Raw genomic sequence first — 233,973 nt, forward strand, 5'->3', positions numbered from 1 at the left:
CTATCATCTCAGAGCATCTGTCAGCCCCTGCATACTCGATCATCTTCTCAGAGCATCTGTCAGCCCCTGCATACTCGATCATCTTCTCAGAGCATCTGTCAGCCCCTGCACACTTCATCATCTTCTCAGAGCATCTGTCAGCCCCTGCACACTTCATCATCTTCTCAGAGCATCTGTCAGCCCCTGCACACTTCATCATCTTCTCAGAGCATCTGTCAGCCCCTGCATACTCGATCATCTCAGAGCATCTGTCAGCTCCTGCATACTCTATCATCTCAGAGCATCTGTCAGTCCCCTGCACACTTCATCATCTTCTCAGAGCATCTGTCAGCCCCTGCATAATCTATCATCTATTTTTTGTCTTTGTGTCTTTGCAAAAATAAAAGCTAATGACAGCGCGGACCTGGTTTACGTCATTGCAATACCTTCAGCACCTTGAGCAATGGCTGGATCATATGCCAGGAATCCAAAGAGCACTTGTCAAATAAATGAATCCCACTTTATAAATGAGGAAATAAGATAGTTAGTAATAGAGCCATGACCCCTATGAAAACCTTGTATGAGATTGACTCTTCCTCTCATCTGGGAGGCAGTGTAGGGACTTCAAGACAGGGGCTTTGGAACCAGAAAGGACTTTGCTTAAATCAGTAGTCCCTTGCCAAGTTGGAATCATTGACCCTTTGAGAATCTGCTGAGAGTTCAGGACACTCTTCAAAATGCAGTGGAGAGCAAACCTAATGTGTTAATCTTTAAAGTGCTGAGGACTCCTTGGTGCCTTCACTGGGCTCCTGGATGCTGCCTTTGCTCATCCCTCTGGGCCTCACATCTGCTCTGAAGTAGGGCTGATCAGTTCAGCCAGTGTTGGCTGCAGGGTCCCCCAAGACTAACATGAACCTTCAGTGCTCAAGTATCCTCCAGATCCATCTCCCCTTCCCTGCTTGACCCATGTGGCCATATGGGAAACAGATGCTGGAGACATGGGTCCCAGGCTTGCCCATCCTCACCCCAGCTTGCTGGACTCTCAGACTCTTCCTGTCTGAGTATTAAAGGCTCTGCAAGGAAAATGGGATTACTGCTCATTAGTGGAATAATTAGAGGAATAATTCAATTTCAGAATTTCAGCAAGAAAGAAAGAGAAAGGGAGAAGGAAGGAAGAGAAAGAGAACTGCTCTGCAGATGTAAACCTAAGGAGGTCAAGGATAATGAAGGTCCAATCCCACAACACCCAGGCCTATTACAAAGTCTCCTTCTGTACATACAGCTTCTTCCTTCCTTGTACTGCAGTCCCAGCGAAAGCCAGTTTTGTCTCCTGCCAGCCTTGCCCCAAGGGAGATCTGTCGCCCAGAACACCTTCACCCGCAGTGAAGAACTGCATTGTTAGCCCACGCAGTTTCTGTTTTAATTATATGCCAACATTTAAAAAATGAGAGAATACACAAGGTAAACTGAGGTTTTTAACCTACCTTAGAAAACTCGATCTATACCCAAAGTTCAAGTTCCCGCATCTCGGAAGAGCCAGAATTACACACGAGCCCTGTTCTTATTTCCCTGAGACCTCCAACACCACCGGCAGCTCCCACAATCCCCACAGGTCCTATTCTAACCTGCTCCTCTGCCCACGTGTTCCATGTAGTCTGGAATCAGTAGACCTGGAAGAGAGGCCAAATACTGTTTACATTACCAAATACTGCCTGGAACCCCCTCTGCAAGCACCACAGTCTTCAGCCCAGGAGGGACCTCTGTGATGGAGGTGTTACCATTCCCCCATTATAGTGTGAACAAGTAAGTCCCCAGAAGAATGAAGGTGAAAAGGAGGAGAATTGGGGGGAGACTGGGGAGACAGGTCCCTCATCCAAGACTACAAAGCTAATAAAAGGTGAATTTGAGACTCGGCCCTAAATTCCTGCTAATTAGAGACAAGGTTAAATGTCTAGCAAGTGATTTCCCTTATTTAAAAGTGCCATTCATTATAACTAAGTTCTGCTACAAAGACTGGGTCAGTGGGTCTGTTTTCGAATCTGCACTCTGCTGTGTACTGATAGCCAAACTTTACCTCATCTGATTTTACATCTCTACAATAATGCCGAAAATTCTTTCTTCTCTGGATTATTTCCTAATCCTTTTGTTTAATTATGTAGAAAATGCTACCCTGACCCAGGAATGAAGGCCAGGACATAATGCATTAATCCCAATATTCAAGGAGAAAGACCACTGACCCAAATCATCATGGCCAAATTAATTAAAAAAAAAAACAGTCAATTAATCAAAGCAAGCTTTTTTTTATTTCTGTGCATGGGCTGACTCCCCCTAAAGTGGGGTTGAAGAAGTCAGCATTGCACATGGAGAATATAAGGTTTTTATAGCTCAGGGGAAAGGGTTTTCCAAATGGGGGATTTGGTGGGCAAAATAGGTGGGGTTATAGAAGCAGAACATAGCAAGGTGGTTATAACAAGGTAGCCATAACTACCTTTTGAAGCAACAATAGGGTTTCAAGAGCATCATCTAATCCTTGAGAAACAGGGGTTTAATCATAAACAAGAATGAGCATAGTTTGTTCTTACTATAAGATGGCTTCATTAACCCTTAGAAACAGGAATCAGCAGATCTTTTTGTTTGCTTATCTACTCATTAAAAACACCAAAGAAGCTGTTAAGATGCATGAAACAGCAGTTTCTAAGACACTGACCATCAGGCTACAGAGGGCAGTGGTCTCTGAGAAACGTGACATAAACAAGATGAAATCTGTGGCTACCCCAACAATATTGAGATTCCAGGCCACGGCCCAGAAAGGAGGAACTGAAGCAGATATCAGCAGATACTAGAAGTCAAGGAGCTAGACCCAGACAGTGAGGATCCCCACGTTAGAGAACAGACAACAGAAGGCTTCCCAGCACAGCAAGCAGGCCAGGTGAGCTGGCGCAGACAGGGAAAACACTGGGTCTGTGGAAAGACTCGCCTGAGAAAGCTGAAGGAATTGCTCTCTGACATTTTCACAGGGATAGATACAGGACTTGGTGCCGCCAGTCAGACAGTAGAGGCTAAAACTTCATGGCGCATCAGACGGAGCACCCCGAGGGTCTTTCTTGAGTTATAGGGAATCATTCCCCAGAGACAAAACACTGCCCCCAACAAATCACAGAAGCGGTACTCAACGAGATCAAACTGTTTCCAAATAACTTGACTTCATTCCAGAGCTGGGATTAACAGGAACACAGACATTTCCAACAGTAACAAGATGTGTCCCATCTGCTATCCAACCAAAGACTATCAAGAAATACAAAGAGTAAGAATAAACCACAAGAAGGAGTATAAGCCATGAATTGGAACTGAAAACTGACACAGATGCCAGAATTAGTAAATGAGGGCATTAAAACAGCTAGGATGACTATAATCCATATAGTCAAAAAGTTAGGCGGCTATCTGAGCTAAAAATGAAAAACAGGGAAAAAAGAACTTCTAAAGCTAAAAACTATACGGAGGCTTTTATAAAAAGTAGTGGGTGCCACGTGCACCACAGATTTGTAGACAAGACCCAGGCAGTCTGCTGTGTACACAACCCAAGTCATGAGGCGAAGAGAAGGAGATGAGAGCTAATATTCAAAGAAACAATAAAAAATTTTCTAAAGACGATAAAATGACACACACAGTACAGCCCATTTTATCAAAACTAGCAAATATCTTAAAGGCAGCCAAAGAAAAAGGGCACCTGGCCCAGCGAGCTACAGAGCCAGCAATAGCATAGACATCATGTCAGAAATAACACAGTGGAGATGATGATGGGATGGCCCCGTCAAACAACCGCCAGTGTGGAAATCTTTTACATGGTGAGGATGTTTTTAAAGTCAGAGAGAAGATGTACAAGCGCTGAAGAAAACAGTGATCATCATACCCACAGGGGCCTAGGAAACGTTAGCAGAGGGCTGGAGACCGCTCAGTGGTGAAGAGCACTGGCTGCTCTTATAGAGGGCCTGGGTTCGGTTCCCAGCACCCGCATGGCAGCTTACAATCATCCATAGCTCCAGTCTCAGGAGATCTGGTGCCCTTTCCTGAACTCTGTAGGCACCAGACACTCATGTACACTGACACACTTATAGGCAAAACACCCATACCCATTAAATATATGTGTTATTTGAGACAGGGTTTCTCTGTCCTGGAGCCTGTCCTGGAACCAACTCTTATAGACCAAGTTGGCCTCGAACTCACAGAGATCCACCTGCCTCTGCCTCCCGAGTGCTAGGATTAAAGGTGTGCGCCACCACTGCCTGGCTAATTAATATTTTTAAGTGGTAACAGAAACATGTGGGATAACCTTTTTTTAAAATCATACTGGGTTTTTAAACTGCCTTTTAAAAATTTTTATATAAATCTGTAAGACACTCAAAGGTTACTGTTATGTAATAAGGCTTTTTTTTTTTCAGAGAGTGGGCAGAATCTCTGAAGGGCACAATCTTCCATTCCAAGTAAGTACCAATTGGTCTTCAACTAAGGGAATACCAAAAAGCAAACACTAGAAAGACCCAACGAAGCATGAAACATTTGCACCACTTTTGCCAATTCTTTCACCAAAAGAGCAGTGTTGGGTACGGGGACATGTTGCCAGGCTCCGCTCCGTCTACGCTATAATTTACTGACATTTTCCTTGAGCTGCCTGCCTTCCTCATCCCGCGAGCTGCCCTTGCCACAGGGCTGCCGTGTGCCCCTTTGCTCTAACCGTGTCAGCAGGGCCAGCTTGAACTGTTTGATCTGGCTCAGGCCCAAGGGCTGGCCTGGGCCTTCCACACCTACCGCTGGAGCTGGCTCCTTTGTTCTGGCAGCCTTTCCATCAGCCACACCTGGCTGCCGAAAGGGCCCCAGCCAGGGCGAGCAGTCTCTCTCCGCCCCCATATATTTTACACCACAGTCTCTGGGGGAGATAATTGCCCATCCCTAGGACTGGCTTACTCTTTCCTTATATAAACTGTTGCTCCGGGTTTAAAAGCTTCCTGGAAGTCACTAGCACAGCACTTGGCTTTCTGCTGAATTTCTTCTCGAGATAATCCAGCTCCATTCAGACCTCCCACGTTTGCCTGGGAACACTTGGACGGGCTAGCCTCTCCGCTTCATTTTTCTTGTGGCCCTTCGATTGTCTTTACACTTTATGAACCCTGTTTACATTTAGATCAAAGCCCTTCAGCTCTATCGGAGTTTCTCTGAGCTTGTAAAGACAATAGCATACCACTAGGGTCAGCAAAGTCACCAAAGCCCTAAACCATTCCTGAGGTCCCTGCTGAATTAGGCTCTGTTTCAATTCTCCTGTAAACTGGATATCAAGCACCTCCTCTCTCAGATCCAAGGCTCTCAGTACCAACTGTCCTTCCTTTATTGTCTTCCCGCCCCTGATATTCACAGGGACCTCAGCAGGTGATAACCAAGGATCCCCAATGGCTCTTACGAGTCAATCCATCAAAGATTAATTTTCTTCCTATTGCTTTAGTGCTGTAGTCTTCATCTCAAAGAGGGCTGAGTGGTTATGTTACTGTTTCTGTACTGCCCAGCACTCGGAGTGACCTCATCGGCTCCCATAGCCCACAGCCTTATGAGCCAGGCTGTGACAGTATCTTTCATTATTGCTTAAAGACTTTCTCGCCTTAAGCGATGGTACGACAGAGCACTCCCTGGCTAATGTGATCTCTTGCATCAGGTAATTTTTAGGATCTCCATGTGCGTATTGGATTGTGGATTTTCCTTTTCTCTCTACTAATGGGAAAGTGCTTCCCCTTTTCTGTATCTTCTACAGCTTTTAGCTTGCTTCCTTTTTCCTTGCTGTCCGACTCCTCCCATAGATTCCAGCTTTTAAGATTAATCTGATTTACGTTCTCTTTACCTTTATGGTCCCAAGTCATAAGAGTCAAGCCAACCCTTCTACCTCATCCTCCTTTTTTCTTTCATATCCTTTTCCATCAGAGGCAAGCATTGAGGCTGGTAGCAACTGTGTGTTCTTTCTCCGACTGTGATTTCTCCTCTAAACAACCAGGCTCTCTCTGGGAAGATGGCTGATCCTCAGCTGCATGCCCGCCTGCCCAAAGCAGGGCTTGTACACTTGATACTTCAGCCTGCTTACAGCGTGTCTCCTGTGTGTGTGTTTTGGAGACTTTAACACATTCTTTAATGTGTAGCACATGTTGGCGGGGCCTCCCTGCATTCGAGAGGTAGATGCCACTCATGGAGGTAGCAGCATGCCACCCCATACCAAGTAAAGGAAGATGGGCACCCTGGGATTCTGCCATACCTGTGCCTCGTTCTTGGATGTCTCAGACTTAGTGGCATGTCCTGTCACCCATCCCAAGGATCACATGACTGCCATTGCAAGGAGGTGCTCTCCCCCATACTTCACGGATTTCCCTTGCAGCCTCCCTCACTCAGATTAACTTCGGTTGCAAGTCTCAGACCCTACTGTAGGAGCCACACAACCGCTCCTTCCCAACCCTTTTTTTGTTGTCGCTCTGTCTGCCTCTGTTAGGTGCCATTTATGCTCAGAATGAAGTGAACAAACATCGTCTCATCTCAGAGAGGAAACTAACAACAGACCGGGGTAACACCAGCACTGAAGTCCACCCTGGAAACCAGTGAGTTTACTGAGGTTGCTCACTCAGTAAACATGAACATGGGTACACGAACATGGGTAATTCAAAGGCTGCGGCATCACTGAAAGCCCACCCCAGTGTGGATGATAGTCATTAAAGCTGCACCTCTAGAGCCCTCTGTATGATGTGCAAGAAGCTCAACCGGTCACAGTCTCCTCTCCTCAGACCTGACTGCTAATATAACCTTGGGGAGCAGGGACCTTGTGCATCTGGTAAGTTTCAGAGACTTTTGAATTGTTTACTTTCTAATGACTTTTTCTTTTTAAGAAAAAATTTATATACACAGTGTCCAGCCTCCATGTATGGCTGCAGGCCAGAAGAGGGCACCAGATCTCATTACAGATGGTTGTGAACCACCATGTGGTTGCTGGGACTTGAACTCAGGACCTCTGGAAGAGCAGTCAGTGCTCTTAACCTCTGAGTCATCTCTCCAGCCCTGAATTGTTTACTTTCTGATCTCAACAAGTCTCCCTGAGGGACAATGTTTCAACCTTAGGAAATAGCTACATAACAGGTAGAACAATATTGCTTTAGTTGAAGTGTTTATGGGTTAAGAAAAATACCCAGTAGGTGGTGGTAGCTCATGCCTTTAATCCCAGCCCTTGGGAGGCAGAGACAGGAGGATCCTGGTGAGTTCAAGGCCAGACAGGTCTACAGAGTGAGTTCCAGAAAGCCAAGGCTACACTGAGAAACTTTGTCTCAAAAAAAAAGAAAAAAAAAAAAGAAAAATATCCATCTTTATATATTCATCCCATCAGCTGTGTTCCTTTCAGGAACTCTGAATAATACAAATACTCTTCACCCAGCCCTCTAATGTCAACAACAGACATAACTATGGTACAATCATCAAAGCCCTCACTGTTTTACACCTCCTTCTACTCCTTCCTCTAAACTGATCATGGCTGACCAGGGATCTCTCCAGAGACTCTAGACTCCAGCCTCCAGGCTGGCTACCATTCTGGGTCCCATGATCCTCTCTGCTCCACCTCAGCATCTTCACAGACACCACCCCCATCCTGCAGAAGTTTCGAGTCTTAAAACCAACTGCCTCCTAGTTCCCACCTCATAGCGTCCACAGGTACCTAAAGCCAAGTATGTCCATTGTTCCCAGCCATAAAAACCCTTTCCTCCTGTGGTCTCTAAGCCAAGGGCATTGCCTGTCAGTCGCATTTCAAGGTCTGTTGAGTTTCTCTCCACAGTCTCTAAAACCCCACCTCCAGGCCCCAGATCTACAGCCAAGATGTGGTGGTGTCAATTCTCCCGGGGCTATTAGAGCAGGCTTTAAATACTCCTTCTACTCCCAGGCTCTCTCCCATCCTACCACCGGCAGCAATCCTTCTGAATGCTCACTGACCTATGTCCCAGCCTGCTGAGCCCTGCAGTGGTTCCCAGATATCCACAGGGCAGCATTCTGGCTCCAAGTCTGGGCTCCCAAGTCCTCCTTTGACAATGTTTCTCAACTATTAACCAGATAGGTCATTCCCTGAGTCATCAGACGACATTAAATCCCTCCCCATCCCAGTACACCAGATGTTCTGTCTTTCCCATTGTTCCCTCAACCTAGAAGTTTCTTTCTGGTCAATACCGTTGGGAATTCCCACCCAAGAAGCGACTCTTTTCACCTGGTGGAATAAGCCTTCTCAGGTCCCCTTCTTATATAAAGAGCCCCATATACATCCTTAGATACAGTTTTCTCTGCAAATCCCCCCGTAAAAGGTGAACGCCTAAGAGAAAAGGTTGCTATTTAATGTGCTCGTCTCCCCAGTCCAGGGAGGGCTTGGGGCTGTAGATACAATGATAGCTGGATGATTGGCTAACACAATAAATAAGTGTTAATGGAGAGACAGAAGAAGTAGACAGACGGAAATAGGAGCAGATCGTGCACCATGAGGTCAACAGATGACTGAAAAGACACATGGTGGGGGAATGAATGGGTGGATGGAGAGAAGAAGGAAGGTTTTGAGGGAGAGAGGAAAAGACCCAGAAGGATGGAAGGGAGAGAAAGGGAAGAAGGGAGGGAGGGGAAGGGGAGGGAGAGGGAGTTTCTAAAACTTGAAGAACAGAGATAATCTCTTCAACTGTTTTCATGATGTCCCAAATGAAGCCTGAGCTTGTGTTAGCAGATGGTGGAGTGACTGAATGACGAAAACTCCAGGCGACAGTAAGGGTTTCAGACTAAGAAGACCTGATCTCTGTTCTCAGGTTTCCTGCAAGGCCCTGGCAGTGTAAACAAGCATTTCTAATTTCCTCTGTATAAAATGAACCATCTGAATTACATAATTCTCCCCCAATCACTCTGGTTCACCAGTTTGAAGCTGTCCAATCCTAAGACAACGTGGCGAGAAGAAGGGCCACACTGAGCAATGTATGCGCACTTACAATTTGTCCTAGTACAGAGCTGATCCCAGATCTCTGCCAGCGACAGAGAAGAATTAGCACACTCCAGACGACTGGCTGGCGGGAAGCCTTGTGGTGGCAATAAAAGACAAGCTGATGACAGAGCCCGAGGGTACCGCATACCGCAAGGCCATTCACCCCATGGAAAAGGGAAGGAGCGAAGGATCAAAGCCCCGGAGGCCCATCATTGCTGGGCAAGTCTGTCCTTTATCCACAAAGGCTGGGTTTTGTTCCGTCCTGATATATTGGCACCTGGACTTCTGTTGTGCTCAGGACTAGATACTGCGCTAAAACCCATCCATCACTAGTTACTGTCTGGAGTCCGGATGTGCCCAGCAAGGGCTATGGGGCACACATGCAGGTCCCAGATAGACATCACCTCATCACTTTCTCCTAACAGCACTGTGAGGCAGGAGTGACAATCTTCATTTCAAAGAAGAAAAATGACGGAACTGATAAGGGCAGGCTTAGGTTCTGAACCAAGCACCATTGGCGTCTGCCTATGATGTCTGGCTGCCGTGTCTGTTGGTAGCTGCTGATCATGCAATGATGCAGAGACATTGGGGTTTGTGCCACAACAACTGACAGTGATGCCTCCCAGAGATCAGGCCCCTGCGATGTGTTTTCATGCTGCCTTAAGCTGGCAACGTGAGCAATCATTCTCACTTTGCAACTGGGACACTGAGATTCGGATGGTAGGTGAAAAGTCCCAGATGATAAACAGTAGAACTGAGTCCCAATATGGAGAGCACCACCCACAGTAGGCTGGGTCCTCCCAATTCAATCATTAATCAAGAAAATGCCCCACAGACTTGTCCACAGGTCAGCCTTATGAGGGGATTTCTTCGACTGGCATTCCCTCTGCCAGGTATGTCTAGGCTTGCGTCAAGTTGACAAAACCTAACCACCGACATACACAGGACTTCCATGAACACTGTTTGGCTTCAGCTGTTATGGTTTGGAAATATTCCCATAGGGTCATGTTTTGACAGCTTGGTCCCCAGCTGGTGGTATTGTGGGAGATGGTGGAAAGGTGGAATAGGAGGCAGAGCCTGGTCAGGATTCAGTCACTGGGGCAAGTTTTTGAAGGTTATACTGAGTTGTAGGGCCATTCCTCGTCACCAGGAGGTGGACAACTCAGTCCTCGACCTCCGCCATGTTGTTCTGTGTCACCTCAGGCCCAGAAATAGACTCAGCATGACCATGGACAGAAACCTCTGAAGCCATGAGCCAAAATACTCTTTCCTCCTGCAAACTGCCCTCAAATTTGACACAGATGTGGAATGCCGAACTGAGACAGCACTGAGTCCTGAGGACAGAGTCCGAAGGGAGGTCCCTTGTGTGTCAAGTGCCTGGTTCCTCCCTACAGAGGAGCAAAAGCTCAGAATCAAAGGTCTATCTGTCTGTCCTCAGGCAGACAGCTGGGCAGCCATGATGGCTGGCGTATGAGGCAGCTGGTCACAGTTTAGCCATGGACAAGAAGCAGAGGGGAATGAGTGCTGGTTCTCATCTGGCCTCTTTCTCTTTTCAGTCAGTGTTGTGATCCCAGTCCACAAGACAGCCCCGCCTACATTCAAATTGGGTCTTCTCTGTTAAACCAATTAAAAAAAAAAAAACCTCAGAGAGAAGTGGGGTAGGGGTGTCTCTGGTGGGTGACTCAGGGTTCAAACCCAAGCAATCCAATGCTGGATCCATGCTTTTAAGTGACACCCACCCACACTGTGGGACCCAGAGTTCCCAAGGAGTGGAAGGTGTGTTTGGCCATAGCCCTGGCTTTCTCCTTCCTGTTAGTGTCTATATACTCACTCTGGGAAGAGTCTCAATAGAAGTGAAATGGACGAGTCCCAATCCTTTAAAAACGGAAAAGCTGAAACTTTGGAGTCAGGCACGCTGGTTGGAATACCTGCTTGTACCATCTTTGGGCCCTATGTATCTTACTGTAGCTTCCTATCAGTCTTGACTGTCAACTTGACTTCATTTACAATCATCAAGGAGACGCTCTCTGGGTACCTGTGTGAGGGGTAACTGAGAAGGTACGCTGTACCTTTAAGGAGCTTAGGGCTGACTCAGTGGTTAAGGGCACTGACTGCTCTTTCAGAGAAATCAGGTTCAATTCCCAGCATTCACATGGCGGCTCACAGCTGTCTGTAACTCCAATTCCATGGGCCCTGACACCCTCATGCAGGCAAAACACCAATGCACATAAAATAAAAAATTATATATATATAAAGAAATTCTTGGAAAAAAATTTTAATGTACTTTTAATGTGGGGGCATCATCCTGTGGGCTGGGGGGGGTCATAGCCCGACTAAAGAGGGAAAGGGAGAAGGCCAGATGAACACCGGCACTCAACCCCTCCACTTCTTGTCTGTGAGCGCTGTGACCAGCTGCCGCATTCTCCGACCGCCATCCACACCGGTGCATCCATGGGCTGCACCCACAAGCCATGAGCTAAAGATAAACCCATTAAGAAGTCTCAAAGTTATGCTTCTCTCTCTCTCTCTCTCTCTCTCTCTCTCTCTCTCTCTCTCTCTCTCTTTTTTTTCTGGGCATTTGGTTTCAGCCATGAGAAAATTAACTAGTACAACCTCCCTCAAGCCCCACTTTCTCTGGGGCTGTAAGAGACAATATGTAAAACTCACAGGCCGGGGTTTTCAGGGCACCTTGCAGAGGGGTGCGCATCTCTGTGTGAGGCTGTTTACAGATATGGGGTCTGGAGGTCAACCCCGGTGTGGTTCCTTGGGTTCTATCCACGTTGTTTTTCCAGACAAGTTGCCCCCTCTTAGACAGGGTTTCTCTGTAGCCCTGGAACCTGTGCTCCTTAGACCAGGCTGGCCTGGAACTCACAGAGATCTGCCAAGCTTGCTCCATCATGGCCTGGAGAAAGGGTCCCCTCTTAACAGCCTCAAGTATGCAAATTTGGTTGGCTGGTCAGTGAACCCAGGGGGTCCACCTGTCTCTGCCTCCATGGCACTAAATACAACCACACTGGGGAGTCTTTGTGATTGCATGGCAAGCAATTTACCCACGGAACTATCTGCCCAGGCACTTCTTGTGGATGTTACGGGATAAATCAATATACTGTGCTTGGCATGAGCTGTAGCTCTGAAACCTATGAAGGTACTTCTGTAGTCTTTCTTCCCCTCCTCACACTTCATGACCTTGGAAGGAAAACCATCTCTGAAATGTTCCAGTCAGTGCGTTGAGTGGGCCCCTAGAAACGCTGCTCCAGGGCAGCCTTCAAAATGGATTAAGGATCAGTGGCTCACTTTAATACTCTACACACAAGATCAAAGAGTGCAGGAAAGAGCTGGGAAGCAGGGAGGGTGCAAGATGGAGCAGACCGCAAGTAGCTGGCAGAGCTGCAGGGAGCAGGCCCGCTTTCCAATACAGCCTGTCTTCCAAAATTAAAACGCACACTTCACCTGCTGCTGACCCCTGGCGTAAGGCAAGCGGGAACTCTGAGTGTTTTCCAAAAGCAACAGTACGTGCACAGCGGGAAAAAAGGCTGGGCTGTCCGAGGCAGATGCACAGTCCAGACAAAGCTCCACAACAGGGAATAAAGGCTGAAAGCATAGACAGCCCCACTGCACTCTGGAGCAGTTTTCGCCTTGCCTCTGCTGCCCTCTAGCGGTCACACGGGGACCCAACCAACAGATCTTAGCAGCTCCCCAAAGGAGGATCCCTGAGCTTTGAACCTAAAAACCACCTCCCCTGTTCTCCTCCTTCAGCTAGCCTAGGTCCCTTTCTCCTTGGACTCTGCTACAGCCTCCCCAGGGCTACCAATAAGATAACAAACAGCCTCCTGCTACTGGACGCTTGCCTGTAGGACCTGCTCAGAAGTCACAAGCAACCCAGAATTCTTACAACTTTCTTTGAAACTAGGTAGTATCTTGTTTACAGAGGAGGAACCTAAGGCTCCCAAAGGTTAGGGAGAAGGCCAAGGCTGCATATGTGTGGAAGATCTGCAGCGTAATTTGTCTTCACGCTGGAGCTGTGTCCTTGCACAGCAGCAGCAATGTTTCCTGGACAGGGCTAGGGATTTAAACTTGGAGACTCAGTTACTAGCTGATGGTGAGATTAGACAGTGGTGAAAATTAGGAGGCGGAGCCTAGTCGGAAGAAGTAGTTCACCGGGGCAGGCCCTTAAAGAGGATATTTCCATCTCCACTCCGTTTCCTTCAGTCCCTCCTCCTCCTTCCTCTTCCTCCCTCAGCTGAAGTAAACATTTCCTTTTTAAGTTCCACGGTAAAACTCCGGGGCCAGACCTAACAGCGGGGTCTAAGCCTCTTCAGCAGCTTCTCTGAGCTGCACGCTCTGCAGCAGCCTCCAGCATTTCTTCCTTCTGATCTGCGAGTCTCTGCACTACCCCAGGTGGTCTTTCTAACACAGAACTTCCGACTGCTTAAAGACCAGCAAGGCACTCAAGCTGACCCCTTAGCTCAACCGCTGGCCCCTTCACAGCCAGCCAAAAGTGCTTCTCCGTCACCCCTCCTCCCTTTCTGCCAGAGAGAAGCTGGGCTGGAGCAGAGAGTCTAACAGAGGGGGTGCATTTGGTGCTGTGTGAGAGCCCCAGGGTTGAACACATCGGAGAACATTCACGCCTCACAGGTGGAAAAGCCCCTACTTAGGGATGTTGGAGTTTGCAAAACAAAATCCTGAGGCCATGTGGCGTTGCAGCCCAGGTGCTTTCAAGCCAAACAGGCCAAAATGATTACAACGGATTACAAGTCGAGTCAGGGTTGCATGCCTGAGGATGCCCAGATGCCAATAGGGCTCACAGAGCCCCAATGCACAAATCTCATTCCGGACCTCCCTCGCTGTGAGCCACATAGGGAGCATCCAGAGTCTGCAGATGAACAGGTAATCCAGGAACAGAATGTATTACACAGGGGCTTCTTACTGTTTTGGCCAGAAAAATGTTTTTTTGTTTTGTTTTTTGTTTTGTTTTTTGTTTTTTTTTTTTGGTTATTCGAGACAGGGTTTCTCTGTGGTTTGGAGCCTGTCCTGGAACTAGCTCTGTAAACCAGGCTGGTCTCGAACTCACAGAGATTCACCTGCCTCTGCCTCCCGAGTGCTGGGATTAAAGGCGTGCGCCACCACCGCCCGGCTTGGGCCAGAAAAATGTTATAGGACCATGGGTGTCTTATGGTTTCTATCCCTGTGAAGAGGCACCATGACCACGGCAACTCTTATAAAGCAAACGTTTAATTGGGATGGCTCACAGTTTCAGAGGTTCAGTCCATTATCATCATGATGGGGAGCATGGCAGCATGCAAGCAGGCAACAGGAAGTGGACTGACACACTGAGTGGTATCCTGAGCACAGGAAACCTCAAAGTCCACCTCCACAGTGACACACTTCTTCCAACAAGGCCATACCCACTCCAACAAAGCCACACCTCCTAATAGTGCCACTCCCTATGAGATTATGGGGGCTAATTACATTCAAACTACCACAATGGGCATAACTATATAAAATAGGAATACAAATATAAAACACTAAAAATAAAACAAATTTATTTATTTAGAGATAGGCTTATTATGTAGCTCTGACTGGCCTGCCTCTGCCTCCCAAACACTGGGATTAAAGGTGTGAGTCATGACACGCAGCTAAGAGCGTTTTTTTAATTCTGGGAGGCGTTGTTTGATGTATTCCTGTGCCTGGTGCCTGAGGAGGCCAGAGATGGCATTGAATCCCTGGAACTGTAGGAATAGATGATTGTGAGCCGTTGTGTAGGTGCTGGGATTTGAACCTGGGTCCTCTGGAAGAGCTCAAACCCACTAAACCCAAAAAAATTTATTTTTAAATTTTTTTGGCATACATGTTATCATGTATTAAAAACTAAAGCAAGGCCAGGTGGTGGTGGCGGTGCATACCTTTAATCCTAGTACTTGGAGGCAGAGACAGGTGCATCTCTGTGAGTTCAAGGACAGCCTGTTCTAAAGAGCCAAGTTCTAGGACAGCCAAGGCTAAACAGAGAAACCCTGGAGAGAGAGAGAGAGAGAGAGAGAGAGAGAGAGAGAGAGAGAGAGACTAAAGCGAATTTTCATACCATTGCACTGTTTATTTTGTTTATTTTGTATAAAGAATAAAATATTAGCTGAAATTGTAGACTATTTTCCATTTTTTACAGAGCTGATATTTTCATTTAAAATGGTCAATACTGAGACCATCATTTCACATACTCAGTACAAAATGACCAAAATACATTTAGCCACTCCAGAAATTGTTGTAAACTCTATTCTAATTCAAAGCCAAAATTCATTTATTGATTTTTAATGAAATAAGTGAGAAAGTCAATAGCAATTTTTAAAATCAAATGTTCTAACACATATAATTCAAAGATAGACTAATTTGATGCTTACAGACTGAGAAATATTAGAAAACACTGAAATCTTTGTTCTCCATAATTAAATCATCTCACTTAAGAGCATAAAACTTTGCCTGTACCATAAAAATTCCTGACGGGCAGAAGTCTCAAATCTGAGCTGTGATATGTGAGGACCAATCGTTGGCACTGTGTAGCAAGACAGTACACAACACAAAATGTAGTTGTATGTTTAAAAAAAAAGGAGAAAAAGAAAGAGAGAGAGAGAGAGAGAGAGAGAGAGAGAGAGAAAGAAAGAAAGAAAGAAAGAAAGAAAGAAAGAAAGAAAGAGCTTCCGTCTTCCATATCTTTTTATGTGTGGCTGCAACCAGAACATGTAACCCATACTTAGGGTGGGTCTTGCCAGCTCAAATAAATCCAGTCAAGAAACACCCTCACTGGTGTGCCCAGCTGCTTGGGTTTTAATGGATTCCAGATGTGGTCAGGTTGACAACCAAGATTAGTCATCACAACCATGACCACACTGAACTATAACCATTTCTGTGCCAGCCCAGGAGCTCCTGAGACGGAGACTATTGATCTTCACATCTGAATCCTTAGTGCTCATGTTGGCACCGGATAGGTATCGAGGCCGAATGGACTCTCAGGCCTTCACCTGTCTTTTGTCTCCAGTTCACCAAGTCAGACTTCACTTTCCTCTGGATACACAGTGAGTGCATTGGCACCTTCTCTGCAGAGAACCACATGAATCCCGAAATCGACAGGAAAACCCCTACAGTTCCCGAGCTTTTTTATCTATGCCACTGTTAGGGCTCACTACTTGAAGCTGGATTTGTGGTCCAAGGCAGAGTCATAACACAGCGGGAGGAACATGGGCTTCAAAGCAATGTACTGATCCTGGATCCTGGACACAATCCTAACCTCTTGCCTAATGGATACCACCGGCTGCTTTATCACGCTTTCCCCATATGAGCCCAGCCCAGAGAACTCACTTTCTAGCAGCCCCAACAAAGACAGTGAGAATGTCTAAGATTGAGCAAGCCCTGCAGCTGCCAGGCTGGAGATGACGCCGCCCATCACGGACACTCCAGAAAGAACTGCTCCAGACAGCATCCCAGGCCGTATCACCTGCAACACCTCATTCTAGGAGGAACGCTTTTCAAGTTGGCTCTAATCCCCACTCTGGGTGAGGTGTTCTGACTCTTGCCCCATCCGCCCCACTCCCTGCCCAGTGTCCCTCCAGTGACACTAGCAGCAGAGCAGGAGGATGCCTGTGTTTGCCGCTTGCTCTCGGAGGCAGCATGGCAGCTGCTGATGGCGTGGTGGCCAAGCATACACAGGCGAGTCTGTTACTAGGGCATTGTTATTTGGGTGACTTTTTCACACTCGGTCCTCTTTTCCTACATTACAAGAGCTGAAGATATTAGATGTCTTTAAATCACAACTAGGGTTTGGGAGTGTAGTTCAGCTGCAGAGTGCATCCCTAGTATGTGTGAAGTCCTGGATTGAAGATCCGAGATAGATAGATAGATAGATAGATAGATAGATAGATAGATAGATAGATAGATGATAGATAGATAGATGATAGATAGATAGATAGATAGATAGATAGATAGATAGATAGATAGATAGATAGAGCGAGCACTATGGGTCCAATTGGCAATAATTTCAAACATTAAAAACAAAAAGTAAATCTTAACTACTAACTAAACAGTTTTGAATATATTCTTTTAAAAAGTCTGAGGGAGAGGGAACTGGGATTAGTATGTAAAATGAGAAAAAACTGTTTTAAAAAATAAAAATAAATAAAGTCTATGGTGAATTCAATGACAGTGCCCCCACAGGCGTGGCCCCCAGTTGGTGGTCCTGTTTGGGAGGCTAAGGAACCTTCAGAAGGCTGAAGGAAGGACTGTTAGGAATGGCTTTGAGTCTATAGCCTTGCCCCATATCCAGCCCACTCTCTGCTGTGTTTGACACTGAAAATGGGATGCTCAGCTGCCCGCTCTGGCTGCCTGCTGCCGTCCTTCCCCAGATATTCTGGACTCTCCCTGTGGAACCATAGGCCAAATCTTCTGTAAGTTGGTTACGGCATTTTATCACAGCAATAAAAGTAACTACTGCAGTGTTAAGGCTGTGTGAAGAGATACTGAGAAACATTAAATGTCCATTTACTAATCCCTTCCCACTCCACACCATCCTTATTAAAGCCTACACTAGACTTTGCTTAGGTGATGGGCCCAGGCCATAATGAAAGCTCTTCTTACAGCAGCTAAGTCTACACAGCATGAGCACAGCCTAGCATGTGCTATACTTGCATGGCTATGATGCTATACTTGCATGTGCTAGGATGCTGTACCTGCATGTGCTATACCTGCATTGCTATAATGCTATACCTGCATGTGCTATGATGCTATACCTGTACATGTTATGATGCTTTACCTGCATGTGTTATACCTGCATTGCTATGATGCTATACCTGCATTGCTATAATGCTATATCTGCATTGCTATAATGCTATACCTGCAGGTGCTATGATGCTATACCTGCATGTGCTATGATGCTATACCTGCATTGCTATACCTGCACAACTAAAAGAGCTTTTTAACAAACATCTATAATATGCCAGGCATTTTAATGTCAACATACTCCACCCCAGATACTCTGCTAATATTAACACTTTAAAGGCTCAATGGAAGAGCACAGTCCAGTGTGTGAGAGGCTCTGAATTTGATCTCTAGCACTATAAAAAAAAAAAATTTAAAGGATAGTCTTAGTTAGGCTCCTATCACTGTGATAAAGACTATGACCAAAAGCAACTTGTAGAGGAAAGGGTTGAATTGGCTTACATACCCTGGGTCACAATTCCACTGTCACAGAGACCATGGAGAAAGACTGCTTTCTGGTTTGCTTTGGTGGTTTGTTCAGCCTGATAACACCCAGAACCACCAGCTCAGGGGTAGCACCACTCAGGGAGTTGTGTGTTGCAGAATTGTATTTTAAGAGGTATTACATTCATTTATGCTGTGGAATATTTGTTTACTGATATAAAGATGCATTGCATTTTTTATTTTTTTTATTTTTTGGGTTCTTCAAGACAGGGTTTCTCTATGTAACTTTAGAGCCTGTCCTGAAACTCACTCTGTAGACCAGGCTGGCCTCGAACTCACAGAGATCCACCTGTCTCTGCCTCCGAGTGCTGGGATTAAAGGTGTGCGCCACTACCCAGTGTGTTGCATTCTTTTATGTTGCATTTGTTTAACTGTGAGGCTGTATTACTTTGCCTGTCTAGAACACCTGATTGGTCTAATAAAGATCTCAACAGTCAATAGCTAGGCGGGAGAAAGAATAGGTGGGGCTGGCAGACAGAGAATAAATAAGAGGAGAAATCTGGAAAGAGAAAATCAAGGATTGAGAGAAGAGAGGAGGATATCAGGGGCCAGCCACCTAAATACACTGCAAGCCACGGAGTAAAAAGTAAAGGTATATAGGATAGAGAAAGATAAAGGCCCAGAGGCAACAGGTAGATGGGTTAATTTATGAAAAGCTGGCTAGAAATAAGCTAAGCTAAGGCTGGACATTCATAAGTAGGAATAAGTCTCTGTGTATTTATCTGGGCACCGGATGATGGGCCCCCAAAGAGCACAGTAAAAAGTAACCAACTACAGTTGGGCCCCATCAGTCACCAACCAAGAAAATGCCACGCAGGTTTTCCCACAGGTCAATCATGTAGACATTTGCTCAACAAAGATTACGTCATTCCAAATCACTTATGCCAAGTTGACATAAATATAGACAGCACAAACCGGGTGTTGGAGGCACACACCTTTAATCCCGCACTAGGGAGACAGAGGCTGGCTGATCTCTGAGTTCGAGGTCAGCCTGGTCTACAGATCGAGTTCCAGGACAGCCAAGGATATACAGGGAAACCTTGTCTCAAAAAAATCAAAAATTAATAATAATAATATTAATAGCCATCACAGAGAGCAAAATCATGAAGGTGAATTAGCTTGTCCAGATTCCCCCAGAAAGAGAATTTGAGCCCAGGTCCCCATCTCTTCCTGCTCACCCAGTACCCTACCAACCCAGGACCTGACATTCCCACCTCCCTCCCCATCCAATTCCCTCCCCCACGCCACCTGACCATCTTCTCCACCACAGAACACCTTGCTGTGCTGCCAGCTGCAGCATCCTCCCTCAGGTGGCCTCTGCTGCACATGTGACCCCACTGTACTCAAGACCTCTCCTCCCCCACGTCTACCCCCCTAGATACCCCAGCTACCTGGAACTTTGCCCTCCTCCCCCATAGCACCCACTGGCACACAGCATTGAGTTACACTCTCCTTGCTGTACACACGCAAACCCTTCACAGACCCAAGCAGGCTGAAAGCGAACAGTCCCTCTGCCATGTCAGTGTGCCACCCGCTGGGCCGGGTGTGATGGCTGAGCCTTCTCCATAGCACCCACCCCTGGGCGATTAATGTGGCCCATTCAGCTGTGGGAGGACCAAACAAGCTGAGGGGCAGGAGGGACAAGGTCTCTGTAGCCAGCCCCTGTGCTCACTGGGAGCTGCCCCACCTCGCTCTGGGGAAGAGAGTTATGAAGCATAACTTTCCCTCACTTCCCTGTCCTCTCAGCCCGCGGGAAGGGAACTCATTAGTCCATAGCTTCGTGATCAAAATGGTTCCGCTCCATCACGACTGGCAGGTTCAGGGTAAGAGGTGTCACATGGACCGTGCCAGTGTCAGGGGAAAAGGCAATAGCTCAGGTGCACATAGGTATACTGAGTCTGCAGTGAGCGCCAGTGTGTGGTTTCCCGGATCCCTGATCTTTGAGACGGTGCACCTTTCTACTCTGTGAGGGCTTTTTCCTTCCACAGAGGGTCGACAGTCCGTGGTTTGTTCTTTCCAGGATTAAGTCTCTGGGAATGGACTCTGCCCTTCAGAGAGTTAAGGGACTCAAGGACATACCTAACACTTGTTATATTTATATATTTTTTGTGTGTTTTATCTGCAAGTATATATGTGTGCCACATGTGCAGTATCTGTGGAAGCCAGAGATGTTGTGAGCACCCTGGAACTGGAGTTACAGAGTCGTGAGCTGCCACATGGGTGCTCTGCATGGCATCAAGTGCTCTTAGCTACTGAGCCATCCCTTGTCCTTGCATAGATTAGAGGCAGGACAAAGCCTCCTCACACAGCCACCTCACACGATCTTACCAGGTCCCAACCCCCGCAACATATCCATCATAGCACCAGGGCTGCTACAGAAGTACTGCAGGCCTGGCCGGCCTGAAACTCTGCACAGGCTAGGCTGGCCTCTGCCTCCTACGTGCTAGGATTAAAGGTGGGAGCCACTATGCCCAGATAAAAGTTCCTTCCCTTTGGCTTTTTTTTTCCTCCAGGCCAATACCATGATAGATCAGGGAATAGTAAATCCCAGTTTTAACTTGCCAACTAAAATCCAGTCCTTAGCCGCCCTTCCGCCTCCCACTAGCTCTACACTACAGAATGCACTCAAACCATAGGAAGCATCAGGTCTAGGACACACACAATGTCATTCTTCCAGATACACGGGACACCAAAACTTCCTAGGTTCTAGGAAGTTCAAGCGCTCTGTGCAAAGGCTGCCACTAGGGGGAGCTCTTCTCGAGTGGACTAGTGTAGGTGACAGCTAATCTCTAAGAAATAAGCAGTGTGCACCACACTTTAGACAAACTGAGGGAGGAAAACTCCCACACAGATGAGGGGAGAATCAACTGCACAAACCCTCAACATCCTTTCCCAGTGCGAAGGGAAACAGGTGACAAGAACTAGAAAACAGGAAAAGAGTGCCCACAAGAACACCGGTGACATGAACACCACTGGACTTAAATAAGGGTGGCAAGGAAGGTTAACAGGCTGCTGGGAAGCTGAAGAAACAACACCCAGCCCAAGACCTATAATTCCCAAGACTAGAAAGCCGAAAAGACCCTCCTCAGAAGGCAGTAAGAACTGGTAACAGCCAAAATGCTCATCATCCCAGACACAGGGAAGGCTGTAACTAAAAATGTCTTTAAGAGTTAAGTCAGGCACATATCTGTAACCCCAGCATTCAGGAGACTAAGGCAGGGGGAATGCTTTGAGTTAGAGGCCACCCTGGTGAGTACCAGTTCAGGCAGGGTTACACTGCCCAGCCCTGGCAAGCACTGCTCCTAAGAAGCTGGGCATAATAAAGCAGAATGAGCTAGAAAAGACCAATTATTAAACGTTGATTTGTTGACTTAGTGAGGCGCTCACAGCACGGCTTGTACTGCCTGCTCGCCAAGCGTGACTTCACTTACTCCCCGGAACAGAAGGACCTGGTCAAGGCTGAAACAACGGAGCGTTGCCCCTAACAACCTGCCTGCCAGTACGCTTCTGTAAAATCTCCACTGCTTCTTCACACTGAGAATGCAAACTAGACCCAGGCCTGTGGCTTTCAGAAGCTGGCCTGGCTTCCGTCCACTCTCACTGGTATCAGAAAGATCCCTACAACAGATGTGCTATCTGCCTGTAATAGTAGCACTTGGGAGGTGAGAACTTGTGTCAAAAACAAGGAATAGCACACTGACTTACCTCCATCTCCTGTTTGCCGTGAGGAAGTTCAAAATCATTTAAATTAAGTCATCCATGTAGGTCCTCACTTTTCATATATTTCCTTTTTATGTATGTGCGCTGCTGTTTGCTTGCATGTCTGTCTGTATGAGGGTGTTGGACACCCTGGAGCTGGAAATATAGTTGCAGGAATTGAACCAGGGTCCTTTGGAAGAGCAGTCTCTTAACCTGAGCCATCTCTCCGGTATTTGCATTTTTCTCAATCTGATTTTGTATTTATTTCTGTTTTACAATGTTTCTCTATGTTTGCCCTAATTTGTTATATACAAAATCAGGTAGAAGGAGGTCAGACACACACACACCATGTAATTAAAGTACTACCGCAGCCCAACACTACAGTTCAGAGTTCTTGGTTAGAATGTTACACAGGATTATAAACTCTACCTCTCAGACTTAAAGACAAAACAAAATTTAAAAACTTTAGCAGCTGACTGGAATAAAAATAGTAACATCATAACTTTAGAAGCATTATAATAAAAATCAGTTTTATTAAATGCTCAATTCTTTAAATTATTTTTAAAAATCCCATCCCTGTCCTGCCTTCTCTCGAAATAAGCACTGCCTAAGAGCTGTATTCAGCAAACTCTGCCATCGATCTCAAACCCGGAACAAGGCTCCCACAGAGGACGTGTGCTGGTCACGTGATGGCTAACCTTGGGTATCAGCTCGACTGCACCTGGAAATCACTGAACCCACCCAGCAGGGCACATCTCAGAGATTTCTCTTGATCATTTGAGGTCGGAACACCTACCCTAAATCCAGGCCACACATTCTGGTGGCACCCTAAAAAAGGACATGGAGAAAGGAAGCTTTTGCTTTTTGCCTGCTTGCTCTCACTCTTATTGCCAAGTTCATCTATCCTGTTGCTGAGACATTCCTTTGCTGGTATTAGAACCTACTTCTTCAGGACTCCAGTGTAGGCTGAAGATCAGCTGGACTCTAGCACCAGAATAGACGCCATCCAGCCATTCCGTCTTGGCCTTCCTACCAGGAGACTGCTGTGGGACCACTTGGAAATCAGGCTGTAAGTCACTCCGATAAATCTCTGTCTCTGTCTCTCTCACACACACACACTATCAGTTCTGTTCCCGTAGAGAACCCTAAAATGGATCAGGACCCACACTTGCATAGCCCTCATTAGCTTACTGGCAGTCGGGGAGGGATGGAAACAGCTAACACAAAACACCAAGAACAAAAACCAGGAAAAGGGGCGGGGCACGGTGGGGGATGTAGCTAAGTAGTCAGCACTTGCTTAGCCCTGTAAGGTCAGTTCTAGTCTCAGAACCACAGAGAGGATCATGGATGCAGTCCAACCACAGCGTTGTAATCTACGACAATTCATAAACACTCAGAGTGCCCACAAAGTCCAGAGAACAGCAGACTGCACAAAGGAAGGTCTCCGCCGCTCTCAGGAGTCATTCGGGAGCCCAAACAGCTTCACAGTGCCAGCTTCCCGACTGCTGTCGTATTTGCCATCTTTGTCATCACAGGCAAAGGCCAGCAGAGGCCTCTTGGGATGCCAAGCCACGGTGAAAGTCGGGGACTCACACTGCACCTCCCACAGCTTGTCCCCTACAAAAATCAACATAAAGAATGTTATTTTTTTAATAACTTATTTAATTTTATGTCCATGGGAGTGAGGATGTGAAATTCCCTGGAACTGAGCTACAGTCAGCTGTGAGCGGCCATGTGGTGCTGGGAATGTTTGAAACCAGGTCGTCTGGAAAGGCAGCCAGGGCTCTTAACCCCGGGCCATCTCTCTAGTCCCCACAAGGAATGAGATTAAGCAGCACATTTATTAAGTCCTCACAGAGAATACAAAGCATAGAGTACACAGGTAGGTGGCAGGCTCTATACTCCCCAGAAGAACAATGGACAGCTATCATCGGCACCTTATAGAGACTGACCTTCACCGAATCAAATGACAGCCCAGTAAGACAGCTTTTTAAACTATTTATGACTGAGGGGGAGTGGTGTATTAACAAAGGGACACTAGAGAAACAGCACACACAGCCAATGAGGCTCTTTGTCTCCAAAGACATGGACATCATATACCACAAAGCCTTACGAATAATTTTTCCCAAAAGCTGACTCTTCTAATTTGTTGAAATTATTCATGATTTCTTTCCGCTCTGCTCCAAGTTCCCCCCTAACTTAAGAGTTAAGACTTACACTGTTGGGAGCTGGAGAGTTACTCTCAGCAGCTAAGAGCATTGGCTGTTGTTCTAAAGGAACCAGATTTGATTCCCAGCACCCACAAGGCAGTTCACAGCAATCTGTTTAACTCCAATCTAAAGGAATCCAATACCCAAGAATCCAACCCCTCTCCCTTTCTGGCCAGAGAGCAAAAGGCATACATATGTAGATATATATGCAGGAAAAATACCCATAATGTCAAAAAAGGTTTTTTTTAAACTTTATAAAAGACTTAAGTGTAGTAGACATCTAACAGGTCAACTATATAGCCAACGAATTATATTGTAAACTATAAAGATGGATGCATATACACGCTAATGTGTAAGTACATACTTTTATGTTTATATATATGAAGTATTTCAAGTAATTTTATTCCAGGGCAGCGATCTTTGGCTTGTCTGCATAATTTCTAAGCTATATGGACATACTCAGTGGTCTGAAGGCACTCACTACTACACAGTTCTCTTTTCTTTTTTTTTTTTTTTTTTTTTTTGGTTTTTCGAGACAGGGTTTCTCTGTGGTTTTTGGAGCCTGTCCTGGAACTAGCTCTGTAGACCAGGCTGGTCTCGAACTACCTGCCTCTGCCTCCCGAGTGCTGGGATTAAAGGTGTGCGCCACCACCGCCCGGCCCAGTTCTCTTTTCTTTACCTGCTTAATTCTGTATCATTTGTTATGGGTTTGGTTAAGATAAATACTTCACACAACTCAAGAAAACCAAAGCAATCATGAAAGAGCCTGAAATGTTTCCCAGGTAGCCACGCAGTCTTACAAACTGAGTACTGTGCTTGCTCGTCTATGTCAACTTGACACAAGCCAGAGTCGATGGAGAGGAGGGAGCTCCAACTGAGAAAATGCCCGCTAAGATCTATAGGCAGACAGACAGGGCATTTTCTTAACTAGTGATTGACAGGTAAGGGCCCTGCTCAATTTGGGTGGGGCCATCCATGGGTTGGTAGTCCTGGGTTCTATAAGAAAGTAGGCTGAGAAAGTTACAAAGAACAAGCCAGTAAGCGGCACCCCTCTGTGGTCTCTGCATCAGCTCCTGCCTCCAGGTCCCTGCCCTGTTTGAGCTGCTGTCCTGACTCCCTTTGATGATGAACAGTGATGTGGGAATAAACCCCAAATAGCTTTGGTCATGGTGTTTCATCACAGCAATAGCAACCCTAACTAGTATAAATACCCCGGTAATTTACTGCAGAGCTTAATCACCAGATGACATACAATCCAAGCCACCAGCTCAAACAGACTACTGCAAATTGTGTGGTGTGTCGGAAATAATTCTATTAAAATAAGTTCTATTCTATACATTATCAGGAATAAAATAAAAACTCATTCTTACCTTGTTTCAACCTACCAAAAATAGGAGTTATTTACTCCAATAAAAATACATAGACAACAAAACCACAGAGAAACCCTGTCTCGAAAAACCAAAAAAAAAAAAAAAAATACATAGACAGAAAAAAAAGACTGAAAAGAAATGTACAAAAAATTAGCAATAGTTATCTCTAAATTATGGACCTAAAAATGTGAAACTGGCAAAGTAGCTCATCAGATACCAGCGTTTACTAAACAAACCTGGTGACCTGGGCTCCACCCACTATCACTCACTATCAGTAACTGTTCTACAGACCTATATAACCAAGGTCACATGAAAATTCTCAAGCAACTGTACCTGCCCCCTTTGGGCCAGGGCTGGAGAAAGTTTAAGAAGTCTGCCCTAAAGGCCCTGCATTGCTGAGTGGTTGTCTACGCTCACCCAGGATTAAAAGCCTTTATCTCTTTAACACACAGGCCCACTATCCTCTCAAAGTACTTTACAGTACCACAGATGGTTCAATTAGGACTGTGAGGTCAGTCTGCATTGTCAACAACCTGTGAAGGAGGTCTCCCTGAACTTCAGTCCAGAGGAGGCATGCCTGGGAGGGGCTTTCTTAACTGAGTTCCCTGAGGTGGGAAGACCCCTGGCTAAACGGAAGAAGGGAAGCTGAGCACAGAGGGCTCTCTCTCTGCTCTTGGTCATGATGTAACATGTTCTGTCTGGCTCCCACCATGACGGTCTGTAACTAACTGTGAGCCAGAACATCCTTTCTTTAGGAAGCTGCTTTCATAAGAGCGTTTTATCACAGCTACAGGGAAGAAACCAAGACAGATTATCACAACTTGGTGAGAATCATGCAAAATGCAACTCCATGCTTTCTCGCATTTGGGGATGCTAGATTTTACAAATACATAAAAGCATGTATTTACAAACTACTTCAAAGTAGAAGCAAAACTGGGGAGCACAGAAAACTGACAGGAGAAGCCAGAAAGGGGGAGGGCAGTAGGGCTTGGAAGGAATACGCACAAATGCCCAGCTCTTTGTCTCTTATTTAAAAAGCTTTTTGCCCAAACATGATTGTGTATTACTTTAATGCCAGCACTCAGGAAGCAAAAACAGATGGATCTCTGTAAGTTCAAGGCCAGCCTCATCTATATCAGGAATTTCAGGCCAGTTAGAGCTACAAAGTTAGACCTGTCTCAGAAAAATACACTTTTATAATGAAGAACTAATAAATGCAAAGCCACTTCCCTTCAAACCTGGCACCTCTCCCTGTGCTTTCACCCATCGCTCTGTGAAACTGACAGTCACATCAACAAACTGGTCTCAAGACAAGTCCATGTCGGATAAGCTGGTGAAGTAGCACGGTGCAGAGCTGAGACGTGCCAACAAAGGCCTGAGGCCAGGTATCAGACACGAGGACTCACACACAGTTACCTGTCTCCACTTCAGCTATGTCAATGAAATGGTCCTCAGAGGCCGACGCCAGCATCTTCCCATCGTGGCTAAAACTCAGGGTCCTCACCGGCCAATCCAGCCTATGAGAAAACGAACAGAAACATCAGAATTGTCCCAAGGGAGGCAGGAGCAGTTTACCCGACAGGAAAGACGGCAGAGCTCCTTACCTGGAGAAGCACCGCACGCACACTAACTCATCGACATCCCAGAGGCTGACCAACGCGTCTGCACTTCCTGTGGCGAAGTATTTCCCCATGGGGTCAAACTTGATACAGATGCAGTTAGAAGGATGGGCATTGATGGACTGCACAGGCTTTAGTTCAGGGTAGCTGACAAATAAGACACACAGCCATCAATGTGCAGAAAGGGACCATGGCACTAAAACACCAAAAGAAAAAAAAACTTCCCTAAAAGAAAGATTTGCTCAAGCCACTAAACGAGCACAACACAGGCCTAAGTGAACCTATACCATTTAACACCAAGATAAACTGGTGAGGTCACTGGACTTCCCAGAAAACCACACCACCTCTGGGCTTTCTGAGAGCACTACTTTATAGCAGAAATAAAAAAGCAAGAGTAGCACACCCAAGACACAGAAGAAAAATGAAGCCAGGACTGTTATACCTAGCAAAACTATCTAATACAAGAAATACAAATAAAGCACAGTAAAGTACCTACAGGTTTATGAACATATCACTCCTTCAGTATGATGACTTCTGTTCTGTTTAACTTGGGATGCAGAGCAAACTCCACCCCTCTCCACCACAGCATCTACGCCCCTCTGTCTTGCATGACTCACTAATATAACTGATACAGCCATAGACCCTACGGACCTGAATTTTAGTACCATGTTTTCATTTACTTATAGAACAAATATTTACTGACATCCCACCATTAAGACAGGCATTAGGTTAGGCAACAACAATTCAATGGAAAACAAGACAAGCACAGCCTTTCCACCATGAAAATGCTAATATAATGAGATAGAGATAAATAAAATACACACTATAATATAGAATTAAGAAATGCTTCCTACAGGAAGTTAGAAAGTGCATAAGATACACTAAAACCCTCCTCTTATCTCAGAGAGAAATCAGGATAGAAGGATGGGAGTTTACAAAGCAAGTTTCAGGACAGCCAGAGTTGTTACACAGAGAAACCTGTCTCATAAAATAAGAAAAAAAAGAGGAAAAAAAATGGATAGAAGTGACTTGGCTAGAGGGAAAATAATATTTGAATTGAAATTTTAAGGGAGTCAATTAGCCACAATTCAAGGTACATTAAGTCCCTGGGCCAGCAATCTGATAATTAACTGAATCTTTACAAATTCAGTCCCCTGTCAATCAAATAGGACGATACAATCAATACCAATAAGAACTCAATAAAATCCAGACTATCTGCTTCAAATGTGCCTAAAAGAAACTAGGATTTTTTTTTTCTTTGTTTATTTTTCGAGACAGCAGGCTTTGTCTGTGTAACAGCCCTGGCTGTCCTGGAACTCACACTGTAGACCAAGCTGGCCTCGAACTCACCTGCCTCTGCCTCCCAAGTGCTGGGATTAAAGGCGTGCACTACCACTGCCTGGCTGAAACTAGAATTTTTAAATATTCTTCTTCAGGTCTTTTAAGATAGGCTCACACCTAACTCACCTCTGCACCTGACATAGCACCTGTGCAGAGGTATGACAGTCCCCCTCAGCCAGAACCCCTCACCTGAGAATGTTGATACAGCCATTGCCATTGGTCAGGAAGAACATGTTATTATCGTTATTCCAGGAGATTTCGTTGACCTCAAACTTGAACTGCTCTTCTGCTTTGGAACGGTGCGTCTTGGCATCAATAAAAGTCACAACGTCATCCTTGTTGCCCACAGCAATGGTCTGCCCATCGGGACTCCAGCAGATATTAATGTTCTCCCCTGGGAACCCAGACACAGTCCGTCACCAACATCACCCTTGCCCAGCCTCCTCCAGAAGCTTATTCTGCTATCCTGGAAAGAAGATCAGAGCTATCTTCAGGGCTCACATCAGGTCAATGGAAGGAAGCGCCCACTGGCCAAATGGTAACTGTGAGTCTCGGCATTTGTCTAAAGCACCACACCACGCCACTCCCAAGTACCATTCTTGTCATCAAGAGCCAGGCATTGCCGGGCGGTGGTGGCGCACGCCTTTAATCCCAGCACTTGGGAGGCAGAGGCAGGCGGATCTCTGTGAGTTCGAGGCCAGCCTGGTCTAGTTCCAGGACAGGTTCCAAAACCACAGAGAAACCCTGTCTCGAAAAACAAAAAACAAAAAACAAAAAAAAAGAGCCAGGCGTCGTCCATGCTGAACACATGAAGTTAAAATGTTCAACTTCATTAAATCGAAAATGCCTTTTTTTCACTTTACTATCTATAGTGCATTTTAAAACCTATCAGAATTTGTTGTGGGAGCTGAGTGATGGTGGTGGCACACGCCTCTTAACTCCAGCACTCGGGGGGCAGAGGCAGGCAGATGTCTGAGAGGACAGCCTGGTCTACAGAGTGAGTTCCAGGACAAGCTCAAAAAGCTACAGAGAAACCCTGTCTTGAAAAAGAAACAAAGAGCACCTGTTTTCCAGGAGACCCCAGTTAAATTACCAGCATCCACAGTTCACAACCAACTGTAAGTTCACTTACAGAGGATAAGACGCTTTTCTTCAGGCATCTGTACAAATGTGGCACACATACTTGAAAATGAAAAAATCTAGCCGGGCAGTGGTGGCTCACACTTTTAATCCCAGCACTCTTGGGAGGAAGCAGCAGGCGGATCTCTGTGAGTTCAACGTCAGCCTGGTCTACAAAAGCTAGTTCCAAGACAGGCTCCAAAGCTACAGAGAAACCCTATCTCCAAAAACCAAATAATAATAATAATAATAACAAAAATGCTTCTGAAAAAAATTTTTAAATGACCTCTTGGAGTCAATTATGATAGCTCAAGATTTACAGGATACTATATGACATGAACAAAGTGTTTAAATGTAATGTACAACTTTTCAATCACTTCTTCAAAACCAAGACGATCAGAGTTTTAGCCATTCTAACCTGCCAGAACCTCCCGAATTCTTCATGCCTTCGCACATGCTATCCCTTTTTGTACTGTTTCGATTGCTTGCCCTCTCACTCTGACCAGGAATTTCTACAGATGATCAAAAGTACTCAAATTCTATTCTTCCTTGTCTCCTCCAGGCAGACATATGTATCCATCCTGATAACCCACGATGTAGAGCACTAGCTACAAAGAACACAGTAAATGGTTACTGACAACTACCCTAGCTTTTCCACCTAAAGCTCCTCCTTCCAAGGTTACCTTTGGTGTTCACGGTGGCAATGCATTTTGTAGTCCTCACATCCCAGATGCGAATGGTTTTATCTCCAGACGCCGTGACAAAGAGGTCAGGGTTGCTTGGATGCCAGCAAAGCTGATCCACACTATCTCCATGTCCCCGGTAGTTGTTTTCTTTGACCTGAAAAGAACCCAGATGCCACTTCACACAGATGTACGTGCCTCCACCTGCAACTTAACTTAATCCAGCCCTTTCTGAAACTTCTGCCCCTGTAAACTGCTCTAAGCTTCAACACTCGCCCTTCCTGCCCTCCATCATCATCACAATCCACCTGTCCATTCCCAAAGGCCGTGCTATCATTTTCTTTTTTTTAAAAAAAAAATATTTTTGTCTTATAATGTGCATTGGTGTTTTGCCTGCATATATGTCTGTGTGATGATGCCGGATCCGATGGAACTGGAGTTAAAGACAGTTGTGACCTGCCATGTGAGTGATGGAAACCGAACCCAGGTCTTCTGGAAGAGGCAGCTAGTGCTCTTAACCGCTGAGCCATCTCTCCAACCCCGTGCTATCATGTTCAGATAAAACCTCCTCGACACCCTTAGGACTCTACCACTCCATCAATTCCCAGCCACTCCCCGTCAGGGATTCCTTCCCAGGGCTCTTGGAGACCCTCACCACTCCCAGCCAATTGATTCAACTTCCCTGGCTCGCAATCCCTTCGCCACACCTCTTTATTGCCACTAGGTTCACACTCAGCTCTCCTCCAGGCGGCCTCACCCCACTCGTTCCCCCCAACTCTTCCATCACACTCTTCTTATCACCACCACCGACAGGTCACGCTCCTCTCCATTCCTCTACCCCCTCCTGCATCCTCTTCCCGGCCAGAGCTAAGCCCTACAAGCTCACCAGTCGGTCCTTCTCCAGCAAGAACACGCTGGCAGTCTTGTCGAAGGACCCCGAGGCCAAACGACGTCCGTCGCAGCTCCAGGCCACCGAATGCACCTTGGCACTGTGCGCCGGGAACTCGCGCGTCTTGCTGTGGCCTCGGAACAGTTCCTGCATCCCAAGCACATAGCGAGACGGGCCACTGCTCATAGAGCACCAGGCCACCATCGAACCGGGACCGGTTTGGGGGGGCGGCGGGGGCCCGAGAATCGACGTGGGTACCGCCATGCCGCCCTCAATGCCGCCCTCAGCAAAGACTGTGTACCGGCAGCTAGACAACTGGGCCTGGCGCCGCTGCCGCGCGCATGAGCACGGAAGAGCGCTGCGTCGCTCGGCGCAGGCGCGTCTTACCTGGGGGAGGGCAGGACTACAAATCCCAGCATGCAACGGGCATCCACTTTCCCTTTAGGAATCAATGATTGGTCCCTAAATTTGCTTCGTTTTGGAGAGTTCAACTTTTTTAATGGTCTTCTTACCTGTTTTTCTAGTCTTGCTTATTCGAAGAAGAGAACCAAGATTAAAGCCTCCAGTTTACCTACCAGTAAGATATCTTTTTTCCTTTTTGTTTTTCCAAGACAGGGTTTCTCTCTGTAGCCCTGGCTGTCCTGGAACTCACTCTGAAGTCCAGGCTGGCCTCGAACAGAGATCCACTTGCCTCTTCCTCCCCAGTGCTAGGATTAGAGGTGTGCAACCACTATCACCAGGCTAAAAATATCCTTTTTCTTGTGTTGTTTTTTTTCACTACAAAACCCTCATCCCTCCCCTAAAGCAGGAGGCCATAGCTAGTACTCGCTCCAGGAGAAAGGTTAGCTGTTTGTAAATGTAAGGAATTGATAAGAGGCGTGGGTTTGTTGATTTGGGTTGGGCAAGGTTGCTTGGATGATTTGGGGTTTAGTTTGTTTGGGAGTTTGTTTTGTCTTTTGGTCTTGGTTTTTAGGATATATTGCTCATGCATGATAGTAATTTTTTTTTAAAAAAAAAGGGGTAAAATGACCATTTGTGTATGCTACACGCACATCTCAGATACTTATGTCGCTCATAAAACAAAAAATTTCTCAAAAAAAATCCAGCTGAAAAGAATCAGTAGAGAGCTCCCGGGATGAGAAGAGAAGAGCTGCGAGCTCAGGATAGGGAGGATAGGGGCCATGAGAGGAATATGCTCAACACATGATATATACTTGTGTGAAAACGCCCGTATGTAGCCAACTGTGGTATCGCAGGCTTGTAACCCCAGGACTGGGGAAACAGGGGCAGGCAGAGCCCCAGGACTCACTGGCCAGCTGCTAGCTTCCTTGGCAAACTCCACGTTAGTGAGAAACCCTGTCTCCAAACAAAACTATCAACATCCTGAGGACTGACCTCCATGAACTCCACATACACACAGATGTGCATACACACACCCACTAAGGCACAAACATGTACCCATATGTACATATATATGCAATCTTTTTATTTTTTTTTATTTTTTGGCTTTTTATGACAGGGTTTATCTGTGTGGCTTTGGAGCCTGCCCTGAAAATCACTCTGTAGACCAGGCTGGTCTTGAACTCAGAGATCCACCTGCCTCTTCCAAGTGCTGGGATTAAAGGTGTGCTCCATCACATAAAAGAAAATAAGAAGAAAATGGAGGGGGTGGAGAGACGGTTCTGTGGTTAAGAGCCCTTGCTGTTCTAGCAGAGGATGGCTGTTCTCTCTCCAGCACCCATAAAGTGGCCCACAACTCTTGGTAACTCCCAATTCCAAAAGAGCTCCCTCTCTGGCCTCCACTGGCTCCAGGACCCCATGCAAAAAACACTTATTCAGGCCGGGCGGTGGTGGCGCACGCCTTTAATCCCAGCACTCGGGAGGCAGAGGCAGGTGGATCTCTGTGAGTTCGAGACCAGCCTGGTCTACAAGAGCTAGTTCCAGGACAGGCTCCAAAACCACAGAGAAACCCTGTCTCGAAAATCAAAAAAAAAAAAAAATACACTTATTCACACGGGATTAAATATTATTTTAATAGTGGGGAAAAAAACAAGCGGCCTTGCAAAGGCAAGGCGAGCAGAGCGTCTTAGCAAGGTTTATGGCAGGATGCAGCATTCCTTACATAATTCTCTCTTTCATAAATATATACAGACTTTCAATTGTTTGGGGATTGCTTTTTGTCTTTCTTTTTTTCTTTGAGAAAGGGACTTGCAGTTAGCTCAGGTTAGCTTGAGACTCACTAGACAGCCAGAACTGACCTTGAACTTCTGTTCACCCTCCCTGCCTTTCTCCCCCACTGCTAGGATCCTGAGCATGTATCACCACTCCACGCCAGGAGGGCATTTCCTGTGAGGATATACGGATGTCTCTTCTTCAAGGGTGAGTTTTAAATTATAGAGCTATATAATCCTTTATTCTCTTGTTTCCTTAATCAATTTATTCTCACAGCAGTGTGGCAGTGAATATCTTTATACAAACTTGTGAGTGCCACACTTTATTTGGGCAATTTTGCCAAAACAGTTGATGAGGAGTTTCTAAGAATGTGTCCAGCCATGTGAGGAAATATGGGTCCTGAATAATAAATGAAACCACATGTGCATGCAGCACCTGCTTCCACGTTCTCTTTCCGGTCTCATTGCAATCAGACGTGTTTGGAAACTGCGGAGATTTTATATAATATAAAGTGCCAATGAAGTCACTGAGTCTTTGGGTTGAAAAGTATCTGCTACCTGATTTTTTCCTCTTTACCCTTCTTTTTCAAATATTTTTATGATTACATATTTTTATATTTTTGCATACCTTCTTGTGTTGGAGGCAAAGTGGCCTACTCCAAGTCACAGGACTAACATATGACAAAGCAAAGTATTCTTTTTTTTTTTTTTTTTTTTTTTTGGTTTTTCGAGACAGGGTTTCTCTGTGGTTTTGGAGCCTGTCCTGGAACTAGCTCTTGTAGACCAGGCTGGTCTCGAACTCACAGAGATCCTCCTGCCTCTGCCTCCCGAGTGCTGGGATTAAAGGCGTGTGCCACCACCGCCCGGCACAAAGTATTCTTTTTGTTTGATTGTTTTGTTGTTTAGTTGTTTGGTTGTTTTGTTGGTTAGTTGGTTTTTCAAGAAGGGGTTTCTCTGTGTAGCCCTGGCTGTCCTGGAAGTCACTCTGTGGACCAGCAGGCTGGTCTCCAACTCATAGAGATCTGCCTGTCTCTGCCTCCCAAATGCTGGGATTAAAGGTGTACACTACCACCACCTGCCTGGGTTTTTTCTTCCTAGACTGTTGGGAAAATAATAGACAGAATGCTTAAACAACAGGGGTCAAGAGTGTCTGTTGCCCACTTGAGCTGGCTGTGATGAATCCAGGGAGCAATCCCAGCCACCTTAACAGCTGTGGTTGTGGTGAGGACCACAGGATAGAGTCCACAAGGCACAAGTGTCTTTCGATGCAGCCTCTTAACCCAGATGTTGAAAGCATCATTGGTCTGGTAAGGATGGGGAGTCAGTTCAGTTTCTTGGCTCTCACAGTTTTGGAGACATGCTGAAGAACCAGTTTCAGGGCCTGGAGAAGGGAATGGTTAGGAATTTCAGCTGAGTATACATCTTATAGTCTAGGTAGGAGAGGAGGATGTCAGCCAAAAAGAATTTCAAGTGGAAAAAAAAAAAAACTCTGTAAGAAGTCCCTGGGGCCCATAAGAGGACAAAGGGAAAGGGGCTCACCCAATCTTCACTGGTCTTGTTAATTTGGTTAGCGTTTCCTTCAGGGTTTGGTTCATCCTTTCTACCTGTGGTCTGAAGGCACAGTGTAATTTTCTTGTTATTCCTAAGACCTTAGTCAGTAATTGAGAGATTCGAGCTATGAAAGCCAGGCCATTGTTGGACCCCATTACCAATGGGATGCCAAATTGGAGAACTAATCCCTGCAACAGTGTCTTTACAGGATTCCCCAGTTTTGAAACCTAATTTAAAGTTTTGTAATGTTCATTACGAGGGGAAGGTTGAAAGCATCAGTGAGGTTCGGTTTCCCATGTCTGCCTAAAACTGGAGACGATTAATGGGAACACAGAAGTACAGACAAGGGACAGAGACAATGAAGATAAAACTAACAAGCCGGGCAGTGGTGGCACACACCTTTAATCCCAGAACTCGGTGGTGATGGCGCTAGCCTTTAGTCCCAGCATTCAGTGGTAGTGGCGCATGCCTTTAATCCCAGCACTCGGGAAGCAGAGGCAGGCATATTTCTGAGTTTGAGGCCAGCCTGGTCTACAGAGCAAGTTCCAGAATAGCCAGGGCTACACAGAGAAACTCTGTCTTGGGGGGGGAAAAACACACCCAAAACCAATGGATACAGGACACAGATTGATGGACACCCAGACAAACCAGATTAGGGTGTGTGGTGGCATACCAGCCACATACCAGACTCCGTTTTCCCACAAGTTCCTTGATTGGTGTCCCAGACTGGCCAGAAGTAAAAAACCCAGCCCCCCCCCCCCCCCAGACAGTTTCTCTGTAGCTTTGGAGCCTGTCCTGGAAGCTCACCTCGAACTTGAAGAGATCCGCCTGTCTCTGCCTCCTGAGTCCTGGGATTAAGGCGTGCGCCACCACCGCCTGGCTATCCAGGTTTCTCTTACCTCCAGAGGTCCCAGATACAAGTACACAGATGGACTCCCTCCAAGTTTTAAGGGGCAAGTTGGTGGGGGATAGTCGTTCATGGGGCTGAGGAATGTCCTCAGTGGTCTCCACTAGGACCAGGAACCCTTGCCTAGGAGGAGCTCTACCTCAGGTATTGGGGTTTTCTCCCCGGGATCTCACTACCCCAAATGTTACAGGAAACTGAAGAGAGACCGCCAGAGAGGCCTGAACTAGTCAAGTGACATGGAGCCTTTACTTTCCACCAGCAGAGCTGTCCCCACAGAGCAGAAGGAAACAGCTCTGACCTCCAATTTTCTTGAGCTTTTACAGGCAAAAACCATAATTGTGTCACTTATTTAGAAAGGCAGCTGTGGGCATCTGCAGGAAGCAAGCAAGTGCTGTTTACAGAAGCAGAAAGATGGCAGTTCAGGGTCAGTCTGTTCTCATAACCTTGAGGTCAGGGACACGCCGTGTAGAAATGTATGGCTGGTCTACAGGACAAGTTTACCCAAGATAATTTTAACACTTAAAGTTTTTCTGAAGAATGCTTTCATGAGATTGGTGTTAACTGTAGTTCAGCAACCTGCTACAGTTTTGATGGTAAAGCCCGGATTTTGCTGGAGACACCAAGACGCTGGAGATGCCTGAGCTATGGGATATCTGGCGAGGAGAGCTGCAAACCGGGTGTGGAGCCAGTCTGCGAGAGAAAAGTGCGTTGCAGGGAGCAAAGCTGGAAGGAGTTGAGGATCTAGAGTTTGCCCTGCTGGGTTCTGATCTTGCTTTGGTCCAGCATTTCCTAACATTCCCCCCTTTGCTTCCTTTGGGAATGATTATATATATTCTGTGCCATTGAATATTGAAGGTATGTACCTTAATGTTTGCTTTTATAAGAGGGTTACAGTTAAGAGATTGCCTTGAGTCTCAGAAGAGGCTTGCACTTTTAAACTTTTGAGACCGTGATAGACTATGGGGACTCTTTTTTGTTTGTTTGTTTTTTGTTTTTCGAGACAGGGTTTCTCAGTGGCTTTGGAGCCTGTCCTGGAACTAGCTCTTGTAGACCAGGCTGGCCTCGAACTCACAAAGATCCGCCTGCCTCTGCCTCCCAAGTACTGGGATTAAAGGCGTGCACCACCACCGCCCGGCTATGGGGACTCTTGAAGTTATACTAAATGCATTCCTGTGTTATGATGTAGCTATAAGCCTATGGGGGCCAGGGAGTAGAATGTGGTGGTTTGAATAGGAATGGTCCCAAAGACTCATTTATTTCAATATTTGGTTTCCTGTTGGTAGACTATTTAGGAAGGATTAGGAGATGAGGTCTTGTTGGATAAGATGTGTCACTGGGAGTGAGCTTTGGGGTTTCAAAAACCTGTACCAAGCCCAGTCTTCCCCCCTCCTCTCCCTGCTGCTTTCAAAACAGGATGTGAGCTCTCAGTGCCGTGCCTGCCTGCCCGCTTCCGTGCTCTGCACCATGATGGTAATGGACTAACCCCCTAAAACTGCAAGCAAGCACCAATTAAATGTCCCCTCATAGCACTTGAACAGTAATTAAGACGAGAATACAAAATGTCCATTTGTGAATCCCTTCCCACTCCACACCTTCCTTATTAAAGCCTACGCTAGACTCTTTTCTATCTCTTTGTTCAGGTGATGGGCCCAGGCCATAGTGAAAGCCCTTTCTACAGCAGCAAAGTCTATACAGCATGAGCACAGCCTAGCATGTGCTTTACCTGCACGTGCTATGATGCTATACCTGCACGTGCTATGATGCTATACCTGCACGTGCTATGATGCTATACCTGCAGGTGCTATCATGCTATACCTGCACGTGCTATGATGCTATACCTGCAGGTGCTATGATGCTATACCTGCACGTGCTATGATGCTATACCTGCACGTGCTATGATGCTATACCTGCACGTGCTATGATGCTATACCTGCACGTGCTATGATGCTATACCTGCATGTGCTATGATGCTATACCTGCAGGTGCTATCATGCTATACCTGCACATGCTATGATGCTATACCTGCACGTGCTATGATGCTACACCTGCACGTGCTATGATGCTACACCTGCACGTGCTATGATGCTACACCTGCACGTGCTATGATGCTACACCTGCATGTGCTATGATGCTACACCTGTATGTGCTACGATGCCACACCTGCATGTGCTATGATGTATACCTGCATGTGATACACCTGCATTGCTATGATGCTATACCTGCATGTTCTAGAATACTATAGCTGCACATGCTACACCTGCATGCACTATGATGATAAACCTGCATGCTCTAGGATGCTATACCTGCATGACTAAAAGAGCTTTTTTTTTTTTTTTTTTTTTTTTTTTTTTGGTTTTTTGAGACAGGGTTTCCTCTGTGATTTTGGAGCCTGTCCTGGAACTAGCTCTTGTAGACCAGCTGGTCTCGAACTCACAGAGATCCACCTGCCTCTGCCTCCCGAGTGCTGTGATTAAAGGCGTGCGCCACCACCGCCCGGCCTAAAAGAGCTTTTTACCAAACATCTGTAATGTGCAGGCATTTAACACCAACAAAGTCTACCCCAGCCACTCTGCTAATATTAACACTTTAAAGACCACCATGGGCTCACTGGAAGAGCACAGCCGAGTTTGTGTGAGGCTCTGGGTTTACAACAAAATACAACTCAAAAATATTTAAAAGAAAGAAAAATCATGAAGGTAAAGTAGCTTGTCCAGATTCCTCCAGAAAGAGAATTTGAGCCCAGGTCCCCATCTCTTCCTGCTCACCCAGTACCCTACCAACCCAGGACCTGACACTCCCACTTCTCTTCCAACCCAATCCCCTCCCCCACTCCACCTGACCATCTTCTCCACCACAGAACACCTTGCTGTGCTGCCAGCTGCAGCACCCTCCCTCAGGTGGCCTCTGCTGCACATGTGACCCCACTGTACTCAAGACCTCTCCTCCCCCACGTCTACCCCCCTAGATACCCCAGCTACCTGGAACTTTGCCCTCCTCCCCCATAGCACCCACTGGCACACAGCATTGAGTTACACTCTCCTTGCTGTACACACGCAAACCCTTCACAGACCCAAGCAGGCTGAAAGCGAACAGTCCCTCTGCCATGTCAGTGTGCCACCCGCTGGGCCGGGTGTGATGGCTGAGCCTTCTCCACCCCTGGGCGATTAATGCAGCCCATTCAGCTGTGGGAGGACCAAACAAGCTGAGGGGCAGGAGGGACAAGGTCTCTGCAGCCAGCCCCTGTGCTCACTGGGAGCTGCCCCACCTCACTCTAGGGAAGAGAGTTATGAAGCATAACTTTCCCTCACTTCCCTGTCCTCTCAGCCCGCGGGAAGGGAACTCATTAGTCCATAGCTTCATGATCAAAGTGGTTCCGCTCCATCACGACTGGCAGGTTCAGGGTAAGAGGTGTCACATGGACCGTGCCAGTGTCAGGGGGAAAAAGGCAATAGCTCAGGTGCACATAGGTATACTGAGTCTGCAGTGAGCGCCAGTGTGTGGTTTCCTGGATCCCACCTCATATGCTTTAGAGACACTTACAAAAGTTCTTGTAAAAAAATTAAAACAAAAGGAAGCAGTTCATCCCAGAGGCTTGTTGTTTTTGGATTATAATTGTTGGCCCTACATATAATCTTAACTGATTTTTAGAATAGTTTTAGACATTATTATCTAATCTATGTGTTGAAAACCTTGTGCCCAAACCATAAAAAGAGAGAGGGGGGGAGGGAGGGAGAGAGAGAGAGAGAGAAAGAAAGAAAGAAAAGAAAAAGAAAGAAAGGAAGAAGGAAAGAAGAAAGAAAGGAAGAAAGGAAGGAAGGAAGGAAGGAAGGAAGAAAGAAAGAAAGAAAGAAAGAAAGAAAGAAAGAAAGAAAGAAAGAAAGAAAGAAAGAAAAAAAGAAAGAAAGAAAGAAAGGGAAAAGGAACACTTGATGCCCGTGTGGAATAGTTAAGAGCCGGTGGACCTAAAGATGGGTGTGGTGACTTGAGCCTAGTGAGGTTGAGGCAGGAAGGTCAGGAATTCAAGGTCATCTATGCTACACAGTGTGTTTGAGGCCATAACCTGTGATGTCTGTTTTAACCCTTTTTCCCAAAAAAAAAAACTAAGTAGTGGGCCCTGTCAAAGGGTAGGGCTTACAGCCTGGAGCAATGGCTCAGCAGTTTAAAGGATGGGATGCTCCTTTAGAGAACCCAGGTTCAATTCCCAGCAGCTCACAACTGACTGTTCCAGTTCCAGGGCATATGGATATGCATTCAGGCAAAATACCTAAGTTTAAAAAAAAAAAAAAAAAAAGTGGGCTGGGCGGTTGCCACGCCAGCACGGCAACTGTAGTTCTCTGAGAGAGGGACGTCGGGATTAACACACAACACAACTTCAGGTTCTGCAGAAAAGCCTTTATTCCACTTTCTCACACAGTAAATATTGCCCTCAGTAGGGGAGGCCAAGCCAGCAAAAGCAGGAAGCTCATCACTGTAGGGGTAAACATCTTTAGAAATATTGCTGAAAACAACAGATTATTCTTTTGTTCTTGTTTTCGGAACAACCAACCACAAGAGTGCAAAACAGATCAAGTGGGGGTGCAAAGGCCTGTCCTCAAGGGACCCAGCAGGCAGTGGTGTCACACACCTTTAATCCCAGCACTCGGGAGGCAGAGGCAGGCAGATCTCTGTGAGTTCGAGGCCAGCCTGGTCTACAAGAGCTAGTTCCAGGACAGGAACCAAAAACTATGGAGGAACCCTGTCTCGAAAAATCAAAAAAAAAAAAAAAAGGTGGGCTAAGCTGAGTAGAGTGATCAACATCGTGATCCCTGGACTCACGGGAGGCCAAACAGGAAGACTGTAAGCTGGAGGCTACCCTAGGCTGTAGAGTAAGACCCTGATGCAGAAACCAAACAGTGTGAGCATCCCTAGGCTGTAGAGTAAGACCCTGATGCAGAAACCAAACAGAGTATGTAGTCCCTAGGCTGTAGAGTAAGACCCTGATGCAGAAACCAAACAGAGTGTGAGCGTCCCTTGGCTGTAGAGTAAGACCCTGATGCAGAAACCAAACAGAGTGTGAGCGTCCCTTGGCTGTAGAGTAAGACCCTGATGCAGAAACCAGAATGTGCAGTCCCTAGGCTGTAGAGTAAGACCCTGATGCAGAAACTGAACAGATATGCAACAGAGTAGAAGGTCACTGGGGCCAGCACCCTCAGAGGAAACTGTGTGGTGCTTAACAGACACTGGTCACTTCTTGCAAGATTGAAAAAGAGCCCCAGTTCCTGAACCCTTCCATGGCTTCTTGTCTCGCCGCGTGGTCCCTTCTTGCAATCACTACCACCATGTTGCCTCTGCCATGGTGTGAGGCAGGCAGGGGACTCCTCACCTGAGCCGATGCTGTGTCGGGAAGTTTGGGCTCTCCATCCCCAGTAACTTTTTAAGTTACTCTGCAAGTCAATTATTTCATTATAGCATTGAAGAATGTGCGATACGGATCTTCCTGTAATCAACAGTGACACAACCTGGCCCGGCCTTGGTTTTGGCCATTCCCACTCAATTACTGGTCCATAACTGGCCTCTCCATCCTGCCGGCTTCCTACCAGTACATCTGCACTGACAAATTAATAATTGACCAAACAATGAAGTTGTTCATCTCAATCACTACATGTCACTTCCCTGGCATCGCTTCAGACCTCATTTTCCTGGCGGTTTTCCAGCAAGGCTGACTGGCCAGCAAGCCCAGTGGGCCTTCCTTCTCGGTTCTTACTCCCCAGCATTCAAGTTACAGGCGTGCGTGGTCATGCTCAGCTTTTATGTGGGTAGTAGGGATCCAAATTCAGGTTCTGTTGCCTGTGCAGCAAGCTAATCCCCCAGCCTGTGTTTATCTTCACTTTGCCACCAAGAGGGGTCCAAAGGCAAAGTTTCAGCTCAAGCATTGAATTTTACCTTAAGTCTTGCAAAGGTCTCTCCAGTCTCTTTTCCAGCTTCAGGTCTGTCTCCACTCCAACTCAAGACCTTTGCAAGACTTAAGGTAAAATTCAATGCTTGATCTGAGACTTAAGGTATAATTCAATGCTTGATCTGAGACTTTAGCTTCGAACCCCTCTTGGTGACTCAGAAAACAAAACACAGATAAAACGAGCCTTTACCCTTATTGGGGACCATGCTGGTCTTAATAAATAAATACTGGCCAAACATGAGTTTGAACAGATAAATGGTACATGGGACAAATAAATAGTAGCTTGCATCAAAGCGGAAATACTGTCGTAAGATTTGGAAGTGCTCTCTCTCTCTCTTCCCCCCTCCCATTTCTCCCCCTCCCCTGCTGCCCCTCTCTCTTCCTCTCCCATTTCTCTTGTTTGTGTGTATTCATATCACAATTATATCTTTTCTGTTTGTTTGTTGAGACAGGGTCTTTCTACATATCACTGGCTGTCCTGGAACTCATCATGTAGACTAAGCAGGCCTCAAATTCACGGGGATCCCCGTCTCTGCCTCCTGAGTACTGGGATTAAAAGCATGCACCACCACACCTGGCCACACAATTATATACATTGTAGTTATTAAAAAACCCCACCGTCTTGGGGCTGGAGTGATGCCTCAAGTTAAGCACGCTGGCTGCTCTTATAGAGGATCCAGGTTATAGAGCCCCAGCACCCGAATTACAACAGCCCACAACTCCAGCTCCAGGGGACCTGAAGCCCTCTTCTGGCTGCAGGGGACCTGACGCGCCCTCTTCTGGGTGCAGGGAATCTGACGACCTCTTCTGTCTTTTGAGAAGTCACTGCACTCACTGTGGTGCATAAACATGCAGGCAAAACACTCATACACATTAAAAAGAAAAACTAAAGAAGCAGCTCTGCCATCTCGGCCCATTTTAATTGCTCCACTGAATTTTGATAGCACAGCAGTAGGACGGACAAAACTTGTCAAAAACCCCAGAGGAAAAGGCGTGTGACTGACATTACCCATAACATGGTATCTTAGGCTGCCAGGGAATCTTCAGTTGTGATATGGATTCTCTGGAAAGCAGATGGGACCACAAAGCTTTATACAGATCATAAATTCCTGTGGAAAGAGATTAGAGGAACTAACAAAACAAGTCTCACAGAGCCCTGGGGCAAAACCTCAAAGGCCCTCAAGCAGCCAGAGAATCAATTGCTAAAGCTGTAATAGACTTATTCTGTCATTCCCAAGGGGGTTTGGGGAGACATGGGTGGACCAGGACTTCTTCAGCCCTGGGGGGATGGAAGGCTGTGATTTCCTGTTGTTGGGAATCACGGTCAGTCAATTTACAAACCTCCATGAGGCTTACCAGCGCCTAGAAAGCAGACCTCAGTGATAGCAGGAGGCTGGCTTTCTACCAGGACCTCCTCTCCCTACATTATTAGGTCTGCCCCTCGACACCTTCATAGTTCCTGCTCCCCATCATTTTCTTATTTGCCATCTTGGCCAGCAGAGGCCTGTGCCAACCGAGGCATTCAGATGTGACAGCTCATGCTAAGGCCAATAAATGGCGTTACTAGTAAAAGAGACTTTCATTGAGTGCTTGCCGACATTAACTTCGTTAATCTGCTTACTAACCTGTAAGGACAGGTACAGCTCTTATCCCACTTGAGAGAGAACATACAAGCCAGAATGTGCCAAGCCTGCAGACCTGAATTTGATCCCGGGAGCCCCTAGAGGAGGAGGTCAGAACTGGCTCCCATAAGCTGTTCTCTGACCTCCACATGTGTGCATACATGTACCCACACACAAAACAAATAAATGTAAAAGCTAAAAATACAGACCCTACAGAACTTTGTTGGGAAAGTATCTGATCATCTTTCTGTCTCTCTCTATGTACACTGTTAGGTCTCAAACCCAGGACAAATGGCTAACTGAGGTGCCAATTCAACATACCAGATCAGACACTGGCAGGCAGGTTCCCAGTAAATACCTGTTACAGAGCCATCCCAGCTGGCATACCCAGCCCCCGCCCCAAACCTCTCCAGCCCCTGAGCTTCCTTTCCCTTCCCCCAGTTTCTGATTCCTATATAACCTCAGCCATTTTGGCTACAGTCTGTGATCTTGGCCTCCAGGTTCTCAGGTACTCTCTTTGCTCCTTCTCCCTTCTCTTCCTTTCTCACTGGCCCCAACCATGGCCTAGTTCAGTTCAGCTGTGGGGTCCCTCATATCTATAATAGACCTCTTCAGTACACACCAAAGAGCATCATGTCCTCATTTTTTTTCATTCATATACACATGACCTGGTCCAGCCATTCCACTGGAAACAGAGTGACAGTTCACATGGATTATGAGAAGATACGGTTCCAGTAGCATTATTCATAACCGCTAAAACGTACATAAAACCAAATAGCCATCAGTTTGTAGACAGATAAGGTGCGCTCTGTCCGTCAAATGGGATACCATTAAGCAATAAAAGGGGCTGAGCACTGGTTAATGCTGCAATGTGGACAAAACTCAGGAAAGAGGCTTGGGCTTGATGAACATATTTGGGCATCAGCTACTTATTCCCCAAGAGGATGAGTGAGAATTCTTCAGGAAAGAGAGTAGATTACAAAAAGTGAAGAGCCTATGACTGGACTAGGAGGGGTCCAACATTTAATGGCCTGGGTTGGAGAAAGGAACCTAAGAAGGAAGGGTTGGTAAGTAGACGTTGATGCCATGCCCAAAAGCTGGAGTGTTTTTTTTTTTTTTTTTTGGTTTTAAGAGACAGGGTTTCTCTGTGGTTTTGGAGCCTGTCCTGGAACTAGCTCTTGTAGACCAGGCTGGTCTCGAACTCACAGAGATCCGCCTGCCTCTGCCTCCCGAGTGCTGGGATTAAAGGCGTGCGCCACCACTGCCCGGCTAGCTGGAGTGTTTCTAAGAAGAGGATGCTGCTGGTCAAATTATTCTTTGTATTTAGTGACTGGAGGTGATATTCATTATCCATCATGAGAAGGCATGCTCAGTTCAGCATTATAATGGGTCAAGTTTACTCTAAGTCACCTAAAAGAATTAGTCACAGTGGTTTGGTGACCTTGTCTGGTTCTTCATGAGTTTCTTCAAAGAGTTTTGGCTGAAAAAACAAAAAAGGACAGTTTGGAAGGCATGGTAGTAGAATTTCACCTAGAAAATATCCAGCAGCTAATACTGTGTCAAATATTAATCTTTTAACAAATTAAAACAATAAATAGTTATTGTGCCGTTGCTCAGAGTCTCTCAGAAGACTCAGTTTTCAGAACAGCTGAAGGGGCTGAAGATGCCAACCACGGTTATGGTTATCAGAATGACTAATGGGGCTAAAGGACCCTTCCTCAAAATGACCCACTCAGAGTTGCTTTCTCCCACAGTGAGCAGCAATCCAAGACGGATTACCCCGGCTCAGAAGCTGGATGCCATTAGGTTGAAGAAATGTCATTACCCAGAATATTCAGAGAAGATAGCAGAAATGAAGGGTGAGAGCAACCTCGGCCTTCTCCGAGCTCAGAGCAGGGGACATGGGGAAGTAAGAGAGTTCAGAAGCAGTGAACAGAGACGTTGCTCAGCCTTCATTCACAACAGCAGAAGTTTCTGCCTCCAGATAAACCTAGAGAGGTGGTCATCACAGCGCCTATGGTAAGGATGAAGCTCGGGGTTCCCACGCTGAGTCCTAGCAGCCCTCATCCAGCAGTAAATACAAACCCTCCTAAGTCGCTGGCCACAGTGTATGGGAAACAAATCCAGCACTCACTGAGGTACTAACAAAAAGAATTTCAGGGACCTCTCTAGCACCAGATGTGATAAACCCAAGCCCCCAAAAGGAATGAAGCAGCATTTAAGGGTGAGGGACCACTAGGGCAAACAGTGTGCCTGATCCTTTTGCAGCCTGAGCCAGGGAGAAATCTCAGGCTTCAGAGCTTGCCTCCTTGCCTCTGGTTCTGCTCCAACAATTGCAAGGCACAGAATGACTCAGAACTTAGTTCTGAATGGAGAAACAGTTAGACATCAGATAAAGACACAGGCTTCAAAGTCAAAATGTTTTCTCAGCATACCAAACAAAGGATCGTTTCACCTACGTTACAATATTAATGCAACAAAGAATACTATAAGTGATACTTTCCATTAATAAAATAATAGACAAAGAGCTATTAAAAATTTTTATTTATTATATCAGAGTTGAAATAACAAACTTAGAAAATATACTCCCTATCTAAAAAACAAGCGATAATGGTAAATGGACACACACATTCGCAGCATCAGCAAGCGAGATTGGTGGCAGAGAAAAGCAGAAGTTTCTGAAGCAAGTAGGCCCAGCTTAGCTCAGAAACCATGCACCCCACCCCCACCTCGATGCTTGGGGTTGGCAGCATTGGCAGCATTGGCAAGTAAGCAAATCCCTCTTACTAATACCCTCAAAGCTTGTGGGATCCAATGAATGGGAACTCTCCTTCTTGTATCCCTGACCAGGAAGTAATACACTGGTTTATAAAGACAACTGGGGGAGCCAGGCAGCTGTGGCACATGCCTTTAATTTAATCCCAGCACTTGGGAGGCAGAGGCAGGTGGATCTTTTTGAGTTCTAGGCTAGCCTGATCTACACAGTGGGTTCCAGGACTGCCAGGGCATATCGTGAGACCATGTCTCAAAAAATACAGCAACAACAACCAACACACGAACGTTAAAAAAAAAAAAAAAAAAAAAAAACATAGCCATATAAGTGAATTGAATATTAACAGATCAAATGTCTAGCCACATTGTTATCGCGAATATGTGACTGATATGCACACAGTGGAGACAGAGAACCCCATCATTTGTTCAGTACATTTTTGTTTTGAAAGGAAGAAAAAAATCATTTAACATTTCACGTGTATTTCAGACAAACCAGCAGATGACAGATGTCTATCTACTTCAGTTTGCCTGTCAGTAATGTGGATCCAGGAAATGTCCCTTTGGGTAATTATGTTGCGGCATGGTATTAATAACTTCAGTTCTCAGTTAACTCAAGGCCCACCTCCTGCTGCTCAAAACTGCCCCAAGTGCTCTTGAAATGTCTAGCCGAATGCAGTGTCAGCTTCAATAAATCATGTCAAACAAAAAGGTTGGCTTTGTGGTCATTAGTGTGATTGGCCCTGAATGGGAGTCTCAATTCATACTTTTCAGATCAGAAATACAAAACAAGGGGCCTGGAGAGATGGCTCAGTGGTTAAGAGCATTGCCTGCTCTTCCAGAGGTCCTGAGTTCAATTCCCGACAACCACATGGTAGCTCACAACCATCTGTAATGAGGTCTGGTGCCCTCTTCTGGCCTGCAGACATACACACAGACACAATATTGTATCCATAATAAATAAATTAATTAAAAAAAAAAGAAATACAAAACAATTTCACTCTGTGCAGTGATGTTTTGTTTATGTTTTAAGAAATAAAGCTTGCCTGAAGAGCAGAGTGCAGAGCTAAGCTACTAGAGGCCAAGGAATTGTAGCACACACCTTTAATCCCAGGACTCCAGAGAGAGGCAGAGAGATCTCTGTTAGTTCAAGGCCACCAGGGGTTAAACAGCTCACAGCACTTGGGATCCCACACCTTTTTTTTTTTTTTTACTTTTTTTGAGACAGGGTTTTTCTGTAGCTTTGGAGCCTGTCCTGGAACTAGCTCTTGTAGACCAGGCTGGGCTCGAACTCACAGAGATTCGCCTGCCTCTGCCTCCTGAGTGCTGGGATTAAGGCGTGTGCCACTACCGTCCAGCATATTTGGGGAGAGGAGCTTTCTTTCCTTCATCACAAAGCAGGGACAGCTCCTCAGCTGCAACGCTCTGGATAAGGCAATAGCTGCCTTACTGCTTTCATGCTTCAGTTTGCTTGTCTGTGGGTTTGTTGAGACAGGACGTCACCATCTAGCATTGACTGGCTTGGTACTTGCCTTGTAGGCCAGGATGGCCTCAAATTGATAGTGACCTTCTTATCCCAGCTGCCTGAGTGCTGGGGTTACAGGTTACATCACTACACACAAATTGCTTATTGTTTTGCCCTGGCTTCTTCCATGGTACCTGGCACACAACTGGCACTCATTAAAGAATAAATAAATAATGCCAAATGGTGGTGGCGCATACCTTAAATCCCAGCACTTAAGAGGCAGGCAGATCGCTGAGCTTGAGGTCAGCCTGGTCTATAGAATGAGTTCCAGGACAGCCAGGGCTACACAGAAAAACCCTGTCTTGTAAAACAAAACAAAAAACAAAGAGAATTTATAAGTATCTTACTAACTACAAAAGGTTCCACTGGTCTCTCAGTTGATAGGAGGTTATTTTACTATTTAAGGGGTAAATCTATGTAGAAGTGACACCTTACAGAATATACGCAAGTGCACACAGACACACTTCTGGAGGAGACTCATCATTTTTGAAGTCTTAATTAAACAAGTTGTTTCAGGTCAAACTCAGGATGACCAAGAAACCGATAGTGATGTGAAGTACAGTTAGGCACAGTAATTCTGGGGCCAGTATTCATCCCACCTGGTTGGCAAGCTGTTCTTCAGAAGTCCTCAGACAATGCAGTCGGGGACTCTGTGCTTCCCAAGTTGAGGCAGATCGCTGAAGAGAAAGATTTATACAACCAGAACACTGCTGTACCCCTACAGTTATATGACCAATTTCATACCTGAAAATCATTTATTAATTGTAGTCATTTTACAATAAACCCTTTAGCAAAACAGGGGGCATTTGAAAATTTCCAATTGGTTAATATATCTATGGGTGACTGACTGCTCCATACCAGATGTTCTGCCTTTTCCATTCACTTGCCACAGAGTAAGGTTAAACAAGGAATTCCTCACGCCTTTCCCCAAGCTAAGAACTCTCTCAGTTCATTGACTCACTGATTGACGTGAAGGAGTTTCTGATACTCATGGGAGTAACAAAGAGAGCACCAAGATGGGAGCTTCCTGCAGCCCCTTCCTCCTTGAATTATGCTAAGTTCTCCATGTTTCTGAGCCCCTTGCACAGCTCAGAAGGGGGCTGGCATTTCTCAAGACGCCCCTCTGGATCCCTCAACAGTAAAAGACTGTTAGCTATCCCTGGAAGGCATTGGGAATTTCCAGGAGAAAGAGTCTGAACCTGCAGTTTCTGAACTTAGGAGCCCCAGAACGTAACGAAGTGTACACAGGGCAGGCGAGAGAGCCAACACTGACACAATGGGAGATCAGTTACTCAACAAAGCAGAGTGACAACTGCCACAATTCAAGGACAGTCTTGCAAAGAGCATTCTTTCTCCTCTGTGTTTCTTACTTAGAAGAGAAGGTGGGGAGAGAAAGGGAGGAGATATCACCAATCCTTCCACTGCAAGCAGCAATTGTAGGTACAAATTTACCTGTACTAGAATAGGAGGAGCTTTTAAAAAGGAGATGAAATGTTTCAAGGGGTCAGGCTGAAGTTTTAATACTTGGAGCGAGATCACATCAATGATTCCTTTGAAAGAGGCTACAGTAGACGGTCCTTGGGGAAGTCACTACTATACCTAACAAAATTTCAATCATCATAGGTGGACAAAACAAAATATTCCAGGACAGAACCAGATTTAACCAATACCTAGCCACAAACCCAACCCTACATAAAGTACTAGAAGAAATTCCAACCCAAGGAAGTTAGCTGCATCCAGAGAAATGGACAATAGATGATCTCGCAGCAGCAAATCCCAAAGAAGGGAAAAACACACACAATAACATCACCAACAATGAAAACTAAAATGACAGGAACTAGCAATCATTGGTCATTAATATTCCTTAATATAAATGGACTCAACTCACCTATAAAAAGACACAGACTAACAGACTGGATACGAAAACAGAATCCATCTTTCTTCTGCATAAAAGAAATACACCTCAACCTCAAAGACAGACATTGCCTCAGAGAAAAGGGTTGGGAAAATTTTTCCAATCAAATGGACCTAAGAAACAAGCTAGTGTAGCTACCCTAATATCTAACAAAATAGAATTCAAACTAAAATCAATCAAAGAGACAAAGACATTTCATATTAGTCACAGGAAAATCCATCAAGAGGAAATCTCAATACTGAACATCTATGCCCCAAATACAAGGTACCCTCATATGTAAATAAACACTTCTAAAGCTTAAATCAACATTAAACCACACACATTCATAGTGGAAGATTTCAACACCCTACTCTCACCACTGGACAGGTCTGTCAGACAGAAAATTAACAGAGAAATAAGGGAACTAACAGATGTTATGATTCAAATAGACTTAACAAACATCTGTAGAACATTCCATCCAAAATAAAAGAATATATCTTCTTCTCAGTACCTTATGGAACCTTCTAAAAAATTGACCACATACTAGGTAACAAAGCAAACCTCAACAGATACAAAAAAAAATTGGAATAATCCCCATGTAGCTTATCAGATCACCATGGCTTAAAATTAGAATTCAACAGCAACACTAATTTCAGAAAGCCCACAAACATATGGAAATTAAACAATGCTCACCTGAATCATCAATGGGTCCATGAAGAAATAAAGGAAAAAATTAAAGCCCTTCTAAAATTCAATGAAAATGACCACATAACATACCCAATTCTAGCCAGGCGGTGGTGGCGCACGCCTTTAATCCCAGCACTCGGGAGGCAGAGGCAGGTAGTTCGAGGCCAGCCTGGTCTACAAGAGCTAGTTCCAGGACAGGCACCAAAGCTACAGAGAAACCCTGTCTCGAAAAACAAAAAACAACAACAACAAAAAAAAAACCAAATCTATGGGACACAATGAAAGCAGTGTTAAGAGGAAAGTTCACAGCACTAAATGCCTACATAAAGAAGCTGGGGAAGGCAGAGGCAGGCGGATCTCTGGGAGTTCGAGGCCAGCCTGGTCTACAAGAGCTAGTTCCAGGCCAGGCTCCAAAGTTACAGAGAAACCTTGTCTCGAAAAACCAAAAAAAAAAAAAAAAAAAGAAGAAGAAGAAGCTGGGGAAAACCCACACTAGTGAGTTAACAGAACACCTGAAAACTCTAGAACAAAAAGAAGCAAGTTCACTCAGGAGGACTAGATGGCAGGAAATAATCAAATTGAGAGCTAAAATCAACAAAATAGAAACAAAGAAAACAATACAAAGAATCAATGAGACCAAGAATTGGTTCCTCAAGAAAATCAACAAAATAGACAAACCTTTATCCAAACTAACCAAAAGACAAAGAGAGAATATTCAAATTAACAAAATCAGAAATGAAAAGGGGGACATCAGACATGGAGGAAATCAGAGAATCATTAGGTCATATTTGAAAACCTGTAGTCCACAAAACTAGAAAACGTAAAGGAAATGGACAATTTTCTGGATAAATAGCACTTACCAAAATTAAATCAAGACCAGATAAGAAAATTAAACAGATCTATAGCTGCTAAAGAAATAGAAACAGTCACCAAAAGTCTCCCAACCAAAAAAAAAAAGCTCAGGACCAGATGGTTTCAGTGTAGAATTCTACAAGATTTTCAAAGAAGAACTAATACCAATGCTCCTCAAATTGTTCCATATAATGGAAACAGAAAGAACATTGCCAAACTCTTGTTAAGAGGCTACAATTACCTTAATACCCAAACCATATAAAGACATTACTAAGAAAGAGAATTACAGATCGATCTCATTCATGAGCATTGATGCAAAAATACTCAATAAAATATTGGCAAATCGAATCCAAGAACACCTGAAAAAAATCATCCACCAGTGGTCTCCCTTTTTTCCTCCCGGGGGTCGCGTTCCTGTAGCTTCCCAGTTTCCCCCTGGGGCCACCCGAGAGCGCAGATCTCCCATTAAACCTGGATATTTTTTAATTTGGCTTGTTTTGATTTGGCTTGATTGGGAATTTTTGCCTCGTCAGAGAGCTCGCTTAGGAAATATTCCTAACATTTGGAGGTTCCCACCGAGCTAGGGCAGGTCCTTTCCACGTGGCAGGCCTCGTGTTGGAAAGCCCCTAGTCTGCAGTTCAGCTCTCTACACCATGCTTAAAACCGGCTTCTGGGCTACAGCGGCTGTGTCTTGGTGAGTCCCTTTTCTTGTCTATGCTATAGGGTTTGGGGGGACCCATTCGTACTTATTTTTGTCGTTTTTGGATTTCCATTGAAGTTGTGAGCTCACGCTGGGAATTTGAATCAGGTTGTGGTCAATCCTGCCGGATCAGGGTTGGCTGAGGCGGAGATCTGTTAGTATCGGGACGCTGGGCATTCAATCTCCGCAACCCCTTTTGGACCTAAGAGCCACTTTGGAGGACTCTCTGAAACGGACTTAGGCCACGTGGTTGGGCATAGACTATAAAATGGGCACTTACAGTTCAAAGCCAGGTCTGTTTTTGCCCCTGTAAGCCTCTTACAAAAAAATAATCTTTTAAATTGAGCCTGCCTGATACAAATGAACAAAACTTACATATGTATGATTTTTTGTCCAAGGTTTTTTGGTCTCTGTGCTCTCGCCCCTTCCCCCTTAGCCAGTCTCTCTCACAGAACCACGCTGCCTGAGGCACTGGCCACTCCCCCACTCCCTCAAGCCCACACTCCCAACCCCTCCTGTGGAGCAACATTCTTTCCCCTCCCTTTCCCAATTCGGAGGTTCAAGGTCAACTTCCACCTTCCCTCCCCACCTCCCCCTCCAACCTCCTGCTCCACTCCTGGACCCCCTCTGCGCTCTGGGCTAGTCCCCCCCCCCCCCCCCCCCCCCCCCCCCCCGCTCCATTTTCTCTTCCAAATCTCTCAGGTAAAAAAGCGGCTAGCTTCGCCGGGCGGTGGTGGCGCACGCCTTTAATCCCAGCACTCGGGAGGCAGAGGCAGGCGGATCTCTGTGAGTTCGAGGCCAGCCTGGTCTACAGAGGGAGTTCCAGGACAGGCTCCAAAGCTACAGAGAAACCCTGTCTCGAAAAACCAAAAAAAAAAAAAAAAAAAAAAAAAAGCGGCTAGCTTCCTTTTCTACTAATCATTCTGCTTCCTCAGTCAGTACCAGATATTAGGAAAGAGTTAAAAAAAAAAAAAAAAGTTGATGATGGTCTCCAAACTCCTATATGGGAATTGGTGAAAATGGCCTTTAAAGTTTTAATGCCCGAGAGGAATCAGCTGAGTCTTCCCGAAAGCTACAACAATCTACAGGCCCAGGCCTTAGCAGCTGCCCTAAGGTCACAGGAAGGGGGACAAGGGAAGCCAATCACAGGGCTCTATCAAGTGTGGCCTAAATGGTCGTGTTGCACGATATTGGACTACACCTGCTCCGAGGTTGTGCCCTATCAGCCAGCAACCTTGACACTGGAAATCACAATGCCCCCGTGCGGGCTTGTCCTCTATGCCAAGCCACGGAGGTCTGGCCTCATCACCATCGGCAAGTGAAACTGTGCCAGACTTCAAACATCTCAGCCTTGTAGAAGATTGACGCTGCCCAAACATGGTATATACGGTAACCCTCTCCTAGACTAGGGTCGTGCTACAAGTGGCGGTAAGTCCATTACTTTTATTCTCACTCGGGCCTTAAGTTTCCCTCACCAGTTTCAGTTATAGGGGTAGACGGGACCTGTTCATCCCCACTTAAAACTCTGCCACTGACCTACATTCTTTTTTTTTTTTTTTTTGGTTTTTCGAGACAGGGTTTCTCTGTGGTTTTGGAGCCTGTCCTGGAACTAGCTCTTGTAGACCAGGCTGGTCTCGAACTCACAGAGATCCGCCTGCCTCTGCCTCCCAAGTGCTGGGATTAAAGGCGTGCGCCACCACCACCGCCCGGCTTGCCCTACATTCTTGTAGGACAATTTTTTTTTCTCCCATTCTTTCTTAGTGATACCGGCTTGCCCAGCACCCTTACTGGGTGGAGATATCCTTAGCCGCTTCCCCAAAGCATTGTTCCGCTTCTTGGAGCCCCCTTTAACCCCGCCCATCTCCAAGATTCTATTTTACAGGTTCACTCCTCCTGCCAGACGTGTGCCCAGGCCAACCCACAAGGAGCTCTCCACATACACCAGCTTCACAGACACCAACTGGGCAAAGATTAGCAGGTTAATTTCACCCATATGCCTACTCATAAAAAAACTTCGTTATCTCTTAACACTTGTGGAGGCTTTTACAGGATGGATAGAAGTGTTTCCAGTCTCCAGGGAAACAGCAGATGCGGTGCTCAGAGTCACGGAGCTCGTGTCAGAAGATCTCAACATCTCCTGGACAATGGGACTCATCCAACAACTAAACAAGCTCTCCACTGAATTCAGGTTGTCTTGGCCCTCGCCTCAGGGCCACCCCGTGTTCCCCTATGGGCCTGAACCCTTTTGAGTTGCTTTATGGCAAGCCCTTTCTCCTTAACCATCCCCTCCCAGTTCGAACTCCTCCACTGGCGGGATACCTACCCTACCTCTCTTTTAAGGTCCCTTCTCCGTTTACATGCTGACAGTTGTCTCCCTGCCCCCACACCAGTGCACCCTAATACCCCTAAACCTGCCCCTCTCTCCCCAGAGGACAGAGTACTCCTCAAACAGTTAACTCCTAGGTCCCTTGAGCCTTGATGGACAGGACCTCACACGGTAATCCTCACCACACCCTCGGCTGCCAAGCTCTTGGGACACCCATGCTGGTACCATCTCTCCAGGCTCAGGTGGGCACCTACTCAAGACACTTTGTCCAGCAGACAGGACCTTCCACCCTCCGGTTTTCCAGGATGCTAAAATGAAGGGCCTACCTGCTCCTCATTCTTACACACTCATTTTTAGCGATAACAATTTTTTTCCCGTAGACACCTGCCTTCTCATCTCCCCCAAGGAACAGATGCCTGCCTTTGCTGGAATGACAGTTTATGGGATGCCTTTCTAGCCATACCTCTCACTAAACATGGACACCTGGCTCTCCCCTTCCCCACACCGCCCCATGCCCGCAGGAAGTAGCCAGATTTGAGTCTACGCCCTTTGTTCCCAAAGAGAGCCTAAGTGTTTGTCATAATTACCATTCCAATTTTCTGTCACCCCTATAGCCAAAGAGTCTGGAATGTTAGATTGGGAGCATAGGCCCCAGTCCTTAGCATCTATCCCAGGCCTGGTCTGGACTTCAAATCCCAGCAGGCCAGGTTCTGACCCCTTCTACAGGACCACTTTGAGTTTCTCTCCATTTAGGAACTAGCTCTTCTAGACCAGGCTGGCCTCGAACTCACAGAGATCCGCCTGCCTCTGCCTCCCGAGTGCTGGGATTAAAGGCGTGCACCACCACCGCCCGGCTCCCCAGGGTACTTAAGTGATCCCCAAAAAGAAGAACAGGTGGTCTCCCTTTCTTCCTCCCGGGGGTCGTGTTCCTGCGGCTTCCCAGTTTCCCCCTTGGGGCCACCCGAGAGCGCAGATCTCCCATTAAACCTGGATATTTAAAAAAAAAAAATCATCCACCATGATCAAGTTGGCTTCAACCCAGAGATGCAGAGATGGAAACATAAAAATCTGTCAATGTAATCCACCATATAAACAAACTGAAAACAAAAAACCACATGATCATCTCATTAGATGCTGAAAAAAGCCTTTGAAAAAATACAACATTCCTTCACGATAAAGATCTTGCAGAGAACAGGGATACAAGGAACATACCTAATATAATAAAGGCAATATACAGCAGCCAACCGCCAACATCAAACTAAATGGAGAGAAACTCAAAGTGATCCCACTGAAATCAGGAACAAGACAAGGTTGTCCACTCAATATCTATTCAATAGAGTACTTGAGGTTCTAGTTAGAGCAATAAAAGAAGATAAAAGGGATACAAATTGGAAAAGAAGGGGCTGGAGAGATGGCTCAGAGGTTAAGAGCATTGCCTGCTCTTCCAAAGGTCCTGAGTTCAATTCCCGGCAACCACATGGTGGCTCACAACCATCTGTAATGATGTCTGGTGCCCTCTTCTGGCCTGCAGCCATACACACAGACAGAATATTGTATACATAATAAATAAACAAATAAATAAACAAATTGGAAAAGAAGTCAAACTCTCACTATTTGCTGATGATATGATAGTTTACATTAGAGACCTCAAAAATTCTACCAAGGAACTTCTACAACTCATAAACACTCTCAGTAATGTAGCAGGATACAAGATTAACTCAAAAAAATCAGTAGCCCTCCTTCATAAAGATGATAAATAGGCTGAGAAAGAAATCAGAGAAACATTACCCTTCACAATAGCCACAAATAACATCTTGGAGTAACTCTAACTAAATAAGTGGAAGACCTATATGACAAGAACTTCAAATCTTTGAAGAAAGAAATTGAAGAAGACACCAGAAAATGGAAAGATCTCCCATGCTCTTGGGTAGATAGAACTAACATGGTAAAAAGGACAATCTTACCAAAAGCAATCTACAGATTCCATGCAATGCCCAGGGAAAATTCTTCACAGACCTCAAAAGAACAATACTCAACTTCATATGGAAAAACCAAAAATTTAGGATAGCCAAAACAATCCCATACAATAAAAGAACTTCTGGAGGCATCACCATCCCTGACTTCACACTCCACTACAGAGGTAACTACTGAAGACTGCCTGGTACCGGCATAAAAACAGACAGGAGGACCAATGGAAAATACTACACGAAAGCGAAGAAAGCGAATAACTTTTTGTTTTTGAAAGAAAATAATTTCTATGGGGAGAACAAAGGTAAATTCAGATGCCGAGAAACATCACTGTGCACTTGGAGATTTGCAAATGGAGCTTTAAAGACAGGTTGGGTTGGAGATAAACACGTTGGGTGTTGTTAGCATTAAGATAATCACTGAAGCCATGAGAATAGTTGAGATTATTATGTGAGGAGAAAGTAACATTCGGAAGTGGCCCATGTCAACATGCTGAGGAGCATCATGAAGATTTAAGGACTGGTGGTATGGGAGGTCCTTCTATGTGTTGCTTTGATTGGTTAGTGAATAAAGGAACTGCTTTGGGCCTATAGCAGAGCTATAGGGGAACAGAGCTGGTGGGGAAAACTAAACAGAATGCTGGGAGGAAGAAGGGCAGAGTCAGGGGACACCATGGAGCCGCTGGCTGCTGGAGATAGACGTGCTAGAACTTTGCTGGTAGGCCATGACCTCGTGGTGATATACAGATTAATAGAAATGGGTTAAATTAAGATGTAAGAGTTAGCCAATAAGAAGCTAGAGCTAATGGGCCAAGCAGTGATTTAATTAATACAGTTTCTATGTGATTATTTCAGTTCTGGGCAGCCGGGACAAACAAGAGATTCCTTGCAACAGACTGGGAGTGGAGAGATGGCTCAGCAATTAAGAGAATTTGTTGCTATGGCAGAGGACCCAGGCTTAGTTTCCGGCATCGACATAATTCACAACTTCCTATAACTCCAATTCCAGGGGATTCAGTGCCCTTGTCTGACCTCTGAAGCCACCAGGCATCTGTACGTACATACATACATACTAGCAAAACACTCATTCATATAAAATAAAATTTAAAAAATCTAAAATAGTTTTTAAAAACAAGAAACTAAAAAAAAAAAAAATTTAAGCAGGGCAGTGGTAGTGCACGCCTTTGATCCCCACACTCAGGAGGCAGAGTCAGGTGAGTTTGAGGCCAGCCTGGTCTACAGAGCAAGTTCCAGAATAACCAAGGCTACACACAGAGAAACCCCATCTCAAAAAACTAGAAGAAAAAAAATTAGGTCTGAGCAGAGGGATAGGAGTTGGGAGAAACTACAAAGAACTGATAAGAGAAATGCCAACACAAAGACTAGAAAACACAAGGTTTCCAAAAAAGGGGACTTTGGCCCAGAGAGCTAGGGATAGTCCAGCATCCTAGATTCAATCCCCAGTGTGCAAGTGTGTGAGCTAAAATGGATGTGTGACAGCAATCCAGGAAGCTCAGCTTACTGAATCCCTTCATAGCAATTCACCTATTGGATCTGAAATCCATGCATCATAAACTACCCGACCACCAGGCCAGAAATATCTCTCTCCTTCCCCTCCTCGTGCTCTTTCTTCTTCTTCCTTCTCTTCTCTTTTTCTCTCACCCTGGCTGATCTCAGCCTTCAAGTACTAGGACTGAAGGCATGTACCACCGTGCCTGGCTCAGATCAGTGAGTCTTAAAGTGTGTTCACCAGACTTTAAGCAATGTCAAAGTCACCTGGGAACCTGAAAGAAATACTAGTTTGGGGACCTCGCAAAATTCAGTTTTTCAGTCAAAAATGCTGGTGTGACCCAGAAGTCTACTAAAGATTAAAAATACCGCACTAGACATGGCTTAGAGCACCCAACAGCTGTTCCTGCAGGGAAAAACAAAACAAAACAAAACTCTTTTTGCTAAAGACACTTTAATTTGAATCTATTACTCTATTTTTCAGTTATATGAGCCCAGCTGACAGGATTTTGCCAATATCCCACATTTTAAAAATAAACATGGGTCCTATTTTGATTTTAATGCCCCTGCCCTCTAACAGACAAACCAAAGAATTCACTACTTACCAACACTTCCCTCTGTGGGAGACAATTTTATCCTTATAACTTCTGCTTGTTCCCAGCAGCAGTATCCATGCACTCTGGGACCCCATAGCTCTCTCTACCTGTGTGCCTTTTCTGCTTTTCAGCCAACTAGGAGCTCAGTAACTCTTCACATCTGACAGTTTAAATTCCTGAGACACGTGTTGTTAGTGAAACTGCAGATTGGTACAATTTAGGGTAATTTGGCAACATTTGCCAAAATAACAATAAAAACATAGATTTGATCCAATAATTCCACTTCTGGGAATTTATCCTACAGACCTACCTGCACATACGAAGAAGTGGGGGTCTCGAAGTGGGGGTCTCTTCCTTACCTCAGTCAGAAGTCAGGTCATTTTCTAACCAACTGACGGCTTCAGCCAATAAGACACCAAGCTCAGGTGACCTATCTCAGCCACTCGCGGCCTCCCTAACCTGTTGGAGTCTCCCACACTGTCTGTCAGTAGGAGGCCGCACCACCATCAGTGAGAGGCTCTATCAGTGACCCCTCTCTGTGGGAATCACGCTGCTGTTCACACCTTCCGGCACCTGCAGGCTGGGGGCTAATCACCAGCACCACACGCACACTGTGGTCAGTTGAGAGCTGAGGTGGACACCCCCTCAACATCAACGTTTTTTCACGCCCCCGAACCGCACAGCCAAGCCTCTCAGTTCTCTACCTCCTTCCCCCGCACCCCCCTTCCTCCTTTCCCTCTCTTTCTTTCCCGGAGGGAAAGGCAGAGCGGCGCCTCCAGGGCTCTGCCACTGTGTCCTCACCCAGGCGCCACTTCCCGGAGGAGCGGTGGGCGGGGCTCGGGTGGCGGGGGCGGGGCAATGGAGGGGGCGGGGCCGGCGGGGAACTAACCCCAGTGTCGGCGACGCGGTCACCACAGTCGCTTCAGCAGCTGGAACCGAAGTCGCCGTCGCCGGGGTCGCTGGCCGCTTGCGCGTGGCTCAGCCGGGCCCGTAGCTATGGAGGACTTCATCGTGATCTCCGACGACAGCGGCTCCGAGAGCTCGTCCGGGACCCGCTCGGGCAGGGCGCGGAGGTTGCGTCGGGCCCTGTCCCGGACCCCCGGCGCGCTGCCCCGCCGAACTGTGGTGAGTGAGCCCGCTGCCGCTCGCCACGCCCCACGGGACCCGAGCTTCGCCTCCTCAGGGCCTCGGGGTTGCGACCCTGGTTCCCTGCCGCCGCATCTTCCCGCCTTTGGCGGCCTCTGGCCTCGAGGAGCGCTGCGGCGCCGCCGGCACGGCAGGCCTCGGGCTGACCGGCGCGGAGCCCTACAGGGCTGCGCCGCCCGAGCGGGCCGAGCACATGGGCGACAGAGTGGGCACCAGTGCGCGCTGCCGTGCGGTGGCCGGCGGTGGCCCGCGGCCCCGGGTGGCCCCAGAGCTTTGGCAGCGGGAGGAGGAGGTGGGGGTCCTGGCCAGGCCGCAGCCGCCGCTAGACCTCGAGGCGGGCGCGCGGGAGCGCGTAATTGTTTGGCTTGTGATGGGGCACAGATGTGTGCAGCGAGGTAACAGGAGCCCCGGCTGCGAGCGAGGGAAGCGCCGCCCTTGGCACGGGGGCGGCTGCGCTCCGGGGCCTAGTTCCCTAGCCAGGGCCCCGATTTTTGAATTGTGGAGGACAGTTTATTTCGCTTTGCAAAAGCGAATCACGTACAAAGCCCGAGGGCGGGGCACTTGCACCTTTGTTTTTCCTCCAGATCCTTTATCTTTGTCCTTGCCCCAGAAGTGGTGAATGAAAATATTTGTGGTCTCTGCCTTTCTAGAACCCTCCACAGAAATCTAGAGTACCCTTACCGTGCTCCAGATACTGTTGCTTCGGTTACTCCAGGGGTCATTCTCTGTTCTACCTAATCTATGTCCTAAATCAAGGTCAGCTGCTGCAGAAGCCCATAATCACTTTTGGAGTGCTCATTCATTCTAGGTTGCCTTTGGGAAGTTGAAGGGATTTCCTACACCCAAGCAAACGTAGGTTGTCTGAATTAGGGGTCCATAGTTGTGATGAAACACCATGACCAAAAGCAATCTGGGGAAGAAAGGACTTATTTAGCTTACACTTCCACATCACTGTTCACAGGACAGGAACACAAGAGGGGCAGGAACCTAGAGGCAGGAGCTGATGCAGAGACAGGCGTGGAGGAGGGATGCAAACTGCCTTGCTCCCCTTGGCTTGCTTAGCCTGCTTTCAAAGCCCAAGACCACCTGCCCAGGAGTGGCCCCACCCACAATGGAATGGGCCTTCCTCCAAAAATCACGAATTAAGAAAATGCCTTACAGTCTTCCTTACAGCCCCATCTTATGGAGGCATTTTCTCATCTGAGGTTCCTTTCTCTCAGATCACTCTAACTTGAAACAAGTTGATATAAAACTAACCAGCATAGTAGGAGAGGAACTTGTGTTTTTGTATTATCCAGCTTGTAAATATATCTTTAGTGCATCTTTGATGCATAAAGATGGTACGATTCCATATAATAAAATTCATCCGTACAATACCTTGGAATGTACAGCCTTCATTTCTCATAAATCATTTACTTCACCACAAAAGGAAGCCTTGTTGCTGTTCTTAAGGACCACAGTCATCTTTGGGAAAATGAATTTTCACCAATTTGGATTATAAACATAATTTTACAGTAGAGGTAAGAAATGTAGGCTTGTGAGCAATGACTTGCGCATTTCCACTGTCTGGAGAGCTACAGTTTTGTGTGTGCATTACCACAAGAAAATTTCCCTCTATGTGTGCACAAATGCTTTTAAGTATCTAATTCTTTTCTAATGGGGTTGTACAAACTTTTTTTTCTTCTGAGACAGGGTCTCCTGTAGCTCAAGCTAGCCCCAAATTTGCTGTGTAGCTGAGGATTACCTTGACTTCTGATTCCCCCTCATCCACCTCCTGGGTATTGGGACTACAGGCATGTATGACTGTACTTCGTTTATGGGGTACGAGGGATCAAACCTAGGGCCTCATGTCTTTTAGGCAGACAGGATACAAACTGGGATATTTCCCCAATTCTGAGATTGTAGTAACTTTTTTAAATCTCATAATAATTTTAAGCATTTAAATTGAACACCTCTACCTCATTCATATTATAGGCCATTTTATTGATATTGTTAGTCTCTGTATATAGTATGGATCCTGGTAATTTATCAGCCACATGTTATTCTGACATAAAAAAAATGATACAACTGATCTGTTTTGCTATTGAAGGCTACAATGGGATGTCTGTAGGACAAGTTCTTTGCAATGGAATATATGCTACCCCATTTTTTGGTTGGATTGTTTCCTTGATCTAATTTTTTGAGTTTTTTTTTTTTTTTTTTTTTTTTTTTTTTGGTTTTTCGAGACAGGGTTTCTCTGTGGTTTTGGAGCCTGTCCTAGAACTAGCTCTTGTAGACCAGGCTGGTCTCGAACTCACAGAGATCCGTCTGCCTCTGCCTCCCAAGTGCTGGGATTAAATGCCACCACCGCCCGGCATTTTTTGACCTTTTATTCATTATGTATATTAGCCTTCTCTTGGATGTGTACTTGGTAAAAATCTTTTCCCATTCTGTGTACTGCCACTTTGTCTGAATGATGGTGTCTTTTGCTGTGCAGATGCTTTTCCGTTTCATGAGGTCCCAATTACTAATTTTTGATCTTAGGTCTTCTCCTGTGTCAATGAGTTCAAGGCTATTCCCTTGAATATTCTACTTTCTCTTCTATCAGGTTCAGTGTATCCGTTTTTATATTGGGATTTTTGATACATTCGGAATTGAGTTTTGTGCAAGGTGATGTGTGAATGGATCGATTTTCATTCTTCTACATGCAATTGTCTGGTTAGACCAGCACCATGTGTTGAAGAGGCTTGTCTTTTTTTCCAGTATGTTTTTCTGTTTTTTTCATCAAAAATCAGATGTCCATAGGTATATGAATTTATGTCTGGCTCTTCAGATCAGTTACATCGATCAACATGTGTCTGTTTTTGTGTTAATGCCATGTGGTTTTTATTACCATAGCTCTGTAGTACAACTTGAAATGAGGCATGGTGTTACCTCCAGCGGTTCTTTTATTGTTCAGAATTGTTTCAGTTATCCTGGGTTTTCATTTTTCCATATGAAGTTGAGAATTGTCCTTTAAAGGTCTGTAAAGAATTGTGTTGGAATTTTGATGGGAATTGCATTGAATCTGTAGATTGCTTTTGACAGGATGCCCATTTTTACTATATTCATCCTACTGATCTATGAGCATGGGGAGATCTTTTGGTCTTCTGATATCTTCTGTACCTGTTGGAAATGGGGCTGCTTCTCTGGCTGAAGATGTCTACAGGTTCCCACGGATTGCCTGTTGGAGTTGAGGATAGGATAAGGCAAGGAGTGGTGGGGCAGAAGTTAGGGGGAAGTGTGTGTAATCCCCTGGAGATGGGGGCATGGTGGGTGAGAAGCTGAAGCAAGTTGTCTGCTGCAACTCTGGGGGACTGGAGGAGGAGAGAGGAAGAGATAAAGATCTGCCATAACTGAATGAATGTTTTTGTAAATATACTAAATGAACTCATCAGAAAATTGGAAAACAGTGATGGATCAAACAGGGACGTTCAAGACAAATAAACAGACATCACCAAGTTCAAAAACAGAATGGGAGCTGGAGAGATGGCTCAGTGGTTAAGAGCACTGACTGCTCTTCCAGAGGACCATGGTTCAATTCCCAGCACCCACATGGCAGCTCACAACTGTTTGTTACTCCAAGATTTAACACCCTCACACAGACATACATGCAGGCAAAACGCCAATGCAAATGAAACAAAAATAAATTATTAAAAAACAGAATGGGCAGGAAGAGTAAATAAAGCTCAGTAACTGCATAGTTATGTAGGGTACCAAAGTGTGTGTAATGGAGTCTTAAAGGAGCAGGGATAGATGAGAGAAATGTTTTTGAAAAACAATTGATGAAATTTATCAGATTTGATTGGGGGAGAATTAATATACAGACCCAAAAAATAAGACACATAGAAGAATAAACAAAGAAAACTCTTTTTTTATTTACACAGAGAAAAATTAGATGTTGCATATAGAAAACGGCTATGCAGTTAACAGCTAACATAATTATGGAGGCCAAAAGACTCAGATTGATATGTTCAAATAATGGAAGAAAAAAACTCTTCAGTAAAGAATTCTGTGTCTACAGAATTACCTCCAAGAATAAGAGCTAATACAAATTGAACTTTTCACTAGAATCTCTGTATGGCAAGATATTTAGGCTGAAAACAGTGACATCAAGTGGAAAGAGTATTTTCACAAAAAAATAAAAAGCATCAGAAATTCCAAATATAGGCTTAAAAACTAATACTTTAAGAAATAGAAGTTGGAGCCAGGCGGTGGTGGTGTGCATGCATTTAATCCCAACACTAGGGAGACAGATGCAGGTGGATCTCTGAGTTCTGAGAACAGCCTGTTCTACAGAGCAAGTTCCAGGATAGGCTCCAGAGTTACACAGAGAAGCCCTGTGTGGAGAAGGGAGGCGCTGGAGAGATGGCTCTGTGGTTAAGAGCACTGCCTACTTTTCCAGAAGATCTGGATTCAATTCCCAGTCCCACCTGGCAGCTCACAACCATCTATAACCACAATCCTGGGCGATCAGAAGGCATCAGGATACACATGCATATAGAACACTCTCACACATAAATAATTTTTAAGCATACTACAGCATACTAAATTTCCAGACTATAATCTCTAGATCAGCCACTGAAAATATAATTAAAAGATGTATAACTAGAAAAAATGAGAAATTCAAAGGAGACAGGAAATTAATAGTTACCAAAGTCACTGCAAGTAAAAGAAAGAGCAGAAGCAAACATTAAAGATAATTGAGAACAGCCGGGCGGTGGTGGCGCACGCCTTTAATCCCAGCACTCGGGAGGCAGGGGCAGGCGGATCTCTGTGAGTTCGAGGCCAGCCTGGTCTACAAAGGGAGTTCCAGGACAGACTCCAAAGCTACAGAGAAACCCTGTCTCAAAAAACCAAAAAAAAAAAAAAAAAAAAAAGATAATTGAGAAATTTAATTTAGCACATTTGGGGGTAGACAGACTTAATCCTGAAGTTCATATCAAACTGATGGTTGAAAATGGAAATGATTTGTGATGTGTATGTATGTGCCTGTATGTGTGTGTGTATGTGTCTATTGTTGGGATTGAGTGCAGGGTCTTTGTAAGCTAAGCAAGTACTCTAATCCTGAACTGTACTCCCAACCTTCTGAGTTGCATTTTAGCAGTTGGCTATGGGGGGGTGAGTTAAATTCGAACCTTTGGAGCTCAGGTCTGTATGTTCAGCTTTCTGCTGGGTATCATCAAAGGCACCAATGCTGTATGGTTCTTTCCTAGAAACTGAGGATTTTGATTTTGCCAAACAATTCCTATTCTAGGACTACGCACATAACAGATTTGTACTTGACTCTCTCAGAACTCCATGTCTTTGAGTCTGTTGACAGATGTGATCTTCACATCTATTAAGAGAAACAGCATGAAAGCAAAGGAGAAAGAAGGGTACCAACATGATGTGGGATTCCCCTCTGTATGCTGTGAATCCTACTGATTAATAAAGAACTGCTTTGAGTCTATAGCAGTGCAGGGCAGAACTAGGTGGGGAAAGCTAGGCTGAAGCTTGGAGAAAGAGGGCAGAGTCAGGAGAAGCCATGTAGCCCCACCAGGGACAGACACCGGAACTTTACCCAGAAAACCACAACCTCTTAGCAATACACAGATTAATGGAGATGGGTTAATTTAAGGTATGAGTTAGCCAGAAATATGCTTAAGCTATTGGCCAAACAGTATGGCAAATAATATGATTTCTGTGTGATTATTTTGGGGCTGAGCAGCTGGGAACAAATGAGTGGCCTCCCTACAACACCAACAAGGAGTGGGGAAGATGAAGAAAGCTGTTCATGACCACCAAGAAGACAAACTCTTGTATAAAAGTATCATAATGAAACACTTTGTATGCTAACTAAACAATAATAACATTTAAAGGTGAGAGAAATTGTATGCTGACTATAGTGGCTATAGTTTACATTGCCAGACCATGATATACTAATAGTGATGGTACCCAACCAGGTGAGAAGACTCCTGGAGACCAACACAGTGTTATTCTAGGTTCATGGCACAACAGGTGGTGACAATACCTCTGGCTGACATCAACTTATAATTTGATCGACCTGGTGAGGAATGGGAATAAAGATTAGTGGTTTTCCATTAGTTAAAACTCAGACCATTGCTTTTATACCTACCCCTTACTGTTTTAAAAACAACGGGTGAGGTGTGGTGGTGCATGCCTTTAATCCTAGCACTCAGGAGACTGAAGCAAGGTGATATCTGTCAGTTCATGACCAGTCTGGTCTACACAATGAGTTCCAGGCCAGCCAGAGCTACAAAGTGAGAGCCTGTCTCAAAAAAGCAAAGACAGGGAGCTGGAGAGGTGGTTTAGTGGTTAAGAGCATGGCTGCTCTTCCAAAGGACCCAAGTTCAATTCCCAGCACTCACATGGCAGCTTACAACTGTCTGTAACTCCAGTTCCAGGGGATTTGACACTCTCATACAGACAGACATGCAGGCAAAACACCAATGCATACAAAATAAGAATAGATAACTCATTTAAAAAGAAAAAACAAAAAGAGTAAAGCTGATTACATATTGGAAAAAGTTAATGCATCCTTAGGTATTCAACAGGAAAGACAGAAAGTTGAATTTGAATGTCTGCCCCCACTACTTAGCTGTAGAATCCTTAGGTAAGTAACCTGGTCCCTTAAAACTAATTTTTGAATGTATGTAATGGAGATGGTAATATCATCCTGCAGTATCATTGTGAAAATTTAAGAAATCATAGAAAAATGACATGAGTAATCAGGGAGACAAGATAATGGAATGTAAATTTTTAAATTTTATTTTATGTGTGGGTGTTTTGCCTGTGTCTGTGTATCAGCTATGTGTCTTATGTCTATGGAGATCAGAGATCCAGCCCCCTGGGATTAGAACAACAGATGTTTGTAAACCATTCTATGGATGCTGGGAGTCTAACTCAGTCCTCTGGAAGAGTAGTCAATGCTCTTAACTACTGAACTATATCTCCAGCCCCACTACATGTAAATTCAACCTGATGGTTATGTCTTCATCCAGATACAGACTGCACAACATAGTGTGTTCTGCAAGGGTAGTTAGCTGTGCTCTATAGGAGATTTAGAGACCCAAAATCTCCATCAACTTCTTTAGCATTTAATTATAGCTGTACTTACATGTAGATGCTGCCCGTGACTCTAAACATTTTGTGTTTAGTCAAACCTCTCCTGTGATTCTCAAAATGTCCTCCCAGTTTCCAGAAAAAATTACACTTACAAATGCATAGGATAAATGGAAGTTTTTTCTCTAACCCTTAAAAATTCAATTATCTAGCTAAGTTGCCTACTTTTCTCTCCCTTTTAGGAGTGTACTTTTGCAATTTTTTTCCCAATAAATTTGTTCCTATTTATATGTCCATCTTTGAGTGCCTTCTCTGATGAAACTAGGTATCTTTGGGAACTCCTAAATCCTGTGACAAACACTCAATGTGTCTTAGTACCAAGGTCCTCATATTAACTTACCATCTTGCTTAGCTTCTGTTGCAGATTATCCTGGAAATTTGTTCAAGTAAAGGTTGCTTTCTGTTTGTGAATATTACAGTTAAAGTAATATTCTGTCGCATAAACAAATGTAACACATCTTTGCCTAGTGAAAATAATATTCCACAACACATTAGCAAAATGTTAACTAAAGAAAATAAAACTAATATTTATGTTATAGAAGATGCATAGAAAGCTTGAGATATAGCTCAGAGGGAAATCATTTACCCAGCATGCACCAGGCCCTAGGTTCAATCACTAGCACTGCAGGTATATATAGAAATACCAATGAGATGAAAAAGTAAAGTGATGTTCATCATTAAAAGCTAAAACCTCAGTCTTCTCAAATAAAGTTAATGTGCCCTTCTTTCACTCTTCTCTTCTCCCATCTTTAACAGGACTTCATTGACCTAACTAGAGAGACCAGAACAAGGGCAAAAGATCGTAATGGACTTTGTGTGATTGATCTGACAAGAAGTGAGGAAGAAAATAGACCTATTGCCACTTTTGATTTGACTTTGGAACCTGTAGCTTCCTCTCAGAAGGAGCCACCCTGTCTTCAGACAAGTGTCAGTCTTTCAGGCAAAGAGGTAACAGAAGCCCATAGAGACAGAGACTCTCAGCCTGCGACACAGAGAATTGTTCACAATGATCCTGTAGATCTGGATTTGTTGGAAGAAAACATATTTGAAGGTTCTCAACCCCCTACATCTATTAGCCAGGACTCTGTTTATCCACCAGAGCCAAACTGTAGTTCGATCACGTACAAAGGTGACCTCAGCTTCTTGACAAGCCTACAGCTCTCTTCAGATGTTAGCTCCTTCTCCTCAACAAGCAATAACAGTAGCAGCAGCCATCAGAGGGCCTCTTTGCCATGCCCACAGCAGGATGTGCCTTGCCAGCCACAAGGCTTGCTATGCCCACTGCAAGCCTTAGCATGCCCACTAAGAGCTTCACCCTGTCCACCACGAGCTTCCTCATGTCCACCACAAGCCTTGTCGGGTCCACCACAAGCTTTGTCATGTCCATCACAAACTTTGTCATGTCCATCACAAGCCTTGCCATGCCCATCACAAACTGTGCAGTGCCAACTCCCAGCTTTGCCTCATCCACCTCAAGAAGTGCCATGCCCTCAGCAGAGTATGCCAAGCACACTTCAGAATTTATCATGGCATCCTCAACACCCACTTTACCCACCCCAAGACACTCTGGGCCTACCTCAAGATGTTCCAGGCCGACCTCAAAACCTGTCATATCCACACAGTGTGACACAACTACAAGACATGCCATGGTCACTTCAGGACGTGCCACTGTCACTACAAGTTGTGCTGCAGTCACTGCAAGATTTGCCACCACTGCTGGGAGATGTGCCACAGTCACCAAAAGCGGGGCAGTTACCAAGATATGTGAAACAGTCATCAGGAGATGTGATGCAGTTACCAGGAGGTTTGATACGGTCATCAGGTGTAACACAGCCATCAGGAGGTGTGATGCAGTCACTAAGAGGTATAACACAATCATCAGGAGGTATGACACAGTCATCAGGTGTAACACAGTCATCAGGAGGTGTGATGCAGTCACCAGGAGGTGTGACACAGTCATCAGGTGTAACACAGTCATCAGGAGGCGTGATGCAGTCGCTAAGAGGTATAACACAATCATCAGGAGGTGTAACACAGTCACCAGGAGGTGTGATGCAGTCATCAAGAGGTGTGACACAGTTATCAGGTGTAACACAGTCGTCAGGAGGTATGATGCAATCACCAGGAGGTGTGATGCCGTCATCAGTAGATATGATGCAGTCCCCAGGTGTGCCACAGTCATCAGGAGGTGTGATACAGTCACCAGATGTGATGCGGTCCCCAGAAGGTGTACCACAGTCACCAGATGTGATGCGGTCCCCAGAAGGTGTACCACAGTCACCAGATGTGATGCGGTCCCCAGAGGGTGTGCTACCATCAGTTGTAGATACACCACACTTACCAGGAGATGTGTCACACTCACCACAAGGGTTACTGGACTTAGCAAGAGACAAGCCAAAGTCTTCCCCAGATGATGTGCAGAATCGTGACACTCCTATGGATATCTCAGCTCCGTCCTCTCCAAGTTGCTCTGCCAGTCCACTGTCTACACAGTCTGAATTTTCCTTAAAAAAAGTTCCTGGGCTCCCTGTCACAGACAACTTAGCCAGAAAAGAGGAATCATTGCCACAGTTTGCCAACCCTGGGTCTGCCCAGACACAAGGACAAGTACCACAAGTTGGGGTATACAATAAACCTTGCCTGCATAGACTGAAATACTTTTTACGACCTCCAGTACATCATCTCTTCTTCCAGACATTAATACCAGATAAAGACACACGGGAGGTAAGTTAGCATACTCACTCCCTTGGGGATTATGTCTCCTCCCATAGGCCCTTGATAAAGTTACTATGACTAGAGTCCACACATTAGAGAATGGGTCAAATAGAAATGGGGTGTGTGTGTCTGTCTGTCTGTGTCTATCTATCTATCTATCTATCTATCTATCTATCTATCTATCTATCTATCTATCTGTGTCTCTGTGTGTGTGTGTGTCTGTGTAGCAGTTCTGGCTGTCCTGGAGCTTGCGTTGTAGACTAGGTTAGCCTTGAACTCTCTGAGATCTGCCTGCCTCTGCCCCCCCAAGTGCTGGGATTAAAGGCGTGTGCCACCACCACCTAGCTAGAAATGAAATTTATCTTCCCCCACTTGAAAGTGGAGTTAGAACTGTGTTCCAATCTCAGCTCACTCTTTAAAACCCAGCACTGTGCACATCACTTTCCTTGTGAGCCTTAGCCTCCCCTATCTGTAAAGCAGGGGTAAAAACACACCTCCTAGGGCCACTAAATGAGATGATGCGTGTAAAATACCTGTTAGTCTGACTCGTCGTTGCCCTTCATCAAATTCTTGTCTTCCATTCCTTTCTTCTTCTCTTCCTATACCATACAATACATATCACAGAGAAAAGACTCTTGTCACTTCCATGCCTGAAGTCACCTCTTATATTTGGGAGTAGAAATTCAATTTTAAAACTTTAATGTGGATATCATTTCTCATATATCTCCATTGACCTATGGGAACTAAATTAGACATATATGGACAAAAATGTTGTGACAGTCTCATAGCATGAAACATTTGCACTGCTGTGTACACTTGTGCTCATAAACACACACATAAATAGATAATAAATAAAATGTGACTTTTAAAAGTCAACAAAGCAGGACTGGAAAATAGCTCAGTGCTTAATAGTGTCCACTGCTTTTCCAGAGGAACAAGGTTCAGTTCCCAGCACCCACATAGGGTGGGTCAGAGCCTCCTGAACTTCAGCTCCAGGGTACTCACTTGCACAACTCCACACCCAGACACACATGCCCTCATAAAAATAAAAATGAATGTGTTTAAAGTCACCCATAGTGCTATCAGACAATATTTATTATGGATAATTCCATGTATTCCCTTCCCAATTGCCTTTTATACATAACCATTTTCCTTTCTTTGTTTAGTAATTGATATTTTTTTTAAGAATGTGTATTTGTTATTGGTTTTGTTGTTTATAAAACCATGTGTGGTGATACATGCCTGTAATGCTAGTGCTTGGGAGCTGTAGGCAGGCAAATCAGGAGTTCAAGGCCAGTGTCTGCTGCAAACATAGTATCAACCTAGGCTGTATGAGATGAGACCCTCTCAAGAGGAAAAGAGAAGGACTGGAAGGAAGGGAGCGGGAAGAACGTGGTATTCATTCTTCCAACAACAAAACCTTCTCACGCCTGTTTTTTTCTTTTTCATTTATGAGTGCTCTATCTGCACATACAATTTTATACCAGAAGAGGGCATAAGATCCCACTATAGATGATTGTGAGTCACCATGTGGTTGATGGGAATTGAACTCAAACTCTGGAGTGCTCTTAACCGCTGAGCTCTCTCCAGCCCCACTCAAGTCTTCTTATCTCTATTAAAGTTTCTACTCTACTTTTGTCACTGCCCCATAATCCTAGCACTTGGAAGGTGGAGGCAGGAAGATTAGGAACTTAAAACCCATCTCTGCCGGGCAGTGGTGGCGCACGCCTTTAATCCCAGCACTCGGGAGGCGGAGGCAAGCGGATCTCTGAGTTCGAGGCCAGCCTGGTCTACAAGAGCTAGTTCCAGGACAGGAATCAAAAAAGCTACAGAGAAACCCTGTCTCGAAAATAAAAAAAAAAAAAAATCTCTGACTGTTCTTGGCATCTCTTGCTTTGATATTTGCCATTCTGTTACTTTTCTGTTGTTCTTATTGTTTGTTTGTTTGTTTGTTTGTTTGTTTGTTTGTTTGTTTTTTGAGACAGGGTTTCTCTGTAGTCCTGGCTGTCCTGGAACTCATAGACCAGGTTGGCCTTGGGCTCAGAGATCCAAGTGCCTCTGCCTCCCAAGTGCTGGGATTAAAGGCGTGCCATACCACATCTAGCTTTCTGTTACATTTTAATATAGATGAAGTCATCTTGTATGGAGAATTTAGAATTCCTGTCTTTTAGCTTTCCTACATCCATCATTAAAAGATTTATTTTTAGAGTTTTCTTGTCTCTCTTTAGTACAATATTTGAAATGCATAGAAACCTTTGCTGTTCTCAACCTGTTGCAGAACCTCTTGCTTTCAGGAAGTGTAGAACCCATCCTGATGTCTGTCTATCTCTTTGTCTCTACAGAGCAAGGGTCAGAAATTAGAACCCATCCCTCACCGAAGACTAAGAATGGTGGCAAACACTATTGAAGAAAACTTTCCTTTGGGGACTGTGCAGTTTTTAATGGACTTTGTTTCACCCCAGCATTACCCACCCAGAGAAATTGTGGCTCACATCATCCAGAAAATCCTGCTCAGTGGCTCTGAGACTGTGGATGTCCTCAAGGAGGCCTACATGCTTCTCATGAAAATCCAACAGTATGAATCATTACCACTGGTTGACCAAGTCTTCTAGGGAATGTAGACTCAGGGCACAGCTTCTCCTGTCTAAGCGTTATTTAGCTGACCTAGGGAAGTTTCTTAATAATGTTGATTGCAAATGATAGGAAACGCAATCAAAACTGGCTTCAATTGCTGGTAAAAGAATTTAATGACTTAGCCGGGTGATGGTGGTGAACGCCTTTAATCCCAGCACTTGGGAGGCAGAGGCAGGCGGATCTCTGTGAGTTCGAGACCAGCCTGGTCTACAGAGCTAGTTCCAGGACAGGCTCCAAAGCCACAGAGAAACCCTGTCTCGAAAAACCAAAGAAAAAGAAAAAAGAATTTAATGACTTGTTTTCACTAGAAACTTGGGAATAAGATATTATTTGACACTGTTTCATAAAAGGCTACTGGTACCCAGTTTTCAACTCTGCCTTGGTTTTGGCTTTAGGGATCTATGCTGTAGTCTTTAGCTTCAGATTTTTATAGTACTTTAAGTTAGAAAATCAACTTTCGTAATTACACAGTTCTGAAACTGAGTCCTATTATAATTGGCTTATCATGAGATATGAGTCACTTTTTGAGACAGTCACAGTGAACCGAACGATAGAATATTGTAGTTAACACAATAAATTAACAGCTTCATGCTGTCCCAGTACATAAAGCTCAATGGCTATGAGCTGGCCAGACTGACATGGTGTGGTATTGGGGTAGGTCAGCTGCTGAGGGTAAGAAGATGCGTAGTTGCCTGTCACCTTACAGACCCTATCTCTTCTGCCACTAAATTCTCTAGAATTCTGACTGATGTCACCTGACTTTCAGGTTGCATCCAGCCAATGCCAAGACAGTGGAATGGGACTGGAAACTGCTCACCTACGTCATGGAGGAAGAGGTAACATAAATTACGAAGATATATCTTTTGCAGAGGAATTTTTAAATTACATTTATTTGTGTGTGGGTGTGAGTATGGTTGTGTATTTGAAAGTGCCATGTTGTGTGTGAAAGTCAAAAAATAACTTTTAGGAGTTCTCCTTCTGTCCTGTGGGTCCTGAAGACTGAACTCGTGTTGTCAGGCTTGGGACCAGGTGTCTTTACTGCCAAGCCATTATTTCCTGTAGACAGTCAGACTTGGGAACAGTGCCTTTTCCCCTGAGCCATTATTTCCTGTTGACAACCCTACCCTACCAAAAAATTACTGTTAAAAAAATGTGGTTTCCCAACTCAGATATTAGTATATTATGTCTTCTCTCCTTGAGATGAAACTGAAAATATTAGTAAAAGGGTTAGTGAAACAGCTCAGTGGTGGAGCAAGCACTTACCTGCCATGCATGAGATCCTGAACCCAATCCCCAATGCTGCAGATTAGTAACTGTTAAAGTGCTCGCAAATGCATAGCTATGAAAACAGAGAGGGACAGTGCGTGGAATGAAGATTCAAAAGGGGTAAGGAAAACATCAGAGTGATGATTAACGAAGGTGGGCAGAGACAGCCGTGAGCTAGAGCATGTGTGGAAGGGAAATCTTCGCACTGGAGCCCAAAGAAGTCTTCACTCAGAAATGCAAGCTACATACTGAGAGGGAAGAGTGAGTTCAGTGTGAATGGTGAGTGAGTGCCTGCTAAGAGTCATTACATGGAGCTGTCAACTGCTGCATTCTGGAACAAAAGCTACAGAGAAACTCCCTCCCCCCCCAAAAAAAGAAGAGTTTAGAGCAAGGGCACCTGCCTTTTGGGAGGCTGGGCAGGTGGTCTCTGAGTTCAAGGCCAGCCTGGTCTACAGAGTGAGTTCCAGGACAGCCAGTGCTGTTATACAGAGAAACCTTGTCTTAAAAAACCAATAAAATAAAAGATTGAAGGGTTTATTTATGGCATACAGTCTCTGAGGATAAGAGCCCATCACCATCATGGCAAGGAGCATAGCACTGGAGCAACAGCTGAGAACTATCATCTAGATCCACAAACAGAAAGCAAAGAACACATACTGGCACTGAAGGGGGCTTTTGAAACCATAGGACCACCTGCAGTGAGACACCTCCTTCAACAAGGCCACACCTCGTAATCCTTCCCAAACACTTGCACTAACTGGGGACCAAGTGTCAAATATATGAACCTATGGGGACCAATCTCATTAAAACCACCACATTCTACTTCCTGGCCCATAGTCTTGTGGCCATATCATAATGCAAAATGTGTTCAGTCCAACTTCAAAAGCCCCATAGTCTTTCAGACTCAACACTGTTTAAACAAAGTCTAAAGTCTCTTATGAGACTCAAGGTAGTCTCTTAACTGTAACCCTATATAAACTCAAAACACACATTATATACACTTCCCTCTACAATGGCACAGAATACACATTACCATTCCAAAAGAGAGGAAATGGAGCAGGGGGAGGAAGTTCTGGACCATAGGGAAACACAGTAGAGCAAACTCCAAATCCTGTATCTCCATGTCTAATGTCAAAGGGCTAGATGACTCCACCCTTCTGGCTTTGCTTCCTGCAACATACCTCTCTCTCTCTTGAGCTGGTCCTATTCCCTGTATGCAGTTCTCCTTAGGAGATATCTTAATGGCTCTGGCATCTCCAGTATTTTGGGTTCTTCAATGCTTTGTGCAATAACCTCTCAGGCCTTCTGTGCAGGGACTCTCCTGCCACATACCTGCTCTCAGCAGCTCTCTTTCACTGTGGAGGAAGATTGCACAGCCCCATTACTCATATATCCTGCGTGGCTGTAAAGCCAGAACTACATGGACAATACTGCCAAGCTTGGCTGCTTGCTTGGGATAGATCCTGGCCACCTCGAATCATATTTGCAGCAGGTTTTGTTTGTTTGTTTGATTTTTTGGTTTTTGTTTTGTTTTGGTTTTGGTTTGTCAGGACAAGGTTTCTCTATAGCTTTGGAACCTGTCCTGAACTTGCTGGCCTTGTATACCAGGCTGGCCTTGAACTCACAGAGACTCTGCCTCTGCCTCCCAAGAGCTGGGATTAAAGGCATGCACTACCACCTGGCTTTGCAGCAGTTTTTAGAAGCAGGAAATTCCTCCTGTCTTTTCCTTTCAGAAGCTGGAAGCTAGTTGGGTAAGATCTCTGTGAAGGTGTCCCTCCATTTACTCCAATGTGGTCAGGCCTTCTTAATCTCCTTGTATCATCTTTCAGCACAAAGCTAGCTCCAATATTTAAATTTCCTGGATGCTATTCTTGTCAAACTGTACATTTTATATTTCTTCCTGCTCCACTTTCTTTCCTCATTGTAGACTTGAGAGAGTGATTACTAATAACCTCGACAAAGGGTGAATATTGGACTGTCATCTTCCAAGGAAACTAATCTTCTAATACTTCACAATTTAGCCTCAGGTCAATTCTTAGGACAAAGTCAAAAAGCAACCATGTTCTTTGCCAGAATATCACAAGAACAGTTTCCAGCCCAATATCAAATATTGTTCCCCTCCAAAACCTCTGAATGGGCCTCCAAAGTCCACACAGCTCTCTGCACTGTCTTCCAGGCTCCTACTAACTTGGCCCATTAAACTCTTTTAGCATTTAGTCACTTTTGGTTCAAAGCCCCAAAGTCACCCACATTTATCCAAAAACACCACATAGTCATAGCAGTCAGAGTGGCGGAGGGGTCTCTGCCTACAACCAAAACCAGCAGAATGGATCCACGAGAGGCAAGAAGAAAATTTGGTTCAGCACAACTCCAGTGTTATTTCAAAGGTTGAGAGTCTGACTCCTGGAAGTTTATTTTAGGCATATTTAAGCACACAGTTTGAGGAAAACTTTCCTGGTGATAATGAACTCAGTCGCATATGTACAACAAAGCTTAAGACATGACCACATCAAAACTCTTGTAAAGTAGAAGTGACTTGTGGTCCTAGGGGGTTAGAGTCCAGGATGACTGAGCAAAGTCATGACAGCAGGAACATCTGATAGCTCACATCTTGATCTAAAAGCAGGATAGGAACAGTGGGAGACTTTTGAAACCACAGAGTCCACCCAGTGACACACCTCTTCCAAGGCCCCGCTTCCTAATCCTTCCCAAACAACCACCAATGGGGGACCAAATATTCCAATGCCAGACGACAAATAGACCACAAGACTTGTGAGAACTCCAGAGTAGCTGCAGAGCAGTCAGACTCCTGATCATGAGGGTGCTCCATCAGTAGAGGGAGCAACTTTGTACTGTTGACCATGCTCAGGTATTTACCCCTTTCTTTTTTTTATTATTTATTTATTTTTATTTTATGTGCATTGGTGTATATGTCTGTGTGAGGTGTCGTGTTCCTTGAAACTGGAGTTACAGACAGTTGTGAGCTGCCATGTGGGTGCTGGGAATTGGATCAGGGTCCTCTGGAAGAATAGTGCTCTTAACTGCGAGACATCTCTCCAGCCCACCCCTTTCTTAAAGTAACAAGCTACATCCAGAAAGAAACCACTCATTCCCCAGCTCCTTCTTAGAGACAGATTGCCATACCCCAAGTGTGTCAGTTTGTCGGGGAGCTGCTCAAGAGATTAACTTTTGACCTGCCTGCATCAGAGCATGGGCAAAAACAATAGAATGGTTTGAAAACAGGCCATAATGTCCGGTTGAAACTACCGATAGTGGCTACAGTTCAGTAGGCAGACACCAGGGGAAGCAAGAGAAGTTTGAGAATCAAGCCACTTGGGAAAAATTAAGACAGTTAAAAGTACAGTACATAGCCAGGCAGTGGTGGTGCACATCTTTAACCCCAGCACTCAGGAGGCAGAGGCAGGCGGATCTCTGTGAGTTCAAGGCCAGCCTGGCCTACAGAGCAAATTCTAGGACAGCCAGGACTGTTACACAGAGAAACCCTGTCTAGAAACAAAACAAAAGTACATGAAGGCTAGCAAGATAGTTCAGTAGGTAAAATTGTGACATCCTGGGTTTGATCCCCAGAGCCTATGTTAGAAAACTCACTATGGTTTACAAATGTGTAATCCCAGCACTCCTATAGTGAGCGTAGTGAGTTGGAGACAGCATCCTCCAAGAGATGGCAGGTTAGGTAGGTGTGTTGGAATAAACAGTAAAGCAGATAAACTAGAGACAACCTGATACAGGCTGGGCATGGTGGCCCAGCACTCAGAAGGCAGAGGCAGGTGGATTCCTGTGAATTCCTGAGATTCCTTCGAGGCCATAGTCTACAAAGAGAGTTCCAGGACAGCCAGGAACACAAACCCTGTCTTGAAAAGCAAGCAAGAGAGAGAGAACCTGTTTCAACAAAATGGAAGGAGAGATGGGATTCTTAAGTTATCCTCTGACCTTAAACTGCCACATGCAGATCATGGCATGCTAAATATACATTTAAAAGCATGGTATAGGGACTGGAGAGTTGACTCATGTGGCTACTTTTCCAAAGATCTAGAGTTCAATTCCCAGCAACCACACGGTGACTCACAACCATCTGTAATGAGATCTTGTGTCCTCCTCTGGTCTGCAGGCATACATTCAGGCAGAACACTGTATATATAATAAATAAATCTTTAAAAAAAAAACAGTATGATATATGAGGACCAGCATGATGGCTCACCAGGTAAAGAAACTAGGTATCAAGCCTACTGGGTTTAATCTGCTGGACTCACATGGCAGAAGGAGAGAACTGACTTTCATAAGTTGTCCTCTGCCTTCCACACATGTGTATATTACATGAACATGTGCACATGCATATACACTCATGTAAATATAATTAATATTTAAACAATAAGGTTTGGTTTGGTTTTGTCGAGACAAGGTTTCTTGGTATTCCATTGGCTGTCCTGGAACTCATTCCATAGACCAGACTGACCTCAAACTCAGAAATGTGTCTGCTTTTACCTCTTGAATGCTTAGATCAAAGGCATGTGCCACCACCACCCAGCCCAAAAAGCTTAACTATCATGCAGGAGGCTGGGAAGATAGCTCAGCATCTTCTGTGCAAGCTTGAGTACCTGAGTTCAAATCCCCCACATCCATGTAAAAAGATGGGTGTGGCTATACATACCTGTAACCCCTGGCACTGTGGGGGCAGAAACAAGAGGATTTTCTTGAGCTTGTATGCCATCAGCCTGCTTCTAAGTTAGTGAGAGAGAGACCATGGGGATAAGACAAAGTGATAGAGCAAGGCACCTGATGTCTTCCTCTGCCCTCCCTGCAAGTGCATGCACCCACATATACACACATGCCACATATACAAAAGAAAACAGAATAGGGGCAGTACATGCCTAAAGTGGGTATTACTGGAAAGGGGACAGGTCCAGAATTTCAAGCCATGCTAATTGCTAAATGTCTTACCTTAAATAAATCCAATCTGTACATAGTAGAAAAGCTACTTTCTTCAAATATGTAACTCTCAAAAAAGATCACAACCCAAGAGTTCATTCTCCAAAAACTAAAAATAAATAAAGCTGTTAGCTAGAGTTAAGGGAAAGAACAAAATATTTAAATAAATAAGAGATGAAAAAGGAAATAAACATAGGAGATCATTAAAGGAGCTGGGAGAACAGAAGCCAGGAGCAAATCCAGCCCTGGGAGCCAACCCAGTTCTGCGACCTCCACCAGAACTGGAGTGGGACTGAACCAGTTACCTGAGACACAGAACAAGCTCTGCCAGGAGCAGAAGCCAGGAGCAAACCCAGTCCTAGGACACGGGCAGATCAGGATTGACCCAGCGACCAGATCTAGAGTCAGCGATCTCTACCAGAACAAGTCCAACTCCAAGCCAGGGACTTCTGCAGGAAGAGATCCAGACCAAGATTTACAGAAACAGATCAAAGCCAGCAGCCTAGGCCAAAGTAGGCCTGAGACAGCAAACTCCAAGGGAGCAGACCAAAGCACAGGAGCACTGAGCTACCTCCAGGAACAAGAATAACCAACGGGGTAACTAGAACTGTGACACTGACTGTACCAAGAGGAACAACCATCTGAGCTTTGGATTCACTGGCACCTAGAAAATTATTCAACAGAACCTCAGACAGCCCCAACCACACCTATTAGAGGAAAAGATGAGTAGAAAAGGTAAGATCCCACGCTACACCACAAAGAGCAACACAATACCAGTAAAACCTAAAGACCTACAAAAGCAAGACCTGAACAACCAAATATGGATGAACCAGAAGAAAATGATCTAAAAAATAACCTCAAGAGAATGTTTGAAATTCTTGAAGATGAAATAAGAAATTACCTTAAAGAAATGGAAGATAAAACAAACAAAAAATTGGAAGATATCAGCAAATCACTTAAAGAAAACCAATAAAAAGAACTCAAACATATAAAAGAAACTATTCAGGACTTGAAAACTGAGATAGAAAAAATTAAGAAAACACAAACCTAAGGAATTATAGAAACAGAAATCATGAGAAAAAGATCAGGAATGACAAATGCAAGCATGAGCAACAGAATGCAAGAAATGGAAGAGAGAATCTCAAGTGCAGAAGATAAAATAGAGGAAATAGACTCGTGAGTTAAAGAAAACATTAAATCTAACAAAAGCTTAACCCAAAATGTCCATGAAGTATGGGACCCCATAAAATGGCCAAGTCTTAGAATAATAGGTATAGAAGAAAAAGAAGTTCAACTCAAAGGCACAGAAATTTTATTTAACAAAATCATAGAAGAAAACTTTCCCTGCCAAAAGAAAGATATGCCTATGAAGATACAAGAAGCTTACAGAACACCAAATAGACTGGATCCAAAAAAAAAAAACTTCTCGCCACATAACAATCAAAACACTAAACATACAGAATAAAGAATATTAAGAGCTGCAAAGGAAAAAGGCCAAGTAACATATAAAGGTAGACCTATCAGAATTACTTCTGACTTCTCAGTGGAGACAATGAAAGCTAAAAGATCATGGTCAAGCATTATGCAGACATTAAGAGACCACGGATGCCACCCTAGACTACTATACCCAGCAAAATTGCTGATTACCATAGGACAAAACAAGATATTCCATGACAAATCTAGATTTCACCAATACCTAACCACAAATCCAACCCTACACAAAATACTAGAAGGAAAACTCCAACCCAAGGAAGATGGCTACACCAACAAAAATAGACAATTGATGATCTCATTGCAGCAAATCCCGAAGAAGAAAAAAATGCACAAATTAACACCAACGATGAAAACTAAATTAACAGGAGATAGCAACCACTGGTCATTAATATCCCTTAATGTAAATGGACTCAACCTGCCCATAAAAAGGCACAGGCTAACAGATTGGATACGAAAACAGAATCCATCCCTCTTCTGCATACAAGAAATGCATCTCGCCGGGCGGTGGTGGCACACGCCTTTAATCCCAGCACTTGGGAGGCAGAGGCAGGCGGATCTCTGGGAGTTCGAGGCCAGCCTGGTCTACAAGAGCTAGTTCGGGGACGGGCACCAAAGCTACAGAGAAACCCTGTCTTGAAAAACAAAAAAAAAAAAAAAAATGCATCTCAAACCTTAAAGACAGACATCGCCTCATAGTAAAAGGTTGGGAAAAAATATACTAATCAAATGGACCTAAGAAATAAGCGAGTGTAGCTATCCTAATATCTAACAAAATAGACTTCAAGCTAAAATCAGTCAAAAGAGTGCCAGGTCTCGAGCAGCTGCCAGAGCCACCGACGGACCGCCACGCCATGGCGGAGAGTGACTGGGACACCATGATGGTGCTGCGCAAGAAGGGCCCCACGGCCGCACAGGCCAAGTCTAAGCAAGCCATCTTAGCAGCTCAGAGACGAGGAGAAGATGTGGAGACATCCAAGAAATGGGCTGCTGGCCAGAACAAGGAGCATTCCATCACTAAGAACACGGCCAAGCTAGACCGGGAGACAAAGGAGCTGCATCACGACAGGGTGACCCTGGAGGTGGGCAAAGTGATTCAGCGGGGCCGGCAGAGCAAAGGCCTGACACAGAAGGACCTGGCCACGAAAATCAATGAAAAGCCGCAAGTCATCGCAGACTATGAAAGTGAACGGGCCATTCCGAATAACCAGGTTTTGGGCAAAATTGAGAGAGCCATCGTCCTCAAGCTCCGGGGGAAGGACATCGGGAAGCCTATCGAGAAGGGGCCGAAGGCGAAATGAACACAAAGCCTCGAAGCCAGTGGTTCCGGCTGAGCTCTTCTGGCTGGTCCCCCAGGACCACCAGCACTGCCGTGGGTCTCCTCACATGGTTAAACGGAACACGGGGGTCAGGCCTGTGTGCCCCCTCAACCCATACCTGCTGTCAAAGCAAAACCTTGCAAAAAAAAAAAAAAAATCAGTCAAAAGAGACAAAGAAGGACATTTCATATTAGTCACAGGAAAAATCCATCAAGAGGAAATTTCAATACTGAACATATATGCCCCAAATACAAGGGCACCCTCATATGTCAAAGAAACACTTCTAAAGCTTAAATCATATATTAAACCCCACACACTAATAGTGGGAGACTGCAACACTCCCCTCTCACCACTGGACAGGTCAGTCAGACAAAAAATGAACAGAGAAATAAGAGAACTAACAGATGTTATGACTCAAATGGACTTAACAGACATTTATGGAATATTCCATCCAAACAGAAAAGAATATACCTTCTCAGCACCTCATGAAACCTTCTCAAAAATTGACCACATACTCGGTAACAAAACAAACCTCAACAAATACAAAAAAATTGGAATAACCCAATGTACCTTATCAGATCACCATGCTTTAAAACTAGAAGTCAACAGCAATACTAATTCCAGAAAACCCACAAACAAATGGAAATTAAACAATGCTCACCTGAATCATCAATGGGTCAAGGAAGAAATAAAGGGGGAAATTAAAGACTTCCTAAAATTCAATGAAAATGACCACACAACATGCCCGAATTTATGGGACACGATGAAGGCAGTGTTAAGAGGCAAGTTTATAGCACTAAATGCCTACATAAAAAAGCTGGAAAAATCCCACACTAGTGAATTAACAGAACATTTGAAAACTTTAGAATAAAGGAGCTGGGAGTGGTGGCACGCGCCTTTAATCCTAGCACTCAGGTGGCAGAATTTAAGGCCATTCTGCTCTACAAAGGGAGTTCTAGGACAGCCAGGGCTGTTACACACAGTTATACAGAGAAACCAAGTCTCAAAAATTCAAGGGAGGGAGGGAGGAAGGAAGGGAAAAGATCATTAGAGATTAAACAACTGTAAGACCAAAAATGATATATACACACACACCACCTCCAGTGGTCCTATAAATGCTCATGTGTTAAAGGCTTTGTCCCCAGCTTGTATATTTAGCCCTTAAAAAGGTGACTGAATAGAGGGCAGAGGTGGTGCACACCTTTAGTGCCGGCACTTGTCAGGGGAGGGTAGCAAAGGCAGGTGGATCTCTGAGTTCAAGGCTAGCCTGGTGTACAGAGTGAGTTCCAGGACAGCCAGGATTATGCAGAGACCCTGTCTCAGAAGGGAAAAAAAGGGGAGGGGGTGACTGAATGAGGGCTTTTACTCCATTGGCGGGTTCATAGTTGATGGCATTAGAGGAAATTGGTACTGGTTGGAGGAAGTTGGATATTAGAGACATTCTAGGACATTCCTCTGAAGAGTGTATCCCCCCTGGATCTCAGTTTTGCAGAATGACCAACTTTTGTATCCTTGTGCATGACTATGGATAAGCTGATCCTTGTATCAGAATTTTCCTCACAGTGACCACTACTTGAAAGAATTTTAAGGGACAGATTTATTTGGGCTCTTGGTTTCAGAGATTCCAGCCATGGCTAGCTGGCTCTGTTCCAAACTAGTGAGTCAGAAGACCAGTAGAAAGGTGTGGCAGTGGAGATAAGTCATCAGTTATAGTATTCACAAAGCAGGGAGAAAAGGGGCTGGATCAACACGTATCCTTTAAAGGCATACTCTCAGTGACTTAGCACCAGCTGAGCTGTCCTCTTTGGAACATGAGCCTGTAGAGGACACACATTCAAACTTTAACACTAATTTAAAGGGGCTAAGATAGAATTTAATATAGAATCTCTTTTGCACACATTTTTAGGCAAGAAGGTGAAGAATAAGTGAGTCTGTCATTGCGGTGAGAACACAGATGGTACAGCCACTTTGGAAAACAGTTGGTAGAATATGGTAGAATCTATGGTGGATTCTATAGACTCAGCATACCTGCTGTCTCCCACCAAACTCTCTTTGATACAGGCAGACCTACTGGCTCATAGCCTTTCGTTAGACTTTTGGTTATGACAGCCCATGGTTTCCTGTCGTTCAAGGGACTGAGAAACAAGCATGACTGCTTATTTGCTCTTCCTCAGGGCCAAACTCTGCCTGGACGAGTCCTCTTTCTGCGTTACGTAGTGCAGACCCTGGAAGATGACTTCCAGCAGACCTTGAGGAAGCAGCGGCAGCACCTACAGCAATCCATCGCAAACACCGTTCTTTCATGTGACAAACAGCCTCACAATGTCAGGTAATAATCAGCTGTTAGAGCTCTAGTATTCCGAGAGTTGGGACTGTAGGTGTGTAATGAGTAAAGGCCAGTGTGGTCGGCAGTTCATCACTGCCAACTGTGTGAGAAAGACAGTTCAAGGAAAGAAGATTTATTTAAGCTCAAAGTTTTGGAGGTTTTCAGTCTGTCACGGCAGCCAGGAAGCAAAGGAGTAAAGGAAGGGGCCAGCGCAGCATGCAGCCTCCAGTGATCACTTTTCCAGCTAGGGCCTCCCCTTCCAGTTTTGCCATCTCTCAATAGTCCACTCAGATCTGGATTCATCAATAGATCGGACCGCTAGAGAAGTGCTCTCCTGACACACTGATCTGCTGGGTGTTTTCAGTCATTGACGATAAACCCAGAGACTACAAGAGAATGAGATTGTCCTCATTGCTAAATATTGGAAAAGGGATAAATACCAAAAACTGTGGAAATCAAAAGAACTGAACTGACTATGTGACTAAGTAGCGGGGATTACTCCCTTGTTCTGAAGATTATTTGGAAAGTAAAATTCTGAGATCTCACATGTCTGAAAAATCTCTTTTCTCTTGTGTATTGACTAATAAGTAGGCTAATTATTTTAGATATTTAGAAATAAATTTTGTGCAGAACTTTGAAGAAATTGTCTTCTAGCTGTCAGAAGTGCTGTTAAATCAGAAGCAGGGCTGGAGAGATGGCTCAGCGGTTAAAAACACTGGCTGCTCTTCTAGAAGACCTGGGTTGTGGGAATTGTGGCTGACAGTAGTAGGATCTGATGCCTTCTTCTACCATGCGGGCATACATGCAAATAGAGCGCTTATAACCATAAATAAATAAATCTTTAGAAATCAGAAGCAGTACTGGAGATATGACTCAGTGGTTAAGAGCATTGGCTGGTCTTCTAGAGGACCTAGGTTCAGTTCCCAGCATCCACATGGCAATTCCAAACCATAAGTAACTCCAGTTCTAGAAGATAGGACACCACCTTCTAGTTTCCATGGGCACCAGGCATATACATGATACACAGACATACATATAGGTAAAATAAACATACACATAAGGTAAAAAATAAAGAGCTGTCTAAATTTCATCAGTAATAATTTACAGAGAAAAACAAAAGAAAGGGGCTAGAGCCCAAACATCTGATTTGATAATTTTCTCTGATTTTGTGCATAACATCTGTTTTCCCCAAGTTAGTTGCCTTTGGCAGAGGAGTGGAATATTTTTTTTGGAATATAGTTTTGGATATTTAGGTCTCTTAGCCTGGAACTCACTGTGTAGCCCAGGCTGCCTTCAAACTCATAAGATCATCCTGCCTCTGTCTCCCAAGGGCTGGGATTAAAGATTTGTGTCACCGCACCCAAATCAGTATTTACAATTTTATTTTCTCTAGTATTACTGTGGTTTTAGGAGGGAAACAATTAAGTGTGTGTATTCAATACAATTTTTTTGTTTTGTTTTTTGAGTTTTCAAGACAGTGTGGCCTTGGCTGTCCTGGAACTTACTCAGTAGATCAGGCTGGCCTTGAACTCAAAGAGATCCTTCTACCTCTGCGTCCCAAGTGCTGGGATTAAAGGTGTGTGCTACCACCACCCAGCTCAATACAACTTTTTTATATTGGTTATTTAAATAATCAGTAATCATCAAAATAAATTTTAGGTGGTGCACGCCGTTAATCCCAGCATTCTGGATGCAGGAGCAGGTGGATATTTGTGAGTTTGAGGACAGCCAGAGCTACACAGAGAAACCCTGAATCAAAAAACAAAAAATAAAAAATTTAAAAAATAACCTAGAGGTCCTTGACTCTGTTTGGAGGAGTCTCCTGGTTTGGGGACCCAGCGTAAGTATGCAGGTCTGGACACTGTAGGTCAAACAGCAGTGCAAACCTTTCCTTTCTTACTTTTCTGTATTCCAGAGATGTCATCAAGTGGCTGGTCAAAACGGTGACTGAAAATGAATTAACACAACCCCCAGATGGGACTCAGACCTCTTCAGGAACAGGAATCTTGAAAGCTAGCAGTGGCCATCTGTCTCCCCAGCCTAACCTAACCAGGAACACCAATCAGCTGTAAGGAGCAAGCACAAAGTTGTCTTCTAGGGCTGCAAGGATTTGATATTTAAAGAATAGGACCAGTCTCAAAGATCAGCTTGCCCCAGATTACCAACTCTTGTAACAGCCTGATTCTCATTAAAGACTTAGTCTAGACTTGGATATAATTATGGTAGAATCCCTGTGTCGTGTGCTCTAGGACCTGGCTTCTACCAGCAGACAAAGAGGACTGCTCCTTACAGGCCCTCACTGCTAGCCTTCCAGTTAGTTCTCTTTCAGAGTGTCACTTCCCCTCTTTCCAGCTCCCTAACCGAAGTCCTGAGCCTGCTTTGTCCGATACTCTGGGCAGCTGCCCCCTTTGGGGACACCCCCATCCCGTGTTGCTGCTCAGAGGCTTACCTTGATTAGCCTTCCTGCTCTTTGAGTTCTAACTCTGACCCATCTCCTACCCCCTGACCAGATGCCCTGTTGTTTTCTCCAAACTCTAACAAATGGTCCTCATGTTGGTTAGCTGTGGACACAGACAACACAGTGACTTATAAATGCATCATTGCAGAGCCAGAACCTGCCCACCTTGTCCATTGTTTGTCCCTGGCTGCGGTTGTTTCTGAAAATAATGTCTTTCCATCAAATAAGATGCGTTTAAATGGCTGCTGTCAAACCAGACTTTCCCTTCTGAAGTGTTGCCCAGCTTTCCAGCTGTCTCTGCCTCTCTCCCATATTTGTGTCTGATGGGAGAGAGGTGAAGGTCCATCGGTGAACATTCTGAAACTTGTCTTAGTAAGAACTGCTGTGTCGTAAAGAAACTAGGAATAGAAAAATTACATGGTAGGGCTACAGAAATGACTCAGCAGTTAAGAGCACTGACTGTTCTTCATGAGGTCCCAGGTTCAATTCCCGGCACCTACATAGTGGCTCACAACCACTTGTAACTTTAGTTGCACAGGATCTAGAGCCCTCTTGACCTTTGAGGACACCAGACACGCATGTAGTGCATAGTCATACTTAGCCGAAAAATATTCATACATAAAAATAATTAAGTAGTTTACATTTTTTAAAAATTAAATGGCAGGGGCTGGAGAGATGGCTCAGTGGTTAAGAGCACTGCCTGCTCTTCCAAAGGTCCTGAGTTCAATTCCCAGCAACTACGTGGTGGCTCACAACCATCTGGTGCCCTCTTCTGGCATGCAGTTGTACATGCAGACAGAATACTGAGAATACTGTATACATAATAAATAAATAAATAAATCTTAAAAAAAATTAAATGGCAGATGCCTGTCTTCTCCTATAACAAAGAAATTAAAATGAAGTTAGTCATTTTGGACCTGTTTCTTCATTTTCAAAACCAGGAAGTTAGTGTCTTTAAAGTTCTCTAGACGCTTGGGATTGTGTGGTTCTGGTTTTAATTTGAAAGCATTTTGCTTATGTAGTTTACCCTCAAATTCTGAAAGGTTCATATATGATCTGGCAAAAGGATTCAGGTAGATGAATTGCTCAATGAGAGCAAGCTAATAATTTATTACTCTGCTTGGCCTGGGGTGTTTTGCTGACCCTCTAATAGTCTCTGTTCTTTTGTTGTGTTGTTGCTATTTGCTTGTTTGTTTTGTTTTGTTTGCCACAGAGTCTCACCATGTAACTCTGACTGGCCTGAAATTCACTATGTAGACCAGGCTGGCTTTGAACTCATAGAGGCCTGCCCACTTCTGCTTTCTGAGTGCACCTCCACACCCAGTCGTCTGGTCTTGGTATTCATTGGTGGGGACCTCCAGTTTCAGAAAGCCTGTCACCAAGTCTTTCCACTCACTTGTTTCTATCCTGTGCTCTGGATCCAGGATCGTGTGTCAACTTCAGAGGATGTTGTCCATTGCTGTAGAGGTGGACAGGACTCCTACCTGCAGCTCCAATAAAATAGCTGAGATGATGTTTGGGTTTGTGCTGGACATCCCTGAGAGGAGTCAAAGGTGGGTCTGGTTTGATCAGTTTGTTTTGGTTTTGGTTGATTTCTCCATTAAAAAGAGAACTAAAAAGTAACTTTTTACTAGCTTTTTTATTTCTGCCCGCCAGAAACAGAATTTACAGAGAGAAAAATCACAAACTAATTGAAAAAGGAAGAAAGGAGTAGGGGGACTATTTATGTCTTTGAGATGAATGGAGGAGGTTCCCAAACAATCGAAGTGCAGTCAAAGCATCATTCCTTGGGAAGAAGTAGACGCTATCAAGAGATCTTGAATGTCCCTACCATATTGATTTGATTCAATCAACACTAACACTAATTTTCTCAGAAGGGGTAAATTAGCCACCCACCCAAATTATACTAGCAGATATATGAAGTACCTTTTACTTTTATTCATTATTAATTTTGGTATAATTTGCAGTTATTTTTATAACTATGCAGATTTACATAGGTGGTATTCATGAGTCCTGACAAATGTCTGACCTGTCATTTTCCAGTGGTTTGTTGGTAGCACATAACAGTCAATAATTGTCTTCTCTTATGATGTTCAACTTCATCGTTTTTAGAAAGTAAAATGAGATACCATTTCTTATATACCCAAATAGGGAAAAAAATAATAGGATCAATAATATTCTCTATTAAAGAGGTTTTGAAAAGCCAGGCGGTGGTGGCACACACCTTTAATCCCAGCATTTTAGAGGCAGAGGCAGGTGGATCTCTTGAGTTCGAGGCCTGCCTGGTCTACAAAGAGACTTCCAGAACAGCTAGGACTGTTACACAGAGAAACTCCGTCTCAAAAAAGAAGGTTTCAAGAAAACAGGTATTTATTCATTCCTGATGAGAATGCAAAAATGATGCAAACCTTAGAAATGTAGGAGTATTTGGCAGTGTCTGACAGAACCATGTGTGCATGCCAGAGTTTACCTCTTTTGCTTGTTTGTTTGTTTGGTTGGTTTGGTTTAGTTTGGTTTTGGTTTCTCTGTGTACTCCTAGAGATCAGGCTCTCCTCGAACTCAGAGATCTACTGGCCTTTGCCTCCTGAGTGCTGGGATAATAATGAAACATGTGCATGAGGATATTCACTACAATGATGTTTACAATTGTAAAATATTGGAAATAACCCAAATGTCCGTACAAGGGATATGAATAAATACTTATTATGATACCTGAACATGATGGAACATTATGTAGCTAAATACATAAGGAAACTTCTAGTAAATGAGAGCTGGGCCTGGTGTTTGAAGCCTGTGATCTCAGCACTCAAGCCTGAGGCAAGAGAATCAACCTACCTACATTGTTGTTGATTTTTAGGGAGTGGGATGGGGGATTAAGACAGGGTTTCTGTGTGTAACAGCCCTGGCTGTCCTGTAACTAGCTTTGTAGACCAGGCTGGCCTCGAACTCACAGAAATCCGCCTGCCTCTGACTCAAGTGCTAGGTTTAAAGGTGTGCACAACCATGCCGGGCTTGCTACATTGTTTATTTATCTTGATTTTGTTTTATTTCACCATTTTTTAATACAGTTCCTAATTGCTAAGTACTTTATGTCTTTTAAAGATATTCTATTTTCCTTGAATATGTCATCTCTGATGAAAAACTCAGAAACTTAAAGTCTGGGGTCCGTCCCAGTGGCAGACAGCATTCTGAAGCACAGGCCTCAAGCTCATGATCCTCCTGCCTCCTCCCTGGATGTGCACCAGGATACCTGCCTCTGTCTTTTTCAGATGTCAGGCTGTTCCCTCGTCCTGTAAGTTATTACTTCATCAACAAATCCATTTCTGTCTGCAGCCTGTGTTTTTGTAGACCTCCATTACATGTCGGAGCATCCAGGGCAAACCGTAGAATCTTTGAATGTACTTCTGCCTAACTCCCTGTTCTCCACACAGGGAGATGTTCTTCACTACTATGGAAAGCCACCTTCTGCGCTGCAAAGTGTTAGAGATCATCTTCCTCCACAGTTGTGAGACGCCCACCCGTCTCCCCTTGTCTCTGGCCCAGGCCCTCTACTTTCTGAACAACTCCACATCACTGCTCAAGTGTCAGGTACTTGCCTTTCTGCTTTAGCTCCTCGCCCAGAGCATCTTTCCTTCCTGCTGTTTGGCCATCATGGAAGAGCTTTGGAAACTATGCTGTAACTGGGACCTCTAACTGGGCAAGCACTCATTACCTGCTGCTTTTACTATCTCTGCAGTCAGATAAAACCCAGTGGCAGACATGGGATGAGCTGGTTGAGCATCTGCAGTTCCTGTTGTCCAGTTATCAGCATGTGCTGAGAGGTAAGGGGCACTTGCTCACAAGCAGGCCCTGTGAGAAGTCTCACAGTGGACATTATCAAAAAGGACAGCTTGCCGGGCGGTGGTGGCGCACGCCTTTAATCCCAGCACTCGGGAGGCAGAGGCAGGCGGATCTCTGGGAGTTCGAGACCAGCCTGGTCTACAAGAGCTAGTTCCAGGACAGGCTCCAAAGCTACAGAGAAACCCTGTCTCGAAAAACCAAAAAAACAAACAAAAAAAGGACAGCTTGTCAGATAATTCTCACTTGTTCACCTAAGTAATGCATTGCTCTAGGTAGGTGTGGTGACGCTGGCCTCTAATTCCAGCACCCAGGAAGCTGAGGCAGAAGGATGAAGAATTGAAGGCTACATAGTAAAAATGTGTCTCAAAAATAATAATATAAGCTGGAAAGATGGCTTAATGATTACGAGCACTTGTTGCTCCTATAGAGGGCCCAGGTTTGATTCCCAGAATCCACGTGGTAACCCGATGCCCTCTTCTGTCCTCTGTAGGAACAGCACATATGTGGTCAACAGACAGAGATGCAAACAAAACACCCACACATAAAATAAAAATAAGCAATTTTTTAAAAGTTTTAAAAACAGAAGCAAGAAGCCGGGTGGTGGTGACACATTCCTTTAATTCAGCACGCAGGAGGCAAAAGTGGATGGATCTCTGTAAACTAGAGGCCAGCCTGGTCTACAGAGTGAGTTCTAAGACAGCCAGGGCTACACAGTGAAACCCTGTCTCAAAAAACCAATAATAACCAGGCAACGGTGGCGCATGCCTTTATGTGAGTTCAAGGCCAGCCTGGTCTACAAGAGCTAGTACCAGGACAAGCTCCAAAGCTACAGAGAAATCCTGTCTCATAATAATAATGATAATGATAACAAAATAAAAATTTAAAGCACTGTTCCTTGATTATAACTATAGAGAGCACAGCTGAATCACTGTGGTGATGTGGAAACATCCTTACTTTTTTACAGCTGGTAGTAATACAGTTGTCCTCCCAGTGAGGAAGTTGTGTAGGTAAGCAAAAACCATCGTTATCATGAGAACCCTGCCTTCTCAGAGCACATTTGTTGAGTCAGTTGTTCACAGACTAGCAACATTATAAACAGCTGTCAGTAAAGCACAAATACAGAGCATGTCTGCAACAAGATGTGAGTGGCCTTAAAATGGATCGGGTAGTAGCTCAGGGTTAGAGCATTTGCTTTGAATGTGTGAGTCCCTGGGTTCGATCCCCAGTACTGCAAAGAGGGAAATCTTAAAGTCTATGAAATAGTGCCGTTCAGAGTTGCTGGGAAAGTTAGACTGGGTAGCATGCAGACTGCACATGTTAGCAAGGATCATGGTCAAATAACTTCATCAAGTGAGAATGATTAGGCAGGGATTAATGAGAACCCTGGTAAAGCTGAAGAACTGGCAAGTTAATAAATAATTAGGAAGTTTGGGACTATGGCTCAGTTGGTTGAGTGCTTTCCAAGCATTCATGAAATCCTGGGTTCAGTCCTAGCACAGCATCAACTTAACTAGCATTCTGATGGAGGCAGAACCAGAAATTCAAGGTCACCCTTGGCTGCTTAGCAAGTTAAGGCCAGCCTGTGATATAGGAGACCTTGTCACTAAAATTGTTTAAATCAAAGTACTAAGTACATAGATTTTTTTTTCTTTGGGACTTTGTTGGGGTGGGGGTGTTACTTTGTTTCGTTTTGAGACTGGGTTTCTCTGTGTAGCTTTAGAGCCTGTCCTAGAACTCGCTCAGTAGATCAGGCTGGCCCCAAGCTCACAAAGATCCACCTGCCTCTGCCTCCCTAGTGCTGGAATTAAAGGTATGCACCACCATTGCCCAGCTTTGTTTTTGTATTTCAAGATGGTCTGGAACCTACTATGTATCCCAGCTTGAACTGAATTTAGTTTTCCTGCCTCAGGCTCCCAGGTGCTAGATTTACAGGAATACACCACCACACCTGACAGAAAACAGTAACATCACAGGAGAAATGGGGCATTTCCCCTGGACGCATTGGATGGAGAACACAGCCTCATGCTTCTTCCCACAGACTGTGACCTTGTTTTGATCTCAAGGAAGCACCCCACAAACCCAGACTGATGGCTGCCCTGCTCAGGGTTTCTATTGCTGGGATAGAACTCTGTGACCAATAGCAGCTTGGAGAGGCAAGGGCTCATTTCATTTACACCTCCTATCACAGCCCAGCATCCAGGGGAACTGGAGCAGAGGCTATGGAGGAGTGCTGCTGCTGCTTACTGACATGCTTCCCCTACCTCAGCTTCCTGCCCCTGTGTTTCTCTTTGTAACAGCCCTGGCTGTCCTGGATTTGCTCTGTAGACCAGGCTGGCCTCGGATTTACAGATCTACCTGCCTCTGCCTCCCGAGTGCTGGATTAAAGGTGTGTGCCACCATACCCAGCTTGAGCTTGCTTTCTTACAACACCCAGGACCACCTCCAGGGATGGTATCACCCACACTGATCACTCAAGAAAATGCCCTACAGACCAATCTTACAGAAACATTTTCTCAATTCAGAGTCCCTCCTCCCCAATGATTCAAGTGTCAAGTTGACTTGCTGGAACAGAGACCATTTTTAACAAATGACCTTTCCCTATCAAAAGTACTGTTCCCAACTAAAGAGCAGCTAAAGCTTATGAATGTTAAATATAACGTTTGATCCTCAGCAAGATTCTGAATTAGAAAGAGGTGGTATTGGAGGGCTGAGGATCAGCAATAAAGCACTTGCCTAGCACATGCAAGGCCACGGGTTCAGTCCCAGGACTACAAAAATGAAGGACACAGCTGGGCAATCTGAAGAGTGTATGTGTTGATAGCTTATTTTTATTGATTACACCAGGTTACAATAGTAAATGTTCTCGATCTTAGGAAATCCATGCTGCATTATTGATCATCCTGTCATTAGATTATTCTTAGAGTAATGAGGAAATTTTACTTGCCCATGCCTATGTTGAGGCTGACTTTAACTTGGTGATTGTTATGTAGAAAGTAAAGAGAACTCATAAACCTGCTCAGCCTGGAACCCAAAGTGCTGTGCAGGACATTTTAAAATACTAGCACTAAATTAAAGTCTCTGTCTCTAGCCCAGGCTGGTCCTGAACTCATGGCTATCCTCCTGCCTTGGCCTCCTAAGACCTAGATTATAGGGTGAGCTACACATGGGTGTCTAGGTTCACTTCTCTACAATGCTGGTGATACGTAACTTAGGATGGATTATTCTTGTATGAGAAAAAGTAGTAAATCTTCCATCACCATTGCCTTCCTTTCAGCCTGCTTGTCTGCCTGGTTGGGGCAGACAAGGGTCTTTTCTGTTGCATACTCTTTTTTTTTTTTTTTTTTGATTTTTCGAGACAGGGTTTCTCCGTAGCTTTTGGTTCCTGTCCTGGCACTAGCTCTTGTAGACCAGGCTGGCCTTGAACTCACAGAGATCCGCCTGCCTCTGCCTCCCGAGTGCTGGGATTAAAGGCGTGCGCCACCACCACCCGGCTCTGTTGCATACTCTTGTAACTACAGCGGTCTGGGGTTATGGTGCTAGAGAGTAAACTGAAGAATCCTGCGTGCTAGATAAGCACTTTCCACTTAACTGTACCCCAGTCCTTACAACTAGATGTGTCAAAGGCTACACTGTTAGGCCACAGTACACAGTTGTATAGTGTGTGCATGTTTTAGCACCCTCAGTGAAAGGCACACCCAAATACATACACTAAGTAGTAAAAAAAATTAATCCACATGAATTTTTCCCTAAGTGGTTATTATAGTTTTTAGTAGAGTTGTTTAAATCAAAGAAACTAAAATAGTTTTGATTTTGATTGTATAAAGTTTCTTGGCAAGATTGCTTGACAGGTAAGACCATCTCCTGCTCTTCCAGAGAACTGCAGTTCAGTTCCCAGCGCCCCGTCAGGCAGCTCATAGCTGTCTTGTAACACCAGTTCAATCTGATGTTCTCCTCTGTCCTCTGTGGGCACCTGCACACACATGGCATACACACACAATAATGTGCCTTTTAGAAGCTCTCTTTTTTCTTTTCCTTTTTTGAGACAGGGTCTATTTAGTCATGACTGCCTTGCCCAGCAACTTTTTTTTTTTTTTTTTTTTTTTTTGGTTTCTCAAGACAGGGTTTCTCTGTGGCTTTGGAGCCTGTCCTGGAACTAGCTCTTGTAGACCAGGCTGGTCTCGAACTCACAGAGATCCTCCTGCCTCTGCCTCCCAAGTGCTGGGATTAAAGGCGTGCGCCACCACAGCCCAGCCCAACATTTTTTTTTTTTAACATCAGTGTTGAGGCAAGAACACAAACCTTTAAGAACTGGGGTTCCCATGGTAACTCACATGACCTTTTGTCTCCTAGTAGCCAGGCACAAGGCCTTACTTACCAAGTTGGACTTTAATTTTTGAATCCCAAGGAACAAAAAGCAGATGTTTGACTCCTTCCCTCTTACAGAGCACCTACGGAGTTCCGTGATTGATCGGAAAGACTTGATCATCAAAAGAATCAAGCCCAAGCCCCAGCAAGGAGATGACATCACTGTGGTGGATGTGGAGAAGCAGATTGAGGCCTTCCGCAGCCGCCTAATCCACATGCTGGGAGAACCTCTAGTCCCCCAGCTCCAAGACAAAGTGCACTTGCTGAAGCTGCTGCTCTTCTATGCTGCGGACTTGAACCCCGACACAGAGCCTACCCCACAGCACTGAGGTAGCCAGACTTCTAAGCACTGAGTACCAAGAATACCTCCTGATTGTGGCCAGCTACTTAGAAGTTCTTAAGTACGAACAGTAGTTAGGAATATCATAGGACCAAACCTATCTTATTTATCAGTAGGCTGTAATAACTTTATAACTCCTCAGTATCTTTTTTTTTATAATCCTTATCTTAGCCTATTCAAATATGGCTTAAATATACAAGGTGTATATATTTTTTATTAAATTATTTATATATGCTTTTGAAACAGGCAATACAATATGCACTATATGTCCAACATTTCCATTCAAGATGTGAAGACCCCTTCTGCTGAACAATCTTCATCAGTGTTACATCAGTCAAGGTACTAACAGCCTGTTTCTGGAAAGAGTGTTTCCTGAATACAGCACATTCTAATTAGACTTTTCATATTGCCTATGAATATTACTCTGTGGCCAGTTAATTAAAGCTAATATAACAAAGCAGGCAAAGAAACAAAATTAGAGCCTGTTAATGAAACATCTGATGTCAAAAGTTATATCAAAAGGCACCAAGTTTACAAAGCTCCGGCTCCACTACTGGGCAGGCAGAATGGACAAAAGAGACCTGGGTTTGAGAAAGTAGTAAAGATTTTTATTGTCAATACAAGATAACACAAATAAATTAATTTTTACAACAATCTGAGACTCCAGAGCTTCTCTGTGAGAAGGTTATTATGTAAACAGACTACTATCTAAAATGATCTAGCAAGCAGCTGTGACAGTGTGCAAGACCAGCAGACCTGTGGACAATGAGAAGAGAGAAAAGCAGTTTTCTTGCTTCCTCTCCTCAGTAAGATGCGTTACCGAACAGATGAGGCTAACTTGGTGGAAAATGGTCTCAAAGTCACCAAATTCAGGTGAACCTGAAGACTATAATCCAATTGTACCTATCATCTCTAACAAAAGTTTTAGCTGGGTGTGGTGGTGAATGCCTTTAATCCCAGCACAGGGAGGCAGGGGCAGTAGATCTTCTCTTTGAGTCTAATGAGTGAGTTCCAGCCTAGCCAAGCCTACATAGCAAGACCCTGTCTCATAAAACAAAACACACACAACTAAAAAAAGCTTAAGATCCAGAACTAGGGTGAAACTTGGTAGAGCAAGACCCTAGGTTCAATCCCCAGTGGGGTGGAGGGGGAAATCATCAGTATGAAACCAGTAGACTCAGTTCAATTAATTTCATGTTAAAGTGCAAAAGAGGCCATGTGAGACTAGTGTTTGTTCTGTGACACAGCAAGTAAGCAGGCCTTCAACTACAGGGGCCCAGGAGGACAAAGTACACTGGACTAATCAAGACAAAGAACTTGTGGTCCTGCCAAGTGTGGTCTCTCAGACAAGTCCAGGCCCACTCACAAGGCTAAAAAGCATGTCAGGAAGCCATGGCTGTCCAGATAAGTTGGTGGGCACCTCTACCATGATTTGTAACTGCTCATGTTGATCAAGGAAAAGGAATCCAGGCCTTAGTTTTGGAAGCACACCAGCACTTATTTATCTAAGAGAGCAAGGGTCAAAGTCCTTCCCTAGGATAAATGATTAAAAAAAGGTGAGGTCACTCAGCACCACTGACATATTCCACCAACCTGAAAGCAGTGCAAAATGGTTGCACACAAGGACAATCTGCACAATGTTAACTATGTAACTCCTATGTCAGAGCCCAGGGAAAAAAACCGCAGACCCTGGACAGAAAGCATTCTAGAAGCCAGTGGGTGTGAGCACATTCAGGTCACGGGGTTTGAGATTATGGATCCGAGGTGGTTGTTTCTTCCCTTCTACCACTGGGATATCCATCTTAGGGGGCTTGAAGGTTGCTGGATCTTCACCTACTCGTGTGGCTTGGGCACGCATTAGCTCCATAGGAGAGGGTTTCAGGGCACCTTTGTAAGCCTGGATGGCAAAACCTGCTAAGGAAAAGCAAATGATTATAGCCCCTAGCCCATACACCAGCCAGGGCCTTGCTGCTCTTTCTGAAGGAGCTCTTACCAGAGTCAGACCTCTGCAGGGGCCATGGTCCAAAGAGGCTCCACTTGTCTACTGAGTTCTTGTCATTTCCATTCCCAGGATCCATGGTTTGAGGATTCGGGCCAGGTAAAGCCGTGGAAGAGCCAGAGGGGAACCAGCCTCTGGAACGGAGAAGTAAATATGTATTTCTGAATGTCCTTTTCCTATATCATAAGAAGTGTCTTCCACAGGCTGGAGGCCAGTACCACCTCAGCACTAGCTTCCCTAAAGGAAAGACTCACCTGGATTTCTGCTTAGGGGAGGAGTGAGGGGTGCTGCTCGGGGTGGACTGGGTCGATGCAGGCTGCTTCTCGTCCTTTGTTGTCTCTCCACTCTGCAGCTTTAGTTTCTGTCAGACGGTGAGAAGAGACTTTCAGAGGAGAGCAGACACAGAGCCGCGCAGTCAGTGTATGCACTCCGATGCACATCCTAACTTCAGGCAGGAGAGATTCTGTCTTTCCCACACCGTATGGACTTCATGTTTCTATGGAACTGTGCTCCACAGCACCTCACACTCGTGCTACAAGCTGTGCACTACTACTTACGTGTCCAAAAAAGCCAAGTCATTTAGGGGAAGAGATGCCCTTAGGTCTGGCCTTCAATTCTGCTCCTGTATTTCAGTATAACCCCTGCACTGCTCAGACCTTCAAAGCTAAGACTCGGACTTGCTGTCTGTCCTCTGTAGTGAAATGCTAAGAAACCTATCTCATTCTCCTTCCTCTCCTGTAACCAACCACCTTCCACACCATTGTTAAAATAGTGCCAGTACACTAGCTGGGAGAGTCTAAGTTGAAGCTCCATAGTAGTATGTCTGTCCTCCATGAGGGCTATGCCTCTGCTGGACCTAAGCTCACTTTCTCAACACATCAATCTGTGTAAGTTGGCAAGATGAATGGTAAAAACTGAACACTTCCCAAGAAGCATCAGTCCTGTCTAAGCTCAGATGGACACCAGTTCAAGACTGATTTCTCACAGCAGTGGCTTTTAAACTTAGCCTATAGATTCATCTGGAATGCTCATTCCACAATGCAGCCCATCCACTCACCACATAGCTCCCCCGTCCCCACACACACACTGTGTGCCATCTCCTGATGCTTTTTATGTTCTCCCTATGCCCATAGGAACTTGCCATGGCTACTTCGGTTTTGTTTTGTGCTTTGTTTTCTTCCAGAGAGGTTTCTCTGAGTAGCCCTGGCTATCCTCAAACTCAGAGATCTGCCTGCCTCTGCCTCCTGAGTTCTAGGATTAAAGGCATATGCCACCACCACCCAGCTTTTTCTTTAAAATAAATAAATAAGGGGACTGGAGAGATGGCCCAGAGGTTAAGAACATCGCCTGCTCTTCCAAAGGTCCTGAGTTCAATTCCCAGCAACCACATGGTGGCTCACAACCATCTATAATGGGGTCTGGTGCCCTCTTCTGGCCTGCAGGCATACACACAGACAGAATATTGTACACATAATAAATAAATATTTTTAAAATATAAATAAATAAATAAATAAATAAAAGCATATATATAGTTTTTTCGTTTCTTTGGGTTTTTTGTTTTGTTTTTGTTTTGTTTTTTTTGTATAGGGTTTCTCTGTATAACAGCCCAATAGCCCAAGCTGATCTGGAACTCCCTTTGTAGATCGGGCTGGCCTCAAACTTAAAGACCTGCCTCTCTCTCCTGAATGCTGGGATTAAAGGCATGCGCCACTACTGCCCTGCTTTATTTCTTTCCTTACTTATTTTTATGTGCATGAGTGCCTGCATGTGTGTATATGAACTGTGGGAGAGAAGGTGTGCACACGGGGTAGGAGTGCACTTGTGTCACTATTCAAAAGCCACCTACCTTGTTGGTTTGGGTTATTTTGAGACAGGGTCTCACTATGTAAGCTCTGGTTGTCTTGGAACTCACTATGTAAACCAGGCTTGAATTCACAGAAGCCTGCCTACATCTGCCTCCAAGTGCTGGGAGTAAAACCATGCACACTGTCTGGCACCACTGTGTTCTTTGAGTTATCTCTCACTGCAATCTGGAGTTGAGTAGACTAGGCTGGCCAGCAAACTCCAGGAATACACCTATCTTTATCTCCCTAGCACTGAGGCAGCCATCATGGATCATCCATCATATCCAGTTTTATACATGGTTTCTAGGGATTGATCCTCATGCTTCATAGCAAGCACCTTATTGACTATTTCTCTCTCCAGTATCTTCTTTATTTACAAAACAGAATATAGTATCTACCTCCAAGGATCAATGTCAAAATGATGTGAATGCATAAGTCACAGAACACAATTCAGTACGAAGAAACCTCTCTAAAGATCCATGTGAACACCACTTTACAGACAAGCAAAGTATCTGCAGGTGTGCAGGCCTTCAGCAGGAGTGCACTTTAGCAGGGCAGTCCTGGTCCCTTTGCCCATTAACTTGTCACTCTTAGGTGCCAAACAGCTGAGCTGTAAACTTCTAAACCACAGCCATATTTCAAGCCATGAACAACACTGGTTGCTTACATGGAGTGCTTCTGCCACTCGGAGGTACTTGGTCTCCTCGGTGGTGAGGCCCTTGTGGGGTGTGTAGCCAGCATCTCTCAGTCCTGCTTGTTGCTCAAAACGCTGGATGCTCTCCTGGGTCTGTTCTGAAAAGAGAGAACAGTCACGCTCAGCTCCTAACCAGTCACAAACTAGACAGGACAACAGTACTCTCTGCTGTTCTTTCCAGAAGCAAGAAGCCACACTGCCTCGTGAGAGTAAGGGTGCCCCAGACAGGCCCTGGCATGGCAATTCTGACCCTCAGGTGCAGCGTTCCCTCACAGCATACTAAAAAGCAAGCTGCCCGACAGGGACGCTGGATGCCTCACCTCCTCTCACTTAGACTCCATAACACCCTCACATTCAGCAACAGGCCAGGAGGCCCTGGCATCCAGACACAGTAAGAATTCCCAAATCACTAAGCTCCTAAGAGACTTAGCACTTGCACAGATTTGTCAAAGAGAAGCAGGTCACATTCCTGCCAGCTGTCCCCAAGGTACCAGTCAGATTCACAGCACAGCCACCTGCCTTAAACTAGCCAAGGTCTACAGACCCCACATTTCTTACACATGATCTGCCTGTTGCTGTTCCTGCCTTAGTTAACGATGTTCTTTTAGCTTGGTTTATTATTTGTTATTTCACAAGTCACTCACTATGGAATAAACAAGAAGAGATGATGTTTTTCTTTTCTTTTTTGTTTGTGTGTGTTTAAGACAGATTTTTTTCTTAAGGTACAAAGTTTTCACACTAAACACGAGCATGGCAGCTGTGAACAGTCCCCACACCAACAGACTTTGGGATCTACACACTCCACTTCCTTTTTATGTAACAGGTGTGCTGCCTGCAAGTATATCTGTGTACCATGAGCATGTCTGGTAGCCTCGGAAGCCACAACAGCTGTGCCCTCCTAACGCCAGAATGGTCAAGCTACAGAACACAAGTAGTAGCTGCTGTTCCGGTGGGGCAATCACAGAGAAACAAAGGGGGTCTGAACTCTGACTTTCTGAGTCAGCTTTCCAGAAGTGACCAAGACACACTGATCCCCTCCTGGAGAGGAAAATACAGGCCAACCAAGGAGAAATTCTGTGCACCTCAGCCCTGGGGCGGGTATTACTGCTGACATGCAGAGCCATGCACTGAATAATTAACTCCCCACACCAACTAGGACAGCCCTTGAGAAGGAAGAAGCTTAGGCAATCTGTGACAGAAGTTTAAAAAGAGGAGCTGGAGAGAGGGCTCAGTGGTTAAAAAGCATTTACTCCTCTTGGAGAGGACCCGAGCTCAGATCTCAGCACCCATACTGGGTGGCTCACAACTGTACCCTAGGATCTGATGTCGCCTTCTGGCCTCCTCACACCTCCAAACACTCTCACACACACATACTGTATACATAAATTTAAAAAATGTAAAAAAAAAAAAAAAAAAAAAAGATAAAAGGCTCTCATTAAGCCTCATTAGGACCATCAGTAACACATTCTAAACACTAAAGAAACTGAGGCGCCAAACCTGGTCTCCCTCCTGGTGGGCCATCATGTTCAAGGCCTTGATCAGCATTATCAAAATTTGCTTGTGAAAATATATATAAATTATTTTTAAATGCATATGTAAATTTTTTAAAAAGTAGCTGGGTACAGTAGTACATGAGCAATACTAGCCATAAGAACTCTGAGGCAGGGCTGGAGAGATGGCTCAGAGGTTAAGAGCATCACCTGCTCTTCCAAATGTCCTGAGTTCAATTCCCGGGAACCACATGGTGGCTCACAACCATCTGTAATGAGGTCTGGTGCCCTCTTCTGGCCTGCAGGAATACACGCAGACATAATATTGTATACATAATAAATAAATAAATATTAAAAAAGAAAAAAAGAACTCTGAGGCACAAGCACTGCTTTGAGTTTAAAGCCAGTGAGAGCACACAGCAAGATCCTGTCTCAAAACCAAATAAACATGTATAGCAGTGCAAGGCCAGAGGGCTGTCCTCCAGTGTGCCACCTTCTCTAGCAACCCACCCAGGCCAGTAACAGCAGTAGATCCAAAGCTCCTGCTAATGAACTATTCAACCTTAACATTGACCTGCCAGCTAGGAAAATGAGGCTGTATCAAGCAACAGCAGGACTCTACTGAGGCCAATGAGATGCTTAACAGGCAGAAATCTTCCTCCTTGATGAGGCTCAGCAGCCAGGCGAATGTGGGGCCCCACGAAAGCAGGTCTGAGAATCAGCTGCAGCTGAGGCGCAAGCACTCCCTCCCTCAGTTCCTCTGCTGAGACCCAAGGGCGCTTACTTGTGATCAGGGAATTCATGATGATATGGGTAGCTTTGGCCTTCACCACAGGGGCCTTGTCTGAACTGTCAGTGGCTGTTGATGGAGCCACAGCAAGGGAAGAGACACTGGCCGCTCCTTCCTCTGCCTGTTCAAGAAAGGTAAGTGTGCACATGAGCAGGAGTCACACCTAAACTACTTCTTTGTCTGTCTTTCCTTTTTTTTTTTTTTTTTTTTTTTTTTTTTGGTTTTTCAAGACAGGGTTTTTCAGTTTAGCCCTGACTCACTCTGAAGACCAGGCTGGCCTCAAGCTCACAGAGATCCGCCTGCCTCTGCCTCCCAAGTGCTGGGATTAAAGGCGTGCGCCACCACTGCCCAGCCTAAACTTACTTCTTAAGAGAAGAGTTACAGGGCTGGAGAGATGGCTCAGAGGTTAAGAGCACTGACTGCTCTTCTAAAGGTCCTGAGTTCAATTCCCAGCAACCACATGGGGACCCCCAACCATTTGTAGTGAGATCTGGGGCCCTCCAGCAGAATACTGTACACATAATAAATAAATATAAAAAAAAAAAAAAGAGAGAAGAGTTACAAGAATATGTAACCTGTAAGAGAAGAAAGATTTGAAGCCTCTACTAGTCCAGTGACAACAGAAAAAGACCTTAGGGGAAGAGCCTGGAATCACACAAGGAGAGGCAGAATTTGGAGCCCTGAGACCTAACTTTCCAGACTGTCTGCCCATAAGACTACAGACGCAACATTGGTCTTGTGGTACACACATGTAATCCCAGGGCTAGAGGGGCTGAGGCAGGAGGACTGGTGTGGGTTCAACTCTAGTCTGGGCTACACAGTAAGGTCAAGGCAAGGATGGAATACCTACCAAAACAGAGGGAAAATTAATGAGGGATGGAGGAAAGAAAGGACAAACAGGGAGAACAGAAACAAAGTAGAAGAGACACTTCTTACAAAGCACTGACCATATGCTAACCACTGAGCCTTATTCAGCCTGAACAGAATATTCCCTCAGGCTTGACCACACATCAGTCACCTGAGTACTGGCTAAATACATTTCAGGCTACTTGGCAGGTCTAGGCTGTCAGGTGAGACACAAGGGCTCCATCTCCAGGACCACATAAACAAAGTATGGTGACATCCATCTGTAGTCCCAGCACTCTGAAGGTCAAAGACTGCCGTGAGTTCAAAGCCAACCTGGACTACAGAGTGAGACCCTGTATCAAAAGAAAAAGGAATTTGTCTCTAGCCCAGCATGTCTGACGCCCTGGGTTCTAAAATAATAAGATTTTTAAGTAAAAATTAGGTTTCTAACAAACTCCCAAGTGCGATGGTTAGTGTGAACAGTGTTAACTTGACAGAACCTAACACTCTGAGCACACCTAGGAAGAATCATCTAGATGAGCATTAGCCTTTGTGAGTGTCTGTGAGAGGTTATCTTGATTCTCTTAATTGATGTGGGAAGACCAATCTTTATTAGAGATGGCACCATTCCCTGGGCAGGGGTTCCTGGGCTGTATAAGCTGGGGAAACGAATAGAGCATCAGCATACATTCCCCTCTCTATTCCCTGACTCTGAATGAGATGTAGCTCACTCCTTCAAGCTCCTCCACCTTCCCTTGCCCACAGGATGAACCGTACTTGAACTGGGAGCTTTATGAGCCCTTCTCCCTGAAGCTGCCTCTGCCAGAACATTATTTTATCAGAGCAACAGGAAAGAAGGCTGGGCCAGCAAATACTGCCGCCAGACCACTGCACAAAGGCTCACACAATAGTCTCCCCTGCACACCCCCAGGCTGAGGGCTGACCCTCAGCAAGCACTCTACCACCGAGTACATCCCTGCCTATTTTTAACATCTATTTTGAGACAAGACCTCATTAAGTTGCCTGGACTTGCCTTGAATTTACTGTGTAGCCCAAGCAGGCAATCCTCCTGCACCAGCCTTGGAAACAGCTACAGTTTGTTTTTGTGTAGATTTTTATTGGAGTTGTTACCTGAGGTCTTTGCTTTGGGTGGGGACCTTTGTATGGAGTTCATGCTGGCCTCAGACTCAAGACCGTCTGTACACAGGTTACCACCGTTCTTACCACTGTCTTTATTTTCGTTTGGGGTTTTTGTTTTTCAAAGACAGGTGTAGCCCTGGCTATCTTGGAACTCTCTCCGTAGACCTGACTGGCCTCAAACTCACAGAGATTCACCTGACTCAGTGTGCTGGGATTAAAGGTGTGTGCCAGCACCACCCGGCTGGCTTCCCAGTCTTTAGAACATTTTCTCTTCAACAGCCACCTGGGTCAGATTCCCACAGACAACTGATACTACAGAGCTCTCCACAGAGCAGTGGGGAATGCTTCTTAGAAAGAAGTCCCTGTTCTGCAAGTGTAACAAGGGAAACAGAAAAGGAAAAGCAACAGCACAGCAGGCGTTCAAGAGACTGCTTATGGCAATCACAAAACCAAGTTTTAGAGCCGGGTGGTGGTGGCGCACGCCTTTAATCCCAGCACTCCAGAGGCAGAGGCAGGCGGATCTCTGTGAGTTCGAGACCAGCCTGGTCTACAAGAGCTAGTTCCAGGACAGGTCCCAAAGCTACAGAGAAACCCTGTCTCGAAAAACTAAAAACAAACAAAAGAACAACTTTTAAAGGATTTTTTTGGACTCTGCCAAATCTTCAGCTTAATGCAGCAATAGAACACAGGCTGAGCATCACTATCCAAAACCCTATACACTCAAAGTGCCCCAAAGTCTGAAGCCTTTAGAATGCTGCGATAACACAAGAGGAAGTAAAACATCCCACAGTGTAAAACTTCATTTTGTACATAAAAAATGACTACCTAGGGGCTGGAGAGATGACTCAGTGGTTAAGAGCACCGGCTGCTCTTCCAGAGGTCCTGAGTTCAATTCCCAGCAACCATATGGTGGCTCACAACCATCTGTAATGAGATCTGGCGCCCTCTTCCAGCATGTGGGCATACACGGAGGCAGAATGTTGTATACATAATAAATAAATAAATCTTTAAAAAAAAAAATGACTACCTAAGAGTAATCAGGCTATGTGTGGAAAGTGTATACAACATAAATTAAGCATATTTAGACTCGGGTCCTATTCCCCCACTAGCTCATTGTATTCCAATAATGCTCTGGCTGGACAACAGAGAAGCTCCAAAGAGGTAAGCAGAATTAATCAGAACTCAGGTATTCAGAGGTTCTGGAGTTGGCTTTTTAGTTGGGGAAGCAGAGTCCAGAAGACTCTCATGCAGACGATACTACATTCAAGTTTTGAATTTTTAAAAAAGCGTGAAGTGTAAAAGATCCACAAAAGGAACAACCGCTGCCCGACTTTGTGGGGACAGAGACTCACTGAAGGCTTCTGGAGCAGGAGAACAAAGGGGTGAGTTCAGAAGTCGTCAGCAGGGTAAGGTACCTTGTCAAGATGCTGATACTTGCGCTCTGGAATCACTGGCTTCCAGGGGATGCTGCCCATGTCCGATGGAGGAGGAGTCATGGGCGCAGGGTCCTCTAGGGCATCATCATAGCTGAATGCCCGGCGGCACACCCCGATGGGCAGGGACATCTTGCCTAGAGGCCCACTGGACGCAAGAGCTAAGAACAGAGACACCTGTCAATATGGGATATCAACTCAACATACTAGTGGCTTTAGACTGTAGACAAGGAAGCTATGAAATTTATTTAGGGACAGTTTGTCTGTGGCAGCTATCAATCCATTCAAGGGAGGGTAACAGCAGTGCTAACTGTCTTCTTTACCCACTACACTCTGGAGTCTCCACACAGCCACTCAACACTATCCTCTTTTCTTTCCTCCTTTTTCATAGGGTCTTGCTACGTAGGCCTGGCTGGCTGGTACTCACTATATAACTTGCACAGCTGGCCTCAAATTCTGTCAGTCCTCCTGCCTCAGTTCTTCCCAAACCCTGGGATTACAGGCATGCACCACTACACCAGGACCTAATCCACTTTTAAATACTAAAGAACCTTAAGCTCAGTTTAAATTTACCTGTGCAAAGTCTCAATTTCAAAGCATGATTCCCAGTAAAAACTCAAATCTATCTCATTTCAAAACTTCTACACTAAACTCGCAGACATATAAGACTAGGAGGGACATAAAGTGGCTGAGGTATCTTCTCTTCTTTTCCCCCTCACTCTACCTACTGCCTGTCCCTGTCTCATCTGATGAGGAAACTAAACCCTAGCGTGAACTGATCTGCCTTAGTTCATAGAGAAAATAGCTGGCTGAGGTCTGACCAAGTCTACGACAAACCCCATGCCTTTTGTCTCCCCACAATGAGAACTACAAGCAGCAGTTCACAGCCTGGCACCACCTCCAGTTTCTAGTATTCTGATGACTGAACATTTCCAAAGAAATGACTGACAGCCGCTCTCATCAGCACTACCAGCCTGATCCTGCCAGCCCTGTCCACAGGCCTGCTAGAATGTAGAGCTGTGACGCCAGCACCACGCTTCAAGGGCACTCTCAGCTGTGCCAGAACAGAGAGCAAGGTTCACTTTGGTTTACTGATCCAGAACCTGCCTTTAAGGTGATACTTTCCTGTTATACAATCATATTCTTCAAGATAGCAGCCTGCCTGGCAGCAAGTCCCAAACCCCAGAAAGTTCACTTAGCAAGGAGACCCACAGCTACCATGTGACTATTTCCAATATTAATAACTACTAACAAACCCAAGAGGTTGCCAGGGGCCAGGGAGAGAGAGCAATGAGGTGTAACTCCTAATGGGAACAAAGTCTTTCTGAGAGAATGAAAATACTCTGTAAGTAGGTTAATTTGATAGATGCAAACCTTAAGAACACACCAGCCATTACATTACCCACTGTAAGTGGTGAATTTACAGGATGTGCATTGTGTCTCAACTAAAATAGACAAATAGAAATTACCAGGCACTAACATCCCTCCTTGTATCCAATCATCACTAAACAAATGCTCTTCCCATGTCCCAGAGACCAGGAAACTGGTAAAGAGCACAAGCAATCACACAGCTTAGTGTGCAGTAGATAGTCAAGCCAGAGCTCCCACCTTGTGCCCACCACTCCATGCGTCCATGCTACAAAGCACTAACCCAATGAGTGTGACACCATAGTTCTGCATGGTTACAATGAGTTTATGGCAATGCAGTATGAATGGAAGACACACATAATGGTAGAAACAAGAGATTTTTGTTTTTGTTTTTCCAAGACAGGGTTGGTTTCTCAGTAGCTTTGGAGCCTGGCCTGGAACTAGCTCTATTATAGACCAGAGCTGGCCTCGAACTCACAGAGATTCTCCAGTCTCTGCCTCCCAAGTGCTGGGATTAAAGGCGTGCGCCTAGCTGAGACAAGAGATTCTAAGACACATTGAGACGCTTCCATTAACCTACCTACTGGGGAGCAATTTCAGAACCATGTTCAAGACTGTTCCCACTGGCTTCATAAAAACCATGACGATAACGTTAGCTAACCTCTACTAAGAAATATGTGCCTACAAAGAACCAGGCGGGTACGCATGCCATTTAATCCTACATTCAGGAGGCAGAGGCAGGAGCATCTCTGGGGTTTCAGGATAGCCAGGTCTACAAAGTGAGACTGCCTCAAAACAAACAAACAAACAAACAAACAACACTTTTTGAGCAGTAAATGCAGATTTAGCAGCCACTTTTAACTCAATTTGCAAAATGTGTTTTATTTAAGATGGTGTGGTGGTGGCTCATGCCTTTAATCCCAGCACTTGGGAGGTGCTGCAGGAGGATCTCTGCGAGCTCAAGGTCAGTCTGGTCTACAAGAGCTAGTTCCAGGACAGGCCACAAAGCTACAGAGAAATTCTGCCTTGAAAAACAAACAAGCAAGTAGAGTTCCAAAACAGCCAGAACTACAAACCACAGAGAAAGACCCAGTCTCCAAAAAACAAATAAAGAAAAAAACTGTTTAATCTTCACATTAGATGGGCAGGCAACACAGTTTACACTTCTGAGAATGAGAGACTGAGTGATTCAGACTGATTTACAAATCGCCTTCCTTTCTGGTAACAGTCCAAAGAGGAATCAATGATTTCAGTACTGCATGCATAACACAAACCAAGAGAACACACTAAGTGTTGATACAAACATTTTCACAACTAAGTTAGATTCAACAGTGATTCTATCTTTTGCCCAGACCTCCGTCCTACACTAACCACCCTCAAAACAGGGTAATTTATTCACACTGACACACCCTACAAACATACTGTTAATTCTTCTCCTTTGGTATAATGTATTGTCATACACTTAAGGGCAGTGGCTCTAAGTAAAAATCTGAGCGTGGCTGGGAGGGTAATGAGATAATATTAAAATGATGACAATCTGACTACTTCCCTAGTGGCAAATAGGAGAACTGTTAACATATGACTTGGAGAAAATAAGTTTAGATCAATAAAGGCAAAACAGACTTAACCAGCCGGGCGGTGGTGGCGCACGCCTTTAATCCCAGCACTTGGGAGGCAGAGGCAGGCGGATCTCTGTGAGTTCGAGACCAGCCTGGTCTACAAGAGCTAGTTCGAAAAACCAAAAAAAAAAAAAAAAAAAAAAAAAAAAAAACAGACTTAACCAAATAAGAACTCTGTTTACCAGGCACTTCTGGTTGTCTCGAAGCCATTGAAAGACTGGATCCAGGAGCTTTTTCTATACAGAATTCGGAGCGGAGTCCCTGCCACCTAATAAAAATAACAAAGGGCATTTTCTTAAGCTGAACAGCGGGTGATCACTCCTGGGCTGCTCTTCTCAGCCATTTATGGCTTGTTAATAATGCTGAAACTTACATACACTAGAACCAATGTGTGACAAACACACCCCAAAGGATAAAGTTCAACGGTTCACCCCCTGGCTCATCTTAACAACGGAGAAAGTAAGAACAAGACACAGTGAAGACGCCTTACCACAATGAAATGACGCTGAACTATGCGGACAGACAGATGGTAATGAGGAGCATGAGGAGCATTGCCCAGCTGCTGCAAATTAGCAAAGCTTCCGAGGAAGACCCCATCCAGAGGCTCTAATAACAATAAACAACCAGGGTTGGTACAGCGCTCCCAAGCCCACCAAACGATGCCCTGTACATTCGTTCATTCCCATCACAAGGCGTATTACATAGCATCTCCCCTCGACAGAAATGGGCTATGCAGCAGCAAAGACCAACACACTAACGCCGGCTAACAGTAACCGCCTCTTACACAAAACTGTCCTTAAAACCCTTGCGCCGCACTGCACAGCAGGCATTACTGACCCGAATTTTTCTTCAAGTTCACTGGGGCTACTCACCGCAGCCCCGAGGGCATCGGCAAGCCAGACACACACCCTTCACCTCTCCCACAGCGACCCCAAGCCCACGTCTTTCCTTCAGAAGGTACAAAACAAAGCCCGGTCGGATCCTTCCACGGTCCCACCCCTCGAGGCCAAGCCCGCGGATGCCCGGAGCGTGGGTGCACGGAGCCTCACTGGAGATCTCGGAGGGGCTCGAGGCCCCACCCGGCCCCCAGGCCGCGGCGCCCCGGGGCTCAAGCCCCCTCCAGCAGCGCCAGGTCGCGGCTCGTCACCTGCTCGCCCGCCGCCTGCGGCCCGAACTCCGGCACTAAAGAGGCTCCGAGGCTCCAGATGGCCCAAGAGGCTGAGGAGCTGAGCAAAGCCGAGCCATCGTGAGCGCGCAACTCACTCTCCCAACTGAGCACTGCCGCCGGCCGGCAGCCAAAGCACAGCCCAGCCCGATACCTCAGCACGTCGCGCGAGACTTGATTCGGCGGTTCGCGGGGCATGCTAGGAGCTGTAGTCCACGATCTGGGATCATCACCATGACCACCTTCACCTTCCGTGTAGGTTGGACTCTTAAGGCAAACCCCATGGGCTTCCCGGAGAGAGGGTCGCCTGTTAGCAGCACTTCCTCTGCGCCTGTAACCCCAACACTTGGAGGCTGAGACAGGAGCGTGGCGGGAAGTGGGGAGAGTGGAGGGAGGGGAAAAGAATGAAGATAGGTGGAGATGGTTCAACAGTTGAAGAGCAAGTCCCACACTTGTAGCGGACCTGAGTCTGTTCTAGCACCGACTTTCGGGATCTCACTACAGCTTCACGAGATCTGCCGCCCTTTTCTGGTTTCCAAGGACACTACACGCACACGTAATACATATAAAAATAAAATCAATCTTTTAAAAAAGAAGATGGAGACGGCATAGTAAATATATCTTGAAATCAAAGCCAGAAAGTTCACAACGGACTTCCTGGGTTTGTGACCCTGTCACCATTTCCTGCCCTCTCTTTCTTGTCGAGGTCTGTCCATAAACTACACACATACACACAATGGATCCAATAGAGTTAATCACTTCAGTTAATAAGCAATGGAGTGAGCAAACTGTCTTTCAGAAGGATCTGAAATGGCCAGGCTCCACACTAGAACTGACCAAATACAGGAGCATACCACAGCCTAGCCTCCCCAGCGCAGGTGATAATAACTGAGGAAAATGGAGCTGGAAAGGTAGCCATACAGGTGTCAAGAAAAAAAAACACAACTCTGCTGCAGAGAAAAGGTTGAAAACACCTACCTTCAATTCTACTCCAAGTCCAGGGTTTGCAATCACCTCAGGTGTTCAAAGGAACGCCATCTTTTTGTTTAGTTGGTTGATTGGTTGGCTGGTTGGTTAGTTTTTCAAGACAGGGCTTCTTTGTGTGAGACAGAGTTTATTCGTTTAAGTCCTGTCTGGTCTGGCCTGACTGACCTGGAAGCCTCTTTGTAACCCAGGCTGGCCTATGAACTCACTGAGATCCACCTGCTGGGATTAAAGGCCTGTGCCACCACCGCCAGGTCGCCAGAAAGGAGCAGAATCTTAAGTGCAGAGTTTAGGATTTGACTTTGCCTGCTTTCTGTTAGGACCTTGAGTGCACCAGAAATCAATATCTTCTGTCGATTCTTTACTTGGCTCATGAATAGCACAATTGGGTTTAGAATGACTTTTTAAAAAATATGCCAAGTTTTCTTCTCTTTTTTTTTTTTGTTTGTTTTTGTTTTTGTTTTTCGAGACAGGGTTTCTCTGTGGTTTTGGAGCCTGTCCTGGAACTAGCTCTTGTAGACCAGGCTGGTCTCGAACTCACAGAGATCCGCCTGCCTCTGCCTCCCAAGTGCTGGGATTAAAGGCGTGCGCCACCACCACCCGGCTTCTTTTGGTTTTTTGAGACAGGGTTTCTCTGTGGCTTTGGAGCCTGTCCTGGAACTAGCTCTGTAGACCAGGCTGGTCTCGAACTCACAGAGATCCGCCTGCCTCTGCCTCCCGAGTGCTGGGATTAAAGGCGTGCGCCACCAACGCCCGGCTTCTTTTGGTTTTTCGAGACAGGGTTTCTCTGTGGCTTTGGAGCCTGTCCTGGAACTAGCTCTGTAGACCAGGCTGGTCTCGAACTCACAGAGATCCACCTGCCTCTGCCTCCCGAGTGCTGGGATTAAAGGCGTGCGCCACCACCGCCCGGCGGATATGCAGATTTTAAAATAAGTATTACTTAATGCTATGGAGAAAATAATCAGATTAACAGATATAACTTAAAATTAACGAATGAAAAATAAATGAAAGGCTACAAAAATCCCTTGGTGCAACTTTATGTCGTCTGCAGGTGTTTAAGCACTGTCTACATGTGTGCTCATGTTTGCCATGTCCTGTATACGGTACCAAATTGGTTTATAAGTTGGTGCTCACATACGTTGAAAGTCTTAAGTTAGTGTTGGTTCCGTTTAGTTCATACTGCAATAGAAAATTCAAAGCAAGGACTGGAGAGATGGCTCAGTGGTTAAGAGCATAGCCTGCTCTTCCAAAGGTCCTAAATTCCCAGAAAACCACATGGTGGCTCACAACTATCTGGTGCCCTCTTCTGGCCTGCAGGTGTACATGCAGCCAGAATACTGAGAATTTAAAAAAAAAGACACTGCCACAAAAATTTAAAGTAAAAGTCCTGGCTTTCACGACCCCAATAATCTACGCTCAGCCACTCACCCAAACACAGTTGAAAGAGACAGTAGTGAGATGTGGAAAACCTGCTCAGTGTAGCCACTTACCAAAGTCTGAGCGCCAGGGTCATCTCTGGGACTCTGACATGAACTTTAGATTTTAATAGAAACTTCAAAGAGGCTGGAGATAAAGCAGCTCAGAGTATACCGCTCTTGCTCAGAGGACCGAGTTTGGTTCCCAGCACCCACATCAGGCTGATTACCACCTGCAAACTCTAGTTCCAGAGGACCTGATGTCCTCATCTGGATATGGCAGGTACCTGGATTCATGTGCACATATCCATATACACATACACATAATTTTTTAAAATTTTACAAACATTTTTCTGAGACTGTGTCTTACTATGTAGCCCTGGCTGGCTTAGAACTCTCTGTGTATACTAAGCTGGCCTCCAACTCAGAGATCTGTCGGCTTTGACTCCCAGCTGCTGGGTTAAAGAAATGCACCATCACACCCCGCTTTATTTTTATTTTATTTGTATGTGTGAGTGTCTGCATGTTTGTATGTGTAGCACATGAGTCTCTGGTGTCCCAAGAGGCCATAGGGGGCACTGGATCCCCTGGAACTGGAGTACAAGCAGTTGTGAGGTGCCATGGGGGTGCTGGGAATCGAATCTGGGTCCTCTGGAAGGGCAGCCAGTGTTGGGGTCCGGCTTCAGCTCAGGTTCAGGTCCTGAGATGGGGAAGGGGCGCACATACAAGGAAAAATTCTGACCACCTGGTGGATTGCACACTAGTGGCCTGAATATCTCTAGCCATCTTTATTTATACTTTAACAGAGTTTTTTTTCTACTAGGCTTACATGAACAGCTTTATTATTGGCTCCTATTTTTTACTTTTAAGAAATACACTATAGCCGGGCAGTGGTGGCGCACACCTTTAATCCTAGCACTCGGGAGGCAGAGGCAGGCGGATCTCTGGGAGTTCAAGGCCAGCCTGGTCTACAAGAGCTAGTTCCGGGACAGGCACCAAAGCTACAGAGAAACCCTGTCTCGAAAAACCAAAAAAAAAAAAAAGAAAGAAAGAAAAAAAAATGAAATACACTATAATTATTCTGAAAGCCCCAATTGTTCCTCTTCATGCTTCCTCAAATACACTTTCCCACCCCCTGCATAATCTTATTCTAGACATAGAGGTCAGTATTTTTGCATTATTAACTAAATATCAAGCCAGACACACTCTGCTTTCACAGCGCTTATGTCAGCTAGGAGCTACGTGCAGTTACAAAGTTAAAAGGTAGCGAACATGGGTACAATGCTTTAAGGACAAGAATATTGAAACCCAAAAAATTCTTCATGTCTGCAAGATATGCTTTTACACAGTCCCCTTTTCTACAAGAGGCCCGTGTCTCCGTCTCTCTGGAAAGGCAGACTTGATGAGGCGTTCTTCTCCCACCCACTAGACCATACTTCTCCCACCAATATGAAAAGATGGGCCTCTCCATCCCATAGTTTACACTGCATTTTTCCCACTGGATCATTCTAGATCCTATCACTGATTCTATCTGCTAAGTGTCCAGCGAAGCTACTCTCAACAGTTGGCATTGTGTGTACTCCCGAGGCCTCTCCCCTATTCTGTGTGTGCCCTGCTCTCCTGTCCAGAACCGTGAGACACGGTCAGTGCTCCACGTGTTGTTTCCACGTGTTGTTTCCTCGTGTGCACCGTCTCTACTGAGTCAGGAAAGCTCCCAGGTAATTCCAGATAAAGAGATTTGAGAAATATCATCCCACTGCTGATTCTTAGGGGGAAATATTTAAGAAAGATCAGAATTTCCAGAGAAAAATCACAGCTGTTGCATGTGTGACTGACAAAATAAAACTAAAAACTGGCCAAAGGATCAACAATATGAGAGAGATCAGTGTACTCTCAGAGCCATGGGTTTGTGCCCCATGTTGGGTGCTATTGTAATCAGAGACTTGCTTGTTCATTTCCCAACTGCTCAGAACTGAATAATCACACAGAAACTATATAAATTACAACACTGTTTTGCCAATGACTCTATTGTATTCCTAGCTATCACTTACATCTTAAATTAACCCATTTCTATCAATCTGTGTATCGCCACGCGGCTGTGGCCTACCAGTAAGGTTCCTAAGGTACTGGCATGTCCTTCTCCTTTGGCAGCCACATGGGGTCTCTCTTGCTCCACCTACTCTCTATCTCTGTTCTAATTTCCCACCTGGCTTTACTCTGAGGAGCCATTGGCCAAAAGACCTTCTTCTTTCTTTTTTTTTTTTTTTTTTTGGTTTTTCGAGACAGGGTTTCTCTGTGGTTTTGGAGCCTGTCCTGGAACTAGCTCTTGTAGACCAGGCTGGTCTCGAACTCACAGAGATCCACCTGCCTCTGCCTCCCAAGTGCTCAAAAGAGCTTTTTTTCATCAACCAATAAAGTAACACATATACAGAAGGACATCCTACATCAGAAAAGAGCTTGTAAGCTGCACAAATTCCTACACTGTCCCATGAATATCTGATTCTTCCCTATTTTGAATCTATTTCCACAGATGCCTTACCCCAAGGAAACCCACTGGGCAGGTAGTCACATGCTGACCCAAGACTATGCAGAAAGGTACCTGACAAACCAATGCTCTTAATCAGAGTCATCTCCAACCTCCATATATATAATTTTTTTTTTTTGAGACAGGATTTCTCAGTGTAGCCTTGGCTGTTCTGGAACTCACTGTGTAGATCAGGGTGGCCTCAAACTCACAGAGATCTGCCTGTCCCTGCCTCCCAAGTGCTGGGATTAAAGGCATGCATCACCAACTCCTGGCGTAATATTTAAAATTTTTATTTGTTTTATTTTTTATGTATTAGTGCTTGGCCCACATGTATGTCTTTGCACCATATGTATGCCTGGTACCCATGAAGGCCACAAGGGGACACTGGAATCCCTGAAACTAGAGTTACAGACAACTGTAAGCCACTTCTAGGTGCAGGTAGTCAAACTGGGATAACTGGAAAGAGCATCAAATAAATGTTCTTAATGGTGAGCCATTCTCCAGCCCTGCAAAGCAAATCTTTTTTTTTTTTTTTTGGTTTTTTTGGAGACAGGGTTTCTCTGTGGTTTTGGAGCCTGTCCTGGAACTAGCTCTTGTAGTCCAAGCTGGACTCGAACTCCCAGAGATCCGCCTGCCTCTGCCTCCCGAGTGCTGGGATTAAAGGCGTGCGCCACCACCGCCTGGCTTTTTTTTAAGTCTTTCAGGGGACTGGAGAAGTAGAGTACCTGCTACTCTCGCAGTGGACCCAGGTGTGGTTTCTAGCGCCCACATGACAGCTTACAAACCTTCATAACTCCAGGTCTTCCTTCCTTTCTTCCTTCCTTTCTTTGTTTTTTGAGACAGGGTTTCTCTGTAGCTTTGGAGCCTATCTTAGAACTAGCTCTTGTAGATAAGGCTGGCCTCAAACTCACAGAGATCCTCCTGCCTCCCAAGCGCTGGTATTAAAGGTGTGCACCACCGTCCGGCTACTCCAGGTCTTTCTTTTTTTTTAACATTTATTTATTTATTTTGTATACAGTGTTAGTTTCCATGTCTGCCTACATTCCAGAAGAGGGCATCAGACCTCATTATAGATGGCTGTAAGCCACCATGTGGTTGCTGGGAACTGAACTCAGGACTTCTGGAAGAGCCCTGTCCAGGCCTTTATAATGAGTGCATCTTCATGTCCTGGAAAGATGTTTGTTTAAATAATAGGCAAGCTGGCAAGCTTAATGGTGCATGTCTTTAATCCCAGCACCAAGGAGGCAGAGGCAGGAATATCTTTGTGAGTTTGAGAAGAACCTGGTCTACAGAGCAAGCTCCAGACCAACCAAAGCTTTAGAGTAAGACCCTGACTCTAAAAAACAAAGAGAAAAGGGAAAACAGTCTGGTCAAGGTATAGTCCCACCCATCAGTGAACCTTCATTTTGGCTACAGTATCTCCTCTTAGGCGTCTGAAAGGTTACAAGCTTTTAGCACTGAGTTTCAACCTTTCCTTCTCTGAACATGAGCCTGGGTTCCAGGGTAGGGGAGGCGGCAGTGATTACAGCTGTAAGCTGCTGACTCCAGGATATTGGCCTGCAGAGGAGGAATGAGTCAAAGGCGAGTGCTTTAACATCACCTATTAGAAAGAGAAATCGAGGACTAGAGAGATGGCTCAGGGTTAGAGGTCCTTTTCCAGAGGACGTGGGTTCAGTATCCAGTGACACATGCACATGGCAGCTCACAGGTCTCTGTCACTCCAGTTCCCATACCCTGTTCTGCTTTTTGTAGACACCAGACATGCATGTGATATAGAGATATGTATGTCAACAAAACATACATACACATAAAATAAAATTTAAAAATAAATGTGATAATTTAAAAATTATTTTTATTTCATATGCATTCATGTTTTGCCTGCATGTATGTCTGTGTGTTGGATCCCTGAAACTGGAGTTACAGGCAGTTATGAACTGCCATGGGGGTTGAATTGAACCTGGGTCTTCTAGAAGAGCAACTAGTGCTCTTAACTGCTCAGTCATCTTTCCTGCCCTGTAATTTTTTTTTAAAAGAAAGAGAAACTTTCAGCAAAGGAGAAGGGGTTTCATGAGGGGGTATGGTTTAAGTGGCAAGGTTTAGGTGTTTTAAAACGATTACAGAACAAAGTAAACAATAGTGGATAAGAGGTAAAAAGATAACTTGTCTTTTCCTGGTGTACAAAATGATGATCCCACCCCCACCCAGACCAGAGCTCTCCCATGATTGCCTAAAGATCATCGAGAAGAGGAGCTTTGATACATAGGCTATTTTCTTTTTTTAGTTTTCAAGACAGGGTTTCTCTGTGTAACAATCCTAGCTGTCCTGGACCTTGTTTGGTAGACCAGGCTGGCCTTGTACTCACTGAGATCCACCTGCCTCTGCCTCCCAAGTGCCACCACTGCCTGGCCTATGGGCTATTTCCAGTCCAAGTGAAGAGAATCTGAACAGCTTGCTGGAGTCCAGTCTTACTGGGGCCAGACATTAACTGCCTTAACTTCCCCATCTTCTGCTTCAATTCCTGGAGAGTGGGGTAAATTCCAATTTCTTGGGATCCATTGTGTCAATAGTCTAATAGCCAAAGGGAAGGATGTATTGAAGTACCTTCTTCCCTGAGGGCTGGAGATGCAGCTCAGCACTTTAGGGTACCTTGCAGAGAACTCAGATTCAGTTCCCAGAAACCAACACAATGATCCATCAACTCCAGCTCCAGGAGCTACACCATCTTCTTCTGACCTCGGGAGGTATCAGATACTCAGGTAGCATACATACATGTAGGCAAACACTCACACTCTAAACCTAAAAAAAAAAGTAAATATCTTCTTTCCTGTCAGGCAAACAGTAAAGCAGTGGTTCTCAACCTGTGGGTCACGAGAGGGGTCCTATATCAAATATTTACAATTCATAAAAGTAGCAAAATTGAAGTTGTGAAGTAGCAACAAAAATACTTTTATGGTTGGGGGGTCACCACAACATGAGGAACTATGTTAGAGGGTCACAAGAAGGCTGTGAATCACTGTGAGTAAAACCTTTTTGCACTCTTATTTATTTATTTATTTATTTATTTATTTATTTATTTATTTATTTATTTATTTTGGTTTTTCGAGACAGGGTTTCTCTGTGGCTTTGGAACCTGTCCTGGAGCTAGCTCTGTAGACCAGGCTGGTCTCAAACTCACAGAGATCCACCTGCCTCTGCCTCCCAAGTGCTGGGATTAAAGGCGTGCGCCACCATCGCCGGGCTCTTATTTCTTTCTGCTACCTCCAGAAGTAGGCAGTTTTCTGTCCTACCAGCCAGTTCCCAAATAACCACACAGAGATTTATTATTAATTTTAAATGCTTGGTTGATAATTTAGGCTTGTTACTAACTAGCTCTTAGACGTAAATTAACCCATGTTTTTAATCTACACTTTATCTCATGGCGGAACCTCTTTTCGGCATGGCATGTGTCTTGCTGGCAACTCTGTCTTTCTTCTTCCCTGGTGTGGGATGTCCTTCTGTATATGTGTTGTTTCAGCCAATGGCTTAGCAGAACAAAGCCAGGAGGGGAATCTGAACAGAGATATAGAGAGAATAGGCAGAGTCAAGGAGATGGCATGTAGCTGCCAAAGGTGAAAAACACATTGTAGACCCTTAGGAACCATACAGGTAGGCCACAGCCTTGTGGCAGTACAAAGACGGATAGAAATGGGATAATTTAAGGTGTAAGAGCTAGCTAGGAGGGCTAAGAGATGGCTCAGAGGTTAAGAGTACTGGCTGCTCTTCTAGAGGTCCTGAGTTCAATCCCCTGGACACTGGGAGTCAATGGCTCTTTTCCATTATCCTGCAGCCACAGTGAAGGACAAAGGGACTGCTGTTGCTTGAATCATTTTTCTGTTCCTCCCTTTTTAAAAATTACTTATTTAACTTTACTTCATGTGCATTGGTATGAAGGTGATAGATCCCCAAAACTGGAATTACAGGCAGTTGTGAACTGCTTTGTGGGTGCCGGGAAATGAACCAAGGTTCTCTGATCTGGAATAGTAGCCAGGGCTCTTAACCACTGAGCCATCTCCAGCCCCGCCCGTTTCTCTTTCTAACGGGGAACTTGGAGATCTCGAAGTCTCTGGAAGTGGCTGCTCTAAACTTTCTGACTCCACATACTTCATCACTGCTTTGGTCTCTGGGAGACAACCAAAGAAGGGTTAGAGGCTGCTTCGAATAGGGAACTCCGATTCTGTTCCCTTCTGCCACCCCACTGGTGTATGATCCCATATGAATAGCTTCGATTTTTCTCTTTGTGATTCTGAGAAATACCTAAGTGATTGCAACAACTTGGGTTTGAATGCAAAATTAGACCACTGTACCTACGGTGCGTCCTTAACACCTCCTAAGTCTCAACGCTTCTTTCTCTGAAGTACTGAAGGGTTGCAACGGTCCGCACAGCCTCGGGCCTCCCACACCGGGCAAACGGAGCGGAAAATCCACCCAAGATCGAAACAACTAACTGAAAGACCAGACCATGCGCCCCCTACCCGGAAGGTCCGCCCCACCGAGCCCCCCTATCTCCGCCGCAAGAAGCGCGTGGCCGTGGCATAAAGCGGTGCATTGTGGGGCTTGTAGTGTGGTGGGGTCGGGCGGGTGGGCGCGGCCACAGCACCATCTTCCACGGCTGGCTGGTCTGGTCGGTTTTGCACCGATCCCAGCGACTCCGCCTGGCCAAATGGCGCCGCGGCCACTGGGCCCCTTGGTGCTGGCTCTGGGTGGCGCCGCGGCCGTACTGGGCTCAGTGCTCTTTATTCTTTGGAAAGCTTACTTCGGCCGCAGCCAGGAGCGGCGCTGGGACCGGGGCGAGGCCTGGTGGGGCGCGGATACCGCCCGCCTCCCTCAGTGGGACGAATGGGAGGTGAGTGTGGCAAGCCTGCGCATGCTGGGAGCGTGGAGAGCTCGTGCTAGGGCCTGGGCCACGCCAGACGGGCGTCAGAGTTCTGAATCCCCGAGGGTGCGGCAGGAGCCAGCCGGATAGAGCCCTCAAGCCGGGTGTGCCTGACGCTGAGGTCTTGGGAATGGGGTTACAGACTGAGGAAGCCAATGATCTGCGATGGGGAAGAATGTGCCCGAGATCGCTGGGAGTCAAACAGAAAAGTGAGGTTTTTCAGTTCAGGATTCGAAAGGCAGCTTCTGCCCCGCTGTTCCAGACCACACCTGCCTGTCCTGGGATGCATGGAAGGAGTGCGTGGGTACCGCCGCCCCTTCGTTGTCCCTAGGGAAGGAGGGGACGGGAGGGATGTTGGAGACTGCAGCCTTGATGTCTGTCCCGCAGCCCGAGGATGAGGAAGAGGAGCCGGCTTTGAAGGAACTGGAGCAGCGCGAAGTGCTGGTGCTGGGGTTAGATGGCTCCGGGAAAAGCACGTTCCTGCGCATGCTGTCTGGGAAGCCACCGCTGGAAGGCCATGTCCCCACCTGGGGCTTCAACTCTGTGCGGCTGCCCACCAAGAATTTCGAGGTGGACCTGTTAGAGAGTGAGCGAGGGACCCCTTCACTGCTGCCCGGGCCTTGGTTCTTTGGAGGAGTCTATAAAACGCATATCTAAACAGGAATTCCCCTTTAGGAAATCCTTCCTGCTCGTCTCCAGGACACAAGATACAGAACATTCTGGCATTTAGGGTTCTTCCCTATCCGGTTTCTCCAAATGGTCCTCCTACCCTTCACCACATATGCCTTACACGGACAGACAGCTAAGGGTTCATATGCCAAGCACTTGACAGTCATCGCTGATAAAATACCCCAGACAACACCATAAAACTATAACCAGTTAATCTGCTCTGTAGATACTTGTAGGAAGGGTGACTCATGACAGGTGCCCAGCTTCCCAGTGTCCTAATGCAGAAGGCCCTCCTCTAGGCCTTTAGGAAGGCACTGGTTTCTTTTTTTTTTCTTTTTCTTTTTTTTTTGGTTTTTCGAGACAGGGTTTCTCTGTGGTTTTGGAGCCTGTCCTGGAACTAGCTCTTGTAGACCAGGCTGGTCTCGAACTCACAGAGATCCGCCTGCCTCTGCCTCCCGAGTGCTGGGATTAAAGGCGTGCGCCACCACCGCCCGGCATGGCACTGGTTTCTTACCTTCTCTTCTTGGCATGCCCTGGAACGCTTGATTAACCGCTACTACTCTTTCTTTAAACTGTGCTTCCCTTTTTTCCATTCTTTAGGGGTTTTTATTTGTTTGTTTGTTTTAGCTTTGTTGTTGTCGGAATGCTTAATAACTACTGTTAGACATTCTTTGGTTTGTTTTGATTTTTTGAGACAGGATTTCTCTTTATTAGCCCTAGCTTTCCTGGAACTAGCTCTGTAGACCAGGCTGGCCTCGAACTCACAGCAATCCACCTGTCTCTGCCTCCTGAGTGCTGGGATTAAAGGCGTGCCCCACCCCCCTTGTTTTGAGATGATCTCATGAACTCTTGAACCCTCCCTCGCTCTCTGCCTTGTGAGTGTTGGGGTTGCAGGTCCCTGCCACCATGACCAGTTCTCAGTTGTAGTTTGTGAGTGACTCCTTTGACACTTTCCCTGACTCCTTCCTGGTTCTACACCCCTTCTGCTGCCCTGTTTGTCACGTCACCCTCTGTCTCTGATGAGGCTGCGAGCATCCTGGTCACAGACTGATGTCCTCCACTCTGACCAAAGGCTTAGACCGTCACAGGTATCTGGGAGGACTTACTGAGTGAGTAATCAGAAGGGAACTGAGGAGCCTACCCTCAGTCCTAACTCTTGGGATATTGGAAGGGCTTCCAGAATATGGAGAAGGTAGCGGTTCTTGTCAGCCTGGGTCTATCCCAGTCTTTGAGGAAGCAGGGGGGCACTTCCAGCCACAGGACTAAAACCTTGAGGTCTAGATGTATTTATTAAGTACTGGGTGATAAAATTGAGCTTTGAGAACCTAACTCTGGGCCTGAGTGGACTTCATTCTTCTGGTCTTAGGCATTGTGGTATGGCCAAACCTGGCCATACCTCTTCTCCCTGGTTGTAGCAGACAACATTGATGCTTACTTGAGATTTTGGACCTCCCATCAAGTTTTCTCTGTTTCTTCTTTTGTTTTTTGTTTGTTTTTGTTTTGATTTTTTCTCTTTTTTAAAAAAGATTTTATTTATTTATTTTATATATACGAGTGCTCTATCTGAATGTATGCCGTTATTCCAGAAGAGAGCATCAGATCACACCATAGATGGTGTGAGCCACTATGTGGTTACTGGGAATCGAGCTCAGGACCTCTGGAAGAGCAGCGAGTGCTCTTAACCACTGAGCCATCTCCCCAGCCCCTCTGTCTTTTCTTGTGCCAAGGACATGTGTTCAGTGAGGGTATTATCTGACAGAAATAGCATTTCTTTTCCCCATCCATATGAAAAGGTATTTCCATGTGCCTGTGTTGAGTCCAGGCTCAGGGCTTCCCTCCTCTAGGAGTCAAACCCAGATTGCTGTCAGGCAAGGTGGATCACACCTCTAATCCCAGCACTCAGGAGGCCATGGCAGGAAGATTACCGTAGTTTGAAAAAACTCAACAACAGCAAAAAATCCCAAATTTCCAATTAAGTCCTAGAGCTCTCATCCCTCGCATGGTCTCAGCATTCTGGCCTGGGTCCAACTGAGAGTGCATGGTTTGAGCAGAGTTGGTAGGGGGACAAATTCAATACTGGTGACACTTTGCTGAACTCACTGTGAAGTCTGGGGTGTTGGCTCTGTCAGCTGTGTGCTTGGATAGACTGTGTCTCTCCTACTCCCTCTATTGCTGCCTGGTCCAAGCGGTTTTCGCCTCCCCCACCAGGACTACAACTGCTTCCTCATAGATCTTCCTACTTCTGTCCACAGTTAGCTGCTAGTACCTTTGAGAAACAGATTCTAGACCTTTAAAGGGCCAGCTTCTGTCCCTTCTCTGCTCTCTCGAGGTCCCTTACCACATTGCTTTTTCTTTCTCAGATATGTGGAATTTGTTCTTTGCTGTGACTGGAATGCTTTCCTTTGCTTCTTCCATGGCTAGCTCTTCCTCAGCCTCTACTCACTTCACCTCCAGCCTCCTTGAAGAGACATTCCCAGACCACCCAGTCCAAGACCGTCCACAGCCCCTAGCCACTTCCCTGTGTTCTGATTCCTTGCTTTCTAGAATATGCCTTTTGTAATTGCCTGGTCCCTTGAGAGCAGGACTCCAGCCTGCTCATTTCTGCATCCCCAGCACTCAGATCAGTGAGTGCTTGGCATTGGGTCAGGGAGGGGTCCCTTGAGAGTAGGACTCCAGCCCGTGTGTCTGCATCCCCAGCACCCAGATCAGTGCTTGGCACCTGGTAGGCACTCAGTAAATACTTGGTGAGTGCCTGCTGTGTGCCAAGGCATTGTGCTGGGGCTTTGGGGGGATTTAGAGTGGACAGTTAATAGAACCAGAACAAGAACGGGGTGATGCAGGGTAACCAAGGAGAACTGAGCAGAGGGGCAAAAAGGAATAGAAGGGCAGCTCCAGGTGCAGGCACTATGTCGGTAACCTTGTTCAGCATGACTCCGTACAGTGCTTCCAGAGGAAGAGGAAGGAGCAACAAGAGTGAGTGGGGACGGAGTCAAGACTGGCATTGGGACCCCGACTTCTGACCTCAGTTATCACTAACAGGGAGGAAGCTAGGACCTGGTAAAGAGGCGAGGTAGCCTAAGACTATCACTTGTCCTGTGCTGTGTACCCATCACGGACAGTCCCTGTGGGGTCTGCTGAAACTTCTTCACTCAGTAAGAAGAGACTGGCAGCGCAGTGACCTCTCTTAAGAGAGCTGCCTGGCTCTGGACTATGGTGCTTTCTTTGCCCCTGGCTAGTGGAACCTTAGGAGCTGGAGATGGGGTGAGGGTCTGGCCAGGCCACAGGGAGCTCTGGGCTCTGACCTGTCCCTTGGCCTCTCTTCAGTTGGTGGCAGCCAGAACCTGCGCTTCTACTGGAAGGAGTTTGTGAATGAGGTGGACGTGCTGGTGTTCATGGTGGACTCAGCTGATCGGCTGCGGTTGCCCTGGGCTCGGCAAGAACTACAGAAACTGCTGGACAAGGACCCTGATCTGCCTGTTGTGGTGGTGGCCAACAAGCAGGTGAGATTATGAGAGGTGGGCTGAGGCCAGCGGGAATTCTCATACATTCCTGGGCATGATGAGGGTGCATATGTCCAGAGAGAGCCTGAAATACTGCCCCCCTTCCCCGTCATCCTTCCACCCTAACTGGTGTCTGCCCCCCTTCCCCGTCATCCTTCCACCCTAACTGGTGTCTTTTCTCATCTCCCTCTTCTCTAACCCAGGAGAGGTGAAGGAACAGTTATTAAGTACTTACTATATGGCAGGTGTAGTTTTGAAGACTTTGGTTTGACAGGGTCTTGAGCACTCAGATAGGTGTACTGTGCAGCCCAGGCTGGCCTGGGATTCATAAGCCTGTCTCTTCCTGAGTGGTGGAATTGTAGTTGTCCGCCACTACACCTGCTGCTGGGGGGTGGGGTGGAGGTGCAGCATGGTAATCTCCATAGGGACATACAGGGCAGTGGAGCTGGAATGCCTGTTTCTAGAACCATCCTGCTCCTACCACTAAGCTGAAAAGTAACAAGCAATGGGGTACATTAAGTAATAATATGAATGTACTGTGTTGGGGCTCAGTGTGAACACCTGGCAGCCATTACCCCTCTTCAGTCTGGCTATACTCCAGGACAGGCCCTGCTGCCACTAACGACCTTCCTCAGAGTCTGTTTAGCTGGAGTGGAACTCAGTGGTAGGTTGCTTGTTTAGTATGCATGAGGCCCTAAGTTCTGAACTCCGAGCCCCCACAATCCCTCTGCAAAACATTTTGTCCTGGGTCTGGAGAGATGGCTCAGAGGTTAAGAGCATTGCCTGCTCTTCCAAAGGTCCTAAGTTCAATTCCCAGCAACCACATGGTGGCTCACAACCATCTGTAATGGGGTCTGGTGCCCTCTTCTGGCCTGCAGGCATACACACAGACAGAATATTGTATACATAATAAATAAATAAATAAATAAATAAATAAATAAATAAATAAATATTTAAAAAAAAAAAAAACAATTTGTCCTTGACACTTTCCTTTTCCTGGGTCCAGAGGGCTGTCTCAGGTTCAGCAGCCCTCAGGATCACAGACAGACAGACTTTATGTGGCATCCTCAAATCCAGGACGATCACCACAGCCAGAGTGCCTTGGGGCTTGTGCCAACGTTTCTAACTTGTCTCTTTGACGTCAGATTTGCCCTGCCTATCAGAGGACTCTTGATAATTATTTTAAATCTGACTATCATTTTTTCCTGATCTACCTGGGACAGTTCCCATTTATGCCTGTTCTGCTCTACCTTTTTGTATGTTTTCGTTTTTTTGAGATAGCCTTGGCTGTCCTGGAGCTTGATATGTAGACCAGGCTGGTCTCAAACTACGGAGTTCCACCAGCCTCTGTCTCCTGAGTGCTGGAATTAAAGGCGTGTGCCACCAAGCCCAGCCCTAGTGCCACTATTAATGGTGTCTTGGAGCCTTAGAAATACTTTATTTTCTTTCAAAAAAAATTCTAGCATTTTGAACCAACTGGAGGTGTCTTAGTTCCTTTCCTGGTTCTGTGAAGCGACACCATGATCAAGGTGACTTGCTTTCAGTTTCACTTCTGAAGCCTTGAAGACCACGATCATCACACTTCTCCTACAGAGCACACCTCCTCATCCTTCCCAAACCTTTCTGCTAGCCTCGCACCAAGTGTTCAAATATACGAGCCTGTGGGAGCAATTTAGAACCACCACAGGAGAGTGAGGGCCTCCTGTGTATGATTGCTCCAAGAATCTTGAGCCAGTGATGAAGCTTAAAGATACCATCACCAACCAGTAGCCTTTTCCCTTACCTCCACCCAAGCTAGACTGTCTGGAACTTACCCCTCTCTATGGTCTTACATAGTAGATATGGGTACTGGTGATACATGCCTGGAGTCCCAGCACTCAGGAGACAGAGGCATGGAGATCACTGAGTTCAAGGCCAGCCTGATTTACAGAGTGAATTCCGGGACAGTCAGAGCTACACAGAGAAATCTTGTCTATAAAAAAAAGTGTGTGTGTGTGTGTGTGTGTGTGTGTGTGTGAGGGGGGAGTAGGGATTCCAAAAGGTTCAAAAAGTTTGGCCATCAACATGAATTTGGAACCTAGCTCTGCCATTATCTCTGTTATGGGAGCTAAATGACTTCACTGAACCAATTTCCTCATCACTACATTGGGTTGTCAATCAGAGACTTGGTAGGCAGATGCCCATCATGGTGCCTAACAGTAGGAAGAGCTGTTTCTTACCACACTAGTGAATGGTGTTGTGAAAAGAGGGTGCCACAAAGGAAAGTCAGGATGGAGGAGGGCACTGAGTTTGTTCTGTAGGGTCTAGAGGTATCTTATGGGATGTAGGATTCTGCTTTTCCCAGTGTAGTAGCTGAACATTTCTGTCTTTCGTAGTTGACAAAGGTGGAGTCACACTGCAAGCATTGTCTGACAGCCATGCGTCACTGGCTTGTGTTCACTGCAGGACCTGAGCGGGGCCATGAGTATGGTGGAGCTGCAGCAGGAGCTGGGCCTGCTTGCTAGCAACAACCAGAGGGAGGTTTTCCTCTTGGCAGCCAGCATTGCCCCTGCAGGATCTGGCTTCCAGGAACCCGGCACTGTGCGCATCTGGAAACTGCTCTTGGAACTTCTCTCCTAAGCTGGAGCCACCTGCTTGCTGCCCAGCATTGGAGACCACAGTTCTGCTTCTTCCTGCATCTTCATTGCCGGCCTAAGCCCTGGACAGGATAATCATAGCAGCACCTTCTTTGTCCCCTCGAGAGCAAGGCCAGAACCACGCGGAAGCCTTCCTGATGAGGTGGACATGGGGCAGGAGGGTGTAAGGCAGAGGGGAGACGGTGACTGCCTCACCTGAGACCATAGTGTAGCTCCAGCTCCCCTTGCCTTCCTACACAGTGCGATGCTCCGTGGACTTGTGCTCCCTCCCTGCAGGTCCCACTGGTTGAAGAACCAGTGTGGGTATCACAGGTACTCCTGAGCCTTCCAGTCTCCCGTTTGACGTCATACGTTTTCCATGTGGGAAGGGTCTGGGTGGAGCACAGTATATCCTTGCTTCTAGACCCTCATCATCCTCCAGCCCCTGCTTTGTCTGTGGCCTTGTGTTTCTGCCTTTCTGGCCCCAGGACCATCATTTTTAAAGGGAGGAGGTGATTTTCTAGTTTTTCCTAAATGCCAGCCTTGGCAATGCTAAATGAGGATCAACCTGAAGACTTTAGCATAGAATGCTCTGACCACTTCCCTGCTCTTAGCCAGCCTTTATTGCCCACACAAAGTGCAGTTCACCACACAGGTGAAGGACGGTTTTCCCAGGTCGGAGACAGCCTGCTGCTTTTGCACTAACTGTGCCAATGCCCATGTTTACATAAGTCTACAGAAGGAAGGAACCTGAGTACTGGAACAAGCCTGAAGTTGGGGGGGGGGCATTTTATTTATTTATGTATTTATCAAAGGAATAGGCCAAAGTTCAAGGTTCTGTTTCTAGGTGCTGTAATTGAAACCCTAGATTGTCAAAGAAAATTTGAAGCTTTGAGAACTATCTGGAATCATGATGGACATTGAGGTAACCTATGGGTGTCAGTGGAGACAGAACTATAGCTTTCCCCTCCCGCAGCCTGGCCTTGAGACCATAACTGGAGATAAATACTTGAAGGGAACCTAGTACTTAGATTCTGCCTTGTGGCCCAGGACACAGGACAGGACCAGCAGAAGAGCCAACAGATGGCCCTGGGTGCATCAAGCCTTCTGGGACCATTTATTTGCCAGCAGAAGCAGAGAATGAAATTATGTGTTCTCTGCAATGAACATTCCATGACTGTGGATCAAGCAATGCACAGCCAGTCCTCATTTTGACACAAGCAAAGGAGCCATTGCCAGAACTTCTGAGTGAGACAAGGTATTACTCTAGCCCAGGGTGACCTTGAATTCATGACAGTTGTCCTTCCTCCTTCCTGCTGGGATTGCAGGAAACATTGGGCCATCATGCCTGGCTTCCAGTTTGCTTTTTGAAAATAGGCTGTGTGTTGTTTGCCAGTTGCCCAACATACAGCCTGGGAAGTGGAAAGCTTCCAAGTTGAAGTGAGCAGTCATCAGAAGAGGGGCCCACTGTGCCCTTGGACTCCTCCTGCCCAGAAGAACGGAATTACCGCAATCTCACCAGAAGTGATCTTTCTGCTTTTGTATTAAATACTTAAGGAATGACTTGGATTTTCCAGTATTTGAAACTTTGTTGGCAACTCTTCATCTTATCATTAGGAAGGTAAGAAACTTTGTCATTGTTTTAAGAATCCCACCTTCTTCTCCAGTGCTTAAAGCTTACCTTGGAACCAGACTCGATGAGAGGGACCCTTTTTCTTGACTTTCAAGTCCTTTGTCTAATGAGTATCATTGTGTACAATTGTCATATTCTCCCAGGTGGAGGGATCAATTTCAGAATAAAGAGTTTCACTGTGTCTGTTGAAGCAGATTTACCTGAGACCAGGCCTATTGGTGTGTGATCCCAGCTACTTGGCATCAGTTGAGGTCTGCCTGGTTTACCGTGAGTTAAAGGACAGCTGGACAATTAGCTGAGACCTTGACTCAAGATAAAAAGTCAGAGGGGGGCTGGAGAGATGACTCCGAGGATAAGAGCACTGGCTGCTCTTCCAGAGGTCCTGAGTTCAATTCCCAGCAACCACATGGTGGCTCACAACCATCTGTAATGTAATGAGACCTGGTGCCTTCCTTGTCAGCAGTACATTGTATTCCTAATAAATAAATAAATAAATCTTTAAAAAAAAAAAAAAAAGTCAGGCCTGTGAGATGCTACAGTGGGTAGCTTGCCATGGAAGCCTGCTGATGACCAAAGTTTGGTAGAGTCCTTGCTTAGCACATACTTGGTTCAAATCCTCAGTACTAGGAAAAAAGTAACAAACCAAGTAACTACTTTCTGGGCATTCTGTACTTAGTTTGGGAAGAATTGCCAGCATCAGAAGCCATCTGCGGATTGTCAATGGCATCCTCCCGCCATGGGTCCAGACCTCAGACCAGATTCAGGCAGAGCAGACACTCACTACCTTCCAGCCTCAGAGGGCAGAGTCCTTTCTAGGTGCTATGGAGAGGGACTCTCCAACCTCCCCCACTGTTATACCTGGAAGATGACCATCAAAGGACGGGTGCAGTTCCTCAATGTGTGGAGTCTGTCCACTCTATGTACCCAGATGCACAGGGTCACCAAGGACAACTGCGTAAACAGGAGTATCAGCTTTCTGAGGTATACAGTGCCAAAATGGGTATATTCAGTGAGTCCTCATCCTGAGGGAGGAGTCTGATGAGTGCTTAGAGTTCCGGTCCCTTACCCCTTACCTTTGGAACAGACAGTGAGTGACCCAAAGCCTTCTAACCCTTGGGAAGGAATCTACCTGAAGTGACCAGAGTAAGGGTGTTAGAAACAGCTAAAAGGACACAGGAAGCTTACACGCCCTGGGAACAAGGAACATAGCAGAGGTGGCTTCTAGAAGCTGGCACCCAAACTACATACATTTAAGGAGACCCTCTAGTCAATGACATAAAATTTGAATTCTGTAGAGGCCAGAAGATGCAAAACCAAAAGGCAGGAGCTTCTTGTGTACTCTAGATCCTAAAGACTAAATGAGATTGTAGGGCCCTCGATACTGTGGGATGGGCTGCTGCCTTCAGAACTGATTTGATGTCACACCCCACCCCCACTTTGGATACCTGTGACCTGTTGTCTTCCCTATAACAAAGATAAAAGTGCATCTTAGCCAGGCAGTGGTGGTCCCTTTAATCCTAGTATTCAGGAGGCTGGAGAGATGGCTCAGAGGTTAAGAGCACTGGTTGCTCTTCAGAGGACCTGAGTTCAATTCCCAGCAACCATATTGTTGCTCACAACCATTTAAAATAGGATCTGATGCCCTCTTCTGGTGTGCAGGTGTAGATGCAGAACATTCATATACATAAAATATAAATTATTAGAGCATCTGGCAATTTAAAAGGTTTTTACATGATTCATAGTTAGGGGCAGTTGGGTCTTAAAATGCCCACCTCACCCCTTCCCCATGATCCTGTTGCAAAACAGGCATCACCTTCTCAGGCCAAAGCATGCAGCAGTCCTGGCACCAGAGGATGGACACATCACAGAAAGCCCCGTGGGTGGCACACTGGAGTGGTACCTAGTGGTCTGCCAGTCCCAGAAGGCAGGCTGGCCTCAAACTCAAGAGATCCGCATGCCTCTGCCTCCCGAGTGCTGGGATTAAAGGCGTGCGCCACCACAGCTCTCTGATATTTTCTTTAAGCCATGACCACAAAAGCAATCAAAGGTGAATAAACAGGACCTGCTCCTTACCCTTCTACAGGCAGCCCAGACTTCCAGGCAAGTTTCCAGGAAACCAAGGCTGAGAGCACTCAAGAGGAAGGCAGTGCCCATAAACCCCCATGACTGCAGTGCTTGTCAAGCTTGCCCTGATAAAGTTAGTTTTCCCTGGAGCAGAGCTTAGCTGGAGATAGTAAACACAGAACCATTACACGCCTTTAATCCCATAATCCCAGCCAGTGCTACACAGAAACCCTGTCTCAAAACAACAAAAACCCCATCACACAGGTAAAATGCTTTTATTATGTACAGATCACATTCAAATAAAGCATCACTTCTGGACATAAGAGCCAGTCCTGGCTTTTTTATGAGCCCCCAAGAAAGCATAAACCATAGCCCTAAAGAGTTCCTTCTCTAGCCAGGTGTGGGGGCGCACACCTTCCCCTTTAATCCCAGAACTCAGGGCAGAGGTAGGTGGAGTCCTGTGGGTCTGAAGCCAGCCTGTCTACAAAGCCAAGTTCCAGGACATCTAAGGCTATTAGAGAGATACCCCCCTCAAAAATAAAATAAAAGAAAGAAAAGAAGAGAAAAAAGAAAAACAGTTCCTTCTGATGAGGGAGAGAGTGAGTATGTGTGTAAAAGCTGATTCTATGGCACCTTGCCGGCATCGTCTGAAACAATACACTCCTTGTCTGGGGATGCACACCACTCAGTCAACCTCCATCTTCTTATTCTGCAAAGAATCAACGAAGGATTGCCATTCTGTTGGGTAAAAACGCTTATAGACATTGATCTTATTCCGAATCTGTTTTGGGGTATCTTGATAGTAATTCTTTTCATCCCGGGCCATAGCCTATAAAGAAAGAAAGACAACATGAGGAAGGCCAAATCTAAATCCTAGTTTTGCCTAAATTGTCCTATCCTTTTTTTTTTTTTTTTGGTTTTTCGAGACAGGGTTTCTCTGTGGTTTTGGAGCCTGTCCTGGAACTAGCTCTTGTAGACCAGGCTGGTCTCGAACTCACAGAGATCCGCCTGCCTCTGCCTCCCAAGTGCTGGGATTAAAGGCGTGCGCCACCACCGCCCGGCCCTTTTTTTCTTTTTTAATGTTTTATTATTTTATTATGTGTACAGTTTTCTGCCTGCATGGACACCTGCAGGCCAGAAGAGGGCCCCAGATCTCATTACAGATGGTTGTGAGCCATCATGTGGTTGCTGGGAATTGAACTCAGGACCTTTGGAATGCAGTCAGTGATCTTAACCTCTGAGCCATCTCTCCAGCCTGCCACTCCTATCCTTGAGGTCCAAATTTCTCACCTCAAAAGTCATTAGAGGGCTGGAGAGTTGGTTCAGTGGTTAGAACACTGGCTGCTCTTAGAGAGGACCCATCCAGTGCTCTCTTCTGACCTTCATAGGCACCAGACACACATGTGGTGCACATAATCTGTGCAGGTAAAACACTCACACACATCAAATAATAAAGAGAAAAAAAGGGGGGGGGCAGAAGAAGACAGATTTCCTTCTTTTTTGGGGGGAGGGGGGGTTTGAGACAGGGTTTCTCTGTAGTTTTGGAGCTTGCCCTGGAACTAGCTCTTGTAGACCAGGTGGCCTTAAACTCACAGAGAGCCGGCCTGCCTCTGCCTCCTGAGTGCTGGGATTAAAGGCATTCGCCACCACTGCCCGGTGGAAGACAGATTTCTTGGTCTACATTTTGAGTTACAGGCCAGCCAGGGCTACATAGACCCTCTCTAAAATTAAAACAAAAAACAGTCAGAGACATGTCCTTCTGCATTAAAGGGCTTAGGGAAGGGACCAGACAAGCCTGAAAGAGCAGTGGGCCTTTAAGAAACTGGGCCCAGGGGCTGGAGAGATGGCTCAGAGGTTAAGAGCACTGGCTGCTTTTCCAGCGGTCCTGAATTCAATTCACAGCAACCACACGGTGGCTCACAACCTATAATAATATCTGGTGCCCTCTTCTGGCCTGCAGTGCAGGTGTACACGCACACAGAACACTGCATACATAATAAATGAATAAATAAATTAAAAAAAAACTGGGACCAATCAGAGTTCAAGCCCCATCATAATCAATTACTTCCATACAAGTTCAGATCCAACATAACCAGATCAGTTATTTATTTATTTATTTATTTATTTATTTATTTATTTATTTATTTGGGGGGCGGGTCTCTCTAATAGCCGTGGCATGTTCTGGCACATGCCTTTAATCCCAACACTTGAGAGGCAGAGGTCTCTGAGTTTGAGGCCAACCTGGTCTACAGAGCGAGTTTCAAGATAACCAAGACTGTTACACAGCAAAACCCTGTCTCAAAAAACAAACAAACAAACAAACAAATGTGTGCTAGCAGGCTGGGTAACCAGATCTTTTTTAAAAAAAATCAGGGCCGGGCGGTGGTGGTGCACGCCTTTAATCCCAGCACTTGGGAGGCAGAGGCAGGCGGATCTCTGTGAGTTCGAGACCAGCCTGGTCTACCAAAGCTAGTTCCAGGACAGGCTATAAAACCACAGAGAAACCCTGTCTCGAAAAACCAAAAAAAAAAAAAAAAAAAAAAAAAAAATCAGGGAAATTCCTAACACGTGCCTTTGTACAGAAGGCTGGAATTCAATCAAATGAATTTGCAAAATGAAGCAACAGCTAACAATAAAAAAAAAAAGCAAGAAAAAAAAAAAAAGCAACTTGGGGAGGAAAGAGAATACTTGGCGTATATATCCTCAGTCATGGTCTTTGGAGGCAGGAGCTGATGCAGGAGCCACAGAAGTGCTGCTTACTGACTTGTTCAACCTGCTTTCTTATAGAACCGAGGGCAGCAGTGGGCTGGTCCTCCCCAACTCAATCACTTAGAAAATGCAATCCAGGTGTTGTGGCAAGCGCCTTTAATCCCAGGACTTGAGAGGCAAAGGCAGACAGATCTGAGATCAAGGCCAGCCTGGTTGGTTCCAGAACAGCTAGGGATAAAAATCAAAACAAAACAAACAAACAAACAAAAAGGAAAGAAAATTTTAAAAAGCTCTATCCTGGTGTGGTGGTGCATGCCTTTAATCCCAGCACTTGGGAGGCAGAGGTAGATGGATCTCTGCAAGTTCAAGGCCAGTCTGGTCTACAGAGGAAATTCTAGGACAACCAGGGCTACAGAAAGAAAGAAAGCCTGTCTAAAAAACAAAAGAGAGTGTGCGAGAGAGATACAGAGAGAGAAAGAGAAAAGAAAATGACCTTTAAAAAAAAAATGACCTGCCGGGCGGTGGTGGCGCACGCCTTTATCTTTTTTTTTTTTTTCTTTTTTTTTTTTTTTTTTGGTTTTTCGAGACAGGGTTTCTCTGTGGCTTTGGAGCCTGTCCTGGAACTAGCTCTTGTAGACCAGGCTGGTCTCGAACTCACAGAGATCCGCCTGCCTCTGCCTCCCGAGTGCTGGGATTAAAGGCGTGCGCCACCACCGCCCGGCTGGCGCACGCCTTTAATCCCAGCACTCGGGAGGCAGAGGCAGGCGGATCTCTGGGAGTTCGAGGCCAGCCTGGTCTACAAGAGCTAGTGCCAGGACAGGCTCCAAAGCCACAGAGAAACCCTGTCTCGAAAAACTTAAAAAAAAAAAAAAAAAATGACCTTTAGGCTTGCCTACAGCTTAAGTATATAGAGACATTTTCTCAACTGAGGCTTCCTCCTCTCAATGACTCTAGCTTGTGTCAAGTTGACATAAACCTAGCCAGCACATTATCTAAACCTGGTGTTAAGTTTGCACCCCAGAACCTATATAAAAAATCAAATGGGGGGCTGGAGAGATGGCTCAGTGGTTAAGAGCTTTGCCTGCTCTTCCAAAGGTCCTGAGTTCAATTCCCAGCAACCACATGGTGGCTCACAACCATCTCTAATGAGGTCTGGTGCCCTCTTCTGGCCTGCAGGCATACACGCAGACAGAATATTGTATACATAATAAATAAATAAATATTAAAAAAAATAAAAATAAAAAAATAAAAAATCAAATGCACTGGTGTGCATCTGTATTCTCACAGTGTGATGGGAGGCAGAAGGAAAAGCTCAGCAGTGAAGAGTTCACATTCAAATGGCATCTCATAATCTTTACTTTAGTTACAAAGGATCCAATACCTTCTTCTGACCCCCACGCGTACCAGGCATGCATGTAATACACACACATAGGGGCAAAGCACTCATACACATAAGAATCTTTAAACACTGGGATGCTTTCCTCTGTAGACTCCTCTTTCATTCTGTTCCATCTCATATCAGTATTTTCCCAGTAAGCCCAAGTGGTTCTTCCCAGGAGGCCTCACCTTATAGTCTTCCCCATGATTTTCCACCATGTAATGAACATATTCAATGAGGTCCCGAGACAAGGTATGTCCTTTCTTCTCTGGGAGGCTGGCTTCTGCTTCCAGGTCTGGGGTAAAAGAAGCCAGAAATGGAGTAAGGCAATACCTTCCGCATTACTTGAACTGCCCAAACACCCCTCCACCCAACCCCAGGACACAAGAACAGCACAGTCCCATAATCAGAGCCAGAGCTCTCTTCTTCAGGCCCTAGAATCCCAAAGTCAGCCTTCCACCACTGCTCGTCCACCAGGGTGGCAACTCCCTGAAAAGCAATTCTCAATTTATGATTTAAAATGAAATACACTAAGCTCACCAGTCTTAACCAGTCCCAGACCCCAGGGCAGAAAGATGCAAAGCTGGGCTCCCTTACAGCACTACTATCACCGGAAGAACCTCTTCCTGGTGTATTACACCAGTGTCTGAACTGCTGAACCCTATCCTTTGCTGCACCATATGAAGGGAAAATCCGGACCACAGAGCCAATCACTTAGGAGGCTAAAGCAAAACAATCTCAAATTCATAGCTAGCCTCATATATAGCAAGACTCTGTCCAAGCAAACAAAAGCCACAAATAAAAGCCAGACACACTGCAGACAGTAGCGGAACATGCTTTCCCAGCACAAACAAGACCCTGAATCCAATCTCAGCACAGCAAGTAGGAAAGAAAAGCGAGGCAAATGGGCAAACTATAGAAACAATGTAGTCCAATCCCACCTAAGTGTGAGGCACTAAAATTTCTTATAGTCAAAATCATCTTTGACCTGGTTGTCAAAGGCAACCTCGGCTTTGCAAAACCAAAGTTCAGGAGAGCTGGTTTATAGCAGTATGAATACATTCAACATAACCGAACTGTACATTGTATTTGTTTGTTTACTTTTTGGTTTTTCAAGACAGGGTCTCCTGTGTAGCCCTGGCTGTCCTGGAACTCACTCTGTAAACCAGGCTGGCTTCGAACTCAGAAATCCACCTGCCTCTGCCTCCCAAGTGCTAGGACTAAAGGTGTACACCACCGCTGCTCAGCTTAACTGTACATTTTAAAAAGACCAAGGGGGTAAATTTTATGTGTTTTGTTTTGTTTTTTCGAGACAGGGTTTCTCTGTAGGGCCTGTCCCAGCTAGCTTTTGTAGACCAGGCTGGCCTCGAACTCACAGAGATCCACCTGCCTCTGTCTCCCGAGAGCTGGGATTAAATATAACATTTTTAGCAACAATTTAAAACTTAAAAAAATAATAATTCTTATAGGACACGGTGGCATATGTCTTTAATTCCAGAACTTAGAAAACAGATGAAGGTGGATCTCTGTGAGTTCAAGGCCAACCAGGGCAACATAGACCCTGTCTGGAGAAAAATAAATAAATAAATTGTATTACTACATTAAGTGTGTGTAGCTTTGTACATACAGTCAGGTGCAGTGATTCTCCCCACACCCACAATGGACTGTGTAAATTTTTTTTAAAACGAACTATTTTTTTTAAAGACTTATTTACTATGCAGTGTTCTGTCTGCATGCATGCCTGCAGGCCAGAAAAGGACTCCAGATCTCATTGCAGAAGGTTGTGAGCCATCACGTAGTTGCTGGGAATTGAACTCAGAACCTCTGGAAGAGCAGCCAGTGCTCTTAACCTCTGAGTCACGTCTCCAGCCCTGAACTGTGTAAAATTCTCATGTAAATTACAAAGATAAGCTAAAGATAGGACTCAGGTAATTTCATATCAAACATCTGCCAATTCAAATCAGGAGATTCAAATCAGAAGATGTGGTAAGAAAAACAAAAACAAACAAAAAACCATCTGAATGGAGGTATAGTTAAAAGGTTGAGCCGGGCAGTGGTGGTGTAGGCCTTTAATCCCAGCACTCGGGAGGCAGAGGCAGGCGGATCTTTGTGAGTTCAAGGCCAGCCTGGTCTACAAGAGCTAGTTCCAGGATAGGCTCCAAAGTTACAGAGAAACCTTGTCTCGAAAAACAAAAAACAAAACAAACAAAAAACAAAAAAACCAAAGGGGGGGGGCGGGAAAAAGGTTGAATGTATTCTTTCTTTCCTGCAGGGTCAAACTCACAGGGAATTTAGATTTGTCACTGGAAAGATTAAACGACAGCAGAATCTCTACAAATCAGCTCATCTTAAGTTCGTGTAAAACTGGGAACAAACCGGAGACTTATTGCTTTCTTTTTCATCCTTTCATACCCAATTTTATCTTCTGTTAATGTCTCTGTCTTACCTGAGTTCATACATTTAAATCTCATCTATCTTAGCCGGAAAATGTCTCAGCTATGACACAGTGCTATTTCCGAGCCCTCGATCAGACAGCGTTGTCTCCCACCGTAGTAAAGGGACTAGTGCCTCTCCACCTTCGACAGGCAGGATGGTGGCCTAGAACACAGCCCACACTCACCATTTACCACGTAGGGCTTCCGTACAAGGTCCTTGGGTCTCTCCTCCACGTCTACCTCCATGCCCTTTACCTGTAAGAACAAAGCCTGTGAGACCAACAAACAAGCACCTTTGACCAGAGAAAGTCTGATAGGACTAAGCAAGGACACTGTCCACAACACAACTACAGTGTAAGAAAACCCCTGCCTGAGGTCAGGCAGAACTAGATAACAAACTAACCCCTGAAGTCCCAGCAAAGTTATCAAGAGAAACACAAGCAGGGCTATCAAGACGGGGGACCACCAGAGTTCAATCCCTAAAACCGGAAGTGGAAAGAGAACCAACTCCTGAAAGCTGACTTCTGACCCGCCAAGCCCCACCGTAGGCTCACGCCCACACTCAAGCAATTTAGCAAGCCCTTCATCTTCCTATGCATTTAGCAAGCCCTTCATCTTCCTATGACTGTGCCTTTCCTACTCTGCTGTGTGAAACACTGCACAGGTAGCGATGTCTGATAGCTTCTTCATGTCAGTTACCTGACAGCGCTTAGTTACAGCTTAAGGTTTGCTTTAAAGAACCGCTGTGCCATTTTCACTTGCCTGAAAGAATAGTGAGAAACTTGCCTAAAGTCAATGCACCGAATTCACTCAGCAAGCCCATTTATTAGGTTAACTAACCTGTCACAGTTTAGCTTCCTGAGAATTTAGTAGAGAACAAAACTCAAGATTATGTTAAGGGATGAAGACGCACATTGAATATACAGATGTGCAAATGAATAATATACCATTACGTGCTTACAATTACTGTGAATTAAAGCAGGAAAGAGGATATTGGGCAAAGTGGGGTGCTATTTTTGAAAGGCTCAGAGGGTGATCCTGATAGATTTGTTGGGAAATAACTAGATACCTCACGTGAAGGATAACGGAAGGCAGTATAGGAAACAAAGATCTCAAGCTCTGGACAGTCAAGGACAGAAAAAAGACATAGTCTAGAAAATTCCACCGAACTCCCAAACAGGCCCGAGAAGAAAAAGTAAGCGGAGGAGGAATGGCACTACAAACCAAGCCCGTAGGTGTGCTGAGGAGGAAGTGTGAGTCGTTAAGGGGCTTTGGCAGGATCAGTGCAAGCAAATGACTTTGTCGAAATTATGGGAAGGATGTACGGGGAGATCAAATTCTGAAACTCAGCTCAATGAAGGAAGGTGATGAAGAAAAATAGGGAAGGGCTAGGGGGGAGATGAGGAACGTTCCTGAACCTTGTTTTATCAGTACCTTTCTCTTTCGGAGGGGAACCGCCTTGTTGGGGTCCATGGCCAACCCCATCTCCGCCAGGTTCTGCCGCACGGATTTGGTGTGGTCCCAGGCATGTCGAATGTGAGAGCTAACGGCAAAGAAAGAGAGATGGAGACTCTTGTCACTTCGCCGTCGATCCCAGCCGAGGCCCCTGCCTCAGAACTGGCCCCTCACCACTCGATCCGTGGAGCTGCCTTCCGACGAGCATTCCGGTTCAGACGCTTTCGGTTGACATTGTAACCGAACTTCTGCCTCCGAGTCTTTCCCTTGGCCTTGGGCATCTCGCAGACTGCCGCACCAGGAGCTCAAACTCAGAAGCAGCAGCTCTAACTCTTGACCACACTTCCCCAGAACCGCGTGTTAACAGGCTCAGCGCCCAAGCGCGCGCAGGGATTCTCGGGAAATGTAGTCTTTCTAGTAGCACCTCCACATTGATTTACTGCAACTCCCAGAATAAAGTTGGCAATAGCGCCTGCGCACTACCCTCAGCAGGCTCTTTCCCCGCCCTCGTGGTGACCTCATCAGAAGGCGGGGTTCGACGTCCGGATTTTTGTCCTACCTGTTTCTGTGCCGGTGGCTATGGCGGCTCCCCGTCCTGTCAGTTCAGAGGCGCCTTTCGATCCGTCCCAGGCTCCAGTCATCGAGGGCTTCAGTCCCACGGTCTACAGCAACCCAGAGAGCTTCAAGGAGAAATTTATTCGCAAGACCCGTGAGAACCCAATGGTCCCCATAGGTAAGTGTGTGCTTTAGGAACTGAAGACCGAGGCGTCAGAGATTTCGTGGGGAAATGAAATAGGGGCGGACCAGGTACGCCTTGGGTGCGGGAAAGGGAGTGGGCGGAAGATGTGACGAAAGGGTAGGGCGGGGAGAACTGAAACGGATCGGAGCGTGTTGCGGGGCTTGATGAAGAGAACTCTAGACCTACCCATTCTCGCCCTCCTGTTGTCGTCTACAAAACGAGGCTCTGGGAGAGTGGAGGTGGGCTACATCCGCAAAGAACCTGCAGGACCCAACCTGCTGCCCCCTGTGTGTGTTGTCCTCTCCCCAGGCTGTCTGGGTACGGCGGCTGCCCTCTCCTATGGCCTTTACTGCTTCCACCGCGGCCAGAGCCACCGCTCCCAGATAATGATGCGCACCCGGATCGCTGCCCAGGGTTTCACGGTCGTAGCCATCTTGTTGGGGTTAGCGGCATCTGCTATGAAGTCTCGACCCTGAGTGTCTGGCCAGGCCTTGAGAGCTCCATGGAAATCATTGTAAAGCCAGGAGCAACAAACAGCCCTGTCAGACGTATTTCCTCAGTTTCTGACTGTACCCTGTTGTCATCATTTGGGTGAGGAAGTGACCGGTTTTTGTGACTGATGTCCGCCCTCCTCTCCCCCGAAATCCCAGGTTCACTTCAGCTGGGTTGCACACTAAAAATCTGTGATACGTCCCCTTAACTGCTTACTTAATAAAGCCTTAATACACTGGTAATGTGATGAATTCTTAGTCTCATACCTATGATCAAAGCCCTGATTTTTGGTCCATGTTTTTAGGAAGGAACAGGAGACTGTTGGTAGGATTGGCCTGTAGAAATCAGCGGGGCCTGATAGTGCCTATAGTTTCAACTACTCTGCGGATTGAGGGAGAAGAATCTCACCTGTAAGTTCAAGAGTTCAAGATCAGCTAGAGGAGTAACTTAATGAGACCTAATATCAAAATTTAAAATGGTCTGGGGAGCCAGGCGGTGGTGGTGCACGCCTTTAATCCCAGCACTCGGGAGGCAGAGGCAGGCGGATCTCTGTGAGTTTGAGACCAGCCTGATCTACAAGAGCTAGTTCCAGGACAGGCTCCAAAACCACAGAGAAACCCTGTCTCGAAAAACCAAAAATAAAATAAAATAAAATGGTCTGGGGATACAACTCGGTTGTACAGCATGTGGTCCTTGTGAGGCCCTAGGCTCAACCTCCAGTCATGAGAGAGAAACATAGATCCTAGTACCACCCAAACTTTCCCAGTAACTTCAAGGCACTTAGCCATTAGTTAAAAGTAGAGTGTCCCAAATGTTCATCCTTAGGATTCTAGTTCAGTGGGCCAAAATTTGTTCCTTTTGGTGGAATAGGGGGAACTTTGCCAGCAATCTTCAAGTTTCTATAGCCTTTAGATGAGGCCTGTCATAGTCCTTTTGGAGTTGGGGTGTCCAACACCCACACCACCACCATCCTTTGTCTACTTCTTACTCCCGTTCTGTCTCTTCGGAGGCCCTCAGGCTCTGCTGATCTATACCACCCAGCTTTTGACGCCAAAGTCTCAGCAGGCATTTGTGGGTCTGTGGTCAGCACTGTGTTGACTTGAGGAACTGAGCTCCTCCCATGTGTGACTCTCACCCTCTCAACACCTGCTTCAAGCTGGGAAATGGGACGAAAGTGAAGGTACATTTCTTGTGCCTGACATGACTTAGATCTCTGAGTGGAAGGTCCATGACTAGAGCCAGGCGTTTGCACCTCCTTCATGGTCTTAGCTGGGAGGCAGATTGCCAGCGTTGAACACTGCATTGTGAAGCCCAGTGCAAGATGCAAGGGCAGAGCATAAAGAACTGAAGATGGCACCCCTTTTCAAGGTCATGTCCACTGTGTTCCTGTTATGATGCCCACCCCCTAAAATACATGGGAGAGTTGGATTTCAACTCTCAATTCTTTAGGTATTATTTTAGCAATAGGAACTTTATAGCCATTAATAATTAAAGTCTTTAAGGTAGACTTTGGTTCAGTAAGACTAGTATCCATATTTTTAACAAAACTTGGACAATTATGCCCATTGTCCCATATGGACAAGACATATATGGGAGGAGGATGAAGACAGCCGTATGAGGGTGTAGGCAGAACCAGAGGGTTGGGCTGTATCTGCAAGCCAAGGGATGCCTGAGCTGCTGGAAGTTAGAAAGAGGCACAGATCTTGCCTTAGCAGCTACAAAGGGAGTGGCTTCGTGGGTCTCTGATTTGGGAATTTAGCCTCCAGAACTGTGAGCACAAATTTCTGATGCTCTATGACATCCAGGTTTTAGCACTTTGTTATAGCAGTCTTAGGGCACAAATACTGTTGGCAGTTACTCAGATCTTTTAAACACATGGAGAGAATAATGGCTTAAATGTCCTGTTTACAGCATCAGCTGAAGGGAAGGAGGTGTGGTCACTGTTGTTTACCCCAGGTCCACAGGCGGGAACAACTGAGGAGGGGAGGTGCATCTGCATGCAGCAGACCTGCCACATCTTAGAGGGTCCCGGTCACTCCCAGGAAAGGAGGTCTGGCAGTTGATGTGCTCAGTCTCAGACACCACAGAGGTCACTGGCCTCACCTGCTTTCTACACTGCAAGCTGATTCTGCTCTGGGAACCATAGTTTTCTTAGCAGAGACCCTACCTTCAGGCTTGTTAAAGAACCATAAAGAGCAAGGTTGCAAAAGTGTTCTGTGAGAGCTTGTCTTTCCTCTTGTCGGGGGAGACAGCACACAGAGTTTGGTGTTCCTGCTTCCAGTTGGCAGCTCCTGAGTCTGCAAGAGTACATCCTCACCTCTTGAGGGCATGAAGCTGGAAAAGTTGTAAGCACAAACCGAGCCCTGACACCAGTTGCAGCTTCCAGAGAAAGAGGATAATAATAAATAAGTGTAAAAAGAGTTAACATACCCTTTAAGCCAAGAAAAAATACATCAGGAGGGACAGTCACAATTTAGTGAACTCAGGAGTCTTGAGGGGCTGGAACGTGGGGCCAGGAGGGAGTGGGGGTTCAAAGGGGTAAGGGTCCCACTTCCCAGCTCCCAGAGAAGCAGAGGAACAGAACGGGATGTGTGTGGCAGCTGCCAGAGGAAGTTCCACCCTGGCTGAAGCAGCTGCTCCTCTGCCCCAGCAAGGCCCATGCTCTGTGGCCATTCTTAACGGCAGGCACCTAGCGGGACAGTGGTGTCTGCTTCAGGGACATGAGCACCGAGCGCAGGCGGGACACGTCTTTGCACTGCTTGCTGCTCTTGGGGTTGAAGTCACACAGCTGGGCTACCTTCTCCCACTCTGTGCCTGGGGTCTCCTCCTTGGATTCCTTCACAAAGGCCTCTTCGGATGCCCTGAAGGTGGAGAAAGGACAGGCGTTTTCATGGTTGTCTTCTCCTGGGTCACTAATGTTCTGCTCCCATCAGTCTGTGGTGTGCAGCCTACTCTGGGGCATTAGCCAGAAGTCTCCCCAGCCCTGCGCCCTATCATTTCAGCCACCCAGAACAGTTTTGACATAAGAAACCTAGGCCTAAGTGTGGAAGCCTAAATCATCTAGACTAGGGCTTTTGAACTTACTGTCACCTCCTTCTGAGAGGGCTTTTCACTGGCTCATGCCTATTGCTTTTTGTTAGAGCCCAAGCTGCTCTTTCACTCTTGAGCTCAGGGGGTCTCGCCTTAGCTCCCCAGTACTGAGATTACAGATGTGTACCACTGCACCTGGCTAGCACGTCACTTATCATTTCATTCCCAGGGTGGGCTTCATCTCAGAAAGGCCTTCCTAGTCTGGGTATTCTGTTTTCTGTCTTTCCCTTCCTACCTTTCCTTTTTGTTTGTCTTTGTTTACATGGGTCTCACTAGGCCAGGCTAGGTGCATGGCCAAGACTGACCTTGAACTCCTGACCTTGCTAAGAGCAGTGTGCCATCACACCGGGCTCACTCAGTATCTTTCCATCATGAGTTCCCGCACTGGGGTTCCTGGTAAAAGCCACCAGCTTCCCCCTGCCTTTCTGTCCTTCTTTTTTAGTACTAGGGATTGAACCTGGGCCTCAGATATTTTGGATAAGTCTACCACTAAGCTATGTCTCTACCTCTACACCTCAACTGTTTGCAACACTTCCAAGACCTTCACCAAGAGAGAACACTGACTAATTACCTAACCAACTATGTAATGGCTGTAGGATTGCCTACAAGCATATCTGACTACAGAAACCTGAGCTCGAAAGTTCTGTGTGGATGGAGTCACAGCCTGGGGAAGGTTCTGTTGGAAACTTTGTTCCAGTTGGAATCATGCTAGAATAAAAACTGGGGTGATCTCTGCTTCAGGAGTCTCTGCTTGTTTAGATGGTGCCAGGTGTTGAATTTCTGTCTGTATGTATGACAGGCAAGAACTCTCCCACACTTCAGAATTTCTGGTTGATAGTTTTGAAAGTCACTGACTTAGAGTGCTCAACTGTAATTGGGAAATCTGTAACACACTCCAGGGTTCAGTGACCATAGTGGAAAGGGAACAGAAAGATCTTATAGAGCCGGCGGTCAAGAGGGATGGAGAGCAAGTGTCTTCTGTCATGACAGGACACTGGCAGGCATGAAATCACAGGAGCTGATTACCTGTACAAGAGCAAACCAGTCAGCATTCTAGCATGGAGTGGGAAGGGTTCACGAGCCCCCACCCATAACTGAGGAGCTGTATAGACAGCCTATGGCTTCTGGGGGAGGGAAAGTCAGTTTTGTTTATTGGTGTGGCTCCCCATAGGTCCATACTGAGGAGTTTATGAAGAGCACCAATTGGACTCAGTTATTTGGGAGGGGGAAGAAAGGATACAAAGTTGGGGGGCAGTTGGGAAGTGGGTCTGGATGGTAGCAGAGCTCTCCAGGTGACCCCACTGTGTTACACCTACTAGAAGAACTGGCCCGGGCTCAATGACGTGGCCATCTGTCATGATCTTGTCTTTCTGCGGTGTACTCGGCTAACCTGTGCGGGGAGAAGCATGGCTTCCACTCTTCTGAGCTGTTCTCTGACCTGAGCAGCCATGGTGATGGGTCTATGCTGTGTGTGGCTGGACAGCGGATGTGATGAAGGATTTATCCTTGGAGCTGCCCATCAAGGTCAAGAGGTTGCCCTCTGTCTTTACTGCTGATCTGTGGGCCATGGCCGGCAGCATGGGCATCCCCATGGAGCTTGTTAGAAACAGGCTGAGCTCACCTCAGTCCTGCAGAACCAGAATCTGCTTTGCTCAAGCTCCCTTGGAAATGCGTGGGCAGGTAGAAGGCTGAGAAGTCTTGATTCCAATTCTGTCTCCTTCGTAGCCTCCTTGGGTCCTCTGGACCATTTCCTTGGGTCCATGAGGAGCACTGAACCCAGCAGTGTTCTACAGCACCCACACCTGCCAGGTATCCCTTTCCCTTTTAGAAGCCTCCATGGCTCGCCACTGCCTTGAGGTTAAATCTACGTTTCTTAGCCTAGCACAACAGAGAGTCCTGCCAGGACCTCCCAGCCTCAGTGTCCATCCATCCCCACAAGCCCCACCCCTCAGTCCTCTCCAGGCCTCTGCCCCAGCTGCTTCTCCCATCTAGAGTGCCCTTCTCAACCCTTACTACCCAGCAGTTCATCTTTAAATCTTAAAGTGCAGCCAAGAGTCATGAGCCTGAAGCACTGGGTCCCCAGCAGAGAGGGTGGCTTCCAGAGCTCGTAATATCAATGTGTTCCCATCCGTGAGCAACTCGCAGGGTGAGGGCTATGTGTCTCTTCTCTGTATTTGACCAGTGACTGGCATGGGATTAGTACCAGCAGGTAAGGGCCAGATGGGCGAAGGAGGGGGTGGGCAGAAGGAAAGGAAGGCTGCTACCTGCTGTGTAAGGGAGGAACAGTGCAGATGGCAGCAGAGGCTGCAGTGGCGTGTGGTTCAGCAGGCCTGGTTCCAGCAGGAACAGTAAGGACAAGTGTGAAATGAGTAAACAACACTGCTGTCCAGAGCGCACTACCTACGCCTGGGGCTCGTATGAGAGGAAACCCGCTTGCCATTCCAAATCCAGAGCAGCACAGTGCCAGCCAGATTCCAAACTCAGATACACAGGAAAGGGGCTTCTGTGGAGTGGGCCGGGCATCACAGTCAAGTCAGTGCGCTCGGGTGGGGGCAGGGTAGACACAAAGACATCCCTTACTGTTTATGCCTTCAGCACTCTATGCTTGGTGTTTGTCCAATAAAACTCCCCTTCTCACCTACCCATCCACAAGAAGCATCTCAGAGAAGAACTAGACTGCTGTGACCCCTGCCCTCCCATGTGACGCTGGGTAGTGCGCGCCCTCCTCCGCCCCCACTTGGGAACTCTAATGGGCAAAGCTGCCTCCAGTTTGCTGGAGGGACAGAAATGGAAGGGTGAAAGGCAAGGGCTGCACCGACCCTGGAGTTCGCCTGCTGCTCTGGTCATTGCTCTGAGCCCAGCCACATGCATTTATACCACACAGACAAGAGACTGAAAAACCGCTGGGCTGCCCTCCACAGCTGCCTGCAGAGAGCAGAGACACGTACACATAGCCAATGACATCAGCATCTGGCTGCTGGTAGAACGCTTTGTCAGCGATCCTTGAGGAGAAAGTTAGGAGAAGGAGTTAGGTGGGGGAAGACAGACAGCAAGACAGGCAGGCACAGGGTTAAAGAGAAAGAGAAACATGTGTTAGTACCTCCATAGGAGACATGTTAGGAAGTACAATTTAAAAGCTAACAATTACCCATAAGAGTGGGGAGTGCTGTACCTTTGATGGCTTCCTACTGCTCAATGAGGTCTCTTCCCAAGACCCTTCCAATGCCGTTCCCATAAGCCACCTACTTCCTAAAACCATTCCCTCTATACCTTGACTCCCTGTAGACCAACAACACACTATATGCTCCCAGCTCTAGAATGTTCTTCCTTATATTAATCCTTTTCCTGATGAACCATCGTCATCCCTCAAAGACAAGTCTCTTGACCAGTGGTTCTCAACCTTCCTAATGCAGAGACCCTTTAACACTCATGCTGTGCTAACCCTCGACCATAAAGTTATTTTGTTGCTACTTCACAACTGTAATTTTGCTACTGTTATGAATCATAATGAAAATATCTGATATGTGAGATACGGATAAGCGACCCGAGGGGGGTGTGGCCCACAGGTTGAGAAACACTGGTCTAGACACTGGTTCTTCTCTGGCATGCTAATTGTTTTTTTTGCTTCTATGGTCTTCACGCATAGAGTCCCAGTAGATCCAAGTTTGGCTGCGCACGTGTGATTCACTCCTCTGAACTCCTAGAGGACACAGAAGGGTCCTCATCTGACACCCAGTGTCCAACTTGGCATGCAGCATTTTGGTTATATCTCCCTCCCAGGAAGATCTTGTATCTTGAAGGGCACAGCATCCAAAGCAGGAGAGCATCCATGTCCACAAACGTGTTCTCTGGTTTGCACCCACGCCCCTATCTAGCCTGTGCTTTACAGGATCAGCTGCTCACCCTGCAGTCCACTGGCCCCCGTGTGCAGCCCAGTGAATGAGACTTCCACCCTGGCTGGGTCCCATTGGAGTGCCCCCCTCCTGTCTACAGTCAGGGGCCTGGCCTGGGCACATAGCCCGAGCCAACTCTGGCAGGAGCTGCTAGATGCTTGCTGTTTTCACCGAGCTTGCCAACCCAGCAGAGCAGAAAACTGGAGCTGCTGCTCCCATGCACAGTGTACGTCCAACAGGAAGCCCAGGGCAGAAGGAAGCTCAGCTGAGCGGCAGGGAGACTGCTGACTGACTTCGTTGGTGCCCCAATGCCACTGTCCTGGCCTTTTCATTTATACAGGCCACTAATGCTCATCCCTTAGCCACACTGGGCTGAAGTACTGTCATTTCTATAAGAAGTGAAATCAAATACTCAGGCTGGCTCTTCACTCCCTACCAGGCCTGTGCCTCTCTGAGTTACCTACAGAGGGCTCAGGGTCCTGGAAAGTCTCGTCACACTCCATTGTGGTACCCGTTCTGCTGCCTGTCAGTCACAGAGAGGGCTCAGGAGTGGGCGTGCTGAGGAACCCCAGGCTTCCAGCAGCTCTTTCCTCCATGTCTTTACTACATCACCCATCTCAAGACAGCCCCCAACACCACCATGCCCTTCATTGCCTCCATGGTCCCTTCATTGCCTCTTCAGACCCCTCAGGTGCTCATGGCTCATCTCATCTCCTCACAGCCACCCCTCGTGCTGCCATGACTGCCCTCCATCTCCTCAGCTCCCCTCGGGTCCCCAGGGTCACTCACCTGTTGTTGATCTTGTTCTTCTCAACCTGCTCGCTTTGGCGCTGGTTCCACTCCTCTAGGTCCTTCTTGGCCTTCTCCCGCCACTCCTGCTCAGTCACCTTAGAGGCAGCGTCTGTGAGCCCAGCGGAAGAATGAGCACAACTTTTCTGTGGGGAACAGCCACCCTGGATGCCCCACCCTTAGCCCCCAGGCAGCAGCCCCAGCACCCACTCTCAGCTAAGTGGGCCTGTACAGACTCCAAGGCTGCCTCACCTTGTCCCACCCACCGGGTCCCAACCATCCCTGCTGGAATCAGCTCTCCCAGCTATGCCCTCACCCAGCTCCTGCAGCCTCTTCTTCTGTTCCTCTCTCCACTTTCGGATGCTCTCAGGCTCCTGAGTCAACCTGTCCGCCTGGGCAATTGCAGCATAGCCATCGGCAGGCCCGTTAGCCTCCTACAACATAAGCACAGTGTTCCCAGCCCATCACGCCGCCCTGCTGTTTGTGCTCCTCTACTGCAACCAAGATATCCCCCCATCAGGCCAGCCAGCCCATTCCCACCACCCAGTGACTTTACTCTCTGTGTTCCCTCTGCCAGCAGCTCTGCTCTCCTGTGGCCCCAGGCAGGGCATTCAACCTCTCTGTGCCTGATCATTGTCTCAAGCCCAGCCAACTCATTTATACTCCCTTTTGTTCATCAGAAAACAGGATAAGTGATAGTACCCACTCCCGTAGAGTTGATACATGAAGTGAATTTTAAGCCAGGTGGTGGTGGCGCACGCCTTTAATCCCAGCACTCAGCAGGCAGATCTCTGAGTTTGAGGCCAGCCTGGTCTACAAGAGCTAGTGCCAGGACAGGCTCCAAAAGCTACAGAGAAACTCTGTCTCGAAAAAAACAAAAAACAAACAAAAAAATGAGTTTTAAAACTAAATTTGGGGTTGAAGAGATGACTCCATCATTAAGGAGGCTTTTTCCTTTTGCAGAGGACCTGGGTTCAGTTCCAAGCACCCACATGGTGGCTCACACCTGTCTGTAACTCCAGTTCTAAGGGATCAGTCGCCCTCTTCTGGCCTCTATAGGCATTTGCATGCTGGTGGTACACATACATACATACAAGCAAAACACACATAAAATAAATCTTGGTGGCGCACACCTTTAATCCCAGCACTCGGGAGGCAGAGGCAGGCGGATCTCTGTGAGTTCGAGACCAGCCTGGTCTACAAGAGCTAGTTCCAGGACAGGCTCCAAAACCACAGAGAAACCCTGTCTCGAAAAACCAAAAAAAAAAAAAAAAAAAAAAAACACAGAGAAGCCCTATCTCGAAAAACCAAAAAATAAAAAATAAAATAAAAAAAAAGCTGTCAGGCCGGGCGATGGTGGCGCATGCCTTTAATCCCAGCACTTGGGAGGCAGAGGCAGGCGGATCTCTGTGAGTTCGAGACCAGCCTGGTCTACAAGAGCTAGTTCCAGGACAGGCTCCAAAACCACAGAGAAACCCTGTCTCGAAAAAAAAAAAAAAAAAAAAAAAAAAAAAAAAAAAAAAAAAAAAAGCTGTCACTTGGGAGGCAGAGGCAGATGGATCTCTGTGAGTTCGAGGTCAGCCTAGTCTACAAGAGCTAGTTCCAGGACAGGTTCCAAAGCTACAAAGAAACCCTGTCTCAAAAACAAACAAACAGAAAAAGCTGTAGACGTCATTTGTCTTGCACACAATGAGTCCCTTGTGCTACCATTATTAATATCTGTTACTGTTGTATTACATGGTAAAACCTATTTATACAGCCTACTAATGTATTCAACTGTCATCAGAGTGTCACCTTTGTAACAGCAGGGACCTTGTCTGTTATGTTCCATCACTTTGTGTGCAGAGCCCACCACAGTGCCTGGCACACAGGAGACTACAGACATTTGCTGAGTGAGCATGCAGCCCAGAGACAGGCAGAACCGCCATACTAAAACTTTGCCATGGAGGCAGGGGTGGGAACAGCTGGGGAGTTGGCTAAGCAGTTAAGTGTTGTGGGATCTTTGGTCACTGGGTAAAGGTGTATTTGTTGTGATTGGTGTGATAAAAAGCTGAATGGCCAATAGTATGGGCAGGATTTCTAGGGAGAGAAAGGAAAAGGAGGAATTGAGGCGTGCAGGAGAAGCCAGGAGACACAGAGAGGAAAGAAGAGGTGCAAGATGGAAGAGAGGTAACACCACATGATAGAACATAGATTAATATAAAAGTTGTAAGAGCTAGTTATGAACAAGCCTAAGCTATAGACCGAGCTTTCATAATTAATAAGAAGCTTCTGTGTCATTATTTGGGAGCTGGTTGGCAGGACAGAAAAAGACTTGTTACAGTTAAGAGCATGACTGCTTTTTCAGGGGACCCAGATGTGGTTCCCAGCACCCACATGGCAGCTCACAACCATCTGTCACTCCAGCTCCAGAGGGTCTGACATAGACATAGAGCCTGTAGGCTCCAGGCATAGACATACATGCAGGCTTTGGTGGTTTGAATGAGAACAATCTCTATATTATCATATATTTAAATGCTTGGTCCCCAGTTGGTAAAACTGTTTAGGAAGAGTTAGAAGGTGTAGCTTGTTGGAAGAGCTGTATCACTGGGGGCTGGCTTGGAGCTTTCAGAGCTCACCCATGGCTAGTTAGCTCTCTCTGTCTTGTGCTTGTGGCTCAAGAAGTCAGCTGTCTGCTACTGTTCCATCACCACGCCTGCCCGCCTGCTGCCGTGCTCCCCACCATGATGGTAGTGGACTCTGACCCTCTGAAACGGTAAGCCCCAAATAAACTTTCTTCTCTAAGCTGCCTTGGCCGTGGTGTCTTATTACAGCAATAGGAAAGTAACTTAAGACACAAGCAAAATACCCATACACATAAAATAATAAAACCTTGCTGTAGCAGACTTGGACTCTAAAGCCATACAATCCCATTGCTGAAAGCTGGAAGATGTGCGTTTGGCTGAGTGAGTTCCTGGACATATCCAGCCCATTTTCCTCGCTAAGAATGGGACTCGTAGTTAAGATGGCCTCTCAGACTTGGTGCTGGGGTTTGATGCAACAGGATTTGTAAGACATTTATTTCTTTGCGTAGAGACAGGGCCTCATGTCTCCCAGGATGACTGAGAACTTGTTCTAACGAAGATAATCTTGAACATGTGATTATCCTGCCTCCACCTCCAGAATATAGGAATCAGGTTGTGCCACTGCTCCAGCTTTATTCAGTGTCAGGGATGAAACTCAGAGCGTTGTGCTGGCTAAGCAAGCACTACCAACTGAGCTACACTCAGAACCCTTTGGAAGACAGACAGTGCCTGCGCAGAATGATGGCCCAGAGGGTTGTAGTAGAATCATTCTATTTGTTTATTGGTATGTGCAAGAGAGGACCTGAGTGTGGAGGTCTGGGGGCAGGTTAAGGGAGTTGGTCCTCTCCTTCCACTCTGTGAGTTCTGGGATTGAACCCGGGGTCCTCAGGCTTGGCAACAAGTGCCTTTGCTGCTTTGCCATCTCACCAGCCCATCACTGTCATCTTTCATTCCCATTGTACAGAAGAGAACACATAACACCAAGGCCAAGAAGTGGATAGGAGATGTAGTGGAGTTCAGATCTGGTGACAGAGTTGCTAGGGCTTGAGACAAAAGTGTTGGGGGTTGTGTACTTCAGTAGGTCCTGCCACTGTGCCCTGCCCTCCACTTTTCCTGTGGACACTGACCCCCAGGGCTCCGACTGCTATGTGCCCTGCCTCCTTCCTCTACCATAGGCATTTCCACCTCCTCCCAGCATGCTCCAGGCCCTTACATTCCAGGCATCTCCATCCCAGGTGCCCTGTCACAGTCTTCTCCACCTCTCCTATCTACCCAAAGTTCCCAGTGGGCAGGGCAGGGCCTCCTTACATTACAGCCCCTTATACTCCCCCAGATCCTTGTTCCCTGTCCCCCTTCATGCATTTGCACAATTGTAGGTATTGCTGTTGTTTAATGTCTTCCCCCCCACACACACACACAGGACAGTATCTGGGATCCCTCCTCTCACCACTAATCCAACCATACAATAGGTGCTCAGTGAGCTGTGGCTAAATGAGCCAAGACCCCAGAGCTGGCAGTATCGGCTGTGGGGAGGAGCTTGGTAAGCACTCTGTGAAGCAGCGGGGCTCCATGGCAGGTGTCTGAGCAGTAAGGGCAGGGCCAGCCCTGGGCCACATGCCAGGTCCAAACATGCCCAGCCTTGCACCTAGGACACATTTTCCTACACAGAACCACACCTCATCAGGCCCTATTGAAGCCTGAACCTTGTGTGTGTCCTTGATTTTTTTCCCCCGTATCTACCCCATGTTCAGTCTAACAGGAAGCTCTGTTGGTACTCTCCTAAGGTATGTCCCCATCAGATTACTTCCCATTTTCTTCCCTTTCAATCCCTGATGACTTTGTCCTGGATTCAATCCCCAGATGCAAAATAAAGTGACCCATGCAAAGCCTAACTAAAATAATGTCCTGTCCAGTTTTAAAATGTCCCAAAAGCTGAGCATGGTGGTGCACGCCCTTAATACCAGCAATCAGGAGGACCTCTGAGCCCAAGGCCAGCCTGGTCTACAGAGTGTTCCAGGACAGCCAAAGCCACACAGAGAAACCCTGTCTCAAAAAACAACAACAAAAAAAAAAAAAAAAAACTAGACACAGGCCGGGCGGTGGTGGCGCACGCCTTTAATCCCAGCACTCGGGAGGCAGAGGCAGGCGGATCTCTGTGAGTTCGAGACCAGCCTGGTCTACAAAGGGAGTTCCAGGACAGGCTCCAAAGCTACAGAGAAACCCTGTCTCGAAAAAACCAAAAAAAAAAAAAAAAAAAAAACTAGACACAGGGCTGTAGAGATGGCTCAGTGGTTAAGAGCACTGGCTGCTCTTCCAGGGGTCCTGAGTTCACTTCCCATTTACCATATATATGGTGTCTCACAACCATCCGTAATGCAATCTGGTGCCCTCTTCTGGCCCGCAGGCAGAAATGCAGACGAAACACTATACATAATTAATAAATCTTAAACACATACACACACACACAACAACAACAACAAACCCAAAGGCTTTCTACTGCAATTTGAATAAAAATCCAAGTGTCCTGCTCTCTCCTGCTCCCTGATTTGGTGGTCAGTGCACTCTTGACACCCTGTACCTCCCCACCCCTAAGTGTCCTAGTCTGGAGCTCTCTTCCCTTAGGTCTAGGGCTTCCATCTTCACCGCTCTTCCTCTGTCTAATTCAACCCAGTGCTGTGAGAGAGGCCTCCCATGACGACCATTGTTTGTTTTATTTTCTTAGTAATAGAATAAACTCAGATCCATTGAGCTATATCCCAAGCCTGCCCCTCCTGCTTTCTTTTCAAATTACATTTATTTATTGTGTGTGTATGCACACACCATGTAAGTATGGAGGTCAGAGGACAACCTGCAGGAATCAGTTCTCTCCTTCCACCATGCAAGTCCCAGGGATCAAACTCAGGTCATCAGAATTGAGAGCAAGCTTCTTATGGTGAGCTATATTGCTCCTTCCTTCCTCTCTCCCTCCTCCCCTCCCTCCCTTCCTTCCTGTTTTGAGACAGGGTCTTGTTGAGTTACCCAGTTTGGCGGTGAATTTTTGATCCTTCTGCCTCAGCCCCCAGGTAGCTGAGTTTACAGGCCTTGCCCCACCCCGAGCTGTGGCCACTTTCCTAAACAATTTCTCCACAGTCAGCCTCTCTTCTGTGTCTGCTCATCGGTCACTGACCCTCAGCTATGAAGTTATTTCCACAACAGTGGCCTCTGTAATTAAATATATGCAGTTTTGTTTCTTGTCATTATTTCCTAAATAGTATCCTCTGACAACTCTTTGCAAAGCAGTTACATTGTATCAGGGATCACACATAATCTAGAGCTAATTTAAAGTGCACAGGAGGATGCGGATGGGTTACATGCAAATACCACGGCATTTCCCTCCCACCCACTGCTGGGATTGGGCCTGGGGCCTTGGAAGTGTTCTGCTAAGCCACACCACAGTCTTAATACTTTACCATTTTATTCCAATACGGATTTTTTTTTTTTTTTTTTTTTTTTTTTTTTTTTGGTTTTTCGAGACAGGGTTTCTCTGTGGTTTTGGAGCCTGTCCTGGAACTAGCTCTTGTAGACCAGGCTGGTCTCGAACTCACAGAGATCCACCTGCCTCTGCCTCCCGAGTGCTGGGATTAAAGGCGTGCGCCACCACCGCCCGGCCCCAATACGGATTTTTATACTTTCAGGGTTCTAGACCAGTTCCTTTTGGAACCCGGGGACAGCTGTATTTATTGTCTGCAGACCACTTGCTGCTTCTGAAATGGCTGTTTACATGGATACTTTATGCCCTTCCCCCAGCCCTCTAGCCAACTAAGAAAGTATGACCTACCAGGCTGGAGAGATGGCTCAGCCATTAAAAGCACTGTCTACTTTTCCAGACGACCCAGGTTCAATCCCCAGCACCCACATGGCAGCTTACAACTGTCTGTAACTACAGTTCTAGGGAATTTGACACCCTGACACAGACTTGCATACAGGCAGAATACCAATACACATAACTTAGAAATAAATAAATCATGTAAAAAAGAAGTAAGGATTCCCAAGCACTTGTAACTAAACAGATGTCTTTAATCTTTACAGTTCCTCTGAGAAGGTTTAATTGTCCTTGTTTTATAGGTAAGGGAACTCTAGTTCCAAAGTGCCACGGTCACCCTTGGCAAGCAAGTGACAGAGCCAGGTTCAAAGTGAATAACTGGGTGTGAACATCCTTGGCACAAGACAGCTGACAGGAACACTGCTGCTTCTGTTCTGTGGCTCCTGTACTGCTACCTCCAGGCTGCTCCTCAGCTCACTTAGTGGACAAGTCAGTAATTTATAAGACGCTGTCTTGGTCACAGAGTACTTTTCCCAACAACCCTGTGGGGACACCAGCTACAAATGAGAAACCAGGCCTTGAAAGGTTATTAATCTAAGGTCATCCAGCTGGGAAAAGCCAGAAAATGAATTGTTGGCTTCCACTGCTGTCTGTGGTCTGGGTGTGAAGCCTGAGCAGCCCTTGGAGCAATTCTCCTACACACCCAGGGCACATGAGTCTCAGTTCCAAACACCTCCCATACCTTGAGGTAGATCTGGCCTTGTTCCAGGGCCAGGATATGAGATCTGCTCAAGCTGGGACCACTTCCTACACCACACAGGAGGCCGCTGTCGTGCTGTGGCTGAGAGTTATGTGTGACTCCTCTTTAGGCAGTCATATTAGCCCTGGGTCTGTGGCCCCTAAGGCTTTCCTGACATGTCTATTACCTTCTGTTCCCTCGGCCAGGACCACAAGGCCCCCTTAGGCGGCCCTGAAACCACTTCTTGTGTCACTTCCCTGTTGGGCTCCCAGACTTCAGCTCCTGAAGTTACTGAAGTCATGTAACTAGCACAGCTATTAAATCTCGAGAGAAAAAGGGTATTAAAAGAAGCTGCATAAGGGGGAATTGGGATTAAGTAGGTTAATCCCTGTAAAGCTCTCAGATGGTTTTAGACACAAAACACTCAAGTTGTTAGAGTTTTTTTTAAGGCCTCAAAATGTGCCCCATGCTAGCCTTGGAACTTATGACCTCCTGTCTCAGCATTACTCTCAAATCCAAGCTCCTGGGCTATCGTGACTTCTTTCCAGGTCTCTGTACTCCATTAGGAATGAGCTTTGGGGACAAACACTCCATTGGCTTTGCCTTCACATCCACCGCCGCAGCGCAGGCCTGGCCCACAAAGAATGTGAGTTGAGAAATGAATGAACAAATGGTTGATTATAAAGCCGGGGGAGGGCCCAGGAAAGGCACTGAACATTGTATCAGAGGCCTGACTTAAAGTGCCTGTTCTGCAACGCACTGGGTGATTACTGTCAAGAAAAATCCCTTCCCTAGGCAACTTTGATTTCCAAACTGTGAAAGGAGAATGACAGCGTCCCACTCAAGGAACCTAGTAATGCTTTATACAAAGCAACAGCCATGGAATCACTGCCCACTCACATAAGGAAGTATGACTACTGAGGCTTACTGTCACCGTGTGGCTAGGGTCCTCACTACCAGACAGCGTGAGTTCAGCAGCGTTGCTGGCTGGCAGGTCTGAGAAATACTTCCTGGCTTTTTTTCCTGGTCACATTGGATTTATTTTCCTGTCTGCCAGTGAGTGTCAGAGGCCACAACCGAGGCTCAGCCTCCCGGCTAGGAGGTGGAGTCACTTCTAGAAGGTCTAGCAGCCCAGGGCTATAATGGCCATACTAGTGGCTGAAGAAGTACTCTGAACTCCTCCAAAGCTCCACTGAGGAAAGGGCTGGGTATGGCCAGGAGCAGAAAGCAAGAGGCCACAGACAAGCCAGCTGATCTCCACCCAGCCTCCTGCCCCACCCGCCTCCTGAGGGACTTCTTGCTGGCCAAGAGCACACTAAAGCTCCGGGGGATGGCCAGGATGATAAGGCATATCCGCCTTCAGGATTGGGCAGCTCAGGCTAAGCTGGGCTGAGCTGTTGAGTCCTGTCAGTAGCTCACAGAAGAGAAGAGATGCAAGGGAGGGTGGAGAGGAGAGGAGGAGTCCTGCAAGGGTCCTCCATCCCTGTCCCTGTCCCCATGGGGCCGGAGGAGCTGGAATAGGTGCTGGTTACTAACCCTCGAACTGTTTGTGGGATGAGGTTGGTAGCTGTCACCCACAGAGTCTACCAGGAAAGACTGAGGTATAGAGGCTCTTGGATGTGCTGGGTTTGCACAATCCAAGGTCTCCACCCCTGAAAGTGCATGCCAAATGCTGCTGTGATCATCCTAAAGATAGTTTTCTGGGTCCAGCAGCAAAGTGAAGCACAGTGCAGAGTGTAAGCCCATGCAGGTAGGCCGGAGCTATGCTGCTAAACTAAGGGAATCGTCTCTTCTGTGACCTTCCCTTGCCCAGGGGAATTCTAGGGCACCATGGGTGTGATGTGATTCACAAATCAGCAAGCCTCCTGAGAGCAGAGACTAAGAATTACTGCTGAGGCCAAGTTGGGGGAAGGACAGAGAGGGAGAGCAAGGAAAGAGATATCTTGATAGAAGGAGCCATTTATGGGGTTTGTGAGAAACCTGGCACTAGGGAAATTCCCAGGATTCCACAAGGATGATCCCAGCTAAGAATCTAAGCAATAGTGGAGAGGGTGCCTGAACTGGCCTTCCCCTGTAATCAGATTGAAGACTCTCTTACTTGACATCATAGAACCCTCATCCAGAAACTGATGGAAGCAGAACCAAAGATCCACAATGAACCACTGGGCTCCTGGAGTACAATCGAAGAGAGAGAGGAGCCATAATAAGAACAAGGGGGTCAAGACCATGATGGGGGAACCTGCAGAGTCAACTGACCCAAACTAGTGGGAGCCCACGGACCCTGAACTGGGGAACCTGCATAGGTCTGAACTAGGCCCCCTGAAGGCAGGTGACAATGGTGGCGCTTGGGCAGTATATGGAGCTACTGGTAGTGAGACCAGGATCTAACCCTAGTGCATGAACTGACTGTTCATTCTCTATGGAGAGATACCTTGCTCGGTATAGGCATGGAGGCAGGTGTGTGTGTGTGCTTGATCCTGTCTCAACAAGATGATGGGACAGACTTAGTTGACTTCCTAGGGGAAGCCTTACTATCTCTGAGAAGTGGATGAGGGTGGGGTGGGGGGAGGTGGGGAAGAACAGGAGGAGAGGAGGGAGGAGGAACTGGGATTGATTTGTAAAAAAAAAAAAATTTATTAAAATAACTACTTCTGAGATTGTGCTCTTCAGATCTCCAAATGCAAAGTGATGTTGGGGTGAGGGGTGGAGGTGGTAGTTGGGGGTGGCTCAAGACCTGGACAGCCAGATCATCCAACTGAGGAAAACTTCAGCAATGGTTGATATGACCCCATAACTTCATATAAGTCCCTCCAACATCTATAAATCTCAAACTTCTGTCAATTAAAAAGTACAAATCTGCTGCTCAGTATGGTCTAGATCATCTTGCCATTCCAAGTGCTGCTCTAGCACAGCCACTTTAGAACAGAGAGACCTTGGGCTGGAGAGATGGCTCAGTGGTTAAGAGCATTGCCTGCTCTTCCAAAGGTCCTGAGTTCAATTCCCAGCAACCACATGGTGGCTCACAACCATCTGTAAAGAGGTCTGGCGCCCTCTTCTGGCCTTCAGGCATACACACAGATAGAATATTGTATACATAATAAATAAATAAATAAATAAATAAATAAATAGAACAGAGAGACCTTTTGAGCCATTAAAGTCCTCAAGAGTGTTCTTAGAGCCCAGAAGTGGCCCCTCAAAAGTCCTAACAAGAATAACACTCCTTAGCTCTGCTGTATGCAACTGGACATGGAGCTGAGGGGTCCTAGGGAGACACTTTTCTAACTCCCTGATGTTGAGTCATTTTCCAGAAATGGGGCTAGGCCAGTTTTCCTGTGTAAGTACCAGCCCATCCCACTTACATAAGAAAGTATTGTTTACTCTCCCAGGATCCAAGAGGCCAACTCCTCCACAGGGTGGGGCTCAGGAGATCAGGAAGCTGCAGGCCCCAATATCCTTGTCTTACCAAAGTTCACAGAGTGAAGACTAGGCTCCGTCTAGACATTAGGGTTCTACACACCTATGTGGGGATCTGGGGATGCCACTGGCGTCTGCACTCTCCCGGTCTGTTTTTGTTCTGTTCTATTCTGTTCTGTTCTGTCTTTGTGGTGCTGGGGTTTAACTTGGAGCTTCTCCACTGAGCTCCATCCCCAGACTATCTTTAACAACACCCTCTACCCTCATCCACCCCCTTCCAGTCCCTGTGGTGCCAATAGGAGCCAGGGCCTCTCACTCTCAGCAGTATCATCGTTCACTTTAATAAGGGCATGTATGCCTGGAAGGGCAGGAAGCTTTGATAGTCCTTCGTATCAGGAACTTTGATTCCCAGTCTGTTTAGGCCCCTGATTTGGGACATCCAGACTGTTTTAGTTTGTATGTGTTAGGAATCACTGTGCAGAGACTCTGGGTACCCTTTCGGAGAAATTCTGAATGTAGTCTCCCAATAGAAGAGCCCACCTAAAGTACTCAGTCAGGCCAGCCTCCCATCAGAAGTGCCTGCTTGGGCAGAGCTCTAATTTCCTTTGTCCCATGCCACTCCTTCCTGAGGACAACCTGAGCAACTCATCAGCTCCCGCCTTCAATGGTCCCTTCCCCAACATGACAAGAAAATGGTCAAGGCAGCAGACAGTGAGCACTAAGTGACCTCCAGTGGAGACAAACAGTGGGCACTAAGTGACCTCTAGTGGAGACTAAAGGTGCTGAACCCGGCACAGTCTCATCTTTGCTTACCTGAAACACATCTCCATTGACTGTCGTCCCCATGTCCTCAGAACCAGCTGGAAAGAGCAAGGAGACAGAATCATTCACCGTCCAGTCGACAAGCACAAGACGGTCCTATGGTGCACACAACCATGGGTATACTGACACTGTCCCCACACACTTAATAGATATATAAACAACTGGCTGTTCCCTGTGCACCCACTGTCATAATTAATATTTACCACAGCCCTGTAATAAAACTTAGTGACCCATTTTACAGATTCTCAAGTGGAGACTCAAAAAGGCTACTGTGATTGCTCAAGATTACCTAGTCAGTGCACTGTTCCTTACCTACGTGACACTGTGGAGCTGGGACCCGGTAAGTAGGCAGGGGTACTGCAGGCTTAGGGAGAAGCCACCAGGGATGAGGAAGAGAGGGTCTGTGTCTCTGCACGTCCTGGCGGAGCCTTGAGCAACAGCTCTGCCTGGGAGAGCAGGACTCACAGCTCCCCCTGGGCAACACTTGGCCTATTTCTCTCTCTCTGTGCCCCTCCCAAGGTTTCACTTTGCCTTCACAGTGAGTGACTCCTCCCAATTCCTTTGTCTAACATCCAGTTAGTCACAAATTACCTGTGGCTTCTGCTGCAACAGTGACCCTCAAAATTGCCTTCCCCTCGCTCCTATACCAGTCCAGCCTGTGCCCTCCATCGCATACCTACACACCTGCTTTGGTTGGTCTACCCTGCTAGTGGCAAGCACCCGGAAGAGCCCCATGGCTGTCTTCTTCAAAGCCATGCCCATGCATGGGACCTGGGCCTTTGTACAAGTTATCACTAGATGCTGAATAAACAAAGGACTTCTTTTTTTTTTCAATGATGTACAAGTCACCTCCTACAGGGAGCCTTAGTCTGCTTTCTCTACTTCCCCGTGGCACTAAAAGAAGGTCTCATCTCTAGGGAACTCTAGAACACCGTGCAGGGTGTCCCACTCTTGTGCAATGAGACTACGTAGGATGTCCCACTCATGTGCAATGACACTGTGCAGGGTGTCCCACTCTTGTGCAATGAGACTACACAGGGTGTCCCACTCTTGTGCAATGGTTTGGTATGCCTGGGGACATAAACTCCTTACCAGGCTCTGAATGCGTATTTTTCCCCAGGCCCAGCTAAGGGCTCCTACATAGAATGGGCGAACAGACACAGCTGGCCAAATGACAATTCAATTGCTCTTTGGGGCTCACTGTAATTGGCAAGGCCTCTCTGAACCTGTCATGCCTACTAGCTGTGACCCACAGCAGGCCGTATGCAGTCATCACAGAAGGACAATTAGCCCTGTACGAGTTAGACAGGGCTGAGAAAACAGCAGTACTTCTGCCCGAGCCTGAAAGGACATGGGGGGAGGGCAGTCAGTCACTTGCCACTGATATAAATTCTAGCTTCATTACAGAGTCAAGCAGTGAGTCCTGATCATACTATGATAGCTCTTCCCTCACCCACTCAGGCAGGGTTTCCACTGCACAGCAGGCCTGCTCCAAATGGATATGAGCATCCTCCTCAGCAGGGCTTCTGGGTAGCTTCTCTACCTAGCTTTCCCTTGCCAGGGTCCACTCCTGATACTGTGTGCCTATGGGAAGAGCCTTTGGAGAAGTGGCACTACCTTTCTTGGCAAGGCCACATGAGTTTCCTGGTGCCCACCTCAGCCTCCAGAAAGGTGGAGCATAGTCAGCTTCTTTGGGATGGCATACACACCCACTCACAGAATCTCCAGTGTCTATTCCACGGTGTTCTCTGACTCTTAGACATTTATTATCCTGAGTCTACAGCAGAGCCCAAGAACAAATACAGCAAAGTAAATACAAGTCCCAAGGATATGCCGTTCCGTGTGGGGCCTCCTCAAATGCCTGACCCATTTGGGAATCCAGAACATTCCTGTGAGCTTACTGAGGCCCAGCAGGGGCAACAGATCACACAGAGTTGGCCCATAAGTCAGTCAGGCCAAGAGCCCAGAGAACTGGGTGTGAAAGCATAGACCATCTGGGCCCTACCCAAGGCCGACAAGTGGAAACAAAGCGTCCACCGCTCAAGCCTGCTGCCGGGCATCTGCTCAGAGGGAAGGCTCAGTGGGGCTCTGGGCTCAGTCCTACATCACAAAGGATTTTCCCCAGGGCCTCCTGAGAGCCAGCATTAGTGAGCTCAACATGGAGCCAGAAGACCCCATTATCTAAGGGGAGGTGACTCAGAGGTGTGCCTTGGTGGCTGCTGTTGTAGCCAGCTTCTTCCCAGCTCCCAGAAGGCCCTGGCCCTTTCCCTCAGACCACCAGCCTCCTCCCACTCCTGCTACTCAGAGGAGAAGGCTGCCTAGCACTGGCTAGGCTTAAGAGCATTAGGCCCATAGGGGCAGTGGTGGCACACACCTTTAATCCTAGCACTCAGGAGGCAGAGGCAGGTGGATCTCTGTGAGTTCTAGGCCAGCCTGGTCTACAAAGCAAGTTCCAGGACAGCCAGGACTGAGAAACCCCTTGCCTCCAAAAACAAAAAAGCATCAGGTCTATTCTGCTTGTGCCTGAACACCCTCTGATCTCTACTTCTGTGCTGGGCACCTGCAACACCACATGTAGGAGTCTGGAAGACTCAGAGGGCTGTGTCCCTGGCGGCTTCCCCAAGGATTATCACCTGCTGCCTGTCTCCCAGCCGTCTCATATCTAGAGCCAGTCAGTGACCGGTCCCAACTGTAAGTCCCTGGAAAGACCGCAGCTTGTTAACCCCCGGGGCCTTCATGGCTGTCCTCAGCCTGAATGCATGCCCTGCATGTCATCTGTCTTTCTCATGACTTTCTAATGACCTGGGACCTCCTGATGAGGGAAGAGCATTCTTAAGGAGTAATTGGACAAGTGAGTTCCATGGAGGAACATAAAGGGCCCATGCTGAGGAACTGAGAACTGCTGCCTCAGACCTGTATGAATGGTTAGGCCTCTGCTTTTCCTTGCCGCATCCAGTCATCTCCTAGGCAGACCTACACAGTTAGTCTGTGGAGTAACAGTATGGATCCAGGAGGCCTGAAAACAAGCCTACCTCTCACGGCTGTGGGGCCCTAGGACAGACACTCAAACTCTGGGTTCTTCTTCATTATTATTATTTACTCATTGTGTGTGTGTATGTGTTTGTGGTGCGCACACATGTCAGGTCTGAGAACACGCGGGAGTGAGTTCTCTCTTATATGTGGGTTCCAGAAGTCAAACTCCTGTGTCATCTCCCTGATTCACCATCACCCACTAGGCCACCCTGATAACCCCGCAAACCCTAATCCTTGCATGTTACAGAAGGCTTACTACTTTTCTCATGTCAGAGTTGATTGATTCAAACCCTCAGCCATCCGTAGATACGGTTCCTTCATTCTGTGTCCACAGTGGAGATGGCGACACAGCAAAACGTTGAATGAAAAATACATGTCTGTCAGAGAGCCTTGTGTTCACATACATGTTTATTTGCAGCAGGCCCACTGAACTGCTCTAAAACTACAACCAGAAATAAGAAACAGGGTCTATTAGGAGTAAGGTCCTTTTTTTAACTAAATATTTATAAGAAATCGCTCCTTAAGGCAGAAGTATTAATGGTAAACATAACATTGCAGGAAACAGGTCCTGAACCCTTAAGTCTGAAGCCATCCACAAAGATCCTGGGCCACCCTTGTAAATCCACTAACCAGGCAGTTACAGACAGGAAGGGTAGGACTCGGTGGCCCTTTGTGCTCCTGTCCAGACTTACAGCCCGACACACGGAAGGCTGTGTGGTCAGGACAGAAGGGGTCTAATTCCTGGATTGCAATTTCCTAGCTGTTTCAATAGTGTACCTTTCGAGGCTCCCAGTGGCCAGTTCTGAAATGGGTTCAGTAACATGTGTGAAATTATTAAATGTAATTAACATGTCTCCTCCACTGCTGCAGGACAGCAGGTGGTCGGTCCCCAAGGAAGAGCCGCAACTTCCTGGAGAGTGCCCTGCTTCCCGGCAGAATGAACGCTAAGCCCGGGATCAGGAGGATTGCGTTCGTCCCACACCTGTACCACTTAGCTAGGACACTGGGACAGAGAATGACTCTCAGAACGGTGCAGGGGGAGGATTCCAAAGCCAGAGAGTGGAGGAGCTGGCCTGGGGATAAAATGTCACGACTAAATTCCTGTCCCCAGAGTCAGCGGATCCAGTCTCAGCCCAGACTCCAACTCATTTCCCCGGCTCCTCCCTGCTTTCCCAGGCCCCACCGACACACAACCCCCGGGGTGCCTCTGATCAGCCCAGATAGCCAGGCTCCAGACTACTGCAGGGACCCAGGCCGGGTCTGACCGAGCCTGGGCCTCCTGCCCCCGGTGCTGGCCTCAGCCCCCGGTTCCAGGCCGCTGCGCTGACTCACCCCCGCTCGCGAGTCCCGGCTGCGCAGAGGCCACCTGGCTGCCGGCAGGTGCCCCGAAACCGGGGTCATTCTCGATGCCAGCAATCTCGCTCTCCTGCTGGGCCAGAAAGGCCGCCGCCGGGTCCTCCTCGGCGGCCTCGGGGGCCCCGCTCTCCGACGACGAGAAGAAGCCGAAGTCCTCAGCCATCTTCCCCGCGTGGCTGCTGTCACCTCCCGCCCGCGCCCGCGCCCGCGGCCCGCACTTCCCGTCACCCGCCCGGCTCGCCTGTCACTGCGGCGGCAGCGGCGGGGCGGCGGGAGGAGCCGCCGCGGGAATGTGGTGACGTCAGCGTCCGAGGGCGGGGCCGGCGAGGCTCGGTGGTCGCCCCGCCCGCAGGCCCCGGCAGCCTCCCTGCCGCCGCACCCCCCACCCCCCACCCCTGCCTCGCCTGCTCCTGGGCATGGGGGCTGCGCGGAGCCCGCTCCGGGTCCATTCACCAAAAGTTTTTTTCTGGAACACGACCGTCCTCTTCCTGCGTGAGAGGAGGGAACTGAGGCTCGGAAAGGCTTGCATGCCAGTCCGTGCAGCGGAGCCTTCACTTGGCCCAGGACTGTCTGTGACATCCTGTCACCCCATCTGGCTGTATCCCGTATCTGCGTGATGGTCCCCTGAAATCAGGATGGTTCCTCTTCCTCTGTGTCTGGTGACACTGGTGTTGATGAAGGCCGTGGGCCAGTTGTTTTGTCTCTGGATTTGAGCTCTTACATTTCTTTAAAGTTATTCAGATTTAAAGTGACCTCGAGTTCGTAGCTCAGAATGCCAATTTGTCCCGATATTGATTAGGTTCACGTTGATTACTCTGTTAAGGTGGAGGCTGCTTTCTCCATAGTAAAATTGTTATTTTCCTTGGTAGTAAACATATGTATCGAGACTGTGCAGATTCTATGTCATGCCTCAAAGTCCCACCTCAATCTTTTTTTTTTTTAAATATAGCCATAGGCTGACCTCGAACTCTTATATAGCTGAGGCTGGTCTCCTGCCTCATCCTCCCAGATGTTGAGCTCATAGGCATGTACACATCATGCCTTTTTTTTTTTTTTTTTTTCTTTTCGAAACAAGGTTTCTCTGTAGTTTTGGAGCCTGTCCTGGAAACTAGCTCTTGTAGACCAGGCTGGGACTTTTTTTTTTTAATAGACTATCTTTTTATTCTTTGATAATTTCATAATGTAAATAATGCATCTTGACCATTTGCACCCCCCTCATATATCTCACTCCTCCCAGGTACCCCCAACATATCTCCCTCCCCTTTATATCCTCTCCTTTCTGTGTTAATAGCCCACTGAGTTCAATTAATGCTGTCTTATGGAATGTTAATTGATCTTATTGATCTTGGGCAGGTGATCATAGCTGCAGTGAGTTCATGGTCAATGTCAGCCCAAAAACAGCATTCATCCTCATCCTCTGGTTCTTGCCTTCTCTCCGCCTCCTCTACTGCAGTGCTCCCTGGCCCCTGGTGGGTGGTGTTATATAAATGTCCCATATAGGGCTGGACATCCAGCAGTCACTTATTCTCAACACTTTGACTAGTTATGAGTCTGCATGCACAGCTGACTACTGCAGAGAAAAGATTATCTGGCCAAAATTGAGAGCAACACTAATTTATGGTTATAAACATAAATGTTTAAAAGTCAGTTGGACAACAGTAGCAGATTCCCTCTAGAGCCTGTGACCTCTTGAACCATGGGACTCTTGACCAGTTTACACTACCAGGTATGAATTCTGTCCTGCGGACAGGCCTCAAATCCAACCCAAAAGCGATTGGTTACCCTGATAGTCTTTTTTTTTTTTTAAAGTCTTTTCTTATTTATTTATTATGTATACAGTATTCTCAGTACTCTGCCTGCAAGCCAGAAGAGAGCACAGATCTCATTACAGATGGTTGTGAGCCACCATGTGGTTGACTGGGAATTGAACTCATGACCTTTGGAAGAGCAGGTGGTGCTCTTAACCACTGAGCCATCTCTCCAGGCCCCCCCCCATAGTCTTCATGCCATTATTGTACCAGCGAGACTATTTCCCTTCCCTCCCCTCCCCTCCCCTCCCCCTCCTCCTCTTCCTTCTTCTTTTTTTCTTTGAGTCAGGGTCTCACTAGCAGCCCTGGCTGGCCTTGAGCCTGGTATGTAGGCCAGATTGTCTCAAACTCACAGAAATCTGCCTGCTTCTGCCTCCTGAATGCTTTTTAAAATTACTTTTTAAGTTTTGTGTGTGTGTACACATGTGTGAACACACACACACGTGTGTGTGGAGGTTACCTGTAGAATCCAGAGGTGTAAGCTCCAGATACATAGAAGCTGGAGTTACAAGAGGATGGGAACTGTCAGATGTGGGTGCTGAGAGCTGAACTCAGATCTCCTGCGAGAGCAGCATGTTCTGCCAGGTAATGGTGGCTCACACCTTTAATCCCAGCACTTGGGAGGCAAAGGCAGGCGGATCTCTGTGAGTTCCAGGCCAGCCTGGTCTATGAAGTGAGTTCCAGGACAGGCTCCAAAACTACAAAGAGAAACTCTATCTCAAAAACACAAAACAAAACCACACAAAACAAACAAACGGATTTATTTGTTCTGTATACAGTGTTCTGCCTGCATTATTCCTGCACACCAGAAGAGGGCACCAGATCTTATTGTTGATGGTCGTGAGTCATCATGTAATTGCTGGACATTGAATTTAGGACCTCTGGAAGAGCAGCCAGTGCACTTAAACTCTGAGCCATCTCTCCAGCTTCTACAAAAAAGGTTTTAAACAGCAGGGTGTTGGTGACACACGTCTTTAATCCCAGCACTATGGAGGCAGAAGCAGGTGGATCTGTGTGAGTTCGAGGCCAGCCTGGTCTACAGAGTGAGTTCCAAACAGCCAAGGCTACACTGAGAAACACTATCCTCAAAAACAAAAACAAAACAAAATTTAAACAGCATTATTTAGCTGGGCAGTAGTGGTGTACACCTTTAATGTCAACACTTGAGAGGCAGAGACAGATGGATTTCTGCTCTACAGAGCGAGTTCCAGGACAGGCTACAGAGAAACCCTGTCTTGAAAAACCATGGGGAGCCGGGCAGTGGTGGCGCACGTCTTTAATCCCAGCACTCGGGAGGCAGAGGCAGGTGGATCTCTGTGAGTTCGAGACCAGCCTGGTCTACAAGAGCTAGTTCCAGGACAGGCTCCAAAACCACAGAGAAACGCTGTCTCAAAAAACCAAAAAAAAAAAAAAAAAAAAAAAAAGAAAGAAAGAAAGAAAGAAAGAAAGAAAAAAAAAGAAAAGAAAAATCATGGGGAAAAGAACGATTATTTATTTGCGTGTGTGCACGTTCATGTGTGTGCATTCACTCGTGTGTGTGTGTGTGTGTGTTTTCATATGTGCCCTCTGTCTACTCCTTTGAAGCAGGGTCTCTCACTGAACTGAGGTTCCCATCAACAGTGATTTTTGGTTGTCACCGCGCAACTCTCCAGCTCTCTCTTGATCACTTTTGGTTGTCACCGCACAAGTCTTTACCGCTCTCTTGATTCCTTTCTGCCACTGTGATAATATACTCAGAAAACTACTTAAAAAGACCAAAGATTGCTGTTGGCATCATGGTTTCAGTCATGACTCCATTGCTTTTGAGCCTCACCCATGAGATAGAACATCACCATCATGGTAGAGAGTGTGTGGCAAAGGTCACTTCATGGTGGGCAGGAGGCAGAGGGACAGAGAGGAGGAGCATTCTGGTCAGGACAAGACACCCATTTGCATTACTTACCTTTTCTGTCCACACCAGTCTGGTGCTCACTGTGAGGTCCCATCTGATTTGAACTCACGACTGTCCTGCTTCAGGCTTCTGTGCACCACTCTGCCTGACTTCTTGGTTGATTTTTTATGTGTTGGGCCATCCTTGAATTCCAGGAACAGGCCCCACCTGTTTCTGGTATATAATCCTTTTGTTGTTCTGCTAAACTTGGTTAAATGGAGTTTTTGTGGAGGATTTTTTTCTGTTGATTTTATTTATTATTTTTGTGGGTTTTTAAATTTTTATTTATTTATTATGCATACAACATTCTGCCTCCATGTATGCCCAAATGCCAGAAGAGGGCACCAGATCTCATTACAGAGGTTGTGAGCCACCATATGGTTGCTGGGAATTGAACTCAGGACCTCTGGAAGAGCAGCCAGTGCTCTTAACCGCTGAATCATCTCTCCAGCCCTATTTTTGTGTTTTGAGACAAGATTCCACTACATAGTCTTGGTTGGCCTGGAACTTATTATATAGGCCAAGCTGGCCTTGAACTCATACAGATCTGCCTTCCTGAGTGCCAGGATTAAAGGCATATGCCACTTTGCCCAGCTCACGTTGATTTTAATAAGGGATATTGGTCTAGGGTTTTATTTTCTAATTTAAAATTATTTTATTTCCTATTGAATTCACTAGTTGATTGAGACAAGGCTTTACTAGGTAGCTCTGACTGGCCTTAAATTCACAGGGATCTGCCTGTCTCTGCTTCCCAAGTGCTAGAATTAAAGATGTGTGACACCATGCTGGGCTCAAGAGTTTTATTATTTTGTTGTTATGTATTTGGTTACTGAACACATGAGTGAGTTAAGCAGGGAACGTTCCCTACTCTTTAATATCTTAAGATGTTTGAGGCAAAGGCTGGGGTGCAGTTCAGTGTTGGTGGGGTAGTTTGAATGTAATTGTCACCTCCCACACATACACACAGTAAGCTCATAGGGAGGTGTGGCCTTATTGAAGTAGGTGTGCCCTTGTTGGAGGAAGTGTATCACTATGGGGGTGTGTAATTTCCAGCAATTACATGATGACTCACAACCCTCTATAATGAGATCTGGTGCCCTCTTCTGGTATGCAGGCATACATGCAAGCAGAACACTTTGAGGTCTCCTATGCTCAAGTTACACCTAGTTCAGATCACTTCCTGTTGTCTGTGGGACCAAGATGTAGTTCCTTCTCCACTTCCAGCTCCTTCTCCAGCACCATGTCTGCCTGAACACCACCATGTCCCACCATGATGATCATGTACTAAATTCTGAAACTGTAAGCCATCCAATTAAAAGTTTTCCTTTATAAGGGTTGCCATTACTCTTCACAGTAATAGAAACCCTAAGACAGTTTGGCACTTGCATGGTTTGTCCAAGGCCCTGAATTTGATTCACAGTATCACCAAAATAAGAACTAATAGGCCTCTAAGTGAGACGGCTGAGCCTAAAGTGCCAGCTGCCCAAAAGTGTAAGTAGGAGGATTGTTTGATTTTGGGAGGTCAAAACCAGCTAACAGATCAAGATTCTGTCATCCCCACCAAAAGAAAAGATTTATTTATTTGTTTGTTTGTTTGTTTGTTTTTAGTTTCTCAAGACATGGCTTTTCTCTGTAGTCTTGCTATCCTGGAACTTCTCTATAGATCAGACAAGCCTTTAACTCACAGTGATCCACCTGCCTCTGCCTCCCAAGTGCTGGCATTAAAGGCGTGCGCCACCACTCCCCAGCTTCTCCTCCACCAAAAAAAAAAAAAAAGATTTTAAATTTTAAATTAAATTTTAAAAGATTTCATCTTTTCTCTCAAAAGATATATACAAATGAGGTTGGCATAGAAGTATATAGCTATAATCGCACCAGCAACAAGTGGCAATGTAGGAACAAACTGAAGACCAGCCTGGACCACATGGTGTGACCTTGTCTTAAAATCAAAACAAGGAAAATGTGCAAATGGCCAGCAGTCACATGAAGAGAAACCCAGCATCATTAGTCATTACAGAAAATGCAAATCAAAACCCCAATTAGATCCCACTTCACACTCTTCCAATAGCACATATTTTGTTTTTTAAGGGAAAAGTGTTAACAAGGACACCAAAAGCTTGGATCCACTACAGGCTGCAGAATGTAAAAATGTAGCTGATGTCTCTCCAAACGTTAAAAATAGAATTACCAGATGACCTAGCAACTTCAGTCCTGGGCATATCTGAACAAGAATCGAAACAACTATTCCAAACAAAGTTAAATCCAAATATCCACAGCAGGGCTATTAATGATAGGCAAGAGTGAGCCAGGCATGGTGGCATGCACCTGTGCAGCAGGCACTCCGAGGTCGGAGTTTGAAGGATCAAGAGTTTGAAGATAGACTGGTTTATCACAATAAAGACCCCTGTGTCAGAGAAGAAGAAAACAAAACACAACAAAGTAATTCAAATATGAAAATAATTAGATTCCATTAACTGATCAACGGGTGAAAACGGTGACCCCACCATACAGTACAATACTGTTCAGTCGTAAAAGCTATGACATATGCGTCAATATAGGTGAACTTTGAAAACATTTTGTTAAGTAAAAGAAGCTGTGCACAAAGCCAGCATATTGCATTATTCCACTTATATCAAATATCCAGGATAGGCAGATTCATAGAGACAGAGTGTCAGTTAATGTTTCCTGATGACTAAGGAAGCAGGAAATGTGAGTAACTTGTAAAAAAGGCTTACATTCGGGATGACCAGACAGTAGGATTTTTCCCCCCTTCAAGACTGTAGCTTTGGGACCTGTCCTGGAACTGCTCTGTAGACAGGCTGGCCTCGAACTCACTGAGATCCACCAGCCTCTGCTTCCCAAGTGCTGGGATTTAAAGTGTGCACCACCACTGCCTGGCTGGCTTTTTTTTTTTTTTTTTTTTTTTTGGTTTTTTGGTTTTTTGAGACAGGGTTTCTCTGTGGCTTTACAGCTCAGGGCTAACCACAGTGCGCTGGGCCCTCCTTATCAATTAACTACAGAGACAGTTTCCACTGGCCATACTCCCAGGCCAATCTGATCTGGGCTGTCCCTGAGAGCTGAGACTCCCTTTTCAAGTGACTCGAGGTTGTGTCAAATTGACAATGGAAACTAAGTGGGTCAGTAGAGACAGCTGGATATCAGTTTGCCAAATGTCACTGAATAGTAGATGACAAAATAGGCAAAATGGCCGGGAACCTGAGGCTATTGTCTCACCTTGGTCTCCTGAGCACCTCACACAGTACAGTGCCTGGGGGCTATGACAGAGTAACAGAAACTGTCAAGGTGTCAGCAAAGTTGGAGATTATTCTCGCAGCCCAAACCTAGAGAATGGCTGTGGCGTACAGAGAGCTAATAAGGCAGCGCCATGTGTCGTCCTCCCCACTGCACCGCACCCAACCTTGCTCATTTGACACAAACAACTCATGGGTCCAGGTCTTCCTAAGCTGGAGAAGAACTTCCTGGTGCTTTATTGATATTCCCTTATATTATTATTATTATTATTTTGGTTTTTCAAGACAGGGTTTTGTTGTAGCTTTGAAGCTTATCCTAGAACTAGTTCTGGTAGACCAGACTGACCTCGAACTCACAGAGATCCATCTGCCTCTGCCTCACGAGTGCTGAGATTAAAGGTGTGTGCCACCACTGCCCAGCTTCCCTTATATTATTGTTATTATTTTGGTGGTTTTTTTGAGACAGGATTTCTCTGTGTAGCTCTGGCTGTCCTGGACCTAGCTCTATAGACCAGGCTGGCCTCGAACTCAGAGATCTGCCTGCTTCTGCCTCCTCAGTGCTGGGATTAAAGGAATGTGTCACCCCTGCCTGGGCTATTTTTTATTAATAGATTTTATTATTTTTAGATATATGATTATTTGCTTGCAAGTATGTATTGCACCACATGCATGTCTGGTGCCCACGGAGACTAGAAGAGGGTACTGAATCACCTGGCAGTGGAATTCCAGATGATTGTGAGCCACTATACAGGTGCCAGGAACAAAATTCAAGTTCTCTGCAAGAGCAACAAATGCTTTTAACCATTGAACCACTTAGTATTTGCTTAGCTCCCGGATCCCAGGACCAGTCTGCGTTCATTAGGAAGTCACCACCGTCAAGGTCCCTCTGTTGCCATGGATGCTGGCTCAGGACTATGGATCCCAGGACCAGTCTGCGTTCATTAGGAAGTCACCACCGTCACGGTCCCTTTGTTGCCATGGATGCTGGCTCAAGAATATGTTTTCCTGCTCACTTCTACAAAAAGATTTCATTACATAGATGGCAATGTTAACATCTGTTTCATGAGTTAGAAAAGCTTCTAAAAAACACTGGTGCACTAAGGGAATGTGGAAAAAAGGCAGGCACAGCTGCAAAGTTCTCCAAAGTATTATGGTCCGGTGAGAAATGCATGACACCCAACCATGTTGGTATCATAAATGAAAATGTTCTACAAAAGTCTATGTCTGTAAATATAAAGGAGCTACAGGTATTCTTGGGGATCCCTTGGACAGAGGATTTTTATACCCTACCTTGTCCGAGTCCCCATTCTCCATATAACTTGATAGAGACTCTCCTGCGGGATTGAGACAACAGGCTCAAGGGCTTTCCTTTCTTGTAGAACAGGCTGAACAGCTGATGCCCATCACTCCTGTTCCCATTACGTTAGACGTCACCTGAAGCTTAGAGCCAACAGCTATAGCAGAAATAACCTGAGCAAATGGTTCCAGTAGAATTTTGGTCTCAGGCATGGATAGAGCAAACGCTAGAACAGCAAATTCCTGCCTGTAAGTGAAGCATTGCAAAGGTGGACTCCATCATCTGCCCTACCTTGGTCACCATAGAAACAGCTTATGTAACTGAGGGGTTGTAATAAAGGCCTTTTGACAACGCCTCTCTCTGGTGTGGCACAGGACCAACCCCTGCAAAGGTGGCACGTGTAGTGACAGCAGCATGGTATGGTATCTGCCTGCCCACTCACCAATGCCATTTCAGATGCCTTCCGATTTAAGCATTGTCACAGACTTGAGTGACAGGTATAATATCAGTGTACTTACAGGCGAAGGTGAGCAAACAGAGGCTTAGAGGAATTGGCTACCTGGCTGTAGTCACACTGTCAAGCAATGATGACATCTGTGTGGGGGTGTGGGTGGGGTTAAGATAGAGTATCTCGGCTGGGCGGTGGTGGCGCATGCCTTTAATCCCAGCATTCGGGAGGCAGAGGCAGGTGGATCTCTGTGAGTTCGAGACCAGCCTGGTCTACAAGAGCTAGTTCCAGGACAGGCTCCAAAACCACAGAGAAACCCTGTCTCGAAAAACAAAAACAAAAACAAACAAAAAAAAATAGGTAGAGTATCTTCACATAGTCCTGTTTGTCCTGGAACTCATCTTGTAGATAAGGCTGGCTTCAGACTCACAGAGATCCTCCCACCTCTGCCTCCAGAGTCCTGGGATTAAAGGTGTGCGTCACCACACCTGACTGACATCAATATTTGTACTCAGATCTTCTTGAAGATCTTGAGATAGATTTTGTGACTTCCATAAAGCAGAACTCAGCCTCCAAACCTTATTTGTTCTATCAGTCCTGATAGCCTTCTCAGAAGCCTAAGGATCTTCAACAGACAGCCAATAAAAACTATTGCTGACATGGTGTCTTAGGGTTTCTAGTTCTGTGAAGAGATGCCATGACCATGGCACCTCTTACAAAGAAAAACATTTAACTGGGGCTGTCTTACAGTTCAGAGGTTTAGTCCAATATCATCATTGAGGGCAGGCAGACTCAGTGCTGGAGAAGGAGCTGAGCGTTCTACATCTTGGTCTGCAGGTAGCAGGGACCTCAAAGCCCATCCCCATGGCGTCACACTTCCTCCAGCCACATGTCCTAACGGTGCCATTTTCCTTGAGTCTATGTGGAGCACAGTTATTCACAACAACACACGTTTCACCATGTGCTGTATTCAGCCATCAAAGTGCTGTGTTCTCCCCTGATAGAAAATGTCATATGTTCTAGCTACTCAAAAAATGAGGACTTATCTTAGGATTTCCATGTCTATATGGGACAGAATTTGTTCTTCATCAGGAACCAAATAGTAAGATTGGAGAGGTGGGCTCAGCATTTAAGAACATGTGTTATTGTGCCAGGCATGGTGGTGAACACCTTTAATCCCAGCACTTGGGAGGCAGAGGTAGGTGGCTCTCAGTAAGTTCAAGGCCATCCTGCTCTACAAAGTAAGTTCCAGGACTTTCCCACAGAGAAACCCTGTCTTGATAAACAAAATAAAAATAAAAGGCCGGGCGGTGGTGGCGCACGCCTTTAATCCCAGCACTTGGGAGGCAGAGGCAGGTGAATCTCTGTGAGTTCAAGACCAGCCTGGTCTACAAGAGCTAGTTCCGGGACAGGCTCCAAAGCCACAGAGAAACCCTGTCTCGAAAAACCAAAAAATAAATAAATAAATAAATAAATAATAAAATAAAAAAGAACATGCATTGCTCTTGCAGAGGATCTAGCTTCAATTCTCAGCACCCACGTGATGACGCATAACTGCCCATCACTCCAGAGAATCCAGTGCCCTCTTCTGATCTCCCAAGCACCAGGCATGAATATGCTGCACATGCATCATGCAGGCAAAACACCCACACAGATAAAATAAATAAGTAAAAAATTAATAGCACAAGATTAAGACATAAAAATTAAAACGGGAGGCTGGAGAGATGGCTCAGCAATTAAGAGCACTGGCTAGGGCGGGGCGATGGTGGCGCACGCCTTTAATCCCAGCACTCGGGAGGCAGAGGCAGGTGGATCTCTGTGAGTTCGAGACCAGCCTGGTCTACAGAGCTAGTTCCTTGGTTTGATTCCCAGCACCCCAACAATATGGGCACATAGCCTTCTGCAATTAAATTGCAGCGTATATGATATCCTCTTCTGGTCTCTAAGGACACCAGGTATGAAAGTGGTGCAGCACACACATGCAGGCAGAACACCCATGCACACAAAACTAACTAACTAACTAAGTTACTAGACAAATACAAACGAAATTCACAAGTCTTGGTATGGCATAGGCATGACTGGAACCAAGGATATAATGACACCTGCCTCTCTCTCTCTCTCTCTCTCTCTCTCTCTCTCTCTCTCTCTCTTTCTCTCTCTCTCCACACACACACACACACAAATAGTTCCAGAGAGTTGATGAAATCCATTTAATTTTCTATTTATCTGTGTATTTTTAGAGGATAATAGCTATGCACCATTTACCTTTGATGACGTCTGTCCTCAAAGCAAACACTAATTATTTCTTGATTTCTTGGATGAGTTCCTAATATCTATAGAATAACATAGTTAACAAATGTATGTTGGTTACGTTCTCATTGCTGTGATAAAATACCATGCCCAAGGCAACGCATAGAAGGAAGAAGTGTATTTGACTTGTGGTTCCTGTGGGACAAGAGTCCATCATGGCAGGGAAGTGTAATCCCAAGCAGCAGGCCAGAGGGCAGCAGATCCCCTAAAACCGGAGTTACAGAGTTCATGAGTTGTCTGATGTAGGTGCTGGGAACCAAATATTGGTCCTCTGCAAGAGCAGCAAGGCTCTTAACTACTGAGCCATCTCTTCAGCCCTTCTACCTTACTTTTTTGGGACAGGCTGACAGGGCTATGTCCCAGATTTGAGACAATTTGGCTAGGCTGGTTGGTCAATGAGTTCCAGGGATCTGCCTGTCTCTGACTTTCAGTGCTGGTATTACAGGCCAACACTGTGGGGCCTGTACTCTTCCTTCCTTCCTTCCTCCCTCCCTCCCCCCTCCCTCCCTCCTTCCCTTCCTTTTCCCTCCCTCCCTGTCTCCTTCCTTCCTTCCTTCCTTCCTTCCTTCCTTCCTTTCTTTCTTTCTTTCTTTCTTTCTTTCTTTCTTCTTATTCCTTCTTCTTCCCCCTCCTCCTTTTTCTGGCAAGGTTTCTCTGTGTGGCCCTGAATGTCCTGGAACTCACTCTGTAGATCATACTGGCTGCAAACTCACAGAGATCGCTGCCTCTGCTCCCCAAGTGCTGGCAGGGCCCCCACATTCTGGCCTTCATTCCTGCTAATCTTCCTTTTCCTTTCAGCTTTAGGTTCTACATATGACAGAGAACATAGGGCACTTTGTGACAATGGCTTCCTTCACTTCTCCCTGCAGACGACTTAAGTGCATTCTTCTTTACAGCTGAATAAAATTCCATTTCACACATATAAACAGATTTTTTTGGGGGACAGTGTTTCTCTGTGTAGCTCTGACTGTTCTGAAACTTGCTCTGTAGACGAGGTTGGCCTAGAACTCAGGGATCCACCTGCCTCTGCCAACCAAGTACTGGGATTAAAAGTGTTAACCACCATGCCCAGCTATACACAGAATTTGCTTATTTGCTTTATTCACTCATCTATCCACCAATAGATGAATATCGAAATGAATTGATATTGGTAGATAGATGAATAGCTGATTCATAATTTATTGTGCATCAGTAAATATGGGAATATGGGCATTTCTTTTTTCTTTTTTTTTTCTTTCTTTCTTTCTTTTTTTTTTTTTGGTTTTTCGAGACAGGGTTTCTCTGTTGCTTTGAAGCCTGTTCTGGAACTAGCTCTTGTAGACCAGGCTGGCCTTGAACCCACAGAGATCCGCCTGTCTCTGCTGGGATTAAAGGTGTGCACCACTACTGCCCAGAGAATATGGGCATTTCTATAGTAAGCTAACTTGGATTCTTGCAGATATATACCAGAACTGGTGTGGCTGGATTATGTAATACTTCTAGCTTTAATTTTGAGCGGAATCTTTCTACGGATTTCCATAGTGAATGAATTAATAATTTATGTTCCCATCAGCAGGATTTCACTTCTCCCTAGGGTGATTACTGTTTTAAATTGCACGTGTGGTCCACGTATTTTTTATTGGACAGTATATTACTCTAGAAGGCTCTAAAGGTTAGAAAAAAATGGAAGCAAAGGTTGGGTGTTGTTCGTTTGGTTGTTGTTTTTTATTTGTTTGTTTGTTATGTATATAGTGCTGGCATCAGATCTCATTATAGATGGTTGTGAGCCACCATGTAGTTGCTGGGAATTGAACTCAGGACCTCTGTAAGAACAGTCAGTGCTCTTAACCTCTGAACCATCTCTCCAGTCCATGGTTATTGTTGTTTTAATACAGGGTCTCCTTACGTAGCCAGGTTGGCCTTGAATTCGAGATCCTTCTGCCTTAGCCTCTCAAGTGCTGGAGTTATGAGAGTGTGTCTCTTTGTCCCTGGAAAAGGCACGGGAGGCATAATGGGGCTGTAAATTAATCGCATTCAACAAAAAGTAACACGGAGTCCAGGTGGTTGCTCCAGGATGTCTGTCATTTGCAAAGGTGTCAAATACACTTAAAGTCAAGGCTCCGGGACCTAGTCCAAGTATCTATCTTTGGTCTGTCAAAGGGATGAAGGGTGAGAGGCCTAGGCCCTGCGGTTGAGGCCAAAGCTCTCACCCGAGGGTCTGGGAGGACCATTAGCCTCCTAGCAAGTGGCCCCACAACCTCCCCACAGTTTTCTCTGCTAACGCAGCCAGATTTAGAAGAGGATTAAGCATCACACCTTTTTATTTAATCGAAGCAATAGTTTCGTGAGAAATCTTCAAGAATATCCGAAATGGTTGGAAACCGTTTAAGAAGCAGCCAGACTGCGGGACTTTTCGGAGATACTGGAGATACATTGGGACCCTTTGGGCTCTGACATCTTTTCAGCGATCTCAGATCTTTGCTAGATTCACTACCTCGACAGTTTTTCCGGAATCGTTCGGCATAGCCTCGAGAATGTCGCCCTCTGGCGGCAGGATTGGGAAGGGGCATGGGAGCCAGCGCGCGCAGACGCAGTTGAGTACCGGCGGCGGTTCGGACCGGAAGTGGTTGCACCTGAGATCACTTCCGGCGGGTGACGGTGCGGACGGGTCAGGAGCGTAGAGGCGGCGGCAAAATGGCGGCGCCTGAGGAGCAGGATCTAACTCAGGAGCAGACCGAGAAGCTGCTGCAGTTTCAGGTAGCAGCGAGTTCTCGGTGCAGCAAAGGCCGCCGCGGGATGGGGAGTGGGGCCCTAGAGGAGCGCACAATCACCCTCAGGTTGGGGTTGGGCCCATTTTCAGAGCGGCGGGCGGCCCCCTCCCCCCAGACGCCAACTGCCCGGATTTCCCCGGCCCCCGAGCTCTGTCGGTACCCAGCCGTCCAGCCACCGCTGCCAGCCAGGCTCGACCGCGGTGGGTCAGCTGCCGTAGTTTCCCTTAGCGGCGCGGGTCCGCAGCCCTTGCCAGCCTGGCTCACCCGCCAGACCCTCTCCGCCCATCGAGATCCTAAATCCCCAGCGCAGAGTCGGCGTCGGCTCGCGGGTCTGGACCGCCGACCACCGTCCGGTGCTATTCACAGACGTTTGCCGAGGGTCTCTTGGTTGCTAGATCTTGTGTTGAGGGCTGTGATAGGGAAGGAAGCTCCTACACACAGACCTGGCACCTGCCCTAGAATGTGGGAGGACGCCACATGCGGAAAACAAGGCAACATTGAGTCTCATCGATGGCTGCTGACTGGATTTGTTACCTTCGGCTTTCTCCTGAACTGCTGACTATGCTTGAGGAGGGTGGCAACTTGCAGGACTCGGCTTCCAATTAGTGGATGTTATGTTTAAAAAAAAAAAAAAAAGGCACTAAACCTTTAACCGAGGTGGAGGGTCTGGTCGAAGGAGACCACCGTAGTGGTAACCATGGCACCACTATTGGCCAGTTGCCTTAGTTCTTAAACAGACTTCAGAATGTCTGTTCCGTCGAGGATGTTTTGGAGGTAAACTGGAGTGTATGGATGTTACAAGGTATTAAAAGGACTCTGTAAACACTAAAATGCGCCCGCACAGTTGCTATTAATCAACATTTAACTTCAGGTAGCACTGAAGTTTATAGAACTTGTTTCCTAATAGGATATGTGCCAAAAATTCATTTTGAGCAGGTTTTTTTTTTTTTTTTTAATTTTCAAGACAGGGTTTCTCTGTGGTTTTGGAGCCTGTCGTGGAACTAGCTCTGTAGACCAGGCTGGTCTCGAACTCACAGTTTTGTTTTGTTTTTTTTTTTAAATGAAAAATCTTAGTGCCAGACACGGCTAGTTAAAAGTTAAAATACTGCCCACCTAAATATGATGCTGTGGGACTTTGGCTAACACTTAGCATGTCATCTTGTCTAACACGCAGCATATGGTGTTCGTGCTGTGGCAGTCCCTGTCTCATAGCATGGGTATGGATTGTAAGAAGTAGCACCAGGATGTGGCCCGAGACTGTAATCTCTGCGGACAGGAGGTGGGAACAGGAGGATTCTGAGTTTGAGGCCAGCCATTTCCCAAACAAAAGGAAACAGCACACCTAGGCCACACAGCTAATAAATGGTGGTGTCGCAGAAGCACGGGCTTTCTGAATCTTTCGTGGGCTTTTGAAGTCTCTGCTGTACAGCCTGCATTAGAGTGTGCAGTGGGCTCTCACTGCTGTGATGTTTATCTTGTGTGTGGGTGTGGATGTAAAGCAATGTGTTGGGCGTGTATAAATGGTAAAATACTATCATAGGCATCGTTGACATTTGAATGGAGCTTATAATGGAGAGATTGATGACAGCAGATTAAAGAATGAAGAGCCAGCTTTCACTCCTTTCAGGTTTTTTTAAAACTCGGGCAGATTACACTTCACACCTCTTAGGGGTAAGCCCCACGTGAAATGGGATGTGAGTTATACAGTACGTGTGTGAATATACGGCAGTGTTTGTGAGATAAAATGCTTAAGGAACTCCTGGTCTTCAGTGGACATCGTCAGAAGAGAGGTGGCTAGCAGGTTAATAATATTGTTGTAAGATTAAGTTCATGTCAAGGTTTATGAAGTTGAATTTATTCAGAAAATGAATTTTGTATTTTGTGTATTTCCATAAGCAAGCCTGGATCAGATTTATCATTTCAAATGCTCTTAACTATTGCTTGACATTTGTACATGTCAGACATATCCTTAAACTTCTTCGGAGAGCCGGGCGGTGGTGGCGCACGCCTTTAATCCCAGCACTTGGGAGGCAGAGGCAGGCGGATGTCTGTGAGTTCGAGACCAGCCTGGTCTACAAGAGCTAGTTCCAGGACAGGCTCCAAAACCACAGAGAAACCCTGTCTCGAAAAACCAAAAAAAAAAAAAAAACTTCTTCAGAGAGCCGGGCGGTGGTGGCGCACGCCTTTAATCCCAGCACTCGGGAGGCAGAGGCAGGCGGATCTCTGTGAGTTTGAGGCCAGCCTGGTCTACAAGAGCTAGTTCCAGGACAGGAACCAAAAGCTACAGAGAAACCCTGTCTCGAAAAATTAAAAAAAAAAAAAAATGACTGTAACGGATTAACTGCCGCTCTTTTATTACTGAAGAAAATAGATGTGAGAGGCCAGGTAATTTGCACAAATAATGCCTTGCATATGTTAAAAATTCTCATTCATAAGTATCATGTTTGTATCCTATTCTTGCAGCCAAGATACATAGCATGAATAATGGGAGTGGCCAGAAAGCTCTCTGAGCTATGTCTGTGTCTGTCTGTCTGTCTGTGTCTTTGTTATTGGAGTTTAGGGAAGAGTTAACTTATTGATGTTGAAGGAAAGATTTGTTTCCTACTGTGCCATTACCTACTATTAACCGTTATGTTTAATACACACAGTTAGAGCATAGAAACAAATGGTGGTGTGTCTGTAGTATCTGGTAGAGACAGATTTGTTGATTACTTGCTCAAGACTGAAGTCGTTAGTGGAACTCTGGTGGATCTAGCTCTCGACTGACAGGGTGAGCTCTTAGCACAGTGCCTTGCAGCTTTGAATAGAATTCCAGCAGCTAGTGGGCAGGAGAAAGTTCACAGCTGAGGAAATGGGCTGCTCATGTGGATTTGGGAAAGCGTGACTGTGTTGTAATACATAGACTCCAGAATGAAAGGTAAACTAGAGCCAGTTTGGAGACCCATCAATACTGTGCTCAGTTCTGCAAACGGGGAGAGTAACAGCACAGGTTTGGGTTTGCTACTCTAGCAATATAGGTCGTATGCTTAGAGTCTCCACAGGCATCAGAGTAAAACAGGTTGACACTGCTAACAGCTATTTCTCCGCGTTTGCTCACATTTCACGTATCCCAGTTGTGCCAGGCATGGTGGTTCACACCTGTAATCCCAGTGCCAGCACTTGAGAGGTTAAGAGGATTGCTATAGGCTGGGCAGTGGTGGCACACACTTTAGTCCCAGCACTGAGAGGCAGAGGCAAGTGGATCTCTAGGTTGAAGGCCAGCCTGGTCTACAGAGCGAGTTCTAGTACAGTCAGGGATACACAGAGAAAAACCCTATCTTGAACATCCCCCCCCCCAAAAAAAAAAGAGGATTGCTATAGGTTCAGGGCCAGCCTGGGCTACATAGTGAGTTTCGGGTTATCCTACAGGTGAGGTCTCAAAAAGCCTAAATAAATGAATTAGTAAAAATAAAACATTTCAGGAAATCTAAGATTTCTTATGTTTGGTTTTGTGTGTGTATGACATATGATCGGATTAGAATTTTCTATGGCTATTTTATCATATTTCTCAGTCCCTTTGATCTTTTTTAAGTTTTGTTTTGTATGTATGTATAATTCTCATGGCTCTGGTTTATTTTGGAGGCAGCTGAGTAAATACTGTGGGCATCTGTTTTGAGTTATTTCTATTGGAAAATGATAGGTGTATAAACTTAAAGAGCAAATACAGGTATGTTGAAAATAACTTTTGTTGAAGTCAGTGTCCCCAAATTTCCAAATCTGCAGACTTCTCCAGTGCTTTAGTTTACTGCCTCTGGGCTGGTGTTTTAGCACTGAGGCAGGAATGGCCTGGTCAGAAGGAAAGGCGGAGATGTACCATTTCCTATAGGAGGAAGTGATCCCTTTCTGTTTGCACAGGAATGTAACATTTCTCCCTTTTTTGTTTAATTAAAGAACTCGTTATGTTTTATTTATTTAAATTGTGTGAGTGTGGAGCTACACATACCATGACACACATGTGTAAGTCTAAAGACAGTTTGGGAGAGGCAGTTTGAACCATTTGCCATCTGGGTTCCAAGGATCGACCCCAGGTCATCAGGCTTGTCAGACAATGCGTTTACTCACAGAGCCATCTCTTTAGTCCTGTTTGTTTCTCAGAGAGGATTTCTCTGGGTATCCTATGTAGCCCAGGCTTACCTCAGCTGCCACTTGGGGATAGAGATGACAGGTGTCCACCACACCTGGCTGAAAAAAAAAAACTAAATGGATAACAGGACATAACTCACATTCTCTTTAAGTTATTTAGAGCAAAGCCTGGACTCTGAGCTGTAGAAACAAATTTATAGGTCATTTTTAGGAATTTCCATTTGAAAATTGGGTTGTGGTGAGTACGTGATAATTTTCATTCGTCCACTTAACAAAAAGTAATAGTGATCTATTTTTGTGATTTCTCTCTTCATCTAACCGTGGCCAAGGAAGCTGCTAGTGAGGTTTACTCTCTTGGGTGAGTTCTCACATTGAATGTGTGTGTGTGTGTGTGTTTGGAGAAATGGGAACCCTGTATTATCTGATGTACAGTATCCATTTTCTTTTTTTCTTTTTCTTTTTTTTTAAAGATTTATTATGTACACAGTGTTCAGCCTCCATGTACAGCTGCAGGCCAGAAGAGGGCGCCAGATCTCATTACAGATGGTTGTGAACCACCATGTGGGTTGCTGGGAATTGAACTCAGGACCTCTGGAAGAGCAGTCAGTGCTCTTAACCTCTGAGCCATCTCTCCAGCCCCCACTCTTCAGCTCTTAGCATTCCTTCTGGAAGCTCCTTCTGCAGTGTTCCTTGAGCCCTGTGGGGGAGTTGATATGAATGTCCTATTTAGAGCTGAGCACTCAATAGTCAATTATTCTCGGCCCTTTGACAGTTATGGGTCTCTGTATGAACTGCTGCCCATTTCAGAAAGAAGCTTCCCTGGCCAGGGCTGAGAGCTGCACCAATCTATAGATATAAACAGACATTTAAAGGCAGTTGGACAGCATGCCATTTAGTGGAACGACAGTAGTAGGGTCTCTGCTCGAGTGAGTGATCTGAAGCGGGCTTTGGGCAGATTTGCAGTACCAGGGATGGCCTTCCTCCTGTGGGGTAGGTCTCAGACCCAATTAGGAAGTAGTTGGATACCGTCAAACAGTCATGCCTCTATTGCATCAATGGTCATACCTTGCCTGCCTAGCAAGTTAGCATTGTAGCACACAAAGTTTAGCACTGAGTTAAGACCACTCCACCCACCCCACCCCGCAGTGGCCTGCATAGCATCTTCTGGCACCAGGGATAGGCAATAAGGAGGATGTTTTCTGACGACAATCCAGTTTCATTTCTCTGTCCTGTAATCAAAGTGTGTTGTGTTTTTGGCAATAGGATCTTGCTATCTAGTTTTGGTGGGCAACAAAAAACAACTACCTGTAGCTCTAGTTCCTTGGTTGTGAGCAGCCTGATGTGGCTACTGGGAACTGAATTTTGGATCTCTGCAAGAGCAGTGTATATGATCTTAACTGTGAAACTATCTCTTCTCCTCCCCCTCCCCCTTTAATTTAATTTTATTTTTTTAGCTTGCTTAATAAACTAGTGAGTTTCCATAAGGACTTTGCATACATCCTTAGTTTTGTTTAGCCCTCCTCCACTCCACCCTTACCTCCCCATTTTCTTTTTGGGATAGGTCTCACAATATAGTCCAGATCATCTTTGAACTCATCCTGCCTCTGCCTCCAGTGAACTGGGATTATAGGCGTGCACCACCACATTTAACTTGTTGTATGGACGTCTCTGTTTTTTTTGTTGTTGTTGTTTTTTGTTTTTGTTTGGTTTTTTGAGATGGTTTCTCTGTGTAGTTGTGGTTGTCCTGGAACTCACTTTGTAGACCAATCTGGCCTCAAACTCACAGAGATCCACCTGTCTCTGCCTCCCTGAGTGCTGGGATTAAAGGTGTGCACCACCACCACCTGGCTTGTTTTGTTTTATTTTTGAGTCTGGGCATCTGTCTGCCTCTGCCTTCGAAACTTGATTTACGCCAGGCGGTGGTGGCCCACGCCTTTAATCCCAGCACTTGGGAGGCAGAGGCAGGTGAATCTCTGTGAGTTTGAGACCAGCCTAGTCTACAAGAGCTAGTTCCAGGACAGGCTCCAAAGCCACAGAGAAACCCTGTCTCGAAAAACCAAAAAAAAAAAAAAGAAAGAAAGAAACTTGATTAATTTACTTTTACTTAAAAAAAACAAAACAAATCTACCAAACAATGTATGGAATATTCTAGACAGTATGCATGTCATCAAATAAAACGTTGGGGATTGTTTATCTTCATGTCCCTTTTCCTTTTATATATACAAATACTTAATTTAGAAACAATCTTACCTTACTGTTCACTAATTGTAAGAGATAGCCTCTTTTCTGAGGTCTAGTTCTTAACTATTTTTTAATAAATGTTCTTTAGATCTTTTTAAATTTTACTTTATGTGTATGAGTGTTTTGCTCACGTGCGTGTCTCACTCTTGTATTTTGGAACTGGAGTGATAAATAATTGTGGATGCTGCAAATCCACACCAGGTCCTCTGCGAGAACAAGTGCTCTTAGTAGATAAGGCACCGCTCCAGCCCAGTTTGTTTTTCTCTCTAATTGTGTGTACATGTCATTGCACACTTTTCTTTTCCTGCATGTGTGTGGAGGTCTGAGATTGATTGATCCTGGGAATCATTATCAGTTGCTGTTATACCTAACTCCTTGTTGCAGGGTCCCTCAGTGAAACTCACAGCTCAATGATAAGGCTGGTCTTGCTATGCTGCTTGCTCTGGGAGTCCTTGTCTATGCTTTCTGGGGCTAGAACTACCTAGAACTACAAGTGACCTCTGTGTCCACTTTATGTAGGTTTCTGGGGATCCAAGATCCAAGTTGCATGACAGTGCTTTAACTGTGGCACTGTCTCCCCAGTTCAAGTATAGTTTTTAAAAATACACACCTCGGGGCTGGAGAGATGGCTCAGTGCCTGTTCTTCCAAAGGTCCTGAGTTCAATTCCCAGCAACCACATGGTGGCTCCCAACCATCTGTAATGGGGTGTGCCCTCTTCTGGCCTGAAGGCATACACACAGACAGAATATTGTATACATAATAAATAATAAATAAATAAATATTAAAAAAAATAAAAATAAAAATACACCCCTCTTTTTTAAAGTTTACGGGGACAAGTTACCAGGTAAAAATTGTTATTCAGTTAGTTTTAGACAGAATAACTAAATGACATGAGGGAAGTGACTGAGGTAAGGGATTATACACTGATTGTTTGCCAGATGTTTAAGGTTGCATTCTTCTTAAAATAAATACAATATGCTTTGCTAGAAAAGTCCAAGAATGCCAGTGGGCTTGTTCTGTTGATCAGAAGATTGCTGCCTGGGTGTGTGTGCTTGTTAAGATGAAGTACAACAATGTTTGGGATGTTTGATTTCTTCAATGGGCTTGCAGTTAACTGGCTGGTTATAGTTCCCATTCTCATTGGGCGAAAGAGTGTCTTTCTCTTACAGGGACATGTGTGTACTGTGACAGTCAGCAGTGTGTAAATGATTCTTTTGAGGACTGATTCTGGAATAAGGCTGCCTGGATTCAAGTTCTACCTTCTCCAGTTACTAACCTTCAGCTCTGGGCAAGTTATCATTTAATTTGTCTCTGTGACATAGTTTCTTTGTGGACTAATATATCCATCTCACAGGGTTGCTTTAATATTTAAATGTTAATATAGTTGAAGTACTGGCAAATATTAAATACCTGAATGTTAAGCATTATTTTTAATTTATTAATCAATTTGAGACAAGGTCTTGGCATATTATAGAGTAGCTGGCTGACGTGGAACTTGGCTATCTATACTATATTGGCCTGGACTTAGAGAGAACCACCTGCTACCACCTCCCAGTGCTGCGTGTGCCACATGACATGGACAATCATGTCTCTATCACACACATACACACACCCCGTTACCACAAGTAATGCTGCAGTGTATCCTTGTGTACACAGCCATAGTCGCAGGCACTGGATACAGTAGCACAGTCAGCACAGTGCTAGTCCTGCTGGCACCCCATCCTCCCTCCTCCCTCCTGGGAAGAGACTGCTGGAGTCAGCAAATGAAACGTGAGGAACGTTGGGTGTTTAGCACAATGGAGAAATTTGGGAACTTGGAGGGAGGGCTTTCACTTAAGGGAATTTCTCACTTGGGTAAAAGTCCCTAGACTGTGAAGAGCTTTGCGGCTATTGTATGCTGAGGATTGTGACTTGCCCGAAATGAATTTAGCCAGAGGCCTTATAGGCAGGTGCCTGAGGTGGGCTGCTATCAGGAGTTCCCACTGGCCCCAAATTCTAAAGTTGCTCAAGTTCCTTATATAAAACGGTAGTGTTTGTATATAATCTAAACACACCTTATATACTCTATAATATAATAATAAATGTTACAGAGATAGTTGTATTGTTTAAGAAATAACGAGCCAAAAATGTTTACATGTACATGTTTGGTTTTTTTTTTTCTTTTTTGGGGGAGGTGCAGTGTTGGGGGTCAGCCCAGGGCTTCACATCCTTAGCCCCTCACTGAAGTTGGTATTTTCTTTGGATTGCCAACCAGCTCCCAAGTGAAGACAGACTTATTATCAATTGTGAACGCTTGGCCTTAGCTTCTGCTTGTCCCACTAGTGCTTATAGCTTAACTTAACCTGTTTCTGTTCATCTATGTTTGGCCTTGGGGCTTTTTTCCTCTCATTCTGTGTGTCCTACTTTCCTTTCCTGCTTCCTCTGTCTGGCTGTTCCTGGTGTCTCTTTTCTTTCTTCCCTGGAGCCTAAATTTCTTTTCCTGCTTACTCTCCCTGCCCAGAAGTTCTGCCTACACCTCCTCCCTCACTATTGGCCATTCAGCTTTTTATTAGACCAATCAGATGCCTTAGGCAGGCAATATAAAATGGCAACACATCTTTATTTAGTTAAACAAATATTCTGCAACACCTCACTCCTGTAACAAGGCCTTGCTTTGTAGCCTAGGGTGGCTTCTAGCTGGCAGAATTTCTGCTTCTGCCTCCCAGGCACGGATTGCTGGGATTATAGGCACATGCCATTATATCTGACTCCTAAATGTTTTGATCTAATTGAACTTGTGGACACAGAATACAGACTATATTAGAATAATTATGTAAATAGTAAAAATCCCATTACAGCAATAGAGTTGGAGATAGTGATAGAGATCTGTGATCTAAAATTTTGGAGAATTAGAGACAATGATTTGGAGTAAACAACAGTTTATGGAAGGGAATTGACTAATGTTCTGATTACATCTTGAGATTTAAAAGTATAATATGATATTGCTTGAACATTATTAAATTTACTTTGACCAAGGTTCCAGTTAAACAAATGAGGTAAGTTCTGTTGTTGGTTAGTTGACCAGGCTCCATAGGTGACTTAGCCAACTGTAATTGAGGTTTGACCTGGAGTCTAGCTCTGATCCTGCTCGCTCGTCACTGGCACCGCTTTTCTGGCTCCTATTTATTTGTTTTAAACTGCGGGCAAGTAGGGCTGTTAGAAATAGCTATGTGGCAAGTTGGGTTTTGGTGTTTTGGGTGGTGTTCTTTTCCTTCCAATGCTGAATAGAGAAGCAGGGGCTTAAACATTCCAGGCAAGTGCTCCATCGCTGAGCTACCCTACCCCTGTGTGGCAGTTTAAAGACAGAAAATACAGCAGAGTTCTAATCCTACATGTGAAGTTCCTGAAGATAGACTTATAAGGAGAGGAGAAGAGAATAACAAAGAACACCGTTGTCTCATTTCCACGTCCACAGGGTAGAGAAAATGTGGGAGAAAGGCTCCAAGGAACGAGTATCCTGGGGATAAGGAAAGTTTAGTTAGACCAGGAAGGTGAAGAAAATATTCAGACAAGTCAAGGATAAAAGAGGATGTTGCTACCCTAGAGAGGCTGAGACTGTACCATGCATCAGTACATTTTGTTCTACAACAGAATACTCAAGATGGGTTTTTATAAGGAACAAAGATTTGTTTCTTACAGTCCTAAGGGTTGAGAAGTCCAAGTTTGTAAGACCTATACTACCTGGAGCCTGTACATTGTGTCATCCTATGGCATAACACGGTGCCCATGGAGGTCAGAAGAGGGCATTGGATCCTCTGAAAACTGGAGTTACAGGATTGAGAGCTGCCATGTGTTTGTGGGTAATGGAGCTCAGGTCCTCTGCGAGAACAGTGAGGGCTTTTAACTGCTGAGCCATTCCTCCAGCCTCTTAAGCGCATTTTGCATTAGAGGCAAGCATGAACTGTAGGGACTGAAGTAGAGTGTTATTATTTAAAGCGATGTGTTTGACTGTCAAGTTGACAAAAGATGGACTTGTGATTCTTACTGTTTATGATCAGTTTGACTATATTTGGGATCACCTAGGAAATGCACCTCCAAAGTTTGTCCTTGAGGCATTTCCAGGGAGGTTTAACTGAGAAGGAAAGATTCATAGCACGGGTCCCAGGCTGAATGAAAAGAGAGAGAGGAAGCCAGCTGCACATCAGTTTATCTCTCCTGACTACCGATGCAATGTGACTTCTTTGCCATGATGGGCTGTGTCCCCTCAAACCATGAGACACATTAAACTCCCTTGTTTTCTTGTCTGGTGTTTGGTCACAGCAACAAGAAGGTAACACAAAGGTGTAGCTGATACTTGTTGCATGTATAGAATTAAACCCAGTTTTAGGATTAAAAGTATTCATTATTAAATATTAATGTTTTGGATCAGGAGAGATGGTAAGAACACTGATGCCTTCCAGAAGACCTGGGTTTAATTCCCAGCACCCATAAGGTAGCTCACAGCCATCTGTCCCTAGGGATTTGAGACCTTCTTATAGCCCTTGTGGGCCTTGCATAGACATGGTGCACAGACAGGCATGCAATCAAAACACCTGTATACTTAAAGGTTAAAAATTTTTTTCACTTTAATTTTAAAAGCTTATTTTGAAACACATAGAAGCATATTTTTGCAGAAGCAGAGGTTGAAAGTAGGGAAGGCTAGGCTCTGGGGTTACTTTTGATTCTGAGCGGAAGACCCATATTTAGAAGAATTGGACCAAGATCACTGTGCTTTTGCTTTTCATTTTGATAAAATACCTAAAATGAAAGGATGCTAGAGTAGGAATTAAGCGAAAGATAATTTTGACTTTCCCCAAAATGGTCTGCAGCACTTGCATCCTAAGCAAGTCCAGGCCCATCTCCCCACACTTACAATGCTTTTATGCTACATCTTTGCCATCTCAAACTGCTGAGTTGATCTACACTCTGAGCGCAGAGATAGGTCTCTTTTTGTTGATGTGTTTTTTGTTTGTTTTGTTCTGTTTTTCGAGATGGGGTTTCTCTGTGTAACAGTCCTTGGCTGTCCTGGAACTTGCTCTGTAGACCCAGCTGGCCTTGAACTCATTGAGATCCACCTGTGTCTGCTGCCACCACCACTGGGCTCATATAGTATTTTTAAGTAGATTCAAATATTTGTCTGATACATTTGGATTCAACTAAATATATTTAAGAAGCCACTATGAATACATACAGTTAGTTGTCTCTTGATTGACATTTGGCATTTGGCTTAACATCTAAAGGACTAACTGGTGATTTCCAATCTGATTCAAAAAAAAAAAAAAGGGATGTTAATGGTGGGTTTTTGTTGTTTGTTTTTGTTTTTTTATTTATTTATTTATTTTGAGGCACAATCTTACTGTATTACTATATAGCTGGCTTAGAATTCAAGAGATCTGCCTGCCTCTGTCTTCTGAGTTCTGGGATTAAAGGTGTGTGCCATCATGACTGGCTAATAGTGTTCTTTTTAAAAAAGGTTTTTTAGTCAGGCAGTGGTTTAGTCCAGCACTCAGGAGGCAGAGGCAGAGCAGTTAAGTGGCTCAGCAGTTAAGAACACTTTCTTGTTGTTATTGTTGTTTTTGTTTTGTTTTGTTTTTGAGACAGGGTTTCTCTGTGTAACAGTGCTAACTGTCCTGGAACTTGTTCTGTAGAACAGGCTGGTCTTGAACTCAGAGATCTACCTGTCTCTGCCTTTGTTGAGATTAAAGGCTTTCCCTACCACCACTCAGCCAAATTTTATTTTCAATTAACATTTAAATTTTTTTTTTAAATATTTATTTATTATGTATACAATATTCTTTCTACATGTATGCCTGCAGGCCAGAAGAGGGCACCAGACCTCATTACAGATGGTTGTGAGCCACCATGTGGTTGCCGGGAATTGAACTCAGGACCTTTGGAAGAGCAGTCAGTGCTCTTAACCGCTGAGCCATCTCTCCAGCCCAACATTTAAATTTTTTGAATTAAGAATTGGGAACTTGTTTTCAAACATGAGAATCTAATACTAGGAGACACTGTTGCATAAGAGAACCTGGACATTGGAAGTTGGTTCTAGCTTTCACTACTATCAAGGACTGTTGACCAGCCAGTGACCTTTGGATACTTGGCTTTCTCATTGCTAAAAATGAGGGCTTTCACGTACACAGTGCTTACTTATCATCTAATGTCCGTGCTTAGTAAATGGGAATTGCTGCTGTTTAATTTAGGAGATGAGAATTAAATGTAGACAATAGATCTCTTAGGAGTTTTAGTTACAGCTCAGCCTAGTAGCCATCACTTTAAATTACAAGTAAGCAAACCTGCCTTGTCTGGTGGGAAGGAGAAAACCAAGGTTACCTGGTTTTGGTTGTTGTTGTTGTAGTAGTTTGTTTTGTTTGCCAAGTTTTACTCTTGGAATAGCTTAAAATATAAGCTTTTAGTAAGCCAGTTGGAGCATAGACACTTAGATGTCTGCTGAGTGTGTTATTACAACACTTGCGATGTGGAAAGCGAAACAGGAAGGCCAGGTGATTTCTCAATCCAATCCAAATAGTTCATTAAGACACCTGGTTAAATTGTTACACGCTCAGCCTGTTGTGATTTCCTCCTTGAATTAAACTCTAAGAGCTAGATCAGCGATCATAAGTATTTGTTTTCCAAGTGATCAGCATCCCTTTAACTTCTGGCTAGATAGAAGTTAGCATAGGGTTAGATGGAGGAAAGAAGTTCACACTCTTCTAATGTCCCTCTACACAGTACTTCTGATTGGAATGCAGGAGGGTTCCCAACAATAAATATCTCTCTCTAATGCTGTCATTGGTTACACTAGACTAGACTGACCTTAAACTCAGAGATCCACCTGCCTCTATCTTGTGAGTGTTGGGATTAAAGGTATGAATGCTGCTGCTGCCACCGCTGCCACTACAGGGCTGAGTCATTCATTTTCTAAAGAATGACTTTACACTGCAAGCAGGGCTGAGGGTATAGTGAGCCTGTGTGAGGTCCTGGATTCAACCCCCCAACACTAAAAAAAATTGCTTTAAAAAACAAAAATGATAGGTTGGACTGGAGAAATGGTTCAGCGGTTAAGGGCACTTGCTTCTCTTCTAGAAGACCTGAGTTTAGTTCCTAGCCGTTTGTCACTTCCTTCCAGGGAATCTGACACCCTCTTCTGTCCATCACACAATGGAGTCTACAGACACATGCACATAAACAAAAATAAATCTTTTTAGAAGATTAAATTATAATCTGTTGAGTTTTAAATAAATTTACTTTGAAAGGAACTGGAAATCTCTGAAGCTATTAAGTCTAGCATTACTTATTTCTGTTTCACTTCTGTGATGGTTTTCTTGACTGTCATCTTGATGAGCTTTAGAATCACCATGGAACCAGATTTCTGGGCTTGTATGTGAGGGTTTATCTAGATTGCGTTAATTATCATGGGAAGGCCTGCCCTAGAAGTGACCAGCACCATCCTGTGGGTTGGAGTCTGGCTGGATAAGGAGAAGGACCGGTGAGCAGGAGAGTTCATCTTCCTCTCTGCTTTCTGGTAGTGCTTGCCATGTGATGAGTAGCTGCTTGACACTGATCTCTCCACGTCCCTGCCATGATGGACTGCACCATCAAACTGTGGGTCACGACATGCATGATAATAGCCAAGCTTGTTTCTGCCAAGACAGCACATGTGGTATCAAAACCAAGGGGTCTCTTCCGGGAAAACTCTCCTTCCCTCTGGCATTGGAAAATTCTTTTTGACAGTGAATGGGAATAAGGTAACTTTTGACTTGCTCCGGAAACCAGCTTTACCGTGTAAACTGAAATAGTCTTTATGAAGACTTCATATTGGCTTTGGAAATATCCCTCAAGATTTTAGAATGGGCCGGGCGATGGTGGCGCACACCTTTAATCCCAGCACTCGGGAGGCAGAGGCAGGCAGATCTCTGTGAGTTCGAGACCAGCCTGGTCTACAGAGCTAGTTCCAGGACAGGCTCCAAAGTCACAGAGAAACCTTGTCTCGAAAAGCCAAAAAAAAAAAAAAAAAAAAAAAAAAAATTTAGAATGTGCATATTCCTAAAGGGGAAAAAAAGCAGAAAGCTTGTCAAGGTCAGGGGTTCTCAACCTTCTTAATGCTGCAACACTTTGATAATAGTTCTTCATGTTATGGTGACCCCCAACTATAAAATTATTATTATTTTTTAATATTTATTTGTTTATTTATTATGTATACAATATTCTGTCTGCATGTATGCCTACAGGCCAGAAGAGGGCACCAGACCTCATTACAGATGGTTGTGAGCCACCATATGGTTGCTGGAAATTGAACTCTGGCCCTTTGGAAGACGAGGCAATGCTCTTAACCACTGAGCCATCTCTCTAGCCCCCCTATAAAATTATTTTTGTTGCTACTTCATAACTGTAATCTTGCTGCTGTTGTGAATTGTAATGTAAATATCTGTGTTTTCTGATGGTCTCAGGTGACCCTGTGAGAGGGTCATTTGACACACAGGGTGAGAGCTGATGATCAAAATGTTTGTGATCGGGTCTCACAGTGTAGCCAAAGTTGTCCTAGAATTCACCCAGTGGCCTAGTCTGGCCCTAAATTTGCAATCTTAAACCACTATGCCCAGATTTTGTTTTGTTTGTTTGCATTGGGTTGGTTACCCCCCTCCTCAGACAGGTTTCTCTGTGTAACCCTGACTGTACTGGAATTCACTCTGTAGACAAGAGCTACCTTTGAACTCACAGAGTTCCACCTGTTTCTGCCTCCCCAATGCTGGGATTAAAAGCATGTGCCACCATTGCCAGCTGTGCCACCTGGTTTTTATATTTTGTACGAGGCAGGCACTCTACTGAGCTGCATGCCCAGCCCCAGAATAATTTTAAATGGTGTACATAGGCACATATAATCGTTATACCCACAGCATTTAGATGAAGGGGGGTTGCTTTTTGTTTTTTGTTTGTTTTGTTTTGTTTCGAGACAGGGTCTAGCTGTGTAGCCCTAGCTGTCCTGGAACAATAGACCAGGCTGGCCTTGAACTCAGAGATCCACCTGCCTCTGCCTCCTGGGTGCTGGGATTAAAGGCGTGTTCTACTATGCCCAGCTCAGCATTCAGAATCGAAAGCTTTGGAGTTAGTGATTCTCAGTAGTTTTGCAGTAGAATCTAGTGGAAACTCCCCATCTCTACAGTAAAACAACCAGAGGAAGGCGCTATGGGAGTTCAAGGCCATCTTGGTCTACAAAGTGAGCTACAGGTCAGACAAGACTACAAAGACTGGGGCTGGAGAGATGGCTCAGAGGTTAAGAGCATTGCCTGCTCTTCCAAAGGTCCTGAGTTCAATTCCCAGCAACCACATGGTGGCTCACAACCATCTGTAATGAGGTCTGGTGCCCTCTTCTGGCCTGCAGGTGTACACGCAGACAGAATATTGTATACACAATAAATACATTTGAAAAAAAAAAAGACTACAAAGACTGCCCATAAATAAGTAAGTAAGTAAGTAAGTAAGTAAATGCATGTAAGTAAATAAATAAATAAGCAGCCTGGCAGTGGTCTCACACATCTTTAACCCCAGCACTCAGGAGGCAGAGACAGATGGATCTCTGAGTTTGAGGCTAGGCTGGTCTACAGAGTGAGTTCTAGGACAGCTGGACCCACCTCATAAATAAATGAATGAGTGAGTGAATGAATGAATGAAGCCTTTGCCTATGCTTCACCTTCAGAGAATTTGATTAAATTCTCTGGAGGTCTAGGCATCTGTAGGCTTAAAAAGTCTCTTGAGTTTTGGGAATGTGGTCTAGCGGTACAGCCTTGTCTTCTTCTTCTTTTTTTTTTAATATTTATTTATTATGTATACAATATCCTGTCTGTATGCCTGGAGGCCAGAAGAGGCACCAGATCTCATTACAGATGGTTGTGATCCACCATGTGGTTGCTGGGAATTGAACTCAGGACCTTTGGAAGAGCAGGCAATGCTCTTAACCGCTGAGCCATCTCTCCAGCCCACAGTCTTGTCTCTTGAGTTCTTTCCCCAGCATAACACAAAAAATGCTTCTTAAAGGTGGGTAAGACTGAGAAAACTGCTCTTAGATGACCCTGCTATGCCTGCTTTGTTTGCCAACTTGCAAGCTCATCCTAGGGTGATCCCAGGGTCTTGAGCTTACTAAGGCGGTGCTCTACCACTGACCTACATTGCCAGCCCTTTTACTTTTAAATACACTTAGATTTATACAAAATTACACTGATAATACATAAAATTCCCATGTTCCCTACACTCAGTGTTTACTGTTTAACAGTCTTAATGTGGTATATTTATCACAGTTAACTATAATTACATATTTAAAAGATTTAATTTGGACATGGTGTGGTGGTGCACACCTTTAATCCCAGCACTTGGGAGGCAGAGATAGGTGGATCTCTCCTGGTTGGCAGAGTAAGTTTAGGACAATCAGGACTACACAAAGAAACCTTGTCTCAAAAAAAAATAAGATTTCATTTGTGTGCACACAAATATAATATTATTATTAGAAACATGTTTCACTTTGTAGACCAGGCTGGCCTTGAACTCACAGAAATTTACTTGCCTCTGCCTCCAGAGGCAGAGATTAAAGGTGTGCACTACTGTGCCTGGCTTGTATATATACTTTTTAAAGATTATTTTTGTTTTTGATAATGTGTAGGTGCATGTGAGTGTAAGTATCCATGGAGGGCAGAGGCATTGAATCTCCCTAAAGCTGGCTGGAGTTACAGATGATTGCCACCTTTATGGGTCCTGGGAGCTGAACTGAGGTTCTCTGCAAGAGCAGTAAATGCTTCCTAACCATTTAGCCATTGCTTCTGCCCGAGGGGAAAATGTCTGTATTTTAAGATTTGTGTGTGTGTGTGTGTGTGTGTGTGAGTGTGTGTGAGAGAGAGAGAGAGAGAGAGAGAGAGAGAGAGAGAGAGAGAGAGAGAAGGGGGGGGCAGGCTTGTTAGATAGCCCAGGCGATCCTCAGACATAATTTCTTAGGCCAGTGAAGCTATTATACTAGGTATTTCAGATGGTTGTGATGAGATGGCTCAGGTGGCTATAATGCCTGCTGCACAAGCATGAGAATCTGAGTTCAGATCCCGAACTCCATAGTAAAAGCCAGAGGGTGGCTTTTAATGTAACCCCTGTAACTGCAGTGCTGGGGGAGCCTCGCAACCTGTGCACTTCAAGGTCATTGAGACTTGTCTTAAAAAATAAAGGTAAAAGGAATGAACAAAGTTTTGGAGTTTCGTTTGTTACATTTGGAAAGGGGACTGGAGAGGTGACGGGTTAGAAGCACTGCCTGCTTTCCCAGAGGAGCCAAGTTAGATTCCCAGCACCACATGATGGCTCCACTGTTTCCAGCCTCCAAGGGCACAGTTGCACATGTATTGCACAAAATGCAGGCAGAACACTCAAACACACAGAAGTCCGGAAAGGATATCTAGTCCAGATTAAATCCAGATTAAACATTGTACATAAAGGAAACTAAATTCTAGAATTAAACATTTTGTTCTTGGGTACAGAGTACACAGTCAAGGCAAGAAACTTTGTTTTGACTTATCATTCTGGTTGAGATAAATCACTGTCTCTGTGCTTGCATTAATTAGGAATTCTACCTTACCTCATCTTTATGGTCCTCTGAAGTAAAGCATCTGTTGACTGAAAGAAAGGTCTACGAAGAGGGGGGATGTGGCTTCTGTATGTAGCGTGTTGAAGGGCTTACCACTGTGGGACTTTCAGGCATGTGATGTGCATATGAACTGCTGCGTATTGGATCCCTGAAGGGAAGTAGTGAGAAAGGAGCCTAGAAAGCCAGGTATGCTCCCTGTACAGAGGCACTTTCTGGTGCTCCGTGGTCCATGGGTACATAGGCTCACGTCCTTGTATGTGCGGGGCAAACATGTTACTAAATGGTCTGTCTCAGCAGCATCCCTTGTGGCCAACAGTGACCCTTCTTCCTACACCTTCCAGGTGCTAGTACATGCATGTGCTGCCATACCTGGTTTCTGCATGCTAAACTAGACAAGCACTCTGCCCCATAGTAACCTGTGCTTCACCTTCCCTTCAGGATCTGACTGGCATAGAGTCCATGGAGCAGTGTCGCCTTGCTTTGGAGCAGCATAACTGGAATATGGAGGTATGGGCACCCACTCCTCCCTACTTCAAAACAGTCCCCCTTCTCCCCATAGGAGGGTCTGCTGGTGTTTATTTTGATATTAGAAGTATAGCTTCTTTGTATTTAAAATACACACATAGAAACTATGAAAATAATTCCATTCATGTATTGCCTCTCCTTATGTCATCCTGGCAGCAAGTGCTCTCTCCACCATGCCTATGAGATTCATTATACTTCTTTTTTGAAGACAGGGTTGTTTGTTTTGTTTTGTTTTTCTTCAAGACAGGGTTTTTCTGTAGCTTTGGAGCCTGTCCTAGAACTCACTCTGTAGACCAGGCTGGCCTTGAACTCACAGGTATCCTCCTGCCTTTGCTTCCTGAATGTGTGTGGGGGAGTTAAAGACATGTGCCACCCCACCCCCACCTTTATATTCTTGATGCTAGGCTGTGGTGGCGCACACCTTTGATCCCAGCAATTGGGAGGTAGAGGTCAGTGGATCTGAGTTTGAGACCAGCCTGGTCCACCAAGCAAATTCCAGGATGGCCAGGACTACACAGAGAAACCCTGTCTCAAAATAAAGAAGAAGATTCATAAGAAATAGATATCTGCTTACTACTTCTAGCATATTAGCAGCTTATATATACTGGCTAAAAGAGATCCTCTCAAACAGAATGGAAAGCACTGCAGGATGACATGGAGGTCATTGCTGACTTCAGCATGCACACGAGCATGTACACACACACAAAAGTTTTATTTTTTTTCTTTGGCATAATTTTGTTTATCCTTTTCATATTAGTCATTTAGGTATCTGGGTCTTTTTAATAATTTTCTGTTGACATCATAACAATAAAGATACTTTAAGGGCTGGAGAGATGGCTCAGAGGTTAAGAGCACTGATTGTTCTTCCAGAGGTTCTGAGTTTAATTCCCAGCAACCGCATGGTGGCTCACAACCATCTGTAAGGAAATCTGGTGCCCTCTTCTGGCCTGTAGGCATACATGCAGACAGAATACTGTAAATAAATAAATCTTGAAGAAAAGTATACTTGGGGGAGGGATAAAGAGGCATGGTGACACCTAGATACCAACACTGGGGAGGCTAAGGCAGGAGGATCAGTTCAAGCTCTGTTTGTCTCAGAGAGAGGGAGGGAAGGAGGAAGAAAATAGGGCAGTCCTGTACCTCCCATCCAACTCCTAACCCTGAAGTGTTCTGTAATACAGCTTCAAATTTCTGCTCCTCAGATGTGAATAAAACAGTTTGTGAGTTGCTTGCATGTCCTATCTTGTTCCCTATTTCCTTCTTTCCTAGGGGTAACCGCTGTTGACAGGTATGTGCTCTCCAAAGAGTGAATATTTTGTGAGCTAAAGATTTACACCCTTTTTTTTTTTTATTCCTGCTTATTTGGTGAGATTACTTTGTATAGCTTAAATGTGGCTGGAAAGATTTACTTCCTAATGGTACTCTCTATCTTTTTCCAATTACAGAAATAAAATATGTCTATAAAGGTTTAAATACAAAATTCTTACGCTTTCTAGAAAAAGCACAGTGCTTTAGTGTGTGTCTTCCAGACTTTGTTCTGTATGTAATTCTGTTTTACCTTCTCCCACATGAGTCCTGGTGATCAAACCCAGAAAAGTGAAGGTTGGCAGCAAGCTCTTTTACTTACTGGCTTAGTTAGAGTTTCTGCTGCTGTGATAAAAATACCATCAGCAAAGCAATTTGGAAGAAAAAAATCACTTTGCTCTACAGTGGCACATCACAGTCTATCACTGAGGGAAGTGGACCGAGAACTCAAGGCCAAACTGAGGTAGAGGCTGTGAAGGGGTGCTGCTCACTGGCTTGCTCCTCATTACTTGCTCTGCCTGCTTTCCTATATTATCCAGGACCACCTACCCAGGGGGTGAGTGAGTTGGGCCCACCCACATCAATCATTAATCAAGAAAATGCACCTCAGACTTGTCTCATGGAGGCGTTTTCTCAATAGAGGTTCCCTTTTCACAGATGACCCTAGCTTGAATCAAGTTGATAAAAAGCGAATTAAGATATCCACTGAGCCAACTTTGCCAGACTGGAAAGGTTATTTTTTTCCCACTGAGTGTGATTTGACTGCCTGGAATTAGTCAAACAAAAGGTTAAATCCAGGTCTCAAGCTTAGAAGTCAGTGCAGCCCTCACAAAGACCACTCTTTCTTCAACACTAGCTGTGAGTTCAAAGGCATTTTACAGTGACCTTCAGGCTTGATGTTCACTAGAGACACACTGGAAAGGTTCCATACTCCTCATAATAGTTTCTGATAAGATACTAGCTAAGAGACTTGGAATAGGGTCTCAAAGGTTTCCCACATAAGAAATGTGTGCATCCATCTTCTGTGAAATCAGAATGCACACCTTCCTTGTACATATACATGCCTTAGCGAAGTGTCCAAATTGGGTTTTGGTTTTTTAGGGTTTTTTTCTTGTGGTTTTGTTGAGGTGGGTTTTTTGTTTGTTTGTTTGCTTTTTGATTTGTTGGTTTTTTGTTTTGGTTTGTTTTTGTTTTTTGAGACAGGGCATCTCTAGCTTTGGAACCTGTCCAGAACTAGCTCTTGTAGACCAGGCTGGCCTCGAACTCACAGAGATCTGCCTGCCTCTGTCTCCAGAGTGCTGGGATTAAAGGCGTGTGCCACAGCCACCCGACTTTGGGGGTTTGTTTTTGGCTTTGTCTTGGTTTTTGGTTTTTTTTGTTTGGTTGGTTTGGGTTGTTTTTTTTTTTTTTTTTTTTAATCTAGACATAATTGATTTGATTGGCTGCCCATATGGTCGAATGCAGCCTCCAAGTTGACAAACACCCAGTTATCCAAAGTACCAACCCTAAGTCACACAGCTGGTCTCTGGCATTGTCACATTTTCCCCTAAGGCTGTTAGGTGGAGCTAGCCCACTGATAGTAACAAAGGGGGTACTCCCATCAGTCTGAGTAGAGCATTGAGGGGGAACCAGATATCTCTGTGTGTGGCCAATTTGTCACAAAACTGGGACAGAAAACTGTTTTCAGAGACAAGATTTAGAGAATGAAAGTTCGTTTTGTTTTGTTTTTAAAAAAGCCTAAATATGCCGGGCGGTGGTGGCGCACGCCTTTAATCCCAGCACTCGGGAGGCAGAGGCAGGCGGATCTCTGTAAGTTTGAGGCCAGCCTGGTCTACAAGAGCTAGTTCCAGGACAGGCACCAAAGCTACAGAGAAACCCTGTCTCGAAAAACAAAAAACAAACAAAGCCTAAATATTCAGATTTTTTTCCTTGGTGATTTTGTTTTGTTCTGTTTTTGAGACAGAGTCTCTAGCCACAGCTAGACTCATTCTCCCTACATAGCCCAAGATGACCACAAACTTTTGATCCCCTTCTCCACCTCCTGAGTTCTGGAATTAAAACAGTGATTTCTGCCTCATACATGTAAGCAAACACTCAGTCAGCTGGGCTCCATCCCAAGCCCTAAATATTCAGATTTTCAGATTAAGCTGACCCTCCTTTCAAATTCCTCCCACTTTGGAGACTTTCTCACCTTTTTTTTTTTTTTTTTTTTTTTTTTTGGTTTTTCGAGACAGGGTTTCTCTGTAGTTTTTGGAGCCTGTCCTGGAACTAGCTCTGTAGACCAGGCTGGTCTCGAACTCCCAGAGATCCGCCTGCCTCTGCCTCCCGAGTGCTGGGATTAAAGGCGTGCGCCACCACCGCCCGGCTTCTCACTTTTTTTTAAGCATCCTTTTCTTTTCTTTTCTTTTCTTTTTTTTTTTTTTTTTTTTGGTTTTTCAAGACAGGGTTTCTCTGTAGCTTTGGTGCCTGTCCCGGAACTAGCTCTTGTAGACCAGGCTGGCCTCGAACTCCCAGAGATCTGCCTGCCTTTGCCTCCCGAGTGCTAGGATTAAAGGCATGCGCCACCACCACCCGGCGTTAAGCATCCTTTTCTTAATAAAAATTCCAAGCATTAAGTTTCCTTCAATTTTGCACATAAAGAATCTAAAGCTTATGTTTATTGATATTCATGGAAGACCCACCCTTTCCTGGATAGAGACCAAAGAGGAGGGAATGTGGTCATGGTGGGAGATATGGATGGGGAGGGGAGACTGCAGCCAGGATGTAAAATAAACAGATGAATTTAAAAGAAAACATCTAAAGCGTGTAAGTTAGTCTCTTTCTGGGCTGTGGAGCTGCAGAGTATATACTCTTTGCTAATACTATCAGATACTAACAATCGGTGCTGTCCACACTGTATTCTGTGTACTGTTTTTCCTGGGATAGTAGGTAAAACACATTATAGTTCAGCCCTTCTGAATAACACATATTAATAGTAATGATGTGCTTGCTATGTAAATGTGGCTTCAAGACAAGTTGCCTGTAACACCATGTGAGAATTCTTATTGTCCCATAGCATAGCAGGATAAAGGTCCCTTGGCATGTATTCCATCAAGTGACCTTCATGTAATGTTCACCCTTTTTTTGAGTCACCAAGCAGTAGTTTCCTCTTGGGTGGATTTGAGCATTACTGACATTCTGTATTCTTTTCTGTTTTCCGTCTCAGGCTGCAGTCCAAGACAGACTGAATGAGCAAGAGGGTGTACCGAGTGTTTTCAATCCACCTCCATCCCGACCCCTACAGGTTAATACAGCTGATCACAGGATCTACAGCTATGTTGTCTCAAGACCACAACCAAGGGCAAGTTTTGTAGCTAGAATATCCCCCCCTCTTTTTTTTTTTTTTTTTTAAATGATTTCACCCATTTGGTTTTGTTATCTTTGTGTGATAGAGCAAAAGAAATATTGACAGTCTAAACTTGTTAGCTATGGGCCCTTGGCAGACTTACTGGGTTCATCAGTTTCTCTGGATTTTTTTATAGGAACTATTTTTCTGTTCTTTACTTGTTTGAGTAGCTTCCTTTTGAAATGTTTGCTGCAGCCTGAATAGAGCTGCTCCTGAGCCTGTGTCTGTGCCCACATGCCTACAGGAGCCCATGGAAGCCTAAAGAGGCTCTGCATTCCTGGGAACTGGAGATGGGCTGTTGTGAGCCACCATGTGGGTGTTGGGAACCAAACCTGGGTCCTTTGTAAGAGCAGTAAGAGCTCTTGACTACTGAGTCATCTCTTCAGTCCCGTTGTCTCTATCTCTGTCTCTCTGTCTCTGTCTCTCTCTCTCTTTCTCTCCCTCCCTCCTTCCCTCCCTCCCTCTCTCTGTCTCTTTCTTTCTCTCTATCTCTCCCTTTATGTGTGTGTGTGTGTTTTGTTTGGAGACATGATTTTACTCTGTAGCTCAGACTGTTGACTCAGTATAGCCCAGGCTGGACTAGAAATCATTAATTATATAGCCTCATGTGGACAGGAGCTCACTAAATAACCCAGACTGATTGGCAGCTCACTGTAGCCCAGGCTGAATTGGAACTCACTGTGTAGGACAGGCTGCCGCAAACCTTGGACATTCTTCCTGCCTTGGCCTTCCTTTGCATTCTGGAATTGTTGCATCAACAACCTACCATAGCTTGGCAACTTCCCACCATTAAATTAAAATCTGATAACTTGTGACTTGAGTTTACTTGACTTCAGCTACTTTTAAGGAAGTGCTTGGAATCCTTGGTAATTCTGTGCCATTGTTTTGAAATTGATCCTGAAGGACTGGGAGCAAAGAGGTGGTTCACTTAGGTTTCTTGGGCGTTTCAAAATGCTCCAGTTGACTGCCACTAAGATGTGTAGAGGTTAAGAAAAAACTCATTTACTATTCAGTTCCTCCTTTCCTAATCTCTACTAGAGGTTTTTTTTCTGTCCTGCCCCATCCAGCAGCCATTTCCAAATAATCACCCAGAGGCTTAATAATAATTATAAATATTTGGCCAATGGCTCAGGTTTATTACTAGCTAGCTCTTACATTTAAATCAACCCATTTCTATTATTCTAAGTATTGCCACGTGAATGTGGCATTACCTCATTTTCTATAAGTCTTTCTTCCTTGGCAGCTGACTGGCATCTCCTGTATCTCTGCTTGGATTTTCTGCCTGACTCTGTCCTGCTTTGACATAGACCAAAGCAGCTTTATTTATCAACCAATGAGAGCAACACACATTCACAGCATAGGGCACGACATCCCACAGCAGGCCCCTTTCCATTCATTCCCTCCCTCTTTCATTCTTTCCCTGCCTTCCTTTCCTTCACTGCCTGTGCCTTTCCTCCCCTCCCTTTCCTTTTTTTTTTTTTTTATAAACATTGTTTTATTGCATTTTATTTTGTGTACGTGAAGGTCAGAGGACAGCTTGCAAAGTCAGTTCTCTCCTTCCACTGTGGGTCACAAAGATCCAACTCAGGTCGTCAGGCTTCGCTGCAGGTACCTGCCTGTTGATCCCTCCTTCCTTCCTTCCTTCCTTCCTTCCTTCCTTCCTTCCTTCCTTCCTTCCTTCCTTCCTTCCTTCCTTCCTTCCTTCCTTCCTTCCTTCCTGCCTTCTTCCTGCCTGCCTGCCTGCCTTTTTTTTTTTTTTTTTTTTTTTTTGGTTTTTCGAGACAGGGTTTCTCGTTTCTTGGTAGCTTTGGAGCCTGTCCTGGAACTAGCTCTTGTAGACCAGGCTGGCCTTGAACTCACAGAGATCCGCCTGCCTCTGCCTCCCGAGTGCTGGGATTAAAGGTGTGCGCCACCACCGCCCGGCTTCCTCCCTCCCTTCCTTTTTGGTGTTTTTTTGTTTTGTCTTGTCTTGTTTCGAGACAGGGTTTCTCTTTTGCTTTGGAGCCTGTCCTAGAACTCACGCTGTGGACCAGGCTGACCTCAAACTCACAAAGATCCACCTGTCTTTGCTTCTTGAGTGCTGGGATTAAAGGCGTGTACCACCCCTGCTCTGCCTCACTTTTTTTTTTTTTTTTTTTTTTTTTTTTTGGTTTTTCTTTTCTTGGTTTTTCGAGACAGGGTTTCTCTGTAGCTTTGGTGCCTCTCCCAGAACTAGCTCTTGTAGCTCACTTCCTTTTTGAGGGAGGATCTCACCATGTAGTCCAAGTTATCATCAAACTCTGAATCCTTTCATCTTAGCTTTCCTATTTACAGTTCAATTTCTCATGGTCTGCTAAGGGAATTAGATACATAACTGATCATGAACTCCAGAGAACTTTCTGGAGCTTATCCTTCTTATCCTTCAGTGATGACACTCACCCCCTTGAACATGCATTTAGAATTAAAAAAAAAAACAAAAGAACAAAACAAAAATAATAAACCTTTTTAAACACTTCAATTTTAGAGCAATTAATATTACTCCATTATTATACTTTTGTATGTGTGTGTATGGAGTACTTAATGTTTCAAAAATTACTTTAGATGGTGCTGCATGCCTGTAATCCTAGCCCTTGGGAGGCTGAGGTAGGAGGATCTCTAGTTCAAGGACTGCCTACCTCTATTTATGAGTCATTGTCTCAGAGGGAAAAAATACTACACTACTGAGATGGCTCAGCAGTCAAGAGCAGTTGGCTGCTCTTCCAGAGGACTTAGGTTGGATTTCTTCACCCACATGGTAACTCACAACTGTCTGTAGCTCTAGTCCCAGGGTATCCAGTGCCCTCTTCCAGCCTCCACAAGTCCCCGGCACACAACAAAAGATTACTGAGGCAGGAGGATCACAAGCTTTGAGGCCAGCCTGAGCAATGTAGTACAACTATGTTTCCAGATAAATGTGAAGTTTAATTTATACTTTTCCATAGAGGATACCCTTGCAAAGTCTTCAGTAGATCCCCCAAACTCCCAGTACTTCTGAGCCTGATTATTTCATGCTTTTTCCATCTTCTTCAAGCATTTGCTGTCACTTTTGCTGTTCAAGGTGCAGCAGCAAAGCCACCAAAGACTTCTCTTCTTTCACAGTTTTATGAATTAAAGATTGGTTGTTATTGTAGATCTTAGCAACTGCACCATATGGTTCCGTGGCTTCAGTCTCACCTTTTCACTGAAGCCGATCACTTCATGGCTCCCTTTGCTGTATCAGTTCCAGCATCATCACTTTGGGGCCATTTTGTTGTCATTTTGAGGCAGGGTCTTGCTATATAGCCCTACCTGCCCTTGCTGTGTACACCAAAGATCCACCTGCCTCTGCCTCTCCAGTGCAGGCATTTAAAGTGTGCACCACCATGCCTAGCAGAGGCCACTTTTTAAGTAAAATAAAGATTACTTGAACACAAGTACATCCTGACACATGTAACCAGGGTGGCTCCTAAGAGACTGATAGGCAGGTGTCATGTGTAGATCACGATGAAGAGACTTCCTGAGGGGACTGGACAGGGTGGCTGCACTGTTACCACACTGCTCAATTTGCAGTTTAAAACTTAGAAAGTATTTAGTTTTTGAATTTTCCTTTAATATTTTCAGACCCCGGTTGTCTAAGGGTAACTGAAACTACAGAAAACAAAGCCATAGATAAAGGGAAGACTAAATTAGATGAGCCCTCAGATCTCCTAGGTAAAGATACCCGCTTGAAATACTAGCATTCAACTGCCTGAAGCAGGCCAGCCTGGGCTACATAGTGAGTTCTGGGATAGCCAGGAATACATAGAGACACCCTGTTCCAAAACAAACAAACAAACAAACAAAAAACCCAGAACAACAACAAAAACCCTTCCAGATTTCCTAGAACAATATATAACTCAAGGAGTAGTTCTCTATATACCCCGTGTTTCCTCAGCTTGAACTGGCCCCACCTTGTGATTGACCCTGATCCCTGTTCAGTTTATATCTCACTCCGATGATTACACAGGACATGTTAATACAGTCTGACAGTAAGCCCTGCCTGTGTATAACAGCAATAAGATAAGATTAACTAGTGTTATTACAAAGATTAGTAGCTATAAGGATTTGCCCTTGTGGTAATAGACTTATTGTTGTATACAAATGTCCAAAGTAATTATCTCTCTTGATATTTCTGTGTGCCATATATTGATGTTTAAATATAAGATGGAAAGGATGAATCTTGTTGTGTGGGGAGAAACTTGAAGTTGACAGTTATGTATAAGTAAGTAGTTGCTGGAGAATGTTATGGAGATTAAAGACAGAAATTCTGTGGAAGAAACAAAAGTCTTAGGTGAAAAGCAGTAGCATTTAAGGATGAGATTGCCAGGAAGAGGACACTGTGTTATTGAGAGAGGGTCACCATAGTGGGGAGAGGGGCATGGAAATATGAACTAGCCATTTTCTGAAGTATTGGACATGAAGAGAATGGGGTCTCTAACTTTGTTTTTGGAATTTCAGGGGCTGCTTGGATGGGGTTATTACTTGATAATGCTTCCATTCCGGTTTACCTATTACACGATACTTGATATATTTAGGTATGTACCTCTGTGTTTATATGCTACTAGCCACAGTCTAGGCTTTGAAGTCTAGTCTAAGGCCCACTTAGACTAGAGTAAGCTTGATGCTCAATCATTTTTGACTAGCCAGTTTGTTTTCAGATTAAATATTCTTCCTACACTTTTTTTATAGTAAAAAAAATGTTTTAAATTGTTGCATAGTGGAAGGTATTATAAATCACTTTAAATTATCCTGGCTATTGTTTGTAAGAATCAAATCAATCTGCCTGTGTTTGTTGGTCTTTTCCCTCCCCCACCATGTTTGTCACCGCTACATTCCTGAGTTAATCGCCATGCCCGTTCCTTTCTAACCACCATTATCTATCTCCTAACTTCATACTCAGGAACTTTTACCCTAAACCACCTCTCCTCCACCTGACTGTTCACAGCCCCAGAAGATTTTCTTACTCTGAGACTACCCACTTTGCCATAGGTTGTTGGCATCTTTCTAGGCAGTGTTTTGTACATTTTCCTCTGCCCTTTTGGCAATGCTTAGATTGTTAACACTGGCACCCTTTCGTGTATACACCCAGTTTGTTTCATACCTTCACTAGCAAGCTTTCTCTGTGTACTGTACAAAGGACTTAGCATGGGAAGCCATAGTGTGTTCAGAGCTAGGAAATGTTGAGTGTGACCTGACTTCTGGCAGATCGAGCTTAGCACAGAACATGGTCTAGAGCTACGCCCAGACTTTGTGAGAGACCAAATGTTCACTGGAGGCTGGGCATGGTAGCATGTACCTATACTCCTGTTGAAAATGAGGCAAGAGGATTTTGAGTTTGGGAAGGGATGGGGAGAGTATGAATGAATGAGCATGACATGTAGGCCCACAAATGGAGCTAGAAATACAATATATACAAAGTGCCTCTTTCCAAATTCAGTGGCTTTGTTCTGTTCTGAGTAGCAGAGGCTGGAAATAAGGACCTAGCCACTGCAGATGTTCAAGGAATGAATAATAGTTTCCCCTTGGTCTCTCATTTAATAAGATCCTTTCTATAGCAAAGTTTTTTTTTTTTTTTTCTTGTTTTTATTTTTTTGGCCCTTCTGTGTAGCTCCATCCTGGAACTCTCCCTATAGACCAGCTGGCCTTGAACTCAAAGACCCGCCTGCCTCTGCCTCCTGAGTGCTGGGATTAAAGACTTGTGCCACCACCCACTGATGCAAACTTTGTGACTGCCTGCTTTGTAGTTTTCCCATCTCAGTTTTATTCAGGAATGGGCATGTGGAATGATAAAATCACAATGAAAACTGAGTTGACACATATGTCTTAAATACATTAGCTGTTGAAATACATTGTATTGAGAAACAGTAGACTTTCTTGGGACAATATTTCTTCCTTTCTTTTGTTTTTTTGAGATAGGACTTCTCTGTAGCTTTGGAACCTGTCCTGGAACTAGCTCTTGTAGACCAGGCAGGCCTCGAACTCACAAAGATCCACCTGTCTCTGCCTACCGAGTGCTGGGATTAAAGGTGTGCACCACCACTACCTGGCTGAGAAACAGTAGACTTAAAGCCTTTACCCTTCCTAGAATTTGGACACTTAAAAAGAGATAACCCAAAATAATCTTTCCAGAAAAACAGTCAAACTACCAGCCTTCTGAAGCACTGGTAACTTTTTCTTATATATAGAAGTAATTACATTTTATGTCTTTAATTTTCTTGGAATTATATTGATGAATTTGGTTTGATGACTCAGGAAAAATTATGGAGAATTTGTTAAATTACTAAGAATAGGCAAAAAGTGTAGTCATCTTTTCCTTGCTAAAAATTTAAGTAAATGAATATTGTTTGCTTTCCTTGGAAAAATATGCATGGCATGTTTTTACTAATTTTAATACAACGGTGTCATTCAGGCAACTTAATGTGAAATGTACCACTTCATCCTCCACCCTACTACCTTCTGTGGGAACCCAAAGCATAAAGAAAGGGTAAGGTACAGTATGATAGCATAGGCTTTTTAGGAATAGATGTATAGGCCCATTAGGCTGTGCATCCCTGAATCTAAAGTAGCCACATGTGTATCAGTTTTATGACTCCTTCCACGGATGCCATTAGTGCAGACACATCAAACAAATTTACCTGCTCCTTTGAAGAACAAATGAGTTATGACTAAGTTTAGATTTGAAGTCCCTGTTGATAACTTTAGAGTGTAAGTTAAGAAAATCAGAATCCCAGAAGAACATAAAGGAGAGGAAGCTACAAGTAGGAAGATGCAGAAAGAAGCGTCTACTTTAGAGCAATATTTGTCCCGTGCATTTTTTTTGACTAAGACAAATTATCTGTCTCTGTTGTTGAGTATGGAAATGACTAACCACATATGTCTGTTGAGCACTTGAAACATGGAGGTGTAACTGAGGCACTGAGTTTACCTATATTTAACGTATTTAAATATATAATAGCCATAAATAGTTAGTGGCTGCTATGTTAGACAGTATCGAGGGTTGTGATCTTCCTTACCCAGCCCTTCTGCATAAAACACTCACAGCGGGTTAGGCCAGTGTTGGAATGTTACAGTCCTAGTGTGCGCATTCCTCTTGAGCAGTTAGTGGAACATTTGGCGGCTTTGTGGCTGTGAGCCAGGTCTACCCTCAGGTCTGATGGCCCACTCACTGACCATTCATGTCCCTTTGCTACCACGGCTCTGGCTCTGTGATAAACGTCTGTACAAACTGGCCCACTCCATATGCACTGCAGGAAGCCAATTCATGTGATATTTATTCCTTCCTCCCCAGGTTTGCTCTTCGTTTTATACGGCCTGACCCTCGCAGCCGGGTCACTGACCCTGTTGGGGACATTGTTTCATTTATGCACTCTTTTGAAGAGAAATATGGGAGGGCACACCCTGTCTTCTACCAGGGAACGTACAGCCAGGTCAGTGCCGCAAACCAAATAGATGCCAACCTAACACTATGATTCTGTTCTCAAAGGAAAGTGTAGTGTAGCTCTGATCATGTCGCTCTGATATCAAAAGACTTACATAGCTCTTCATTGGTTATAGGAGAAATTTTTTTAAAAGGACAGGACCAAACCTTTTATCTAGGCCCTCCTTGATCTAATCCCAATCTTCTTTGATGTCTTTTTGCATAACTTGTTTCCCCACTCCCTGGGTTCCAACCACACCCTTCCCTGAACACTTCCCTGCTTCAGTGCCTCGCACATTGTTCCTGTCACCTGGAGTGTCCTTCTAACACCATGACTAATGGGTCCTGCCCACTTCAGACCAGCCCTTCCTCTCCTAACCATTCCATTGTCCCTGTCTTGCCCTACCTTGCTTTCTAAAGTACTAACCTTCCCTTTGTTTTCCATCCCTCTACTTTGAAATTTGCAGCACTTTTACATTCCTCCTTATAGTGGTTTGTGTTCACGTCTTTGCTCTGTTATTAGACCGTATACAGCTTGAAGGAAAAAACCTGAATTTGTTTCGATCCTTTATAGAATTGAATAGAATTTAGACCATAGGCTTAAAGTGGCTCATTTCATTCAAAATAAGCCACAGAGATCTTTCAGGGAGGAAAACTGGGTGATAGGTGTATATAATTTGTCAGAGAAAAATAATCAACACCGTGGACATAGTTCAAAGTTCACACTATTCAGTAGTGTCCAGGATTTCTGATTCTTACCAGGATAAGGGAGGGGTTCACTTTGTTTCTGCTTTTTTCCCCTGCTTCTGTTTTTTCTCAGTTTGTATTCTTGGTGGCTGCTGCTGTCCCACTGAGTAAACATTACATATCTGCTATATAGGCTTAGGGCTTAGGGATGAGGGGGAGAAGTGCTTCTTTATATCATCTTGAGTTAGACTACCATCAGCCCTTCAGAAAATGGAGATTGGAGTGGAAGGACTCAAGCGTATACCATGTATGGCACAAGATTTGTGGACACTGGCTTTGTCTTAGATCTTCTAAACCCTGCACACTCTCGAATGCCTTTGGTGCCCTGGTCCTTCATTCTTGCTTGCATTCCTGTTGGATCCAAATGATTTTTGCAGCATTATTATTATTATTATTATTATTATTATTATTAACAAGAACTTTATAGCTGCTAAGTATCTTTTACATAGTCACAGTCTCCTGTTTTTAAGCCTAAAACAGCTGACTTTCTCTGACTTGTCTGTGTTGCCTTGTCTGCTCTCTTGTGCATGGTGCAGTGCAAATCTAACAGCACTAAAACCTTTTTCAGTAAAATTTGTTGGCTTGGACTTTTCATAGGGAGAAAATGCCAGGGGTGGGTGTAAAGGTAGAAGCCTGAGAAGTACTCAGTCTCTTGCTTTTCTTTCCCCCCATTTCCCTCCCCAGCTTTCTGGTCACCATTGTTGATTAATACATAGTTATATCCATTTGGACCTTTAACCTGAATAAAAGTCAGGATCTTAATAGTGAGTGGTGATCTTCTGTCTGTCGCAGGCACTTAACGATGCCAAGCGGGAGCTTCGGTTTCTTTTGGTTTATCTTCATGGAGATGATCACCAGGACTCCGATGAGTTCTGCCGGTAAGTAGATGAGTTATTTTCTTTCTTTTCTGCCTTTTTTTTTTTTCTGACACTTTCTAGTTGGTGAGATGTTCTTATGTTGTTTTCATCCTGTTCCATAGCAACACGCTCTGTGCACCTGAAGTGGTCTCACTAATAAACAGCAGGATGCTTTTTTGGGCTTGTTCTACAAACAAACCTGAGGGGTACAGGGGTAAGTGGTATTTTTCGCCTCATTGACAGTATCAGAATACCCTGGGGGAAGTCTGGAAAAATGGGCCATGCCATATCTTGGATGTTTGTTCTGTGGTAGACACAATGCTGGTTGTAGTTCTTATTTATGTCTTAATTTTGTCGGTAGTCTTTTTTTTTTTTTTTTTTGGTTTTTCGAGACAGGGTTTCTCTGTGGTTTTGGAGCCTGTCCTGGAACTAGCTCTTGTAGACCAGGCTGGACTTGAACTCACAGAGATTCGCCTGCCTCTGCCTCCCGAGTGCTGGGATTAAAGGCATGCGCCACCAACGCCCGGCTGTCAGTAGTCTTAAGAGATGAAGGTTGTATTGTTTCTTTGATTTTATGAAACAGTCTCAGAGACTAACATAAGACAGTTCCAAGAACATACAGTTAGCACATTCTGAAGCATGATCAGGATTTAACAGACTTTAAGGCCCATTCTTTACAGTTAACTATCACCAGACACTTTCATTTTAAATCAGTCCTGCCCAGCAGCTCACCTCTAATCCTAGCGAACCTTTTACTGCACATTTGTCTTCCTTGTGGTTACAGCAGACTCTTGAGTCTTGTTTGAGTGCTGGAGTGCTGACCATGGATGCAGGCAGTTCAGCTCTTTCTGACAGTAATTCTTAATAAAGATAAATATTTCTTAAAAACTGTCAGAAGAAAGCCAGCCAGCTGTGGTGGTGCACACTTTTTTGTTTGTTTGTTTGGAGCCTGTCCTGGAACTAGCTCTTATAGACCAGGTTGGCCTCGAACTCACAGAGATCCGCCTGCCTCTGCCTCCCTAGTGCTGGGATTAAATATGTGGGCCACCACTTTTAATACAGCGCTCAAGAGGCAGAGACAGATGTGATCTCTGTGAATTTGAGGCCAGCCTAGTCTACAGAGTGAGTTTCAAGACAGTCAGGATTGTTACACAGAGAAACCTTGTCTCGAAAAACAAACAAAACCAAATAGAAATCATCAGAAGAGACAAAGAGCTCAGTCCTTTTGTAACCTTTTTCCTTAGGATTGTGACTAGTGTTCAAATATGCTGCCGCTGCTTCCCTGCATCTTAGTGCTTTTCCCCTTCTATTTGTTTGCTGGTTGGTTTTTTTTGAGACAGAGTTTCTCTGGGTAACAGGCTGACTTTGAACTCAGAGATCCACCTGCCTCTGCTTCCCAAGTGCTGGACTTGTGCCATCACCACCTGGTCTTGCATCTTGATTCTAAATCTTTACTCCTAAATGTTCTGTGAACATTTGGCATGTTTTGCCGCTTGTGTTTTGTCATTCTACTCTAGCTCTGTGGGACTCGTAGATAGATGGCACAAAGGATACTTGTTGTAGAAAGTTATAAAATGTCTTCTTTCTAACATTAGGACAGAGGTGCAGCTGCATTATAGTACATCCTTGGTTCTTTACAGACCAACCTTCTTACTCTATTGGAGTAGAAAAACTAGCCTTGTTAAGGGGAGAAAAAAGATTAGGAACATGAGGTAAGGAAGAAATTAGATGAGGACAAAAAGACATCATATGTACAATAAATAAAATATAAATAAAAAATTTGACTGGAAAAAAAAAAAAAGACAGCATATGTGTGTGCAGAAATCCTGACCAATAGCTGGGTGATGGTGGTGCACACCTTTAATCCATGGAGACAAAACACTGCTTTACATAAAATAGAAATAAATCTTTAAGTGTTTTTTAGCAGTTACAAAAATTTTAAGAAGAAGCCGGGCGGTGGTGGCGCACGCCTTTAATCCCAGCACTTGGGAGGCAGAGGCAGGCGGATCTCTGTGAGTTCGAGGCCAGCCTGGTCTACAAAGGGAGTTCCAGACAGGCTCCAAAGCTACAGAGAAACCCTGTCTCGAAAAAACCAAAAAAAAAAAAAAATTAAGAAGAAACCAGTAGGAAAAAAATTAGGCAGAGAAGAAATGACACCCACCTTTTACTCCAGCCAAGATTAAGGCATTCTGTCAGTATGCAAAGTCTGTGGTTGATCTGTTTCATCCCCATGTCTTACCCTTGGGTCTTTCTGTCAGTTTCACAGGCTTTACGAGAGAATACCTACCCTTTCCTGGCTATGATTATGTTGAAAGATCGCCGTATGACTGTGGTGGGACGGCTAGAAGGCCTCATCCAACCTGATGACCTCATCAACCAGCTGACATTTATAATGGATGCAAACCAGACTTACCTGGTGTCAGAACGCCTAGAAAGGTACCAGGGAGTTCCTTTCTAAAAAGAGACAGAGGTTGTGTTTGAAGGACTGACCTGAGCTCCACAAACTTCTTTCCCTTGTTTTACATCCTTTAAGCTTTTGCTTCACGTTGATGAATAGTTTAGAAGGCTGAACATTATAGAAAGGATTTAATGTGAAAAGGTGGACTGGTTATAGCTTCTTCCCCATTGCTTGAATTTTGTACAGTAATTATAGAAAATTTGTAATGGGGAAGTCAAGGAAGTTGAAAACAGTCATAGTTCTAGAGTACTTTTAATTTTGTAGACACCTGTCCACACCTCTGTCTGCCTTATAATAGAAAACAAACAGCCCAAACAGCCGGGCGGTGGTGGCGCACGCCTTTAATCCCAGCAGCACTTGGGAGGCAGAGGCAGGCGGATCTCTGTGAGTTCAAGGCCAGCCTGGTCTACAAGAGCTAGTTCCAGGACAGGAACCAAAAACTATGGAGAAACCCTGCCTCGAAAAACTCAAAAAAAAAGGGGCTGGAGAGATGGCTCAGTGGTTAAGAGCATTGCCTGCTCTTCCAAAGGTCCTGAGTTCAATTCCCAGCAACCACATGGTGGCTCACAACCATCTGTAATGAGGTCTGGTGCCCTCTTCTTGTCTTCAGGCATACACGCAGAAAGAATATTGTATACATAAAAAATAAATAAACGTTAAAAAAAAAAAGAAAAACTCAAAAATAAAAAAAGAAAAAAAAGGAAAACAAACAAAGGGCCTGCTTGTCTGGCCGTCCTCAAAACAGATCACTTTTGGTGCCCAATGTGTAAGTGGTTTCGCCCACACGCCAGACTAGCACTTAGTTCTGCAGCAGCTACCTACAGCTAGGTGTCTGCTTAATCAGTTCACTTCTAACCCTCTTGTTGAGAGTGCAAGCTCCAAGGCTGTCCCCCTTTCACTTTAGACGCCAATTGCGACTCCTGCCTTCTTTCGCGTGTATTTTAAGAACCGTTTCTCGCCGGGCGGTGGTGGCGCACGCCTTTAATCCCAGCACTCGGGAGGCAGAGGCAGGTGAATCTCTGTGAGTTCGAGACCAGCCTGGTCTACAAGAGCTAGTTCCAGGACAGGCTCCAAAACCATAGAGAAACCCTGTCTTGAAAAACCAAAAAAAAAAAAAAAAAAGAACCGTTTCTCAAGGCTCCCACAGCTTGCATGTTGATTTGTTTACTTGCGCAGTTCAGCGAACCCGGGGAAGCACTCATCTTCACTTGTTTGAACTCTAGAGAGATTGTTTGAATTGTGACCTTTCAGGATCTAGTGCATACTTCATCCCAGGAGTGTGATCAAGACATAAATAATCCCAGCCCTTGAGAGGCATAGGCAGGCAGGTCTTTGTGAGTTCAAGGCCAGCCTGGTCTACAGAGCAAGTTACTGGACAGCCATGTCTACACAGAGAAACCCTGTCTTGAAAAACAAACAAAAAAAAAAAGAAGAAGAAATAAGGTAGGGGCTGGCTAGGAGATGGCTCAGCGGTTAAGAACATGCACTTGTTTCACAGAGGACCCCGTTTCAGTTCCCAGCACTTAAGTCCAGTCAGCTCATGACTGGACTGCAGCTCTAGGAGATCAAACACCTTCAAGGGCACCTGTGTGTTCTCTCTCTCTCTCTCTCTCTCTCTCTCTCTCTCTCTCTCTCTCTCTCTCTCACACACACACACACCCTACCTTTTTTTTTTTGAGACAGGGTTTCTTTGTGGAGTCCTGGCACTTGCTCTGTAGACCAAGCTGGCTTCAAACTCACAGAGATCTTCCTGCCTCTGCCTCCTGAGTTCCTATAAGCCAGGCATTCTCTCAGTTGTGTTTTCCTCTTCTCAGGTAACTCCAGCTTGAGTCAAATCGATGGGTAAATAAATAGTAGCAACCAGGACACTGTCTCAGGAAAAAAAAAAATTTTTTTTTAATTAAATAAAAACATGTGGGCATGTCTCTAATCTCAGTACTTGAAAAGCTGAAGCAGGAGGATCTCAAGCTAGCGGCTAGCCTTCAAGATGGGAGTGGGAGGAACACAGTCAAGAACTATACTTGCCTAGGGAGACAGGAGTGAGGGAGGAGGAAGACATGTTACGAAAACAGTTGTCAAATAAGGGTTGTGTTTGGTGTTTTTGATCTGTCCGTAGGGAAGAAAGGAACCAGACCCAAGTGCTGAGACAACAACAAGATGAAGCCTACCTGGCTTCTCTCAGGGCAGACCAGGAGAAAGAAAGGAAAAAGAGAGAGGAACGAGAGAGGAAACGCCGAAAGGAGGAGGAGGTGCAGCAGCAAAAGCTGGCAGAGGAGAGGAGGCGGCAGGTGAACCATGTCTCTGTTCTTGTCATTCCCAGCATGCCCAGACTTTGTCACCCATGGCTTTGTGTGTGAAGGCAGAGTTGAGTTGGCATTATGGATAATTGTTTCCCATCTTACCTGTTCTCGATATCAGTGTTAGCAGACTGGCATTTCGTTCACGGTGTTTTTAGTGTGTATTGTCGTTTGCTTACAGCCAGGATCCTTTTCCCTCCAAATACTGAAATGCATAGACACAGTCAGCAATACAGGGAGCACAGTAACGTTGTTCCACATTTCTTGCCAAGTTGGTTTTGTGGGGAGGGGGAGAAGTTGTTTTTATGATTTTATCCATAGGTGTAGTGGTACACTCCTTCAATTCCATCACTTGGAAATCAGAAGCAGATGGATCTTTGTCAGTTTGAAGCCAGACAAGGCTACATGAGAACCTGCTTCAGTCAATCAGTCAATCAATGAGATTTTGTCTAGGTGTGTATATGTGATGTGTGAGTGCTGGCACACAGTGCCACAGTGCTTCTGTGAAGGTCAAAAGACAACTTTGGGGAGTCATTCTCTCCTTCCACCCATAACAGTTTCTGAGGATGGAACTTGGTCTCTCTTTTTAGGCTCCTACCTTCAGGGCCCACACACCTTTATCTGCTGAGCTCTCCTGCCAGCCCCCGGGAGAGTTCCCTACATTTATTGTTCATTAGATTTTCTTCTTATGCGCAGTAAACCTACATAGCCATTGTATTCCTGGTTTCTTATTTCCCTACTTAAGCCATAGCCTTACCTTTGTTTTGTGTTTCTCTAGAACTTACAGGAGGAAAAGGAAAGAAAGTTGGAATGCCTGCCTCCTGAGCCATCCCCAGATGACCCTGAAAGTGTCAAGATCATTTTCAAGTTACCCAATGATACCAGAGTAGAGAGACGGTTCCATTTTTCACAGTCTCTAACAGTAAGGATCACCTAAGCCAGATGATATATGCAATTTTAGGCTGTAGATGTGTGTTTGTTGCATGTGTGCTATGGTGTGCAGGTGAAGATCAAAGGACACATTATGGGAGTCCAATCCCCTTCCTCTCTGTAGGTTCTTGGGTTGGAATCTTTTGGCTTGGGAAAAAGGACCTTTACCTGCTGAGCTCTTAGATACGGTGCCTCCCCACCCCTTTAACTTTAAACTGAAAATACATTGTGTTTGGAACTAGACACACAAGTGGTTAATACAGAAAACAAGACCCAAAGGACTAGAACAGAATGAAAATGAGGTGGTGGCTTGGAAGAGAAGAAATAACTCAATTTATGTGTTTATTTATATTGAGAGGAGAGCGTTTTGGGGAGGTGGGTTGTTTTTTCAGTGCTGGGGATGGAGTTAAGGGTCTCCCATATGCTAGCAGGCATTCCAACATTGAGCTACAACTCCAGCTCTTATAATCTCCAAAATAAGATTAATGTATTTTATGTATATGTGTGTTTGTTTTGTTTTTTCGAGATAAGGTTTCTCTGTAGGCTTGGCTCTCCTAAAACTCACTTTATAGACTAGACTGGCCTTGAACTCAGAGATCAGCCTGTCTCTGCCTTCCCAGTGCTGGGGTTAATGTATGTTTTATCTGCATGTACATCTACACATCAGAAGAGGACATCAGATTCCATGAGAATTACATGAGACTACAGTCATAGATAGTTGTGAGCCACCATGTGGGTGCTGGGAATTGAACTCAAGACCTCAGAAGCAAGCCGGGCGGTGATGGTGCACGCCTTTAATCACAACACTTGGGAGGCAGAGGCAGGTGGATCTCTGTGAGTTCGAGACCAGCCTGGTCTATCTACAGAGCTAGTTCCAGGACAGGCTCCAAAACCACAGAGAGCCGGGCGATGGTGGCGCATGCCTTTAATCCCAGCACTTGGGAGGCAGAGGCAGGCGGATCTCTGTGAGTTCGAGACCAGCCTGGTCTACACAGCTAGTTCCAGGACAGGCTCCAAAGCCACAGAGAAACCCTGTCTCGAAAAGCCAAAAAAAAAAAAAAAACCTCAGAAGCAGCCAGTCTTTTTTTTGGATTTTTCGAGACAGGGTTTCTGTCCTGGAACTAGCTCTTGTAGACCAGGCTGGTCTCGAACTCACAGAGATCCTCCTGCCTCTGCCTCCCAAGTGCTGGGATTAAAGGCATGCTCCACCACCGCCCGGCGCAGCCAGTTCTTTTAACCACGAAGTCATCTCTCCAGCCTAGAATTTTTAATTAGGTAACATAAATGTGCCTCCCAGAAGCAGGCTGATCTCTGTGAGTTTGAGATCTACATGGTCTATGTGGTAAATTCTAGGCCAGTCCCAACACAATGAGACCCTATCATAAAGAAATAAAAAGGCTAACTACAGGGGAAAGTCATCCCTAGATCCTATGGGTGGTCACAAAGCAGCTGAGGCTGCTCAGTTATTATAAGCACTTGTTTCTCATCCAGAGGACCTGAGTTTGGTTCTCATCACCCACTTGAGGTGGTTCACAACCACCTGTGACTTAAGTGCTCCATAGCCTTGCTCTCATGTGCATACACCCATCCAGTATTCCCACCCCTTCCCCTGACAACCATAGATACACATCATTTTAAAATAGATTTTGTTTTTTTAAAGCAGTTGACTGGGTTCTGGAGAGATGGCTCAGCGGTTAAGAGCACTGACTGCTCTTCCAGAGGACCTGGGTTCAATTCGCAGCACTCACAAGGCAGCTCACAAGTTCCAGTGGATATGATTTCTCTCACACAGACATGCAGGTCAAACACCAATGCACAGTAAAAAAAAAAAAAAAAAAGAAAAAAAATTAAAGAAAAAAATAAATTAAAAAAAACAAAAACATTTGACTTCCTTTCAAACATGGAGACCCAGCTGCTACTCAGCCTATTCTGTTTTTTTGCTAAAATATGAAGTGAGGAACCTGTATTAATATCAACACATTTAAAAGACTGAAAAACCACATGCCTTGGCATTTTCAGAGTACTTCCCTGTGAAGCACTACCAGTTAGAGAATGCCTACAGAGGGAGTACCAGGCAGGCTCCTGAGTCACGTGACCAGAGTGAGCGTCATAAGTAATAGAACAAAGGGAAGGTGTGCCCTGCCCAAATGGGTGCCCTGAGTGATGCCCTTTATCTGCTTGACCTTCTGCAGAGATGCCTGACTCTGAACTCCACAGAGTAACAGAGTTGCTTTCAGGCTAAACAAGACTGAAATATGCGATACAATTCTACCATAGACCAGTTTACCTAGAAAAAGAAAACCAGTTTGAGTGGGGCCCAAATAATAACATAATAACATAATAAAATAATGAATAAAATAATAGTAATTAATATATAAGTAAAATAAATAATATAAACATATAATGCAAAATAAAATATATAATATGGATATAAAATTAAATAATAAACATCTACATAATAATAAAATAATAACAATGCAGCATTTATAGATACAGCCATCTATATATAGAATTACTGGATGAATTTTGCCTTTCTCTCTTCCTCTTTCTCTCTCTCTCTCTCTCTCTTTGGTTTTTCAAGACAGGTTTTCTCTAACTGCCCTGGAACTAGCTCTTGTAGACCAGGCTAGCTACAAACTCACAGAGATCCACCCGCCTCTGTCTCTGGAGTGCTGGGATTAAAGGTGTGCGCCACCACCACCTGGCCTGGTGAATTCTTAAAAAGAGCTACCACATATTTTTCCAGGGAACTAAACCTACTTGCAGTAGAATCCCATTGTGATATGACATCTGTGTGCTGGGTCATCCTGGGAAGATGGGGACCTGTGACTTGACGATGCTGTGGGCTGGGTCATCTGGGGAAGGTTGGGGACATATGACTTGACACTGTGTCTTCTCACTGCCTTGTTTCCTGTGTGGCATCTGCAGGTCATCCATGACTTCTTATTCTCCTTGAAGGAAAGCCCTGAGAAGTTTCAGATTGAAGCCAATTTCCCAAGACGGGTCCTGCCGTGTGTCCCTTCAGAGGAATGGCCCACCCCTCCCACACTGCAGGAGGCAGGACTTGGCCACACAGAAGTTCTCTTTGTTCAGGACCTGACAGATGAATGACACTTTTATGCCTCCTCCCTCCCACCCCAATCCCTAAAAAAATGGAAAAACAAAGAGAACAAGAGATAAATTCATAATATTATTATAATACAATATTTTTTTTAAGAAAACTGCTGCATCCTAAGGAAGGATCAGAAACCATGCTGCCTGCAAAAGTCACAACCTGGCCGGGCGGTGGTGGCGCACGCCTTTAATCCCAGCACTCGGGAGGCAGAGGCAGGCGGATCTCTGTGAGTTCGAGACCATCCTGGTCTACAAGAGCTAGTTCCAGGACAGGAACCAAAAAGCTACGGAGAAACCCTGTCTCGAAAAAATCAAAAAAAAAAAAAAAAAAAAAAAGTCACAACCTGTGTGCGTGTGCAAGGTCAGCAGTGAGTATACCTGCTCGGCAGACTCGCCTTCCCGCAGCCTCACCACACACCTTCCAGAGAAGAGACTTCTCCCTCAACCCATCCATTGTCCCGAGTGGGGAAGGAGACATTCCCACGGTTTCTCATTCATTCTTGCTTTTATAGAAAACACAGATGGAAACCTCCACCAACCAACTACAGCAGCATCTCCTGAGGACTAGGGGAAGCGAGGATGGAACAGACTGCCCAGTTTACGAATAACCCTGTTTCTGTTTGTTTTGTAATGATAATGACCAAAGGAATGAGGCTGACTTAGGTGTATTTTTTTTCCTTGAATTTATTTGGTAAAGAGCCAATGCCCTGGTTTTCTTAGCCCCAGGTAGTGTAATAAAAGTGCCCTGGGCTAACTTGCGCTTACTTCTGCCATTGCTCCTCTCATGTTCCCAGAGAGGTCATTTGTTTGGTACAGTTCTGCCACTTGTGTATCCTGTTTCGAGCAATGAGAGGAATTCTGGGTTTGTGACCCACAGAGGCTGTGTGTGGGGTGTGTACTCACCTTTACACAGAACTGCAGCTCTTCTTTGGCATCTGTACCAGGTGGTGGTGAGGGTCTGGTTCCCTCGGCACATGCTGCTCCTTCCCAGTTTTCCTAACTCACCAAGCTTGGTGCCTTTCCAGAGGACTAGTGGAACCCACCCTCGGGCCACCATTCACCTGTGTCCGTCCACCGGCCCTGTTCAGTGCAAGTGTGATAGTGATGTTTTAAATGCTGCAGTTCTGGGAGGCAGAGGCAGGCGGATCTCTGAGTTTCAGGCCAGCCAGAGCTACAAAGTGAAACCCTGTCTCCATTGGGGAAATGGGACTTCCCAGCCTGTGTGAGCCGTGGGAAGAAGGACACATTCACTTTCTGATGAGGCTGCTTACCAGAGGCAGCTCCTAGCCTTCCTCCTTTGCCATGGTGAAGCAACAGGAGCTTTTTCCCCTTTTTCTAAACATCTCATCTGTGGTTTAGTTTATGGTAGTGGGTACATAGTGAAGCTGTGCATTAACACATGCCAGCGTGTACTGACAAGGATTCCTAAGTGCGGGCTAGCTACACTGGTAACAGACTGACACATTGCAGCCCCGTGGAGTCCCCGTGGTCGTTATATACCACGAGACAAGGCATTCCAGTCAAGGGAAAGCATGGCTTGTGTTGTCACCTCCAGAAGCCCCTCCTAACTAGAGCCACAGCCCTCCATGGCTTCCACTGTTAGAGTAGGCGTGGTGAGGATGGCTCGCGGAGTCCCTGAAAAACCCCAGAATGTCCTGTGGCCTTAGCACAGGGCTCTACATTCTACCTTAGGAAACATTAGCTCTGCTTGCTGTCTGATGCCAGAACTGCAGTGATGGGACTGGATGGCCCTCAGATGAAGTCTGTCTCGGTGACAGCTATGCAGAGGGACTTTTTCACCTGGAGCAGCCTCCCTCTCAGTTTGTAGTCGCTGTCTGTCTGCCTGGCACACAGGCAGCTGTTCTGTGGAAGTCTCTTGCTCACGCCTGCTTGAGGATGCTCCGATTTTCCCCCTTAATCTCATTCTGTAATGTATATATTCTATGCTTCTTGCCTTTTGAAAACTACAAAATGATAACTAGGTGCCAGAGTACTAAAGCAAGGGCCCTTCCTGTTTCCCGCTCTCAAACAGTGGGTGAGGCCGGGCGGTGGTGGCGCCTTTAATCCCAGCACTCGGGAGGCAGAGGCAGGCGGATCTATGTGAGTTCGAGACCAGCCTGGTCTACAAGAGCTAGTTCCAGGACAGGCTCCAAAACCACAGAGAAACCCTGTCTCGAAAAAACCAAAAAAAAAAAAAAAAAAAAAAACAAAAAACAGTGGGTGAGTACCACCACCCTGGTTCTGTGGCTCTATGGTATCTGCAAGACGGTTCATTTTCTTGCTGCTCCTAGTTCTGTCTGGGCGCCATTTCCCCCTTTCCTACATGAAATAAGAATTTGACTTTTGTCCCTCATGGCTGTAGAATCTTTGACTCCCTAAGACCTGTGAGCTTGAAGAGACTGGCAAGCTTTTGTTTTTGTTTAAATTGCTTCTGGGCAAGTTATGGATGATAGAAGCACTTGTTTCAAGTTCTGTCCCTTACTCCCCACGGAAGTAGCGTGAGCTGAAATTCTGCAGTCCCAGTGGGTCCAGTCTGGTCTTCTGAAGAGTTGTCTGCAGCAAATAGGGTTGTTTTTGTTTGTCCTCCTTGCTTCCACCAAAAGATAGTAGAGAAAGAGATGACAGGAGAACTCTTGTCTATAAAAATAGTATAGAATTTCCAGCTTATCAGCTATTATGAATATTGCTAATGGTGCCAAGGCCAACAAAGGAGTTTCAGAAACTGAGAAGTAGCCCCCAGAACACAAAATCAGAGGGTGTCGCCTGGTGCTGAACAGGGAACTTGCACCTTACAGCTAGGTGGGTTTTCTGTTTGACGGGGGGGGGGGGAGAGTTTGACTTGAGAACACAGCAACAGAAAATCTGTCCACAAAAGATGCAGTGCCCCGTCCTGTACTGCACCTGCGTAGTTAACAATAGTTTCCTGAAGAAATCTAGTGTACTTCAAATTTTTTTCATAAAGGTTTACATTGTATTGTAGGTTAACATTAAAGGTTTTATAACAAAAAAAAAATATGTAACCAGCTGTGGGTCTTCTGTCTAGAAACTTTCCCGTGTGAAGGGAAGTGGGAAAGGCAATGTGGAAAAGAATCAAGGGAGACCTTACACGGATACACTGTATCCCTGTGAAGAACAGCGAATGGAGGAAGAGGAGCTGCGTCAGATTTCAGCTGTTCCTTACCAACTCTGGGACCAAAGGCAGCTTTAGTTTCCCCAATTGTAAATGAAACTAACGACTTGCCTTGGGAGTTTTTTGGTGGTGGTGGTTTTTTTTTTTTTTTTTTTTGGTTTTCAAGACAGGGTTTCTCTGTGGCTTTGGAGCCTGTCCTGGAACTAGCTCTGTAGACCAGGCTGGTCTCGAACTCAGAGATCCGCCTGCCTCTGCCTCCCGAGTGCTGGGATTAAAGGCGTGCGCCACCATCGCCCGGCTGCCTTGGGAGAAGTTTGAAGAGTAAAAGAAGTGTTTGCTCCCCTGTCCCACAGGAATGGATTTTGAAGGGGCTTTGTCATTCAAGAGTAGCTATCTGTTCCTGTCCAGCAGAGCTGTTCTCACAGAAATGTCTAGCAGCCGGACGGTGGTGGCGCACGCCTTTAATCCCAGCACTCGGGAGGCAGAGGCAGGCGGATCTTTGTGAGTTCGAGACCAGCCTGGTCTACAAGAGCTAGTTCCAGGACAGGCTCCAAAACCACAGAGAAACCCTGTCTCGAAAAAACCAAAAAAAAAAAAAAAAGAAAAAAGAAATGTCTAGCAAAGAATCCCCTCCAGGGACAACTTTTGCTTCTGCTGTCATTGAAGCCTCAGCCTTTCTCTTCTTTGCCCTTTACTGGAGTAGGGAACTCATCCGAGAATTCCAGGATCCTTGTCACCTTTCTGTCTCCAAAGATGGGTTGGTGGTTTATTTCTCTAGCCTTTAAAATTTTTATGTGTATGCCGGGCGGTGGTGGCGCACGCCTTTAATCCCAGCACTTGGGAGGCAAAGGCAGGTGGATCTCTGTGAGTTCGAGACCAGCCTGGTCTACAGAGCTAGTTCCAGGACAGGCTCCAAAACCACAGAGAAACCCTGTCTTGAAAAACCAAAAAAAAAAAAATTTTATGTGTATGGGTGTTTTACCTGCATTTATATCTGCATCACGTGTGTACAGCTCCATCTTTTTAAAGTACATGGTAAGCATAAATTTAACCTGTGCCCAGACTAAGACGGCAAGACTTTATTCACCTAAGGCCAGAAGATACTAAAAATGGACATTTCACAATTTATTGAAAGTTTGCCTATAAAAATTGTGGCAATAACAGAAGCAGACTATTTAAACTCTGATGCCAGACACAAGTGGTTTTAAAGTCCTGGCTTTGGCGATAATTCTGGTCATGTGATCTCAGTTCTTTAGGCCGAGGTTTCAGCAGCTATCAAGTGGACTGGCTGTAGCACTTTGTTTCTTGAGACAGGGTCTCCCTGTGTACCCCTGGCTGACCTGGAACCCTGACCTTGAACTCAGATCAACAAGTAACAGTGTTAAAGGCTGCACCACCACGCCTGGCCTGGCGGTAGCATTTTAGCTTGACTGAGTGAGTTTCTACATACTGTACAGAAGGTGTTTGCTAAGAGCCCTAATGTTTTCTGCAATGTGTTGTTTGCTCAGTGAAAGTTTTCCGGGGTGGGCTGGAGTACAGCTCAGTAGCAGACAATGGCACGGTGTGCATGGAGGTTTGAGGTTTCTTCCTAGAGACAGAAACTCAACCAAGTATGAATAAGGGGTCGGGGCAAAGTGGGACTTTGCTTGTTGGCAGGTAGTGCCTGGTTCTGACATACCTCCTTTGCAGCACCTTTGAAACTCCTGTGTGCTTAAAAAAACAAAGACAAGTTAGATTTTCATTTATTTTGGGAAAAAAGCGGTCAAGGGGCAGAAGGAAGGGGTCAGTTCTCTCCTCCTATGTGGATACTAGGGATTGACTGATGTCAGGGCTGGCAGCAAGCACCTCTACCTGCTGAGCCAGGTCCCTGGCTCTGCTGAAGCCCCTTCCATACACCTAGAAGCTCAACTGCCATGCCTGATGAACCTTCACAACCCGAGTACTTTATGTCCATTTTGCTAACTCAGGATGACACTCCACAACCCCCAGAGGCTTGCAGCTGGGTGGTGGTAGTGCACACTTTTAATCCCAGCACTCAGGAGGCAGAGGCAGGTTATCTCTGAGTTCGAGGCCAGCTTGGTCTACAGAGGGAGTTCCAGGACAGCCAAGGCTACACAGAGAAACCCTATCTCGAATCCCCCCCCCCCAAATAAACAATTTAGGCTTGCTTTCCCTGTAAGAGGAAGCCTGCATGTGGGAAACTGGGCATGGCCATCTCTCCAGTACCGGCACTTTCAAGGCCGAGGCGGGAAGGTTTAGGTAAGCCCACACTGGGCTACACAGACCCTAAAGAAACAGGCTGTCTGTCTTAGAAGCCTCCTGGTTCCCTATGACCGATCAGCAGCAATCAGGATCTGTTCTGTCATTTGATGGATAGCCCTGAAGTACAAGGCTGAGGCACGTGCCATCTACCTGGACCACTTTGTCCCCATCTGACTGTTACCCGCCATTCTCCAGGTGTTGATAACCCATGACTCTCACGTCTACAATGAGGATTCCCTAAAATTTTTGCTCTTGCTCCTTTTTTTTTTTTTAAAGATTGTGTATGTATGTTTGCCTGTATGTTGGTGTGTGCACTACTTCTGTGCTTGATATCCTCAAAGGCAAGAGAGTGTTGGGGGCTTTGGAACTGGAGTTATGGACAGTTCACCTATATGGGTGGTGGGTGCTAAGAGCAAATCTGGGTCCTCTCTTAGAGCAGCCAGTGCTCCTATCCACTGATTCATCACATCAGCCCATGACTTTTCTTCTTGTGATGCTGGGAATCAAACCTAAGGCAGCATTTTAGGCCTTGTAGGTATGGCATTTCCGTTGTTTTGTTTGTTTGAGACAAGAGCTTTCTATTATGTAGCTCAGGCTGTCCTGGAGCTCCCTATGTAGATCAGGCTGGCCTCACACACACAGAGATCCTTCTGCCTCAGTCTCCCAAGTTCTGGAATTGAAGGTATGCACCATCATGCCTGGCTGGTATTTTTGATTATTTTTATGTATTATATGTGTATGAGTGAAAGTGTGTGTAAAGATTTATGCAGGAGCCTGTGGACATCAGAAGAGGGCATCAGATCACCTGGAACTGGAATTATAGGTATTATAGGTAGTTGTGAGCCACTATGTGGGTGCTAGGATTCAAACCCAGGTCCTACACAAGAACAGTAAACACTACTCCTTAACTGTCAAACAATATTCAGCCCTTGGCTATGTTTTTAATAAGACATACTTTGCATAAATACTCAGATTTTTAAATCCGCACAAAGGTTGATGCATATGCCCAAAATGGAGATTTAGAGGACTTCAGTCACCTCAATGTTATTTGAGTACAGCTCCTTAGTAGCCTCTTAGGAGAGGACCTCCCTTTGCCTTTCATCATAGGAGGGAGGACCACACTCTGCCTTTTGCTGTAGGCAGTGGTGTGGGCTCTTGGTTTGTTTGCTTTTGAGTGGTGTGTGTGTGTTGTTGATGATGACTGAATTTAGGAACCTGTGATGTGATGGTACCATTGCACTCCATCCTCAGCATTCAGGGCAATTATCAGCCTCTGTGGGGGAGGTGGGAAAGAGAGATTATTGTTTTTCTAACTATGGTTTTTTAGTTTGTTCGTTTATTTATTTATTTAGTTAGTTAGTTAGTTTTTTTTTCCAGGCAGGGTTTCTCTGTGTAGCCCTGGCTGTCCTGGAACTTGCTCTGGTCTGTAGACCAGACTGGTCTTGAACTCACAGAGATCCTCCTACCTCTGGCTCCCGAGTGCTGGGATTAAAGGTGTGTGCCACCACCTGGCAAACATAGATCCACGTTAGTTCATTTTTTTTAATGATGGTTAAATTCAGGAAGCACAGAAAAACAGGAGAGTGAGGGATAATGGCGTACGTGTGCAACCACACCACTAGGGAGACTGAGGCAGAAGCAATCGGAAGCCAGTCTAGGCTACATAGAGCCTGGTCAAAAAAAAAAAAAAAAAAAAAAAACCGCCCAGGGGGCTGGAGAGATGGCTCAGAGGTTAAGAGCACTGACTGCTCTTCCAGAGGTCATGAGATCAATTCCCAGCAACCACATGGTGGCTCACAGCCATCTATAATGAGATCTGGTGCCCTCTTCTGGCATGCAGGCATACACGGAAGGAAGGTTGTATACATAATAAATAAATAAATCTGGGGCTGGAGAGATGGCTCAGTGGTTAAGAGCACTAACTGCTCTACCAGAGGTCATGAGTTCAATTCCCAGCAACCACATGATGGCTCACAACCATCTATAATGAGATCTAGTGCCCTCTTCTGGCGTTTGGGCATACATGGAGGCAAAATGTTGTATACACAATAAATAAATAAATCTTTTAAAAAATAAATCTTAAAAAAAAAAAGCCCGGCCGGGCGATGGTGGCGCACGCCTTTAATCCCAGCACTCGGGGGCAAAGGCAGGTGGATCTCTGTGAGTTCGAGACCAGCCTGGTCTACAGAGCTAGTTCCAGGACTTTAAGTCCAGCATTCCAGAGGCAGTGACAGGCAGATCTCTGAGTGAGTTCCAGTACAGCCAAGTCTGTACAGAGAAACCCTGTCTCAAAAATCCAAACAAATAAACAAAACAACCACACTCTGTTTGCAGGCAAAATACCAATGCACATAAAATAAAAATAAATAATACCATGCCCATACTCAGCAGAGATGCCTGCTGTTAATATTCTAGTCAGTTTTATTACATTTTATTTATTAATTTACTTTGTGTATGGAGAGGATCATGCCACACTATGTGGGTGGAGCTCAGAGGATAATTTGTGTGAATTGTTTACTGCTCATAAAATCTTTTTTTAGGCTGAGGCTATAGCTGAGTGGCAGAGTGCTCAGTAGTGGCGTGCACAAGGGCCAGGGTTCCATCCCAGTACCAAAAACATACATAGAAAACCAGGACTTTAAAAAGGATTTCTAGTTCCAAGACAGCCAGTGCTACACAATGAAACAAAACATTTCTTACTACATTCATTCTTTTAAGTTTTTAAAGATTTATTATTTTAAGCCCATGAGTTTTTTGCCTGCATGTGTGTCTGGTGCCTGTGGAGGTCAGAAGAGGGGGTCAGCTCCCTGGGCCTGCAGCTACAGGGGGTTGGGAGCCACTATGTGGGTGCTGGGAACTGAGCTGGCTCCTCTGAAAGAGCAGCCAGTGCTCTTAACCTCTGAGCCCCAGCCCCAGCATTTATTTCTATTATAGTGTGTGTGTGTGTGTGTGTGTGTGTACACACAAAAGGCAGAGAAGAACTTTCAGGATTTGGTTTTCTGTGGGCTCTTGCTCCACTACTTCTATGGAAATGACAATGCAAAGGACTGTATCATCTAAATTGGGGGGTCCGAGACAGGGTTACTTTGTGTAGCCCTGGCTGTACTGGAACTCAATCTATAGACCAAGCTGGCCTTGAACTCAGAGATCTTCCCGCCTCTACCTAGCTCCTGGATTAAGAGCTCGCACCACCACTGCCCGGCTCCAGCTGCTTTTCTTGTACTGTTCCGGTTCACCTGCCCAGCGGTAGTGCTGCCCACAGTGGGCTGGATCCTCCCACGGCAACTGTCAAGACAATCTCTCATGGGTACGGTCATAGGCCCACCTGACGGAGGAAAGTTTTCAGCCAAGATTCCCTCTGCCCAGCCAACTCCAGGACATGTAAAACTGACATTTTGAACCAACTGACTCTCTTCTCTCTAGAAAGGACTGTTGTTTTCTCCCTCACAATGCTTTAACCTTGCTTTTCAAACTTCCCATAGACTCCCTCTCCAATGTCCAGTTTCCACAGTCAGCTATGAGCATATCCCAGGCTGGTCTTATTAGGACAAGGTATGTGCCGTCCGCCTTTTTTTTTAACATTGTATGTGAATTGAACTCAAGACTCTACTATCAGGAAGCTCTCTGAGTTACATCTCTACATTCAGTTTTTTCCCTGCAACTATGCCGTGGTTAAATATCACAGAAAGCATTTACACATGTGTGCAAAAATAAATGTTCTTGTTCAGCCAATGTAGGAATGTGCAGAAAGCTGTTACGACACGTAAGGCACTTGTCAGCAGGAGCCAAGGAGACAGGACAGCCCTCTGCAGGTGTGCTGTGAGAGCCAGTAGACGCGGAGGGAGAGGCCATTGGAACCGGACTTGGGAAAGGGTGCATGTGCTTTAGTTTATCCACAATGTGGGTGCTGTCATTGTGCAGAATGAGCTCCCAGGAATGAGCTGGCTTGTTTTGAGGGTCTGTCCCAGAATGCACTTCGCTACAGAGCTCTTATCTGGGATAGAAACAGCCTATCAGAGATTTATCTCAGGTTGCCACATTATCACACCCCAAATAAACAACAGTAATAATTGTCATGGGTAAGTAACTGCTCATTTCACCTGAGCCGCGGAGGAGGCCAAAGCCCTGGTGCCCCGGAACTGACTGGATCAACTTCCTCACGTGCGTTCTCTCTGAGCAGTTCACTCAGTTTTTGTTGTTTTTTGTTTTTTTCAAAACAGAGTTTCTCTGTACCTTTGGAGCATGACCTGGAACTAGCTCTTGTAGACCAGGTTGGCCTCGAACTCACAGAGATCCACCTACCTCTGCCTACGGAGTGCTGGGATTAAAGGCATCCACCACCACTGCCTGGGTCAGTTGACTCATTTAAAATGCTTGTTTATTCAATGCATGTGTTCTGAAAATGTCTACACTGTCCTTTTTGGACCCATTTGCTAGGGGTCTGGGATTATGGTGCCTGTGATGGCTCTAGGTCTAAGGCAGGCACTTGTCAGCAGGAGCCAAGGTGACAGGACAGCCCTCTGCAGGTGTGCTGTGAGAGCCAGTAGACGCGGAGGGAGAGGCCATTGGAACCGGACTTGGGAAAGGGTGCATACGCTTTAGTTTTTCCAGACGCGGTTGTTTTTGTGTAGCCCTGGCTGTCCTGGAACTCACTCTGTGGACCAGGCTGGACTCGAACTCACAGAGATCCACCTGCGTCTGCCTCCCGAGTGCTGGGATTAAAGGTGTGGTGCCACCACCACCCGGCTGCCTGTGTATTTTTTTTTTAATTTATTTATTTATTTATTTATTTATTTATTTATTTATTTATTTATTATGCATACAATATTCTGTCTGTGTGTATATCTGAAGGCCAGAAGAGGGCACCAGACCTCATTACAGATGGTTGTGAGCCACCATGTGGTTGCCGGGAATTGAACTCAGAACCTTTGGAAGAGCAGGCAATGCTCTTCACCACTGAGCCATCTCTCCAACCCCTGCCTGTGTATTTTAACCTCTGCTTCAGGACCTGGCTTCTAGAGGTAAGGATTTTGTGCCTTGGTTAGCTTGAAGCAGAAGTCATCTAGTTTTGTTGGATAAATTTATTTCACACAAATGATATGCCAAGTGCTCAGTAGACTCCCCCAGGAATTAGGGTAATCAAAGTTCCCCTAGAGAATGCCTGGGCCTTTATATGATCCTTGTGACCCAAGAACTCCTAATGTTCTTCCTGCCAAGGTACAGGATGAGCTCACAGGACAAACAATGCTCTCACCATGGGCCAGATACAACTGGAGTTGCTAAGCAGACAGAGCTTCTGAGAGGTAGCAACCAAAAGCCCATGTCATACCTTAAAGTGGTAATTCCAGTTTGCCCTGTTGCCCTGGGCCTTTATAGTTTCTCACAGGCTTTTTGGCTTGTGAGAAACTCATGCTCCCCAGCCTGGCCTCAAACCCACTGCAGTCTTCCCAGTTTACCTTTCCAAATGGGTGACTGTGAGACTGGACCACCATGCTCAGCTGTCCTCAGCTTCTTATTTCAAAATAACTTCAGGGTTCTAGGGATTGCACAACTATTTCAAAAGAATCTGATGTGTGCCTAGCTCCTCTCTGAAGGAACCTGGCAGGCTGAGCGGCCAGGGATGCTCTGCAGCCTGCTGGGGGAGCATTAAAATGCAAAAAGCTTATGTTTGAGTCCCAGGGTTTTTGGTTTTTCAAAACAGGGTTTCTCTGTGTAGCCCTGGTTGTCTTGGAACTCACTCTGCATACTAGACTGGTCTGGAACTTGCAGAGAATTGCCTGTCTCTGCCTCCTGAGTGCTGAGAATAAAGGCATGCGCCACCACCGCCCAGCAGTTTTCAAGGGTTTTATTTAATTTTTTATTTTTTATTTATTTATTTTATTTTTTTTTTTTATTTTTTTTTTTTGTGGTTTTTCGAGACAGGGTTTCTCTGTGGCTTTGGAACCTGTCCTGGAACTAGCTCTTGTAGACCAGGCTGGTCTCGAACTCACAGAGATTCACCTGCCTCTGCCTCCCAAGTGCTGGGATTAAAGGCGTGCGCCACCACCGCCTGGCTTTTATTTTTTTTAATATTTATTTATTATGTATACATATTCTGTCTGTGTGTATGCCTGCAGGCCAGAAGAGGGCACCAGACCTCATTACAGATGGTTGTGAGCCACCATGTGGTTGCTGGGAATTGAACTCAGGACCTTTGGAAGAGCAGGCAATGCTCTTAACCGCTGAGCCATCTCTCCAGCCCTCAAAGGTTTTATATGAGCCCCTGTGCACAGCACACATGTACATCCTTGTGACTCTTTTTCCCCTTTGTCCCACGTAGATCCACACAGAGACACAGAACCATTCTGCCACCACGAAGGCCTTCCACACGCTGCTCTTTTCTACTCTGAACTAATCAGTTTGCTGTTTCTCCGATGCTATCTGTTTTTTTTTTTTAATATTTATTTATGTATTATGTATACAATGTTCTGTCTGTGTGTATGCCTACAGGTCAGAAGAGGGCACCAGATCTCATTACAGATGGTTGTGAGCCACCATGTGGTTGCTGGGAATTGAACTCAGGACCTTTGGAAGAGCAGGCAATGCTCTTAACCGCTGAGCCATCTCTCCAGCCCGCTATCTCTGTTTTGTAATGCTAGATAAACAGAATCAATCTTGTAACCCTTGTGATTGGCTTCAGTAGTCAGTGAAGGCCATTCTCCTGTCTTTGCCCAGGTTCTTGTTTTGCTCTCTCCAAGAATGAAGTTGGCAGACAAGAAAGTACAAGTACAACCCCTTATTAACTGGGGTTACTGACCTTAAACAGGATAAACACCTGTAAACAGGAAAAGCTGGTCTGCACAAGGGAGTAACTCAAACAGAACAGATCTGAACTCTGGGTAGCACCGGGGAGTTAACTGTTAGTGTGTTACAGCTTTCAGGTTTCCAGAGTGGCCGCAAACAAATTTCTGTTGAGTTTTCCTGCTGCAACGTCTGGTGAAGTTCTGGGGGTTGACCCGAGACAGAAACCTTTAGTTTTCATTGTTTTTGTGAGTGTAATGTTTTAATTTGAATTTCCGTAATGGCTGATGGGATTGAACATTTTTTCATATGCATATAAAATACCCTTCGATAAGTCCACTAACTTGGTTTCTCTCTTTTTCAGGGCTTCTCTGTGTAGCCCTGGCTGTCCTGGAACTCACTCTGTAGACCAGGCTGGCCTTGAATTCAGAGATAAGCCTGCCTCTGCCTCCCAAGTGCTGGGATTAAAGGCGTGAGTCACCACTGCCCAGCAAACTTTTGCTTTTATATATGAGAAATGAGTCCTTTTGGGGCTGGAGAGATGGCTCAGAGGTTAAGAGCACGGACTGCTCTCCCAGAGGTCCTGAGTTCAATTCCAGCAATCACATGGTGCTCACAACCATCTGTAATGAGATCTGGTGCCCTCTTCTGGCCTGCAGGCATGGAGGCTGAATACTGTGTATATAATAAATAAATAAATAAATAAATAAATCTTTAAAAGAAATGAGTCCTTTGTCGGATGTAGTTTGCAAATTGTTTTTTGTTTTTTCCATTTTGATGCTATCCAATTACTGTCTTACATTAATAATTGATTTTGATGTAACAGCCAAAACTACTTTGTTTAGCCCTAGATCTACAAAGTTTTCTAGCTTTTTGGTTTCCCCTTGAGATCTATGATCTGCTCTGTATCACTGCTGTACAAACTGAGGAACGTCGTTAGTAAAGCCAACTCTAGTTGTATAGGCCGATTTCTGGGTGGCTTTTTGCTTTAATTTTAAGCTAATTTGGTGGCGCAAGCCTTTAAACCCAGCAGTCCAGAAGCAGAGACAAGTGGACCTCTGTGAACTCGAGGCCAGCCCGGGCTACATGGTAACAGGACAGCCAGGGCAACACAATGAGACTGCCTAAAAACAAGCAAAAGTGTTTGGTTTTGACTGTGGTTATGTCTGGCCGCCATGATGTGCACATCTGGTACCTGCAGAGGCCAGAAGAGGGTGTTCTATCCCTATGGGACTGGTGTTTCAGTGTCTCACCATATGGGTGCTGGGAATCAAACCTGTGCCCTTTGTAAGGGCAGCCTGTACTCTAAAAGACAGAGCCACCACTCCAGCTTCTGGATCCTTTTGTTGTATAATCTGTAATAATGTTGCCTTTTTACGTGTACGTGTGATGTGGTGTGCAACATGGCACAGTGTGGAGGTCAGAGGACAACTGAAGAGTTCTTTCTTTCCACTGTGAGTCCTGAGGATCAAGCACAGGTCGCCAGGCTTCACCTGAGGGGCCATCTTGCAGGACCAATTACATGGCCCTGGTGGATGCAGCCTGGCATGGAGTGGTGCGTCGGGCAGACTCTACCCACTTTTGTTCTGCAAAGTTGTTTCAGCTGAAAAATTTCCTGAAATTCTGGTTAAATTTCACTAAACGGATCGATTTGAGGAGCGTGTTTTACAAAGCCGACTGTTGGATCCCAATAATATTTTTCATTTATTTGTGTGTGATTTGTGTATAAGCAGCTATGTGCTTGTCTTAGATTTTCCTTTAAATTTTGTGTGTACGGATGCTTGTGGAGGCCAGAGGCACGGGGGCCTTCGAGGCTAGAGTGACAGGCAGTTTTGAACCCCTTGCCTGGGAATCAAACTCTTGTCCTCTGGAAGAGGAACACTCTCAACTCCTGAGTCATCTTTACAGTCCCACATTTTTGACTGGTTAGAAGTGGTATTTCCGCCGGGCGGTGGTGGCACACGCCTTTAATCCCAGCACTCGGGAGGCAGAGGCAGGCGGATCTCTGTGAGTTCGAGACCAGCCTGGTCTACAAGAGCTAGTTCCAGGAGAGGCTCCAAAACCAGAGAAACCCTGTCTCGAAAAACCAAAAAAAAAAAAAAAAAAAAAAAAAGTGATATTTCCCATTATATCCTCATGTGTCCAGGTTGGGCGGGTTGGCTCAGTTGAGTGCCCAGCATAATCGAAGCACTACACAGACCACATGTGGTGGCACATGCCTTTAGTCCTGGCTCTCCGGAGGCAAGAGGATTAAGAGTTTAAGCTCCACCTCTATCTAGCAAGCTGGAGGCTGGCCTAGGATATATATATATTTTTTTCTTCTATTTGTTAGCTTCTAGAAATACTTTTCCCCCTCTTCTTTCCCTTCCTCTTTTTGGTTATATATCCTAATCTTGCCCACTCTGTCCCCTAACTGCAGGCTCAAGGGATCATTGTCGCTCCCCAGAGTGGCTTCAACTCCAGGCACAGAGCACCACTCAGTTTCCAGTTGTGCTGACCTTGTTTCTCAGCATGGGTTTTCTTCAGTTTTTTCATCATTAGCTGGGCTACAAGTCCAGGATGTCCCCCTTTCTTGTCCAATTCCCTGGGCTTTCTGTTGCGTCCAGGATGTCCCCCTTTCTTGTCCAATTCCCTGGGCTTTCTGTTGCTGTTTAGTAGTGTGATAGGTTCTTGAAGCACCCAGGCTTTTGTTAAGTGGGATTTAGCTGACGTTTCTTTTTTTTTTAAAGATTTACTTATTTATTATGTATACAGTGTTCTGTCTGCACACATGCCTGCAGGCCAGAAGAGGGCACCAGATCTCATTACAGGTGGTTGTGAGCCACCATGTGGTTGCTGGGAGTTGAACTCAAGACCTCCAGAAGAGCAGTCGGTGCTCTTAACCTCTGAGCCATCTCTCCAGCCCTTTGCTGACGTTTCTTATGACTAGTTGAGCTTTTTTGCTTTTGTTCACGAGAGGTGAACTGTTTTTGATACAATGTGATTTTCTTTGGGCTCTCTGCAGCCCCGCAGAGCTTACAAACTTCCACTTTCAGTTCTCACGGCTCTAGGGCTACGGGGACACAGCTACTGCCAATGTGTGATCTACCACGTCCCAGGGTGCTGCATGCTATGTGGTTGGAGTCAAAGCAAATACAGGACATGCCACCCTAAGAATCAACTCTTGGAGATTTTACAGTTCATGTAGGCACAATGCCCAATGAAGCCATGTGTGATATTTTGTTTGTAATCTAACAAATAAAGCTTGCCTGAAGATCAGAGTGTGGAGCTAGCCACTAGTTAGCCATAGGAGGCCAGGCGGTGGCGGCACACACCTTTAATACCAGCACTCAGGAGGCTGGATCTTGACCACATGGAAGGACCTGACCAGAGATCTGGTCAGTGGCACCACGCATACCCCCAGGTGCCAGTCTAGTGTCCTGCAGTGAATGCTGTCTGACATGATCACTCCTGCACCCCTGCATCCAACGCCACCATGGTGAGAAATGAAACCACTGTGGGGTAGGGGACAAAAACAAGGAGTGCACAGGTCTGGGGTGGTGGCCTGGCCAATCATGCTGTTGACAGAGACAGACTCAATGAGCTGAATGCCTCAAGCAACCAGCGTTGTCCAGTAACTAAAAGGCGTTCTGATGGAGGAAGGTCATTGGTTAAAAATAAACTGCTTGGCCCTCATAGGTTAGAACATAGGTGGGTGGAAAACAGAACAGAATGCTGGGAGGAAGAGGAAGTGAGCTCAGACGCCATGCTCCCCTCTCCCAGGCAGATGCAGGGCAGCTCCTCTCAGAGACAGACGCCATGCCCATGTGCTCCAGAGCAGACACAATGAAGCTCCAACCCAGGATGGACGTAGGCTAGAATCTTCCCGGTAAGCACACCTTGGGGTGCTACACACATGAATAGAAATGGGCCTAGCAGTGTTTAAAAGAATACAGTTGTGTGTCATTATTTTGGGGCATAAGCTAGCCAGGCGACCATGAGCTGGGGCGGCAGGAACACAGCCCACAGCCCCCACTACAGCGTTCCTGAGCAAGAGTGGTTTTCCTCCAGAGAAATGCCAAAAGTAGCAGGCAGGACTGAGTTCCAAGTCAGTCATAACGACTTACCTCAGGATTTTGCTTTCCACTGTGCTGGGGATGAGGACTAGAGCTTGGCATACGCTAGGGTAGCCAACACACTAAGCTACATGCCACTATCTCAGAAATTTCAATGTCAGTACCTGTGTGATGACACACACCTATGACCACAGCACTTGGGGAGGCCGAGGCAGGAGAACTGCCACAAATCGGAGCCCACCCTAGGTCAGACAGCAAGGCTGTCTCAAAAACAAGTACTTGGGTGATGGAAGAGGAGGATCCAGAGGTTCAAGCTCATTCTCCGCTACATTGATATTTTGTTTGGGTTCTAACAAAGCTTGCCTGAAGATCAGAGTGCAGAGTGAGCCACTAGTTAGCCATAGAGGTCAGACAGTGGTGACTCACATCTTTAATCCCAGCACTCTGAAGGCGAATGGATCTGAGTTCGAGGTCACCCTGGGGTACACAAAACTAATTCAGTCTAGGGGCTGGAGAGATGGCTCAGTGGTTAAGAGCATTGCCTGCTCTTCCAAAGGTCCTGAGTTCAATTCCCAGCAACCACATGGTGGCTCACAACCATCTGTAAAGAGGTCTGGCGCCCTCTTCTGGCCTTCAGGCATGCACACAGACAGAATATTGTATACATAATAAATAAATAAATAAATAAATAAAATCTTAAAAAAAAAAAAAAAAAAAAAAAAAAAAAAAAAAAAAAAACTAATTCAGTCTAAAAGAGAAACAGGCAGTGGTGGATCACACGTTTGACCCCAGCACTTGGGACCACAGGCCTTTAATCCCAGCACCAGGGAGGTGGAGACAGGAGTGATATGGTTGGGTGGAGAGAGGAATATAAGACAGGAGGAGACAGAAGCTCAGAAGATTCAGTCTGAAGTTTCACAGGGAAGGCATTCTGTCTGAGGACTTGCAGAGAAAGGATACCCCCCAACACACATGCACCCCATTCAGTCTGAGGATTTTGTAGAGGTAAGAACCATTTGTTCAGCCGGGCGGTGGTGGCGCATGTCTTTAATCCCAGCACTCGGGAGGCAGAGGCAGGAGGATCTCTGTAAGTTTGAGGCCAGCCTGGTCTACAAGAGCTAGTTCCAGGACAGGCTCCAAAGCTACAAAGAAACTCTGTCGCAAAACACACACACACAAAAACCACCAGCGGGGCTGGAGAGATGGCTCAGTGGTTAAGAGCATTGCCTGCTCTTCCAAAGGTCCTGAGTTCAATTCCCAGCAACCACATGGTGGCTCACAACCATCTGTAATGTG

At 45.5% G+C, this 233,973-nt stretch overlaps 9 protein-coding genes across 17 annotated transcripts; 5 read left to right on the forward strand and 4 right to left on the reverse strand.

Moving 5' to 3' along the window:
• Positions 1 to 22,450: 22,450 nt before the first annotated feature.
• Thoc3 (THO complex subunit 3) lies at positions 22,451 to 31,491 on the reverse strand. The gene is made up of 6 exons (XM_057788215.1): positions 31,166 to 31,491; positions 30,280 to 30,436; positions 28,667 to 28,871; positions 27,122 to 27,283; positions 26,934 to 27,034; positions 22,451 to 23,554 (listed from the first exon to the last, which is right to left on the reverse strand). The coding sequence occupies exons 1-6, from the start codon at positions 31,430 to 31,432 to the stop codon at positions 23,391 to 23,393; spliced, it is 1,056 nt and encodes a 351-aa protein (XP_057644198.1). The 5' UTR covers positions 31,433 to 31,491; the 3' UTR covers positions 22,451 to 23,390.
• A 27,597-nt stretch (positions 31,492 to 59,088) lies between these two features.
• Simc1 (SUMO interacting motifs containing 1) lies at positions 59,089 to 94,384 on the forward strand. 2 transcript variants are annotated; one of them, XM_057787151.1, is made up of 10 exons: positions 59,089 to 59,304; positions 67,225 to 69,192; positions 71,526 to 71,758; positions 72,584 to 72,653; positions 83,015 to 83,169; positions 85,082 to 85,234; positions 87,049 to 87,177; positions 89,056 to 89,212; positions 89,361 to 89,445; positions 93,908 to 94,384. In XM_057787151.1, exons 1-10 carry the CDS (start codon positions 59,176 to 59,178, stop codon positions 94,156 to 94,158), a joined length of 3,330 nt encoding a protein of 1,109 aa, XP_057643134.1. In that variant the 5' UTR covers positions 59,089 to 59,175; the 3' UTR covers positions 94,159 to 94,384. The 2 variants fall into 2 exon arrangements, with proteins under 2 accessions (XP_057643134.1, XP_057643135.1); XM_057787152.1 differs by lacking the exon at positions 89,361 to 89,445 and having other exon boundaries at positions 93,908 to 94,071.
• LOC130885591 (endothelial differentiation-related factor 1-like) lies at positions 80,372 to 80,963 on the forward strand. The gene has a single exon (XM_057787158.1). It carries the CDS (start codon positions 80,376 to 80,378, stop codon positions 80,820 to 80,822), a length of 447 nt encoding a protein of 148 aa, XP_057643141.1. The 5' UTR covers positions 80,372 to 80,375; the 3' UTR covers positions 80,823 to 80,963.
• Positions 94,385 to 94,746: 362 nt separating the features above from the next.
• On the reverse strand, positions 94,747 to 108,692 carry Kiaa1191 (KIAA1191 ortholog). Of its 5 annotated transcripts, none has more exons than XM_057787155.1 (9): positions 108,540 to 108,692; positions 107,883 to 107,998; positions 107,575 to 107,660; positions 104,388 to 104,566; positions 100,981 to 101,107; positions 98,680 to 98,804; positions 96,423 to 96,529; positions 96,163 to 96,302; positions 94,747 to 96,080 (listed from the first exon to the last, which is right to left on the reverse strand). In XM_057787155.1, the coding sequence occupies exons 3-9, from the start codon at positions 107,600 to 107,602 to the stop codon at positions 95,875 to 95,877; spliced, it is 912 nt and encodes a 303-aa protein (XP_057643138.1). In that variant the 5' UTR covers positions 107,603 to 107,660; positions 107,883 to 107,998; positions 108,540 to 108,692; the 3' UTR covers positions 94,747 to 95,874. The 5 variants fall into 5 exon arrangements, with proteins under 5 accessions (XP_057643138.1, XP_057643137.1, XP_057643136.1 ...); XM_057787153.1 differs by having other exon boundaries at positions 94,758 to 96,083; XM_057787154.1 differs by lacking the exon at positions 107,883 to 107,998 and having other exon boundaries at positions 94,757 to 96,083.
• A 9,418-nt stretch (positions 108,693 to 118,110) lies between these two features.
• Arl10 (ADP ribosylation factor like GTPase 10) lies at positions 118,111 to 127,007 on the forward strand. The gene is made up of 4 exons (XM_057787512.1): positions 118,111 to 118,365; positions 118,783 to 118,981; positions 122,389 to 122,564; positions 125,010 to 127,007. Exons 1-4 carry the CDS (start codon positions 118,183 to 118,185, stop codon positions 125,181 to 125,183), a joined length of 732 nt encoding a protein of 243 aa, XP_057643495.1. The 5' UTR covers positions 118,111 to 118,182; the 3' UTR covers positions 125,184 to 127,007.
• A 2,129-nt stretch (positions 127,008 to 129,136) lies between these two features.
• On the reverse strand, positions 129,137 to 137,606 carry Nop16 (NOP16 nucleolar protein). 2 transcript variants are annotated; one of them, XM_057787256.1, is made up of 6 exons: positions 137,413 to 137,506; positions 137,028 to 137,292; positions 136,833 to 136,941; positions 135,584 to 135,653; positions 133,152 to 133,258; positions 129,137 to 129,705 (listed from the first exon to the last, which is right to left on the reverse strand). In XM_057787256.1, exons 2-6 carry the CDS (start codon positions 137,132 to 137,134, stop codon positions 129,562 to 129,564), a joined length of 537 nt encoding a protein of 178 aa, XP_057643239.1. In that variant the 5' UTR covers positions 137,135 to 137,292; positions 137,413 to 137,506; the 3' UTR covers positions 129,137 to 129,561. The 2 variants fall into 2 exon arrangements, with proteins under 2 accessions (XP_057643239.1, XP_057643240.1); XM_057787257.1 differs by lacking the exon at positions 137,028 to 137,292 and having other exon boundaries at positions 137,413 to 137,606.
• On the forward strand, positions 137,353 to 139,824 carry Higd2a (HIG1 hypoxia inducible domain family member 2A). The gene is made up of 2 exons (XM_057787258.1): positions 137,353 to 137,586; positions 137,902 to 139,824. The coding sequence occupies exons 1-2, from the start codon at positions 137,433 to 137,435 to the stop codon at positions 138,066 to 138,068; spliced, it is 321 nt and encodes a 106-aa protein (XP_057643241.1). The 5' UTR covers positions 137,353 to 137,432; the 3' UTR covers positions 138,069 to 139,824.
• A 676-nt stretch (positions 139,825 to 140,500) lies between these two features.
• Cltb (clathrin light chain B) lies at positions 140,501 to 161,866 on the reverse strand. 2 transcript variants are annotated; one of them, XM_057787254.1, is made up of 6 exons: positions 161,563 to 161,866; positions 157,189 to 157,235; positions 146,173 to 146,290; positions 145,857 to 145,968; positions 144,123 to 144,176; positions 140,501 to 140,945 (listed from the first exon to the last, which is right to left on the reverse strand). In XM_057787254.1, exons 1-6 carry the CDS (start codon positions 161,747 to 161,749, stop codon positions 140,774 to 140,776), a joined length of 690 nt encoding a protein of 229 aa, XP_057643237.1. In that variant the 5' UTR covers positions 161,750 to 161,866; the 3' UTR covers positions 140,501 to 140,773. The 2 variants fall into 2 exon arrangements, with proteins under 2 accessions (XP_057643237.1, XP_057643238.1); XM_057787255.1 differs by lacking the exon at positions 144,123 to 144,176.
• A 13,398-nt stretch (positions 161,867 to 175,264) lies between these two features.
• Positions 175,265 to 219,471, forward strand: Faf2 (Fas associated factor family member 2). Of its 2 annotated transcripts, none has more exons than XM_057787859.1 (11): positions 175,265 to 175,366; positions 193,818 to 193,886; positions 198,415 to 198,549; positions 203,089 to 203,165; positions 205,919 to 206,057; positions 207,587 to 207,672; positions 207,774 to 207,865; positions 209,910 to 210,087; positions 212,226 to 212,397; positions 213,185 to 213,328; positions 216,265 to 219,471. In XM_057787859.1, the coding sequence occupies exons 1-11, from the start codon at positions 175,304 to 175,306 to the stop codon at positions 216,445 to 216,447; spliced, it is 1,338 nt and encodes a 445-aa protein (XP_057643842.1). In that variant the 5' UTR covers positions 175,265 to 175,303; the 3' UTR covers positions 216,448 to 219,471. The 2 variants fall into 2 exon arrangements, with proteins under 2 accessions (XP_057643842.1, XP_057643843.1); XM_057787860.1 differs by having other exon boundaries at positions 198,415 to 198,492.
• The last annotated feature ends 14,502 nt before the right edge of the window (positions 219,472 to 233,973 follow it).

This window comes from Chionomys nivalis, chromosome 13 (genome assembly GCF_950005125.1).
Source record: "Chionomys nivalis chromosome 13, mChiNiv1.1, whole genome shotgun sequence".
NCBI classification, from domain to species: domain Eukaryota; kingdom Metazoa; phylum Chordata; class Mammalia; order Rodentia; family Cricetidae; genus Chionomys; species Chionomys nivalis.

Bases quoted from the DNA above. Each gene is read 5' to 3' on its own strand.
- Arl10 (XM_057787512.1), top strand. From the start codon at position 118,183: ATGGCGCCGCGGCCACTGGGCCCCTTGGTGCTGGCTCTGGGTGGCGCC. The intron at 118,366-118,782 runs GTGAGTGTGGCA...TCTGTCCCGCAG, and splicing joins CTCAGTGGGACGAATGGGAG to CCCGAGGATGAGGAAGAGGA. The intron at 122,565-125,009 runs GTGAGATTATGA...TGTTCACTGCAG, and splicing joins TGGTGGTGGCCAACAAGCAG to GACCTGAGCGGGGCCATGAG.
- Nop16 (XM_057787256.1), bottom strand. From the start codon at position 137,134: ATGCCCAAGGCCAAGGGAAAGACTCGGAGGCAGAAGTTCGGTTACAAT. The intron at 133,259-135,583 runs GTGAGTGTGGGC...CTTTTACCCCAG, and splicing joins GAAGCCCTACGTGGTAAATG to ACCTGGAAGCAGAAGCCAGC. The intron at 129,706-133,151 runs GTGAGGCCTCCT...CTTTCTTTATAG, and splicing joins ATCATGGGGAAGACTATAAG to GCTATGGCCCGGGATGAAAA.
- LOC130885591 (XM_057787158.1), top strand. From the start codon at position 80,376: ATGGCGGAGAGTGACTGGGACACCATGATGGTGCTGCGCAAGAAGGGC.
- Kiaa1191 (XM_057787154.1), bottom strand. From the start codon at position 107,602: ATGGCTTCGAGACAACCAGAAGTGCCTG. The intron at 104,567-107,574 runs GTAAACAGAGTT...CTCTGTTCTTAG, and splicing joins GAGACAACCAGAAGTGCCTG to CTCTTGCGTCCAGTGGGCCT. The intron at 96,084-96,162 runs GTAAGAGCTCCT...GCTTTTCCTTAG, and splicing joins CCTGCAGAGGTCTGACTCTG to CAGGTTTTGCCATCCAGGCT.
- Simc1 (XM_057787151.1), top strand. From the start codon at position 59,176: ATGGAGGACTTCATCGTGATCTCCGACGACAGCGGCTCCGAGAGCTCG. The intron at 71,759-72,583 runs GTATGAATCATT...CCTGACTTTCAG, and splicing joins CTTCTCATGAAAATCCAACA to GTTGCATCCAGCCAATGCCA. The intron at 72,654-83,014 runs GTAACATAAATT...GCTCTTCCTCAG, and splicing joins CCTACGTCATGGAGGAAGAG to GGCCAAACTCTGCCTGGACG.
- Cltb (XM_057787254.1), bottom strand. From the start codon at position 161,749: ATGGCTGAGGACTTCGGCTTCTTCTCGTCGTCGGAGAGCGGGGCCCCC. The intron at 157,236-161,562 runs GTGAGTCAGCGC...TGCTCTTTCCAG, and splicing joins GCCGGGACTCGCGAGCGGGG to CTGGTTCTGAGGACATGGGG. The intron at 140,946-144,122 runs GTACGTGTCTCT...CTCCACCTTCAG, and splicing joins GCTGATGTCATTGGCTATGT to GGCATCCGAAGAGGCCTTTG.
- Thoc3 (XM_057788215.1), bottom strand. From the start codon at position 31,432: ATGGCGGTACCCACGTCGATTCTCGGGCCCCCGCCGCCCCCCCAAACC. The intron at 28,872-30,279 runs GTAACCTTGGAA...CTGGGTTCCCAG, and splicing joins TGCCACCGTGAACACCAAAG to GGGAGAACATTAATATCTGC. The intron at 27,035-27,121 runs GTAAGGAGCTCT...GTTTTCTCATAG, and splicing joins TGCGTGCGGTGCTTCTCCAG to GCTGGATTGGCCGGTGAGGA.
- Faf2 (XM_057787859.1), top strand. From the start codon at position 175,304: ATGGCGGCGCCTGAGGAGCAGGATCTAACTCAGGAGCAGACCGAGAAG. The intron at 175,367-193,817 runs GTAGCAGCGAGT...CCTTCCCTTCAG, and splicing joins AGAAGCTGCTGCAGTTTCAG to GATCTGACTGGCATAGAGTC. The intron at 212,398-213,184 runs GTGAACCATGTC...GTGTTTCTCTAG, and splicing joins CAGAGGAGAGGAGGCGGCAG to AACTTACAGGAGGAAAAGGA.
- Higd2a (XM_057787258.1), top strand. From the start codon at position 137,433: ATGGCGGCTCCCCGTCCTGTCAGTTCAGAGGCGCCTTTCGATCCGTCC. The intron at 137,587-137,901 runs GTAAGTGTGTGC...TCCTCTCCCCAG, and splicing joins GAACCCAATGGTCCCCATAG to GCTGTCTGGGTACGGCGGCT.